Source organism: Clinocottus analis, unplaced genomic scaffold, assembly GCF_023055335.1.
Source record: "Clinocottus analis isolate CAN_PGR_092001 unplaced genomic scaffold, fCliAna1.0.p SCAF_6, whole genome shotgun sequence".
In the NCBI taxonomy this organism is placed as follows: Eukaryota; Metazoa; Chordata; class Actinopteri; order Perciformes; family Cottidae; genus Clinocottus; species Clinocottus analis.
In genome coordinates this window covers 5054159-5293901 of record NW_027176218.1, presented here as the reverse complement: position 1 = coordinate 5293901, position 239743 = coordinate 5054159, and the positions used below count along the sequence as shown (strand labels likewise).

General features: G+C 43.9%; 4 protein-coding genes and 3 non-coding genes across 7 annotated transcripts; 4 read left to right on the top strand and 3 right to left on the bottom strand.

Annotated features, from left to right (window-relative positions):
* Positions 1-45670: 45670 nt before the first annotated feature.
* Positions 45671-56439, bottom strand: LOC137804125 (overexpressed in colon carcinoma 1 protein). The gene is made up of 6 exons (XM_068603159.1): positions 56108-56439; positions 51482-51506; positions 50100-50135; positions 49589-49668; positions 48621-48651; positions 45671-48490 (listed from the first exon to the last, which is right to left on the bottom strand). Exons 1-5 carry the CDS (start codon positions 56148-56150, stop codon positions 48647-48649), a joined length of 189 nt encoding a protein of 62 aa, XP_068459260.1. The 5' UTR covers positions 56151-56439; the 3' UTR covers positions 45671-48490; positions 48621-48646.
* A 4039-nt stretch (positions 56440-60478) lies between these two features.
* On the top strand, positions 60479-77795 carry appl2 (adaptor protein, phosphotyrosine interaction, PH domain and leucine zipper containing 2). The gene is made up of 21 exons (XM_068602428.1): positions 60479-60593; positions 62329-62427; positions 63397-63456; positions 64293-64364; positions 65305-65392; positions 66709-66750; positions 66837-66895; positions 67318-67464; positions 67657-67739; positions 68007-68159; positions 69651-69839; positions 69942-69984; positions 70195-70251; positions 71175-71269; positions 72155-72310; positions 72524-72576; positions 72769-72943; positions 73610-73646; positions 73781-73936; positions 74715-74762; positions 75360-77795. Exons 1-21 carry the CDS (start codon positions 60537-60539, stop codon positions 75486-75488), a joined length of 1998 nt encoding a protein of 665 aa, XP_068458529.1. The 5' UTR covers positions 60479-60536; the 3' UTR covers positions 75489-77795.
* A 67-nt stretch (positions 77796-77862) lies between these two features.
* tubgcp6 (tubulin gamma complex component 6) lies at positions 77863-102317 on the bottom strand. Its single transcript, XM_068602427.1, has 25 exons — positions 102031-102317; positions 100950-101755; positions 100656-100819; positions 100150-100363; positions 98925-99083; positions 98484-98605; positions 98288-98351; positions 98074-98183; positions 97824-97915; positions 96009-96148; positions 93786-93935; positions 93066-93147; positions 92466-92542; positions 91596-91711; positions 90300-90438; positions 90097-90195; positions 88162-89995; positions 87418-87579; positions 84501-84645; positions 83533-83674; positions 81877-82071; positions 81060-81192; positions 80242-80455; positions 79024-79217; positions 77863-78407 (listed from the first exon to the last, which is right to left on the bottom strand). Exons 2-25 carry the CDS (start codon positions 101733-101735, stop codon positions 78316-78318), a joined length of 5625 nt encoding a protein of 1874 aa, XP_068458528.1. The 5' UTR covers positions 101736-101755; positions 102031-102317; the 3' UTR covers positions 77863-78315.
* Positions 102318-105671: 3354 nt separating this feature from the next.
* On the bottom strand, positions 105672-220144 carry plxnb2b (plexin b2b). The gene is made up of 37 exons (XM_068602389.1): positions 219676-220144; positions 193894-194080; positions 142128-143263; positions 141356-141544; positions 141099-141224; positions 140037-140137; positions 138744-138870; positions 138117-138276; positions 136867-136978; positions 136207-136318; positions 135760-135861; positions 135296-135391; positions 134699-134786; positions 134186-134370; positions 133051-133199; positions 130999-131110; positions 130131-130267; positions 129461-129643; positions 128272-128365; positions 125804-126001; positions 124145-124324; positions 123125-123261; positions 121994-122094; positions 121373-121602; positions 120683-120864; positions 118275-118341; positions 117841-117987; positions 116543-116699; positions 115523-115623; positions 114060-114144; positions 113508-113659; positions 113090-113250; positions 110942-111089; positions 110668-110732; positions 110430-110505; positions 109230-109304; positions 105672-108686 (listed from the first exon to the last, which is right to left on the bottom strand). Exons 3-37 carry the CDS (start codon positions 143259-143261, stop codon positions 108582-108584), a joined length of 5574 nt encoding a protein of 1857 aa, XP_068458490.1. The 5' UTR covers positions 143262-143263; positions 193894-194080; positions 219676-220144; the 3' UTR covers positions 105672-108581.
* Positions 220145-228142: 7998 nt separating this feature from the next.
* Positions 228143-228283, top strand: LOC137804678 (U4 spliceosomal RNA). Its single transcript, XR_011080150.1, has one exon. It is a non-coding gene; the product is annotated as a U4 spliceosomal RNA (small nuclear RNA).
* Positions 228284-228723: 440 nt separating this feature from the next.
* LOC137804695 (U4 spliceosomal RNA) lies at positions 228724-228864 on the top strand. The gene has a single exon (XR_011080166.1). It is a non-coding gene; the product is annotated as a U4 spliceosomal RNA (small nuclear RNA).
* Positions 228865-229536: 672 nt separating this feature from the next.
* On the top strand, positions 229537-229677 carry LOC137804690 (U4 spliceosomal RNA). Its single transcript, XR_011080161.1, has one exon. It is a non-coding gene; the product is annotated as a U4 spliceosomal RNA (small nuclear RNA).
* The last annotated feature ends 10066 nt before the right edge of the window (positions 229678-239743 follow it).

Sequence of the window (239743 nt, the reverse complement as noted above, 5' to 3'; positions counted from 1 at the left end):
CCTCTGCCTGAAATTAACTTGATGGATTTTTAAGTGATACTCCACCCAAAATCTATTTTTAAGCATTTAAAAGTGATTCCCTGTAGGCTTGAAAGGTGGCTGTAAATCTTTTTACAGTTCAGTCCTCCTTTTCCTTGCACAGCACTTCTGGTCCTGTCGGTTACAATAAAGTTCAATGGAGACCCGTTTTTTTTGCAGTGGAAACAAGTATCAAAACAACACAGAAAGTTTAAACCAGCTTTTTTAAACAAACCGTTGCAAAATATTCCATTCCCCCTTTTGTCCATTTGTATGCTCATGATGCTCCAAATGCATCATACTGCTATTAAAATACTGTCAGAACTTTCATTCACACGCTCGCAGACAACCCTGTCCAGCTTATTAGTGGGCATACATATTAATTTACACACATTGGGGCGCCCACCTCCTGCTCCTCCATGGGTTGCTTTGTTATCGAGAAAATACTTTTTGAGCGAGATGCCAGTAAACTAAAACAGCAACAATAACAAGCAATGGGCCAGATTCAGGTTTACGAAGTCATGCAATGGGTGGCGCGTGTGTTACAAAGGCGCAAACTAATGTATGAGGCATGTAGAACAAGGACTGAGATGAAACCAGCCTTTTGTTGAAACTATAATGATTAAAACATACTGAGACTGTCGCAGCGTAGGGGTTTATGATGCAGGAGTGGAGACATTATTGAGGCCAGACATCCTCTCGCGTTGCCAAATGTGTTTACATTGCACAGCTCGCTCTGGCTTCAATCGATTCAGGTTCACGCTCCACATAAACATACTTTCAGGGATGATTATTACTCACTTTATCTGTAGCGTGCAAAAACTTTCTTGGGTTTCGTTTGTCTTCCCTTTTCCCTCTCTGTGCCCTTCACGGGCTCATATTAAGACAAGACAACCAATCAATAGGACACATGAAAAACATGTGACTGTGATACTGGGGAATTTTTTTATCCTTTATTTTTCCATCAAGAAAATTGGCCACCATTGAAAGTGATTACAACTACTTGAAGTCAACTGACAACAATACAAACTTATGAGAAACCACTTATACGCCTAAAGAAGACTCCTCATATACTCAGAGGTCATCTTGAACAGAGGTCGACTCACATGAGGTGGTTTCTATTGTCATTTTATTCACTTTTTCATTTTCTTTTTCATATTCGTTGATACAGCTTGTGTAGAGGTCACTCGGTGTGTGATGTGTGTGTCCTGCACGGCAATAGAAAATGCGTTTCGAAGTGACTGACATCACACAAAATATCAAATGATGAGAATGGACAACCATGCAGTAGATGACCCCGAGGAAATGGATCACATGTTGAATGTTTGCAGTGGTCCTCTCGTGTGAAGCGAAGGTCCCGGGTATTGATTGCAAAAAAAAGACCCGTTGCGTATTATATTGCATTTTATTGCCTTTGGATCGGGCAAAAATCCTCGGGGCAGTTGTGTGACGAAAGTGTTGACATGACATCATTAATGAATAGCGTTGGGTTTTTTTGGGACCTGGCACACCTGCTGGTAATAACTAAACTATAACAGTCTCTGGAGAAAAGGCAAATCGTGTCCTGAGAAAACAGACCGAGTCAAACAAACAGCAGCAGACAACACGCAGCGGAGAACATCGTTCATGTCTGGCTCCGGGAAGAAACGAGTATCTGTTTTTAGGACTTGGAGACTCATTTGATTGTCGAGGGAGAACATTGCTGCTGCTGCTGCTGTTTTTGCTGCTGCTGCTGCTGCTGCTGCTGCTGCTGCTGCTGCTGCTGCTGCTGCTGCTGCTGCTGCTGCTGCTGCTGCTGCCGGGTTAATTTGATCCACATTTGGCGAGGTGGCTGGAAGCTCTGCAGTCGTTCAGGGCTTTGGTCCTGATGAGTAGGACAGCAACCCCAGCTCGTGCTGGCCAGACACCAGCTTCAGTCTTTGGAAGAAGACAACATCAAATACTTCTACAGTATGGTGCGGCGCAGGTTTTAGGTTTCCTCAATCACACATTGAAACTGTTATCCCAAGTCTGAAATTGGCCCTCGTAAGCTCGTCTGAGCTATAAAACTGTCCTTTAAGCCTTCTATTTATAAATCCCTCTACTACAACAATATTTTGTTTTGTCACACTGACAGTGAGCTACAGAAAAGTACATCAATCATCTACTGAAGTCATTATTTCTTTTGGGGAAGTTTTCTCTAAAAGAGCAGTATAATTGTCCTTGGAACAAGAATAGGTCTCTTTTTGTTTCAATGAAAATTCCAGTAAGGCAAGCAAGAATCAGATGTAACATTACAAGCAGAGGATAATCAATAATGAGGCGATTATGCACCAATTAAAATGCGTATGGTATTTAATTGTTAGTCGTGTTCAAAGTCCAACAATTTCTACAGCTGCACCTCTGACAGTGATATGATCTGAGTTTCAAAGGGATTTTCTTATGTCTCTAGAACAATTTCTGGTTCACTTTTTGACCCTTAAATAAAGTCCAGCTGCTGGACCCTCTGAACTATTCCCTCCTTCACCCTCCTCCATCCACCCACATGGAGAAGGTTTATTGATGGGGACCGCATACCCAACCACACATTCAAAACGCCCTGGACCCCTCCCTACATACCCCTTCCGGTCCTTTTGTGTGACCCCCGACTCTATGCCTTCCAGATATGAAAGTCTGCATAATGTAGGAGGATATAAGCTCTTCTCTACTTTTACCGTGAAACACAGACTTAAAAAGAGGCCTCTCTCTCTTTCGAAGCCTCCTCGAGCTGCTTCAGATAAAAGCCGTCACACGCAGGGGGATTTGGGAAATTTACATGCGTTTCAAATCACTTTACAGCTCCTTTTGTCTCCCTAAAAAAAAAAAATGTCTTCATAAGAGGAAAAAGGTGGAGATGTACTTTAAATTGAGCAAAGATCTGGCACGGGATTCGACGAGGTCAGCGCTGCCTTGGCTTGCCGGGCTGCCGTTGCAGGCAGGATGTTCCGCAGTGAAGGTTTAGGGTGGCTGTTGTAAATCGAGCTGCCCGTTCATTGCAGGAAAAATAAACAGAGGGCCGGGCCTGAAGAAAGTCCTGAGTACAGTGAAGCATGTGTTCCCTTGCTTAGCTGACACATTGTTTTAGAAATAACAGTCTGAGAGGCCGCTTTCCAATGCTTTTTGCACACACACAAACGCATGGACACACTCGCATGTGCACACTTTTATAACCTCTTCCATTCGTTCTCGCTCTCTCAGAAAGCACTCACACAGGTTCCCGAACTCACAACGCTGCAGGACTCCTTTTCCTCTGCGCCGCTGTGATAACATTGTGACTGGATATGGAATGGAATAAAGCACCCTCCTTTCCTGCTCAGCTTCCACTCCTCTATCATTCATCCTCCATCCAGCGGGCTCCCTCCACACGGCCAGCTCTCCATCCCTCTCCTGTCCAGATGACTATTTTTAGCGGCAGCGCTGCTATTCTGGAATTTGTTGCTGACTGGCTGCTGCTGCTGGGTGTCTGGGCGGCGATCTCTTCAGGAATGTCTGGCCCACTCTCAAACCACTCCAGAGTCCCAGTGCAGGGTGGACGGCTTGAGGCTCTGATTACAACTGTAAGCTCGCTGTAGCTGTAGCTCTCCAATCCAGCAGAAACACATAGCTAGACTGAGGGGAGAGAACTTTTTCTGCCATATACCACTTTTGCTTTTACCTTGCTCACTGTCTGTATGTTTGCATTTGTACCCGTATTGATTACAGTATGTAGTCAGGACAAGAATCTGTTTAAACAGTGAATATGTGTGGACACTCCTCCCATTGGGAGCTCACAGGGTAAACCATTACAATTTAGGGTTAACACTTGGTTTTTGGTTAACACTGAAAAAAGATCAACACAAGTTTTATATCGGCCAGCGGCCGGTTAGCTTAGCTTAGCATAAAGACCGGAGACAAGGGAGAAGGCAGCTAGCCTTGCTCTGTCCCAGGTGGCAACCTCGTCGTCTGAAAAGTGAAGCCAATGCAAAAGTACTTTGAACTTGCATTTTTTTTGATAGCCGGCAGGGGCGACTCCTCAGGTTGCAAAAAGATGCAAGATAGAAGTTTGTGAGAAAATTACTCTTCTTTAAAAAAAGGTTTATGGTCCAATTTGCTAGTTTTTAGTCTCCTTCAATACAACATGATGTTTATTTAGCTACGTTATAGTTCTATTTAGAGTAAAATAGATAATAAAGTAGGGTATGCTTTGGGGCGTGGCTACCCTGTGTTTGACAGGCCGTTGCAACAGCGGTCTGGGAGTTTTCCCGTTGTTTTTGTCTTACAACCTTTATCCTTTTAAGTGTGTTTGCAGTTCATGAAAGTGAATTGTAATCATTTTTGGTTGCTTCAAAAGGTTGGTGTTGGGATGTACTTAGCTCCACTTTCTCATGTCACTTCAATGAGGGCACTGCAAAAAGATTGCAATGGCCTCAATGTCGAGTTTGAGGCTTCAAAACAGCAGTGCACAAACCAATGGGTTTTTACCAGCACCTGTAAAGAACATATGCCTGCCAACATATGCAAAATTGACATTTTTACACTTGGAAAGAGTGAACAAACAAGATACGAGTGAGCTAAAAGTGCTGGTAGTTGGATGTATTTACCATTGGAATGAGCTAGGCGAGCTGTTTACCATTGTTTCCAGTTTTCATGCTAAGCTAAGCTAACTAGCTCCTGGCAAAAACTGTCTTTTGTTTGGACAGATAGGAAAAAGGTATCGACCTATCCACCAGAACTCGTAGCCAGAAACCCAACACGCATATATTCTAATGTGTTGTGCAATTCCTTTTTTAAAAGGGTTTGGGTTGATGTTAGGCATGTCGTAGTTATGATTAAAGTTCGGTTAAGTCTCCAGGAAATGAATGGAAGTCCATGCTCTCATGTTTTGGTGTGTTTGTCTGTGTGTGTGTGTGTGTACTTGTGTGTGTGGTCCATGAAAAGAAAATAAGCAGCACTAATGGGAAGTTTTTCCTGTCTTGGATCCGGCTTTAGGGGTTTCAAAGCAAAATTGTTTGCAGTAGAGGGAACGCCGTCCAGGCCCACCTGTTGCTCATGATTGCAGAGATCCGCTTGAGCTGGACCTTGTCAAGAGACATACTGCAGTATGCCACTCAATAACATCAATGGACCGGGCAGGCCAATTCATTCCACAAGATTACCCAAGCACAGGCCATGCACTACAATGCAAATGCAAAGTACATATAGGCATGCCTGAACTGCTAAGCAGTGAAAGAGATAAAATCGTCAGCGCTGCTCACGTTTCTTTATCTATCACCCAAACATTCAGAAGTGACAGAGCTACTTAAGACAATGCTGCTGCTTGTCCATTCAGCAAACCATGAATCTATAGATGCTATTCCCTAGGCCATAATGTAACTGCACAGGGTTTCTTTCACATGCGTCTACATCATTTTTAATGAGATAGACCCTGCCCTTCCAAATGGCAATGAGAGTTCATTCGGTGAGGGAGTTGTTTCCCCCCAGGCCAAGTGATTAGGGCATGAACAGGAGGGTGTAAAAATAACACAATGGGACACAGCCAAGTCCATTAAAACAGGTATTCACGCACACTTTGCCTCTTCAGAAGCCAGGAGGAGGAAATGCTTCTCTGGCACCCTTTTATTGTATTTCCTGAACTGCCGATCCGCAAGCTGCTGATAAGAATTCCAATCACGAAACATCTTGTTCTTGTTAGGATGTACACGGCCGAGTATGAAAAGTGAATAGTCAGCAGTGTGAGTGAGTATGGATGCAGCTAATTGACGTTGGCCCTTCCCAGTAAGGGGATGTGGGTTTAGCTCCAGTATGGTGGGGCCGAGTCTCGGCCACGGAGAAGAGAGGAGACTGGGAGGAAGCCCGTCAGACTCTGTGGCCAAGCCATCCAGTTAACCGGCAAGTCAGGTAATTAAACAGTTTTCTGCCCAATGTATTAGAGCTGTCTCTCTCAGGAGTGTGAAGGGCCCAGGCGAGGGCCGGGATGCAAAGTCGCTCTTGGTTGAAGCTCAGAGATGTGCGGCCTGGCTGCTCCGGGACCCAATCTCATGGCCGCAGAGTTTTAGCACTGCTGGTTTTAGCTCATCCTCCAATTTGGTTTTTGTTTCAGAGGCTTTTTTGCATTTACCAACCCCCAACCCAATCCAATTCACCCATAGCTTTAAGTAGAAATACAGCAGAGAGAACTGAATGGATGGATGTATCCCCCAGCTGGATAACATTCCTCTGGTTTCCACTTGTGTCTGCTTCTCGTTTTTTATGGGTCAGTGTTTCTGTGATTAAAGTTTCTTTTCCTTTTTCCCCTCCCTCTGCTTTTCCACTCTCTTTCCATTCATAGCTATTTTCCTCTCTTCCCTTCTCGCTTGTCCGTTTTTTCATGAGAATTTAAATAGTCCCCAACATTTTGACCAGGGAAATTCCCATCCAGTTTGGTCCTACAGCCTCTTCACCACCGAGAAAAAAAAGAAGAAGAAGAAGAAGAAGAAGAAGAAAAAAGAAACCTCATTTGTCGCATCCTGTAAATATAGTAATTTGAAAGTTCAGTCTTGCAATTATTGTACCGGCTTTAAAGATGTGTTGAAACAATAAATACTAAGTTGTCTCTGCTCAATTGTCAGTTGTATTGCAGCCTCACTATCACACTTTCTCACGCTGCCACCCGACTGAATCTCTTCACATGGCCTTATCAACCATACCACCTGACTGGCCATCCTCAAACTGATATTGCAGTGATTGATATGAGCACGGGTGTGGACTCCCCGTCCCGCTTCCTCTTCCTCTGCTGCTTGCCAGACGTGGCTGTTTCACACGCAGGGGGGTCCTGACGAGATTCCAGGTGTGAGATGAATGATTTGGGGTCATATGCGAGTACAGTACGTTCTTTTGCTTGTCAATAAAACTGGTACACGGCTCGTAACCCAATTGCAGCGTCCATAAACTGGCTTAATGTATGACCACAACAGCCTTATTCTCGAAATTCCAATCTGAAATGAGGTTTCAGCTCATCATTCCAAATTAGTGTTTTCCACATTCTGTCAATTTATCCTTTTAAAGTAATCAATTTGCCCAGTCTCGTGTTTCAGCGGATAGTTTGGAAAAGAACACTCTGTCCATTAGGATAATCTGTTCAGTACAATTTACCACAAATTACCAGGAACATTTTTTTTTCTTTTTTTTTATCTGACCTCTTTGCCACATTCTGAAAACTTGGTAGTAAAACCCAGGTCGACATTAATCCCTGTCAGGGTGGTCCATCTACTGTTGTCTCTTTTTAGAAAGGAGAGGGGAGGAAAAAAACTTCCCAGGAGTATGTGGGGCCTGACATTCGCTATCCCATTACAGCCCACCTAAGACACAGACATGCACATAAAACAACGTGAGACACAAGGTAATGAAGTGCTAACCACTGAGGTAATCGCTCTCGGAGCAGCGACCCTCTCCTGCGCCCTTCTTGTACTTTCACCCTTGGCTCTTCTCTTCAAGGTTCTATCTTTCCCTCCCGCCTCCTGTGCTTTTTACAATAGTGTGTCATTGATGAGAGATTCCACCAGATAAATGAAAATGTGTTTTGGTCCCAAGTATGCTTGTGGGAATGGAATCAACTCTGAGGAGGTTTTGTGGTTCTTTTTGTGATGAGGGGATTAAAAGCAGCCTCGGGGGGGATGAATACACGCTTCCTGGGTTGATTTAAGAAAAGAGGAACATCCCAGACAGATATAAAGGTCTGTACTGCTTGCCAAGACGAGGGGGTGGGGATGTTCCTTTGGGAACGGTTGAGTTTCAAATAAAAGCAAGCGTTCTGCGACTACAGGTGAGTCCTGTTTGATGCTCACTTAGGGTGACATTTGGATGGGAATGCTACGTTTCCTCCCCCCCCCCTCTCCCTCCTAGGCAAAGATACAAATCTCCCCTTGGCAGCTGTGGTTTGCTGGAGTGGGGGTTGGCTGCTGGGGTGTCTTGTCTTAACATGGTAGATAGGCTGGTGAGTCGTTCTTGAAAGATCCCCTTTATGAGTGATGGCCATCTGGGCCATTTCTCAGTATGTGTGTGAGTTTTCCTTTTTTTTCTTCCCCTCCTCTTTTTCCCCCTTCTAAATAGCAGTGAAATGTTGAAGGAAAACAAATGAAAAGATAGCGCTTTGAAAATGGATCTGTCCCAGCAGCCCTTCACCACCACCTCCCTCTTCTTCCTCCTCCTCAATTCTGACCCCCTCCTCCCTCCACTTGTGCAGGCTTGATGAAAGAGTATACCTCTTTTCGTCGCACGCAACAGAGGGAGTGGGGAGTGAGGTTTGGGGTAAAATTAAAAGAGGGAATAGGAAGGAATGATGGAGACGAAGGAGGAGGAGAGAGTGACGGTTACAAGAAGATCCATCGGCGGAGGCCCGATGATACAAAATGTAGAGTAACTGAAGAGCAGATAGAAGAACGGGCTGAGAGAGAATAAATGGCATATGGTTGTTGCATGGAGGATAAAGGAGAAAGACGCTCGGGACAGCTAAAGAATATTAGGTGGATCGCAGTGAATCATCAACATCCCTACCACCACTTTCACTGCATATATTATATTTATTTGCACACTTCATATACTTTGCATTTTTTGCACTTTTATTAATTAATTTTCTTAAACTCTGCTTGCTGCTGACACAACCAAATTTCCCCTTGGGGATGAACAAAGTATCCTATCCTATCCGATCCTTGCTACTGATGAAAAGAGGATGGATGAAAGGGGGCCCCTGAGCTGCGAAACCAAACAGCACAGTCAGTCCTCACTACAAGCAACAGCATGACACGTTAAGGGCAGGTTTCATAAATAAAGAAGCAGGCTGAGAGTTTGAGCTAAAGCAAACAATGCCTTCACTTAATGCAAAGTATTTCTCACATTTTTACCTGACACTTTATTCAGAACTCCTACCAACTCTTGCAAAAACAATTATTGTGCGATGAGCTGAGGAGCTGCTATAACGTGTCCCTCTGACCACTGAAACATTTCACACCAAGACTTTCAATACCTGACAACATCAAAGACAGTAACTGACACACACACACACACACACACACACACACACACACACACGCGCGCCTCCTACTTGTCTCCTTTTCAAAACACAAATCTTTCATACGCTAATGACACGCTATAGCGGTGAGCTATGCACGGAGCAGGGTGGGAAAAGATTAGTGAACTGACAGACATTCCTCGCGGCTGATGTCAACGTATTATTGCAAAATGTGCTCAATATGATGTTACGAACCAAAATATGAGCCCCTTGGACAGTGTGATAGCTGATATGCTTGGACGAGGGTGGTCCCCAAATGGCTGACCTCGAGGTCGATATCATAACTCCTGAAGGTACAAATTCCTCCTCAAGCCTGGCCCAAAGAGAACCCCACAGAGGTGAGAGGTGGACCAGGATGCCTTTGTTGCCAGACTCTGGAAGCAATGCTCGCCAAATGAGTCGTTCACGAGCCCCACTGACCACAAGGGAACATTCCAGACATTCTCCACTCCGACAGTGATGTCCGGGTGAGTTTGCGGAGGACAGATGTCTGCTTCGCAGCCTGTGTGGCGGACGGGGGATGGATCTTTTCATATCATTGTTCTTCTTTCCCACTTTCAGACTTGCCGCGGTTTGACCTCTGGTGAATCACTCTGTATGAGTCCCTGTGAAGCTCATCCATCTGAAGGCCGCCAGCAGTTTATTTAGACTGATGGTGGACCAGGAAGAATACCTTTTGACCTCCGCGAGGCATTGCAGCTTGTAGTTTCAAGGTCAGGTCATCTGAACTATGCAACAGAGCTCAAGCCTGCATGTCGGAAAAGTAATTATCCTGTTCTGGTGTCCTTGAGGAACACAGATCAGACCAAGGCCTCTACAAACCAAATGACGTATTTGAGGTATAATTCTCTCCATCGTTGCAGGAAAAGTGTCCCGGTTATTCAAGATAATTGACAAACGTCACGGTCAACTTCATTGGACCTGCACTGTTTTGAAGACATTTTCCATAAAAAAAAAGCCAATGGTTATATGATGTATTTTCTGGAGTTGGTTGAGACCAAAATAGAACTGAGTAAATAGATATCAGCTAGAAAAACATTACACAGAATGCTCCCCCAAAGTGGCTCTAAAAACACGTCCTTTGTAATACTTTATCGATATAATATTCCTCCTAAAACACGTCAACTGTTGCCCAACATTTCTTATACTCAAACCCACAAGACAAACTACCATCGTTGCTCATGTGACGCCCGAAAATCTCCTAAGTGAGGTACAGCAATGACATCCAATTAACCCTCATAGTGTTAGGATGGAGGCAATTTAATCCTTTAATGGGGATTTAAAAAAAAACACAAGTGGTGCAAAAATAAATATATTAGCCGTGAAATTAGTTACAGTAATGGGTTGGGTGTAAAATCTCAGCTTTTATCTTCTCATTATAAAGCAATCAGTGTGCATCATTGCAAATCTGCTAAGTCAATTACCTGCCCTTCTCTTCAAACTTCAATCTGTCCCAAAAGGTCAGCACTTGCAGCGCTTTGATTGAGTTCCACCAGGTGCACGTACAGTATTTAGACGTGGTATTTTCCTTCATCTAACGTGGTATTTTCCTTCATCTAATTCACATCCTGAAATGGCTGTTTTATCTGGAATTTCCTCGGAATAAAGCAGCTGCATAAACAGGACAAGCAATTTGTGTGCATGCGATGCTAAGCGCCAAAGGCTTCCTCCGCCACATTTCGCTCTCGGCGAAATGTCAGCGACAGTTTAGAGTTCCAGTCCTGATCCAGTTCCCCCCATACCCCCCCTCCAGCAGAGAGAAGAGTTTCATTACGGGGCTTGCTATAGAAAGACGATCTCACTCCAATTAACCTCTGCCTTCTGTGGATGGAGATAGAAGCTTTGTGCGGCACGTGTGACGAAAGGCAAGCCTCCTATCGCCAGTGTAAACACGGCAATTATCGAAGAGCTTTTTCGCTCAGAGCCACAGAGACTACAAAGGGTTTTCGTCTCACTCGTTTGACTTCCTTTCCCGCACACATGACTTGTCTCTCAGTCAGGCACGACCATGGGGTGGAGCAGCAACTTCCTGTGAAAAGGCCGGAGAAGGCCGAAGGGGTTAAAAGGGAGCCCACTGACCCACATAAACAAGTCCTCTCATTCATGGCCTCTGTTACTCCCTCATTGCTGAAGACTGACTCACAGACGTTCAAACACCACTGGAGTGCTACCCCCTCCCTCCCGCCTCATCGCCACCACCACCAAACTCTTCTTCTTCTCCCACACAATTCACCCACTCCGCAGTGAAGCTCTCTCTTGTATCCTCCCCCCAGCATCCACACCCTGTCATACTGTACATACAGCGTATACTGTGTGTATACACACACCACTCACACGCAGTCTTTCCTTCACAAACACACACATATGCACACACACACATGCACACACACAAACACTCCGGGAGAGGGAAGGGAGGTCAACATAACTCTTCTCTCAAGAATGCAGCAGAAGTTGATGTTGCCATTGGAAAAGGGAGAGAGAGAGAGGCATCTTGTGTGAGCTCAGATGAGCAATTATCCTTTTCAGCTCAGGGAACAAAAAAAAAAAAAGCGCCCTTTTTCTGGGAACGTGCCTCCCACCAGTATTTCTCCAAGCAGCCGCAGGACTACGGCAACGTCTGCACTAAACGGGCAAACGTCAATCTGTCACTTGGTAGGAATGTGTTATTTTTACCGTGACTATTTTTACCTCCACTTATTTCTATGGCGCCAAGTAATAACTTTTTGTTTGGACACATAAAAGTGTAACCAAAAATGGTTCTTGAGGTATTGGCTTTCAGATGGTACTGCGCCTCGCGTGCTCGGTTACATCGGCCTGTATGGATGGTGGATATTGCATTTTGAATTATGAGCATTGGGGCTCATTTTGTTTATGGTCCCAGCTCACTAAGATGTGGTGATGTAAGATAAAGTCACGCCGTTATAAACACGCTGTAAATTAGATGTTTATAGGCCATCCAGATAGAGCAAAACTCAACAAATACAGACATATGTCTGTGTTGATTAATGAGGGTAACCTATCTCTGTTTGAAGAAGTTCACACAACTTTATGGCTGTGGGTTTTGGGGTTGTGTAAAGCAACTCCTGCACTGTAACCAATTACTCTCATATCAGCTTTTATGACGAGTAAAAATAAACATTCTGGGCTCTAATCTTAAATAGGTCCACACCCATGTATATACAGCCATATTAATGTGCATGAATGTTCACGACGACAACACACAGACACACACACACACAGTTTGGCACCGCCAACAGATCCTTCCTCTCCCTCCGCTGATGTTTACAACTGGATTCACACAGTTGATCAGCGATGTCGTCCCACCGACCTTTTAGCAGTATGTGGTCCTCGTCCATGGCAGGGAGGCATGTTTTCTCCTCACAATGACTGTTTACATCCCCTAATCTATCAATTCTCTCTCTTTCTCTCCCTGTGTGTTTGTATGTGTGTGTGTGTTTATCCTGTCCTCTACACAGTCTTCCTGCCCTCTGCCAAAGATTAATTGAATTGTTTTCTGGCATCTCCGCTCACAATGTGAATAAATGAGAGGCATGCTCGTGTTTACAGTTCATTTCTCCAGTTGGCAACTCAAACTGAAGCTTTGTGTTTTGCTTCACCGCCGCAATCCCCCAGACAGAAAATAGCAGGAAGTCTAGGAGCTACAATTTCTTCCCGAGGGTTGAGGACACGTACACTTCAGAGTGGGTTTTGTCAGGCGGTTGCATTGATGGTTGTTGTGCGAGTTGTTTGTGAATGTGTCAGCAGAAAATGAGTGAAAATCACCATTTCCCTCAAGAGTAGAGACAAATATGAGTATGAATAAGTAAAATATAGAGAATTAGGATGATCATGTCTGTTTAGTCAACAGCTTTGTATAAGATACAAGCTTATGTTATCTAAAACTGCTGTTTTCTGAAGCACCTTGGGAGCTGAACAGTCGTAGGCCCCCTGTCTCTCTCTCTTACCTTTCCAGTCTGCCTCTTCTGTGTCAACTAGCCAATAAAGATATAAAATTAAATCTTCAGAAAGAATGCATCACAATCTTTTGTCGAACGCCAGCCAGGGAGTGAGCTTGTTTTGGCTTATACCCTTGTCTTGTTCAAGAATACAACCTGACACAACCCTTTTCTTTAAATGGTCCATGCATCTTGGAAGACAGACACTCAATATCCCTTCAAGACATTTCAAAAAAAAATCTCATGCAACATTTTCATAAATTGTGCTCTTGATCCCACTGATAGTTACTTTGGCTTGTGGAAGACGCATTGCCTTTTGGCCTCCTTCCCTTTCTCAACCTCCCTCTGACCATGTTGTAAGGATGGTTGGCAGACAGAGCTCAGTGTAGTAAGAGACAAAACCCCTCCAGACAGGATGGGAGCCCTTATTTACTTTGCAGATAAGAATTGTGGGTAGTAGAGGGAGCGAGGGGTGTTGGCATGTTGGCTTGTTTTCGGGAAGCTTCTGGGATGTCTATGATAAGAACACAGTGTGTGTGTGTGTGTGTGTGTGTGTGTGTGTGTGTGTGTGTGTGTGTGTGTGTGTGTGTGTGTGTGTGTGTGTGTGAGAGAGAGAGAGAGTGTGTGAAACAATGTTTTTATGCAACTTAAACATCAACGTTCGTCGAGACTACAATATGCGCCCACGACTGAGCCGCAGCAGAAACATTTAGTTAATTCAATACATTTAGCCGGCCTTTCTATTTCAGCCTCATTTTTCATGATCTATTTCATCATTTATCCATTTATCCACTCCTACCTTTAGTATTCAAACCATTTATATGACTTTTCCCTAACTGTTTCAACCATTTGTCTATTAGGTCTAACTTTTAACTTCAACCCTTTATATCCTTTACGTTAAACCTTTTGAATAATGTATTCTCTTTACTTTGAGTTAATTATAACATATTATTTTAACTAACCGTTTAACTGTATCTGCTCAAAAACACGTGGATTTCTTTTTATTCTAACTTCCACATTATTACTATAATTTATTTTTATGGAGCTTCTCTACAATCTTTCCTTGTACCCCCTGGTAACCTTCCCTTCAGAGGAACCTCCTGAGCTGCAAGTATGGGAATCACTGGTTTATACTATCAAAATGTTGTAGTTTGTAAGCCGAGTCCTTTATACTGTAGCTCTCGCAGCGCGCACACACTGTACGCCGATAAAGCTAGACACAGACACGTCAGCTTCAGAGTTGTGCACACATGAAACGGCTCTTTAATCTCTGCAGAGAGGAGAGCAGGAATGCATATTTATTGGCGTGGCGTGCCTCTGCCAGCCGAGCAAGACCGAGCTGAAGTGTTAAGTGTGTCGAGCGAGAATTACAGCCGCGTGTGATCATTATAATTATAAAGTTCAGGGTATTGCTCTCTATTCATCATCACTTGGAGGTAGCGCCTATCTTTCACAGGCTGACTGATTTGGCTGATGATTGCATGTGTCATGTGGGTGGGAGGCTGGATACAGCAAGACTCCAGCCAAAGTGTGTTTCATTTTATTCAAGTGATTCTCAGACTTGAATATTCAATCTCACTGTTTTTATTCATTTTTGTGCCTGTGAACGATGTGAGTTTACCGAAGAGCGTGTGCGATGCGATGGGGTGTGAGCGAATGATCGGCTCCGAATCACGGCCCTTGAACCATGTCAAGGCCGCCGGGCTGTGAATCACGAGTGCGCGTTATAAAACTCTTCCTTGGTGCTTGAGGTCCTCAACTGAGCCATCTCCCAATCATATCTTCAAAATATCGAACATCCGCTCCCTTACGGATCCATAACACCGCCGACTCCTGCGGTGTTTTTCCAGTCGCTGACTTTGCCTCCTCCCATCATTTTGCACTCGTTCTCGCTCTTCCCGCTTCAACTGCAGTTGGCATCCTCTGCAGGCACATCCATCACCAAAATGTACGGAGAGCCGAGATACCTCAATGGAAGGAGGGTGAAAACAAGGCCTTCCAGCGTTTCCAAACATCCTGCTCGAGTCCAGCGGATTCCTCCGATCTGTGATTCATCGGCGTGTTGACAGACAAGACGTGCGAGAGAGGCGAGGACACCTGTGAAGGGAGGGGCCGTAGAAACTCCAGGCATGACTATCTTTACAAGCGAGGTGGTTATCGCAACTGAAAATGTGGTTCATTTCCAAAATAAATGAGTGTGTGTGTGTGTGTGTTTGTGTGTGTGTGTGGAAAGATGAGATGAAAGATGAGATAAATGGGGAGAGAGAGTGAGACGTCGGTCTATCTTTGTTGCTCACTTTCATCCTGGGAAAAATTACTGTTTCCATTTTATAATGGGGGCCGCTGTGCCCTTGCACAGGGTAAAGAACACAGTCGGCCAGCAGTATTTCATTAACATCAAAGAAAGTGCGTCAGGTGCACTGCAGTTTCAACTTGTGTTGTACAACACATCAGCAATTAGCTCATTCTTGTGCTTTGGCATCATCGTCATCCACTCTGGTTTAATTTAACTTACGTAAGAGAGTGTCCCCTCGCTGCAGCGTGCCGCCTTTGTTTGGATGCTGGAGCAAGGATCATGTGGGTGAAACCGAACTCGTGAAAGTGTATCCCCTGCAGTGTTCCCATGTTTACGAGAGTGTGTTTACGAGACGGCGGGCCGTGATCACTCGCTGGATTAGAGATATGTAAAGGTGGTAGTGTATCGCTGCCTTTCCTAAAGCCGGTGACACACGGGGTGACATTCAGGGCAACTTTTAATTGACAACTACCTTAATGGAGCTATAACATTTAATGGTAATATCTAATATCTTACTGCCTCAGTATAACTACCAATATAGCAGCGGGGGTTTTGCTGATCATTACCAGTTGCTTCTTTGTTGATGCAATGGCCGCACAGATTTCAATCTTTCCGATTTCAACACTCCCAGGCTTCCTGGACAAAACTGTGTTTACTTCCTCCAAAATCTGATTAAATAGTGCAGCAAATTTTGAACAATGGGCCCGGGATCGGGCCTCAATCATCTTCCGGAGGCCTTCCCCACAGCAAAACGTTTTGACTGGTCATTGCAGAAAAGGCACAGGTGTAACTAATGATATTAATGATGGCTGCATTCCATTAAGCTATGCCAGAAAGCCATGCCAGCAAGCGATAGCATGCGCCAGATGAGGGCCCTGGCACTGGAATGAATACCTTGATGGAATGCAGTCATAATTGTCCACTGTAGTGAAACGTTTGTCAGCGTTATTCTTGTAAACATCAGACAATATTCCTCAGAGCGTCACAGCAGTCACGTTTTACGAGCGGCCAGCAGTACAGTCAGTGCCTGCGGCTTGTCTTTCTAACTTTAAGCGAGCGACGTTTATGTGGCAAAACATCTCGAATCACTTTGTATTTGAAAGAGATGTGAACGTGTGCTAGTTTAAAATAGAGTAAAGTTGAGTAACGACTGAACTAGATCCAGCCGCCGTGCAACAATGAAGAACAACACATGATTACTGAGAAGCAAAGAAGGAATTCCAACTGCTGGCCATAGTATGAAAACTTATAGATGTTACAAAATTCATGAGAATACTGTGTGCCTCCAAAGTCTGGAAACATGGTAAAAAGGCTTTAATCTTATTCAATTTATTTATTATAGAATATCTCTGGTACAATATAGTTCATCCTGTATCTTAAAATGTGTTCCTGCATTGCTCTCCATCACTGCATTTGTAGTTTTACTAAGCTACCAACGTAAAGAAAAATGAAAAGAGACCAGTCTGGCCTTGTTTTTCTGGATCAAACCCATCAAGCTACCTGGTTGACGTGCTCACAAGCAAAAATGTTACATCCTGTCCCGTGACTGGCGTGATTGTTATTGCAATCTGACCCCTTTCAATATGAACAAATACATGTATGACCTCAATTGACAGAAACAACAAAATGCCAAGGATTTAAAAGAAATTGAAAAGTTGAAACGACATGAAACAGGGATGTCGGCAATAGTCTTTCAAGCAGTGTTGCAAGATAGTTTTAATTGTTGTCTTAGAAATTGGAAACAGCCAAAGCATTATTGTTTTCTAGTGTTAAAGATGATGGATCACAATTGATCTCAAAGGGTCTCTTTATCCTATGAAAATTGGTTTGAATGTATCCTATAATGAATTTGTTGAAAGATTAACTACCTTGCAAGAGTTCATGCTGTTGAGTTTTGTCACTACAATTACCATGTGTTCAAATGAAGTCAGCTCATTATTGGAGGCAGATGCTTATTTAGCTGACACTGTTAATTGTCAGTCTCCGCCTTGTATGTGTGTAAGTGTGTGTGTGTGCGCTCGCGCGCGCGCGCGTGTGTGTGTGGGAAGGTGAATGGATGCTTGATACACTCAAAATACACCCCAAATAAAGCCAGAAGTGATCCAATCTGGCTCCAAGCAATCTGTCTCTGCCAGAAAGAAATGATAGAGGGAGCAGTGATAAATGATTTCTCTTCAGAGCAGCATTCTTCCCTTTCCATAAGCATATGTGACCCCTGTCTTCCTTCTTTTAAAAATACTGGCTTCCTTTGGATGCACGTTTTATCTTCTTCCAAATGTACCAGCTCCTCACCCTTTTTTTTTCTCTCCTGTGGTTGGGTCTGCGTGTTGTGTCGTGTGGCTGTCTTTCAGATGTCTCCCCAAGGCCTCCACGAGCAGCAGATGGGTATCACAGGGTCCATATGCATTTTGAGCTCCATAACCAGGATCATGTGATGATGTTGTGACACCCAAGGGACGACAAAGGGAGAGACTGATCTCATCTCTTTTCCATTTAAGTAACCTCCCTTGTTTAGTGCAAGTCTGGAGAAGAAAAAGAAGAAAAAAAAACAGATGCTGAAGCAATTCATTGCGGCGTTTGAGAAGTATTAGGGATGAGAATTCTCTGTGGTAGCTGCACCCACAGAGCCAGGCCCACACTAGTCCCATGTTGCCTGCCAGACCTGCCTCCACACTGCAGTTGCACTGTGCCAGGGAAAAGGGCTGGCAGAACACACTCCCAGTGATATTACAGGTGGATACAAAATAGGGTTTCTTACAGGTAATTTGCATAACCATTCTGTAACTTTAAGACTAACGTTTTAAACATTTGCAGTATTTCTCACCCTTTACCGCTGAGTCAAAACAGACCAGTGCTACTACATATACGTAGTTTAACACCACTGCCAGATGTTAAGTCACATCCTCAACTCCAACCATACACTTTTATTTGATACCAGTTCTTTATCAATGTATATTTTGGTTATCTGCACTGGCCACACCAACTAGGTTTCCAAAAAAACACAGGCGAGCAGCTATACCCACAGGTGAGTCGAAGCAGATTTTCCAGAATTTGCAGTCTTTTATTTAACAAATCTGCATTAGACCTTTGAGCCACATGAGGGAGCCTGAATGTTCAAATGGTGATGATAATTGTAGCCTAATTATCACATTTAATGTAAAAGGAAAAGGTTGGTGTACATTCTGTTTGTTTAACTGTTGAGAGGAAAGAAAAAGAGAACATTAACTCTGCATTTACTCTGCATTTATTTGCGAATTGGGTTGCGATAGTTTGTAGTTTTTGTTTGGGAAACACTGTTGTACAGAATTGTACCTGGGACTAAACGCATTACACTAAATGTGCCGTGACAAATGTGCAGCACAAATAATAAAAAAAAAAGGTTGGCTGTTGCATCCTTGCTTCAGGTTATATTCAAAGCATTAATAATATAGCACCAAACAACTACATACAATGGATTAGTGTCTACCTGAAAAGATATTAAATGAAGTTGTTCTTCCGTCGTGGAACCAGACGGGTTCCCGCCAAGTAAGCGAGAGCCATGTGGAAGCAACAGATATGCTCTAAATTTAGAATTAAGCACCTTCAAGGAATTAATAAAGGACAAATAAAGGCCACAGATAGCTAACACATGTATGTGGTCTCAGTCAGCATATGGTCACTCTTTCATTTTCCAACTTAAACTCCTCGACCCCAAACCCTTCTGTGTCCTTGACGCCTTGGCTCATCCTTTCCTCCTTGATTCGGCTCCCACCCATGTGCCCACATGAGGTCATTCAATCTTTGATGTGAATGTGTGTTTGGCATTGCCTCTCGTGAGTAGGAGCCATCTATACTGCCTTTGATTACAGTTTTGATGGAACTGATGGAGCCTGCGTTTCTGCCGCCATCCTCTTCTAACTCCCTCAGCTGGTCCTCCGCTTCCCCTGCGGCTTCCTCCTTAACTCTGACACCTGTGCTACGCGCCTCTGACAGGTAGATCACGACAACGACCTTGCATAGCTTTCACTGAACTACTCGATCTACTTTACTCCGCCTATCCCACATACCCTGGATACATGTCTTTCACCACCAGCCTATGATGGCCCGACCCAGCGATCATACCAGCGATGAAATGGTCTGTCCCCGCATACAAGCAGCCTGACTGGGAAAGTTAATTAAACCAGGGAAGAAGGGGAAAGTTAGGCGTGGGCTGGCATGCCTTTCGTCTTTACAGGGAGCCCGAAAAGCTATGTTTACATAGGGGGAACAGAAAAACATACATGTGCATTGACAAGTGGGACTTTCATGTGCTGTAATGTTGTGTTAATGAGGAAAAACAAGCGGCTCCATGTGTGAAAAAGCTGCACGTCACTAAATGAGGCACCCTCAGCAGCTGTGACTTTAAACATAAATCGACACACATGCTGCACTTGTGCATAAACACGGAGACACACACACACACACACACACACACACACACACACCACATGTCAGCACAAGAAACAAGTGACAGAGTTCTATACGGTTGTGTCGGCAATTAGGTGACTCACACGGCTCAAGTGATGACAGATATTCTGGCTATAGGGTCAGCGCTTGAGAAAGGTCACCTGCACACCTGCACACATCATGGAACCAGCTCGTTCCACTTAATCATCTCCAACGGTCCACCTCTTACCAATAGCATTTGACTTGAGGGCCATTGAACAGAGTGCCTTTCGATGGAGACAAAGACAGTGGGCAGGTAGACTAGTGTGTATTCTCTGCTGAAGAGAGGACATGAGACACTCTATGCGTGCAAAGCATACATTCATCATTGTCAGTAGCCTTGTGTTGTCTGGCAAACCCCCCAAAAGCGTGGGTATGAACCATTGACTCCTGTAAAAGGGGGTTTCCACTTAGCCATGGCTCAATAAAAAGGGCCAATGCACTTAGTGTGCTGCTAATTACCCCACTCCAAGTGAAGCAAAACCCCTGTTAACTTAACATAATGGACTCTGTCACCACTTGTTCTGGGTTAATGATGGAGTTTTTTTTGTCAATGCCGAAGATGTGTAATGATGACTGAAAACAGTACACATGCAAATTGTTTTTGAATCAACATTGACTTTGTATTTTACCACTGATGGTATTTTTGATGCAGAAATGTTGACTGTTGAATTATGGGATGGCACAGATCGCAGGCCTCAAGAAAGTCAGGTTTTAGTAAAACTTGAGAACAACCGTAATCAGAAAATTACATGACTAAGAGTCTGCAGCCCTCTCCCACCTTGCAACAAAACTGTCAAACCGCCAATTAAGCAGAGTGTGTACACACACACACACACACACAGAAGAGCTTATCAAGTTCGATAAGAGAAAACACCTGAGTGGGTGGACCAAAGGTGTGTAGGGCTTTTCAGAAAGACCACTTATTGCCCATTTGCCCTAGTGGCAAACAATGCTACTGTAAGAAAAAGTCCACTGCAATGATGTTTATCCGTCAATAAAACTGTTGACCGGACACTTCAAACTGCAAACAAGTTCAGTCACTACTCTTTATAATAGATAAAGTCAGGTACCAACCGACTGGGACTGAGCATGTGAGGCTTCGGAGAGTACAAAGCAGACGCAAACCAGGAACCAAGAACTTTTAAGCGTCATTCTCACCATTTCAGTGTCCAGTATCCATTTCCTATAATACAACCATGGGCTGAATGCTAACGTCAGCTTGGTAATATTCTTTTAATGACAGCGTTAACATGCTGATATTTAGTAGGTAATGTTTATGGTTCACCAAAGTTATCATAATTCATCATGTTGGGTAACCGTAAATGTCTGTGTCAAATTTTACAGAGGCAAACAGTTGGCATGTCAGCCTCAAGGCAGGGGCATCACCAAGTATTGGGACTCATTGTCTGGAAACATGAATGTCTGTACCAAGTTTTGTGCCCATTAATCGAGTATTCAAAACACATCAGCTTGGGGCCCGACCAGTATCGTGGCTGAAAAAAATTATTATCCTCGTTTGCACTTTAAAAGGAACTGATGTGGCACGGTTCTGACTCGTCTCCGTCTTTTAGAGGTCATGCAAGTACACAAAAACTTGTGTCCACAGGACTGGAAGTGTGCGTGAGGCTGAAAATATCTGGCCCAGTTCTTAACTGGCCCTGTCTAAATTGGTACACTTCTCTCAAGGGCAGCTGGCCTCAATGTTTATTGGCCTTTTTTAGAGACAAAGTGTTTGTGCGTGCGTGTGTGTGTTTGCATCTTTGTGGTTTTCCACATGACTTTAAAACAGATATTATTGGTATAATGAGGAATCAGGCGGATGAAGACATGCCTTCTCCTCAGTTTGAATATGAAGTGGATGATGTAGCAGCTAGCGAGCCAGCACTGGAGAAAAAAATGCTTGAGTCAAATTCAATTACCTTAAGTGGACCGGACTCAAAACGAGCAGGTCTGTTTCAAATTGGGCCCGTTTTCAACTCACAAAACAGCCATTTTACCTCGCTAAATGTAATATGACCTCAAAGGCAGTGCCACTGAGATTAAGACCTTTGCAGACAAAACAAGCTATCACCAGTTAATGTTCATAACTCAACACAGCAGAGTCACTGTAGATGGCAAATTATCACCAACTGTCAATGCTCCACTTTCTTGGGGTCAGGATTTCTTGCGATTTATTGGATCGTCGCTGGAGTAAGGTTTCCCTTTGAACTCCGGAACAATGCCCTGGTCATTGTCAAGCAGTGACAGAAACCTCTGGAAATCCTCATTATTTCAGTAGCCATTACAGTAGAAATATTTCCTGTTGGAGGCCTTGGAATCCCAGACAGCCATGTTTCAAACCGCCCACCCCAAAGTAATATCCGCTCGCTATTCATCTGCCGGCTTCTACAGAGGACACAAGATACCTCTCTCCCACAGACAGACACGGACTGTATCTAATGCCAGGACGTTTGTCTAATCTTTTAGTGAATCAGCTTTTGTCAATGAAGATCTTACCTTTACGGAGGGTGAGTGCAGGAGAGAGAGATGGGGGGGGGGGTTAATTACATAATGAGATCAAGGGCCAGAGTGTTTGTGTGACCCAGTTTGACAAGTAGTAAGCAGACATGAACTTAGAACCATTATGCGGTCTGACAGGTCCAAATGAATGCGCCATTTCTCTAATGTGGAACAGGGATGGAGAAGAGGGGTGGGGCGGGGGATCGGATATTTCAGATGTTTCAAATTCAGCAAAACAGTGACCTCCCTCCAGAGATCTGCGAAAATAAATCCCCAGTCACACACTCTGACCACAGGAAAGGAGAAAAATGGGCTCTGTCTGCACAGCCCTCTTGATCGCTTTCTCACCATGCACGTGAGACAAAGTGGAAAAGTATGTGGTGCTCTGCTCGCATTAGGGTGCATGTTTTTGAGTGTGTTTCATGTCGTTTTTGTGTGCGTGTGGATGTGTGTTTCTGAAATATACTGCACGTCCCTATTTCCAATGAATGCTGAATGTGAATCTTCTGCCTCTAAGAAATTATGCGAGTGCTTGTTTTCTCGTGAGTGTGTGCTAACTCATCAAGTGAAAGAGCAGTTGTGATCCTCCAATGTGTTTTCTCCATTTTCTATTCCCTTCTCGCTATTCGTTCTCTGTATCGTCTCCCATTGTCAGTCTGCCCACTAGGCCAGCGTTTCTGGACCTCAGCCACGAGGAGGCCACTTTCTGGCTCCAGCACCGTGTGCTGAAAAATCCCCACTTGAACTCTGCAGTCACCCCAGCTTCATGAGAGTCCAGCTTCTGGCTAAAAAGTTGTGCGTTTGAGTCCCAACGTTGGCCGGTAGAGGTGCATCAACATATATGAAAGTCATCACAGTTAAGGAACCACAATGAAGCACATATTAACCAAATGTGTTATCAGATATGCCTCCATAACTGCCTTCGGGAGAATAAAGCTTCTCCCGAACAATAAAGGTTAAAAAGGTTCACGGTACAAACTTCAAACCCATAACTCTCTTTGTCTTCCAAACTTCTGCTCCCAGGTCTTAGCGCTTGTCACTCAGTATGTGAGCGTGCCTGAAGAGACAAGGAAGCTATAAAACCGTGAAATGCTTCTTTTCCTCCCCTCTGACACATTTCTCCTTTCGGCGGTGCTTTTTTAGCACACTGAGCAGGAGGCAGCAGCAGGAGGAGGCTGATGGAGAGGGCCACCTGAATAAACCCAGTGTGGAACCACGCGGCCAGGACAGCCAGGTCCAGCCAGATTTATGACTCGCCGCCCCTCTTTTCCCACACAGAGGCCCCTCTCTGGAGCTTCTGGATGTAGTGGACCTTGTCTATTACCTTTTGTCACTTCTGTCTAGCTCTCCTTCCTCTCCTTCCTCTCCCTTTACTGTTCCACTTTCCCATTTCTCTTTTTTTATGTCCATCTTTTTTTCAATCTTGGTATCTCTTTCTCCCTTTCTCCCCCTCCTTTTCTCCCAGACATCCTGGCCAGCTGTTCATCCAGACAGGGTGTCTACAGCTGTCTGTGCGAAGCTGGGCTGCAACTCCAGAGGTAGGTCGCATAGCCTGCAGCGTGGAGCTCTTTCCCAACACCTCTGTCTCCTCTCTTCACAGCATCCATGACCCGAACATGACCTTGACATCACAACTACATGTTGGAAGAAAAAAATTGCACACACACACACGCTGCACAGAGGTATAGTCGTAAAAACGTGGTGCCGTAGAAAATGTACTGGCAAAAAAAACTATATATTGTGTCACACAGAAGCACAGGATACTCTAAATAAGTATTCAGTAAACAAAAACTAGCCTTGAGGGTGTAGCATTTGCAGTACAGTGAACACGCAATATGAAAAAAAAAGTGCTCTTGGCCTTTTTTCTTTCTTTTTTCATTCTCTTCTCCACCCAGCAACAGAGCCTTGGCAGAGGCATCGCATTGCCCCGAGTGGAAATCAAACCACTGACATTCAGTAAATGGGTAAAACATTTCCCCAGACAAGGGTAAACTCTGGTACAACACCCCATGAGACAAGGGCTAGTAAAACCAAATGAAGTGTGCAGCAAATTAGCCCTGCCTTGCTGCAGATATTACAATAATTAATCCAGCTCTTGCACGCTTTTCTGCTGTGGCAGTCTACTCAGTTGGACAAAGTGACGGACTTGAAGAACTTGAAGAACTCTTAATTAGCTTCTTTTTTTTTCAGAAGAGAAAGAATGTCAAACTGTACCTTCATGCATATGGGGAACTGTGTTTCAAAGTGATTTGTTCTTTTTTTGGAGAAAAAATGTCTCCTGAAAAGTTTACATAGCTGCGTCCCTGTTATTTATTCGCGTTCCAGGGTAATTGTCGAGATAGGTCAAAACAACATTCTTTTCTGCTTCACCAAAGGAAGAGTTCGATTATTGGAGGCAGCAGCTTAAAACACTTGGAGCAACATTGTACTAAACTGCATGTGAACTCAAACCCTTTGAGTTTTGCCGTACACAGTGTTGACCAAATGTTATGAATCTTGGGAAGCATGGTTTATTACTTATAGGGGGCCTCCAGTGTTTCTTGGTTGTTACAGTAAACCCTGTTGCCATCTGCGCTGCATGGCGGGGACCTGAGACCTCGGAGATGGACGTGTTTACTCTGCAGTTAATCACCATGTCTGATGCGGCCTCTCTGGACGTGTGAGGGGGGGAAATGCCGGCTAAATGCAGTCACCACGACCTAATGAGGTGGTTTAGCCATAGCAGCGCGCCATCAGCCGTACTCTGTAATTCAGAGACACCGACTCAACAGTTCCCCTGGCCAGCCTGCGTCACAAGTGCGTTCGCCATATTGCCCACAACCCCGTGAAACATGTTGAACGGCTGCTATAGGAGACCGGTGTCCAACGGGCCGTCAATCAATGTGGAGTGTGTGGTTTGAAATGGGGAAAATGGGTAGAGGGGGAATGGTTACGGAGAAAAAGGAATTACTGTTTGACCGATTCTTGTGGGGCGAGCGTCAAACTTCCCATATGAATGCAAAATGAGTGTAAAATCTGTTGCGCACACACATACTGCATCTCTCTGCCACATACAAAAGGCACAGCAAACCGGCCTTTCTCCTCCTCTCTGTCCTCGTGGCACAGCAGTGCTGTTCTTGGCAATGGGCTGCGCTGTAGCTCCACTCTTTGCTAATGGTTAAACAGCCTGCCCATGCCATGCTCGCTAATGACAGGCTAGGCTTACTCCACTGAAGTGGCGCTTTTCAGAGTCAACAGTGCACAAAGAGCGTATCCAGCACCTTCCAGGGCTGCTGAGGTGCTGTGAGGACATTGTCGACACGCACAAGAATGCACACGTATTATCATACAGTCAAACAAAGCTGTGCAACAGAGAAAGTGTCTGCTTACACAGATTTTCGTGGTGACTGATTGATGTGGACAGAAACACACACAAAGATTTTTGTGTGCAGCATTTATCTTCCCACAGTTCCTCCCAGATCTCTCTTTCTGATACCACTCGCGAAAGGTATCAACTTCTAGCCATAGTATCCAACAGTTGCTGTTCATCATGTATCATCTAGTCTTTACTTGTATGTAATTTCTCATTTTGAGAGCATTGATCTGCTTCAGTTTAAACCATTAAAAACTCCAAAAGCTGACATCTGTATCCTGATAGTCTTGTTGTTTACGGAAAAGTAAAAGTGTCCCAGAATGAACCCTCTCAAATGTTCTGTATATCTTACAGAGAGATATGTAAACAAATTAGAAAGAACTATAAGTAAACCTCCCCTCTGATTCATAAGATATAACTCCTGGCACTGAGTATTACACCTTCCCTGAACAAGATGAGAGTGAGTGTATGTCGTTTTAAAACAGGAGGAGGGCCAGAGCGCTTTGTTTGACTTGGCATTTGTTTAGCCATATTATTAGGACAGTAAACTTCCGAGCTGACTCGGTATGTGCACCACATGTTGGGCCTCTTCTATTTTACGTTTCCCATGAGACAGCTAAAATGTAAGAGGACCTCCACCTATTCCCACAAGAAGTGATGTAGGGGAGGTAAAGGTCTGCAAAGTGTAGGAGAATTTCATGCACATCATCCATCATTTCCAGCAAGCAAAGCATGAATATGTGTGCACGTGCGCATGGACATGCATGCATCTCAAAGTATGCATTCACTCAAATTCTCTCTCTTTGGGATATCTGACTCCCAGATCCTGACACACTTTCCCAGCGTCCACAAGCTGGATCTGTTTCTGCCCCTCGGCGGACCCGTTTCCACACTTCCTCAGCAGAAAAGGTGGGAGCTAGAAGAATGTGTCTTTTCATTAAGACCGGCGCTGCATGAATATTTCAAACAGGCAACATGATTCCTCAGTGCCACCCGACACAAAGGAGAGTTCTCTGGTTGAACTTCGGGGTGAGGCGAGCATGAGAGGAGAAATCTCTGTTTGGAGCTTGGCTTCAAGGCACCACCTGCTCGCAGTGACAGACGGCCAGACAAGGCCCCTGGAGCTGGTGCCGTAGACAGGGTTTGGTTAAACCCTATCTGACCACGTCTGCATGTATCCGTGCCAGGTTTGCCACTGGAACTCGCTCTGCTGTGGAAATGTACAAGCCCAGGCATGTGCTTGCGTTGTTGATTGTGTGTGTGTGGATGGAGAGGATAGGTGAGCCTGTGGACATACCGGGCATTCCACGTCGGCAATAAAGCCAAATTGAAGGTGGGGATAAAGCCAGGGTTGTTGAGTGATACCGAGGCAGCTGGGACTGAGAAGGTGAGACAGAGAGGTTTAGGATGGCGGAGAGGTGCTGACACTGCTTTGGGCAAAACGCGGGGAAAGATTATTGCCCAATTTTGTGGTCAGAACAATATTAAGTCCAATTTTGAACCCAGAAATAGACAAGTATGCCCCTCAAAAGTGCAAGATATTATGCACTTTGAAAAGATGTGAATTGGCCCCAGTTCACTCTCCCACAAGCAGCTGAATAAGACTCGAGTGGTTTCGCTCAAAGTTGCACTGAGCGTATGTGTATCAAACATTTCTGTCAAATGGCACCAATTCCTGTACTGCATTACTGCCAACACCCTGTCATATTGTTATGGTACATGTTCATGCTGGCGACCCTGGATGTCACGTTGGTATGATATCTCCCCATTTGTTTGGGTTTAGAAACCATTCCAGTGTGCTTGTTAAGGCATTGGCCAAACACAGGCCACTCTACAGATCAGAGGCAGATAGCAGATATGTGGTGAAAAAGAAAAAAAACACATACTTTTCAAACACAGGGTACAAAATGTTCTTTTGAACATACTGTAAAAAAAAGGATATGTGCATAACTCTACAGCAATTGTCTATGGCAGTAGTCTGTGACCACTTTAAAAGCATTGTCTACTTACGACCTTTCGTCACAGGATGGATATGTTTGGTGTATTTAAGAATTGTGTGCAGTTCGGACTCTCACAGATTGTTTCGTTTAAATAATTGTGAAAGGCTGAACTGGCCAGTATCTTATGATAGAGACTTTCTGACGTGATGCTGGTAGTGCTAAAGGAAAACTGAAGGAAGTTATTACAATTCATCCAGGGGGGAACATGAATGTCTGTACCAAATTTCATGGCAATCCATCCAATAGTTAGTTGAGATATTTCACTCAAAACCACAAATGTGTGTCTGATAGTGGACTCAAAGAAAAGGCAGGGGATCACCCAAGCCATTAGGATTCATCATCTGGGGAACATAAATGTTTGTATGAAGTTAAGTGGATCCAAGGATTCATGGCTTCATGGATTCAAGGATAATTTATTGTCATTATACAACACAGGGATGCACAACAAAATTCAGTTGCAGCCCATTTGTAACAGAACAAACCCACAACAAACAGAAACAGTAGTATGGTACATTCCTGCGGTGTACTTTTTATAAAATTTGCATCATAAGGAACACCGGCAACAAAAACAAGGAGATGTTTGATGACCCTCAGATCTACTTCAAACTTCTTAACGGAAAACCTGTTCTTTTTTCCTTCAGCAAAAAATGTTTTGTTGCCATGAAATGAAAGACCATGTTATTGCTCTTTATTTCGAATGATTCCCTGGTATGTTCAATATATCAGGTAAAAAGCTGAAGTATTGCCAGTCGATGTTGAACATGATCTGTTGTAAGAAATATTTAACACCTCGGGTGTACAAATCTCTGCACAGCTTGGGCTCGAGTACGTCCAGTTTTTTGGGCAGCACCTTTATGTGTTTGATACAGTTCCAGATATATCTGTTGAGCACAGAGCTCGGCTGAAGGCACGGCCCATTAAGCCACAACACTGAAGCAATTAAAGCCAATTAAAATGCTGTTAGGAAACCCAATGGGCTCCCCGCTGAGACGGGTATGTAACATGACACTGGAGACAGGAGCTCCAGACCGCGGACACAATGGGTTCATCGGGGCTCACAGGGAGACAATGTTACAGTGTTCAAACGGACTTCCACTTATATGAATGGAAACTCCTGACAGATTTGGATTTAAAAATATTTGATATGCTCGAGTTTAACCTGGTCTACATCACCAAACAGTTTCACCTGTTGTTCACATTTAAATTTTCTTCCGTGGCCTTTGAATTTGCCAAAGCGGCCTCCATTGTTCTTTTGATGTACCGTGCAGTCCCTGACTCTCACGCACACTCTGCTCTGTTGTGGCAAAGACATTGGAGTTCTGCCGAAGCCCAGAATAAGCCTGCAGCTTTAATAATGGAGCAATTTCCAAAGCTGTGTAATAATAACTCAATGCCCACAGCTGATGGCGGCAGCTCGGAATTGAGTCTTCTGACATCTGGATGCTCTTCAGATAGTCTCCCTAACATGGCACGGTCAATTCAAAATGAGGCCGCCTGTTCAAAAGACAACAGAAGGGGCTTTTGTCTCGAAGTTTGACAGGCTTCCAGGCAACATATGGATGCAGGCAGCCATTTTAAGGTATGTCGCTCTTTTTTTTACCCCTGGACAGACTAATGCAAGCCAGATTGTTGGTGCTTTTGGGAAAATATAGATCTCATGATTACCAACAATTGACCAATTAATTTGAGGCCTCCTTTGACATGGCGTGTGTGCAGCTGCATTCAGAATTGTGGTTATTGTGTGTGTGTGTTTTTGAGTGTGTGTGTGAGTGTGTGTGTGTGTGTGTGTGTGTGTGTGTGTGTGTGTGTGTGTGTGTGTGTGTGTGTGTGTGTGTGAGAGGTTGATCACTCCCACAATAATAAATCAAAAGAGGCTGGTAGCCTTTAGATCATGTCGGGCCCCATGTTTTGAAGAATGGATTGGCACTCAATATGAGCACTGATTGAGCCACTGAGAGGGTGTTTGGATTAGAATGAGCCTATACATTACACAGATGGAGCTCAGCCTAAGTGCTTATGTATGTGTGTGACAGCCAGCGTATTTTTTTGTAAACCCAGTTTTGGAGATACTGCACAGTGTCGTTAAACCGAGCCAAAGCAGGCAGCACGCTCTAGCAGTGGCATTAAAAGAAACAAAAGGTCATGTGCTGGACGGTTTAAAGGCTCAACTGAGATCCCCAACCTTTGTAGCTGGAGGTTTTCAGCCCAGATAGCTTGAGATGGTCTGCCATAAAATGAGCTTGGAAAGGCGAAAGGAAGCGATAGAGAAACTTTACTGGCTTGAGATGAAGTGCTTGTGTACAAAGAGATTCCAGAAATGCCAAGCAAGATGGATACTGCCCACGGGCCAGGTAGCTCAAAAACATCCTCCTTCCTTATCATGGAGCTATTCACAGCTGGCATGCAGCTGATTCTTGGCACTACTAAACCACTGGCCATACCTACAGTATACACACGCTAATATAACATGTATGAGTGTGGGAGCTCTCCAGACAACCGACAAGATATATCTGAAAGGTTTTTATGTGCTTTTTATCTTAAAGGCCTTTTAAGATGAGTCCCATAAGGGAATGTGTTGTATATCTTAGAATCACATCAATATAAGTCTTAAGTTTTAAAAAGCTTTCAAGTGAGGAGTGTGGAACTCATATAGTAAAGTATATTTTTGTCATTTCTTTTCCTAATAATGAGAAAAAGTTTGCTAAAAACAATGTGTCTTTTCAGTAAGTTGTGGTTCTTTGAGTCTTAATGTTAATTAAAAAAGGAGGCCTATTTAATTGTAAAGATACTATCTAGTCATAAGAAAACAACGGTCCGTCAGCATCAGAAATGTTTCCCTCCGGTTAACTCGTAAAACATCGGAACCGAACGCCTGTTGTTCCATTGCCTGTTAGCGTGCGATTCCTTGATCCTTCTGTAACATGAAGCCTGTGTAGCAAGCCGGACCACATGGGGAGTGCAATGTTGTGAGGTGAGGTATTTTTTCGACTGGGAGACGGATATGTAATGCATTCCAGACACTCGGGCCGCACACGGCTTTCTCCCTTGCTACCTATAGGCATCAATCCTCTCCCCTTTCGTTAGAACAATAAACCCACTGCCACTAAGGAAGAACTCATTTCAGACCCAGAAACACAACCTCTTCAGTCGCTTCCTGGAGCCGGTTGAGTGGGATCCAAACACAGTCCGCTGTCTTGGTCTCTAAACACTAAACACGTTCACTGACCCATAAACATCAACCCCTTGACCCAAAATGTAAAACCTTGTACCCACGTTCACACCTTGAAGATCCCAAGCTTTTTGCTTCAGCTCCCCCACAGAGCCAACCAAGACACTAAATCCCCCGTCCCCCTCCTCCCCTGACCCCAAAAGACAGATCCTCCAAAAGGTGACCTCTTGGATGATCACCTCGAATAAAGATGTTTCTGGAGAATCTCCTCCACGGAGGTCTAAGCTGGTTTAACTGAGTTGCATAACAGGGATGATACTCAGGTTTCTCCATCCAATGAGGCCCAGATGGAAGATGATGCTGTGTTTTAAAAACTAATCCCAACGGGACCTGCGTGCCTCAACTCTCCTCTGCTCCCTGACTTCCTCCACTCTGCCCTCCATCCTTTCCTCATCTCCTCCACACTGCATTAAGGAGCACCAATCAGGCTCGAGCCTAAAACAACAAAAATGGCCTCTGAGAAAGCCTCTCTTTTCACCTTGTCAACACTCGGGGTGGGATGTGAAGACATATGTGAAACACAGCGTGCCGAGATAATTAATGTCCGGGGGTTGCAAATGAATCAACATTGTTGGTTTTATAATCGTTTCCTTTCCTCCCACCTTTGAGTGAAATTTTCAGCGAAGCTCATTTGCAAAGCCAATTTCTCCCTGTGTCATTTTGTTGTTTTTTCTCTTTGCGTTGAATGCTATTATGTCAGTACCGACTCACCATTTGAGGGGATGGCAAGTTAATTTTGTCTATTCTAAGCTTCAGTAAAAGCAGATCCGTCTTCTCATGCTTCTTCAAACTGCCGCCAAAGAGCAACAGATTGACAGCTCTCCCTGTGTGAGACGTACACTCCCGCTTGGTCTTCATTTAGTAGGAATGCATGGGTGGAAACATGTCTCGATGTGTGATGTCTACGTGTGCCTTAGCTTCCCTTTGTCGCTCCCTCTTTCATCCCCTCCATCTTTCTTGTTTTATTTCCTCACTTCTAAGGCATCTGATCCTGCAGACCTTGAGACACATGAGCGTTGATGGTGCATTCTTCACGTCCAAATTGGAGAGCTTTGAACTGAGCTACATGAGGCAGAGTCAGCGAGGCCAAACTGAGCTCTCTCCCCAACTCCCACAGTGGGAACCACTGCTTTCAAGCAAGTCCAAGTCAACTCAAAAATATTCATAGTCAACGTGATGAAATGTTGAACATTGCCTTCAAGTCAAGTCGAGGGAGAGAAATTTCATGCGTGTCAATTCTCCCAGCATTCTCCCGTGTTTCTATCTGCAAACGTGAAAAGTTGTTTAGTGTCTGCGTTGCAAAAAGAAGAACACCAACTTACACAGGAGCTGCAACTAAGCGAAAACATTTCTCTGTAGCTGGTATGTAGATCCATTGGGGTTTCCTTCTTGCTTCATGCAGCGGATGACCTTAAAATCATGGCACAATAGGTGAGGTCATGCTCAATGGTCAATAACACATTCAACTGCTTATGAGGCTACACATACTCAAATGGTTTAGTTCCTTGCAAAGGAATGACAAAATGAGGGACCAGAGATTTATTTCCTTGGGCCGATGACAAGATCCAACTGTTGATAAAAGTCATGTGATGGGGTGTGACGAACAAGGGAAGAACACATTGTGACTGCAAAAAACCCCAATCAAGTAGCGAATGTGCGTGTCTTCGTTTCCAAACTTCTCTGTTTACAACCGTGCACACTTGGACCTGACCCCGGAGATTTCAAACGTAGCCGTCCTTGGGAGTCTTTCCAAACGCCTCTGTTTTCGGTGCTCCAAAACTCCGGCGTAGTGTGGACGCTCAGTATAAACGTAGGAAAAGATATGCTTTTTAAAAAAAAGAAATGTTGTGGTGTGGACAGTGCCTGAGACTTTGTCCTTTCCAACTTCTTGATAACTGCAGTCCGAACTCTCTTTTATTTTTTGAGTTGGTGCACAGATGATGTGTGGAGCAGGCCTTTTTGGAGAACAGGGCTGGCCAAGTTGTGGGGGCTGCAGGGGGCTGAAGCGTTGCATACCTCTGTGTATGTACAAGGAGTAGCCTTTCACCTCTCAAGCTCTGTGCTGCCTTTGTCTTTGCAGAGGGGGACATAAATCAACAGAAGTCCAGCACAGGAATCAACAGTGACCAGAAACTCTAAATGAATACAGAAAGAGGAGGGACAAGGTGAGTCGAGACGTAGTTCTGCAGAAAGATTGTGTTCAGTTGCTTCATCGAGACATTCGTTCTGAGAGTGAGAAGCCAATTCTCAATCCCCTCTTCTACTCCCAAATGTATGTAAAGTGCCGAGGCAGGATTTATGTTGACTTTACAACATGTTCAATTCACACTGTCTGGCAGACAACGAGGAGACTGAGTGAGCACAAGACATAGATAAGGCAAAAGAGGGAAGAGGAAAACGATTCTCTTTTTCAGCTCTGCAGAAGGAAAACCTGGACAGGAGTCAGCTAGGAAAAGACATGCATGAAAGTCCAACCTTTCAAAGAAAAGTTGCCGGTATTATCCATTGTGTTGTCACACAAAGGTCTAAAGTATAAAAAAATAAAGAGTGTAGAGTATAAAAAACTAATGAAAAGCATTTTTTTTAATGAAGAGGCATCCTGAAAAAAACTAATTCTATCAATCAATCAGACGTGTAACACATTTCATTGAGGGCAGTGCTACAGTTGAGTGACAAACACATGAGACTAACTAATACATTAGAAATACAAATAGTCAAACAAAAAAACTAATATAATTAGAGGTGTGAGTATGATTTAAATGTTGTATTAATTCTATCATAATATAACAGTTTGGAGCTTTGTTTTAAACATGAAATCAATTAGACCTCAATGCTTTTTCCAATAAACCATAATCCTTTGGTGTATTTGACCAAGCTCACACCTGTATTTAAAATCAGTGTCTGCTAGAGGAACGCTTATCTCTGTCAAAAGTTAGTAGTTAAATATGTAGGCAACAGTACAATTTTTTTTAAGACGTATTCGCCAATCGCGTTCAAACAGGCTTTGATCGCATGCAGATGAACAGCTTGTGTGGAAGCAAAAGAAGCAGAACGCATCGGCCGAAATGCAATCCCGTAATCCACCAGCTATCCTCTGATAATGAATAAGCTTTTTATTGGTTTAGAATTAACTTGTAAACCGGCTACTTGCTGGTCGTACACGACTTTCAACTCCAACTACAGTCTGCATCTCAAGTTGCTAATCCCACCGTGAACAACGAGCATGGAAAAGAAAGTATTGGCCTGGATATCCACTGACTTCACCAGAACCATATACATTTCCCTCCCCTCGCCCAATTGCTGATTGGAGGATGGCAGACTGCAAATGTTCCTCCATGCAAATGATTACAGACGGCTGGAATCATCATGAAATGTTTAACATGGGACGATGCTAAAGTTTGCTCAACAGCACCAAAAAAAAAAAAAAAAAAAGGATGGCTGAGGCAGATGGGAATTTAGTGAATTTTTCAGGTACTTAGTCATAATTCGAAAGTATTACAATTTTGACATGCGTGTAGCGCTAGAGGAAAAGTCAGGGGATCGCCAAAGTCATCAGGATTCATTCTCGAGGGACCAGGATTATTTGCACAAAATGTCATGGCAATCCATTAAGTCGTTTTTATTCTGTCTGGACCACAAGCCACTAAAACCTGATGCAGTCTTTTAGTAACTTTCATCCCCTCCATATACCTTCAGGGGCAAAAAAAGCCAAGCATTTTCAAATTGTCCCCATAATGATTTTAAATTATATTTTTGTGTTGGACTTGTTTATTTGCCACTGTATTATTGATTTAGATTCAACTTGAGCTGTAGCTTAAATGTATATAATGTGACAAAGAAAGAAGGTCATGTAATGTAACACACTGTCAACATTGAAGTGTTTAATCGCTCATCTTCAACCACAGCTGTCACTCTCAGAGCTGTAGAACAGAAGTGATGATGTTTCTCAGCTTGTACACACACACACACACACACAAACACAAACACGTGCAGACATACAGAAACATACACTGTTTCCTACAGCAACATGTCCCGACAGGTGTAGATCCTGTACACCTGGAGGTTTTACATGCTGCCGCTGTACCATTACATAAGAGTTTTCAGACGGGGGGGTAAAGCATTCTTACAAGCTGATTCACAAGCGTAAAAACATTATGAAACATGCGAATGAGTAGTCAGCTGAGGACGACTTTGACAAGGGAGCGAATCAGGAGGCCTTAAATCGATTTAAGACCAGAGCAGGGCCGAGACAGGTGTGAGCAGCTTCCCAGGTGCACCTCCACAGGCCATGTAGTAGACCAGTAATCAGCAGGCAAGGGTTGTAATGACAGGTTGCTGTTCTCAGTGAGCTGCACACACACACACACAGACACACACACACACACACGAACAGAAGCGCATACAGTTATAACTCAGAGGGACATTTGCACGCACACAGTTTTATCACAACAGGCATTTTGCCTTCTCACCCTTCTCACACTCTGTGTGCCTCTCCCTCGTCGACCACTCAGACATTTTCACAACTCCGCTCGGATCTGTCACCTACTATCTCACAGGGCAACACGTACGCAATAAACTCAAACAGCAGCTGTGCGGTTATATAAGCAGCTCCCAGCCTGTCTGCAGACCTGTAGACCTCCAGCCACTAGGGTCAGATCAAAGGTCAGACAACACTTCCAATGCAAAAGAAAGAATACAAATCCTATTGTTTTTGATTAGAACAGAAACTATGTTATTGTAGTTTAGTTTTTCAGTGGTTTCCTTGAGTTGAACTGGTGTAAGAAGACATAAATTATCATATGTTGTGGCAGCTGGGCATATTTTGCAATTTATTTTAAAAGAGGATCAAGCTGCTTGGTAAGAAGTAGAAGCAAAGAAACTTCTTGGAGATTTTTAACAATGCAAAAAAAAAAGAAATCTAGGCCTGAACCATAAATATAATCATTTCCATCTATATTTCGTGTTTTTTTTTAAACATCATTGTTGCTTATTCAATTTGGCAGCGATGACCAGATGTCCCTTTTCCCTTCATTTGAAATGCAATAATGCACAACAATTGATTTCTTAACACATACTACTTTTAAAAAGTTCAAACACACAAGTGTATTGCAGTAACCACAAAGTGGAATGTGTTACATCCGCACCTTCTTCGTAAAACAATTGTATTCAAGGTGTTTGGGATACAACCTGTTTCTGATACGGTGAGTGTGTGTTTGCATTCGGTCAAAGAGACGATTGATCGATGTAAGAGATTTGCGAAAGGCTTCATTTATCAAAACCAGCCTAAAGTCACCTCTCGGTCGACTGGCAGATGAAAAGAACATTTGCCACCTGTGTGCTTTTATCTTCAGCTGCTGTTAATCTGAGAGGAGGGCGGGGGGGGGGGGGGGCTCGTCTGTCACCGACTACATGTTTGTTAAAACATGCAGCCCCTGCTTTCCCTCAGTATTGGGTGTGGTAACGGCACATTGTGTCCTCAGTACAGAAAACACACCCCATACTTAGCATCAGTACACCCCCCCCCACCCCCCCCTATTCTTCCCCCATCTACATTTCCATCATGGCGATGTCAAAAGTGCAGTGAAGCGAACAGCGAGCCGATCAGGCCTCGGGTCTCGTCAGGATGTCATTATGAGATACCAACGTCACCGCGTGCTATTTTTAACTTTGTCCTTTCCCGACTGGACCGCAGTCATAGCCAAGCAAGCCACAGTGTTGTTTGTGAGACCCTGAAGTTGAGTTGGTTACGCAGCAGGGGGGGGGGGGGGGCAAACTGTCTTGCAGCTTGTCTCAGACACATGTCTGCTGGTTACAAGCCCCGTCACAACATATTCAACAGCGCTGCAGGGAAAAGCTCTCGTCTGTGAGATGCTGTGTATTCATGGCGCTCTCAATGTGGGAGTATACGACTGCAGTGACCGTCCTATGTGACCCGGCTGACCGTAAACACACACCGGGCCTAATCTTCGGGGGCCTCCGTAAGCTGCACCGCAAAACAGGACCCCTGACATAGGAGCTGCGTTGAAGGAAATAATGAGTTGACCATATTGGACGTACGCCGTGTGAATTAAAATTCCGCTGAAAAGTGGGAAATGAGAACACTAAATTATCACGTTGGTGCTGTTATGGTTCTTTAAGTAGCACAGACATGAGTAGAAGGGGGTAATAACACAGAACCAAACGTCCCTCTGAAGGTGACGCAGGAATGTGTGATGAACATATATCGGCCACAGGCGGTCCCTATCGCCTCCATGATGACAGGTCCTCAGCAGCCCTCAGGCCTACAGCGAACACTCAAGTCCGATTGGCAGCTTTGCTCTTACATAAGCTCCGGAAATTCTGCAGCCGCCACCACGACCGCTTCAGAGCTCAGTACGGAAAGAAAGCTTTTGTCTCTGAACAAAGCCCAAATGCCACATCTGTCAGAAACACACATATCCTCTTTCCATCCTCTTTTACATCGATACCGAGCACGACCCGGGCAGGCCTAATGATCTACAGCGCGAGGGAAGAAAAGTCGGTTGCGAGGCAATTGTGTTTGTATAGACTGTGGGTTCCGCTGAGAGGAAGCTATGGGTGGCAAGAGGAGGAGGAGAGAGGTGAGAGGATGTGGGGAGGACAGTTGCGGCTTGGCAGAAGCCGCTGTGGGTGAGCGTCAGCCCGGCGTTGGCTGGAAGATGGAGTACATCATGTTATACACTCCTGCATTTGAGGGTTTTTATAGAGTGAGAGTGAACGAGGAAGAGAGTGATCATTATGGCTCCTGGAATAGCATAATTAGAGAGAAAGGCCTCGCAGTCTCAGTGTCTGTGCCTCTGTGTGTCTGTGTGTTTTTGTGTGTGAGTGTTGTTTTTCTCGTTCTCTGGGGAATGACACATTAGCATCTCAGTTACATTTATGTAACACTGGTTTACTTCTTCGTACTCTTCTTCACTTGAAGGTACACGTTCAAGACATGCACGGCCAACACCCACCACGCACAGAGTAGGATGTTCATTCATTTGGTCAACTCATGACAAGATTAATAAATGGTATGGTCCACTTTAGGGGTGTCTGAGATCGTATTTTAAAGATTCTTCCAGGTACGCATGTAAGGAAGATACTGTTATATTAGTATGTACAAGCTCTGTAGTGCTAAGGGGAAGTCAGGTGCAGGTTTTTCATGTGTTTTACGAGATAAAAACAACGACCTCCTGAGGGAAACACCAGTTTTTGTTTGACTCATCCACCACCACTAATCACATCACTCCGGCCTGCCCTGTGTGGGTTTTTTTGTCGTCTCATGATTACGGCGATTACTTACAAATAGATGATTTTGTGGGAAATCTACAAATTACATTGCATTCAATGTTGTAGGTGTAACTACGAACGCTGTATGAGAACCACAAGCTGAAAAAGAAACCCAGCCAAACAATTGTTATTGCTATTCAATATTATTTTCCTAAACTCAAAAAAAGTCGAGGCATTCTCTTGAGTTGATATCCTGTAAGTTGATGTACTGATGTCAAATCAAATCAAGGTTTTTAGCTCTGTCATTTTAGTGCGTCTGACTGGAAACGCAGGAAATGTTTCATCAACAACTTTCAAATAAAAATCCAAAGGCTCTTAATGGAAATAGTCCAATAAGTAAAAGACAAATGAAGTAGCCCAATCATCACATCTCATCAGTAAAATGTGGCCGTGATAGCGCTTAAACGCACATCAAGGAACATCAGGAAATAGGAAGTGAACACTTTGTGCAGCTTTGGACGTCAAATTGATTTTCTCCCTGGAACACAAGCGAAATCAGACCGCTTCCAAAGTTAATGCCCCACAATTTCCGTTTGCAACGGGCAGATTAAATGCTTACAAGTGCACAGTCACGCTTTAACACACACTGTGAGCTAATTGCACACATGCGTGTGCGTGTTCACACTCAGGCACACACCGCCATTCTCCACCGCCAGCTTGACTCGATTAGCTTGCTGCGGCGTGTGAAGCCGCTCTGCTGATGAAAGACAAGGAGCTCGATCTGTCCCTGCCGCACGGGCAATACATTGCACAGCAGTTTACACAACAACGGAGCACTGAAGTTGGTCTTCATTAGAGGGATTAGAGGCCTAATCTAAAACACTGTTCAAGTCTCTCATCCCGAACCCTAAACAGCCTCTCCGGGGGGAGGGCCCTTCGCTCCTACACCCACCATAACATCTCAGACTTCAAACACTCCATCTGTAACCCCAACCTCTGGGAGCTATCCCCTCTCTCTCTCTCTCTCTCTCTCTCTCATCGACCCCTGTCTCAGGGCGAGGGGTTGCAGAGGGTGGTGGACCCCATGTGATGGCGCAGCTGTGGAATGATTTATTGCTGGGTTAATTGTTGGGTGAACGGGAATCGTAGCCATAGGCTGCGAGCTCTGGTTTGATTACGGGTTGACTTGCTATCAGATTGTAGCATACAGTCGATTAGCTTAGACTGAGAGCCACGGGAGGAGAGGTTAGAGTCCAGGTAATCGAGGGTGTCCTGCTCTACTGCAGTCATTAAGGGTCATTTGTTTTGGACTTCCTGTTCTGACCAGCTGCATGCTGTTTGTCCACCATAAAGCTGCAAGGATCAATGGGCCTCGAACAGCCGGCTGATGACTTTGACACTCAAACATGTCATTATGTGTCTCATGTGGTCTAAAGAATGTAACAGTATGAATCCATGGGGCAATCTGGCCATGGAAATAGTTTTGGGTTTCTGTGCTGGAAGGTGCTTGTGGTTTGGAGTATTTTGCTGCTGCAAAAATAATGAAGTGATTGGAATTTCGACTGTGTGGCTCAAAACTTCACTAAACATACAACTAAACATCTCAACGGTTTTCTAAAAACAATTTATCCATTACTACTTACGTTTATAAATGTTATAATCTCACACTGATGGACTTTTAATGTATATGTCATATGTTTTTTTTTATTTTTGTGTACATGCTGGGACAACAGATTCTCACATTACTTTTCATTGTACGCTATCCCGGCAAAAATAAACAATAAAATAAAATATATTTTATGACTATAGCACTTCATAACAGAGTCAATAAATCCCCAGAAAGCTGATTATAAAATATAGGCTTTTAAAAGTGGTTTGAAAGTAGAAACAGGGTCCAAAAAGATCGTGCTGTGCTCAATGGGTAAATCTTGGGATGCGCTAAACAAACAGACTCGAGTGGCTCTTGAAGGCAGTGTTGAAACATCAAACATGTGCAAAAGAACAAACCACAGGCGCTCATGCGTTGCAGGTTTGTGTAGTTTGGATTAAAAGCCTGTATTGATCACATGACTATCATGAAATAGCATTGATTCTTTATTAAGAATTAACTAAATAAACGTTTAACTTCTGTTAAATAGTGTCAAATTCCCTTGAGTTAATGTGTTTTGATATCTAATACAATCTGCCACTTGTTGCTCTAGTTATCCAATCAACATACATTTCTGAATGAATGCATAAAAAGCACAGGCTCAGACATGAAAGGCAAAAAGAATTTACTGCAGCGTTAAAATCTAGAGCTTTATATAACAATATAAATCCACAAACCTCTCTCTGATCATTACTTCTCAGAGGAACTTCTTCCTGCTGAGGAAAACATTTGTAAAAGCAGGTGTTTTGTTTATTTTCCCGTATAATACTGACACCGTTTCTGTAAAGAGATGTTTTTTAAATCCAACATATTCTAAAAAAGCTGAAATTTCAAAGACAAATGTGTTAAAACCTCAACAAACTAGCCTGATGGCTGAATCACCTGAGCCTCTGTATGTATGTCAGACAGACTATATGAGATCGTTTGTGTAGCTCAAATTGCCACAGAGGGAGAGTGAAAGAGAGGCTAGGATAGACGGAGCAGTACACGAGTTGGTATAATCACGTCTGGGGATATGAAGCTAATGGACTGCAAGCTGCTGTTTCCTGATATAATTTCCTGATATAACTGCAATCCGCAATCATCCTGCTCTGCATCATGACTGACCTTATAAAAACACATTTCTGGATAGAAACTATTATACAGTTTCGACCTTTTTATCCCTTAACTTCTGTTGGAAAGTATTTAAACAAAATTGCTCAGTATTTGGACGGAGGGGAAAAAAAACATACAAAGGTTTTTGCACTCCCTCCTGCTCATTAAAAGCATATAATGGACTGAAGAAGAAATGTCAACTTTAATTTCTGTTTTTAACACATGAAAACCTAAAACAGACTTTGGATCGTAAGGGTGTGGGGTGGAGACGGAGGTGATGGTGCACATAATGGAAAATCAGCTGCCACATTTTTAGCAGTGCTGATTGGATTGCTTTTGGCGTGGCTCGCCTTAACACCACCCTGGAATCTATACCTTTTTTTTTTATTATTTCCCATAATATGAGTACTGGCAGAAGCACACAGAAAAGGCATCCCTGTGAAACCATGCTATAGCTGTGAAGTAATCTCCCAAATACGTCCTTGTTAGCCCCGAGTCCAGCTGACACTCGCTGGGCTTTCATCCAAGCTAAAAGTACGTCTCCTTTTCTTTCATCTCTCCTCCCTTTTATTCAGCATGTGAGAGCTTTACTGGGTGCTGCTGGTCCGTGGCCGAACTGAGGCCTTAAGCCCCTCTCCTGTAAAGAAGTGGGATGCCAAACATCCTCTGATTTACAGCTTGGAGCACACGCTATGCCTTTGCTCCTATGGGCTATAAAAGGCAAATGAGAGCGAGATGTCCAGATCCCGCTTGCTATATTAACCTACATTCTTTCCAATGGAGTAGAGTGGCTGCACGTACTGACTATAACCACATGGTGGAAAGAGGCAAAGCGTCCAGGCCCCCGACATAGAGCTCACGTGATGGTTGGGGATATAGCGGTCTGATCAAATCAGCTGCTGACCAACTCTTGCATGCTGCGTATAGAGCGACATTCCTTTTCTGCTACACAACACTGGCTGCACAGCCCCGTCTGGCCTCAAATCATATGAAATATTTCCTCAGGTGTTTAAAGCAGGAACAGCTGAGGACCCGAGTGACAAGAAGTCAAAAAGAGGAGAGCCAGTAGGATCCATGTTCAGCGTCTACACAACCATGCTAGCCAACACATTCTCGCCCCGGAGCATCAAATACTGCAGCTCGGTCGACGCTCCGAAGCTTTAAACCATGACGCACTATGAAAGCCTGCGGTGTCAGTTTTACACGTGCCAGTGATGGCTTGCCAATGTACACTCGTTGCATGCGGCGTCTTTTAAAAATAAACTGCACGTTTTCATAAAATGTCGAGGCAAAAAAAAAAGCAGACTTTGACTAACAACACACAGGGCTAACGGCACGAACAACTCACGTTAGCGTCAACCTTTATGTGCACTTGAATAGTTTTGCACAGGTATCCTGCCTCAGTGCATCGGATGTCATTACGCTGAGGACCACTCACTGTCCGAGCTGCGATCAGGGTAAAGTTAAGGGATTACCAAAGCAGTTGCAATTCATCCCGACGTCCCTTCAATTGTTGTTTCCGAATTTTCACCACAAATGTCAAGCTGCTTGTGACGTTGAAGGGGATGATCGAGAATCATCAGGCATGAATGTTTGTACAACATTTCAGGGCGATCCATCCAATGGCTATGTCAGTCTGGAACAAAGTGGGAGACTTTGGCATCCATGGAGCCACATTGCTTGCGTGGCTAGAAATCTGCGAGTTAAAAGGGAAAACAATTGGAATCGAAACCAAGGGGTACATTAAGAGAAAGGTCCTTGTAATCCTTTGAAGCACAGCACATCAGGCCCCTGTCGAAGATGCCGCCAACTGCCTTAACCCCACCCGTTCCTCTCAGGATTAGCTTTGCTATGATTTAGCGCCGTTTCTCACTGGCCTCTGGAATGCGACGGATGACGGATCTATTTTCCTACATTGTTTCACCTGCTCTAAATGGAACCACATGCTGCACAGGACCGCCTCTCCTCGGGCCGTAATTGGAAGCACATGCACATTGAAGCCAAGAGTAAAACGGAGCGGCCACAACTGACAGGTCCACCTCCCCTCCCCACCCTCCCGGTCTGGGGTGCCATTTTGGTCCGGACCAAGTGGCCGGGCCACAGTGCAGAGCCCGAAAGAATTGATTGAACTAACTGACCTGGCAATACGCGTCAAATTCAGTTCACTGGGACGACTGTATCGAGTGTCTCCTGCGAGTCTCTCGGGCCCTCGGACTGAAATTTGAGTGACAGTTAAACGTCTACTGAGGACGGAGGCCTTGACATTGAGTCTGACGTGCTTTGAGAACACAAGCGGGGCTGAACTGTTCATTCGCCACGGTCTGTAATGTCTGGAAAGGACAGGCGATGGATTCAGGGCCGAAGTATCGTCGACTCTTACATCACTGCAAGATTGCATAAGGGGAGAATGTATGATATTTGTTAACCTCATCAGTCACGTTAATTTAACATGTCTGTCAGTGATGTATGGGACCATTCAGTGATATCTAGAGGGAGAGAAACTGAATGCTCTATATTCAACCAAACCGAGGGCTTGTTGGCAGAGGTTTTTAAACAGTTCAGCTGTTCTGGTACGCATTTTCTGTACAATTGTGTTTCACAACACGATGGTCTTTATGGTTTCTGCACATTTGTTGACCTAAAAGTTGGAACGGATTTGTTGATTTGATCATTTAAACTGTCCTCGGGCGTTATGAGTGATGATTGAAGATGATGATGATGTATGGTTTGACACTTGAAGAATGTCTAAAGTCAGTCCGCGTTCCTAAATGCAGCTCACACAAGTGTGTTATGGAAACTACAAACCATTAGAAATGTACTTTTCAGTGAAGTAAATCGGCATAGATGTGATTTTAAGGATTTTTAATGAGTTGATTAAACTTTATTCGTGGAAAAAACATAAAATATGGAAAAACCTTTAGCATTATCCATCAATCTAGACTGTAAACCCTCTCCATGCTTCTATGAAAAGAAATTAACATGAACAAATATGATGAATTTAATCATGAGAGAGGTGAAAAGGGTTTTATGTCCTCTTTTCTCTGAGCCAATTTGGAGCATTAAATGAGGCATGCAGGTTTGAAATTCAGATTAATGAAGTCAGAGGTTGGTATTCCTGTAAATATTTTTGTAAATTCACTTGGCAGCAAAGTGCCTCATTTCCATTTTTTCTCAGTACAAGATTTAAATGGCCAGAAAAGTCATTACCGGGAATATTGGGCACGCAAAACCCCCTTTTTCAGGTTTCAGCCTCATTATTGTGAAAACCATGAAGTAGTGTCCGTGATTGAGCCCGACATCGTTTGTAAGATCATCAGAATATAAACACGTGGGCCTCTAAGTGGCTTGATTGCCATGAAATAAATGGCAAGGATTTTTCCACCAAAACAGTGATTAGCTCCCTGTAACAGGGTCCCTGTTACAGTTATTGGGCTCGATGAGTGACTCTGGCGCCAAAGATTAGTGCAACTCTCTGGCTTCACAAGTCAACAGGAGAAGATTGTGAGAGCTGCTGGCTGGTTTTAACTATTGTATTACTCATTTTTCATGGATTACACAGAGTGAATGTAGATATCAAGCAAACACAGTGTTTGGTTCTGACTCTTGCTGGCTGCAAGGTTAGCGCTTGGGCTGCAGTGACATCTAGTGCTCACAGTTGGAGTTACAGCTACAATTTTATGACGAGAGGTTAGTTTTATGTTCAAGCTGCAGAGGCCAATGTTGTTCTGAATTCAGACACAATGCAAAAAAAAAGGATACATGGATATTTTATTATTGTTTTTTTCTATTTGTAATGTTTCTGTATGTTTCTTATCCAATGGTGACAGCATGTAACAGTCAAGTGAAAGAAGAAATTCAATTGAATCAAATCAAATAAAGATAAATGCCATATGAACCTGGACAGTTGATCAAAGAAGAAAAATTGGATTATTAGATTAAAATTGTATGTTGATTGTATGTCACTATACAATCCAAACCCCTCAGTATTCTCTTTGAAGGACACATCAGATTCAGAACCAGGTATGTTTCACATCCGAGGAATTTGTGCATACATAAACAAACAACAACAACGAGCACAGTGCAAGAAATAGAAACATATTAAACATTTTGAATCAGATGTAGAAGAGTTTAGCACACAGCTAATAGCTACTGCAAACAGGAAATGAACCAACACAGTATAAAGCCTCATATCCATTGTGAATTAATAGAATTATGACTGAGGTGTGGTTAGGATTAACTAAATCACTTGGTTGTGGTTCGGGAAAGATTGTTTTCACAGTTAATAAAAAGGCACATTATAACTATCCTGACCTCCAAACCTGCCTGTCTGCCTCTGTAGATGTAACAGAGCACACAACCTCCTGGCTGTGGTGGTATAAGTCTATTATCCTCAGCCCTCTGTCCCTTGGTGACTTATTAGCAAAGCTCTGATTTATCTTGCTCAGTATGACATGAGCATCTTTTATTTCAGTCCTTAGTTACTGCACCGACTGCATAATAGGATGCAGGATCACTGGAGGGACTGCTGCTGTGCAATGAGAGACAGGACAGAGTTCACATCTCCACAGCCCCTCCTGCTCGTCCTTCTGCCGCCTTCATACACTCCCAACTCAGTCAATTACCGAGACGGAGCTGTGATTGATTTCGTTGCAGGCAGACTAAAAGCCCTGGGTTCAATAATAGCAAATGTTCTCTTGAGCAATCCTCACTTTTTGAGGCAGTCCGTCTTTGAGACTCACTAACAACACTTGTAATCGCTTAAGTCTCGGGCTTATTGATTACAAAAAGGCAGATACATTTCAACAGGGACCACGATCATTAACCACAGCAGTGCGAGGACAATATAAAAGACTTTATTCAGAGAATAATTGAACCAGAGGATCACGCAAGAGTTTCAATCTCCTCATCTCAGCATCATTGATAAGTTAGGTGATATGCCTGTCTGTTTGAAGAGTGCATTGACACCATTGATGAGCAGGTCCTTAAAGCGTAAGTCTGAATGAAAGACGCACAGAACATGAGAGAGAGAAAATAGCCTTTAAAATATGACTTTCACCAAACAAACTCGATCGCCTCAGTCATGACCTTTCATAAGTATGACATCATACAGCCGTAAAAAGCATTAAGAGACACTTGTGGGTTTGTATCGACCACTCCAGATATTTTCCAGTGGGTGAATAGGCAAGATTAAAACAATTCACAGCTGCTTTGACCTCAATTGGTTTCCATATATTTCCGCCATAATGTGCCACGAGACCTGAAGGATCTTATATTTCTAAACATTAAAGAAGAATATGGAGAAACATTTGCTTTCTTGCCAATAATTCAATGAGAAGATTGATGCCACGGGCCGCGGTGTCCATATTCTCATCTAATTCTCAGTGAGAAAGCAAATAAGCACATTCCCCAAAATGTCTACCTACTATTTCACAACGTATGTGAGGTCCCTAAGCACACCCAACCACTGCAACATTTTAACAACAGCTTTTTACAACTACCCCACACTGTGCCACAGCGGCATTTTAATGTAGAGCGATTTGCTTCCCATTCTGAACTCTTGTCCCTGTTAGATTAATTGAATAGGTTAAAGGCAACGACATCCATCATATACAGGAGGAACAACCATAAAGGGCAAAGAGGGGCTGATAAAAGAGGAAGAGACAGATGGAACGACACGCTGTAAAAGCCAAAGGCCTCTGGTATGAACGGACAGGGATACTGAGGCCGTAACAGGGAGGAAATGTAGACACCAAAAAGTATAATGTCTCAGACGGGCTTCTAAATCACTCAGCGCTGTGGCGCTGTAGGCACACTGCAGCTCTCTCTTTTTTTTTTGTAAATGCTGTAGACTACACAGTACATTAAGTAGCTCTTTGCAGCTGCAGTATATTCTGCCTGAGCAGTGTAAATGCTGCGACGACGTGAGCTGACAAAAGATTGCCTTGGATTTGAAAGACACTTCATGAAATCCCATGGTAAAAAAAAAGCAGCCGATAACTTGCGACAGAGCTTGGCAGCTTGTGGGCGTCATTCTGGTGAAAACAGACAAACAGTGAGCAGTAAGCTTGTGTTCAGGCGTGGTGAAATAAGTCTCTACGTTTATGCAGCTGGTCAGTCAAGGCTACACACATACACAGGCGTATAAAGCGTTTTGTGCATCGATGAAAGAACATCTCTTGAATCTCAAGTGTTTCATGTTGGCCTATTTCCACTCTCCTCTGGCGTCCTAGTGAGTGGAGGATGTTGTACATTCATTAGAAGAGAGCGCCGTCAAAAGCCTGGCTGTAAAATGACCTTGGCCGCTAATGTCCGTCCAGCTGTATTGTGTGTGTTTTTGTTGTTTTACGTTGACAATGCACTGGTGATATTCTATATTTTTCCTTTTTTCAACAAATTCCACGGGAAAAAAAGCCTTCGAATTGATGCTTCACACAAATGTACAGTAATTAAATAGGATGGATTACATAGAGAAGAACAACATTCACAAGAAAGTGTGACACATCATGTATGAAATAGATTGTACTAAAAACAGTTACAAAGCAATGTCAATAAACGGTAAGAGAAAATGAGGAACAATAACACAAAGTCACCACCTCGGCCTCTCTTTGAATGTTTTACATATTTCTGCAACTGAACACAATTATATTTTATGACTTTAAAAAAGTATTTTTTTTTCTGTTGCACATTAGAGCCCATAGTATGTTGTGATATAAGAATCAACTCAATTGTGTTTCTGAGAAATATGTTCAGTGTGTTAAGTGTGAATTGCCGAGAAGCACTCAAATCAGAGCTACTTAGGGGAAATAAACAACATGCAGCAGAGAGAGAGAGAGAGAGAGAGAGAGAGAGAGAGAGAGAGAGAGAGAGAGAGAGAGATCCTGTAAGTAGCATGAGTCATATGCTACACACCACCAGTCAGGAGGTAAGTGACGACCCCGTGCAGGTGCACGCTGGTAGACACCCAGACATTTTGGGCCATGGAGATCTTGTTGTACTAGCATTTAGACCCATCATTAAAATCAGTGTCATTTAACTCTCTTCTGTTGCAGCAGGTTGGTTGGTTGAAATCATTTCTGTTTTCATTAACGTTCTGATGTTTTGTGACGCATTATGTGTTTGCCGCCTTTCTGCGAAACTCTGACTCTGTCTCCTCCACACCATGAATCATTGATGGCTTCCGAAAAAACAGAAATAACTGAGCAGTGATTCTTATTGCAGAGGGCTATTGGGAATGTCTGTGTCCCCCAGACAGTAAGTTAGTCAGTTGTCTGGGTGTCCCGTCTCCTCCCGAGAAAGAAAGAGAACGTTCCAGTGGCGTGACCAAGAAGAAGCCAAGATGGCTGTCACGGTGCCCGTCTCTGCCTCCCGCAGCCAGCCTCCGGGTGGGCGCTTGGCCGCTCCGGTCTTCTTTTTTTAGCAAAGTGAAGGGTGATGATGGACGCTGTATGCGGACCTCAGCTGCGCATCCCTGCATCACTGCGCCACCCATGGCGCCGTGAAGCAGCATCCTCAGATCCCCGGCAAGCTGTGGACACCTTACTCACTGACGGGGGCAAAGCGACTTTAGTCAGTGTTTATTTATTCAGCCAGGATAGGAGCACCCAGATGCTCTTGGCCTGTAACATGAGGGTCCCTAGGTTAATGAATATGCAGGCTCCTGTTGAGACAAAGAACAGAGTCATTGGCATTGTGTGAGTCTTCACTTTCAGAGACCAAATACAGAAGAGCAGGTGATGTGAATTGCTGAACAAGCAGCCTTGTATATTTTAATATTTATTTTGAAGTACCTGTGTTTTGTTCGCTTCAGTGGCTGCTAATCTGCAAGAGGGGGGTAAACAGAATCAGAGCCAGGATATTAATAGGACAATTATTTGACAAGTTTCTTTTTCTTGTTTTTCCTTTCTCTTTGTCAAGTGTGTGCTAAAAAAAAAACACCCCACGCACTCATCCAAGCGGTTTAAGCTACCAGAGGATGAAACCAATCAATCCATTGTCATGTTTGACCTTGATGAGCTCATACATGGGAGGCAAGACACAGGCTGAAATCCTTCAGCACTGCATAATACAAGAGCAAGGTAGCAGAACACATCGTCCTTGTCCCGGAGTCCGCCATGGAGTCCGCCATGTCGTACCTCCATGTTTCTACAATAGCCCAGAATGGACAAAGCAAACAACGGCTCTGGAGAGGCATAGTTCTCCTTCATGCTTTGAAAGGGTATTCAGTTTGTTGCAATCGGCAAGCTCATCACTAGATCGCACTTAATCCTACACACTGCTCATTTTGGTACGGATGTTCCGTTTGGGTTAAAATATCTACAGACGTGGCGTTACTTAAACACGGAAGTCCTAATTTAACATCCTAATTTAACATCCGCTGTCCTGGTTTTCAATTGCATAAATTATATCCAAATTCATTACATGGGTATGAGAACAGCCTGAAGAAAACATACAATAGGGAGATAAAATATTATTTGTGGTACTTTGTACTGTCACGGTCGAAACAAATGCTGTGAACCAAATGAATCTTCACAGCTATGAGTACCCAAACTGTAACAGTAAAGGGTATGCTTCTTATTAAGATGCAGTACAATTAAAGGTCAGATAAAACCCCAAATGCTCGAGGCAAGCAGGCACATGTTTCATGGGGTGGCAATTTAGCCACTTGGGATTATTTCTCTCTACGCCTTTAGCTGCTTCTCTACCCGATGCTCTTCAATGATCCAGAATGTGAAATGCACAGTTCAGTGTTACAGACCTTTACATGTCGACTTGGACTGACTGGCAGCGACAGCGGTCAGGTCTGCTGGTAGACCTACATATACGCCACCATAGTTCCTGAGAGGAGAGGAGAGGAATGTCGCAATTAGAAGACCAGTCACTGATTGGATTATGTTGTTGAGGTTCTCAATTGAATACAGCTACTCCTTTGAGAAATGCACTCGCTTTCTAACCTTTCGTGGAAGATACCATGTCTGTTTTTGTGTGATGTTGTAATGCATTAAAAAAGATAATTAGGTGTGCCTGAAATTTTTGCATCTTTTCATCAAACGTTTGGGCATTCAGCGATTAGAAATAAACATTAACTGGAACACCAAGCCATCATTTATCTTATTATTATAATACGAGTGCTTGTCAAAATGCCCTCTAATCAGGTTCCATCATCTGTATACGACCAAAGCAACTTTGCAATTACACAGCGCAAGTGTATTGAATATGATTTGATTCAAATACACTCACCAGCACCAAAACCACAAAAATGAAATTACCTTCTTTTCTCATCGTCTACCAAGGGTTCTTCTGTCCTGATTGAGAGAAGCACAGGTCAGGTCAGCTCTTATGGGAGCACAGAGGACATACAAACTCAACAGCAAACACGCATGCAGTGCACACTGAGGAGAAGCAGTAACAACTGGACAGTGGAAGTGCATTGCTCAGTGGCGTAGCATTCGAGTTATGCTGCATGAGCCCTTTGGGGGATTCTGCGCATTCCCATGTGGGAGTTCAGAACAACTGATGATCAGCTGAATTGCACATTTTTGTTTTTCGGGACTGGAACCAGGCAACTAAACAATCAGTGTTCAATGTTCTCTGTTTTTATGTTATTTTGTTGTTGTCGTTTTGGGGGGTTCTTTTTCAGGGCCTGACATGAAGCTGTTCCACCCACTTAGTTTTCCAGCGAGCAAAATATTTTGGGGTGTAGCATTCTTTTAATCTTGCGTTCACCTTTGTGTGTGTGTGTGTGTGTGTGTGTGTGTGTGTGTGTGTGTGTGTGTGTGTGTGTGTGTTGTCCGCGGAAGCTGTGATTAACAGTGAGTCAGTGATGTGCTACTGTCAGCTCTCATGAGTCCTATACTGACTGTTCAGATGGTTATCAAGGAACACACACACACACACACACACACACACACACACACACACACACACACACGCACACACACACACAGATTCCAGGAAATGCTTTGGAAATGCTGCCCTGCAAAGCTTTTATACATGCTGACTGTTAATGGCAAAAGACAACCGGTCCTCCGTAGAAAGATTTCTGAATTACATTTTATAAATCCAAAAAGAGTGGTTAGACAAGAACCAGCGGGGCCCAGATTTCAGGTTCTAGTATCCATTAATTTAATTAAAGTCGGTATCTTTCAATCTTAGTATTTTGGTATTTTGTAAAGCACAGATGATGCAACTTAATTTTATCGGTACCAAGCTGTGGATCAATACAAGTCGTATTTCTGCCAACATACAGTATGTATTGAAACATCATGAAGGAAATAACTATATCACTCAATATCACACGTGGGGGCAATAAATGAAAGAAATCTGCATTTTCAACTCACAACTAAATTTGCAAGAAAATATACTCATCAGTGTGTACTGGGATACTTCTAAATCAGTGTGAGAGTGATTTTCACAGTTTCCAACTCTGTGTTTGGATTTTTTAAATTTATTTCAGTTGCCCTTTTACTTTGATATATAAATGCATATTTGTATAACATTGGTGTAATACCAGTCTGGACAGAAACACTTGAACATTGAATACAACATGGGCAGGTATATCAAGGTGTAAATTGTGAACTGAATGTCCGAAAGGCCACAGATGATGAGCTTCATAAATACTTAAAAAAGTTAGAAAATGACTGATACTTACACATCTTTGGAGACATCTGCTGGCCCTAAAAACAGGACCAGATGTCATTAATCTTTGTTCATAAAAGTATCCCACCAATAAAGGCCATCTTCCATCAGCCATGGGATGTATACCATAGACACTTATAAATACAAACATAGACAGCTATATTTAATACATCACACGTCATAACACAACTCATCAAACAGCTTGCTCCTCCCTGTAGCAGAACTTGTCACAGAACTAATATGTTTAACGGCAAACACTTCACAGGACACTAGTAACACTTCTTTAATTGCTCATATTGACCAAAGTAAAGCTGTGGACCCTCAGCTGGAGGCATTGGAGAGTTCTCCATGAGACCACCTGGTGCTAATCGGGGCAGTGGAGACAAAGGACGTGTGAGGCTTTGGAGGGTGGAGAGCTACAACAGACCGACTGTATTTGTTAAGGCTAAATCAACCAAAAAATATTGTATTTTGTGTTTTTGTCATGTACCTGGCTTAAATACTATATTCAAAATGACTCAATATCTATTCATGCGTTGATTTGTACAAGATGTGCAAGCCTAGCCTAGAAATTATGTTTATATATAGGCTACTACAAATTCTAAACAGCAGGTTTTGAAATAAACCAAATTAAAACCAAATTAAATGTAGTATGAACATAATGAGGAAACATATTGCATCAGCAACGTATCTCCGGTTGCAAAATATTCACTGACAACACAGGGTTAAGGGTTTTCAGCACTCACAGCCCTTGGATAAGGTCAGAGTCTTGGTTTAAATACTTAAAAAGTCAACGGTGACTTAAGTCTCGAGACATGACTTGCTTCATACGAACATTTCAGTGTCAAGGTTCAGTGCTTTATATATACTCATAATTCAAGCAGACAAACTCTCCACAACATCTGTGCAATAAAATAACATAGTTCTGGAAAAACATTAGTGAATATGCTAGCGCCCTGTAGTGACATAGTTGCGAGATTTACACAACATTTCCATGGTTTCTGTGGAAATTGATTTTTTTGTACATCAAGATTATTAAGACTATGCAATTCAAAGCATGATAGTTTTACCTTGTGCCAACTGTGAACCCCACAAACCCCAAACAAATATGTTTTGTCATATCTCACAGATGTTTTACTCTATTATTGCAATGTTTCATGATTTTGTTCATCAATTTCTTCATAAATACTTGTTTTCTTTTTTTTTAATGCTTTTTATAGAACAGATATAATGTTTGCTATGGCTCCTAAATTAATGTATCATACACTACGGGCTCTCTGTTTAAGATTACTCGTATTACATAACTAATACTGTCTTAACACTTATCACCAACATATTTTACATACATGGACCACAGACTGAGTTCCCTGGAGACCCAAATAATAAATTGCTGCAACAAAACAACGATGAAAGCAAATTGTTATTTCTTTTTAAACTACCCCCAAGTCTATTGAATGGAGGACCTCGCAAAGTTTCGACCACAAAAGGGTTGCCTGTTTTACCTGAGGAAGACCATTTGTGGTCCAAATGTGTCAAGTTTATATCATAAAGCAAACACTGTAATTGAAATAGCAGTGTGAAGACAATTTTTTTCTTTTTGTGTAGATCATTACACAAAACCAGCAAAGACTTCCTGACGATTGCCGGGTTTTGTTTAATCAGTTTACCGTTATATTTCGTCCACTCCTTTAGATTACTTCCCTTGTATCTCGTCTTGTTTTACGTCCTGCCTTTGTTTGTTTTCCCGCCTTTGGGATCGTCTGCCCCGCCCTAATGAGTTTCACCTGCGCCTCGTTATGTCTCTCCTCCCTTTCCTTGAGTACGTCGTCTCTCTTTGCTCCCTTTGTAAATTTTTTGTTTGCCTTTGGACTCTAAGTGTGTCAACCTTTTTGCTTTATTCAAGTATTACTGCCTGCCTGGTCTGCGTTTGGGTCCTTCCTCTACTGCCTGCTCTACAAAACTTCAACAGAACAATCCGACTCAACATCGGCCCAGCAGACGTGATATTTCAGGAGGAACTTCATGACCTGAGACGCTGCTCTGAGTATGGCTGGCAGTGAGTCGGGCTTAGTATTTAATGTTTACTTTAATAGGAAATAGTTCATGCGGACAAATATAATGTAAAGCATACAGTGTAAAATGCCTTTCCGGACACGCATAGTGTTAATCCCAATGCCATTTAACTCTTTAATGGTCAAACAACAAATCATTCTTTGCTGAACCACAGGCTGTCCCACTTAACTTGATTTGAATCAAAATGAGACCACAATGCATTCAGTTGGATGAAAACTTAACATCCTGCTAGAATGTGCAGTAACACGTCATTGATTACCGCAGGGGAACAAAAGCCTCAATTATGCCTTTCAAAAATGGTTCGAATGCCATTCACCATTGTATTAGTGTAGACATGTACTTTCTAAAAGCACACGACAGGAACGAGATATAGGAGCAGAAAACTGAAGAATCTGCGTTATACAGAAAGACAGCAAATTTTATCCTTGTAAAATTGAGTCTGCTGACATGACACAGGGGCCTATTCAGTAGCCTGACAAAAGCTCATTCATAGCCGAGGGTACACATCTGGGTGCATAAGACTAGAGATGAGCCGTGCAACATAGAGTGCACCGAAGCAGTAATTTGAGTTTGATTAGCTTGAAATTAAAAATATTTTCTTGTCTGAGTTTTGCATGGAAGCTAAGAGCAATTTGCATTTTCCTTTAAACCTACAATTTAGCATTTAAAAGAATACACAATTAATATATTATTAATGTTGCACTGTAATGTACTTATTAGGACAGATGGTTTGCATGTAAAGAATTTGTCAATAATTATAATTTCTCCCATGGAGATACATCCTCACAGTTATTTAATGTATTATTATTAACTATCTGTGTCCATCCGCCTGCCCAAGAGATGAGTTATAGTGATTGACAAATATATCTGCTAACAACTACATTGTAGCATGTTGCAAGCAGTTTTAACTGTTTATATCCTGCTTAAAATAGTAAGTGTAGTGACACGGTTAAGCAGTATAAAAACATTTAATCCATGGAATATACCATAATGTAGTTGTACATGGATATAAGGATATTTTAAGTGTAGCACAATGTACAGTATATGTCAATAGGTATCATTTTTACTTCTACTACATACGGTATTTAATAATACATGTTTCTATTATGCCATGCACAGAAGTTATAGTTCTTGAGTGGACGATTATGCGATTCATTTAGCATGTTGTAAGTCATTATTAAATTATTATACTTGTTATAGATGATAAGACTGAGATTATATTGTAACCAAATGAACACATATGTGTAGTGTGTGTAAAATGAGAAGCAACAGGAGCAGGAGGGTTCTTCCATTGTGATCCTACAGAGCATAGTAGTGTGGGGAGACTGTCCTTTGACTCTGGCCTGGTGTCACCTGGCGTGGACAGATAAGTGCCACCATTATTCCCCATTTGTCAAAGTGACGGGATGTCACACGTCTTTGACATTGTGCTAAACGTCGACCTCTAAGACGGAACAGAAAAAAAATGGACCTGCTGCACCCAAATGAACGCAGCTGTGTTCATAGACAAACAAGCCACACCACTCACAACAAACTCGGACATCGAGATGCTGCTCGCAGATAATGTAAACTCATTGTCGATCGAATCCTCAGCACAAGAGAACACCGGGTTATGTTTCCCAGGAGCTCCCTGTGGCTCTGTTAACATGCCTGGCAAGCACTGACCTGCGAGCACAAACACATTTGCGCAAGCACACACCATACTGCTTTAATGGGCAACGGTGGTGAGGTAATCCTGCAGACACTTCAATCGAATTATGTGCTTAATTTGACTTTGACTGTTTGACTTTGTTTAGTATAATTCAAAACAGGTATTGAATCAGGATGAATCCACTAAGAGAGATGTGTGATATGAGGACAAGCCACAGTGAAGCAGGATATCTGTCCTTCTCAAATATGTCCTCCTGGTTTTATGAATGAAACAGTTCCATTGCTTAAAGGTGGGTGTATGTCACTATAGTTATTAGTTATACTGAACAATACATTGAAACCAGTGCAGACACTCCAAGAGAAAGAAAAACATTTTTAAAAAACTGAACCACGAAGGACTCACTTTTTCTGTCAATGTAGGTGTTAAACTTGTGCTACTACTCTGGTTTCTTATGCTAGAATACTGGAGACCCTTCATGATCAACCTGCCACCTTTAGCTTTAGGAGACCACTGCACGCATGACACTGTAGGGGTAAACATTTTGAATTGTTGAGGCACAAACATACATGATGATACACAATTTCCCCCTGAGGATGAATAAAGTATGTCTATACGACTGAGAAATAATAATAATCTGTGAAATAAAACAAGACACTGAGAGCCACACACAAGTAACACACACACACAACACACACACACACACACAGACACACACAGACACATGGACATATCTCACAACATACACTAAATGCAAGGTAACCCCGACACACTTCATTTATATTCAAAATACCCTCTCCCGTTGTTGCAGATCCAGTGACAACTCTCTCCCTTATAATCTCCCCCATTATCACACACACACCACACACGCGCACACACACACACGCACACACACACATCTTCCTTAGAAACACTCACCATCTCCTGAGGTGTTGGTGGCTGAGGAATTGCCACAACCCATTTTGCATCAAAGCAGCCACTGCTGCAGAACGGAGACGCTTAAGAAGATGATGGAGGAGGAGGACCAGCGGCAGGAGGAGGAGGAGGAAGAGGGAAGGAGGGAAGAAAGAAGACTCAAAACACGTTGGGAGAAGTGGAGGAAGAAATGTCTTTCACTGTAACACAGGGATCCCCTTTGGTTGTTTCCCCCACTCCCCTCTGTTCAGTCTTGCTCCTGTCCTCTCAGCAAAGCAGTGGAGAGCTGAGAGTGAAGTGAAAGCGTGGAAAGAGGGGCTTTTATACACACACAGTCACACACACAGTCACTCACACACACACACACACACACACACACACACACACACACACACGCATACACTATGAGAGAGAGAGAGAGAGAGAGAGAGAGAGAGAGAGAGAGAGAGAGAGAGAGAGAGAGAGAGAGAGAGAGAGAGAGGAAGAAGAAGAAGAGAGGGAGAAAGATGCTTTGCCCTCACATGATTTGCTCTTTTCCTCCACCCTGAAATGGTTGCCCGGGAAACCGGGGGAAAGTGGGCGGAGGATGGGGTGAGAATCAACCAATAGGGAGCTTTCGCTGTTTATATGCAGGTGTGTGTGTGTGTGTGTGTGTGTGTGTGAGGGGGGGGGGGTGGGGATAAAATACATTTAGGTGTCATCAACATATCAGCCTCTGTGTGACATCCTGTAAAATTCTCAGAATGTCTTTGTGCGCCGAACAGAGGACCTGCATTCACGTTGGAGCGCTTGACAATCGCTCAGAGCGAAGTTAAGATAACAGACCATGAGGGTCACGCTTAGGTCAGCTTGCGGGACCCAAATAAATGCCAATTAAATCTTTCCCCCCTCCTTCTTCAGTCACGCCATTGTGTGCCAAGACCAGTGCAGTCATATGAGTGGAGCTGAGACGACGGGATCAATTGCATGATTAGCCGCTTCCGCCAGAGTAAATAAGTTTAACATTCACCCAGTGGTGTTATTTTATGATGTAAAGATGTCTGTGTCGCTGAGAGTCCAGATTCTGAGAACTTTTTTTAAAGATACGTGCTCCCGGCTCTGACAAAGCCTCCAAAGAAACATCTGAACCTCTCTCTCCTGCGTTCTTTTTGTTTTTGTTTTTGTGCTATAGACACAGACAAGGTAATTATGGCTTCCACAGTAAGCTCTCACAAGACGCTGTTTACTCGTAAATTAAATCCTCTATATTGGATGTGTTATTATGAAATTTGAAACACATATTCAAGTCCCCCCTCAGGACGAATTCCAATAACTTTGTTGATCCCTTAATATTTCTTCTGGAGCTATCGTCTGGTCAAATTCGGCATTTGACTTTACTTTGGTTTCTGACTAAAAGGCACCGTCACCATCTGTACGAGCTTGCTAAATGAAGATGGGGAACATAGTAACCATTATACCTGATGAACATAAACATGATCACATTATCTGAGAGCACATTAGCTTTGTAAAATAATAGCGCACTCGCGTTAAACATCAATACATTTTGGTCACAAAAGAGCTTCTAGGTGTACAATAATTAACTTGTATTGTCATGTACTTATATAACTTAGAGTGCCACTTATAAGCTTTTGCACTTTAACAATTATTCTCTACTATGTGTGTGTGTTTTTCCTTGGTCAGCTGAATCACTTGATTTGTAAAACTCCAGGTTAATTCCACTGATGCTCAGCATCTCTTTTTACAGGCCAGACTTAGCCCAGCCAGCAAACAAAGTCAGGACTGAATTGCCTTATCTAATTTAAAACCACAACTTACCCAATTAAACCACACAAGTCCACTGGGGAGGAGAGAATGTGTTCCTGCTCAGGCGGCCTGATGAGCACACACTGCTTGTCAAGGCCTGCCTGCATCATCAAGACAACACAACACAAAATGACATGACACATCTTATCAAATCAATTGGACTATTATTGAGTATGTAAAGTATGTAAATGTAAAAATAACTGAGACAATTTCACCGTTACAAACTAGTGTTTCATCTGCTTTCGAGGATTCCTTTCAGTGACATTATCCTGAGATAGCTGCGTTATACCTCCCTAACATCAAGGTATTACTTCCATTGCATTAAACAAATCGCTTTTTCTATTTGGGGGTACGGGAGCGCACGAAATGTAGTTTGCATCTGTCCAGAGTGCAAAAGAAGCGGTTAGGCTGCAGTGCAGTGTGGTGGATGATATGATAGACAGTGCAGACAGGTAGCGCACATATGGAGACAGATAACCAGACAGAGAACCTGCAAACTTCACACGGAAGGGGATTGAACTCCCGGGATCGGGGAATCGAACCCAGGCCCCTTCTTGCTGTGAGGTGACAGTGCCACTGCGGCCCTCAATTTATTACTGCTGTTCTCAAAATAGATCAGATTGCCTTGGAAACAGGTGAAGTTACCATAGTACAGTTCATTTTACAGTTTTAAAACTCCATATTAGATTAAAGGTTGCGTAAGGTTGGAGATTTTATTTTATTTTTTTGCTTCTTCTCTATTCCCATTTTCAGTGCAGTCCCCAAACCAATGATGTATCAATCTTTAATGGACAATGAGATGGTGTAAAAGCTTTAGAGCAGCTTTTACCCAACAAAGGGCTGAAAGCAGCAGCAGGGCTGTTCTGTGTTAAAATGAATGTGTAAATCTTAACTATTATGTTAATGGGCAAGAGTTTTGGACAAAAACGAGTGGAAAAAACGTCTTCTAATCCTTGTTTGACTCCAGTTTCATAAATTTGTTATTTGCTGTTCACAGTTTTAATTTTATTTATGAAAATAACTAATTTCCAGTACATACATATTAACAGAGTCTTTACTTATTGACGTCATTCAATATCTAGATGAAGTCAAAATCAGTTAAGTAAAATGATGTGCTATGATGGTCCCCGAGTCCAAATAAAAGGAGTCAGTACAGTAGATGCTCTGTTTATGGTTAGCCAACTGAGACTGAGATAAAACAAGCCGAGAGCTGGATGGAGATCAGGACACAAATAGATGTGATTTTAAAAAGCATGTGGTATCATACTGCAAATCCATTTATTTTGCCGAAGATAATTCCCAGATTATTGTCTTTAGCGCCGAAGGGCCCTGAGGTTTAGAGATGGTTATATGCCTCACAATGTATTTGTTTTTGGACTGAAACTGCTCTGGGAAAATTAAAAGAGAATCAACTGATTGTTCAGATAATCAATCATGAAAATAAAAAGTCACAGCCCAAATGTTTTTGTCTAGAAAGGCTGCAAAATACAATTTTATGATCATAATAATATGTGCTAAGTAATTTTTGTTTCATAACATTTTGTGAAGTAAAATGTGGATCAATCAAAACTTGTATTAAATGCATCTAAACTGGTTTCATTGCTTAAAAGACGGCTTCATTATCAGAAATAAAATCTCATTTCGCAAATATTGTAGATTTTATCAACTCGTTTGCAGACACTCACTTAATTTCACTTATTTTGATAATCCCCAATTCATGCCACTTTATACTTGTAATCCACATTTCAGTTATATGTAACCAAGTTAATAACAAAATAAATGCAACTATTATCATTTAAAGCTACTGAAAAAATAAGTACTTGAATTGAATGTTGGTATTCAGGCATTTCATCCATATATATTAATTTTGGTAAAAAGCTTACATATAATAAAATGTTATTGCTTTGTGTTGAGTCAGTCAGTGTTGAGAACTGTTATGACATTTGAACAGCCTGGTTTAAGTTGATGTTTTTAGGATTTTTCAGCTTTATTGCCTGATTAAAAACGTTTCTTAAGCAGAAACAATAAAAAAAAAAAAAAGTCTGCAAGAAACAGCTGAAAGTAGAACTTTAATACTGTTTCCATTATTTCAGAAGAATTCATGTCAGTCCTTGCCTTTAGATTTTAATAAAGGATCTAAACACTGCTTTTGGCCAGCCAAGAATTTAGTATGTTTTGGTGTTGAAAGAGTATTGTTCTGGTTTGTTGTTGTGCAATCAGTCAATATTTTTTTGTATTTGTATTTCTTTAATTAAACTTTGTAGTTCCACATATGTCCACATGGGGGCACTGTTGATACGGAAATGGTAAACACGTCAGATGTAGCCTACTATTATTAGTACTATTAGTATTATTTTATAACAGTCAACTGCAAATTGAAACATAAAAAATATCCATCATATTTTCATAAAATAATCAAATTAAATATAAAAACATACAAATATGGAGTTTGGCATGAAAGTGGCCAGTGTTTTTAAGTCTGCTCTCATCAGCTGCGTGAAATGAGATCAGTTTGGGCCCGCCTCCAACTCCCACGTGTTCCTCTCACCCCGCGCAAAGGACTCTGGGAAACCGAGTCTACGCTCGAAACAATTCAAGCTCCCATTCCTTCTCTTCCACCGCTAACAAGATGCCGGCTGTACACCACAAACTGCTCCTGGAGGAAGCTTTGCAGGACAGTCCTCAGGTAGGCCTGTGTGGGTTTTTATCACGTTTGAAGGCGCAACTATCACACAATGTGACGTTACGAGCACGGAAGTTAGCTCACTAGCCCAAACAGCATCTTGTTCCCGTTGAGGGCTGCGTCCACTGCTCGGTGACAGCCCACCAATTGGCACATTTTTGAAGGGGCTGTAATACCGCAGCGCGGATGCGCCTTCCCGCTATAATTACAGTATCGTTTGTACTGCTAATTACAAATATTGGGCGTTCGTGTGCGTCTTGTGTTTTGTTGACAAAGCTACCGCCCGTCACGGGGCTAAACTCTCTGATATGTGGTGCACATTTAGACCCGCATCGCCGTGAAAGCTGGCACGACCGCAGCACAACCAGAATCGCTTATTCTGCAATGTTTTAATTTTTTTTTCCAATGTCAAGTTAGATTTTTTTGGGGCTGGACCCTGTCCTCGAGCTGCACTGGGCCTGAGTCACATAATGTGGGCGGGGTTTCCATTATCGGACGGCACTAGAATGAGTCAATAGCTTGCAACAGTGGTAGCTGTCAGAGTACCATATGGTGTTTGATGCTTATAGGTCGGGGGTGTAGTTAAGTTATGGAAGTTGCTCACAGAGCACTAGGCCTCGTTCATGGATATCAGTGATATCCATGAGTGAGGGGTGATGGGAAATGTAGGACAGTATTTTTTATTATGCTCATCTTATGCAAGCTACATTTGGATGTAACCCTTATCCTCTGCTTTTTGTTGCATCACTCCCTTTTTCCCAGACAGGGCAGACTCTTTGATACTTCTGCTTATTAAGTGCAACCCATGCTAGAGGGTTATTACAGTTTTTATGGGTTGTTGTTTATTTTTGCAACAAAATGCTGTTTCTCCTAACATGAAATAGGGGCTGGAGTCAAACGTAAACACAGCCAAGCTGGACAGATCATTTATTTAAGGTGTGAAACTGCAAACGCACTCTGGCCGATGGGCGTGTTCCTCTTTGGTATATCTTCCCTGCCGTGCTGCACCTGTTTATGGAACAGAAACTACACCCAGACAGGATTTTTTTTCAGTTTGCATAACCAGCATGCAGTAAAATCATGCTGCATTTTGTAGTTTCTATTGCAAACTGCACTTCCACATGCCTCGGCATACTGCAGCAACACTCATTTCATTCACTTGTTGGCTTATGGCATCTTTCCAATTCCAGCAATCTTCTTAAACGTCTCTTTTATAAGTTACAGGTTCCTACCAAAGCTCAAATTGTGTGTTTTTGAAACCTATGTTTGTGGTTATTCCCACCACGTCCAAATAGCAAGCAAAAAGGAACATTTGGCACAATTAGAAAATGCCAGTCTACACCTGAATTGCCCTGAAGTATTAATCACAAACATTGTATGTGATTTATATTTATTTGCATAATGAGCTGTTGCCCCAATACTAATACACACCTCAGTATGACTTAAAGTTTGTGATGCAACATAATACTATTTAAATGTTGTATTAATTTGATGATTATGTTCCTGATTACTCAGTTAATAGATTAATCTTTTTTTGTTATTCATAGAATGTCTGAACCAGACTGCTGAAGCCTCATGTAAGCTTCACATAAACGTAACAATATTTTTGCACACAGAATGAGGCCCATCGGTTTTGTCTGCAGCTACTTATCCTTTATAAGTTACTTAAACTATTGTCTCAAATGTTTGTTCCGCTGTCATGTTTATCAAAAGAGAGTATGAATGTGTTCTTCCACAGACTCGCTCCCTGCTCAGCGTGTTTGAGGAAGACTCTGGGACGCTCACAGACTACACCAACCAGCTGCTGCAGTCGATGCAGCGTGTGTATGGAGCCCAGGTACAAGACAAAACACAAATGGGTGCACATGGACGCAGACTCTGTTCCCTTTGTTGTGCAAGGCTCTGTTGAACAGCAAACTACCTTGAGCAATATTCTTCAAGTTTGTCACAAACGCCCACCTGTACTCATGGTTGAACTGATTGGAATTTGATTGTTCGAGGTCATGGTGACCTCACAAAACTATTTTCTTCTGGCCTTGAGAATCACTATGCTCTTTATGCCAATTCCCTTACAAATGTCTGAGAGCATGAAATTCTGAAAGTGATGACATTTTGAGCAGACGTGGATGTAAAACGCAACATGACTGGTTGGCTTTTAACCGCTAGGCCGCAATTCTGGTTTTACGTCCGAAGAAGAGTCATAACTTTATCTGCCTGGTTGAAAATGATTTGGGATTAGACATCTGCGTTATTGAATGACAGTAGATTGTTGGTTTGCGCTTACGAGATGATGATCCTTTTGAATAGACAAATCCCAAACTAAGATACGATATATTTTTTTAACCTCACAATTGCAAACTGAAGAATGAGAACCTTCAGTTTTGCAAATGGACTTATTGTTTCGGTAAGTGGTGTGCGACTCTTCTTCTCCTGTCAGGGTGTAGATTGTTTTGACCTTCCTGTTCTTTGTCCTCTGGACAAGATGATGCCAAATTGAGCAGCATGTTTCAATGTTGCAGTCTCAATGTGTGCTTAATTTTCCTCCTGAAAACATACACAACCCCTGCAACATGACTTCAGACCTTTTCTGAACCAATGGAAGTTCATCGGTAGAGTTGGCAATAATATGACCTTGTGCTTTTCAAATGAATTTAATTTAAACCTTGATTCACCTGTTGTCCATTTATTTTTCTTTTTATTCCTTCCGGGACGGAAGCGAGAGAGTGAAAAATGTAGAAGCGACAGACAAATCCTGAGTAATCCTTTCTGTTCACTTTGCTTTTTACCTTTTATCTGACTCCTACAGAGTGAGATGGGATTGGCCACGGAGCAGCTCTCACAGCAACTTCTGGATTATGAGAAGAAAGTAAGTATGGGCGCCAGGATTTTAGGACCCGTCCCCTTCACTTTTATTGTGTCAGCTTGATTTTCCTACTGCAGTCTCTCTAAAACATTGTCCTCTGATTGACCAGCCACCGTCATCCAGATAATAGAAGGGAGTTGTCGACAAAAATAAATGATATACTTGTCGGTCGCCTTCAATTATCACCAATTTTTCAAAGCAAAGATCTGTCAAGTGTTTTACAGCCTTCCTATTGTCATACTCATAGCTAGTGCGGTTGAATTATTCAAGTAACTCTGATAATGAGCTGCATACAAAAAAAGAGAATGCTTTGTTCTATCATTTTCATTTATTTCTAGGTTGTGTGTGAGTTGGCATGTGGCTGCTAGGCCTCTTAAATTTGCATGTGTGTCTTAATGAAATCTCTGTGCGTGAAATAACATTGAAGTAGAAGTGCTTCTCTGTTGGCAATCTATCATTGATGTTTTATGCAGCCAACAAGAGCTACAAAGTAGAATAGTTGCTGAAGTCAACAGAACAGGTCTATTAAATCATGCAACAAAAAAAAAAAAGTGCATCAGTTAGCTTTCTGGATGTTGGTCGGTAAGAAAATGCAATGACCAGTAATGGATGCACTTTTAGCTCCTTTTAATTAAACAAGACTTAAAAGTCAGCATCTTAGCATGGGGCTTATTAGCATCTTTGGCCTTGTTCCATGAAAGGAACGTGCTGGATATAATGGCTGGCTGAGCAGGCTATTTTGTCTGAACTTTTTGGCACCTATCATAGACTTGATCTATTCAGCGATAACCAGTTTTCATCAGCTTCACTTGTTCGCACTCCCTTCTTCTTCTTTCTAGAATTTTGCCCTCGGAAAAGGTGATGAAGAAGTAATCGTCACCCTGCAGAACTTTGCAAAAACTGTAGGGGAGGTGAGTTGCAGTTTTGTGGTTTTATATGTGTATATTTATGTGCGTGCGCGTACACTCGCAGCAGAAGAGAGGGATGAGGAGCTACTTCATGGTCAGGTCTTCGAGTTCTTTATCGTAACTTTATTGTGTTGCACCTGTGCTCCACTTGCATGCTGGTGAAAATAACCTCAATGAAAAGACCTAAACCATTAACCTCGCTGTAAAACCACAACTGATTGTATACAGATGCTTGGAGGGGAGCGGTGCGGTGGTTATGATGACTATCATACTGAATGGATAGCTGGAAGGAGGCAGCGGTCGGTGGGTGGGTGGATGAAGGAGCGGTGTGTAGGCTGAGGTGTACAGACCAAACAGATGGGCCTCCCACTGTCAGACATGGGAGTCCACAAGCCTGCCTACTCAGCACTCATCAGGATTTAGGACACACACACGTATGCTCAGAGGACACAGGGTGATTGTGTGCTTGACCTTTATCTTGTGATTTACAACAGAGATCTCATTTCACAATGAGAATTAGGCCCTAATGCTGTACCTAATCCTGTGAACCTTAGCACTTGCTCAATGGTTCAGATAAACATCATCTTGTTAGACGCCGGAGAGTAGCTTTCTCGATCAGTATGTTGAATTCAAGCTGGTCTTCCTGGTGTGTGCAATATCCTGTTTTCAATATCGGTCAACAAAATGTTTTTATTATTCTCTTCAAGCAATGTACTGTTTCACAATTTGGACTTTTTACGATGCAGCAGAGACTTTTCTGCAGTTATGCAACCATTTCTCTCTAAATATGATGTTCCAGCTTGCTGCAGGAACAATAACTGGCAGCACATTTTATTGGAAAATATTAAAATAAATTGAAATCCCTCAAGATGTTTGGCAAAGGTACATCTTTTGTGCAGTGATTGATATTTTTGTATAATCTTTTTTTTAATTTGTCATCCAGCTGAACTCGCTCCACTCTGAGCTAGCCAACCAGATGGCTGACAGCATGGTTTTCCCTATGATTCAGTTCAGAGAGAAAGACCTTACAGGTAGGGCCGAACACACGCACACATACACATATACAAAACTTATTGCAAAACTTATTGGTTCAAGGTATTTTATGCCTTTTAATACCAAGGTAACGGTTGAAAAACAACAAATAATGAGAGAGGGAATTGTTCAAACCGGGGGCAATGTGGTTTGTGATCGGTGCCCAATGGATTAAAATCCATGTCGGCGCCTTAACCCTCGGCCACTGCACCCCATTACAACACATTATATTATTGTGAGACCATTACAGATTTGTAATCTGTTCTCTCAACAGTTGGATGCAACAAGCAATGCCCTCTCTTCTGACAAAAGACCATTTAGGTGTGGTTTTAGTGCTGCCGAGTAAGATGACGTCAGACTTGCCGAGTGTCGGGTTCTCTCACTTTTCCCATTCTTCCTTCTGATGTTAAGTGCGCAACGAGCATTATGTCCAAATGTCAGATTTAAGTTAAGCAAAAGCATTTTGACAGGAAATGATGCGTCAAGTGTATTTATCACTTTACTTATCAGCTGCTACTCTGTCAAATCCTCCCAGATGTGGTAAACTACTATACACATTGCCCAAAGCCATTGTCGCAGCAACTTAATTGGCTATTTGTCAGGTACTGTTCGTTGTCATTTGCTCGTGGTTTGCAAGAAGTCTGTATTCATTTTCAAGAAGAAAGAACTTGCTCGCAATAAACGATGTGGATTATCGCCGACGGCACACATATTAAAGCCTTTTGAAGAAAACACGAGGTTAAACGCACGCCGCGGTATACCGTTATAAACCAATTTGCTTGTAATAATAATATGATTTTAATGAATCGTTCTCCATGTAAAATAAACGGCAAACCGTTAAGTTTTAGCTTGTCAGAGAGGTGTGTGTTTTTCTGAGGGGATGGTGCGTGGTTAAGGCTGTCAGCATGTCAAGCGTTGTACTCGGAGGATTACCAAACATGAAAGCAGCAGGACAATGCTGTACAATTGTGCTTGCTAGACGCTCCGCCTAACACCCCAAATGAACGGCGCATACAAACTGCAAATTAAACTGTGCCAAAACAAGTTGAGGAGTGCCTAGTCGGATTATCACCTGCATTAAACCGTGTGAGAAATGGGAAATAGCGCATTATGTCAAACTGTAAGAATCGCTTGCCTGACCATTTTTTTCCCCACTTAAAGTCACTGAATAGCATTCACTATATTAAAGAAAATAGTTTTTCACAAACGAAGCTACCTGTGACATTCATAAACAATTTCTAAAATGTAAAAGATTCACTTTAAATTGATCTACTCCGAGATATTCTAACAACTTCATATACATTGAATGTTTCAGAGATAAGCACACTGAAGGAAATATTTGGCATCGCCACTGATGGTAAGTAGAAATCCAAATTGATTTTAGAAAACCATCATTTTGCAGTTCCCATCCGATCCTCATGTTCTTTCTGTCCTCTCCTGCAGAGCACGAGGCAGCGATGGTCAAATACAGCCGATTGCCCAAGAAGAAGGAGAATGAGAAGGTAGAGTGAGTGTGAACCACTTTCATTGCTTTCCTGAATTCAACACCAAAACGCTGCAAAAAAGACTTACAGTGAAGTACTACTCTGGTAATGCAGTGGATTTGTTTAATTGGCATTATAAATAGATGGAATGAACTACTAAGCCCCATAGTTTTAGTAAGACTGTGACACTAACACATATAAAGGCTGCAAAGCAAATATTCTTTCATTTATTTTTTGCTTTGATTTAAATGTGTCGGCATGTAGACGTTCAAGGTAATGTGACTGAGTTGCTTATTTAAATGTGGGTGAGAGTAGGACAATGATTTGCATATGTCTGAGTGTGTGTGTGCAGAGCTTGATAGTGAGTTCATCCTGGATATATACACATACATACACTGTATAGTTTAACTAGCATGTTTAACCCTCTCTCGCCTAAACAGCTGAAGTCAGACTTGGTGAAGGAGGTGGCGTACACCAGGAGGAAGCAGCACCAGGCCTCACTGCAGTACTACTGCGCCCTCAACGCCCTGCAGTATCGCAAGAGAGTAGCTATGCTAGAACCCATGCTTGGCTACACAAAGGCACAGGTACTTAGCAGTCGTTGCAAAGTAGGTCAGACCACATTACCATGTCGGTATTCAAATTCAGTATTCAAAAATGAGAAGCAGTTTTTCTCATTGGAAATTGATTAGTTTACAAATGGGAGTTGTTTGGGTGCAAAAAAAAGTATAGCTGTAAAAATGAAGCTGGATTGCTCATGGTTACCTCTTACTTCTTAGATCAGCTTCTTCAAGAAAGGCATTGAGCTGGTGTCAAAGAAGATGGACAACTTCCTTTCCTCTGTGTCCAACATGACTCAAAAGTAAAGACTGTCTCAATAACATTTGTTTTTTCATATCTGTAGATATGCTGAACTATAGCTCTGGTGTTAACAATATAAAATTATGTTGTTCGCTGTGTATCTTATAATAGTTATACTATGATATTCTGCAAAAGACACTTCGACATACTTGGATTTTACAGAATAGTAATTCATTAAAAAGGATATTTAGTATCCATATCATATCTTAATGCAAGAAAAGGGTTTGATGAATTTGTCTGTATTAAAAGTTGTTTTCTTCCTGTGTAGTATCCAGGCCCAGCTTGACACAGAAGCAGAGGCCATGCGTGGCTCGCAGAGGGAGTTTCTGTCTGTGGAGGACACGGTCTATATGCCAGATAAGGACACTGAGCCTGTCAATCGCACACTCATCCAGAAGGCTGGGTACCTCAACATTAGGAAGTAAGATTAATTGCACTCATTATGACCCTATCGTATATAGAAGGACGCTTCCTGTTCACGTAGCTTTCCTTGCTAGTCTACATATTAAGGGATGTCTTAGGGGGGGACACATTCTTTGACTCTGTCCCCATTTTACATATGTGATGAATACATAATTTATGTAATTAACTCTGGTGCAATTTGTGTCCAGTGGATTGTGGTACATCCTAAATCTCTCAATAACCAAACACAATAGAAACAAGAAACTATTTTGGCTCCTCTTGCAAAAGTTGCTCAAAATACGCATGAACACAGTAAACAATCAGTGTGTCACAGCAGACGAGGTGGGGCAGGTAACATGTTGACAGTGTGCGCTGTCAGCTTGTAGCAGAGTGGATATATGAGAGAGGAAACTTCCTTAATGGCTTCAGGGGTAGAACTGCAGCGTAGCCCACAATGTGATTTAGTGAAATGTCAAAGCTGTCAAACTCTGTCTCTTACTCATATAAATCCAAAGTCTCTGACAAATGTCTGTGACACCAGAGAAAAGGTTTCCACAAAATGCCATTCTGTGTAATGACACACACCGCCAGCAGCCTCAAACGCTTGTCAGATGGTGAGTCCAGAGAACATTTGCTATTTCGACTGCTTTCTTAATATTAAGGGTCTCAGTCACCCACGGCAGCAGGAGACATTCATTTTGATATTAATCAAAGGAAATTCATCTCTGAATATTTTTCAAACCGATTGTCCCGGCGGAAGGCTTTCTGGTGAGCAATTTAAATGAGTCACACGTATGTCGCTTTGTTTTGGAAGTGAGTGAGAGAGACAGAGTTAAACTATGTTGTAGTCTATTTTGGATATGCATAGACGTGCTCACAAACTTCTGGGGAGTAAAAGAGAGCTCAGCCAGCCTCCATGTAAGGCCCGCTGTACACGATATCCTAGACTTAGTCTACAGAGCACTGAAGCCCCTCCTCGCTCTGCACAGAGCACTGGTCACTTGTTTATTCAAAGTTCAGGACGAAAGAGTTCATAGCTGTCCCTCAACGCCTTTCTATTCCTTTATCAAGTACAACAGTCCAGTCGATGCCTTTTGGGCATCGTGTTTTGTCCTCAGACTAAGCAGCCATAAGCTTTAGTTTCTAAAAGACCTTTTCTAAAATTTATTTAATACATTAGCATGTCAGATTTGACAGATTACGTCATTTCTTTTTAAATTCTTGAGCCACATGCGCTACAAAAGCCAAAGTATGTTTGTGATTGTGCATCCCTCGTGTCCGCACAGAACACTGGGAGAAGGGCATGGAAGACACTTCTTGCATGTCTTCATTTTGAACTCGGATGTGAGAAAGAAATCTCCATCACATCCAGCCTAAAATCCTTCACATCCTTACAACCTATGCAGCCCTCTTCACCAATTACACTTTCCATTATGCCATAATTAGGTTTTTCGAATTATTATTGTGAAGCGCTGACCTTTTTACTCACTTGTTCTGCCCCCTTGTCCAGTAAAACAGGGCTCGTGACCACAGCCTGGGACCGGCTGTACTTCTTCACCCAGGGAGGGAACCTCATGTGTCAGCCGCGCGGGGCGGTGGCAGGCGGCATGGTGCTGGACCTGGACAACAGCTCTGTCATGGCTGTGGAGTGTGAAGACAGACGCTATTGTTTCCAAATAACCTCCCCCTCAGGCAAAACGTACGTGCACTTGTCGACATATCCAACAATGAGAATTACACACACACATGAAATACTGGGTGCATTTGATTTAATCCTCTCCATTGCCATCTATGCCTCCAGGTCAATGATTCTACAAGCTGAGAGCAAAAGGGAATATGAAGAAGTAAGTGCTGTGTTTGATCTTCCTTATTGTTTTACATCTTTATCCCAAAGACATCTGCTGGTTCAAACATTCAATCTAGCAATGGAGGCGCTGTTGTATTTGTGTGATATTCATCTGACTGGCCTGTCAGCTGGTATCAGTCAAATGATCCCAGGTGGCTCACGTCTGAGCTCGAGGAATCCTAATGTGGATCTGTGTTTCTTGTTTCAGTGGATTTGTACTGTGAACAACATCTCCAGACAGATCTACCTGACTGACAACCCGGAGGTAACGCACACGCCAACGCAATTTCATAGTCACACACACACACAGTGCAAATGGAAAAAAAGAAACCGCTACTAAAGTAAATATTTTAAACATTTGATATTTAGTCTTGGGAGGTAAACTACCACCCAAGTTGTTGTGATTTGAGGCATGGAGACATCTGTTTGTTGTTTCACCATTTCAGATTAAATACATTTAATTAAAATAACAAACAATGATACAAATGAAAGCGTCTCACAGCTTTTGAGCCTTGAAAGCTTTTCAATCCCAGAATCTGTCATGTTTGCAGGAGGCTTTGCTCTCTGAAAATGTTTATTCTTGAGAAACAAACTTTGAAATGATTCTTGAAATTAGACACTTATATATTTACCCTACATTATAATCACTTATTTATTGTTAAAGATGTTGCATATGAGTCATCGTGTTCTGTTACCACTGCCAAGTGTAGTGTTGCACGACAGCAAATCATATGCTTGTCATCTCTGGATTTCGGAAGTATTTGTTTATCTGTTCACACTATTGAAACTACTGTGTATTTTGTATGTTTTGTGGTAACTTTTCATCGTGTGAAACAGAACTCACACAAAAGCTGGAAATAAGTATAGTGCACCAAGCAGAAAATATACACTGATCTCAAACACAGTGTATTTTATTTATCTTTATTTTAGTTGGTTTGAAAGTTTTCCACTTGAAAAATGTTCTCAACTACTGTTTTGAACATTTTCCATATAAGACAAATATATCGCATATGAAATTTCTTGTTTTGAAATTGAAAGCAATATAAATCATCAAAAGACATCAGAAATATAGCATAAAAAGTCACAGTATGGCCGTTACGGTGTGGCTGAAATGTAATGAGATTCTAAGATTAAATGACTCAACTGCTGATACAGAGATGCAGCAATGTTTCTGTTTGTTGTCGTTAGGCTGTGGCCATCCGACTAAACCAGACCGCCATCCAGGCCGTCACGCCCATCACCAGCTTTGAGAAGAGACCAGAGGGCTCGCCCGACCCCGACAGGTCAGGCATGCTGCTCGTCATCATACTGCATCCCCTTCTGACTTTGATAATTAAATGCTTTCATAGTGGCATGTCTTGTCATATTGAAAACAGAGCATGAAGCCATGAAGTCATTTTTGATTTGTATGTTCCATGCTTTTACTATCGTTTTGGTTTTGGCCCTTTACTGTCAGTCTTGTAAAATTATAGGGGTTTGGTTTGTGTAGCTATAGTACATCGTAAACATGAAATCTTCCTCTGTACGCATTTGTTCTTGCTGCACAAAGCGATTCTCAATTTAAAGTGATAACTGGTTGCTTCAGGACAGAAGGAGAAATATAATTGCGAGCTTTGATTGCTGAGGATTATCATCGCTGAACTGAAAAGACACGAGCATTATGTATATTGTCCGCTAAATCTAACAGTTTGCAATAAGTGGTCACTTGACTTTTCACTAAAAGCTTCTTTGAACAGGAATGGCCCAGTTCCTTCTAAATCTAAATTACTTGGCAGGTTGAAGTGCTGCGCATGTGGCTTAGAGCAATTTTTCCTTCTTTCAGTCTTTCCAAAAGCACAAAAGAAAAATGTTGTAGGGAATAGTAAAGTTTGAACATTGTGTTTTTCCACTTTCATGTATGCGTGATGCACATGTTAGCATGTCCGGCTAACTAGTTCACAGCATACATAACTTAACATATATTCATATAGTCACGACGAAGATTGTTTTACACAATTCCTTTCCGGTAATATAGATTTTATCCCTCGACCAATTACGTTATGATCTTAAGAAACAATTCATTTTTTGATGCACATGTGAGTAATGTATGTAAGAGACTTTAAAACATGTTAAGTTGAGTAGTGGATGTTTTGAGCTTGACTTGCATTCTGTCTGTCTCTCTCCTGAAGAGCGAAGCCAGGAGGGGTCCATGCTGCCGGTGGTGGCTCCCAGAAGACGGGGGCCGCTCCGGAACCAGAAGACCTGATAGCCCCCGGGACGCCCATCCAGTTTGACATCATGCTGCCGGCCTCCGAGTTTCAGGACCAGAACAGGGCCGGGGGGAGGTGAGGGGACAACTGGAGCAGTGTGTGCGTGTGTGTATGTGTGCGTGTGCGTGCAGGTTTTGTGAGCGACAGACAGAACCAACTAGTGCTGGTGGGGCGATGATGTGCATTTCCTGAAAGTTGGCCTCATATTGGTTATTTTATTATTTCCAGGAAGCCGAATGCTTCATAATGGCACAATGCAGCAGTTTAATTGTTTTCCCTTCCTGGCAGACGCACAAATCCGTTTGGAGAAACGGACGACGACTGTTCAACAGAAAGTGACGGTAACCGTTTTCCTTCCTCCCTCTAAATGCAACTCAGTGGTTGCCTCTCTCTCTTCTATGTGAGGCACTGTTTGAGTTCTGCTTCAACTTCTTGTTTGTGTACCAGGCGTTTACTTTTCTACGTAAGTGCTGTTGACTTTACTCTTCCTGCCGCTGACATATCCGTGTTTGTGTGTTTGCATGTTTCCGCAGACTCTCTCCTGCAGCAAGTATTTGCCGTGCGCTTCCAAGGCTCAATGGCAGTGCGTTGCGGCAACAATCAGGAGGTGATCTACGAGGCCATGAGGCAGGTGCTGGCTGCCCGAGCCATCCACAACATCTTCAGGACCACCGAGTCCCACCTCATGGTCACCAGCAGTAGCCTCAGGTAGAATTCATCACATATGTATGAACAGTTACATGAATACCCCCTCTGAGGATAGAGAAATACAGCTGATTGTGGACCCTAGCATATATAAATGATGAATTCAGACATTTACCAGCAATATGCTGTAGACAGGAACGGCCCAAATTTATGCTTCAAATACAGTTTTCTCCCAGGAATACTGGTGTTTGGTGAATGTCAGTAAATTAACAGTCTGCGGACTTGTTACGGTTTTACAGGTGTGAATTATTCTCCTTTTGATAGTCATCTCCCAAAGGTATGGGGGCAAAATATGATGGTATAGTCATAGTGCAGTTTGTGTTTACTCAGCAATTTTTGGTCCCCGCACTCTGTGGGGAAACATTATCCTGTAAAAATCTCATAATCTTCCAGGTGGTTTTGTCCGTATGAAATCAAAGCATGAATCAAACATAAATATCTGCGACAAATGTTCGCACACCACTTGGGTTAGTGAACAAAACTGTTGTGTTATTGACTTGTTGTAAAATAACCCGTGATTGATTTTCACAGTTGTATGAAGTTTCACTTTTCCTCAGCATTGTTCAAGTGGCAGTCAGAGACAAACAAGAAGCAGACAAATCCAAGGTCAGGGCCTTATCGCCGCCGTGTTTTCATATTGTATAACTCTGTATTATGTCTTCACAATAGGTTGATTGACCCTCAGACTCAAGTTACAAGAATAAGTGTGAGTACGACAAAAGATTGGACCTTCCTTTTCTCTTTTTTATGAAGCGGTATCGTCGCCTCTTCTGTTATCCAACTCAGACCACTTTTTAAAACAATCTTTACTCTCTCACTTTCCCCTCCATCATTTCTCAGTTCCAGCTTGGGGAAGTGTGTCAGTTCGCGGCCCACCAAGAGAACGGGAGGCTGATGGGCTTCGTGGTTGAGGGCAGAGACTGGAGTGACGGAGAAGAAGAGGGAGAGCCTTCGTTTAGCGCCTTCGTTTTTGAGAGCAACACAGAGGGCGAAAAGGTTGATACAGAAACATTAAAACAATTTTTAAACATGTTAATTCATGCATAAATATCAGAAAAAAGTAAAAATTTTATTAAGAAAATATATGTATCTAAAAATGTCATAGAATTATATGCCATATAGAGAATCATATATATATAGTCTGCCATAAAAGTCACTTAAAAAGTAATAGTGTCGTATGTAACAAATGTCATAATGCAGTTTGCCATGAAAAATACATCAGAAACTCATAGTATACAAAATGTTAAAGTATAATATGCCATGAATTTGGTGGGGGAAAAAAATGTTGATTAGTACAGTATTTCTTACATCATACTACTAGTATGTCTGAAAACATTAAATAAAATATTAAAAAACACAAAGAGTCATATTATAGTATACCATAACAATGTCATGAATGATGTGACAGTTTGTCATGCCATCAAAGTCATAGTATAATTTGCATTTGCTTTTATAAAATGGCCTGATATACTTTAAAAAAGTATATTATTTCATAAAAAAATACACTTTTTAAAATCTTTTCTAAAAAAAACAGTTGTGTGTTAATTGTGCCTTAAGATACATGTAAAGACGGTAACATTAATAATTAATATAAAGTAATAGTTTGTAATAACTCCTTGGATGACAGAATAAACTAAGATTGTTTAGTTGTGCTATTTTACAATCTATACATAGTACATGTAAGTTAAAGTGTATTGCGGTTTAAGAAAGTATTACATTGAGCTTCTCTGCTTATACCCTATATATTAACCTTTTTCTTCATCTTTATTCACAGATATGTTACACCATAAACTTGGCGAAGGACATTACAGAAGCCAAGAAGGTATGTTCACTATCATTAACACAGAAAACAGTTCTTGCATTTATATTCAAAACCGATGACTGTTTTTTTTATTAAGATGTTGATTTCTAAGTATAATAAAATTAAACAAATGAGGTGTTCTTGCTGGGAAGGGAGTTCCTCTGAACCCGACATGTATCTTTGTGAACATAAAGTGCCTATTTAAAGTCATAAGACTTACCTCAACTCTTGTAGATAACTTTAAAAGAAAATGTCAAACTAAACTTCTCACCCAAAAACATTTACTTTATTTTGCATTTAGTTTATTTTACATCACCCACATTATTGTCATTTAAATCTTCTTTGTCTCTAATCTTTTGTAAGCACATGTTTGTAATCAACAGTTTTATTACATTATTTCTTTTTGGTTTTATAGTTTTAAAACACTGAATCACACTTATTTTCAGTGGCTGAATAACAGTAAAAGAGAATCTTAATTAATGAAGATAAATAGGAAAAAAAAACAACACCAGAGTCGGTCAGCATTTTCCCTCCCGTAGCCCTAATGATGTAAAGGTGAGGTCGGTAGTTTGAAAAAGTATTGTCACAACAATTTATCTTTTTTTTTTTTTTAAAAAGGACCCAGAGGCCCTGGCCCAGCTGATGAAGAACATGCCTCTCACTAATGATGGCAAGTTCCTGCTGCTGGAGCCGGAGACGGGCGACACGACTAATGGAGAAGAAGAAGACCTGGAGTCTGAAGCCTAGCCACAGTTAGGACCCACAAAACGACAAAGACCAGGGCCCCGGTCCGCCTCTAGCCCAGGAGGGGAGGCTTCCTCTGGCTGAAGGGGGCATCAGGACTCTCCAGCCCGAACTCTGCTCCTGTAACACCCGTATTAGAGAGTGTAGTTTACGTCCACTTATCCTGTGTTACTAAATTTCCATTTTTTTTGAAAGCAGAAAAAAAATCACACCGACGGGGTGCTTCATTAGACTTCATTGCTTCTCTATGGTCCGACTGTTGAATGGGGATTTGGAGTTGTGTGCAGCCAACTGTGGGTGGTACTTCTATCAAAAGGGATACGATATACAGGTACGAATTGGGATTCATTGTCTTCTAATATTTCCCAGCCGTCTAACAGAAGGTGGGTGAATCCTTTTCATTTTTAGGTTTACATAGTTTGGCGAGTTTATTCTTTGACTTTGTTTTACAGGTTAACTTGTAAGTAAGGCTCTTATGCAACTACTATTTTCCTGTTTGTGTACAAAAATGTATTGCAACTCCCTTGTTTAATATCTGTTTAAAAAGAGGGCAGTAATTGAGACATTTTGAAGGATCTTAGACTTCCAACACAATGAAGGACTCGAAACAGGTGAAACTCACGCGGGTTCCTCTCAGAGTAGTGACTGTTGTGTTGCTTATTGTTGTTACCGTGTGTGTCCTGAAGCAGTGGACGCCATCGGCCTTCGACGAAACGTCTTGGTTCTTGCTGCACTCTTCCCACGATCAGGTTACACAGACGAAGCATCTCGACTCTCTTTAACATTCCCACTAAACTTAGCTGATGTCACGTGTTTTCGTTCTTCACCAATAACCGCAAAACCAGTCACGTGATCTGTATGCCAGGTCCTCCGTGAGCAGCCCAAGTATGCTCGAGTAAAACTAGAACGCTGTGCTACGTTTCCTGAAAGCCGTGTAAATATGAACTGTTCCGAGTGTCTATATGATGTTTAATCCGAGTTGGCAACATTAAGAGCTTTCAGAGTCAATATGCTATGCTAGGCCGATGCGGTGCATGATTAAATAATGGAGTTCTCTCACTCTCTCTGTCCCTTTGCAGAAGATTAAATCCTCGACACTAAGCACCTGTCAAAGTAAAACACTTCTTTTTTTTTTTTTTAGATCACTGAAATGTTACAGTATTGCATGAAGGCAAACAGTGAGGTATTGTATACTTATTGGAAAGCAACTGGCTCATTGCACAGAAAACCTAAACGGGGAAGCGACTGAGCCGTGAAAGTCTACCTTTCCTCTGGATCTCAGTGCAGTTTTATTCCATTTCAGACCATTTGAGCTGCACCACTAATCTCATGGACAGTGGAGGCCATTTGGTGTGTGTGCGTGTGTGTTAATGTGACACGTTTTTGTACTGTGTAATATGAACGGGGTCAAACCCACTGACTTGACGTTGATCGTGAAAGTTGCATTATGTCGACTAGTGCGTTGGCTTGTCTGCTTGCTTTTTTTCTAATCGACATCAGAGCTCTTGATAGAATCAAACAAGGATGCAATTAGATTGAGGACTGCCTGCTCGACTGTTGAAGTAATTAGTTTTGATTAGGTTTGATTGCTTGCGACACTACTCATCAGAAGGTTGACAGTGGGGAATGCAATGATTTGCTTTCTAGTATAAAGTTAGGAGGAAGATTGATTCCATTCGACACTCTTCTCGTCCAAACTCTATCTGGAAAGCAAAAAACAGGGATTTCGCTCCATGTCAAACTTTTTCTTTAGGCCACAACGGTTCATTTTCTTTCTTTTGCGTGGATGTAAATGCGCATTGGCAGGTCTTCTGATGCTTCTGCTACAGAAACTGTTGTCCCTCCAATAATAGCCTTGTACCGTCCTTCCTTTAATGCTGGTTGAAATGCTTCAATCACATCATTAATAAAACTACAGCGACGCAAACAAACGCGCTCAGTGCATCAATCAAAAGTCTGACATTTCTTTCGCTTTGGCTCAGTTGGCGAGAAGAGTTTCTCAAACTCTACCATCAGTCAAGAAACCAAATCCTCTTATTGTGTCCGGCTGCAGCTCATTACACTTATTGCAGCTGTGCTGCAGAGGCGTGATATATTTTTGCTTTGCAAGTTAATAAATGCACAGTCAGGAAAAAGCTGGGTACTATATAAATGTCATTACGATAGCTAAGACTGCATTTTCTCTTTGTCAATTCAGCCATTTATAAAAAGACAGAGTCCACTACCCAGAAGGCTTTAGCACCTATTTGTCCTGGTTTTCTAAAAATCTATGGAGACATGCAATCCTGAATAAATACCTTTTTTTCTTAACCACGTAAATGTGTTTTCTCTACATTACAAAAGAAGAAACAAAGCTAGAGAATAGCATTTATTCAACAAAGCATGTTTGCTTTGGTATTTACATATAATTGCCACTTAATGTGTATGTACTTAATCTACATAGCTGCAGGCACACCTGGGCGTGAGACAGTCGGCATTAGCATCATCTCAATTACAGACTTTGGCAGCAGATAGTTTAGAAGTGAAGCCGCTTAAGCACGCAGACATGTAGTTCAAATCCAGCACATTGATTACCTCAACATGTTAAATACATGCCCTAAAATAAAGCAGAGGTGAGTTTTAAGATATATCTTGTACACCGAAATGACAGCCAGATGAACTGAATGTATTATATATACACACGTAAATATGATTATCTGTCTTATAAACACACGTTGGGGATTTTTAAAAAAAAGTAAACACTCATGTATACATTGATACATTGGATCAGTGGCCAACATGTATGTCGGTATCATGTCCAGTACGACAACACGCACGCCAGTAACACAGCTCAGGAGTCTTTGTAGTAGTTGTTGAAGTTGATGCGAAGAAGGAAATCCTCCAGATGAGGCTGGTAGCCTCTGTTCACCAGCTTGGTCACCACTGAGAAGAGAAGAAAAGATATCATTTGTGTAATAATTAGTTTTAGAAAGATACAATTTGGATGACAGATTATGTGTTGAAACTATTTTCGATAAACCAAAGTACACCAAGGGAGAACATTTAAAAACACAGCTACAAACAAAAGCTTGACGGTTGAATTTAATTCAATAATAAAACTATGCTTTAAGCAATCATTTTCAAAAGGACTCCATTATTATCTGAGAAACGTCTCATTACAACGAGGCTGACTAGATTAATCCTCAACATTTAGAGAACATTTGATGTGCTGTAAAAAAATACGAGAATTTGATATAATTTGGCAAATCTTATGCTTGAAATTAGAAGGTAATCTACAGTTTATACAATTTTAACATTTCACAGCGTCATTTAAATATAAGTGTCGATATTGAAGAAACTGAGGGATTATCTCGGCTCTTTGTTTCCTTCATCCATACCTTCTTTTCTTCTTATTTAGTTGATATTGCTGTTTTTTAATTAACTGATTGATCGGCAATACTTCTACACATCCTGTGGCTTCATAATTCCAAACCTAAAAACAGCCAAATTAAATTACGTAATGAAAAAAAAAATACATAAAAAGAGATTTTGTCCTCACCTTTGAAAAGGAAGTGAGAGTAATACTTGAAGGTGTTGTACGACTGCTGCATGGCAACGAAGCTGGGGTGCACTGCCTCCCCCTGCTGGCTGCCCCAGGGCTGTGCGATCAACTGGGCCCGAAACTTGAGGATGAGGCTGAAGATGCTGTGGATGATGTTCATGACCGGAGCCGCCTTCTCCGTCAGCAGACCCCTGGGGGAGGCACGAGAGTGCAAAGTTTAAGAAGCAGGACAAGGCACTTTGAAATGACTTTTCGGGGCTGACACAGAAAGAGTGTGATACTAACAACCTCTCGATGAGATTAAATCATTCATTGGGTTCAAAAGTTAGCCTCACATCCAGCTGGAATTTTAATTGACTCGGTACGAGGAGGTTGAATTAATTTTATATGAAATTACGGGTGCGGAGAGAGCCACTTCAGCTCGCTGTGCCTGAAGAAATCCTTTCACTCAAAATGTTTCTGCATTTTGTTGCAGCCTCAAGTCCTAATTGTTTTGATCAGACATCAGCTGTCCGTATTAAAGCTCACAACAATTTGGAGAACACAATCAACGCATCATTTTGGCTCCTGCAATTTAATCTTTATTCATCAATTGATCTAAAACTGCCAACCTTAGTTGATTTATTTAGAGGATCAAAAACACATTTTTTAATAAGGCACAAATACCAAGCATTTCTATGCACACTTTGAGATATTCAATTTAAAACCCACAAAAATTCCCCTTGATGAGCTGCAACTAAATGTATTTTGATTAACAGGCAAAATTCTATAAACGGGGGCAAAACACAAATCCAAAAGAATTATGTGTGTTGAGTGACTTCCTGTAAAGACCTTCCTTCTCACTGTGGCGTTTTCTCTCTCCGTACTCAGGTGATGCGTTTTTGCTGCATTCGGCGTGCACCTATTGTATATCGCTTATGCATTCAATCTTTGAGTTTACAAGGTTATCTGTGTCTGCTCTCACGTGGGGTGCAGAGGCTAAACGCTGATAACACCCAACCCTGAAAGCTGCGATCGCTCAACGTGTTGAAATGTTTAAAATGCATTGCATTCAAGGGGAAACAAGGACATTTGGTCTTGTTCCAAAAAATGTCTTCTCCAATGCAATATGTTGGGGGGAAAAAAACTATCATATATCACCTTCTTTGTGCACAGAGATAACAGCAAGCATTATATTGCAATGAATACTGAGAGATAAACAGTTCCAGCTCTCACCTGAAGATGGCTCTGTTGAGGTAGTCTGCGTGCGTGCGGTGGATGGCGTCGAGGTCGCTGGCAGAGGCCAGCTTGGCTGTGAACTCGCTCCAGGACACTTGCAGGATCTGGTTGGCGATGTATCCTTGCATCACCTTGACAAAATGCTGCATCTCATGTCTGTACAGCTGCAGCTGGTGAAACTGCACCGAGCGACCGGCTCCTTTCACCAGCGCTGAGGGGGAACAAAGGCGGTGACACGTTGCAGGGACGGAAAAATAAACCGTTGCTGGTTACAGACGTTAATATGGAAAGAGGTGCTGCTTCTCTGCAACGTATCACTGCAAAATCCATAACTGTGGGATATTTGAGCTCACTTTGGGCACATTCATTCTTAATGAAAATAATTGATGACACCATAGGCAGACTTTGCTACATGTATAATACAAAGAAACAGTCATGTTAGTCTTGCATGTAGGAGAAAAATTCAGATTACTTAGTAATCATCTACATTCCCCTGGTGATCAGTTATATTATTGTTGTAGTCGCTGGAGTTTGCATCCCTCTAATTCCTTAATACTTTGTTTTTACCCCTTCAGGATATCAATCTAAGTAGTCTGAGCACAGACTTCCACAAATCAATACTATCCAACCTACTGAAGCACACTATTTTACAACAGTCCCACTGCTATGAGATGTGCTTCGTATAAATAAAACAGAAAGGATTTGCAGTATTCCCCTCAATGGATACGCTATAAAAAAAAAAGTTGAAGCGCAACTGGAATAATTTGAAGGGATCTCGGAGCAGGGCCTGAATCGGACAGCTCCCGCCTTCTCACCTGTTCTCTTGAGGTGGAACCAGACCTCACGAAGGCTCCACACCATGTGCTTGAGCTGGAGCAGGAACGAGAACAGACGGTTGTACTTGTTCATGCAGCTGTCTGTGATGATGATGTTCAACGGCCAGTCCACCTGGGAGATGACGCAAAGGAAATGAGACGGCGGCACCGAGAGAAGGGGAGAGGGAGGGGGCGGCGGGGGGGGGGGGGGGGGGATGCGTGTGAAGGTGTGAGAGTGAGTGAGTGTGAAAGAGAAAGGAAGGAAAAAGGAATGGGAGTTAGGAAAGACGGGTAAAAGGGAGAGTGACGAATGAGGCGAGGAGAAAGGTGTGAGAGGAGAGATGTTGATAAAGGAGGTGAGAGGATTGTGAAGGGAAGACATAGCAGGGGAGAAATGGGAGCGGGGGGGGAAGAGGAATGAGGGAAAGATATATGGGGGAGAGAAAGAGCGGAGCGGAAAGTAACAAGACATAAGGGATGAAGACACGGGAAGGGGAGGAGATTAAAACGTTTAAAAGATGGGAGATTCAGCAGGACAGGGAACAAAGAACAAGAGCAAAGGACAATATGTGCAGCATTAGTCACTGTGCATGTCATCCGAACGACTCAACTCCAATCAATCTACAAGCGTCAACCACTTAAGTGCGTGATAAGCTCATTTTCCACACCCAGGGCGGTTTGTCAAAACATGACAGCTTGTCACATTCAAGCTGCCACTCACGCCGAGACAAACGCGCTCGAGCACGCGTACGCACTCCGTTACTCGGGCCCATTAAAAACACACACACGCACACACAAGTGTGACACGCCGCCTGACCTTGTAGCGGAGCTCCAGGCAGTTGAGCGCGTCGGGGGCGTTCGGGTGGAAGGTCTCCGGGAGGAAGCGCAGGGCGAAGGTGAAGTTGGCGGCTAACGGGGTGTCCCCGTGTAAGCTGTACTGCAGGGACTTGCTGAGGATGGAGTTCAGGACCAGGGGGGTCAGCAGCTCGCCGGGGGTCTGGCCGCTGCCCAGCTGGGTGGAGGAGGAGGGGGGGGGATACACAACAAGGTCAAACACGGATTACTCCGTCGCACCTCCTCACCGATCTTTTCAAGTGTTGCATCGAAGGCCTGGGCGTCGGCAGGTTTTTTTTTCCTTTCTCCATCCCAAACAAACACTGCGTGTCGCTGATTGCAATGATTAGCTCGCTTTCCGGTTGAAGGTGTGCTAATCAGCGAGATCAGCTGGTGAAGTGTTTGGCTGGAACAAAAACCTTCTGTCTCACGGGCCTCAGGAGACAGATGTACGCGAATGTTTCTGCAGAACAGCAGCACCGAGGTGTTAGCAAAGGATGTGCTTGTTATTTCACGGCGGGAAGCTCTGGGCTTATCGTAAGTCATCTCGGAAACGGAGGCAGGGACGCTTTGCGCGCCGCCGTGCAGGCAATAGGAAATATGATGGGATTAAATTGTGAAAACAATGTGACAATGCAAAATGTACTGATGAACTTGCAGACAATTATAACCTGAATCTGCAGCGCCCCTCTTTTTTTTTTTTACAGAGAGTTTCAGCCCATTGTTCAGCGGCACGGCTCACAACTTTACTATTTTGGGTCACTCTCGTCGCCCTTATCGCTCTTATGAAGTCGTTTTTAGCCGCTATAGACGGCTATTTCAGCGACAACGCTCCAACTACCCAGAGATATTTCCCTCAGGAGCTGCTAGAATAAATAGTTGGACTTGAATACTCGAAACACAAACTCTAAATGAATGATTATCTCACTCTGTAACTGCTGAATGTGTAAATACGTAAATATTTGCTTAACAAGTTCACTATATTCAGCAAAAAAAAAGGGATAACATGTCAATATTGTATTCGCAAAGAGCAAGGCTGTAAACTAAATATTGATATGCCGAACGTCTGAGCAAACCGGGCCAGTTTACACATCCAGCAGATGAGAAGCGACATTATTATGCATTTGGAGTCGCATTTCTGGCCGCCCGATGAACGTTCCTCCTCATTAACAATATCAAAAATATTAAAGTGGCAGTTTTGCGTGTACATTTCTCAACAGTAATCCTTTCTTAAGAAGCTGCAGGCGGTACAACTGCAACGCACACAGGCTCTCGGATTCGAGAGTTATTCGGCAGGAAAAGTCCAGGCGCGAGAGTCGAGTAACCTCCTCTGGAGAACTGGCCTCTACCTGTGGCGCATATATTTGAAAACAACGGGCAACTCTTGGCATTATTCAGCCTGCTAGTTTATGCATACAATAATTTAGTTTACAAGGTTACCTGCCCGTGCAGAAAGCAGATAACACTAAATACATGCAGTGCTGCTCAACAAAAAAAAAACATCTTTGTTTAAAATGTGTTGCATCCAAGAGGCGACAAAGACATTTGGCCTCGTTCCAAGATGATCTCTTTTCCTTTTCCAAGAGCGCAATAAATACATCAATAGTTTCAGCAACACTTAAAAAAAGAAGAGCTTCACCTTTTCAAAGAGCAGATCGCTGAGGGACTGCGCGAACTCGCCGTCCTCCATCAGCAGGAAGTGGCGCAGCGCCTCAAAGTGCCTCTCCACCCCCAACTCCACGAAGAAGTAGTCCACCGCCGCCTTGTTCACCAAAGACACGCTGAAGACGGGAGGTGGAGGAGAGAGCAGGACCGAGATAAGAAGAGAGCAGTTTTGACGCGATAATCAGGACTGAAAATTATGCCGACTTGCATATTTGATACAGGTTGTGAGGATGATACACATCTGCTCTGGAGAAAGCTCAGGGAAATATACCGGGGTTTCACTTTTTAGATGACTTCCTCCGTCCCGTTGCTGGAAATCATTCCTAAGCAATTCACATTTATAACACAGTTGGATTTAGGGGAGACTCTCTTTAAGTGAAAAGTCAGCAGAGAAGATATAAAAAATAGTTGAAAATCTCTTGAAAACTTCACTGTGTTGCTAAGCACGAGATAAAAATGTGTTCATAAAAGTTTAGAGCTATGAATTCCAATGCTTAATACACTGCACCCCCTCTGTGTGCAGAAAGGGATGAGAAAGCCATTTCTTTACACACAAAAGCTGAACTGCATAGTGTGCAAAAACATTGCATTGAAGACTGACAAGCTAGTCTGGATCTCTGATGGAATTTCAAACAGAAAAAAGGATCCGACAAAGATGGAAAGTAATATGAATTTAAATTATTCCTCCGGTGCAGAATGTGCACTCAAGTACAGTTTAAGTGGCCTGGAGTAGCAGAAAAATGAGGAGATCAGTGAAAGCCTCACACCTGCATTTCACTTAAACATAGTATTCCAGCTTCCAGGGAAAATAATCATGTCTTTCTCACACACTCAAAACTCATAAACAATATGTTTCCAAATATGATCTTTCCAAGTCCTTTCATAACCACAAAACAGACACTTTTCTTCCTGCAGCCTTCTTCCTCCCAGTCAGACACTCACTGTGTGATGAGCGGGGTAGTGACGGCTTGTTTTATCAGAACTGGCAGGGAAACCATCTCGCTGAGCTGGACAGCAGTGGGGTCCATAGGAAGTCCCCAGGGGCCCCGAGTTACCTGCTTCAGCAGCTGACACTCGGGGGATGAAGCTGCGTGAGAAGGGGGGTGAAAGGGTGAAGGGGGAGGGGGGGGGTGACAGGCATGTTTGCTGAATAAATATCAGTCTTGCAACAGCAGAGTAAAATGTGCCATTTTAAATAGTGTGAAAAGACGCTAGAGTTTACATTGAGAGTAAAAAACAAAATAGAAAAGCATCCTTTTTGCTGGAATGGATGATGCAAAAGTAAATGTGTTGGAGGAAAAAAATGATTCACGCTTAATCATTTACTATTTCACTGTTATATTCAGACTTCTCATCTTACTGTCTCTGTTTAATCTCACACACAAACTCAACATGTCTCCTGGTAGCAGGGAGACTGGGGAATCTGTATGTTCCTTACTTGAAAGATTGAGCAGTTCCTTTGTTATCGTATGACCCTTTCTTACAAACCGCTCTATGGGACGAGGGGAAAGGTTCCCGATTAGGCCGAAGACGTCATGAGGGTTGATGAGTATTTGAGAGGTGGTTCTCTGAGAGCTCTTTGAGGACTCTTGGATGTGCAATTTGTCCATCAGCTTGTACTCCTGACTCTGCTCCTTCCTTGCAACGAATAAATGTTCCTGTTTTAATGATTTTACTCCGAGGGGTCCAATGAATTTTTCTAACAAAATGTTTGGACATTAACCTTTTTGGAAACCGTGTGAAAATCCTCCCGCGCCAATTTTAAGTCCCAGCATGCCCCATCCAGATAATCTTTTGGCATAAGATACATAAACATTTTTCATTTTTGACCTGAACGACAGAGTTTGTTTTTTTTGCCTGAAAGTCCTTCGTAACAGGCCGAGGCTTTGTTTTATTGTGATTTTTGTTGCAGATTATGACTCTTTAGGTTCTAATTTTTCCAAAAAGGTGTCTTATTGACTGCTCCAGGTTTCCTTTTTGGAGAACCTGGCTCATATCATGCTGGATGTTTATAGTTACGATAGTTACGATTTTTGCAGATATACATTTTTTTCCAAGACTTTGCTGAACAAATGCATACAATAATTGGAATTAATTTGGTGTTCCTACCGACGACTCAAACACAGGGGCGAACACTCAAACGCAGGGAAAAGGAGGTCTGGAGCCAAAATTGGTTCCACGGCTTTCAACGGGTTAAAAGATCAAGTTTTGTAGGACGGAAACTTGGGCTTTGAAATGTTTATTTTACACTATTTTCTAAAATGTGATAAACTTAACAATTCATTGATAATGAAAAAAATTGGCAGCCGGAAAACTACGGTCTATAAATGTGTTCCTGCACCTCTCTGACACAATACAAATAAAACAATAGAGCTGCACAATGGATAGAATTTACTGCAGGGTGAGTCCATTAAAAAGCACTATATTGTAATTTGCTCATGTTATTTTGTCCACCTTCTATATTTATAGTAACCCTCCTTAAATAATTAGGGCTCCTGACTTTGATCAGCGGTGTGGAAGATGTATTCGGCTGACTGATTTCACGGAGACCCGGGAAGCTGGCATGAAAAATAGCAGCATGACACATGGAGTGAAAAAGATGAGCCAAGATGCATCTCGCCCAAACATAAACCAGACTTAATACCCTCATGAAATATCACTGCTTTTTGTACAACCTCTGTGCCTGCTGTTGAAGTAAATATTAAACAGCCCCTGGAAATGCATCACTCCTAAACATGAAAAAGGGCTCGTTTTAATTGATGAAGTAAGCCCCACCGCTCTACGGTGCATCATTTCTCCACAATTTCACATAATGTTTTGCTCTATTTCACAAGATGTTATTTCAGAAAACATCAAGGACTTTATCAGGCTGCACGTAGCGTACAAGTCACCTTTCACCGTGTAGAAATGCTCATAATGTTCAATGTAGGCTGCAGGCTACGATCAGAAGATCAGGGGAGCCCATTTAATTTTCCGACTGGATATGTAGCACAGGCCACAACCCTTTCTGTTCATAAATTAATGGGTTGAGCTTTGTTTTAGGTCTTTAGTCTCATCTAACTTCAATCCACCAGAAAAAGCAACAGCCTTAGCAGAATTATTGTACTATAGAAAAACATCAATTAATTATTTTGTCTCAATTTATGAGCCAAATAATTAAATTGTGCTCATTTAATTTATGATTTGAATACAGAAACTACTTTACTTCGGTTGTGCTGTGAAATTAGCCCACGCAAATTGTTTGAATAAAGATTTAATTAAAGTTTAGGGCTCTGCAACAGAGAGGTTCTATATACGGGGTTGAGAGCATTAATGGATCTGTATTCAACATTCAGAGCATTAATATTGATGCAAAAAACAGTCTGCTTTGTATAGATATAGTGGATGAATAGCTACCTAAGTAAGCAGAGAATGAAGTCGCTCTCACTCCTCTGTATTATAATCTGAGTTTGTCTGTATCATGCCACCCACTTGCTCAGCCTTCTCCATGTGGAGAGCTGTGTAAAAGCAATAGATATGCTCTAAACGTCTTATAGAGCACCTTTAAAAGGGAACCAAAACCTTTCAGAGGATAAGCTCTCTGGAAATGAAACAGCTCTGGTTTTACTTAATCTTCCATTTCCTCTCTGACATAGTTAAAATGTGGAGGTCCTCAGGGTTCTGTTTTGGATCCCCTCCGTTTTTTATTTAGACAATTTGTTTGGGTTGTTATTTGTTGTTACATTGTGTCAGGCCTCACTGCCCGTATTTCTCTTAGCATGTAAACAAAATGAGGATGTCATAAACTCCACATTTTTCCACAATTACCATGTGCCAAAGGCACCATTCATCTTTGGCCAGTTATACATTATTAACTCACCCATTAGATTGTAGCAGTCTTCGTATTGCTCCACCTCGTACTGAGCACACAAAGCCAGGAGGTATTCCTGCTCAGACTTTTCTCCAGGGGACAAACCGAAGCCTGCTGCCCAGGACCCCATGAACTCAACCAGCTGCTCACCAGGGCTGTCCGACTTAGAACCTGAAGAAAGATGGAAAACAATAGAAATAAAATATACTGTTTTCAGTGACCATTGTTTGGTACTTTCAAGGGGATTGTAAGGGACTTTCATCTTTTTTGGGCTCAAAACCCACTGCACTTTAGATTCTTTGCGTCCCGTCCCACCTGACAACATAGGAAACATTACTCTATTAATCACTACGCTATATGTTAAGAATTCTGCTCTTAGTAGCAAAGAAATCCATCACAGTGTCCAGGTCGAAACAGCTCTAAAATAAAGAAAGAATTTATTCAGTTCATGTCAAGGAGAATATTACAGCAATTGAACCGCAACTGGAATTAGATGTATGAAGAACTTTGTGAGTAAAAGCACTTATGTCTTTTCTGTCTTCAGTGTAATATATTTTCTTTTTAACTTCTACTCCTCAAGAACATCTCCTCTATGTCTGAGAGTCGTACTGTTTTGTCTTCAGTTAATGCAATAAAACTAAAGTAACAAATAAAATAAGAGTGAGTTTAGTGACTTGGATTACATTTGCATTCAAGATTGTAAGCGCTAGATGGTTGCTGCAGAATGTGTATCGCTCAAATACGATTCATTACCTTTAACATCTTCATTGTCTTCCGTCTTCTCCTGATTTAAGACGTCTTTGCCCTTCACCACGCACCCAACTGCAAGCGAAGAATCGGACGAGTGGCCAAAAGTGCTGCCGGGCAGTGCGGCAAGTTGTGTCTCCGTTCCAAACACCACGCAACCCACGCCCAGCGTCGAATCAGAAGAGTGACCGAAGACGCTGCCTGGTAGCGGTGATGCAAGTGGTTCGGGTTTCGTCACGACACATCCGATGCCTAAATTTGAGTCGGAAGAATGACCGTGGGCACTGCCGGGTAGAGGAGATGGTTTGGGTGGATCTCCTGAAACTAAACATCCAGCAGCCAACCCCGAGTCTGAGGAGTGACCGTACGGGCTTCCAGGGAGAGCAGCCAAGGCGGGTTCACCTCCAGACACGATGCAGCCGGGCTGAAGCATGCAGTCCGAGGCATGCCCATGTTTACTCCAACGAGGCCGAGCTTCAGATATGTTCGACACAAACTCGCCCACTTTTATATTGGCGTCAGAGGAGTGACCGTGGACGCTGGGAGCAGGAAGGGGCGCAACAACATCTGAGACATGATCTCCAATTTTAATGTGGGCATCCGAACTGTGACCATGAACACTGGGGCTGGGCAGAGGGGCAACTACATCTGAAACATGCTCACCGACTTTGATGTGGGCATCTGAGGCATGCCCGTGGACGTTTTGAGTGGGAAGAGGAGCGACAAACTCTGCAACATTTTCCCCGACTTTAATGTGAGCGTCAGAAGAGTGGCCATGAACGCTGGCGGAAGGTAGAGGCGCGTCAACTTCAGAAATATGTTCTCCAATCTTGATGTGTGACTTGGATGCATGGCCGTGGACGTTAGGGAGTGGAAGGGGATCAGTTACCTCTGACGCGAGCTGTCTGACATTTATGTGAGCATCAGAGGACTGTCCATGGACGCTGGATGAAGGCTGCTGGGCGACGGCATCTGAAACCAGCTCTCCAGCTTTTAGGTGAGCACTGGAGACATGAATGTTTGTCAAAGAAATATTATCACCCACTTTATTTTGAATATTTGAGCTGTGGTCTTGAGTGCTTGGTTTAGGGTTTGCATCAGGTGGATCAATCCCACCGCAGTGAAGACCATTATCCTTGCCACTTTCTTCTGGCGTAGTGGATGGAGAATAGACCACATCATCTTTTGCAGCCTTGACAGATTTACCATTGTCATCATTTCCCTCTACTGTACATGCTAAAATTCCCTTTTCAATTATCGGTTCTATCACAGATGCACCCTCCATCTGCTTGTTTTTTTCTATTGAGGCACTCTCACCCCCTAGCTGCACTGTGGCTTGAGAGGGATGTCCATAAATGCTCGCTACGAATGTATTCTGGGTCTCATCTGCGGTGTATTGGCCAAGAGGAAAGCTGGATTTGGAGGCTTGGCCAAATGGGCTGGATTTGGGTATATCATCCTGGAACAGAGACATGTTGACTCCAATGGGGATGTGGGAAAAAGAGGGATGACTTCGAATCAAGTCGGACCGTGGCTGGACTGAGGTTTGGCCGGTTATACCCTCAAGTGGACTAAAGGGGGCACTAAAGTCATAGTCTACTAGTTGTGCTGTAGGACACGCCTCAGGTAGGTCAGAGCCGATCTCCTGTAGGGCGATCTCTACCTGCTGACTGCCAGGATTCGGTGACTTGGGGAGAAAATCATTGATGTTGATGTCCTCAGAGATGAGGGCGGGGTCCGCTGCTAGGGTGGGCAAAGATGGGTCAGGTGGGGGTGATACAGCATCACATTCTTGAGTCTCCGCTAGCCGCTGTTCAGACGGATCCTGACTGGGAGGTTCCTGTCAGGAGAAGATGCTAATGAGCACACACTTCCAAAGAGCATAATTGAGTGGAAAAAAAAAATGGGGATTTAGGTTGAGGAACATATGTGTCGTTGTACCAGTGTTGGTTGCGGTGCAGTCTGTGGAGCTGAGGGAACAGGTGGCCACACTTCCATGGGAGGTCTCTCCTGGCCTAATGGATATTTCTTTAGCATTGCCTGGAAAGAAGTCCCGAGGGCTTTGCTTACTTCCCTTTCCTTAAGTAATTTATAATACATATATTGTCCTGTGTGTGTGTTTACAATTTTAATTAAATACAAACCTGAGTCTGCTGCGTGTCATGCATGAAGAACTGAGCCCTGGATTCGTCGAGTCTCATTCGCTGCACCTGCCACATGGCCCGCCTCTCTCTGCGAGCCGCCTCCTCCGACAGACGGCTGTACTGAGCGATCAGCTCCTTCCTACAGTGCAGGGCGTAGCAACACACAAGTGGCAAGTAAATATTCTGGTTTAGGGTTTCATCTTGCACAGTAAATGCATTCCTAGGAAAAAGGGTCTATGTCCCACACTGCTTCAACTGATGATTATCTTCATTTGTCAAAGGGAAACACTCAATATCACAGAGTCAAATGGGATGTCTTTGAATGTCTTGTTTTGTCGTGCTCCATTGTTGTGCCACATGATTCTTGAGGATCAAATATGCAACTTGTAATTTATGGGATTGTCCTTTTTAACTGCAGGCCATTCAGTAAGCAGGTGGCTTTACTCTAGCTAACTTCAAATTGGTATTCAACGTAGATAAGGGTAGCAAAATGTTTATATTCGCTGCTCTTCCCAAACAGAGATTGGCTGAGTTTTTGCAAGAAGTCTGACATGGGTCAATTTTATAAATAGCGTCTTGTTTGAATACTGAATCATTCGTATTTAAATTGGAGGGCAAATCATCCAGCAATCAGTATTCTTTGTACTCTGTGAAGATAAGCTTTCATGTGCATGTGCTCATGGCCGACTCTGATAAGCATAAGCTTGTGTGTGAATATGTGCTTTCAAGCTCTGTGTTGTCTATGAATTCATTGATGAGCAATTTCCTTCACCAATTGTCAGCCTCTTCAATTATCTATAATTGATTAATCAGTAAAGGCCAATAAAATATGAAATATAAGTTTTCCCTTTCATGAAAAACTGTTTATAGAATATGTTCCCGGAACATCCCAAATAATTAGGTGAGTAAATGTTGAAACTTTGCCACAAATTCAAGGCAAGAATAGTACATGAAGGCAATGTGAATTGGTTAGGTTAAAAGCTGTTGGGGACAAAAGCAGGTAATCTCCAACTATCAACTCTTAGCCATCTTATGGAAATCCAATTGTGCCATACTCGCATTACAGCGTCTGAGCATATTTGCTCGTGCTGCGGCATCATGCCATTATCCCAACTGCATGGTCATTCGGCACAAGCCCAGCTGCTGTAATATCCCACACAGATGGAGTTGAATTCCCACCATGTTTGCACATAGTCCGTTCATATATTCTAGACCAAATACATTTTTTAACAGAGATTAATCAATCATCAATAAAACATTTGCATCTCCACCAGCGGCTGTTAAAAGCAGTCAGACCTGGCTCTCTGCTCCAGTTGTTGCTCCAAGGCTTGTAGTCTTTTTTCTCTATCCCTCAGCTCTCTGGCAAAGCTGAAGTCATCCTCCTCCTGCCTCTTCTTGGCTGCACTGCTCCACTGGAGCCAAACACACACACACAAACAAACAAACATGTATCATTGTGTTCAGTTTCTAAAATCAACATCAAGAGCAATGAGTGGATAGCATGAATCCAAATTTCTGTTTTTATTCTCTCCCTGACAGATGTATTAAATTTAAAGTGGCTATAAATCAATATTATTAGAACAAAATGTATATGTGTGTGTGTCTATATATATATATATATATATATATATATATATATATATATATATATATATATATATATATATATATATATATATATATATATATATATATATATCTCATTTCTATTTAGCTGTAGAGACCGTAACTTCTTCTCTGTTTTGGTTCACTCTAATAGTCCTATATTTGGAAACAGAAGGCAGCATTTATCAGCTAAAAGCCAAATATTTCCCCCAGCAGTTGGTAGAGACAAATTTAACTCAAACGCTCATATTAACTTAAAAGGTGATTTTGTGCTCACAACATGTCTCCCCTGCTTCAAAGTGGCCCCAGAAAATCTGTGATTGCAGGCTTAACTTCGAATTATTATCAAAATATAGAAAATAGGAGACAAAAAGAGGTTTTTATCACAATTCACTCCTCTATAACACTCCATTTTTTCTTACGCTCTTGCGTACACATGCTCACCATCTTTACTTTGTCACACATTTATCAACAAATACGCACATTCTTAAATCTGCGTTACTCATATTCACATGCAACATATTTTAGTCACACACACACACACATACACATACACAATACCTCCAGGTGCTGTTTCAGTTCCTCAAAATGCTCCCTCTTCTTGGCCTCGTCAGCCAGACGAAGTGACACCTGGCGCCCTGCAGGAGCCGAGAGAAACAACAGTGGGCTGCTTACCACCCCACACGGAAAAGTACATAACATCTCTCTCTCTCTCACACACACACATATACACACACACACACACACACACACAATCACCATCTGCCTCACGCAAACTCACACACATATACCTATGCCAGAACATGCACAGAGCATCAGGCCAGACTTTTTTACCACCACTCCCAAACTTTGCCACACATCTTTTGCAAGAATAACGGAGTTTGCTAAACTGTGCGAGGATGATTAGATTTCACAGCCCACAGTGCTGTGAGCCATTCAAAAGCATTCCTCGCAGCCCTTGGCCCTGTGCATCCCTGCTGCTCTCCTGAGAGGAATGAATGTAGCTGAAGGACACACTCATAGTCAAGAGTGAAGAAGCAAGTGTGTGTTATACAAGGGTGTGCATATGCATTAAGCAGGATATGAAAAGTATACTCACAGTGTGTGTGTGTGTGTGTGTGTGTGTGTGTGTGTGAGAGAAAAGAGATGTGGAACACTAACCGCGAATGCTCTCCAGGGTTTTAGCCGCTGACTCTCTGACCTGATTGATCAGCTCCTGGCGTGCCTTCTCCACTCGCTGGGCCTTACAATAGACAGAGAAGAAATCATCATTAACAAAGATCTATCCGGCTGCCCCGGAGCTCACCCCACCTCTGCCAGTCAGCACTGCCAGCAGCGCACACGATATAGGTCATACACACCAGGTTGTTACACTAAATCAAGCAGCGTGCAAGCCCCAGACGTCAGCTGCATCATTATAATGGCTCGCTGCTGAAACGCTCAGTACTTGAGGGGCAGTGTCACATCATGAATCATGTTATGTTAAAGAAAAAGGATATATATATATATATATGGAGAGAGAGAGAGAGAGAGAGAGAGAGAGAGAGAGAGAGAGAGAGAGAGAGAGAGAGAGAGAGAGAGAGAGAGAGAGAGAGAGAGAGAGTACCTGTGTATTGACTTGTCTTACTACAGGTTTGACTTCTCACCCTAAAGAATTTTAGGCTTTTTACAACATTTTAGTCAGCTTGCAGTGAAGTAATGCTGTCTTTATTCGGGTAATACACCACGTTGACTGCCATGTCTACTTGGGATGGGAACACATTCTTATACTGTTCTTCAAGCTAATTTACCAAAGCTCTTGTCAAACATAACGGAGGAGTTTAAAAGACATCGCCGGTAAGGACGCTACTGCGTGGGAAGAATATGCGTGAGTATCAGTACTTGTTCCTCCCTGCTGACGGCGCTGTGCTTGGCAACCCTCTCCATGCGTCCGCGATACACAGCGCAGTCCCTCTCGATCTCCTCCACCTCCTGGAGGGAGAAGGTGACAGCGATGCGAGGCACCGGCAGCTCCGACCAGCAGATGTAGTGCTGTGGACACAAAGTACACAAACAAGCTTGCACCAATCAGAGGCTCATTGTTGTAAGTGTTGTCTTCATCCTGAGGATAACCCTTTACTGTTGATTAATTGGGCCATCATTTTCTTGATGAAGTGCTTGGTCTGTTAAGCCTCAGGAAGGGTGCAAAGTGTCTTTACCATCATGTCAGACAAAACAGATGGACTCAGTAAATATTTGGCCTTTTGGCATCAAAATAGTTGCTTCATTTTCTGTTAATCAATAAATTCATTAATAACTGATGCAGCTGGAGCACCATTTGTAACAACACATGTACAATCAGCTGTAGAAGAGAGTAACGGGCCTTGTAGTGAAATTATTTTGGAATAACCAACTACTGTCTACTGCTAAATCCACATCAAACATTAGGTGTTTTATTCAAAACATCCAGGACTTTTCCTTGAAGGCATGTTGGGTTTAGTCAAGCTGACTGATTAGCTCTTAAATAGCACATTAGTAACAGTCCTTTCACTTTTGCTTTTTATCAAGATAATTGTGTGTAAAATTAGCATACAGAGAAACACTGTAGTTACAGAATGCCAATTAGTCCGGAGCACGAGCCCCGTGGTTTAGGTCAGACAGGTCGAGTCATACAAAACTGAATGTGCTGGTGAATTAGCAGGTGAATCACAGAGAACTGAGGAGATTAAATAGAATTATATTAAATAAAAATGTCAACTCTTCACGAACGCTTTCCATTTGTCTGGCATGCTAAGCTTCCCGTCACCGTGCCAAAGTGGCGGCGTCCATTCATGTACATGAACATGTACACGCTTCGGCTTACTGGTGCTTCGCTGAAAGCAGTGCTGGGAATCGTATGGGAACTCATAGTGATACATGGACTGTATTTAGAGCACAATGTATGGTTTTATCATAAAGACAATTCCGAGATATGCAAGATATTGCAGGAATATCAACTAGATTGGAAAAAAAATAATTTGTCCATTGGCTTTAATTGATAATTGCAGTAAATGTAAAGCAAAAGTGTCAAAAAATGATTGTTCCAGCTTTTAAAATGTGAAAAAAAAGCAATTGAAGACAGCACTGTGATGGACATTCTGCACTATTTTCTGATGTTTCATAGAACAAACAAATAATCAAGATCAGCATATTAATATGCAGCCCTAACATCTGATCCATTTAGGCCTGCATCCAGTAATTCATTTAATTATTGATTAATCTGCCAATTGTTTTCTTAATAAAAAAAGTATTATATTGTCTATAATATTGGGGAGGGTAGAAAAAAAATTGTCAAAAGAAAGGCCAAAAGTGACATCTTCAAATGTCTTGCTTTGTCTGCCTAACAGTCCTCAGCTCAAACATATTATTCTGTTCAAATTGATATAAATCAGAGGAAAGCATCAAATCCTCAAATTTTAGGAAATCGGGACCAATAGAGGGGTTAGCAGTTCCAAAAAGTTGCCAATAATATTTCATTAGATCGACTTTTAGTTTTAATCAACTAATCGTTTCACCCCTAGATACATCCCGATAGCTTTTATCAAAGCAGGACTCAAAGTGGCAAACGTCTGCAGTAACAGAGAGAGAGCGGAACAGCTCAGCCTTCACATGTCTAAATGATGATGAAAACATCTGATTCAGAAACAACTCAACAATTCATCTTAATACTGATGCACGTGTTTTGATAACGTTTTGCAGGAGCCCGTGTCCCCCATATGTTGCAGTATTGATTATTTGTCCAATTCCCTTTGGGCAGTATGGATTTCCAGATGGGTTGAAGCTTGTTGTGGCAAGTAGATAATTGTGGGGTGCATGTGGATGGCGGAGCCTCTATCGCTAGGCCAATTCAGTACATTGAATGACTGTGAGAAGCAAGAAAAAACAGATAGAATATGGTAGCATTATCTCAAGGTTTATCGTTTCACATGAATAATGTATTCACAGCAAACAACCGCCAAAGATTCTCTTTGTACTGAATAAATTAAGACTTAATTAGATTATATGCAGTAATATCTTTACAGAACATTCAGCTGCCTGAAATCCCCCGTCTGCATAATATGAATGTGTTAAATGTGAAAAACAAACCTGCGGGCAGCAGATCTTGAGGAGGTTGATGGTCTTCCCACAGACGTACACATCATTGCCGATGTGTCTCAGGAAGACGGGCACACAATCCTCCACATCCTTTGAGATCAGAGTGTAGCCTTGGACCCAAAAGTGTTTGTCTGCACAGATTTAAGGACGCCTATTACATGCCGCTCTACAATTTAGAACGAGTGTGTTTTTTTTTACTGCTCCATTATGCCTCCAATAACAGTACAACACTCTCACAACTAAGAAAAAAAAGTAACACCTTCGTAGTATTATGCAGCCTGCACTAGGCCTAAAACTTTTCCTTATTAGTATGACTTACGGGGCATGGCAAAACTCTGGTCGCTTGAATTAACACTTGGAAATTGTTAGCGCTTAGCTCAGTGATCCTAAACAAAAAGCATAAGAGAACATGAATGCACTGAGCTCCGAGAACTCTTTACAGAGAGCCTTCGGCTTGCCAAGAAAGCTTAGCTGCTGATTGCTTCCCTGGCCGACGGACTTCGAGGAGAACAATGACATTTGTGTGTCCTCCAAAACGCGGGCGCAAGAAGTGCAGGGGTTCACTGCAGAAGTTGATGAGGTGTAGCCGATGAGCAAATGAACCTCTTAGCCAGACAAAGCCGAGGTGATGGTCTGACCTTGAATGGGGTGTTGCATGACATACAATATTTGGACAGGCTATAATGATTCATATAAAACTATATTTATGGAGTACTGTCAAGATGAAGCAATTACAGAGTGTACCCATTTGGGGAACAGGTTTTCATTAAGATTATAATTTGCTTGAAAACAATTCCCTCCTACAGGAAAACCAACAATTATTTGCATTATCTTTGCATATTTTCAAATGTAGTTTTGTCCCCCCTCCTCTCCTGTGAAAAATCACTTTAAGGATTAACGGATTATCAAAATAGTTGCTCATTAGATTTCCTTCAATCAATAAATTGTTTAAGCTCTACCATCCTGTGGTCATATCTCATTTTCACATCTCTAATCGATCTATTAGTAAGTAACGCTGCCCCCGCTTCGTCAATTAGGCGACTAATTGACCGTTTAGTTAATTTCATGGCGAATGACTTATGCGTCTCTGCTCAACAAAATATATAAAGTGGTGATTTTGTGTCATTCTTTGAGGAGAAACTCGGTTATACAGATATGTTAATTGAAACAACTAATGGATTAGTCAATAAAATAATATGAGTGTTAACGAAGAAACAATTCTGATGATCGCCTGTTACTCTTGGATATTGTGAAAGGGATATTGCCTTGGGCTGTAACAAATGCATTTTTATTTATGTCAAACTGTAAATATTAGAATATGTTAAATCTAAAAGAGTCTGTATGCATCTGCAGTGCAAGAATCCTCTCCTCCTGTCTCAACGCTAGTCTGCTGCTCTCATGAAAGAGCCACGTCATTAATTGGATTTAAAAATAAGTCAGTTAGTCCAGATTTGTCAAGGGCAATTACAAAAGAAAAAAAACTAATTTATTTCAGAAATTGTTTCAGCGAGCATGGTGTACCAACTGAAAAGAATGAGGGGACATATTTGTGTTGTTTCTGTCCCCGTAGCTTACTGAGTGAAGATGGCTCTGGTCTCCAACGCTGCGGTAGCTGATTTTGTTTCCCACTGATTATCATCCAATAGCTTCATGACATCCTTTATAGACACAAGGACGAATCTAACTCGGCAATAAAGCCTGTAATGAAATCTATTTTTTTTTTCTTCCTGCAAGACAATCTGTCCGGCAGGCTTTTCATTTTCAGAACCTGCTGACTGAGGACGGCATGCGCTTGTGTCATCTCACCTCTCGAGACGAGATAGTCCTCATTGACCTGGATCATGAATTCTCCGTAGATGTCCCGAAACACGCCGCTATACACCCAGTCAGACACAAACCTATGAGGAGCACAGCAAAAACAGTCACACCCAGTCCTGACAGTCCTCAGAAAAACTTAGATGGAGCAAGATCTGCATGGCAGCGAGGGAAAGCCCCGTGCTCGAGTGATATCGTTTTACTTTGAAGACAGGTCTGCATGAGGAGCGTGGGGACTGACCGCGTGTACGGTTCACAGGTGCTCTTCAGCAGCGACAGCAGGACCGGATAGTTTTCGTTGCTGCAGTTATTCTGTGCTTCATTGTACAGGTAGGACATCAGTTTAACACCCTGAGGAGAGCCACATGACAATGAGCTGACATCCCATCTGATAGGCTAAACACAGCCATGACGGATGACATATTGCAGTTTGCAGAAAGAAACAGAGGACTCACCACAGGGAAGGTAGACTGGCCTGCATCTAAAGGCCCATCTACACAGCACAGCTCTGACAGGTATCTTAGATTAAAAGAAAGCAGAGGGTTTTTTTTAAATCTGATATTAAAACCAAGGTCCTCTAGGACACAACTATACTGTGAGCTTGAAATGAATACTAGACACATGAAGGCCAAAAAGCAGGTTTGACCTTACCTTAGTTGGCGGCCCACTTTGCGGAAGAGGAAGCCAATGGTCAACAAGCTGAGGGTGGGTTGAGTGCTGAGAACACAAGCCCTGTAGTAATGCAGATACTTCCGCAGACCACCGGTAAAAGCCTGAGAGAGAAAGACATTTTCTGTTATTTGTATCTATGACGGCGTTAACCCACTAAAATTGTCACGATGCGTTCAGTAGAGATAATAGGAAAATGCACTTTTGTGATGTCGGATAGTTTTGGCAACAGATTTTTTTGCTGCCAATCATTCTTGTGTACCAAAAACTCTTTTCTTACATGATTAAATTTGGGTTTTTAGATTGTTTGTGTGAATAAATAGTTTGGGTATTGAAAACTCACGCATCTCAAATTGCCACGACAATGGTAACGGCGATAAAATGTGCGGTCTCAGTGGTATAAGTGTTGACTATACAACGTACCTGAAAGACGAGGCCTTTTTTGTCAGCACTTTGCAGAGAAAAGCGACTAAGCCTCAAGTAGTGGGTGCCGTGCTGGGCCAGCTCCCCCAAGAGACGAGACACACTCTCTGGGGAGGCTCCTGACACGCACACGCCAGGTCTGACATCAAACTGAACACTCTGCGAAGGAGATGGCAGATTTACAGATGGCGGACAAAATGCAATGAATAACATCTCACAAACAAGCCCCATGGCAAAGCCGTCTCTGAAAAGCTTATAATATAGATTTTTCTCGAGAAAATCACCTCCATGGTGACTTTCGAAGGCATGGTTTGTGGTGTTATTATATGAGACCGCAATACATAATCAAGTGTTTGTTTTGTTGTCCTCTTCATGGTTGTTTTATGAGAACTGGATACAAAGAGTCCCAGACAGGACCCTTCTGGGGGGGACAGAAATAGCAGACAATGTTTTTGCAATCTAGCACAACACCACCACGAACGACCACCTCAAGGATTACCTTTGAGTTTAATAAACACCTGACAGTCTCAACCAAACATTTTATAACATAAGCCTTGCAGAAGTTGCGTGATGCAGGACTACAGTATTAGATTATGATAGATTGTACAGGTGCTCATGATGTTGTGTTACCTCTTCTACCAGCCTGCATGTTAATGACAATGTATGCTAGGGGGGTCTAAAAAAAGAATGACTTAAGTAGTAACTATATATATTTTTTATATTATTATTTTATATATATATATATATATATATATATATATATATATATATATATATATATATATATATATATATATATATATATATACACACATACATACACATTAAAAAAAAACTTAATGGGAAACAATAAAGCAACAGAAGAGCTCTCCTGTGGTTTTGTTTTTGACATTAAGAATTTTTTCATTTATTTCCTCGTCTCGTAATGTATCTTTGTCAGGCGACTAACTGTGCTTGACACTGCCACATTATTTCTTGTTGTTTGAGGTAATATGCTTTTATAAACCAATTGGGTTTGTTGTTTATGTCGTACACGCACAGATTGTCCATTGATTCTGCTCTCAGTTTTCTTCCTCTCTGTGTTTTCTTTTTAGTAATTGCTGTCACAGTGCATTTATCACCCCATTCACTTTCATCACTTCAGTCTGACAGACACCCAAAAACAACAGATCAACGGCATTTTATTGCATTTAGGGGACCAATAAAGAAAGATAATGAAATGCACCTGGTTGAGCGGGAAAGTCGTGGAGGCCACTCCGATCAAGACGTTGAGAAGGTCAAATACCAGTTGTGCCTGAGAATCCAAGGGCAGCGGAAGGAGAGGAGAGGGTGTAGCGGTGCTGACCACCCTCATTTCCCCCTCCCATAGACGATAAAGCTGGTCAAAGGCCTCCCTGCCTCCCTCTGTTAGATAGAGAGACTCTCTTTTCCCTGGTGGGCTGGGAAGAAAATAATTTTAAAAATTTGGTGTGTTTCAGAGAGGGAGAACAAAAGTGAAGACATACTATTTTATACTTCATCTGTTACTTTCCAAACGTCTTTTTTTTGCCTGTTTTGTGACATTTGTAACACTTGAGCGAAAAATGCAAACATTCACTGAGTCTCAATCTTTTAGTTTTTTTTTTTTACGTTTTAGATTGTAAATTAAATCTCTTGGTTTGACCAAAAGCGTGGATTACCGTAGACTTATTATGATCAAACATTCAACAGCACAACTGACTCATCACTTACCAGCCAACAGACTCCCAGCAGCGGCGTTTTCCAGGCTCAAACGTGCGTACAGCCTCCCATATATCAACGTCTGGAACGGGGCTGGTCTCTGACTGAGAGTCTGGGGTCATGTTGGAAGCGGACTGGAAGCCCTCATCCTCAGACTGATCTAAAGACGAGGGGACCTGCACAGACAACAATGAATCCTGAGGAAAACATTGCACGACACTGGGGTGTAATCCATATTCAAATAACATGTGCAAGTTTGAACCCAAACTAAACAACATGCATGTGCTTCGATACTAAGTTGCATACCCTTATGGCCAGCCCAGTTACATCAATATTACTGGGAACAGGAGGCAAGTCCAGTCTTATGTCTATGTCTGAGGTGCGAGTGTGCTGCAGTGCTCCAAACAACGTCATCCTGGTATCCCTGTCAAATCTTTCTTCCGCTTCCAATTTAGTTCTCAGAGCCAGCAATCCTGTGCCTGGAGGGGCATCCATCAACCTCTGAGTTCCACACAAACTCTCCAAAGTGTCCCACTCCTCCCCACACACGAGACCCCACGCCCGGGCCTCTAGCCTCTGCAGCTCCTCGCTCTGGTAGCCCCAGGGTCGAGGCCTCCGCAGCACTGGCCTCTCTCGTCTCATGTAGTCTCTGCTAAAAGAGGTAGGGGGTGGCGGTGCCGAACCAGCGAGATGTACCAACAGCTCAAGGACTGCGTCTATCTCCTTGAGGCCGGAGGACTCTCCCTCCATCAGCATCCCCAGCTGCTCCTCCAACTTCTCCGCTTCCTCTCGGCACCCCGCCACCCGCAAGTCAAAGCAGATCATCAGGACTTTATTTTTCGGCGGTGTGTTAACTGTGGCACTTGCTCCTGGGGCAGACCCTTTGGTGTCATCTTGAAATAACTTAGAAAGCAGCGAGCCGTAGGCACACTTCTTGAGAGCCTTGCGAAAACCTTCTCTCGAGACTCCACCCAGGGCCCGTCGCTTCCAGGACACCCCGGACAGGCTGCATTCACACAGGGCACCCATCAGCTCAGTGATGCTGTCGCTGCTGCAGCTGGACTTCATGTGGTTGTTGGGTCTCGAGTACATGGTGGCACAGTTACCTCAGCCTGTATGAGTGGAACAAAAAGGGATTTATGTTGTAAGGAATAGAAAAGAAACTATAGAAAGCATGTATAGCATGTTTGCTAGCATGTATCGAGGTTTTAGGAACCAAATAGATTAACCTAGCTACTTAGCTTTAAGTTAGATGAATTACAACAGCTAAAGATAACCAGCTAGCTACGCCAACATTTAGCTAGCGTTCAATACAGAAACGTTACATCAAACTGCATATTGCATTAGCCAGCCCAGGTACAAATCAATGCTTCTCGAAGTTATTTACCCTCTCGATATCGTCTGTTGTTGAAAGATTCAGAGTGACAGCTTCCACCTCGCATCCTCCCAGTGCATGCTAGCGTTTGTTATTAGCAAGCCCCCACGGATCAACTAGCTAGCTGTCCTGCTTAGCTTGTGTGGCAAAGCATGCTAAACCCAGTTATTGGGTGTCCTTTACAGCTTCCATAGGTCTTTATTATTCAGTGGTTTCTTGATCTGACATATTCGTGCCAGTTATTATGCTGCAATGTTGTTGTTGTTGCTAGCTAGAAGCTTCATTCATCTTCCATCATACATCTCGGCGCTACAAATAAGAACCTGCCCCTTTGAATTTGATTGGACAATAAGATGTTCAGACTTCGGTGATTGGCTGTTGTAGAAAGCACTCTGATTGGTCAAGGGTGTTAGTCAATCATAGGATGGGCGCTTTGCTGCATTCAGGTGATCCGAGAAAAACTGTAGATTCCACTTTCCAATGTTAACGCCAGTCATCGACAGGCAGGATTGTAACATTTGGCTTGTTTTGGAAATATAATACGATATTCTTCGCCAATTAGAGTGGAAGCGGTTAGTAGGCAAAATAACCAACTAAAGCAACAAACATTTACGGAGCTCAGTCAATCTGTTAGCATGCGCCGCGTTGTCTCTCCCATAAGCTTGAATGCATCAATTATTGCGCGGGATTCATAAACTCGACACAGTTAGTTATAGACAAACTTGCGGCTTTCTTCTTTGTGGCATAGGGTTTACGCAAAGAACACGCATTACGAAACGGTGTGTTGCATTGCTCGATAGGCAAACACGTCTAATTGTAGAATATGGTCCTTCAATTTCCGCTGATTAAATATTTGTAGTTAGTCGTCATCGGTCAGGAATGACAGCATTTCACGAAGTCTTCATCAATCCCCTTCGCGTAATTACGCACTGGTCTGAATCATTTAATTAATTAAAGGAAAGGTTCAGCGTTTGTCGAGTTTATTTTAATTCGGCATGCTTATGCCCATACGTAATGTAAACCATTAACTGTATATTGTTGTTCTGGCCATGACAGCAAAACAAACAAGTCTTTCTTCTTTGCAAAAATGCAGCTTGTTCCAAAATTCTGCAGAAGCCAGAATGAGACAATGTTTCAACGTAAAGTGGATTTTGTCCCTCATCTCTTACATGGATTTGTGGCGGGTATGGGATTTATTGCCAGTGTAGGAAGGAGGAAAGCATACGACAAACAATTATTCTTAAATTCACAGTACATGTGAATATTGTTGTAATAGAGACTTGGAAAAGAAATTCGTTTGGAATTGTACACAACCTGCTGTTTTCAGACTATTGTTTGAAGTTAAAGGCTTTCTCAGTTTCAAATGCAGGTTTAACCTTCTCCAAACCCCATCTCACCTGGGTTTACTACAGAGTTATTACATTACATGTCATTTAGCTGACGCTTTTATCCAAAGCGACTTACAATAAGTGCAATCAACCATAAGTACAAACTCAGAACAACAAGAATCAAGAAAGTACAATTTCTTCAAGAAAGTCCAACTACAAAGTGCTATAATTAAGTGTCATTTAAGTGCCACTAAAGTGTTACTTTCTTTATGCTGGAAATAGGAAGTTGTAGGTAGGAACAGTATAGAAAATAGCACTTTAGTTGTACTTAAATGCCACTTGCTTATAGCACTTTGAAGTTTGGCTTTCTTGATTATTGTTGTTCTGAGTTTGTACTCATGGTTGGATGCACTTATCATAAGTCACTATTAGTTATATGTTCTCATTTGAAGTGTGTATGTGAATACCCATATATAGTTTATCACATAGGACATTTTACATTAACGCCTAATGTTCAAAATTAGTTTGGAAATTACCTGAAATACAATTACTTAATTAACCAATGCATATTTGAAATATTGTGTGGTATTCTGTGTCTATGCTCACTCTTCACTATTTATTTGTTTATTGCAGAGGTCTCTGAAAAAAAGTTTCTAATAATTTTATTTTTATGAAGTTACATCGTCTATATACACTATAGCTGTAGCCAAAGTGCAGAGATTTATTGTTTTCCAAAGCACAACAGTCACAACACACAGGCAGGATAGTCTATCATTTTAATATTTGTGGCCTCCCAGAGAACAGTTTTCTTTAGACAAGTCGTTTTTTCTCTCCTTCTCCTCCCAGCCTAATAAACTAAGCTGTTAAAAAAACCACATCTGATTTAACTCTCTGCAATAGCTTTGACCGCTCTGGTTTGAAAAAGTTTAAATTCAAACCACTCTCAAATAATGGCCTTCCAAATCTGTTCAAAAGGCAACCTGAACCCAACAGGATATCTTATTTTCGCTCCCGGGTTACTGCTCGGCTTAGCGAGCCAGGGAATCAGTTGTTGGTAGGTTTTAAATTATTCATCAGAACTACTGTTTAAAAATGACACCACACCATCATTGTTTTTATTTTCAAGTCCTCCTCCTCCTCCTCTTCCCCTAAGGCGAAGAAAATCAAAGCCAAATCTCATTAGATGGTTTCAAACATGTGAGTGAAACACAGCCTGCTGGTAAACACAACCATCTCCTGCTGAAGGAGAGGCTGGCTGAAAAGTATCCCAGGCAGCTGAAGAGAAGCCAACAACATGCAGATTTTAACCCAATTTCTTGACAGAAACCCTGCAGACTTAAATTGGTTATTTTCAGTGAGCAGTATCATTGATTTCTGGACATTCGAGGGGATGGTTATTTTGAAATCGTATTACAAGTGCAGTGCACGCCAAATAATGTCGACTCCCAAAATGATGTAAGCCGTGTGTCTTGATAGAAATAGGAAGTACAGTATTGCCAGTGATTTTCCAGCCGTGATCAAGGATAGTGTACAAGATGTCGTGCTTGCGATAATCAAGTGTAATCACTCTTACTCTGGCAGCAGCCCTTGATGTCGTTCTATCTGTTGCTGCATCAAGGATGTGCTCAGTGAGACGATGGTCTGCGCAGGCTTCTGGTCCGTCTTTGATATCTCCAACCCTGCGTCAGGGTTTGTTAAGCAGTCAGATGAGGCAATTTTGCCTTTCATCTTTCTTTTCTCCAATTTCATTTTTAGCTGTCAGTACTTAATTAATGTTTTCGCAGCAATTTTGCAACCTTCAACGCCGATGACAGAGATGCCGTGAGGCTATTTACATTATCAACTCGTTTCATGAAGCCAGACCTTTGCTAGTCTGTCGTCTGAGCCGTGTGACAGGAACCAGATGTGGCATTTGGGGAAAAGGCGTCGGCCATCATTATTATAGGGTATGCTGCATATAAGCACTGATGCCATCAAGAAAGTACTTTGAGGTCATAATACGCACACATATCTGAAGAAAACGGTTCATGCACTTGGCGCTCTCTTTCGTAAAGTGATTGGTTTGTTTGAGGAGGTGATCATTTTCATAAATCCACCAATCACTCAAGCGTCTGCGTAAGCTCTTCAGCGAGGGTAATGTAATGCTACATAAATACCAAAGACTTAAAGCCATGATTCAGTTCACTCTAACAAGAAACCTGAGGCAAGTGTTACTCTATCACCCAAGGTGATTGTAACTCATGCAATATGCATGAGAGGTGAGTGTTCAATTGAAGCAAATCAATATTCTAAAAGTGAAAGAAACACAGCAGATATGAAGGGCGTATACGTCTCTGAGTTTATTCACGGAGGAGTGTATGATGAAATCTGTGGGTAACTGCTCCGCCCACAAACAACCTTTGTAAAATTTAAGATCTCCCGGTACAACCAGATCAGGTGCAAGATCGAGAATCTTCTGAGCTGCATTGGATGAAAAGTTGGCTCCCATTCATGGTCCTGCACTGAAAATGGAGTGTCCCAGTTTCTTTTTATCATTACAGCACATTCACAAGTTTCAAAATGGTAAAAGGTCTCGACAACTGCACAAACAGCTTTTTTTCTCTTTTGTTGTTTTTTTTTTTTTGTCCCAGGACTCAATGCATAGGATTATACAGTTAAGATACAGTATTTCAACATGTTTTACAAAGATTTATATGGTATAGGAAACAAGAAATAAAAATAACAACTGCACAGCAGTAAGAAAAGTCATTTGTCGAGTATAGATAGTCATTTATCGTACACACTGTGGAACAGCTTAGAAACACAGGGCAAAAAAAAAAAAAAATCAACACCGCTGGAACAATTTTGCGCTATATTGAATCTACATAAGGACACCCTTTTGATTTCAGACTAATTTAGGAATGCCAGACATTTTCAAGGGAAACCCAAATCACATTGGCCACATTGTTTTACATTTATTCATGTTGGCCTTTTGCCCCCTAGCCACCAAAGTCCTACTAAGCACACGCCACAGACAGCCAAAGGAAAACGCAAACATCGAAACTGCGACCATAAAAGAAATGATACTGAAACGTCTTCAGCCTATTGGCACGTACATGGCTGCAGTAGGGCATCTAGCAATTTAGACAGCACACATAATATCACAAGTCCAAATACATTGCTGTGTCTATAGCACTATATCGTCATCATAAATCACCTAGGTTACCAATATAATAATTTAGAAACAATATATATGTATCATCCTACTCAATAAGGCACATTTTTGGTTAAAGAAAGGCTCTGAAAGAAGCGTCTTGCATCAACTCTGTCAGTGAGGGCGGAGTCAGCAGTAAACGACGACGGAGACGAGGATGGAGTCTGCGGTCGGTATGCAATTAAGATCGAAAGCCTTCCCTGCTGATTCCATTATACAGAGTGCCACTCTGCACTGCGCCGAGTGGGCAGTGCCAAGTGCGGTTGGTCGGGATGCCAGGGTGCCACGCTGAGACAGCAGGCAGACGGGCAGGCTCGAGGTCTGTGCAAACCTCGCTCTCTCTCTCTCTCTCTCGCCAAGGCAGGAATCGTTAACATTCTGGGGTCTCCGGAGCTCGTTACGCTCCGTCAACTACACACATCCACGATCAGATACGGGGGGGGGACTACAATTAAATCATCTGTCGACGGCAAAACCCACAGTTAAGGGATGAAGCATGGTGGCGCTCAATGGCCCAAGAAATAGCAAACCCTCATTCCTACCCTGTCGACACCTCGGCTCTGACACTGACATATCAACAACTCAATTACTATAACAATTATGTACATGATTGAATCTGATCTCCTGAACATCACACAAAAAGGCCAGAATCACTGTAATTTGTTCAAAATATACCAAGTACCAATTGCATGTCTGGCAGGTAATCAGCAAAAGTCTATTTCATAGCTTTAGTGGCCCGTTGCTAGATGACTATTTGGAACATTACAAGAGCGATGCAAAAAAAAAAAAAATGGCCACGAAAAATCAAGAACACAGACAATAAATGAATCTATTTGGAAATTGCGCTAACATATTGCTAAATTGCTACTGGATGTGAATACGCAGAGTTAAGCTGATGTGAGTGTCGATTGTGGCTCATGGTATTCTGACATTATTGCAGGGCTAATATTGTTCCATGGCAGAATAAAAATTGCTTCTAGCTGACACTTTAAAAAAAAAAAACACACAAAAAAAACAACTGAAATGTCTTAAAAACCTTTTGAAATGTCCTCCTGTGCTTAAGTTGAAGTGGAATGTATCATGGCACTGTACAATAAAGGGAGACAGACTGTGCTATTATCGATTTCCACGAGCACAAATGGCAATTCAGCTTGAAGCAAATTGAGTGAAAATTATTTTTACTCAAACATTTCTGAAACTAGTATTGACCTATCAATCACAGGAGCCCGTCCATCGCTAGATGGAGCAGTGTCCTGGTGAGGACCCTTTGGTCTCTGTACACACAGCTCGGTGAGAGCGCAGGCCTCCAGCGTGTCGCTGGGTACGGGGGGGATTAAAATGACGGAAAGCAGGCGTCCCTTCGCCTTCACGCCTGACAGTAGGCATCCTGTGTGTGCACACACATTCCCACACGTTCACACACACTTAAAATTTAGCAACGCACTCTCTTGTTCACATGTTGTACTCCACGCAAACATCGACGCACACACAGGCTAATAAAAACACTATCTGCACCACATGGTGATCCATTTAAAAAGATAATTTGTTTTCCTTATAAAGCTTTCCGCATAAAGACTGCACAATAAAAAAAATATATAATACAATTCGTAAAACCTTTTTCGAGACAGAAGGAAATTGAACATCTGATTATCGCCTGTGCCAGTGCTCCACAGAGGGGCTTAATTCTCAGAGATAGGTCTACCGCACTGCATTGTGGGAGCAATATTCAGTGAAGCATGAATGAGCGCGCAGACCTTTAAGGTTTGGCAAGTGAGCTTTAAGGCGTACCTATGACAGTGTAACACATATTTTTCTCTCCCCTTTTGCTCTCTCTATGCATTTCACTAGTCCTGCTACTCCACAGCATAGGAAATGTGTCCCAGGGCCAAGATGTAGAATACACAACACCACATGAGCCTGCCCTCACCTTCCTTTATTTCCATGTTTTATTCTCCAAAAGAAGAAATAAGCCTCTGTAGTCACTGGCGGTATCCTACTATTCCCCTCCCCTCCCTTCCTCCCTCCCTCCCTCCACTCGTGGGTTAGAGATCAGTCACTTTGTTTTCCAGGGCGGCTGCTATCTGCTGGAGCCGCAGGGTCAGCTGTTTACTCTGGGCAGCTGGGTCCTCCTCTAGGGATGCGATGATCTGAAAGAGGGATGGAAGGAGAGAAAATAGAGGATGAGGGAGAAGTCAGAAATGATAAGGGAAGAATCGGGCAGAGGAGGGCAAAAGAGGAGCGCCGGAGAAGCGAGGAAACAGGACGAGGGAGACGGATGGAGAATGAGAACAGGACAAAGAAGAAGAAAAAGGGCGGAGAGTGGGAGGAGAGAATGGTGTTATTTGACATCAACAGTCACGTCATAAAAGCTGTTATTGTTTGCGAGCAACACTTAGGGGAGACTGACAGCCCCATTTGTTTATCCAACTTGTTCATTAGGTTTTGTTTATCCCCTTTTCGTGACCTCAAGTGGCAATGCACAATGGACGCTTAAAAATCAATTCCCAGAGCAATTTTCCAATTCACATCCCACAGAAATGCTTTCAATTAAAATTTCATACAATCACTCTTCTGGCATATCAAGAGTGAAGAGTGTGAAAAAAAAAGGAAAAGCAATAATATAGTGGGCAGTAGTGCATTCAGTGGAATAGTCTCCTTTGGGTGCGATAGGAGAGAGAAGGGCCTCTTACCCCATCATAGTATTTGCTGGCGTACTGGTAAAGCTGATGGAGAGCCACTTGTGTGTTCAGTTTGTCTGTGTGAGACTGGAGAAAATGAAAGACAATTAGGGTTAAAGAGAAAATGTAACTTAAACTTGAAACTGTAGAGTTGAATGAGCAATGTGCTTTACTGGTTTCCATGTTCAAAAAACTCCTCGAGGCACTAAACGCGAAAACAAACGGAGAGGCATCGTGTTCTAAAATAATGAGAAGAAAACATTCTCTTATTGATATCAGCCTCGCCGTTCGCTCTCCTACATCTGTATAAGAAGCTTATTAAGTTACTGCTACAAACTGAATTTCCAACTCCAGCTTGTTCACATTAAAATCATTCAACTGGAGCTTCCAACCAAATTAAGTGCAAATTTTAACCTAATTTCCAGAATGCAAATGCATCGGCATGTCCATCCACAAGTGTTGCTACGACTGCTGAATATATGGAGATGGCACATTGGGAGAGGCACCAATTGCACAACTCCGCAAGATAACAAACTCCTGTTCGTGAGGCGTTTTGGAAGCTTCCGCGTGAATTTACATCGCAGTCGCAGAAATCATCGACGGCCTTGTCTATAAAAACATGACTTTTCTCGGTTTGCACCGTAAACAGATGCAACAACTGCTTTTCAACTGTATTGGTGATCAAATAGCGGCTGGAGGATTGTACGTCCCAGTCGGGTTTGAACCTCACTTTCTGTTACCACGGTAACCACGGCTGGGTAATAATCAAGGGCCGAGAGCTTGAAGTGGCGATCTCAAAGACTTTCATTGAAATAAATGTATGTTAAGTCAAGTTGAACCTATTCCTCACCGATGAAATGAAACGCAACATTTATAGAATGGTAAATGGACCTGTACTACTTGTATAGCGCTTTTCTAGTCTTCCGACCACTCAAAGTTAATTGCAGCATTAAGAACTGATTGTCTACGGCGACAATCGAGGGAGGAAAAAAAACCCCTGTATTACAGGTTTTCTCCATTGTATGCAAGAAAAAAAATGAACTAAGCCCAAACTTTCAGACTTGAAGCTCATGTATGAACAAAAAGACTCGGGGAAAAAACCCCGTTGTTTTCAACTGGGACTGAACTCTGGATGATTGTCACTTTAAGGATTATAACTTTAACAGCCGAGCCATCTAAGTGGAACAGAAAAATGACAGTGGCGTTTCTCACCCGTGACACCTCCGCCAGATGAGTGTTCATGTCCTGATCACTGACAGGAACCATCTGCCTGATGCCCTTGTAGTAACTACAACACACACGCGCGCGCGCACACACACACACACACGCACACAGAGAGGGACAGAGAGAGACAATTTTATAATTGTTATTGACAAAATCTCTTCAAGGAAGCCTTTTAAACTGACATGAAAACCACAGATCGAAAGAATATTGTCCCGATAGGACTTACTCATCCACCATCTTCTTGTAAGTGGAGATCTCCTTTGCATAGAGTAGTTTGTTACTTGGAGAGTCCTAGAGACACAAAGTGGACACAACAATGAAAACAATGGCGCTCTAGATTGAGCGACCTTTGACATGCCTACTTCTCCCTCCGTTTTCCTTCTCATGCGATACACTTCATCGTCTTGATCTCACCCGTCTTCCCTCTTGCCCTCTCACTCCCCCCGACCCCCTCCCCCCTCCCTTTTTCTCTCTTCCTCCTCCTTCCCGTTTCCACTCACCCGGCTGAGTTTGTGCTCGCTCTTGGTACAGGCATCCATGAAGGTCTGGGCGATGACGGAGAGCGAGGCGTCCACCACTTCAGACACGTGGACGTCGAAGGTGAAGTGGGGATTCTTGAGGATGTTCACCCAGAACCGCAGAGGAAGGCTGCGCGGGGGAAAGAAGGGCAACAGATAGGCCGTCAATCGCAGTGTCATCATTACTATTGGTCCAGAATTTGGAAAGGGGGAGTGGGGGGGGAATCAAATCAAGCGCATTACATCTATGAATTAATTTGAGTCAGAGTCAGAGAGGCATTTCATGTGTGAGAGCGCTTGCCTGAGGTGCAATTGAGTGCGGTACAAGATAATAACAGGGATGGAGAAAATCCTTTCTTGTGGGTGTAAGATTATTCAGAACAATACCCTCGATTGTCAGTTTGTATTACCATTTCATATGACACTGACCTCTCTGAGAATCATTGCCGTCGGATGAAAATGAACCGAAGAAAAAGTTCCTCATAACAAAAGGCATCTCGATTGTCAACGGTGACTTTCACGCGGCCACGAAAAAAGTGATCGGAAATGTTGAAGTGACACCAAAACTTGGACCTTTCAAGTTTGTGTGCAGCCGTACAACCTTAAGCGCCGGCTTTATAGTAACGCTCGAGTAGACTCGCTAATTTCCCCTCTGAACAGGAAAACACTCGCTCCAGACGCTCCTTTTCAACCTCGTGCCACCTTGTGTATTCAAAAGAATGCCCAAGATGCAGTGGTTTCCACAAAAAAAAGAAAGAAAAGTCTCCTCCCCGATCAGTGCAAATGCCCGGGCCATCTGAGACATGAAGCGCAAACCGTGTAAAATTCATACTGGTTTTGGTAATATCTCCGGGGGAAAGCCGCAGCGAGAATACAATAGAAGCACAAAAATAGCAATGTTGCTATAATCACAGAATTAAATTAGCTTGGGACATAATTACCATGTTTGTTTGTTGTTGTGCCTCATACACACATTCATATTTAATACATGGCCCTCAGTTGATTTGATAAACAGAACGGGTGGTTGCAGAACGTGGTGTGGAGTCTGGTAAGTAATTAAATCGCTCATCTCCTGTCCTTGTGTGGTTGCTCTCTTGCCAGCCTCACGTCAATCACGGGCATCTAAATGCAACACGTCGTCTTGTACGCTTGAGCCTCAGCCGACGTGACACTAATTTATGCACTTAAATGTCGCATGGGAGCAGGGAGATTGCAACTGCAAACTAAGTGAGCTAAAATTGTGCATTCGTATTCAGCTCTTTCTTGGAGTAGTAAGTTTTAGTTCTTGGAGAGCTACTGTATCTCAGGCATTGGGGTGTGTGGTGTTGCTCAGACTCAGACAGCATGTGCATGCGTTCTTGTTGAGATTTTAGTTTAGCACCGCATAGTTTAGTATTTCCATTTTTTGCTGTTTTATACTTCCACTCCACTACATTTTAGAGGAAAAATATTGGACCTTTCACTTTCACACACTACATACATTTGACAGATATGTCTAATTTACAGGGTTTGCATTAAAAACCATTTGATAGGCTTACAAATAAGAGGCTCTATCAAAGTGGTTTCTCAACTTCTTAATCATGTTTTCTTTTTTTAAGTCTTATATTTAGTTACTTAAAGTTACTGCGATGAACGTATAACTGGTTATGGCCAGATCAGAATGTTACACTAATGCATCTGTATGAACTACATAGTGAACGAGACCGTCAGCGAGGAGATTGGCCACTTCTATATAGTTATTCTTGAAAGCTCGCCACCGGCGGCGCTGGGTTCGGCTTCAAGGCGAAACCAGGAGGTGAGGAGGGGGCAGCTCCTCCTTTTGCCAGGAGCAGAGCTTCGCCTCGCTGCCCCGCCGGCCCCCTCGGGGAGCCAATACCAACACCACGCTGCTGAAGGGAATAACGAGAGAACCAGAAACAAGAACTGAGCAGGTCACACTGTCTGACCCTGCTGCAGTGAAATGAGAGGTTTTCTAAAAGCAACCTGGTGCTCGGAAATGCGACACAAAAAAATAAGAGTTCCTCATGGTGGTTTTATGTTAACGATCGGAGGACTTCCTCCACCACTGCTCACCGCACAGTACCTGCAATTCAAACAGTACAAGTGTCCGCGGGCTTTCAGTACTCCTACCTATTGGTCTTCCAGATATGGATAGTCTCCTCATCCACATTGTTGTGTTTCAGCGCCTGCTCATCCAGAAAGTCAAAGAAATACTTGATAGCCGGTGGCACCACTGTCCCAGAGCACAGAACACTGCGGAAGAAGTCATCCACAAACTGCTGCAGTGTTCCCTGAAAGAGGCCACAAATAATGTGAAGCAGAGACAGAGAGCAGAGACAGAAATATCATAGCTGTGAGACATATCTATTTGCACGTAATGCGACTGTAGATATTGCGGCTTTTCTGCGAGTATTTTCGAATTTTACATGCCAGAAGCCGTCAATGTAAGTCGGCTTTTTAAACTGAAAACCATTCCTGTAGTAGAAGCAACATTTTAACTACTAACTACTGAACAAATGTTTGAGTCAATGAGCCTCTGTCTTTGTACCTTGACGGAAAGGAGTCGTGTTAAATAGATCTCCGTGATGGCTTTGGTCATCGACTTGTCCTTTATGCTTCCTCGTTTCGATTTGATCTCATCCAGTTCGTCTGCCGGCCGCACCAAGTGAAACACCTTGTCATCTTCCAACAGAGCGTTCCCTGGAGGCGGTGAAAGAAACTAAAGTTCAGAAAACGTTCTCCTCGATCCCCACTTATTCGCACAAACACTCTCACGGAAGATATTCAGATCATAGCAAAGGAGGGCGCTCGTCAACTTAATTTGGATGCGGAGAGACTATCCGAAAGGAAATGCGAAACAATAAACTATTCTGGAAATGCACATTCAAAAGGCAGAAGATGAAAGTGCATAATATTTCAGCATAATCTCAACGTGCGCTATACATAAAACAACATGCATTAGCATGTTAAATGGGAGCCGGGATGCTGACAAAAACCCTCGGGACGGGAAACAAAGACGAGCATTGTATTCTCAATCACACCTGATCTCTGCTCCTTTCAACAAGTGAGTGCTTATGTGTGTTTATAGATATATACGTACGCTCTTCATGGTTTTCCTGGTTCTGGTAATAGTTCTGCTGAATGGAGAACACTTTGGACAAGACTAAAGTGGCGTTATCTCGCACCTGGAATGCACACAAAAGTCTTTTGTTAGACCGAAAACTCACACTATACAATACACACTTACTTCACACACCTTAATAGGTGCCGTGACTGAGGTCAGCAGTCTCTTTTAGTGCCCCAGAACTAATTCATAATCAATGCGATTGAGTGAACAGCAACAGCGGGCCTTTATTGGGGTATTTACAGGCCATTTTCTTCGGCGTCAAGCCATTATTGAACTCACAAATACTGTGATTAGCACTAATCTGACACAACCAATGAATATATGGGAGCAAGGTTGTCCTTTAAGATCAACTGTGAGACATCAGCGAGTAGGATGAAAGAGAAGAGGAGTGCCATTCAGGGAGGAGAGAATAGGGAGGACAAGTAGGGGAGATTTGCAAGTGACCTTTTATTTCACTTGGATCAATACGGTGCCAAGAAGATTTAGTGGCCTTCTGTCGCCACTGAGCGCCGACGAGAACAACCCAAGTCCAGGCCCTTTCAACTTGTTGGTGGTGATAAATAATACATTGCTGGCATGTTGCTAAACTGACGAAGGCAAACACTGAAGGAAAAAGGCTGTGTGGTGTTCTGTTGTATATTTGATTAAGGGACACGCATTGATCTGCCGCTTTGCTCGACACAAAGATTGGAAACTGGATGACAGCGATTCTGGTTCTTTCCAACAGTAACATAATATGCCGAGCAGCAACTCTAAAGTGCCTTAATTAAGAGCCAGGCTAGCCATTTCCCCCTGTTTCCAGTCTTTGTGCTAAGCTAACTAACAGGCTGCAGCTTCATATTTCAATGAAACTGCCGTCAATCTTCCCATCTGACTCTCTACAAGAAGGCAATTAGAGGAAATTTCGAAAAGTTAAACGATTCCTTTAAGAGGGTTGACGTGCAATTAAAGTCCCCAGCTGGACCCGAACCAGCACAGTTACACTCATCACCTCGAACCCCTACTTCATCAGGACACCCCGGGGTTTCTTTTTTTAGCCAAAAAGCTAGTGCGCAGTATACTTTCAGATTGTGTTAATGAACGCTGGCACATTTTTTTTTTGTATCACTATGCAAGTCAGAAAAACAACATGTTTTTATACATTGATTTGACTTGTGATTAATAGTATGGACAAGTTAATAGGGTAATTAGCTTAAATGAGTATTAATCAAATAATCATATCGCTGTTGATGAGTAAATGTGCAGAAGACAGATTTCATACACACCACTGTGACACAAGATGTACAGCTCAGCCTTTGAGTGAAATGGGGTGAAAATAGGCAACACCATTCATATCCACACGCCCACTTATAGCTATTTACTTCCCTTCTGCCTCCTCACATCCCTTCTATTTTAAATATGTTTCATGGAGACATTCAAATGTTGTCGGTACTCACGTTGTAGTGTGCCAGAGTGTTGAAGCGTTTCCACCTGCCCTCTTTTTGGGAAGTCAAGTCCAGATCTGACAAAATCTGCCCCGTTGAGCCCGGACGCCACTCTGTGATGAAGGCAGAGAGAAAGTCAATCAATCGTGTCGGCGTCTGGAGGCGGTGGAGTAGTGTCACGTTAGAGCAAAGTGTCACCATACTGCAACGCTTTCTTTCTTCTTTCTTTCAACACGGTTTGCATTTATTTCATCATCGGTCATTGTTACCCTGAGGTTATCCACTAATAATGTGGCGAAATAAAGCTACCCATCTCTCTCTCTCTGCACACTTGAGTTAATTTTGGCTGAAGAAGTGAGGGATCAGTATTTTCTGAATAATTGAAATCTAAATTCTACACTTTGATTTGGACCCTAACATTCTCAATTTGGAAGAAAAAAAAAAACTATCTGCCACCACGGCAGACCTGAACTCGACGCCATCTGTGACATATGATCCATTTGCAAGTACCACCAAATACAAAGGGGTTATCTTTCCGAATCACCATGAAAGAAGACGGATCTCTGCTTATCTAAAATGTATAAAGGAATGAGATCTACAGCCTGCGTGGGAATAAAAATGGCTTTGATGTTGAAAAATGTCTATAGAGCATTTGCCTTTCAAGTCAGTCCCCAAGGTTTCTGACTACAGTAGCTTGCACAAACTTTGTTACGGGATGAAGGCTATCTTCATGTTGCTAACACTGAATAACTTCTCATCCTTGGCGACGTCTAATTTATTCCACAAACAGAAAACAGAAAGAGAGATCATCTTCAAACCGAGCTATCAAGTTGAGTTAAAATGGAGAGGAAAAAAAAATCAATTATCTATTTAGACAAATGCATTCTGATTTCATTAGAAAGGCATTTCAGTCAGGACTGAAATAGCGTCTCCATTTTGATGTCCCCCCTCCCTCCCTGTGGGGCTTACATTATTCATCAGTTAGACATTTATCGCTCCAGCTCATCCTCTCGTGTGGCCTCATTTACTCACCCAGTGTGACATTGTCGACCTTGGGCCGCTGGGAGTACGGCAGGTTCCTGTACACCTGCTCTATGATCTTCTCTTTCACCTGCGAGATGGTGTCACAGCTCAGCACCTTGACGGGCGTCACATCCGGACCCTCGCCCTGCACCAGGACTTGCAGTGTCTGGCAAACGCAAAAGGTACACAGACACACACACACACACACACACACATATATTAAGCTCTAATATAATAACATAGCATGTGCGTATATATACATGCAGCTACGCACATGCATGACATATGTGCAGAAACATGAAAAACATGGCCAGAGCACCCAGCCACCCTCCCACACAAACGCACGCGCGCAGAGTCCCTCCGTCGGGATGTTGTCGTCATGGTAACCAGGCTTTCTATAAGCACACACGCGCTCTCTGTGGTGACACCTGAAAGGACTCCTGTCACCTTGGCCAGCTAATGACCAAGGTACAGCGGGTGCAAACTCTGACCCGCCTCGCCTCCCGCACTCGGAAAATAACTTACTGACTGCTCGTCAAGACTGAAACGCGAGACGCTCGCGGTACCTCGACTTCGCCTCCGGGGTCGAACGAGACGAGACGAGCCGCGACTGTGACTTCGAGCCAACGGGAAACACAGACTCTGCGTGTAAAATCGAGCCCATCGAGTTTTTCCCTCCTCCTATAATTCAATCACAGAAGGCGATCCATCACGGCATGAGACGTGTAATTCAGACTAATTTGGTAATTGTCCTCGACAACGCCATTACCCGTGGGTCTTTTTATTTGTGCCGACTTCAACGGAAAACAGCTGTGGACACATTAGCTTCCATTACTGTAACACGACACCAAAGCCAGAGACGCGGGCCTTCTCTGACTTCCGTAAACTGTCCGAATAGACGCAGAGCAGGCGCAGGTGCATCATGGGAGATCGAGCACAAGCCGAGCGGGTCGCTGGTACCGGCTGGTAGTACTTCTACCTCAGCCATGCATTTCGCCCGCTATATCGGAATGTGTTGCCTGTGTCGTTTTCAAGCAGAGAACATTGACACCGAAAATGGATGTCACACAAAAGCGGGCACTCGCCCTGGGGGGCTTTTGGCGGTTACCATGGCAACTACACCGAGTGTGTACGCGTGTGCGCGCGCGAGTGCGCGGTTGTGCAGCTCAGAAAAGGCACAAAACACCATGTAATCTCGAAGCAGTGTGTGCAGTTTTTCTTACACCGAGTTTACCCAATTTCTGTGTGCGAGTGTGGGGGTTTTGTTCGTGTGTGTGTGTGTGTGTGTGTGTGTCCGTCCATCTCACCAGTACGGAGTACTCCACATCGTCGCCCAACAGGCCCGTGTCGTTCAGGGTGTACTTGGCTTTCTTCACTCTGGCGTCCACGGGCCCTTTCTCAATCTGGTGCTTGATGGCTCGGAACAGTTTGTACAAGGGCTCTCCTGCAGAGTCCTAACACACACACACACACACACACACACACACACACACACACACAAAGCACTTTAGACATCTCAGATGTTGTCAAGGAGCTAATTGTTGTGATTAGCAGTTTAGAAGACAGATAAATGCACATTATCAATACAGAGCACTAATGAAAGAAATGAGGAAATCCATCCACTTAGCCTACAGTTTAATGCTGGAGCATGTCATTATACACATTTCCTGTATCAGCGATTAAATAGTTAAGATAATAGATTACATGGAATACATTTTTAGTGACCGCAAACTCTTGTTACCTTTAAAAACTGGTAAAGGCAGATGGACATCCAGTTACATAGCATCCTTTCCACCACTGTCTCTGACCTGGAAAACACATAAGATGGAAAGTTTTTAACATCATTGTCACAATACTGAATCCTCCTGTTCTATTGATGCTGTATGTTAATGAGCTGATAAAGAAAATTCAAGAAAAGAAGTGAAAATGTCTATCGTAATTAGTATTTTCAAATCATGACATTTTCATTGTGAATTCACAAGCTAAGAAACCCTGATGAATAGTAATCCCTTGTCCGTACTGGATGTTATGCTGTCGCTGATTAATGTGAGGATCATGTCAGCATTTATCTTTGCATATTTGTAATATGTTTTATGCGATTATTTTGGTTTACGTTTAAGTACGTTTCCTGTTTTTTACCTGGAAAAGGTTGACTGATTTTATGTTCACTTTACTCTCCTGAAAAGTGTTGAAATACGACTTTCTCTAGAATTTGCATGTCCCAAACAGGGGAATGCCTGCACAAGCATGTCAGTATCAGGATATTTTAATTCAAAAATCATGTCAGTGGTCACTTGACAGATCGCCAATGCTAATGTCACATACCCACTGGTGGAGCCCATCGTTAGCTGCTAGCATGCCTAATTAGATGTCTTGTATATAAGGGAGCTTGTGTTGGCACAATGGCCTAATCAGCATAATGAGCCTCTCCATTGGGGATAATTAAGATTGTGTACTTGCACAACAGATAGTCACAGCGTGCCTAGCCACAGCAGACAGTTCAATTCACATAACCCACTCCCTTCAGTGATGAGTGACTGTACGTTCAGACAAGTGGGTCCGACTGAGAGAGGGGAGGCCGCTGTCAGTGGATGACTTGACCTCGACCTGATCATTCCAGTGGTGGAGAGGGTGAACAACCAAAAAAAACCCCGCTAGAATTGGCGATTCTTTTCTGAGGGCTATTTACTTCAATCAAATTAGTCAGCTGAATGTTTACAGGCTCTAATTCTACAAAGGCATTAGGAGCCAAGGGAGAAAAACACGGAGCAATTAATTTTGCGTAATATCAGAGAAAAACATTTGCCGTTTTGGTAAGATCCTAAAAATACCATTTAATTTGTTCTAATAAATAGTCTAAGCATTTATGACTCATGCATTGCTATTTTTGTAATATAACAATTCACCTCTCAATTGTGAAAATAAAATTGAGGTCAGATGAGATGTTGGGGGCAGGTGATGTACACTGTTGATGAGTTTGTTCTGACCAGGATTGAGAGCTTGAGCTTATTCATACAACAATAACAGGCTCAGCATTTTTTTCAGAGAGACAGTATCCATTGAAAAATCCTCCTGGTGCGAGATTAAGCCATAATGCAAGGTACAGAAAGCCAATATAATTAGATTTATGTATTCAAGGCAATCAAAAACTGTATTCCCAATTGGTCGAGAGCTATAGGTTAGGAAGATGAAGAGGATGATGATTGAGAACGGCAATAAAAGAATCACACGGTACTTTGTGATTGGACTTGGAGGAGAGAAAAAAAAAAACACAGACGGATAAACAGAAGGAAGAGGACTGGAATAGATCAAGCAACAGTCTGGCTCTTGATAGTGGACTACAGTAGTCAGCGCACAATTCAACAGACAACATGGCAACAGAATGAAACAGTCCACTGGCTCTTGAAGTGAATCCCAGTCCTCCTAAAATGGTTAGTTATACTGCTGCCAGGGTTGAAATATGCAGTGATTCCGAATACAGAGCTTAGAAATTAGGATAATAATGATATTAGGGGCAAAGGTTGCCAAACAAGACACTCAACGGCCATGCTAGCTGTTCTCTGAGGGTTTACGGCGGGGACGGCTAACCTCAGCATGCTAACAGGCTCACAATCACCAAGCTGACATGCTGAGATTGAGCAGCATGCTTATGATGGACATCTTAATTGTATGCCAAACGTTTGCTAATTAGTAATAAACTAAAATGCCAGACAATCTACGCGAGTGCTGACAAGATCTTTTACACAGAACTAAAAATGCTAACCTTATGGTGGCTCTACAAATAGAAAGGGAGTACTAAAGTCGTATCGGACTTCTACTATTGGAGCCGTGAATTTAGTGCCACTCCATCCTGTAGATGCAGACATTTCGCAGCATAAGTGAAGACTTTGACCTGCTGATGGTTCTTCATGAACAGTCAGATGTTCACCATGCATGCACGGTCAGTGGGATTATATCCTGTTGGGGACCAGCAATGTCTTTACAAAAATGAATGGCGAGCCGTTAAAGAGTCAAGAGTTTCTGAGTCAATCTGTACGTGGATACTTTAGCAGAACAAGACTTCCTCCATACTAAACTTGGCGCTGGTGTTTTGGCATTGTATCTAACCGGTGTGTACTGAGCAGCAGCACCGAGGGACTCGTCACTCACCTGCGCAACATGAGTTTCGGGTTCTTGCTGTGGACGTATTCCTCCATCAGCTCCAGCAGCAGTGTTCTCATAATGTCTGTGTAGTATTCCAGTTTCCCGTGCAGCGCTACCGTCAGCAGGGATGCGAAGTACACCTTGGCCCTGGCGTTAAAATCTGGACTGCGCTCCAGGGTGCGGATAAACTGCAAACACACACATGAAGAAACAGGCGAAAGACAAGCTACGTTAATCATCCTGATGAACGCTAACATCTTGATCTATCATGTGCCCCATTTAGCAAAGCATGTTAGAAGGCTAGCATCGGCTAATTAGCCCAAAACACAATTACTGCTCAGGCGATAAAGAATTTTAAAGGCTTTGGAGGTATTTGGTCATTTTGACCTGATTATGGCTCGATTTTTACAGGGGATGACCAAAGTTTCTACAAATTATCCTCTCGTGGACATAAATGTCTTTAAATTTAATATAAAATGTAATTCAATAGTACAAATTTCACTCAGGAGCACAAACGTCATCCTGCTGATGACGTTAGTGGAAAAGTGAGGGGATTAAGAAAGTCATGAGGACACATCTGAGAACCATGAACCAGTTCGCCCTCTTCACCTTGGGTCTTGTATAGTTGCTGCCCACTGCCCCCTCATACTAAAAGTTCATTTACATATTCCACATCTTCACATGCCGTGTAATTACATTAATGAGGAAGGTCTTTGAGTTCAGGAGGTTGGAGAACTGGTTGAGCGCTTGAGTCACTATGGCCCGCCGGGCCTCTGGGATGTCGAGCTTTCCTGTGATCATCACGTCGTTGGCGCCGTCCTTAGAGGGCAGGAAGAAGACGCGCTCGGTGTAGGTTTTGTAGTCCAGGAAGGGGATCCGTCCCTCGCTCAGTTCGTTAGTGTGGTCCTCCATCTCGATCATCAAGTCTGCGCGATAATAATAATAATAAAAATAAAAAAAACAAAACAGAAAATAGTACCTCGTTGCTTTTTAATAAGCAGCTTTTCTCATTTGCGTGCCGCTCGTCGGTCTCAATCATTATGTTGCGAGAGGCAGCGAAGGGAGAGCTTTGCCAGGAAAATAATTTCAGCTGTGAAAGATTGTTTGCTATTACTGTTACTGCAAAACTGATCCTCATAATGACAATAACATGATGTTAAGCAGGAGAATTTATTTAATTCACTGCAGCACAATACATCAAAGAAATGTAATCAGAGCTCTGAAGCACTTCATTACTTTATAGCTTCTTAGAAGCGTGGATCCTTTGAGGCACATTAGCAATATTGCTGAGGTTTTGCACAGCTGCACTGTTGGTACCTGTGAATTCTTTCTTGCAGCGGTCCCGTACGCTCTCCTCCAAATTCTCCAGCTGATGTTTCACCTTTTCGTACTCCCTCTCTGCCTGCTGACTCTTTCTCCTGAACACGGAGAAAAAAATTGAAAAAAAAGAGACAAAAAAATAAAGGATTTAGGTCAAATTGTTTAAAGACTGTTTGAGTCGGCACAGTTGGCTGATAACCCAGCCGCAATGTTTCCTTTGAGTCTCCCAGAAATATATTATTAGCGCTGGTATTACTCCGTCACTGATGGAGGTGTTTTATAAATATTCAGCAGAACATTTGCAAGTTTAATTGACCCATAGCCGCCTGTGTTCTTTTGGAGAGCAGACTGAAGAGGTCCAATTAAAACCAGTGTCATATTATGACAATGCAGTTTGAGAAAAATACCATATTTGCATTAATATGTACCGAACAGAAAGTCTGTCGTAGTAGGTGTTTAGGTTTAGGTGTATGTGTTTGTGGTCAAACAGGGTGTTACTGTACACCTCTCTGACATTTAATTGAACCCGAACTGAAGTAGCTCCGTTCATTAAATGTGCAAACCCAGTTTTTGGCACGTGAATACTTTTCTACAAACTGGGTTTTTAAAAAAGTCACAAAAAGTATTTTGAGAAAAATGTATTTTGCAATGATTGTTATGAACAGCAGTGGAAAAGACAATTTTAACATAGCACAGTGGTCAAGGAAAAAAGCTGGAGCTATGACCACTGGCATTAAAATGTGGGTTTGTAAGTTTACTGTCAGCTAACTAAAGTTTTTTTGCTAAAACAACACACACACAAACACACACACACACACACACACACACACACACACACACACACACACACACACACACAAACGGCCTTTCCAGCTCGAACAAAAGTGAGGCATCTTAAAACTGTGTCAAACAATCATATATATATATATATATATATATATATATATATATATATATATATATATATATATATATATATATATATATATATATATATATATATATAAAAATGTGACATTTACCAGTCGGATCAAGAGGTTCAGATAACAAACAGTTTCACTAATTAATCTAAAAAGTAGGTGAAATAGTAACAGAGTATCTGCAATCACCAAAAATAGCTCAACTCACCTGTAGCAGTAGACGGAAATAGCGATGATGAGCAGCATGGGCACAATGACAGCAGGGATGATGATGTAGAGTGACAAATCATTCTTCTTTTCGTATTGCACCGAGCCGACCACCCACTCCCCTTTCCCAAACTTGATCTGTGGATGAACACATAGAGCGAGAGGGGGAATCTTATTATCCGCACAAGCTCTTGACATTTTAGCCCAAGATTTATTCAGGTAGGTGTCGATGGTGAAGATTCGACAGCGTTGGAGAGGAAACTAGGACAGAGGAGGATCTACATAATTGCCCACAGTTCTGCAAAATCAGCTGCAGGACCTCTTCCGTATTTCTAAAGCGCTGGGGGTATGTGCAAGTTGGTGGGCCGACATTAACTGAACAAACGCATGTGCATTGAGTTTGACACTTTATAATCAATCTTTGTTCCATTGTAGGTATTCTGCACCTTTCAATAGTTCTTTCAATGCAGCACGCAGCCACAGAAGTCAAACAATAGCTCACTTCGAGGAATCACCCAGAGGAGAGGTTACAGAATTCATCGCAATTGTGGCTCGGCTATAATTAAATGTAATTATAAAAAGGCCTGTAGCTACACGAAAACTGTTCAACCAGTGGGAAAAAAATGGGATCCCCAGATGAACAGAGGACACGCCGAGAGAAGTACAGTAAAGATTCATGATGCATGTGTGCTCCAACCTGCAAATCCAGGTCAGTACATTTACTCAAGCAGTACAATTTAATTTCAAGTTTGACATATTTGCACTTGAGTATTTCCTATGTTTGCCACTGTATACATCTATTTTACTACATATTAGAGGGAAAGACTTATTTTTTCCTCTCTTCAATAATATAACGTATATCAATCGATAGGGGCTTCGACATATCAACATTTTCCGGATTATAGTTACATATTTGTACAATATTTTTACGGTGTGGTATCGGTAAAGTCATTCTGAAGTGAAGGATCTGGGAACAGCTTCCTCCACTACTGTGCGTCTGCCTGCCTGTTGTTGAACTGACCGTTAAGTCCAGCAGCTCAGGCCGAGTGTCTCTGCGGTGCCGCCTGGAGCGAGCGCTGGGTGTGGTGGAAGGTGGGTCCAGAAACAACTTTTCATCCTGAAGTGTGTTGACCAGACAGGGAACGTCGCCCACAAACGCCTGAGCCTCTTTGGCCGTCATAGCTTTCAAGAATCCCCGACCCTGCAGGCGGGGAGGGGGGGGAGAGATTGACTGTAATGCTCAAAGTGTCTTGACAAAACTGTTTGGAAGAGGAATTAATTACTGCATTTATACACCATCAAGTTAGACCCATCGTTTGATGAGTATTAAAATCATATTAGTAATGGATGGAAAGTTTATAACAGCTCTTCACTGCTCCACTATGCGTGCCAGAAGTAATTAGAAAGATTAAGATTATATTCATTGTAAGCACATTTCTAAGTCATTTCTTGGTTAAGACACTGTCGGCACAGCTCCAATCAATCCCACAGTTCTGGCACTGCAATATACACTTTGAGATTCTGCTGCACACTTTTGTATCTACAGAAATGCTTTCGATTATTCTAATGCAGTCTGCAATATAAGAAAGAGGAAATTAGCTTAAGTAAACCAGCGTCTGAGTAATTGAAAAGCCTTTTTTTTTTTCTTTTGCAGATTCCTTTCCTGACTAATTTACTGCGGTAATTACGGAGCGTCTGCACAAAGCAATCACCTTGGACTTGAACCCTTAGTTTGTGATGGACATTTTTCTATATTTTCAATAGAGATTTTATGACTAAAGAAAATTGTAAATTGATGTATCTGAAAATAATGCAGCGGGTAAAAATAAACCTTCAAAATTTGAAATGTTCGTGTCAATTTATTTTTGGTCTTCAAAAGATTTGGTCCAATATTGGAAATGATTTCGTCGTCAAAAGAGAATGTGTAATTCTACAACATTATTATATTGTGTACGTACATATATGTACTCAAAAGGGAAACTTAAAGAGAGCTCGCACCGCCGGTCACATGGAGGGAAGCCGAACATATTTCATTTGCAAATACCACTCACATTGTAACGAGACAAAGCCAGTTGAAAATCTTCAAAGTTCCCTTTAAGGTTGTTAATCATTTTGGCTTCGGACCACTTAAAACAAAGTTATATTTAATGCTTGTAACCGAAAATAACATTCCTTATTCCTGGATTGAGATTGATTGTGAAGAGTTTTTCAGAAATAAGTGTTTTTCCCTGCTAATCCTCCCCGTGACCCGTGGGATTTACCTTACAGACCCAGAGTTGGGGAAAAACTGTTTCAGAAGAATAATATATTTGCATTCAGAATATTACAATATTAAGTATTTTTATCGTTTAAAAAGGGTTGGAAAAAATAAATAAATGCAACTACTAATGTCCGTTTGCCTCAGTTCATTTCCCTTCCCAAAGAATAATAATCAAATGTCAAATGTACTTCCATTTGCATAACGTTTATATGCAACGAAGCCCATCTATAACATAAGCAGCTAAAGAGTGAAAATGTGGTGCAGCAACTGCAATTCAGCATCTTTTCCATTTTTAGCCTCAAGTCAGATAATAACACCATTTATCTTAATTCCTTCACACAAAGAGGCATATTTCTCAGTGTCTCTCAGAAACACTGCGCTGTCACCCCACAACTGCAGCATTAAGCAGCCTGCACTTACAGTGACGATGATGATGCTGGCCTCATTGATGACCTTCTTGGTCAGCTTGTTGAAGCTGGGGTCAGGGTAGTAGTCGAAGGGCTTGAGCTCCTTCTTCAAGTTGTCGAGCTGGATGAAGATTTCAAAAGGCTGGCTCAGGGAGTTGTTTACTGTCGGAGACCGAAACTGGATGACCGTGTTGTTCTTCTCGTGGGCGTCCTGAATGGCGTAAAACAGAAGCGGAGTTTACACAACAATGCAAAGTTCTCCGTTGACACGTAACACACATTAAGTAAGAAAAAAAATGATATAAAAAAGGAAAATATAGCAGTATTCAACATAAAAAAAATATGGTGAGAGAGAGAAAGAGAGAAAAGCAAACAGTGGGTGTTTTCAACGAGGCAGTGAATTAATGCTTTTGTTGTGTGAGGCACGAGCGTTTCAGCGGTGGACGGGGAAAAAAAAAAAAAGAAGTCTGGTTTGGTAAAATTGGTGAGGTGAAAGTATGCCTCTCTTTTCAGTCATTCTACTCAAATCCTGATCTGCCATCGGAGAATAGCAGCCTGCGATGAATCACACTGAGTCATTCCTCCTCTGGCTTTGTTCATTTGGGTTTGATTATCTGGGCCGATGGTGATATTTCTGTCACTTTCTGATTGTTTCGATGCAGGGCTGACAATGCTGCGTGTGACAGCTAAACCCTACAGTCCTACACACAGTTAAGCTTTTCCAAAAGGATATGGCGAAAGGCGTAGGCTACATCAGATGACGCTTTGAAAAAGTCTCGCTGAACCTACTACAGTTTAAGACTGCTTGCATGAGACGTTTTATTTCATGTATAATGACCCTGGAACTAAGAATCTGTGTGTTTTTGTTCGCTTAGTTTGGATCCACATAGGGTCCACTTTTCGCAAAGTCCAAAGTGTTGCACCGCCATGTTTCTGCAGTAGCCAAGAACGGACCAACCAAACACCGTCTCTGGAGAGGACTTTTTGTGTTTTTACGTTCCCTAAAAGGCCACCGTAGTTCTCCAACACGTTTGGAAAGGAAGTTGTGAACAGAAAGCTATTCAGTTCATTCAGCAATCTGCAACCTCACGATTAGCTTTCACTAAATCCTCCACCCACTTCCTTTAAACTGTTAGCTTAAAGCAGCTCTGTGAACTGACGGTCTCCTCTGACCATACAATATGTTGCCCTGTGGTCAAATTAATGGTCAAACATTTTGGGAAATGGTGGATATGTATGAAGCTATAGCCAGCAGGCACCGAGTTAAGACTGGAAATGGGTATAAAAGCTAGCCTGGCTCCATCCATGAACCAAAGCACTGAATAAATTACAATTTGACGAAAAATCAGAGGATCACAAAAGTTATTACAAAAAGCACAAATCTGAACCTCACGGTAGCGCTATAGGAAAAAGCAGGTGTCAAAATGTCCTCACAACTACTTTGGGTGGTGCTACCCATTATAAATTTTGTGATTTTTACTGCTACATTTAGCAGGAATTTCTCTTGTAACTAGGCTAAGTTTGAAGTTACGAGCAGCTGCTGCAACCGGCTCCAGAAGTCCCTGTTTACAATTACAAACAAGAATTGCAGGGTCTTTACAGCCAAAAAAAAAACCTACTTCTTTGAGCGGCTGACCTGACCCACAATGTAATCAACATGTTTTCACCATAAGCCAGCCGCCAAAAATATTTGGGCGCAGTTCAGTGGATAGACTTAAACCAAGAGAAGCTTATGAAGTTGACCAGCCAAGGCCTTTGAGATAACGCATTACATTCGCTGCTAGTTTGTGGCAGCCAGGAGTCTTTTCAAATCTCTCCTGTCCCCATGGGTAGCAGGGGACCAGGGAGAAGAAAAAAAGAACTTTAATGCCAGTATTAAATTTAGCCCTTTAAATGAAATGAATAAAATTGCAACTGCTTAACGCTGCCTCGTAAACTGGAGAGCAGGCAGCGGCAGGCAGCGGCACGCTGAGTGCAACTCATTCAAGTTCTTGGGCAGAGTCGATCCACCTGATTAGGCTGGACGAGGAACATAGTTGTATCTTGCTGAGTGTGAAACAGTTGCGCTGCTATCTGCAATATTACAGGTTTTAAGGATTTATAGCCTAAGAAGTGAGATGAAGAAATACTGGCTTATGGACTCTTTGATCAGTGGAAGCATGGAGGAGTGCAGATGGATGTATTTTTTTTTTTAGAGTGCGTGTGTGTGTGTGTATGCTTGACAGAGTTTGAATAAATCACCACCAGAGTCGTGGGCTCGTGAGATGTGTGGAGATCGATGGGCAGCGCTGCTACTGTTAGAGGGCGGACAGATTGAAAAGTAGACATTTTCGGAGACAACGCATCGTGGGACTGAGAGTTAAGAGAAAGTGTGAAGTGAGCAAAGAAAGTGTTACTTTTGGAGGCGGATAGTCACCGCCGGGCTGATATAGAGAGACGCTGATGAATAAAGGAAGTGGAAAACAGAAATGGAAGACACACCTCAAAGGCTATTGAATCGCCTGCTTGGACCTTCAGCACTGCAGTCTGGATCAGGTCAAAGCCAGAGCCGGTCACCACAATGTTCCTCCCTCCACTAAACACACACACACACAAACACACACACACACACACACACACACACACACACACACAGATGCACAAAAGTAAAGTAAAACATATAAATCAGATCTAAAAACAGATATCCCCAGCCAGCCACATACAGACAAGCTCATAGAGAGAGTTATGGGAAGACAGACACACTTCTTAAATTCCACCTGGGGTCATTTTTCAATGGAGATAAAAAAAAACAACAAATTAGTTTAGCCTGCAGGCAGCATATATATCTGCTGTCTGTTGTTTCAGGCTGCGTGCCTAATCACACGCGCACGAGTGCTTTCAATTGCACAGACAAAAAGCAAAGTAACCGTCTAATGCACCCATTTTCAGAGATCATCAAGCAGTTTGGTACAACTCAAAGGACCAGCATTTTGTATCCCCTTCAGCGAACAACAGGGATACTCTCGGAGGACAAATCACACTAAAAAAGGTTCTTGGCTTTAATAACCTTTACCAAGGTTTCAGACAGATAGAAGCATGCGGGGCAGAGAGCAAGCCAGGTGCCTTTCTAAGTGATCCATTTCCCAGAACAGTACTTTTCTATACAACCTTGTCATCAATGTCAATAAAGGCACCCTTTTCTCCTCTGCTTTGGCTTCTCAATTTTTAAAAACAAATGCAAATGTACAGCCGTGCTAATTGACCTGATGATGGGGAGCATGAGTTTGTTTCAATTTTCATGACAATCCACACAATAATTGCTGAGACATTCAAACTGTCAAATAAGACCCCTGAGGTGGTGCGAGAGGAGAGGTCAAGGAATCATCACAGCTCGTCATTTATTTAGCTCCATGGATATCTGATCAAATGTCATCAATCCACGCCAACAGCTCGGCTAAACTTAAATCTAACGCAAATCATTTCAAAACACTTGTGTTTGAGCACATCGGAAAGTACAAAAAGAAAGCGGACGCTTCAAAATCGCTGCAGCTGTTGTCGCAGACTTTGCAAATCTGGAAAGGATAAAACTTGAAAATAACACACGCCAAAAACAATATCCCTTCAAATGTCACTCAACATGAAACACTTTGATTCAAGGTAGAACGCTAGTATGCCGCTACTTTATACTGACCAGACAAAGCTTGCTTTGGGGTGGTGGTCCAGCACGATGGGGTTTTCCAAGAATTGGAAGGCACTTGGGATGGTTGTCGTGGTACTCTTTCCATACTTCACCGTGACGGTGAGAGGGTCAGCGGACACCTTATCTGTTCGGTATTCCCCTGTCCTGCAGGTGATCTCTGCTCCGAAGTGCTCCCTGCCAAGACAAGGACACAACACTAACTGGCTGCTGAAGTGGGGTGGGGAGGTGCGGTGGGTCGCACAAGGTCACCGTGCTGTGGAAGCCAACATGGCAGCAGTCTGACAGCTTGTTAAATCCTGGCTTTGCTGCTCCTCTAAGCTCGTTATTTTTCCCGTTACCTTTTGCCTAAAATGTCACCATGGACTGGGTCTGACAGAACACTGTTGGTCACAACAGCAAAGGCAAATGCGGTAGGAGGGAGAAGGGAAAAAAAAAAAAATCCCTGCTTATGACACCAAAGTTAAGGTCAATTCCACTTTTGCTTCATGAATGTGGCACAAAAAAAAAAAAATCAATTTATGGACTCTAAAGTGTGCATACTGTAGAATTTGCATAGAATACAATGTCTGAATAACAAGTAGCATTATCAATTTACGAGACTGAATTGAAAGAGAATTGGGCTTTGGCATGAATGACAATCATTGAGGGAAGAAGCCCTTACACAGCGCAGTCCACGTCTCCGACGGAAACCCGGACATCATCCTTACTGCCCGTGTCCAGAAATCGTCCAGAAATGGTCATGAGGGTGCCCCCAATTTTTGGACCTCTGGAGGGTTTCACCATCTCTGGAATCGGGTCCTGGGGAGGGTGGAAACGGAGTGGGAGGTCGCAACACACAGCGTGAATACATGCTCATCTTTCCCCTGCAACGATTTGCATGCCCGCACAAGCTCCGAACCCACATGCAACAACAGCAACACACAATGCTTTGTCATATAGTTACACACATTTCTTCTCAACCTCCTTGAACTCCAGTTTTCTATTAGAAACATTCACACTAACACACACACACAAACTCATACAAGCACCACATCTGCCTCAATTTGCTGAGCAAACAGTTCGGAGGAGCACTCCCCTGTGGGGAAGCTTTAGCGGAGCCAGAGATATGAAAAGCCAGTTTAATACTTTAACAGGCTACAGCGTAGCTATTTGAGAGAAAAAAGGGGGCCTGCTGCACAGCATCTGGTTAAAGACGAATGCACACACATTGTGGATTTTCATACCGTGGGTTATCATTGTAATGTGACAGCATCTAGGCAGTGCATTTACCAAAACAATGGGATGTACATTCCACATAAATGACATGCTAGGGGTATGTGCTGATAAGGAGCTCTCATCTGTGAGGAACTGGAAACATCATAGAGGACATCAAATAACAAAATCAGCTGAAAGCTTTGGGATGAGTTTATTTTCTGGGTCAAAAGCGGTATGCTTCCATGTTGAAAGTGCAGAGGGGGAGAGTAGTAGGAGTAGTAGTAGTAGTAGTAGTAGTAGTAGTAGTAGTAGTAGTAGTAGCAGTGTATATTTACCCTGTAGGTGAAGTAAATGGAAGAGGTTCCTCTCTTTCCTCCCTTCACTTCCACCTCCACCTGGCCCCAGTTATCATTGTTGGGGTCAACAGGGCCGATCTCACACACCACGCTGGACAGGACAACAGGAAAAAATATTTAAGAGTAACAATCATTTTGATTATTAATTAATCCAGCAAAGATTGTCTTGGTTAATTGAATATTTTTTGCGAGAAAGATTCAAATTTTTTGTCTATTGACTAAACGATTGACTGAGTTGTTTTAACTCCGTGCAAGACCTGTATTCCAGATAAATGTTACACTTCATTAGCAATTCGGAGGTTAAACAACTTCCACAAATGAAGGTCTCTACTTCTTTACTACTTGCAGCACGCAGGTTTCTCCAAATGTACCATCTAAATCCCCTCCTGAATGTTACAAAGGAGTACCATCTTGTTTTTGTTAATTTGAGGAAGTTGTGAAAAGAATAAGGTAATTAAAAAAAAAGTCACATTAAAAAAAGAAAGTACGAACACGTTCATCTGACGACAAAGCGGATATGAAAGCAATATGTTTTTTTAATGCCAGATTGGCTGCTTCTAGCGTGTTAGAAATTGAGTCCTTTGGGTATTTTCGCACACTGCGGAGTCTGTGAAAAGTGTGATAAACCAAACACGTCCACAAGGAATGTGTGTTGCTGATGAAACGGGTCAGCATAAATGGCAAGCATCGTTCGGGCTAACAGGTGGGCAACGAGTAGACAATTAACAGCTACGCTAGTGATGTGTGAGGGAATGAAATATTACAGAGGAAAACCTGTTAAATCTTAAAGCAAGTGAGCTTCAACATGTTGAGGACCACGGAGGACAACTAACAACAAGATGAGGTCTACAGCCGGCGATCCAGAAGTGGATGATTAAGAGTGAAAAACCTTCCATCTGCTCTCATAAATTCTGGTTTATGCCTCATCACGCAGATGGCAGAGCAAGAATATAGTCATAAACGTGGATCCATCCTGCCTGGTGTCAACAGTTCTGGTTCGTTTCTGCAGGGTGACCATTTGTATGAAGTGAACGCTGCTGTGACTGAAGTGCAGGAGACTTTAAGTTTATCCCAGTGTTTTTGTTGGGAGGAACAGAGAGTCTGCACTATGAAGAGGCCAGCAGAGAGGGATGGCAAAAATGGGATGTTATAAAAAAAAAAACACCACTTTGGTGAATTCATAGAATTTAAAGAATTTGTGGCCGGAGACACTATTTAAAGATTGACATTTAGCAGTATACCTCAGGAGGTGGAAAGTACATTCATTAAGTACTATACTTCAAGTTCTTTCCAATACGTCATCCGACTGCAATTCATTTCAGGGGAAAATATTGTACTTTTTGTTACATTTATCTGACAGGTGTCAGAATTCATTGCTAAGGATTAAACTAGTGGTTATATAAATTTCTTTGGCTTGTGCCTGTGTGAAAGAGTAGCGTGTGCTTTACAGTCATGTTTCAGACGTCGATGAGTCATTAGAAGTTCCACTAAAGAGACAAACCCTGGCTCAAAAAACCTCTCAGATAGTTTCATTGAAGTGATATAACTGGTGCCCAAAGAGGTGAAAGTATCCAATAGAGAGAGAGAGAGAGAGAGAGAGAGAGAGAGAGAGAGAGAGAGATAGATAGATAGATAGATATTATGGAAGTTAGTTTTCTTCTTCTTTCCTACACCATTAATCATCTCACAACCCAAACTGTATATCAAGTTAAAACTGCCGTCACCTCAACCAGCTACAGTAAAATACTAAATGCACATCAATGCGTCAGGAAGAATAATGTAATAATACATCTGTCACAGCAGCCATTTATCTTCAAAACTAGTACTTTTGTTGTTTGTACTCAAAAAAAAGGTTTCAGACTACTTCATCCACCGCTGCGTTTTAGATGAATACACTAATTAAAACATGCACAATGGTTACTTTCCTTTTTGCAAACCTGCCAAACAGTTTGACCAAAAACAAACAGGAGAGACAGTGTGTGTGCTGCGACTGCTCACACATTTGCATAAACACATCAAAGTGAGTGTTACCTTGTGGAAACAGAGTATTTCTCCTTCTGGTGGACACAGGGCTCCCCAACCACGCTGATGCTTTTAATGTCCTCCTTCTTGATGCCGAGGTTGGAGCCCCGGATGGTGATTGAGATCCCTCCCCGCAGGGGGCCAAAACGAGGGATGATCTGGGTGGGGAGATACAGTGGTGGTGGGGGGGAGGGTGGGGGGTGCAGGGGAGCGGGACGGGTTTTTGAGAAGAAGGGATTTGAAATGGATTTAAACAGATTAGTTGTGCAATAAGAATGTACAAGAGATTTACACAGTCTGTCTAAGTCCACTGAATGGTTTAAGTGTTTAATATTCAAGACCATGGTTGAGAATTACTTCGTTTGCATGTATGTGTGTGTCTTGGAGCCCAACTGCTACTGGATTTGGGATGTAGATCCAAAACATACTTGAGGATAACAACAATTCACATCACAACACATACGCTGATATTGTATGCATCCTGAACAAACATTTCTGTGCTAAAGATATTTTACGGCCGAGCAATATTTTCAAGTTAATGTTCACTATTTCCATCTGGTAGTAGACAGGGCATGTGACGAGGGGAAGTCAGAGGATCAGGAAAGCCCTTAGGAGTCATCCTCTGGGGAAGATGAATGTCAAAAAAGACGAAAATTTGGGGCAATCCCTCCAATAGCTGTTGAGATATTTCAGTCTGCACCAACGAGATGCAGTGACTGACATAATCGATAACATAAATAAAAATACCACCCACACCCACACACACACACACACACACACACACACACACACACACACACACACACACACCTTTGTGCATCGGTCAGGCTGTTGTATTTACGGTCATAACCCCTGTCACATTGACATCGACGATTTTCGTCAATGACAATGAGACACCGACAATTAAGTGAGCAAAGAAAGAATTGATCCAATCACGATGTGCTGCAGTCCAGCGCAACGCGCCCTTCAAGAAGAAGCAAGTCCTCCGTCGAGGGACAGCGGAGAGGCCAATTAAGTGGCTCAATCAATAATCCAATCACCCAAAGTCGCCGCCTTTTCTCTGCTCGTCGCGAGCCTTTCACGCACGTACTGTCTCCAGTTCAAAGGTTCAACATGAAGCGACGACGCCGCCGTAACTACTCACATCAGAGATCTGCGGGTCGGGGCACTCGGTGTTGCGAGGATCCTCGGCCCCTTGTTGGTCAGGATTGCACAGCTGCTCGTACACGCACGCCCTGTGCTTGGCGCACCACACACACCTGTACTTTGTGTCTGCATTCTTACAGAGACTACAGTCCTCCCTCCCCATGGAGCAATTGTACAGGGTGACTATTGGAGAAGGAGTAAGGGGAAAACGATTAGCACATTTTGAGCTATACCTTTTTCATCATACTTAAAAAAAAAGGTATCACTTTTCATCCATAAGTAGCGAGATCTTCTTAAAACGTTTCAGCTACATGCGCCTCAATCCTTCATATTCCGCCAGACATGTTTGGTGATACAGTCATAACCAGATAACTTTCTTATTCATTTTCAATAAAAGACCAAAAGGCAGTTTTCTCAGAGGTAATGGCGGCCCCACACTGCGACTCGCAGCACACACGCGCGGCATTAAAAACACTGGAAGGCCTCCACATTAAAATGTGAGCGAGTGTACCGTTCAGCGTGCTGTCCATCTTCTTGCCCGACTCTTTGTCCTTCACGTAGAAGAGAACATTGGTCTCCGGTGACTTGTCGTAGGAAAACTAAGAAATTGGAGGAAAATGAATTATTAATATAGAATCCAGTGATTAATGGCACTTAAGCTCTTCTCGGCAAACAGTGTGGGTTGCCGCTCCCTCATGCCAAGGGAAGAAAAGAAAAGGAAGGGGGAAAAAATGACTCCCCGCCTGGCAGATTTTCAGCTGAAGAAATCAATGTTGGGAAAGAACATAGCTGGGGGCTAGGTACTGTTTGAGCCTCCAAATCACAGAATTCACAATGTGGAGATGCCGTTAAAATAACTCCAGTGAGGACAGTCTGTCCATTAGAGGGAGCTAGAGAATATTACAGGGACCGCGAAAGGGTGACTTGATTTATAACCCTGAGAAACAAACTGGGTTCATGAAAAAAAAAGTTTGGAAAGTTTGGTCGTGAAAAGCCTAGAAATCAAATGGAGGACAAATTGGCCAGAAGCCATGTGAACTATCTCAGTCAAGGAACAAAATCAGCGAGTCAGTGTGAATACAGAGATACAGGTGAGGGTCATACTCACATTGAAGCCGCTGAAAGTGTAGAACGGGCCATCCTCAAAGTTTACCTCCTCTTCCGTGTTTCTCATCAGTTCAGTGCCGATCGTGAAAACGTGACCCTGGAGAGGAAAAAAAAAAAAAAAACCTGGCGGATTAATATGTGTGGATTTTATTGGATAATTCCTGTTCTGTAATGCACCTAATTTGTTTTCCGCACTGTTGAGCTAGGAATGTAACAGACTATATTGTGCTGTAGACCTTAGGTTTTTAAAAAGAAGAAGCTCACTTCAAACCGTGATATATTGTAATCATATCACAGCAAAGTAGAGTTCCCCAAAAATGTTTTTGATCGCACCCTGTCACCTCATGCACTGGTTCAAAATTGGGATCAACCCGGCTCACCGGGCCTTATGCCATTCTGAATAAATGTTTAAAAAAGAGCCAGTTAGTTCCTGCAGGAACGTTTTAAAATCCGGTACCACTTTACCTCGTAGAGGTTCAAATTGGTCCCCTCGAAGCTGATACGAGTCTTGTAGCCCACGGGGATCAGCACAGGATCTGGATTCTCAAACTGAGGACACTTGCCTCCCTGAGAAAGCATCAAAACAAAAATCAGATACTCTCACTTTCAATAATTTACATTTTAAATACGCCAGCCACTTTAAAAAAGGACACCCTCATCTGCGTTTACAGATAAGTGTATCGCTGAAACATCTGCTCACTTAGAAATTGATATCCTCCACCCGACAGTATTTGTCATGCAAGATGGTGCCAGCTGATACCGGGATTTTAGTTTTTTTTAAATGAATTTTTCAGGGGAAATTTGGATCGCTCATGCGTCCCCGTCGCGTGCGTTGATTAGATGTGTCTTTTAAAACTTCTGCTGCACTTTCCCCCACCCGCATGCCATCAGAGATGAATCTCCTTGACTCACCTGACGGTGTTTGATGATGTTGGGACCCTTCTCGCTTTCATCCATGTCGCTGCAGGTGTGGTCGTGTGTGTTCCACTGGCAGCCCCACAAACTGGCCACACACGACATGCACCTGATGACGCGTGAAGAAAAAATAGACACATTGAAAACAGAGATGAGGGGAAAAAAAATGCTTTCACGGGTATATAATTAGGCAAGTCGCACGCACACGAGCAGCATCTTGAAACATGCAAACTCATCAAAGAGCGTTGGGCAAAAGAAATCCATGTTGCTGACAATGAAATGGATCTCTGCAACTTCACGTAAGCAAAGCTCGTTCATCACACATTCCTTGGCATGAAAGAAATAAGGAAAAGAAATAAGGAGGGGGGGGGGGTGGAGAAAAAAAAAATGCCGAAATCGACTTTCATTTTTTGATTAATGAAAAGGAAACTGAGGCAATTTCCTCGGCTTGGTAATAAAAGGTGGAGAGAAAAAAAATGCATGAGGTGCATTCAAAATTACCATGCATCACAATTTACAAACACAGCCTTGATCTCTCATCTGTTCATGCACGGTGATACATTTACATCAAGCTTGTCAGTTGATGCTGTGTTCAGTGTCACTGTGTATTTTCAGTGAGTGACGGAGCAGAACTGATAGATTAAGAGTCTGACTCACGGTGTGTTTTCAGATTTCCTCACTGTGGCGGCACAGTTATAGAACTTGAACTCCCGCGTCGCCAGCTCCACGGTCTCGTTGACAAAAATCCGGATGGCCACGGCCACAAAGTCTGAGGACGAAGCAAAGGGTTCAAATATGCATGAGTCGCTTTTGGTGTTTGAACGGGTCGCCAATAACTCCGAATATTCAAGACTTCCATTGTTCATGATGAGACAAAACAGCACAGGAAGGACATATTCTGACAAAAAACATATGATCCTTAAACATTTTTTGGCAAAGCCTCAACTTCCTTGAGACTAATTATGTATTAATGCATTCATATAAGCAGACTTAAAGTCTACAGCCGTGCTCGTGGCCATGTAAAGCTGTACTTATGCACTGGAGCACTTTCCGCTAAACGCTTACATGCTCACGATGACGACGCCAAGATGCTGATGTTCTCCATTTAATGTTTCGTCATTTCAGTTCAGCATGATAGCTTGAATCCGTTTGCTAATTAGCAAAAACGCACAGAGTACAGCCGAGGCTGCTGGGAATGTCATTTGTTTTCAATAGTGTAACGTCTGCACATTTTACTCCACGACCGCAAATGAATGACTATGTTTCCGACTTGGATTTTCATCAAGTCAGAATGTTTGAAAAGTGGAAACCGCACACATAGTCATTCATTACACACACCAACAGGCAAACAAGCTCCATAATGGCAGGTGTGGTTTATCCCGAAAAAACACAGGAGGATAAAACATCCGCATTTTTGAACGCAATGAAGTACACACAAATTACCAACACTTCTGAGGCATGAAATAAGTGTGCAGGTGTTACCTTTTTTATTTTTCTGCCTTAAACCTACCTGATGCGAAAATAATTAATCTTCAACGTCATTAGTTTTACAATTCATCTCGTGAGGGATACGGATGTGTGTACCAAACAGCATGAACTAAAATCATAAAAGCACTTTGGAAAATGATACACCTCTATCAGACAAGGCCACAAGATTCACGAATGACCCAACTTAGTGAGTCAGTGGTGCGAATTCCAGACAAATACACAATTAATTAAATGACCAAAACCAGCTGACATGCTGTAAACCTGAAGCATTGTGGGCCCAGACCCTGAGGCTATTTGCCCGCTTTACCTGCTTTGCCCATTGATGATACGACCAACCTTGGTTCTAATAGATAACAACAGACATTTGCCTTGAAAGAGGCTGTATTAAAGAGCGAGAATGTTAATTACAAATGCCCTACCTTGATCCTCAGGTGTTTGCGGTAAAAGCAAAGGGCTGGGTAGATCGCAGGAGACCTGACCAGAGTCAGACATGGTGCCTTCGCTGTTGGATGACTTCGTGGAGCAGAGCAAACGGTCGGAAAGCCCAATCGCAGGAAGGGAGGGGATGTTGATCTTCACCTGAAGACAGAATTTAATATACCTTAATATCCCTTCAATTGAAATTCATTTCGCTGCTCGGTGTGCGATTCTGATCTCTGTATAACCGCTTTCCTTTCAAATCCCGGAGATTGATTGGTAGCTGTTTGTGGATATACAAGTGTGAGTCAGAAAAGGGAGGGACAGAGATAGAGGATTTTTTTTTTTTTTTTTCAAAAGTGCACAGGAGAGGCTATCCATCTTCAGACTGTGAGCACAATCAACCAGGTCGGTTATAATAAGCCAGTTTGGAGTTTTCTGGATGGATCGATAGTGAGGCAGGAAGACCTCGAGCCCGAGGTCTCTGATTCACAATGGAAACAGTTTATTTCTCAGGTGGTGCATGTTTGTGTGACTGGCATGTAAGAGCGTTCTGCAGAGCGAGAGAGACGGAAAGAGAAGCAGAGAACAAAGAGGAGAGAAAGTGAGATGGAGAAGCGGCGCAGTACCTTCTGAGTCTTTTTACAAGAAAGGTTCGGGGGATAGAAGGAGACGATCTTGACACACTGCTGCCTCGGGCTCCACAGCCAGCCATTCTTCTCCTCCGCCCGTCGGCACTCAGACCTCCTGGTACACCTTCAGACGAGGGATGAACAAACTCCCATCAGCCTCTGCTCCACAACCCCCCTCCCGACGCTTTTAGAGTACAAGGCCTCGAAAAAAACAAAGCCTGTGGACTCCAACGGATTTTCAATGTGCTTCTTTCAATAACCACCTCATGCCCGAGTGACTTCAAGCGGTGTCCGCGCAGACTTCCAAGGTATGATATCGCTATAAAAAACACTGAAGACCCTCATTGGTATTTGGTTTTGCAGTGTGAAATATGTGGGAAAACATTTGACAATGTACAGTCTGATTTGATGATAACATATTGCAGAGGAAAAGGACATAAAATTCAGAATTTTGAATAACAAAACACTAGGTATAACACAATAAAGACAAACTTGCACACTAGAAAGGGAATTAAAGTAACAAACATAGATGTTAATAATGTTGAAAATCAACAGGAGCACACAATATATTAATGTTCATTAAATAGTTTTTAAAGATGTGAACATTAAGATAGAAAAGCAAACATGTTAAGATTTTCAGTATTTATTTCCTTAATCATTACTTCTTGATCAATCAATTATCTTGTCGATGAAACATTTGAAAAACAGAGAAAGATGGCTTCCACGGCGTCCGAGAGCTCAAGTCATTGTCGTGCCATGTTCTACCAGCAAACATAAACCTGGAATCATCAGATGTTTTATTTGAACAATGAGTGAAAATATGATCGAAAGAGCCGCAGATTGATTCCTGATCGACTGATCAATAAATCTGCTAAACGCCGCAGCTCAGCAAAGAGCGCGCATCGTTTCTGAACCAGAGCGTCAACGACTTCCAGAGGAACAAGCTGCCTTTCTGATATTTTTCTCTTCCCTGCTCACATCCTTGTAAAATACATGATACATACCGCCCCTTCCACCCTCAAGACCCTGATAAATATAGGCCGATGAGAGTAAATTGCACAGACTGCCTTCGCTGCATGAGGCTGACAAACAGCTTTAATTCCTTACGGCTGCACGGACAAGAGGAGATGGAATATACACACAAAGGGGTACTAAAAGTGTCTGCAATAAAACACCGAACAAATACCCTGCTGTGTTTTACAGATGGAATTGCATGCGTGGGTGTTTGTGTTTGTCGGTCGCTGTGTGCATGCATTTTTAAGTGCGTGCGTGTGTGTGTGAGATCCTCACCTGCCCTCCAGGACACACCAGCCACAGTAAGGGTCCCTCAGTTCCACACATGATTGGCAGTCCTTCTTTTGGAGGCACGTCTGCACTGGCACCTTGGTGATCTGCAGCATGGCAACATGAAATATGATCAAACGGTGCACCTCCGGGGGAGACGCGAGTCGAAATATGAGGCATTTAAAAACACGGCGAGAGACGCCGCTTGGTTTGTTGCAGGTGTGCGGAGCCGGTGTGGGAGTGAAACACGTCCTGTCAAAGCGCGGAGACTTCCTGTCTCATGTCTGCGCCCCATGTTCAATTACTGAAACAATTGCCTCTCTCCGCATGCTAAATGTTTATTGTAGCCAGTGGTGGAAAGCATCCAAGTCAAATAACTTCACGTGTGCTCGACAGGACAGCCGATAGGCCAGTTGTGCAGCAGGAATTGAACTTTTATAGATTATTCCGGAGCCTCGTTCAAGCGCCCTGAATCACATCTCCGGGTTCTTCAGCAATTCAAAAGGGAAAATGAAATTGCAACTCTTACGTAGCCTTGTTATCAGGTTACATATAGTGCAATCATCTTGTAAAATATGAGACGGTGTTATAGATTAAAGTACCCAACAGTATTAGGTTTGCAGACTTGGCTCCAGATCAAGACCATTAAACTGCTGCTTACACATTACTGCGTCTAATACAAATATTGGAATATATAGAAATATCACATTCTGAAAAGGGACAGTTCTTACTTTTTGATTCCTATGGACATTTACTAATAATACTTTTCACATTTAGATTTTGGTATTACTACTTTTACTTAAAAAAAAAACCCTCTTGCTTGACTGATTTTACCCCCAGACAGACTATACACACAGAATATTTGGTGACACATTTTATTTAAACTTTTTTTTCATCTGTCCAAGAGAACCATGCCACCCGCCTCCAATTAACAAATCGTCAAGCTCCCATCGCTGTTCCCCTCTCTTATCCGTTTGTTCCTCGCTGCCAAAACGTTGGGTAACCTACAGGCGTGTACAAGCGTTGTATAGGATGTGCGTTACAAAAGGGCCCTTTTGACGTACACACCTTCTTCTCCGTGGTAATGTAGAGGTGGCTTTGACTGAGATCAAAGAAAAGGTTCTTGTTGACCTTCTCTCCCATGGTGTCGCCAGGAGCCTTACTGTACGGGTATCCCTTCTCGGTCAGGTGTACCTGGATGGAAGACAAAAAGAAACACTCTCAGACATGAAGTCTTTATTTCCCTCATCTTGCTTCCCCTCAGGTAAGACTCCATGTTTAAAAAGGAAGAAAAACATTAAGGCGAGCAGAGAAGACAACTCTACCTTAAAGACCTCCCCCTGGGTGCTTCCCAAGAAGGCGATGGTGTGATCATTCTCCACAGCAACGGCTACAGCAGTGAGCAAGTCCGTGTGGGTCCAAACCGCGTTTGCCTTTAAGGCAAATCTGGGATTGCTGGCCAGAGGGGAAGGCAGAAAGTCTCCACCACACTTGAAGTTTTCCAACGTATCTTTCTGCAAAAGAAAAAGGAAAAAGAAAAAAGGATGAGAACGCTTTCATCCAAAGACCATGAGAGGGAACCACCTGCGTTGCCGGTGCGTTTTCAACGCGTTTTGTTTGAGAGTACATTTTTAAACAAAATAAGAGCAAAACATATTTTTAAAAGCTTGTTTTATGAGGTGATTTTTTTTCTCATTCACAAGTGTGTGATAGTACTCGATGTTACAGTGTGACATTTGTTTTGTATTTCCATTGTCATCGTCATTGGGTTTGCTGTAAACTATAAAAAGATGATGGAGATTTGCCCACCACTATATGGTGTCATTCTGGATGAGTTGAGGGAATTGGGAACAGAGAGATGGAAGGAGGGAAGACGTGTGAGACAGAATGAGAGCTTGAAAGAGAACAATGAAAAAAAAAAGAAGATCTGCAGAACAAAGAAAACATTGAGACCATAAAGTAAACAGTGACACATCCATTAATTATTAATCACGCAAAGGGGATTCTTCAAAACATAACCTACTCACATCTGTTACTCCGCATTGCTTTTTTTTTTCTTCCCTAAGTTTAAACAGTGGACACAAAAGAAGCACTTACCGGAATCGTTGATGTGCAGTCAGTTTTAGATGAGTAGGGGATTTCCACAGCGGGAAACCCGGAGATTTTCCCCGAGTCGCTGTAGCAGGCGCTGATGAGGTCCACCAGACGCTCATTAATGGAATTGAGCGGGTACATGCAGAGGGCCGATTCGTTCACGTCGTCGTCGGGACTCGCCACCACGAAGAGAACTTTGCTCCACGAGACGACCTTCCCGTACGAACCCGATTCGGTCATGATGCGCGCCAGCTCTTTGCCCGGAGAAGCCACGTACGCGGCTTGAACTTTGTTGTACTTGTTGTTGTTATCTTGGTTCGGGCCGCAGTTTAACTGGAGCTCCGTGTGGGAGTAGTAATGGTGGTCATCTTCGCAAAGGCGAGACACGAAGGTGAGGTTTTTATTATCCGTACCGTCGAGTGTCCGCGAAAAGAGGAAATAAACAAAACCGTCCTCTTTGAAGGCATGGCGGAAGTCATGCAGGTACTTGGGGACAAACGGCGTCGTCTGCACCGTGGACGCCTCGATGATGCTCTCGAACACCACCCAATCGCGGAAGTCCTGAAGGATTCGCGTGCTGATGAGTTTGGTGCTGTCCTGGCTGCCGTAGCCCTTACCGACAAGGAACACGCCGAAGGTGTGACCGTCCTTCGAGTAGGTGGACATGACGCCCACCACGTTCACGGCGTCCTCTATGCTCGCCACGTAAGTCCTCTCTCCTTTATTGTCACTGTAATACAGCTGCTCCGCCACGTTGGTCAGGTTGAGGAGGGAGCAGATCCCTCGGTAGCGGCTGCCGCAGACGATGAGCGACCCGTTGGACGGGTGGACCAGCAGGAGCTTGTTGAGGTTGGCCATGAACTTCGTGTCCTGGCAGGTGGAGGAAGGAGGCGTGCAGGTGCGAGCGTCCTCCCTGGGGCCCGTCTCGTGATGAGCCTGCCGCTGGAGCGACGGCCCCAGCTGGTAGATGGCGTTGACCGCCCCCAGGTAGATGCGACCGGTCTGGGGGTCCTGGACCACATTGTTGATGAAGGTCTTGGAGGTGAAATCCAGGATGGAGATGGCGCTGCTCTCCTCCTGGGCTTGTGAGACCGGCTGGCAGAAGAGAAAGAGGAGGAGGGAGACCCAGCTTGCCATCTCTAGAGAGAAAAGAAAGAGAGAGCGAGAGGTGTTTCATTATTAATGCAGTTAAATCCACTCGTAAATGCACATTAACCAGCGAAAACAGCAGTGTAGAGTGGGCTTGTGGTTAACATACCACATTTAACACACACTTAGACATGCAAAGTAACGGTCATGTGGCCCAGTCAGATGGCCCAATCACGAGGGTTTAAAGAAGGTTTTGGTCAATGCGGTTATTAGTTTTCTTGCAGTTACGTGAGCAACTGGAGTCAGGAGACCTTAACATAGAGCCTTTTTTACTTCCTGGACAGATATGAGACTGATCTTCTCATCTGACTCGGTAGGAAGAAAGCTAACAAGTGCACTTCCTTAAAATGTTGAAGTATTCTCTTGAAAAGGGTTGGTTTGCTGAAGTTAAACCAATGTGTTTTATCAACGCTACTTTAGCATATCGAGAGCCACGCAGATCATTTGATTATATTTGTAAAGAACTTGAGATATCGGTCACTGACATTTCTAAAGCTGCTCCAAAACAGTGAACTGCTCACTTTGGGACTACATATTTAGCAATAAGTGCTTTTGATGAAGACTCACAGAGAAACCGGCATTTTGCATTGTTGCGTCGCCGTTGAGTTCTTTCAATAATCATTTGTTTTCTTCGCTAAGAGCTATAAATATAATTGTCATTCATGAGAATCAACTGTCAGAGACTAACTATCTGTATGACATGTACAAATAGTTTATATAAGGTCCTGTCTGCTCAAGGCAATAGTGTGTAGCGCAGCTTCTTGGGTGCGACTCAACTTACTGCTCCACTTAATTTGGATTTAATTGACTAGTATCAGAAATGACCGCTGGTGAAGAAATACAACTGCCTGTGTGTGTGTGTGTGTGTGGGAGAGGGTGGGGGGGGGGGGGATTTAGGCAGAGATCTATCTCAAACCATCACACAATAAAAGCCCATTTAAAAACCATGGATCTGTTCCAACTTCATTTACACTTCCTTTTTTTTGAAATTATTTTTCAGGCAACAACACCTCTAAGCACCATGTTCTCAGGAAGTACACCGCTTTGTCTCGGTAAACATGATCACACAACATCCCCTGTAAAATACAGACAGCATCATGTACTGGCTAGCAGCCGGTGTCTGCGGCGTCCTCGCTCGCTGCTGTTGTTTGCCCGGGCTGCGGTAAATATGGAACTGCAGGTGGCTTCGACGCAGCTATTGCCCACACGGCAAATGTGCGTCTGTGTTTGCGTACGCTTCCCAGCTCCAACGTTATCCTCCTCCTTTCGACACCATGCCAGTCCAGGCCTCCCCCCCCACCCCTCTCTGTTGACACTTCAAGGAGGTTTGCTCGGCAAAGTTGTGTTTCAGTGTGTTAACCTGCTTTTTCCTCACCGGACTAAGCGGGGTGGCCACTGATTAGACCTCTACCCAGAGGGGAACCGGTTCATTTCCTTGGCAACTCCCATCAGCTTTTAAGTGGAGCCGACTGCGGGTACTTGATTTGCCGATTTTATTTTTCTTCCCATTTAATACTTTCGTCCTCCTTCCAACCGAAAACCAGTTTATCTGCAAAAATGTACCGTGCCCTTTTCAATTCAGAGCCTTAAATATTTCAATTGCAATTGAAATGGCGCAATGAAAAGCTTTGAGCATGCGGAAAGGGACGGGTCAAGATTGCACCAAGAGGAAGAGGAGCAGACAAAAGGGAGAATGTTGTTTAAATTAAATTTGAAAAAAAGTTTACATGCACGCTACAGGGGTGGGCGAAATGAGAGGAACGCCACGTGAACAACTGTTTAAGCTCTGAGGTAACAAACTTCAATTACAAAGACAGATCCGCCGGCTAGGTTGAATGACACATACAAACATGTTGTCAGCTTTAAGAGGCTCGACAATAACTCACTTTTATGTTGGAGTTTTCAGGGAAGCGTTACAAAAACTGCACAAACTGCAAAACGTTTCTCGCAGCCGGAAAAAATGTTGACAACATAAACAAACGCAGTGAAGCTGCACTGACAAAGAGTGGTGGGAAATTGCAAAAATGTTCACAGAAAGTCAGATGAAATTGCCTTAAAAATGATCAGAGACTTAAATGAACCTCTCTGTGAGGCAATTTCTGAGTAATAAAGTTTTCTCTGTAAAAGTGAGCCTCACAAAGCCTTACTTAGGGCGTATTTAGGGCAGGGCTGCCTTTTGGCAATAATGTGCAAGGCGTTAGAGCGAAGATGGGGTGGCGTTATACTTCAGGTAGAATGACAGAAATAATAGAAAAAAACATTGAAGCCACAATAAAGTCAACGCTTGAACAGCCACTTGTGATAACTGAGGTGTCATTTATGTGCTCTGAGGGTGTGAAAAGTGAGGTGTAAATAACATCAGACGTGTCTGACCCACATGTACTGGCTTCCAACCTCTTCCATAATTAAACCTTTTTTTTTTCCTACCTCCCTCAGTTAAATTTGAATTTTCATAGATTACCATTTCAGAAAAGTGCCAGCATTTAAAAAACGCAGATTTCCATCATAATTTCTTCTTATTTCGTAGTAATTTCATTACATTCGTCACAACATTCGTATTCTGTTTTCTCCTTTTTGACAGTCTGTTGATGGTTAAACAGTTTTGACTAGACAGCTTCAGGTAGTCTGACCTGCCACATGACCTTTAAGGTGCTTTTTTGTTTGTTTGCGGAAACACCTGGCAGGAAAATCTAGTGTTTTGTAATTACATCGGTCCTGTAGATATAAATTAAACATTTTGTAGTTCTGTGCATCGACAAAATGTCTGTAATTAAACAACAGCTGTTTGCTTAATTCTACAGACTTTTTTTTTCCTGTTTTCAAACAACCAGGAAGACCATACTGTCTAAACATTGTCTGTTATTGTAAATAAGGACAGTAATTGAAGGACGTCTGCCATCCGCGAACAACTGTAATATCCGTATTTCTGTCAATTTCGCTCGGCCGTGATACAGACCGCACACAGAGAGAGTCCACAAAAAGGTGAAGGATGTCAACGGCGTCTGTGAAAGACATTTCTTGATTCCTTTGACTTCCAATCAAACACTTTGTGACAAAGCAACTCTCTCCGTTTGTCACGAACAATGCGAGGACAATGTCTCGAGGCGCTCATTTAGGTTTCAGAGGACTCCAGTTTCCACTTACATCCATGACTTCAAAGACTCCTTTTCCTGCTCATGCAAATCCTATAGCCAGCCCTCCGTCAGAAGAAGAAAAAAAAAAAAAACCCTCAGATGCTTCATTGTGGGTCAGTGGAAACGAAATTCTTAACATATTTCAAAGGAGCCTGTTCTCTCCGAGGATGTCTCCTCCTGTCGCTCTATCACTTTTCATCCTTTTTTTTTTTTTTTTTCACGGGCTTAATCCTGAACGCTGGAATTAAAGAGGCTTCAAAGAGCTGAGGAGAGGCAGACGTCTGGTGGGGTTGACACAGGTGGAATGAGGCCCATTTCTCCACAGACCAGCCCACCTCTCTTCTCTCAACGCATGTCTCTAAGCTGCTGTGAGAGAACATGGCAACGTGGGCATAGCATCCAACACGTGGCTAGTCTGAATGAATAACAAAAAAAAAAAAAAAAAGCTGCTAAATTTAGAGGCTGCGCGCTGCCTCAGCCTGCAGCTAATGAAGCCTCCGATGGCTCGGGATAAATAATAATGAAACGCATCATGTGCTAATGAAGCTGGCACATGTGAAAAATGTGATCCTGTGCGAGAAACAATTGATCAATTAAATCCGTCCGACTTTTAGAAATCTCAACTAATTCCTCTGCACATTTTTCACTTCGGAGTTACAGGAAAAGAACAAATGTTTACATAGAATCATTGAACTGAGCCGATTATACAGAATCCTAATCGCCGCTGAACAAATCAGTCGTTTTAGAGGCGGAGCTCTGCTCCGCGGTGACTACACGCATTGTTACAGGCGGCACGTTGCCTCCTCATCAGAAGCTTTTTAAAAGGCCACATAAACTATGACGATGCGATAACTCGGGAGCAAATAGGTGGTTCTTGAGCCAACAACCTGAAAACAATATATTGATTATTCATTCCGTTTAATCAGTCCTGTGTTCCTTTATCAGCTTTGTGTTCTTTTTTTTATGATATGATATATATATATATATATATCTTGAAGTCAGAATGCTAAAGGTTAGTGGACTGTGTAAACCACAATGATAACAACAGTAAGTCCAACAGCCAGTTTCACAAAGATAGACTACGTTCAATCTGAAGGGAATAATCAATGATTGTTTATGAAGCAACTACATGCATAAAATGCATACCCACACGGCCTTGGACTCCGCTCCTCTGTCCGTCTCCTCACAGTCAGTGCACCTCAGGAAGACAGAGCCCCGATCGTCGAGAGCCGGGCGTATTTATCTGACTCCAATGCCCCTTTCTACTTCCTCTTTTGTGCAGACATTTCTTCTCTAATACATATTCTCGGGTGAAAGGTCCATAGGCATTTTCATCAGTGGGTATGTCCTAAAAAGGTAATGTGTGCTCTGTGACCAGGGCACTAAATAATGAGCGGTGACCCTTTACACATTAGTCTTCTCATTGCAAGGCATGTCTTAGCAAAAACAGGAAACGTATACCCAACGCGTCAGGATGACAGGGAACAAGTTCCTAAAATATGCATTATCTTTTAATGTCTGTGTCTAACACTTGAGCGAAGTGCAATAGCAGTTTGCAGAAGCATGAACTTTTCCCCTCTAAACTCGTGCACTCTTGGCCTCGTGATGGAACATGGTTAAAGCTCTGTATCCCTTCAAATCCCTGACAACGTCGACCATGTTGCGTTTTTGAGAGATGTGTCTGAAATATCTTGACAAAAGAGGAAAAACTGTATCAACCGTGTTGATCTGGTTCTGGATCAGTGGGCTATTGAACCGAGCACACTGAAGACCGCTATAAATAGAGACACGATGGCTTAGCGAATGAACTTGAGAGACACGATTTGATTCGACAAAGTGAGTCAGGATTTCCAGCTACAGTTTATTTCTATTGTTGAAGGGGAGCATAAATATTCTGAGAAAAAAAAACAAAAAAAACTGCTGAGGTACTGCATGAGCAGGCTTGAAAATAGCACCTGAAGGTGTGTTTTGTCGTTGGCTTCCTGGTCATCATGCGCACTCACACTCACACACACACACAAACGCGCACCTTTTTATTTTATGACAACTTTAGAGCCATCTCTTTCAACCTCCCTTCGACAAGTTAGGACATGTCTGGACAGGAAAAGAAGCTCTCAGCAGAGGAAAATGAGAGATAATTGAAAAATGGCAGGTGTGCACACAAACACACACACACACACACACACTCGTAGGCTTAGGGATACATGTGCATGCACCGATACGTGCACCGGCGCAGCTTGAAGTGCTGACAAGGTAATCCCACTCCGACCACACAGAGACACTCTTCTCTTCAAACAGCCACGCTGTGTTTCTTTGACACAAGGGCACCAAAGCCCAGCATGGCAGTCCACATGCCGCTTGGCCAACACCCCCCACATGCCCGCTTTCTAGGACAACACCCGCCAGGACCAGAAGGAAGTCTACGAGCATGCCCGAGCAAAGGAGCAAGAGATCAGGAAGGAGAGAGGGGAAAAACAAGAATGTGTGTGTGTGTGTGTGTGTGTCTCATGATTAGATCAAACACTTGCGCAACTGCTGACCTGGCAAGTTTGGAACAAGCATGAGTACCGCTCTCACTCATTATTACAGATACGGAAAGGAAACTGATATGATAAATAAAAAATGAAAAAAAACAGACGCCTTACCCCCGAAAAACATAATAGGATATCACCCCCATACTGCGATCATTCATATTCAGCACTTTCTTTATCGGAGAGCAGGCTTTGACAGATGCCAGGGTCTGACATTGATGTGTGGGGGGGGGGAGAGGGATGAGGGGGGGGTGAAGCCGCTTTCAGTGTTACACACTGATAAAAGCAAACCTCGATTAAATTACTTGCATGTCCCCAGAGGCCCCTTGGGGCTGGGGCGGGCGGGCGGGGGGGGGAGATGAGGGGTTAATGCTCTAAAGTGAATCGCACCATGCGTCTCGCAGTGTGGCGGGTCCTGAGAAGGCCAGATAAAGTGCGTGCGAGGCGACAGGACAACGTGGGTTTGGAGCCATACAAGGAGCCGGAAATGGGGGGCGGCTCTTCATCCCTTTATTATTATTTTTTCACGCCGCCGTCCAGGGGAAGGACAGGCGGGAACAAGCGGCATTGTTGAAGATGAAACATGAAGTGGGAGAGTGTAGAGAACTCGCTCTTTCTCTGCATGTCTCCCATCTCCCTCCGCTTCTTTTGACACACACATATACACTCACACACACACACACACACGCTCTTGTCCCTTCCTTACAGAGAAACTGTTTGGCAAGTTGCACTGGGAGGCTGTTGTGACGACGGCAATCCAATTTCCATATGAACAATTACCCTGCCGTCAGGGTTGGCAGTTCATTTATTTCAATTTGACTGACTGGGAGAACCACGCTCACCAAAGCAGCCGGCACAGCCGTTGTATTCATGGCACCAGGCGGGGGATCGATGGGCCAGGTCCATTTCAGTGGGATCCAGCTGCTCTGGCCTAAATATGCTAACACCTTTAAAGTTGGCCCGTGACCCAAGGAGTGTGTGAATCACACTTTGCTCTCCTAATAGACCGTGTGTGTCTGTGTGTGTGTGTGTCCCAATTCTCACGGCTGTGTGCTTGTGTACCCTCCCGTGTCGACATGCCCTCGTGTGTGTGTTTGTCCGTCTTGATGTATGACCAGGAGACACGGGCGCGAGCGCGAGCCGCACACACCCGCAGCCTCCTTTTTTTGGGCACGGCACTTTTGCTCATTAGGACTGATGGGCTGCTTTCTGTGTCTGTTTACCGCTCCGTCACCATTTTCAAGGCTCCTGCTATCTCCCCTCCGCCAGCTGGACACTTGAGCATCAAGAGCACAAGCACACACACACACACACACTACACATTTAAATGTGCAAGTGTGCCGGGACGTTTCGTACCTTTCTCAGCTGCCGACCTCGATGTCTCTTGTAATCTTTCAATCTCTGTTAGTCTCTCAAACAAACACACAAACGCAACCTCTCCATGTCTGGGCAGCAGCAGCTTGGGCTAATCTCCCGATGCTAACTGGCCCCGCTCGCCCCCAGCTGGATGTTGCAGCTCTCCAGCGGGACAGAGTGACTGTTTGCTGTGTGGACACAGCTGGCGGATGTAGGGAACCTGATTAAACGGCCCGGCCTGGCGGAGAAGAGCTACTTTCAGGAGCCAACGGCTTCTCCGACATCGCCGCCGCTTCCAGACGGTTGCTAATACACACAAAAAGGTGTCGGGGCAGGCATGCATACACAAGCTCACTAATCAACTCGAATCACTCTTGGATACACATCCGAGAGCCAACACTGTTGCGCCGGATGAAAAATGCTGAGCGTATAAACACAACTAGGGAGGCAAATAAGGTGGTTAGATTTTAGGGGAATTGTTTTAAAAAAAAAAGCTCAAATGAGGTATAAACTCCATTTAATATATATATATATATATATATATATATATATATATATATATATATATATATATATATATATATATATATATATAAATAAATGAGTTATATAAATAAAACTGCAAATCTTTACTTTTAAGAAACTGGATTTGGCAAAAGTTTGACACATTTTTCTTGATAAATGACTCAAATAATTAATTGATTATAAAAAAAAAATGTCACTGGGTAATTTTCTGTCTATCAGGTAATCGCTTAGTCGACTTATCGTTTCAGAAACTAATTTTCCTTGTGACACGTTGCTTTGATGGCTGCAGGGACTTTCTTTTTTTCTCTCACTCGCTCCTGTCAGAGATCAGACTCTCTTTAAAGAACAGGTAATGACTCATTGTTTTGCTCAAGGGCACGTCAGCAGGTCTGACACTTAAATCCCAGCTTCCTCTGGTTGGAGGGCAGCTGCTCTAATCTGTACAGCACCCTGAGGCGATCCTCTGCGCCCAATGCACACTCACCCTCCACTTCCAGACAGCGTCGCAACACACATGCAGCTACAATTAAGAAGTCAGGCGGGCAGACTGACTGCTAGGAAGGAATCCATTACACACCTTATTGGTTATAATGATTTCACTTCACCAGCATAAACGCCAATGAGCCATGAAGGTATCTTGTAATGCGGTTTAGTCTCAGTCCCCGGCTTTAGTTTGGTTTCAAGGGGAATACTGATCTTATGGTGACTGATTGCTCGCCTGGTCGCTTAGAAGAATGCAAATGAAAAGTCTGCACCAGAGCACGAGGAGAACCGACGTCTGTTTATAGGAGTGTCGGTCTTCAAAAGGACAAGTTTTGGGAAACGTGCCTATTTGCTTTCTGTCCAAGAGTGAGATGAGATTGATATGAATTCCGCGTTTGTGAGGTAGGTGCAGAGGTGGAGCCGGGACGCGTTTAGCCCAGCTTAAAATAAACTCTGGAAGCGGAGAGAGGCGGCGAGCCTGGATCTGTTCGATGTGAAAATGCACAGCTTCCAACACCTCCAAAGCACAGTAATCAACACGTTATATCTCATTAGTTTAATCATGAAAAAAAAAAAAAAAACGACTTATTATCCGGTGTACAATTTTGTCAATCCATCTGTCATGTACAACGTTGAGCGTGTGTGTGTGTGTGTGTGTATGGGGGGGGGAAGCAGACTTCAACTTCTAGCAGATACTTTGTGTTACTTTCAGATTTAGTCTGACATTGGATGGAATTACTTTAAATACTAGGAAGCAATACTCGTAACTATTTTGTGTAATTATCTTCCCTTTAATCCACCGGCTCTGCTTTTGAAAATGTTTCTCCTGCACGTGTATACTCTTAAGAAGCAGATTAGAAACTTGGTCCCAATCAATTCATGTTCGCCAGGAGATACTCATCCAGCTGGGGATATCAGGTTTCTTCAATACTCTAGCCCCATTACATGAAGTGGAAGAAATCCACGGTCACTGCACCCATCTGTTGCTCGCCAAGAACCAATTACAGCGAGAGCTGAACCACCAGGTCGCTATTCCCCCCCATCCCCCCCGCCCCAGAACTTTTGGTGCGCATATTAAACAACGCGGTGAGCTCTACAGTTGTTGTTTTTTTTCTCCACTTGGACAGATCCTTTGAGCTCACTCATCTCACTCTTGGAGAGAAAGCAAATAGTGTTGAGCTGTTCCTTTAATAAACAGGTATGAGCCTGTATGAATAGAGCACAAGCTGTGAGAAATGAAACCTCTCTGGCTCTGTCTGGAGGCGTGAGCGCTGGATGAGCGAGACAGAGAGACAGAGAGACAGAGACAGAGAGAGACAGAGAGAGAGAGAGACAGAGACAGAGACAGAGAGAGAGAGAGAGAGAGAGGTAACCTCAGAAAAGATGGCAGGAGGGATGAAGAGATGATGAAGAGATGATCGAGAGACAGGAAGACAGGACCAGAGGGAGGACAATCACACACACACACACACACACACACGTTACCAGCTGAGTCTCCATAGTTCCTTTGTCGGGCTGGCAGGTGCCTGTCACTTGTCAAGATGAGTCACAGTGTGAATAGTGAGCACTGGAATAGTGGTTGGCATAAGTGTTGGCTGAGGCCCAGAAAGATTCCAGCTTTTGGTAATGACTAACAGCTATCAGGTAATAGCCCAAAGATTAGCCAGCTCTCCTCGGCATATGGCGAAAAGGTCACGTTTAGAGCTTAAAAGGTAATGGCTAAATTAGCTGCAAAAAACACCTCATAAAATTAAATGGCTTCCAGTGAGAAGGAGTGCTTTCCGCTGGCCGCGCAGAAGGAAATAGACTTGGCTGGTTTTTAATTAGTCGGACGAGGAAAAAAAAAAGAATCACAGGAAGGGTAGAGTCTGATAAAAATGTGTATATGCCTCGACACAGAACCTGGACTCATAACACGAGAGCACCACCTCACTTCCTCCTCCTCCTCCTCTCTCAATAATGAATAAAAAAAAACCCACATTTGCTCCGGCTACCTCCAACACTCCTCAGTGCCATACACTAAAATGTTCTTGATGCTATTGAAACCACTCCACAACACTCATCCCTCCCGTCCGCCGACCCTGCAATCTTCATCCATCATCTATCAGTGTTTCAGCAGCCGGAGGGGAGAGAGCTGCTAAGCAGGGCCTGACTAATGGCTAAACAAACACCATTATCAGGCCTCGGTGGCCGAACGCTGAGCTACAGGAGCCGCAGAGCAGCTGAGGCTCTTTAATACTTAATCCCCGCTGCCCTGCTCTGCTAGCGGCGGTTCCAAACTAAAACTAGGAAGGGGCGGCGCTGAAGGTCAACTAATGAGGGAATAAACACAGCAACATCAGAGGGGAGGCGGTTCTGAGGTAAAGAGGATCGTCACGCATACAGGCACACACACAAGCACAATCACTTGAATCAAAAGCAGAGTGGTGAATAGACTGTATTAAGAGGGGCTAGACAGAAGTGTGGCCCACTCGTCTTGGCCAATTCCCTTTAAAAAAAAAAGAAAAAAGAAAAAGCTCAGGGAGAAGTTAATGAGCCCGTTACAGCCCCACAGTTCCCAGGATAAGACCGCTGATTACACCACATGTTCGGGCAAGAGGACCGAGCGTATGCGTTCGCGTACACATTTGTGTTTTGTGTGCCACCTGACCCGTCGCGGTCGCCCGCTGTCCCCTACGTTCACGAGTCAGGAACGCACAATTTTTTTTCCCAATAAACGCACGTTCACACGCCAATCACCTCTCGAGGCGCAGTCGATGTCTCTCACGCTCGCCTACATTCACCGACTAAGTCACACCAGTGATCACATTATCGGACACGCACACACATATGTACAAACACCCACACACAAACACACACACACACACACACACACACTCAATCAAGTGTGACTGAGTGAGAAAGCCACTCAATGAGAGTGGGTGATTAGGCCCTTGGAGAGTAGCCCTGACCTTTTCCCTCCACATCAAGTCCTCCCTGCGCATGTGTGTTTTTATGAGTCAGTGTCTGTAAGCTCCCGGGCCCGCACCACTTCACATCAAATGTCACTGACTTAAATGAGATGACCAGACAGACAGAGCGATGGAGGAGGGGGAAACGAAGGGAAGGAGGAGACAGGAGGAGGGGGAAAAGAAGGCCAGGAGGAGGCAGGAGGAGGGATGTATGGGAGGAGAGAAGGGAAGAAACGTGAGAAAGAGAGGGGATTATGTATATACAAGGCCACAAGACCAAAGAAAAGCCAATGCAGGGGGTTAGCATGGGGCAAAGCTTTCCTAGCGCCAGAGCCTCTCAAGTCAGAGCTAAAAAAGGAGTTTCTGGTGAACCTGTATGATGATGTCACCTGATTTGGCTCAGAATCCCGACCGGTGTCCTCGTAGACAACCATGACCAATAACTAGACGTCGCCCGTCTTCTCACTGATGTTCTCGTTTGCTTACATCGGTCATATAGAGCATTTTCAACCAGTGTGCCGTGGAAGATAGTCAGGTGTGCCAAAGGGAAAATGTCCATATTCACTGAATCGGTCCAAAAAAAATCTTATAAAAAAAATATAGTGGCTGGCCTAGTAATGAAATACTCCTCCATGCCAGTAGGTAGCGCAATAATTACCTACCATGTATGTTGTATTATGCTACAATGGGACATTTTTGTAGCTTTTTGGGGTTGTTCGTGTGCCGCGGGGTTTATTTGTTGTAGAAAATGTGCTGCGACTCCAAAAAAAAAAAGGTGGAAAAACACTGACATAGAGGCATCAGTCCTAAACTGACACCGTTTTGTATAACCAGTTAAAAGTTCCTCACAGTAACTTTAAAAAAGAAAGGAGAGAGAAAGATGGAAAAAGAGAGCAAGAGAGAGGGAGCGCTGCCACAGATCAATCTTCTGTCTCGGTTCTCTCCCTCTTTGCATGACAAACAGAAAAGCCGAGGTATTTTTAAATTTGTTGGCGGTTGTGGGAATACAGCGAACGGCCCTTGTGGGTACACAAAGCTCCCTCTCCTACCGTCGACATGGTTGAGTCTGCACTTCCGTGTTCTCCGACTGACGGAGAGGCGAGTCTGAGTCAGGCCTCTGAGGAGCGAGTGAGCACGGAGCAACCGAGGTTTGGTTTGAGGCTTGTTGAGCTACTAAATGCTGAGGGTTCGTTAGCAGCCAAATTATATGCATGTTTTTTTTTGTTATTACACAGAGCCTTGGTATTTGTGTGGATGCTCCAAAGATGTTTCGGTTCAGGTTTTAACTCCTGAAGGCTAATTAGAGTTGAATACAACTTGGGTCATATCTGTTAGTCATATTAGCAATTAGCCCTTTTCATTGCTGAAGTAGACAATGTGACATCACTTCAGCTGAAACTAGCAGTTGATTCATAAATCAACAGATGCTTATTTTAAAGATTCATGAGTGAGTTTTTCCCCTTTTCTTCATTGTTGGTCAGACAAAACATGCAATTTGAAGATGTCCATGACATTAAGATTCTTCACTATTTTCCAACATCATCTCGCGCAAACAATAAATCATAACTAGTAGGTCACGTCAGCAACAAAGCAAATCACGATTAGTCGACGGTCTCTAAATGGCGGTTCGTCGATGCAAGGAGCTCCAATCAGACCGGTACGAAACAATCCCCAGGTTAGCCAAACTTATTTGGAAGAGAAAGAAAAGTTAAGGAGTTGAACTATTTATGTTGTGAACAACCATTAAAAGGTTATAAACCGACTCCACGTTTCATCTTTGACCGACCAAAGTTGTTTCCCATAGTTTTCTAGTGCGAAACCTGATCACAAACACTTAACGAGACGGTTTACAACCCGTCGGGTCTTCTGACTCGCTCTTCACACTGTTTGGCTTTGGCGTCGCGATGATGTCGCCTTTACAGTTTCTTTGGTTAGCGCGGCGCTGTCACATCCGATAGAATTGATGACAACAAACTGTGAAAGTACGTCACGTTGAGACAAACCAGAATCATCCTTTAATAGCAGGTGAAGTCACGTGACGCCGGTGGTGGGACTGCTTCCCATCTGTCTCGTCCCCTTTCCCCGTCTCTCTCTCTCTCTCTCTCTCTCTCTCTTGTGCTGTCATCGCCGCAGATCTCAGAGGAGATAGTGAACCGGCACTCACCGTTGACGTGCCGGAGGACGTGTGGCGCGGCGCCCAGGTTAATTAAGTTTGAAATCGTAGAGATGATCAGTGGTGCTGCCACTCACACCGCCAGCCTCCCTCCACTTCCTCGCCGTGTGCCTGCTACTACCAAAGTGTTCAGGCTGTCTGACAGGCAGGGAGGTGTTTGTGCGAGGGGAAAGAATGTGTGTTATTCAGTCTGGGACTCTGAAAAGGGAAGCGAAGCAGGGGATGAATGTGGAACTATTAGCCAATTAATCGTTTGGGCAGAACATTTAGATTCCTTCCTTCCTTTTTTTTTTTTTTTTTTTTCCTCTCCTTGGATTGAAGGTGCCGTATGCCGCACCGGCTGTAACGCTTTTTCAGAATTCTTGGGGATTTTTGGGGCTATATAACAGATTGAGACTTTACTTGACAGGAAAATGAATGATTTCAATGATCAATTATTCATTGAAGACACTTATAATGTAAATCAGCCAAAGGCTTGCTAGTTCAAGCTTCCCCAAATGTGAGAATTTAGTTTTGAACCAGGATTTTGACCTTGGGCTCTGAGAAATGTGCCGGTGGGTACACTTTATATACTGTATATTGCTTTTCATACACTCAGTACGAGTGATAGTATAATCACTTAATCTACCGAATATTTTCTCCATTAGGTAATTACTCTGTGAAATGTGAAAATAATTGTCATCACAACTTCCCAGAGCCCAAAGTGACGACTTCAAGAGGAAATTGATTTGTTCAGTTAACTGTCAAACACTCTGATACAAAAAAAAAAATACAGAGAAAAGAAGCAAATCCACACATTTGGGAAGCTGAACCAACAGAACGGTTGACACGGTTTGCTTAAAAAAAAAAAAAATGAAATCCTCAACGTCGGATCAAAATAGCTGTTGATTAATTGAATGTTGCTTTGACGTTATTGTTTTAGCCCTGCTCACACACATTCATGTAGAGAACGCCTAAATCTCACACAAACACACTCTGGCCAGAGTGATCGGTGTTAGAAAATAAATAAATGAATCGCAGAGTACCGAAAAATCCTGTCCAGACTATACAGCCTTTTCTGTGCCATGATTGCTCTGTTCCCCACGGGGCTGCTATAAGGAGCTGGAGCTGCAGTGATTGTTGATGGATGCCTTTTGGAATGAGCAGCACGTAGCGCGCACTCCCTCCCCACTACCGCCACCGCCACCTGTAATGCTGGAAAAATGGACTCTACGTATTAGTGAGACGCTTAAAAAAAAGGCAGGAGCCATTTCACACAGTCACACACACACACACACACACACACACACACACACACATTACAGCTCCCTGTAGTACACTTATAGAGGCTGAGGTGTATTATTCCCCTGGCTCGGTATCAAAACCTTTAGCACTGAGGAGTTGTGTGGAAACACTAGTGGAATGCAACTAAATTGCGGTACTTGAGTCAATGTGCAAGTAAAGAACAACTACCTCAAATTGTACATTTGGGAATTGCACTTTCGAAGGAAACACTGTACTTTTTACCCCCTCCGACATTTATTGGACAGCTTTAGCTACTAGTTACACATTCATAGTTTTTTTAAGATACATCTAGAGCTAATGAAACATGATGCTTTATTATAAAATTAACCACCCAAGGATACGAGCGGGAACATTTAGATGATTGACAGATAATTAATTGGAAACTACTTTGATAAAGTCCTTTTTTTCATGTAGAAAATGCCAAATGTCTCATAGTTCAAGCATCTCAAATGTGAGGATTTGCTACTTTTCTTCCTGCTAATGAATTTCATGAATTTTTAATCATTTTGAGATTTGGACTATTGGTGAGCCGAAACGAGCATTGTGAAGATGTCACTGTGGGCTCTGAGTAATTGTGACGTCATATCTGGCAGAGATGCACCTCATCCTTTTTTTTTTTTTCCCCAAGATAAAGTCAGGTCCTTCAAACCGATTCATACGAATACGACAAATTATGCTTTTAGTCTGATGAAAAAAAATGTGTCCCGTTTGGAGCCAATTGGTGGGTTCTGCACCCGGCAGCAGTCTCCTCCTCCAGACTGGAGCGAGAGCTCCGCCTTGCCGCACCGCCGGGCCCCAAGGGAGTCAACCTCGACACAGCGTGGGAGGCCCACCCTATGACTCCGCAATATAGACTTGTCACACCACCTGCTGCAGTAAAATAAAAAGGCTTTCCTACAAAAAAAGACATGTAGATGTAGACAAAGACTGCCAAAACCGACACAAAATGAAAGTTCCTCGTCTCGTTAAGGAACGTACGGTCCTCTTCTAGCCCTGGTGAGGTGCAAGCATGACGTGACCCAGGCCTATACAAACATTCTTCAACCTGATGAATGGCTAAAATCATATTATGTGTTGGATTAGGTTTTGATTAATTGCAGAGCGCTCATGTGATCCCCGTTTCTAATCAAATGCAGACAAACAAAGGTCAGGGGGAATTAGCCCCCCGCCGCCGACCGAGTAAGCTGCTTTTAATCAGGCTGCAGATGGCCTGATAAGCAGCGGAGTGGCATTACGGCCGCTCGCGCAGCATAGCGATAGCATCTGCACCTTGTCTCTAAAGGTGCCACTGTGTCTTTCATGTCAGGTGAGTGCACTGACATCCTGTCACATCCAGACTTCCGATGTGCTGAGGGTGTAGGAGGAGAGGGGGCGGGGGGGGGTTGCCAAACATCAAAGTCCGGGTTTATGCCGCCAGCGGTCGGTTAACACAGACGCACACGGTCAAAACGACGCGGACACCCTCGTGCGTGCGCCGCCTGTCCCCGGCCGCGGACGAGTGTTAAGTTTGAGCGCGAGATAGCGCTGATGTCTGCCAGCGCAGCCAACAATTCCGTCTCTTTATCTCCCGAGCCTTCTGCTGATAATTACAGCCGTCCCGTCGCCCGCACTCGGTCACACCGAAGCTGCCGGTCGGCGCGGCTCGAGCCAGAGCAATTATCACCGGGGCCATCGCGAAAAGCGGAGCGCGCCAAGGTCAGGCCCTGTGTTCAATTTCACTTTTGATTCCAGTCCACCTTTCTTTTCTCCTCTGCCTCTTATCCACTCTACCCTCCCGGCCCACCCACACCAACGGTTGTTGAATGTCACTCCGGGGCTAACCTCTATTTCCAGGACAACCAGCACCCTGACACTCATTCATTTCCAATCCTGCAGAGTGGTCCGCTGAATGGAAATTGACGATTCAATTTTTGGAATAAAACTCAAGAGTCCTATTGGAATCGACTCTCCCCTCCTGGCCTCCCATCTCCTCCGGCTTGGGGCCCCGTTCAGCCACCCCCTCTCCCCCTCCCCCTCCCCCTCCCCGCCACTCACTATCTCCGTCCTGGTCCGATGAGTACAGCCAATTTCTCCGCTTGTATGGAGACGTGGGCGAGATGGCGACCGCAAAGCGCGGCTTAAAAACGCCCTGCGGCCCTCCAGCTCCCACAGACTTCCCTCAGACACCTTTTCTTCATGGCTGCTCTCTCTCTCTCTCATCACTAAACTGCCGTCAAACAAGCAAACACTTTACACCAAAGGGTGTATTCTCAGCATTGCTCCCAGCTGGATGTTGGGTGGCAATTTAAAAATGATCTATGCAAATGTAATTTCGCTGTGTGTCATCCAACACAGCCAATTAATGAGTGAGCTTCTCCAGCCCAACTATAAATTAACAAGGCTAGATATAATAGCTAGATTAATGTGTTTTTCTGGCACTTGCCTAATTGCTAGAAGACTCCGGTGGGGCTCGTGTGAGCTGCCTCATTTCTGCATGCGATAGAGTGAGTTAAGACAGAAAGGGAGAAACGCTTGCATCAACTCCATTTATCATTTATGTGAACTTTGTTGTCTCTACTACGGGTTTCTATTACGGAGAATGCACGATGAAAGTGAGAGGGAAAGATGTTTTGCCCTCGGGGTTTATATCTACTTCAACAGAAATCACTGGCATCAGTTGTTAGATTGAGCTCGGTCAGAAGGACAGCAATAACTTTAGTCAGACATGGGAATTTAGGAAGTGGCCAGCGGGGCATTTTGTGCATGGATGGCATACCTGGTAAAGAGAAATGAGAGCTTGAGGCAGAGACTTTGAGGAGAAAAGAGTGACGTAAGGGGTAAAGGAGACAGAGAGCATGAGTAACCGTCTGTCTCAGCCAGAAGAAGAAAGAAGAAAGAAAAAGAACAAGAAAAAAAAAAAGAGTGCTATTGAGAAAACAAAAAACAAGCTCCAGGATCCAAAACAGCGCATCACCAACACGGAGGCCTTTTGTTTTGCCCCACTCAACCGATTGTTCTCTTCGCCGAGGGTGAGAACGCTAATCCGCTGTGGAAAGAGGAGTTGGAAGGATTTACTCTAAGTATCCTTATTAGTGGGAATTCACTGATATCGGGATGAGGACGAGGGAGGGAGGGATGAGGGGAGGGTGACGGGGGGTAACGGATGAGGGAAGAAGGTAGAGGGCAGAATGAGCAAGGAGGAAGAGGAGAGCAGCAGGAGGGGCGTTGTGTATTCTAAATACACTGTAGGTGCCATATGAATCTTTAATACAGGGCTTAATGGTGAGGGAGGGAAAGAGGGAGGAGCGGAGAATCTAAAGAGAGCAAGGGAAAAAAGGAACAGGAACCTCTGAGGAGGTTACCGAATCTTGCGTATCGCAACACTCCTGATAAGTGCCAGCCTCCCAGGATCAACCCTAATTCTCCACAGCGCCAATGGCACTGCAGAGTCCCTGTCAGGAAAATGGTGGCAAAGGACAGACGTGCCTTTGTCTTCAAAAAACAAACAGGGAGATAAAAATGGATAAAGGATCTTTCCAGGTGATAAATTTCTTAATTGCTTTTGTTAAACACATACCCTGCTGGAAGCTTGGCCATGGTACATTGTTTTAATTACACGCACAAGAGCCTAATTAGTTGTATCTGTTGTACCAGAGGCTAACGCGCACCCAATTAGACCAAAATCAAAAGGGATGGTACAGTCAGACGGGGGGGAAATGTGCGGTTCTTTGTTCTTGCGCCGTATTCATCAAATAACAGAGGAAAGTAGAGACAGCACTTAACTTCCTAGGTTGCTGATGTCATGATCACCCCTGCTATCTTTATACTAATTAAATACATTTTCTTGTGCGAAAGCTTGAGCGGGTGGCTGCCTCGCACTCGTCAGTGTCTCCATCTCTTTGTCTCGCTTCGCTGATGATGGTAATCGCCGGGGTGGAAAAATCATTTGTTCTATGATAAAGGCTAAAAAAAAAAATAGAAGAAAAAAAAAACACGGCTCATTATTGTGGCATTTGTGCAACAGTTTGTGGAATTACACGGGCAAAGTACAGTCTTTCAGAGTCAGATCCACCAGCTGGTTGCCATGAAGAGACGACTAAAGTGTGGTAATGATCGCACAAATACTGCTTTTCCTGTAAGGCAGGGATGAGGCGCAGTCATATTTTAATGGAAGAGTCTTGTGGGTACTCTTGTACTATGGCAACTAATTGTTAAACGGGCCCTCAGGGGAGAGGAGATATCGCCTAGCAAGGAACATCTGACATGGGAGCTCAAAGCTAAAATTACTCGACAGAACATCCACAAATGATTTCCCTCATGAACAACATGGGTTAAAAACAGAGATGGTAGATCCACCACTTTGGAAACACAACCACATCAAAGCCTTCTCAGCAACCCCCAGAAGAACACCTCCTTCCCTCCACGCCGAGGCAAACAAACCAGGAAACTACCGCATGCATTGCAGGTTCTCGCACAAAAAAAAAAAGAAAAATTCCCGCATGGAAAGCTTTTTACCTCCTCCCTCGTGCGTCTGTTAGAGCATTTCAGAGAGCACATAATGGTCTCCTGGGGAAGCACTAGAGCCGAGTTGGAGGGAGATGGCTTTTCAGAGCATGTAGCGTTTCATCTCTGCATGTTACCCTGTTAGATGTTAACAACTGTGTAGGTGTACTACAATCAATCCCATCAGTCAATGGAAAGCACCTAGAGTGCGTCGCAGAATTAGCCGAGGCAAAACCCGAGTGCTGGAGGGGGGGGGGGGTTTTCTCCAGCCAGGATTACAGCCAAAAAGCACATCAAGCTAGTCACGTTTCCTCTGTGTTGCCAAAACACAGGCCCTCGTTGGCGCCGCCATCACCGCGCACCTTCGTGGCCGACCGCCGATCACGAGCGGACAACTGTCAGTACGTGTGCGAATGCACCCGAGACGCATCGAGAGCCCACCGCTCGGACCACGTTTCGGGAGGCGGAGGACAAGAAGTCACCCGGGACGCACGTGCCGGTGCACTCGCGTGTCAAGTGGGAACTGACACGCTAGCCGCCCGCGTGTGATCGGATCACCCGGGGCGCACGTTAACGCCGCGGCCGGAAAACGGGGATCGTAGAAAACGACCCGTCTGACCTCGCGAAGCATGCGCCGTTATCCAGGGGTGGACACATAAATAAGCGGCTGCTCGGATGCACACGTGGGGGAGCCGAAGCGGGTTGTGTAAATAATAAATGGGATCTGGCGGCGCTGGTCCATTTCCTTGATTGGTTCGAGTCTACCCCTGCAGAAGAAGTGCCGGGGCTTTACGGCCCGGCATCCCACGTAGTCCCCCGACAAGTCACATCGAAGGGGTGGGAGCGAGCGAAGGAGGAAGACGCTGGCATGTTGTGGTGGCGGCGTAGTGGTGCGTAACTACTGATTGTTACCATAGCAATGGTAGACCGAGGATCAGGGGGTGAGATTGCATGGCGTGCAACTCTTGATAGCTGCGTGAGGCCACACGTGGGAGATATTTCCAAGGTTTATAATCACTCTGAGCCGGCAGCTCAAGTGGTCCGTGCACACACACACACGCGTGTATTTAAGTGAGGGTATTTGTGTGTATGTGTCAGTGTGCAAGTGTGTTCCAATCTTCCTGGGAAACTCATCTGGCCTAAGCTTCCAACTGGCAGCGAAATCCTAAAATCCTACCTACCAGCTTTCTCATGAGTGACAATCTTCTCTCACAGGGCCCTTGTGGGTTCTTATTTTCGAAAGAAAAGAAGATTCGTAAGGACGCAGAACGTGTGATTCTAACAAGAGATCATGTATGCTGAAAGAGTAAAAACAGGTTGCTGCGCTGCGGCACTGGAGGCCAAACATCAGCCATGTTTTCTCATATCCCGATCAATACCTGGTATGTATCCTCGTTATGCAACTCTGCATCTTGGATCAAATCAATGCCAGCCTGCTTTTAAAAATAAAAAATAAAAAAAAATAAAAAAAAACCTCATCAACGTTCCGCTGCGCTGTGCCCATGGAGTCGCTCCAATCATCAACTAACACTCCGAATTTTCATTAAGAGGCACTTAATAGAGACAGGCACGTTTAGAAGCTCTCTCTGGGTAGGTGGGTCGTGTCGATTAGGCCGAGTTAATCTCTATCACAATAAATAACATTGATTACAAAACGCCGAATGCTAGGGGAAGGGGGTGTGCAAATGAAAGTGCAAAGGAGTTGACGTGAAACGAGCGGTGGAAATGAATAAAGGGGCGATTGGTAGGCGAGGGACGTGAGAGCGCATAGAGATTGAGAGCGTGTCCGTCTGTGTGAGCGCGGGGCCGGAAACCAGTCGCGGTAACCGCAGTCATTCCTCCAGGAGTATCCGATTCGCTGCGAGCCCGAGTGTCAGACCACTAACAGACACGACGGGCGTCTCTGCCGGGACACATGCACTCGAGAGTCTTTAACATGCGGGGAGAAACAGGCGCTGGCTCGGGTTTCCTTGGCTGAGGACGCCATTAACGGAACAAATCAAACCCATAATGACATCGCCGCCGCTGGAAATAATCTGCGGCCCGCACACTTTGGGGGTGAAGAAGCGTTTTCTCTCTGCAAAAACGCGGTTCACCCGAGGGTCACGGCGGAAGAGAAGAATTGTTTTCAGTTAAATCCAATCCGGAGCTGCTATAATAAGTTCTTGACAGTGGGGAAAGTGACAGAATTCGGCTCCTGTTCATCACAAGCGAGACGTTTAGTTTTACCTCTCAGTACATAAAAACGGTTAAAAAAAACAAACACCTACGTTGGTACACACCTCGCTCGTCAAGTTTATTTGTTCACACAGTGAACAAAAAGATCGTCCTCTATCTATCTCATTGCATTTTAAGTGGACAGTTGTGTACAAGTGGGGGGAAAGCAGCCACGCTCTCAAGGGCAATGACCTTGCACAGCTCAATAGATCTTTTCCATGTTTGCTGCCTCCGTATACTGCCTGGATTTGTTTACAATGCAGCATGCTCAACATCACAAATCAGGGATTGCGTGGCTGTTGTCAGGGATTACCAGTCTGGTCTTTGAGTTTTTCATTAAATTGCTGTATCGGAAAACAAACAAACCAACACGACAAAAAAATAAAGCCCAACCTGCCATCAGTTTCTTGGCAGAACAGACCAGCTCACACATACATTTGCAGGATACACTCATGCTAGGATTTTTCTCCTATTCCTATTCTAAAAGGCTACGCATCCTCATGAATAAATAAATGGTCTGACAGACTGCTGTGACAGAGACACATGAGCTTTTGTGTGTGTGTGTTTTTTTTAAATGAGAGTCACATTGACACTGTGGAGGAAAGCATAAATCAAGAAAAAAAAGCTTACAACCACAGGGTGGACATTACAGTATGTGTGTTTTTTTTCTTTAAAGCTGTAATATGTTTAATATCTAAGCTCTTTATCCTATATAGGGCTGCAGCGTGATTTCGTTTGACACCGTAGAGAGTGGAATCCTCTTACTTTCGTCTTTATGAGGTCAGCAGTGGAAATGGACAGAGTTCAGACAGATGGGGGCCCGAGGGAATGAGGCAGGGAAAGGAGATAAAAATGGTGAAGAGCATCAAAGCAAGGAGGGGGTTGAAGACAGGACAGGAATGGGTGGCGAGACAGAAATATGTAAAATGAAGGGTAAGGGGAGGAGGGTAAGGGGAGGGGGGGGGATGAGTGACTGGTACGGAGACAATCAGAGAAAAGCTAAGGGAGATTAAAAGTGTCACGCTTCACACAAAGTGCTTGCCGGATTGTCGAACTGTGTCTGAAAATCCTCCGCCCCCCCTCCCCTCCCCGTTACCTTTCTGTTAGTATTGAGAGATCTCTGAGCTCTCATCAATATCTCTGTGGTGTTCCAAAAACAAAAGATCTGACTTCCACAATCACTTCAGCAGCGATTTGTCAACCGAGCGGAGGTGAGACTATAATGCAGGATTTGGACTTCTCTCCCAAGATCTTGTTGGGTTTTTTCCCCCCCCCCATTCTTCACAACTTCTGTCACTATATGCACAAATAAATTCAACACTATGAATGCCTCCGATGACAGATTTGTCTAAAAATGCAAAGATTTAAATCGGTATCACAACATTCCCCTTTTTTGTGTTGGCAGGCTTTTTCACACCTTTTGTCTTCAAACAAAGTCATACAAACTAGTGAGTTTTGAGAGAAAACTCGGTTCAAAAGTATATAGTCATTTTATATTCATAACCAAATAATCATCAAAGTGGAAGATTATTTGCGAAAGAAAACTGTTTTTTTTTTTTTTTACAGATAGTTCAGAGCAGAATTTCTCCCCGGAAATATCTGAAAGTGTTATAACTGTTATAAGAACTGTGTTCATATTTAGCGTCGCCGATAAAAATAAACACATTAGGAAAGCAGGTTATTATCGAACGATTCAACACCTCGCGTTACCTTGTTCCCTTCCCCTTGTCGAATTAATAAAAAAATGCAATCAAACCAAGTCCTGAAGACAGAAATGTTTCCATGGAAAAGAGAAAATAACTTGTATTGACTACAGAATGGGACGAGCAGCCATTGATAGTGACCGTAATAAAGTGCCTGCAGACAGTCAGTGACCCACGTTTATGTACTCAAAGTGAATTTGTGTGTCGTGACTCTTAAGTGAGGAGTCAATGTAACGATGTTCTGGTCTACGAGGTCCTAATGCTGATGCTTTCCTCTTTGCATTAGGTGATTAAGAGACAGATTTACCATCAGTCACAGAAGAATGAGAGTCCAATTTAGTTGCACCTGCTAAGCAAGACATCTCTTTGCGTTGATGGACTGAACTCCCTCCTCCCTTTTTTTCTTCTCCCTCTCCAACTCTGCTGCCCCCTGAACATTGATGTGGCCGTTTTTTCCTGTGCAGGCCACGGGGTCCTCTGTAAAAAATGACTAGTCCCAGAGTGCCGTCTGAAGTGAAGCTTTGATAAAGAGTGCCTTTTTTCCACTTCGCCGCTCAGATCTGCAGGAAGCAGTCTGCTCCAGATGCTGCCACCACGCTCACGCTGCCACCCTCCAACCCTCCAACCCTTCACCCCCCCCCACCCATCTTTTAGAGATGAAGCAGGCAGGCAAGAGGGGCTCCTGTTAGTCTCCATCCTCGGGGCAAGAACACACAGCCCTGACAACTATCTCCTCCCTGCGACAAGCAATCCTTTTCCGCAGGGCTGCCCAAAGAAAAAGTGTTGATGCTAACAAAATGCATGACAGCCACTCACTTATGTGAAGAGCTCGCGCGCGCAGAAGAGCAGCATCCTTCTGTTTGAGTTTGGTTTCATTGTATTTTCAATAACCCCCTTCCAAAGATCTGAACTTTGCAGTCTCGAGGGGAGGGTGCTGGAGGACTGCTGACAGTGAGCCAGACAGCTCCTCTCCACCAGGGGCTTCAACTCTTAGTCCTGCAGAGATGGCATGGGGCCGGGATAGGGTGCTGAGGGTGCGGGCCGGCTTTGAGGGAATGATGGTTTTGCAACAAAAGGGGGAATAAAGACGACTGGAGAAAAGCGGCCCATCAATATCCTGTCAAGGCTGACTGGGAGAGCTGTTGGTACAGAAATGCTGAGATAACACAAGGCCGCCAAGTTTACTTCCTTGCTATTCATTCATGCTGGAAAACAGCTAGGGAAAAGTTTACTTGACTCCCAGTTAGAGACCGGAGCGAAAAGCTATGAAATAATCAATGTCAGTGGACCATTGCGGATAGAATAATCAGGGAGAGAAATGCTTACTGCATGTTGTGTTTTTTTGGGAGCTCCACAGGGCTTAGTACAAGTCTCCTCATGTTATTCAAAGACCAAGAGTTAAAGATGACAAAATGGTCCTCGGAGGAGCAGAAACCCCACAAACAAGTCTGAGGTCGGAAATTGAAAGGTTACACGCAAAAAGGAGGTGAAATTAATCAACTGTGTTTCGGTACAAACAGCTCAAGGAGGAGTACATTGTTCAAAGTCGACAGGGTTTCTACAGCCGAGCAGATTCTCGCCCTGATTTTTCTTTCAAACTAATCACTCCCGACAGAATCTGCTACAAGAAGCCTCACATTTATTCTGCAGAGGTCCACTTCCCCATCGTTTAATGTGGCGCATGGAGGCTCGAGCTGACCTGCTAGTGCAGATAGCGTAGAAAGAAATTCTCTTATAGGGCAAATAAATTGTCCAGCGGAACCAAGCGCACCGTCATCGCTGTGAAAAGGGCAATGACAGCTTTCATAGGCCATTCCACTTCAGCACTTTTAATGCATGTTAAGAGGATGGGTCTGGAAAATTAAAATCCATATCAATTACTCCTCGTCTCCTGTGACTTGTAAAGGGAGCAGTGTTTTAAGGTAAAGTATTGGTCATTAGCTCTACATCATCAAAAATGCATTAAGAGGTGTTCCAGGGCAACTCAAGACAGTTCTGATGGAACGGAAATATATACACTATCGTTTCAAGCCAACCATTTATTTCAAAAGAAACTTGTATTACCTTGCAAGTCAACACTTGAGTCACCACACACACACACTCCCATGCTTTGAAAATCCCCTCAGGCGCTGCTATTTCAAATGAAAACAATCAAACATCTTCATTTATTAGAGGCCGCCCTCTTTCTTTGCCTTTTGTCATATTTCCAATCCCTCGAACCAAATATTGCGTCTACTTGGATCTTGTTTTTCGGTGGCGCTTCCACACAGTCTCAATGAAGCCGTGTGTGTCTCATATCACATCTAAGATATCATATCACGATGAGTAGGCTGCGGGGCCTCCCTTATCCACAGCAGATACTACTGTTGTTGTTTTTCCTGCTCGCTGGCAGTGACAGAGCGGCGCATTCCAAGTTTGCACCAAGCAAGTCGGAGCTTTTTGAGAATGTTGATTGCAACGCAGTTGCTTTGTGCTTACGCAATCCGCTGAGACCGAGGCCGCTAACTAAAACACCACAGTGAAAATGCTCATGTCAATTGGTTTTTTTTATAAGCTCAAACAGATGGTGGGCCAGCTAGAAACACATCACACATAAAAAGGCGGCTTTTGTTGTATTTTTCCTCGGACCCTTGTGTATTGTTTTGCTTTGTCTACTGCGAAATATGAAATAAAAAATGGACTTCCTCATGTCGACTTTTGATTAGTATTTGTTGTCAGTGTCGGAAGAAGTGTTCTGATCTTTTACTCAAGTTTAAGTCCAAAATACTCCACTGCAAGTTCTGCAAATAAAATCCTACGAGGCGACTTTCATTTTGTGTTCATTTTGGCGGTCGCTGTGGACAAAAGTGGTAGTGTGCCTTTGCCAACAGCTTGTCAAATACCTTATTAATTAAATCTTAATGATATAACAATGGCCACATGACCTTTTGGCCCAGCTTCTTAAACTTGAAAAAAACAACGATATTTGAATCTGAACTTATTACACAGTAAACATGCATGAAACGTGTCCTCTGCATAGCTCCCATCTTAAGCATTTCGGAGCAGAGGGCTGCTGGGAAGGACGGGAGCAACTTGGGGTTAATGTCTCACTCAAGGACACTTCAACATGCAGACATGAGGAGCCAAACCCCCAACCTTGTGATCAAAAGGATGACCTGCTCTCGACCCTCCGCCCTCCCCCTCCTCCCTTCTTAGAAACAGAACTGAAGAAGCGCAAATGACGACCACAAATTACAAATTGTGAGAGCAAGATTAGCTAGAATAATTGGTAATTCTCGCAAATTACAGCAAATAGGGTGTCTGGGCTTAATGAGGAGATAGTTCTTGGAAATTTGGGAGACATCATCACAGTGAGGGGAACAGATACAGAAAGTCTAGAAGCCAATTGACCCCGCACATTTCTAACCCCCACACATGACCGACCATGGGGTTTTTTTCAATTCACCATTCCAGCCAATTACACTTGCAGCGAAAGCGCCTACCGTAAAAAAAAAGATAGTCCAAGTCCAATTTCTCCCGCCCTATCTTACCCCCCCACACACACACACTTTCTCACTACGGTGATTTTCAAACCATCAGACAAGGCCGGGGCAAAGTGCATATTTGAAAGGATCTGGAGTGTGTGCTGTGATGAGAAAAAGACACAGTGGGGAAGAAAAGTAAGTTAAACTCAGAGCTATCTCGCTCCCTTTGATCAGGAGAAACGGTGGATTAGAAAGGATTCTCCAGAAGTTTCCACTTAATTCGCATAACATTTTTTAAACCCAGCAGTAAACGTTACAGCAAGCCTCCTCCCAAGGTCAGATTAGACTGCATACCCCCACTCCAGCATCTACTCATTTTTGCCTTGAACTCAATTTCTCCACAATAATAGGTCCACAACAGCTGGCTCTTCCCGTCCCCTTCCCAAAAAAAAGAAAGAAAGAAAAAGAAACCATTTATCTTTAACTGTGGTTTCATTCCTTTTTTCTTGTGATGGATGCCACTGCACTGAACCAAGCAGGTCAGCTTTTCCATTGCGCGTTAGGTGAGGATTTCGAAGAGCGAATCAGGCAGAGTGACAAGAGAAACATTTCTCCGGGCGTGTTAACTATTGAGAACTGTGATGTTTTCTGCCTACAACCAGCCTCCAGCCTCTTTTGAACTTTAAGTGTCACATCTCTAGAAACAATTGGAGATTGTGTTGGGAGTGTGTTTTTGTGTGTGTTTGTCCCTCTGAGGGAGAGTATTATGTCTGTAGGGGCCGGACCGATGAGACTGGCATGCGGACTCCGTTTTTGTGTCGTCAATCACCTTCGCGTACAGTAAATGATTTTTCAACAAGCTCCGGGGTGATGGATAATCAGAAAGAAATGGTGGGCTGCGTTACACCTCTTCTTGTTTTTCAATGGACGGCGGAGGGGGAAGGTCCCTTCATCACCCCGCTCTTGTTGTGCTGTGCACGTTTTTCCATTTGGGCGCTAACGTTAAACGCAGCGCCCCCGGGCCAAAGCGATGATGGATTCCCCCTCCTGGCAGCTTCCCTTGTTTCAAAGGAGAACTCAGGATGAGAGAATGGGCGGGAGGGAGTTGAGGGCGGAGGGTGGGGGGGGACGATGTCTGGGGAAAGAAGCCCCATGCCGAATGAGAAGCTGCCAAACGGAGCCTCCACAGCTCTTCATCAGGGCCGGTGGTCCTGGAGGGGCGGCTGCTCCAGGCACACGCTAAAAACTGCAAGCCAGGCAACACATCTGTGCAGCTGGGTTCCCTCTGTGGCATGAAGCATACAAACCCTCCAGCAAGCAGAGGCATGCGAGTCAGGGACAGAGAGAGAAATTCAGAGGGAAAACAACACTGACAGAAACCGAAAGGGAAATGTGGAAGGGTGGGGGGGGGGCATGTGAAGGCGTCTGACTCCACGCTGAAACCAAAACTTTCTCTCCCCCGAAACCAAAGTCAGCCCTCCGATGGCGAAGGCGCCAAATAAATGCAAGGCAATTCTCCCTCTCATCATTCATCAGTCATTCTTCTCGTCTCTCTCCAGCTGTATTGTTCACACGGTTTGTCTCTATCCATTCTCATTCAGACATAATTAAGGCCTACTGTTTATATTGTTGATCGTCAATTAAGATGATTCACCGTCTGGCGGCAAGACTTTTTTTTTTTTTCTTCCGCTTGATGGTATTGTTGTCGCAGCAGCCTCTCTGCCCCGCTGTTGTTCCATAGGAGGAATCTATTCTGAACTCAAGCAGCGGTTTGGAATGACATTTGCTTTACTTATGATGTCGTTTTCGTCCCCTCTCCGACCGCGTTCGTCTCCGCATCCCATCAAGTGACACTTTCATTCTGTTGTCGTCGAGCCGCTTCGAAAAATTTGGCACAATGTAGCACGGCGGCTCCTCATAACGACGCATTACACATAAAAGCTAAATTGAAAGACGGTTTCCCGTTCACGCTTTTGATTGACAGAATTTTCATGTGGGAGTTACCCTTGTTTTGTTTTCTGAAGGGAAAAAAAAAAAGATTAACCTAATCTTTCTTTCTTTTCTTTTTCTTGGGAGGGTCACATGCTGCCAAAGCTAACGAAGGCCCAGGCTAAATGTCCAAGACTTGCTTATTGCAATGAGGCTTAATATAATCTTCAGGCAGCTGCAGCAAAGTCTGGTGAGACTTTCCATAAGGTTGTTTCTGCACGTCCATGTTATGAAAACTGCACAAACACAGCTTGCGTTTAATGTCTATGTAATGTCTGAATTACTTGAAGCCCATATTTCAAGCGCTAACATCCAGACAGTGCCAGGAATTGTTCTAAGCTCATTTGTATGACCAATTTAAATAAATTAGTCTCATTTTTGAAGCAGTCCCTTTCTGCATATTGTACATGTTTGCACTGATCCGTGCCTCTCGGTCCAACATGCATCCACAACGCACTGATTTATTAGTCATTACCTAGTGACAGGGTCTTTGTCATTGCACCACAACTGTCAGCGCCAACAATTCTCAGCTTGTTTATTAATAAGGAAAGGAATAATATGCTGAGGCATACGATTACACCATGTTCTCCATAGCAATAACAAACCCTGCTTATTACGCATATTTGAGTCCGCCTTGTGTAATATGAAGGGTGACCTTAAGTTTTATCACGGCAATCATGACCCTGTCCAGGATTTCCATTAAAGAATATCTGTCTCATTACATTATGGAATGCAATCTGTGCAGGGCAAGATAAAGTGGTACCAGGTCACACACTCAATATCTCATCATTATGTAACAACAGGGAGTGCGGTGCGGCCACCGCTCTCCACACGCGTGCTCTCTGTATCCCCGCCGATCGAAACTGGCAGCCTTCTCATCAATTTACAACACAAACGCACACAAAAACACACACACACCGTTATTTTTCTGTCTGCCGCGGCAGACAGAAATTAGGATTTGGAGAGACTCGCTGAAAATCAAAACGGTTCAAATCCAACGGAGAATTTTTTTTACACCGGCTTCTACTTTTTTTCCCCCATGTCATTAGGGTGCACTTTGAATACTAATGGACAGGGTTAGCATAGCCGTGGAAGCGCAAATGATTTGCGGAGACGGAAAGTAAATACTCTAAAAGATACAAGCGGGGTGAACAGGCCTTGGAGGTATTATTCAGGGACATTCCTATGTACACCGTTTCATTTTTAAAAAAAAACACTATTTACGAGAACAATTTCCCAGACAGTGTCTAGAGGAAAGCGTAAACTTACAGTTAACATCTCCCTCCGTCTTCACAAAGAAAATGTCATGCGAATGGACGGTTTCTCATGTGCTCCCCATAAAGAAACCTACCCAAATGCCGCCCTGCAAATCACTTAATGCGCCGGGGAAATGGGCATTTCTGCCTCGTCTTACAGAGCCTCAAAGATGGAGTAGGAGATTGTCACTGTGTAATTCCACTTCTTGCTCTGCGCCAGTATAAAACCCTCTCTCAAACGTTTCAGCCGTGATTCAGGGATCGGAAAAAAAAAAAAGAAAGAAAAACAAACCTTCCTCCCTCTCAGCCCATTTATTGTGAAATTATTTTTAGCTTTAGAAATCCATGAGAATGAGAAACAGAGAGACAGCAAGAGGGAGGGAGAGAGAGAGAGACGCTTCTCACAATGCCAGTGGATTATTGGCAGCTTGCAAAAATCCCATCAGAAGGGATGGGGTAGAGACAGATCAGTCTGTGTTACATGGAAGAATAAGAGCTGCAGCACATTGTATAGTCGTGGCCTTCTGTGTTGCCCTCCCCGCCACGCTCCTTCTCATCCCGTCTCTCTGAGCGCCGGGCCACTCCTGGGGAATTAACCCCGCAGTCATTATGCTGGTGAGGGTCACTGGATCTGTGGCATGTGTGGAAACACCAGTAGTGCTCTGGCTTCAGTGCTCAGCCTCAGGCGTCCTGCCTGCCTTCCTCCACACACACACACACACACAAGAAACTGAGCAGTGTCTCGTACATGGAGAGAACACACACACACACACACACACACACACACACACACACGCACACACACGCACACACAGGCTTGTTGCCCAGTCACCAGTCAGCTTGCTTAATAAGGACGGCCAATAGTCCCTGCAGCACTAAAGGCACAACAACAGAAGCCATGATATTCTCTCTGTCGCTGGAGCTGGAGTTTAACTGCCTCTGTGTCCAAGCAGAGGACTGGAGGTTCAGAAGGCTAAACGCACACGCTCCATTTGAATTAGAGCTGGAGCCACTGAGGTGACAGGGCTCGTTTTTGCAGCTGTAGCCACCAGGGAGAAGCCGGCCAGGCTATCTCCTAAACCAGCACTGCATTGACGTGTCACAGGTATAAAAATGTTGGGTTTTTTTTTAAAACGCCGGTCCAAATAATGAGCGCAATGAGACTAGGCAGGGTAAACAATGGCTCGAGGGCTGTAAAACGCCGGCATTACTTTTTTTAATTGCCACAGGAGGGGTCTTTTCTGTCGCGCTCAATCTGCGGCGCGCCATCCTTCACACACACACAAACTGTGTCCAGCCTTTTCCCAAACCTTTAACTTGAAAATCAAACAGACGGAAGAATAACCCACTTTAGCACCCGGCCATGAAATGTCTTTCAATATACACCGCCGCCGCCGCCCATAGCAATTTTCCCCCTCCTCCCACTAAGGTGGCAAGATGAGCAAACAGACATTCAGGCCCACACTCGCCCCCCGGGGCATCATTATCCCAGACACAAGAGTTGCGGCCAAACGTAATAGAGCTCTGGGTCTACCTGGCTCATGACAGCCCTTACTTTCTTATATTGAAATGGAAGGAATGGGAGAAGTCTGAACAGTGTTTATATAAGGAGGGAGAAAGAAAAAAAAAAATGCCAGGGGCTTTGCTGTGGGATTATGAGAATTGGCCGCGAGTCAGGATAAGTAGGGAGGGTGAAGGGGTGCAGTCCTGTTGGTATTTTCCCCCCCAGTGTTGGCTGGTTCTGTACTGTACTGGGTTTTTTTTTTTTTTTTTTACTGGGCTGGGTCGGACTTTTGCTGCCAGTTCCCAAAGCACAAGCACCCTTTTTTCTCATGCCAATCACAACCAGATGTGCACAGACTTGTTTTAAGAATTCTGATCGCTCACTCAGTCTTGCGTTCAGCTCTAAGCGAGTCGTTTCGAGTAACCGCACACACAGGCCCAACAAAAAAAAACTTGGTGGAGCACATATTCACACACACACACACACACACACACACACACACACACACACACAGTAAGAGGCATGCACCAAAAACGCTGCCTGGCTGAGGCAGTGTAATCACAGGGGCCCAAAAAGGAATCCCAGAGCAGGAATGGGCTCCAATAACATGCTTTTCAACACAGGGGCGCTTGTCTCATTCACCCATTCCCCCAGGACATGTAGTTTGAGGAGATTCAACCTGACGTGACTGAGAGATTTACGAGTGCTAGATAGGGGCCTATTTTCATGAAGATCCCCCGGTCCCATCAATGTGATGCCAAGTACTATCAATTACAGGCCAGACAGGTTTCTGCAACCTGAATATTCTTCAACAGGTATCCCTCTCAGCCCCAGACGGCAGCGGTTCAACGCAACACACTCAGCGACTGAGGCATTAGTGCGCTTGTGGGTGTATTTTAATATTTGAGTGCCACGGGAATGTTTTTCCTTCGAAAACACAGTGCGAACACAAATGTTCGCCCTCCAGCTACATAAAGCATTGATGTTAATGATAACAGCACTGGAGTACAGAGATCATTGTACACGGCAACTGCGCTGCAGCTGTTTGTGTATAAATAAATCTAGAGCTCGGTGCGGGTCATGTGTTGTGTACGTAGGCAGCCGGAGCTGACGCGCAATTAACTATTCATTACGTAAAAACGATTAGGGAATTGTTCACCCGTGCAGGTTGTGTGAATAAGTATCGCATAGCTCCTTAACCTCTATTCCCCTTCCTCCTTTGCTCCGGAGGATCTGGTCACCCCTCACTGTATCTTCTTCTCTGCCATGGATCCACCTCCGGCAACATTATCAGTGAGTACCATCTGTTCCCTGCAGCAAGTGTAAAATTGAGCTGCTTGAAAGTTGTCCGATATCGATCGCAGCCACATTAATTTCTTAACGTCGCATGCGGTAGTGTGTGTGTGTGGGGTGTGCGTGCGTGCGTGCGTGCGTGTGTGTGTGTCACACTATTTGCAATAACATCGTGGAATCTCTGCAACCGGACAAATGACACCGCTCACAATCTGCATCGGGTGTGTCTGCACTGCAGGACGTGTGCCTCTAAATGTCAAAGCCGCACGACTGATGGCGTATACAATATATTGTGCTTTGACGTCATACAGTTAATAACTGCAGGACGACGGCTCATTTGTAATATTTAAACTTCTCATAATAGACTTCACAAAGACCCGGGGTTTAATTTCAGCCATAATTAACATGGCCTTGTGCAAAAGGTGTAAATGCCTTCACTTAACTGTTAATGGATGTGATAAGTGACACGTTGGGGTCATATTAATAAACATGATGAGATAAATCCCTGCAACTAAACCACAGTCACAGAGTTAATTACTCATCTGGATGGGAAAGAAGTGCACCGAACAACAATATAATATTTTCACGAGCTGCCTTGTTCGTCAACACATTCGATACTGCTCTTTAGTACATATTCCCCATGCATTAGTGATGTCATTTCTAAACTTAGAAGAATGTTGTCGCTCTTCTATTATTCTATTTTTACATTACATCCACATTGCTGATGATTATTTATAAAAAATAGCATTGTGTAAATATTTAGTCAAAGCACCACTGGTCAACCTTACAATATCGTTGCAATATCAATCTTGAGATAACGGTTTAAAAATGCGATTTTCTCCATATTGCCTAGCCCTAATCAATAATTCATGCACGCACATTAGCAGAACAGTAGGAGTGTTGAACTCAAGCAGTTAGATTGCCCTTGACTCGGCAACTTTCATTATTTATTTTGCACCACGTCACGCTGTGGTATGTGTACCCCTAACAGCAAAGCTGAGTAAACAAGAAGTGATTAAACAGCATCAGGATAAGTCAAAATGCTTCCGATAACCTTCCGCTAAGCATCACCATCCGTTCAACGACTTGTTTACAATATGAAACAAAAAAAAAAAGTTTTCTAGAAATCTGATCCGCTGTAAATTTGATATACTTCAATAAGTGTTGTTTAAGGGAGACATTTTTACAAGTTTGTGGCAGAAGATGAGAAGTTAGCAAATGTGATTATACATCATTCTCTTGCGGCTGTGAAAATCCATAACAAACTTAATGGAAATCTGGCCGGAGCTGTCACGGACAGGCAGACTGACCATCCAGCCTTGCCATCTCAAAGCTGTGCTGCGAGCTTGACAGACAATCACAGAAGCACCGCAGAAGAAAAAAAAAAGCACCCACAAATGCATCACACCCAGAGAAGTCATTTATTAGTGTCTTGCAAATCCCTGAAGGTCTCACCCATGACAAGCTCAACGTGTCACAACAACTGTTGCCGCGCAGCCCAGGGCGCCACACCAGACGTGGCGCAAGATCCAATCAAATGTGTCGGTGGTGTTTAAAATGGTGTGTTCACGTACGTTGGACTATCCCTACATCCAGCTGTCCATGAACTCCCCCCCCCTCGATCTACTTCCTTTATGTTTACCGTCGTCAAAACTAGAAGCTAACGTCATCTGGGGAGGCAAGATGGATACAACTTCCAATCTCCATTTCAAGTTCAACTCACTCTGCCGCCTTGTTTTTCAATTCAATCGAGAAGTAAGCCTGATGCAGCGAGCATAAAAGTCACAGTTCAAATGAGGCGATCTCGCTGCAAGCGGACATGAGTAGCTTAACAAATCATTGTCAGGAACTCATATATGCACACAGACATCAAGTTAAATGAAAACACAGCGAGAGGATTTAACTGAGCCGAGTCATCAGCAGTCATCTTAGGAACAGCGCTGTTAGATAGCGAAAATATGGAGACCACTTTATAGCCAGATGCTTGAAGCACATTAAGGCCTAATCTCTCAGGGGTTACACAGGGAACCAATGAGCATGGAGGCTGGTTGCAGAGGAGGTGGGAGGGCTACGTAGAGTACACGAGGAGTGTGTGCCCTGCAGGCTCCTCTTTAGTAGATGGTCCATTGTGGTCGACTGTACAGATCGGTAGATCAGGTCAATAGATCATTAAGCAATCCCTAGGCTCCCAAAATAACACAGGGATCAGAGTGGAGATAAGAGCCTGGATCGATGCTGGATGGACGAGGGGATGGAGCAGCGGACGGAGGCTGGAACAGGGATGGATGGTTCTGGGTCCGTCACTTGTCTTAATGTAAAAAATATTAAAAGGGTCGGTTCATAGAAATAAAATAAAAAAACTCACTTTGTTCTGATGGTGCCAGATATGCACGTAACTTTAATTTTAGCCAAGATAATAGAGGTATGATAGCAGGGTAATTGAATACTTCACCTTTTACTACGGGTGGGAATCACCAGAGGTGCCACGATACAATATCGTCACAATACTTAAGTCCCGATACGATATTGTCACGATATTGCGATATTGCGATTTATTAGCTTTTTTTCCAACCGCACATTGTCCCCAAAGGAAAGCTTTGTCAACAAAAAATAAATAGATTTTACTATTCTAGGACCAAAAACATTTAGAATTGATGAAATAAAAGATCGATACTTGGCTTCCGTGTATCGATACAATATCGCCACGCAAAATATCGCGATACTATGCTGTATCGATTTTTCACCCCACCCTTACCTTTTACCATGTCGCAGTTTCAGATGGCTTTTGACCGACTGGCTGACTGCAGGAGTTTTGTGAGAGACAGCTGCAGTAAAATCACTTCGCTTCGACATTGTTTACTTACTATAGACATTTTAGTCTATAGTACCGACACATGCAATAGTGTTAAATGTGAAAGGTAGACCAGCAAAGACAGAATCACCTGTAACATGACATTACAACGGCTCATTTAATAAGTAGCCATATAGTCGTTGTTTCATTATGTTTTTTCTTTAGTTGGCTGATGTTAATGACTGAGTTCATTCGTCATTTAAGGAAATAGTCTACTTCTTTAGTTGCTTAATGTTTAGAAAGGCAAAGGTACACTTTCAAATGAAAAAAGTTTCTCCAGACAGGACCAGCGAGTTTGGCCAAAAAATGGTTAGATAGTTGGAGCTGTGATAATGACAGGGCCAGAGGTGAAGAATCACAGACATATGTGCTTCCAGACCAGATTAAAATCACTGGCGAAGGTAAAAAATGAAATCACCCCGCCACGGCCACTCAGAGATATAAATCCCATCCAAATTGGGCTACAGGGACTACTTCTTTAATAGAAAGTAGGTCCAATGGGAAGGAGTATCCATCATAATGGAGACTCCGTTTCTGAAAAGAGACACTGCGGTTTCATTTTTTTTTTTTTTTTTTTAAATGTAATTTCTTCACTGCTGTGAGCGCCACACATGAAAACTCTTCACCTAAACTGTGCTTGAACGACAGATGTCTCCCAAAACTTTAACACACTAACAATATCTGCATGGCTAGAAACCTAGAAAATGTAAGTGAGAAAGTACTTTTTTTTTTGTAATTCGGGTGAATCAACCTTGAAAAGCGTCAGCGCATGAGAGCATGGGTGGAGGCTCTGCCTGGTTTTGGGCCACCTCCGTGTCTCCGTAGTGGGGCACTTGGGTACCTTTATGAAATTGGGCAGCCAGGAGGTTTCGGCAATATTAAATGGCGGAGGTGGTAGACCGGCGAATGGGAAAGCGCAGCTGGATAGAAATCACATAATCCTTTTCTACTAAGGCTAGTAATGTGTTCATTGCCTTTTTAAAAGTCGCTAATACAGATCATTCTGTCGGGTTCACTCATTACCATCCGTAGTTATCTTGCGAACCAATTTATTGCCGTACATTATTTCCAGCGCCTCGAGACAAAAGCACAACTCTGGGGCGCTGGCGTCGAAAGATGGCTTCCATCAGATAAGGACATAATTATACAAAACACAACATCGTGTTGGCTAATGCCATCATAAAGCACTTAATCGTATAGAGGAATTAGCATGCCTGCACTAATGCCTCTCGACGGAAAATAACAGGAGTAAGCCCATTTTTATGACTGCGATCCGTTCGCAATCTGAGAGGTTAATTTTAAAAAGGTCAACACCTGGTGTTTATCAAATTGTCTCATAAAAAAAGGACTAACAATTGATCTTGGGTGATAGCAGCTTCAAATTCCTTTGCAATTGATCTTGTACTCCGTAATATATCAACATCGTCTGCCCATTTGGGAGCAGGAGCAGCTCTTTGTCTTTGATCGTACTTTCCTCATTATCCTCTGTGAGCAGGACTAATATTAAAGCAAACAGAGCAGGGGGTAAAGCCCGGGGACCGGTGCTTCCTCTACCCGGCCTGATGCCGTCTTGTGCCCTTCCTGTCTGGGTGTCGGGGCCAAGCATGCCTGCTGGGGACCTGAGAAACGCTGTGCGGATGAGGAGGAGGAGGAGGAGGAGGAGGAAGAGGAGGGGTGGTGGAGAGCCATCCTGCAGACGCTCCACCCTAAAGAGGAACAGCATGCCATCCCCGGTGGACATCTGTTTTCACAGGTGTGCTCACCCAATGTGATTAAGATTGGCGCTGCACACACTCCTAGCAACGCTGCACTGGTACGCCAACGCTGTGGGTGCCGGGGCATGGGTGGGAGACGCGTGGAGCAGTTGTGTTGTTTTTTGTGTGTGTGGGGGGGGCAGATGGGACTGATGATGAGAATTTGACTAAATGAGGAGGGAGCAAGTGGAGCAGAAATGGAAGGCATGGAGGAGGAAGGTGGGGGTGGGTTCTTGTGAGAAAAGTTCATTAGGCTTATTCGCCGTAAACAAGTGTTTAGAGAAACATAATTCAAGAAAAGTGGGATTATTCGGAGCACATGAAGATTATCCGCTGCTGTTTGATTCTTAAAGTGTGAGGGAAGGATCGGGGTAAGCCACACATGGGAACAGTGGTTTAAAAAAAAACGCCAGCACACCAAAAAGGGGGCAAAATGTTCTCGCAGAGAAGACGGGACGGACTGGACCGCTCACCACCCGGAAAAGCCTACAGGACGTAGGTGGGCAGTGGTTTTGACATGACCAAGACGGCTGGTGCCCGATGCTACAACGCATCTGCTTCCATGGCAATCAGGGGAGGGATTGCTTTGCCTTACTCCAGCAGGCCACTTCATGCTTTAATGTAAAGCGACAACTTGCCAGAATTAATTTGTGTGTTGTCAAGAAAGGAAAAAAAAGTCCTCCCAAAGCAGATTTCATTTTAAAAAACAGAGGCAAAAAAAAAAAAAAAAAGAAGCAATTTTATTCATTTATCTTGACTCACCAATCCACCCCCCACTTTTTTACTGCTGCCACACCATAATACTCCAGTGGTTTTTGAGAACTTTCAGCCATTTCAAGTGATCTCACTCCTGGAGAAGTACGAGGCAGCGACAAGAAAATCTTTAACGAACGAGAAAGCAATTCCATTTCACAGCAGCGAGGAGCCGAGGAGGAGGGGCGGGGGAGTCAGTCACCAGCCTCTAAAGAGAAATGGAAGCCTTGGATAAAAGCCGCTCACCCCAAGATATCTCCCCGGAAAAAAAAAAAAGAGGCGCAGACAGACTTAACACCAAATCATCCTGCTGTACGACTCAGAAGCTTACCTAGCGCTGACAACCGACAGGAGGAGTGCTACGCTGTGTGTAGCTTATTAGCATCTGTGAATATCATTTTGCTTGTGCTCCCCAAACTTCTTAAACCTCCATCTGTGACTAACAGAGCAAACGCCATCTTTAACAGCAGACATTATTTGGTAACGGCGGCATGAATAAAAAAGTTGAATGCGCGCTTTCGCATGTGCGGTGCGGGCATCAGTGAGGCTTTTCATCAGAAAAGTTATTGATTTTACAAATGTTGCTGTGTGAAACCTGTTGCTGATGCACGTTCCATCGGCGTACGGATGGGCGTGATAGATGTGCCTATGCACCAGGCGCTATGCAGAGTTAATGTTGCTTGCTGTGCCATCAAGCTGCTGGAAACAAACATATTCCATTAGCCACTCTTGGATTTATACTACAAACTACGATCCCGCGGCCAATCCGCGGAGCTCCTTCCAATATCCAACCAATCGCGTGCGCCCCTGATCCTCCCTCCCGCCCCTCCCCGTCAATGAAGCGTTGGCAGCCATCGCTCCCACAACTCTGCCCGGCTCCCAATCTGCTCTCTCTTCCCCATCTCCTGGCGAGCATGACTCAGCGAGGGGTACGAACTCCTCTCAAAAAGCTCGACGTGAGAAATGTATATATTTGTAAGTGCTAATGCTAAGCGCCGCAGAATGCCGGGCCAGCACCAGACAGATGGTTCAGAGCGAGGCAGAAGATCAGAGAGAAGCTGCCTCCCACCTCTCTGTCCCCATTCCTCTATTTCTCTGAGAGAAGGCACGATAACAGCTCTGCGTGGCACCGAGGCGCTACAGTGTACAAAAGCGGCCTTAACTCCCCTGATGGTGGAATCAGTTCTCTCTAGTATGGGTATCAAAGCAGCTCATCAATGAGGATATTTAAAACTCCAGATTTCAAAAGCCAATAAAACCATAGATGAAATGCTATTGGGAGGCTTGTTGGGGTGTTGAAGGACAAACGAAGACAACAGAAAAACAACACAAAACAACAAAGACCCATTGAAGAAGTTTTGAGAAAGAGGAGCAGGAAAGCCCCGCTCAGATTCGCCGCAGACTGACTAATGACATGGAAATTCTTTGTATGCGACTGGTTTAAAAAGGCACAATTAGCTTTGCCCCGTGTGTCCTTCATCAAGCACCGCCAGTGCAGATTAATTGATAAAATCAAAGGCCAAGTGAGCTCAATTTATGAAGCTAGCATTCTCTAGAGCAAAAGTTATACTGTGTGAACAAAAGGGTGTGTGTGTGTGTGTGTGTGTATAGGAGCAATTTCATGTCTTTGTTTGGCATACATCTGTTTAAGACTTGGCTTGCTATGACACCTCATAGGAGGCCAGGGTCAAGTAAAGTGCAGGAGAGCTTAACAGCACTCGCACACCAAGGGAGACAGAGCTATTCAGCAACTAAAACACAGAGACACACACATGGATTCACACTCAGGTGGAATAGAAACCACACGGATAGACAAATTATACGTTTCTAGCAACAGAAAAAGAATTAGCCACCCTTGAAACTACGTTAAATGGCTCAGACACCTGCACAATGGTTGACTCAGCCTCGTGCTCTGCTTCTCTGTCTTTCGCGATCCCTTTCCATCTCAAACTCACAATTGGACTTTGCAACAATTCTCCCACAGTGCAATGAACTCAAGCAGGGGCGAAAGCAGCGTGGCAGAACCGCTGCCATGCTGAAAATATGTTGCCGGGCCGCTTGGAAAGAGTGGAAGGTGCCACAGAATGTGCCGATCGATTGGGATTCGCATTGTTCAAATGGGATATAAAGCGCTCTTTGTCTGCCCATGCTTTTCTGACCTTTATCGGGATAGCCCAAGACGGCAAACGCTGCCAAACCAAGAAGGAAATGGAGTGTCTGTTTTGCACTTAACACACTGCACACAGATTGCAACGCTGGCATGGCGCGGTGGCCACAGACTGTCTGCCGACCTGGGCGCTTCCCGCCCTGCCCGACCTTGGTACCACTGCGCCAAAGTTGCCAACGAGGGCTACAAAACACCCCGATCTCGCCTAAAAAAAAAAATTAAAAAAAAAGGAAACATACTCTCCCTGAGACCTGGCTGGAAAACAGAAAACGGGCTCAAGACACTAGAGTTCATTAACAGATGAGCGGCGGAAGGTGAGAAAAGAGAGAAAGAGGGAGCGCGAGAAGGGAATAAAACGAGGAAATGACAACGGACGGAAGATATGGGGAGCGGTTGGCAGCCGGCCATGAAAAAGACAGCTGGCCGCGACATCCTTCACAAACCTGGCGACGCAAGCGGCATGATGGAGGCAACCTCCAGAGACACGGAGAGAGGGAGCAGGAGCGAGATGCTGGGAGGGAGGGGGGGGGGGGGGGGGGTTGAGGAGGGAGATGGAGGGGGGGGGGATGGCGGTAGATAACGTGGCTTTCGTCTCCAGATTCTTGGGCTAATTAACACAGTTCCACATACAAGGCCCCCTGCTCGCCTCGCAGCCTGGCCCCCGGTCTTCAGCGCCGACACCGAGGGACAGAGAGCGACGGGAAAATGTGTACGTGGGAGTGAGTGTGTGTGTGTGAGTGCGTGTGGGCCGGGGGAGTGTGAGGAATGAAAAGGGATGAAAGGTGAGGCGAGCAAGGTCTGGTGGTAGTGGCCTTGTCTGAAGGTGAGTCGGCTCCCCCGCCAGCCTGCAGCCTGGTTCCTCTGGCGGAAAGGATAGAAGAGAGAGAGGTGAGGGGGGAGGGGGGAGGAGGTATGTAAAGACGAATGAGTCGCGGCGCAGCTGATCAACAGCCGAGTCGCTCACCGGTCCCTCTCTCTCTCTCTCTCTCTCTGTCTGTCGCTCACCTCATCCTGAGAGAGGGAGAGAGAAGTGAGGAGGCCAATGAGCCGGCACCAGTCCAGTCACAACACCACAGACACAAATCCCGGTTCTGTACCATTAGCTCCAGACTGTCATAAATCAGACAAAGCCAGCCAGCAGGACGGAGGGAGAAGGCCAAACAGAGAAGTCAAAAAGCCACAGCCACACAGCACTGATCAGACAGCAAGGGGGGGAACAAATAGCAACCTTTGAACAGAGAAAGCATTTACAACAACACAAGACAGGCGACACACAGATAATGGAAGAGCCGGGCAGAGTGGGGCTGCGTATCGACTCTCTGTGCTTTTTTGGAGTTCTGACCGAAGTGTGACCAAAGCAGTGAGCTTGAAGGTTGTTTTTTTTTTGTCGTGGTCATTATTCTATGACCAGATATTTTCTCAAATCAGGAAACATTGATGCCCTTATTAGAATTTAAGAGCAGGGAGATGAAAATGAAAGGGCCAGAAAGACAAAGTGAAAGGAAGGTTGTGTTTTGAAACACAACAACACAGACTCATTGAGAAAGAGTGGTTGTTTTGTGAGAGCTTTATATTTATGAAACTATGCTTTTTGGCACACAGTCAGTATTGTATAGTCACATGTCACAATTATTTACCGGCTTTAGGACGGAGTACAACATGCTAAGCATTTCTAATTGTAGCCCAGAGCCGCTGCTTTTGTACCTCATGAAAGCCTGCGATTTACAGACACATAATCCAGATTGTCCCATTGCGAGTGGACTGGATATTTAGTCATCAGGATTTTGTCATTGTAAATTGTGACGCCCAATTTGAACACGAGGGTTAGCATTTCCATTTGGTAATGCCATTACTGGAGCAAACGCTTCATTAGCATTATTGCATGTAATAACCCTCGACGAGGGATTTCCTAACCCAGATTTCAACCACACCCAACCAGGGCGCGCTGCTTTGGCAGGCGCACTGCTGGCAGATAAACAAGGCATCTGCCTTCCTGTTCTGAAAGTTGTCCATATATATTGTATGAGCCACTGGAGAAAAGACAGTTGTTGTTTGTTAGTGTGTTTGTGGGGCGAAGGGGTTGTGGGGGAGGCTGTGTGTGTGTGTGTGTGTGTGTAAAGATTTGATTCCATGCGTGTTGGATACTGCAGATTGGCAAAAAAAAAAAAAAATGGCGGCGCCGGCGGAGAGCACCTCTTGGTCTCTTGCAGCGAATTCTGGCGAGCGCTTGCCAATCCTACCTCACACGGCGGTGCGCCACGGGGGGCTGAACACTTCTACACAGTGATCCAATTAATTTCATCTCCGCACGCCACACGTTTTGACATGCTAGGAGCGTAAGGAGAGGAAGTCGAGGTTTGAAGGGGATGGAGGTGAGCATTGAGGCAAGTGGGAATAACCGAGAAAAGAGAAGAAGCGGAAGGACGGGCCAGGGTTGGGGGAATCTTCGAATTTCCCGTATGTTGCGCTTGAGTTTTCTGCACAGGCAGAAGAAAAAGCAATTACACGTGCCCTCTCAGCCTTTTCAGGCAAGTGTGCTGTGTAGAAGTGAGGCGGTTGTGGTGGGGTTTGTGCCCTGTGGCGGCCAGCACTCCCATACTCTATGCTAATAGACGCTTGTTCTGCATTCTAACAAGCATTTGGTGGCAAGGCTCTGCGTTGGGAGCAGCGGAGGTTGAGAGCAGAGCATCAGCAATGTAAGAGAGAGGGGAGGGGCGCTGGGGGTAGACGGGGATGGGGGGGGAGGGCGGGTTTGTCGCCTTGTGTCTCGGGAGATAGTAGGAATAATGAAAAACTCTGCTGGGACTTCAAAGAAAGCGGCCGGTCATTTCCTGTGGTGATGGCTGATACGGGCCTCCACGTCAAGGCAAAAAGCACGCACACACTTAGTCACACATTCCTGCCGGCAATAACCTCGGCCGATGAACACCACTTCCTTTGATGGTACAGCGGAGCAAAGAAGAAGCAGGAGCGCGTCTTCCAACGCGGAATAGATTTGAAAATCCTTTGTGTGCCGATGGCGGAAGCTTCTAAGTGGTTCGGCCACGGCCTCAAGGTCAACACTTACGCAATGTGGGTGTAATGCCAGAAACCAGCTGGTGATGTTAACCATTTCTTGACACTTCCTTTTTTTTTTTTTTTTTACAGAGACTTCAAATTTGATAGCAGCAACAAGTGACCAAAAACAACATAACATAGTACAAAAAGCTGTCAAAAGGGCAATCACACATGTAAATACCTACAAAACCTTTTGACAGACATGTTACAGCACAATAAATAACATTAATAGATCACATTTAACTTAAGTGTCCTAGTTATCTGGTGTTGTGCTTGGTGGCTCAATGACCGGGCTCACTTCCCTTCTTCTGCTATGACCTGTCAAGACATCCATCTTAAAAAAAAAAGAACACTACAACTTGTTTGACATCTCATTCATGTAAATGGTTGACTCATTCTTTGACTTATACATGTAGGCACATTATTTCCATTGAGGGAATTTCCCGAAACAAAAAAAAAAGCCACTCCTATGCCTTTGGACGTTGTGCCAATGTCTAACTATAACTTTTGCTCTGGCTATAAATTATACTTGTCAGGTATCCGTCCCTCCCTTGTACAATCGCCTCAGTGTTCCCTCGATGCATTACAGAATAAATGTTTGGAATGGCATGTCTTTGTAAAAATATATAAATATATATATAAATATATATACACACTCAACAGTCCTATTCTTGTTATTTTGTACCAGACTTCCTCTGAGGTTTCAGTTAACTATTCTCACTGAGGTTCTGAAAGATGATTATCACAACAACAAAAAAAAGCGTGCAGGAAGTAATTAGGTAGTTTAGAAAATGCTGATGGAGATGTGCGTTGCTCATCTCTGGGTCAATACAGCCAGACACGTACAAACATGTGGAGGCATCACAATCTGAGTGGTAATCTTTGTGAAGAGGGTGGGGGAGGGTGGGAGGAGGGCCACACTGACATAAACAAGCCTGCAGTGGCCATTTCTGGCCGATTCTGTTCCTTATCATATCATCTGCTTCGGTTATGAAAGCCAGACGGCGCTGCAGGAGTTGTATTATTGTATGCTTGTGTGTATGCACCCAGAAAGAACGCTCATGTATGTCTGTGTCCTATGTGCACGTCACCGAGAGCACGCATGAAACGGAGGGAACAAAAACACACATCTGGTTCCATTCAGGATGCCTGGAATTCTTTCCCTGCTTGGTTTAGATTACTTCCCGAGCCCCCATGCCGGCTGCGCAGGAGAGCAGATAAACTACGCCGCTCAACACAATGTCTCGCCTATTCAACACTGGAAGGGTGTACGCGTTTGACAAGGACTGGAGGTGAAGCCGAGTTTACAGGCAGGGTTCTGGGTGTCGACGAGCCTTCGAGCTAGGTACGCTAATTTATTGCTTCTCAGCCATTGCAGGCCCATTATATCCTTACAGTATGTCAAACTGGAGTGGCTGCGGAGGGAGAGGCACGTTAAAAGGTTCTGCCAGACTGAACAGCACCTAAATATGATCCAAACCTTATGTGGATGTACACTGGGGGGAAAGCCCTCAGCAGTCGAAGGCCAGATCTGGAGCGAGCCAGACCAAGGAGACAATACAAGGTCCAGAGTCTTGGGAGCGTCGGTTAAGGCCGTAATGCAGCATAAGCAGGCTAAACCAAATCAAGAGAGCAGGAGAACAGATATGTGCTGCAGGTATCAGATTTCTAACTCAAAATGTTTGTTTTTTTTTGTTACCAGAGACCCTATGCACAGCATTAAAGAACAAGATTGTGTCTCCTCATGAAAGCAAACATATATGCACCTAGGTATCTGTTGGTGGCACACGACAATCAAAGCAATTATTCCTGAACGCTAGCTTTCCTTTACATTTCACAGAATGCTTTCCTTCCAATTCCCGCAACCCATTCCCTTATCTCCCGGGTTTGACTGAATGATGTCTTCGGCCGAAATCACCTCGTCTACTCCGGTTCCCCAGGAGATGGAGTGCCAGTGTTGTAGACGATTCAATCAGCGAGAAGTGAAAGAGCAGATCACAGACAATACGCCGCGGCCCCATTACCCCCAGTCCTCCGTTACCGCTAGCGACGCTTAGCTCGGGCCCCCACCTAATGGGCCATAATATCATTTTACGCCGTGTTCCAGCTCTTTATAGTAGCTCTAAACATAACTCTGTCGCCAAGGCACAATAAAAACAGACATATTTCTTTATTACTCCTCACGAAGCATATCACTAGATCCGAGCACCCCTACAAAGGAAACTAATATCTGCAGGAACCCGCTCTTTTCTTTGGCTCATTTAGGGCAGACGCACAATTGTTATTACATTGAGCTGCACTCCGCCGGCCTCACCTCCCTGTGCCGTTCCCGCAGAATCTAATGGGGGTTTTATTATAATCAAATGAATACAATGTCTTTACTATAAATAACCTACTGAAAAGGCAATTTTCTCCGCCTCGCAATATGTTTAAATGTCCATCACGCCTCAAGCCACGACGTGCCACATGTTTAATTCAGAGCTGATGCAATTTGCCTGTTGTGTGCTACAGTATAGGCGGAAACAGCAACTCGTCTGGCTTTTTTTTTTTTTTTTATTCACCCTCACGTCCCCGAGCTGGCCCCTTCAAATCACCCGATAATCACACTTTCTTGCATAAAGTCATGCGGTTCTCCGGCAGTGTTCATTACTTTGCATGGATTTCAGGAGGAGGAAATGTCACCTGGGTATTCTGCATTTGAAGCCATCAAGCTTTGCTTCATCTCAGGGGCCAAATGCTGCGCTTGTAAGTCTCGAGCCAGGAGAGCAGAATTTCACTTCGGCGAGGGAGAGTTTATATCTGCAACTGTAGGGATCCTCCCCTACACCGTATACGGTATCATTGTCCTCTACCCTATATATCATCAGGTCTGACCAGCCCACTTACACTATGGGAATCTGACAAGCGATGTGCAAACGCATGAACATGTGCGTTCGTGCTAGTGTGTGTGTGTGTGTGTGTGTGTGTGTGGGGCAAGACGGTGCAGGAGGGGAGTTGGGGAAACCAATCTCTCACACAGAGGAGCAGAGACAGGCGGGCAGATATGCTCCGGGCCCAGAATAACCCAGGCGGTATCCATGAATGAAATGACAGGATTACAGGGGAATTAGAAAACCTGCTGAGATAGTTGATAATGCTGTTTATGGTTGGGCGTCACACTGCTTGCAGGGGAACCGTTTAAACTTGCGGAAAAAAAATATGGACACGCTTCGTCACCAAGCAGAAAAATATAGGCCAGGGGGGTCTCCCTCTACACTATTGTTTTCGTGAGCTACTTGGCGGACATTAGCTCAAAAATACTTAAGGATTTATGTCAGCTGCATTATTGTGGATGAACCTCTTTAAAAAATGGGGACGGCAAGCATAAGCTCCCCTATCCTGGTTAAGAATGGGATTATTGTTGTGTCAACAACCCCCATAGATGATAGTAATTACTGCCCTCGCTGCACCGCCATCAGACTGCAACTTTGCTAGCTGACAGCTTGGTCCTAATTACCAAGAACCACCAATTACTGCCTCCATTACATTATTTATATATGCTCAAAACACCAAAATAAAAGGAGACTTCAGTGACTCTGAGCAATCACATCTCTGGCAGCTGCACAGGAGCATCCAGAGGACCTGCTGAATCATTGTTTCTTGTTGGTTTTTTTCCATGCCAAGATAATAGTCGGCATGCAGACACGACATTGTTATTGTCAAGAAAAATGAGTAAAATCAAGAAAATGATGCCGATAGGGGGCTGCCTCTGCTTCCTCTCTGCTAGCCACAGGAAGTAATTTAGCTACAAAGGAAGTGCATTATCATCTCTTCTTTTCCCACTTGCTCCTGCTCGTTTATCTGCCAACAGAGCTGTAGAATCGATAATAATAATAAAAAAAAGCAGCCCTGGAGCCTTTAACTACTAAAACAGTTTGCGTGTTTTATCTATATTCATATTTCATTCATTCAACTGTGAGATCTGTTGGAATAATTGACTTGTCTGCTGAAATGTAAAAGATGCCTCCAAAAAAACAACAACATAAAAACTCCCTTTTTTTTAATCTGGTGAGTGTTTCCCACTATTTGCGCGCACACACAGGCGACACACACACACACACACACACACAGACTTTCGCAGATGTTTCTCATCACTCTCTGCTGCCAAGTGTCGTCCAGTGATGGCTGAGAGGAGGGGAGAGGGAATGGGGGAGAGAGGGGGAGAGGGCAGGGGTGTGAAATTCTGCAATCCCTGCTCCAGTGAATTCTGCAGGAACTTGGCAGATCATTGTGGAGATTTGTATGTCTGTGGATTTGATATGAAACAGTTTGAGAGGCTCGTCTGGAGTCTGTCTCTCAACGTGCCTCCCCTTAAAGTGGGCTGGACTGTTTAGCTTATGTTCCCGTCAAGCCCGACGGCCACATTCCTCAGCCCCCCGCCCCCAAGGGTGCAGATGGGCGATTAACTTGGCAGACAGGTCTTATACCATCTTCTGGAAGACAACCATTACAATAATTTGTTACTCCAAAAAACGATGCCTCTGAGTAAAAAAAAAACACAAACAAGCCCATAATCCTCAAATAGGGGAACCACACGAAAAGCACCTCCAACGGCGACAGATCTCTGCAATCACGCACCTGGTTGATGAACAAAAAGACTATTTCTCGATTGATAATTCGGGGCAAATTCAACAAATCACAAAAAAAAAAAACAGCAGCTATTGCTCAGCAAGCTGCAAAGCCTTAAAAAAAAAAAAGGGACAAGCCGTCTTAAAAAAAATGATTAAGTATGTACAAAAGGAATCTACCGTAACGATCCGAAGGCGCTTAGCATTTAGATGACAGTTGCGCGGGGCGGGCTTTGTTTGCAGGGGCTGGAGTGGAGCAGTATATGTGGCCCGGAGGCCGGATCTGTTCCAACTGTGCCCTGGCAAGAAAACCTTCAGCCCAGTCAGACTCGACAGCTTGGATATTCACAGGGGGCGATGGAAAACTGGAGGGCTGCACTTCCATGTTGGAGACGGGGGAGCTTGAGGGGGGAGGGAGGGGAGGGGTGATGAGTCAGGAACAAGGTGTTTTATATTATTTCGGTACCGCGAGGACATGGCATTTGCCAAGCGTAGGCTGGTGATGAGGGTCCCCTGTCTGTGTTGGCCGGCAGTGATTTAAGTTTATCATCTGGCAGGTTTATCTGGAGGGGGCAAGCAGCATTTTTAGTTGAGAGTACTGCGATACCTTTGGTGATGATACACTTTTAAAAGCATGGAATTTAATTGTTCATTTATCACCGCAGAGAGAAGGGAAAATCCTCTAAAAAAGGTTAATCCCATGACCCTGAAGTTTTACAACATCTACCTCCCCCCCCCCCCCCCCCCACAAAGACCTTATCATAGCAGTGAGCTTTAAGATCACATGACCCATTTTCATTTGACAAATCATTGTGACAATTTCAGTTTCCAAAGTTCGCCGACATTAAAGTAAGGATCATCACTTTGATTCAGTTTGACAAATTAATTATTCACTCTCATCTCGGGGGATGCATAGTTAAAATTCTGACTAATTTAAAATATCAAAGAATGGACAGCTTTCTCCTCTTCACTTGATTAACCTGAACCAACTTCAAACGGGTATGGGATCGCACTTCAGTAATAGTCTAAACAAATGGAGAGCCTGTTTCAAAAACAATATTTTCTATGGGCTTCCTCTTTGAAATGGTATATGGCAAAAGCCTCCATTAAATGGTCTTGTTTACCTACTTTTTGCTATTTCCTTCGCCGAAACACATTTAGAAAAGGTAAACTAAATGAGCATCGCCAACACAAATATGAGCGTGGACCTGCAAAGTTAACTGCATTGATTCATGTTCAAAGTATTTTAATGCAACACAGCAGATAATAAAGGTCAGTGTTGCGTAAACAGCCGCAAAAAAAGTCCGACAAAAACAAGAGATTCGTTTGCTCCTGTGCATCCAAATTCATTCATCCCCGGGTACCTCATTGCTTAGGGGTTTTGCCAAGGCAAGACCTCATGGGAGAAATGACTGACACATCCTAATCCTCATGGATACCAAAAAGCATGTCATTACCATGACATTTACACCATCTTCTGGGATGGGAGATGAAGCGTGGGAACAACAAAGGGATAAAAACAGTGAACAAAACTCTAAAAATAGGACGAGTGAATTGCTAATGTGCCGTGTTTTGAGTCGTGAGTGTAGCTCAAGTCTCCACCCAACTTCTATTAATTCAGCACAGCGAAGGAGAACCACCTGGGGTAGCCTACATTTCAAATGAGCCATATTTTGTGTTTCTTTTAGCACCAGCAGGGAGGCTTGCAGGCATACTGGAGGAAATGTGATGGAAAGTGGAGCACAAGAGTTATGACCTCAGCAAGCAGCTGATTATGGAGAAGATGAGTGAGAAAAGAAGTCGTCTGTCAAGCTAAACCCTTCACAGATGGACGAGTGTGGCACACGAAGAAAAACCGGCAAGTCCTGGGGCTTTGTGGCAGCTTTGGGTTTTAAAGTACACCGCGGAAACAGTTTAGAGAGAAATGAACAGCGAATCAACCCAAATACAGTACGCGTATATTGCGCAATTACATGTTAATATTCCTCACCTTTTCATTCCCCTCATTGACTGAGTGAATCATGGTTAAACATGGTCGTTTTCCCCACTCGTCGCTGAAGTATGAACAGAAGAACGATTATATCTGCAGTTAATTGCTGGGGATCTTCATTTAATGAGCGTCAGAGACAATTTAATTACTTCCAGTCCTTAATATACAAGCGTAGAAACCTACTGTGGTGCAAATAAAAGTTTTGACAGAGTATAACTTACCCTAAGCGGTAGGCCAGGACTTGACTTATAATTGGACTATTGTTTCCAGACACACAAACACAAGTGTTGACCGTTTACTGGCCAGCAATGTTCCACTTCTACGAGTGTAATTGCTAAAAAAAAAAAAAAAAAAGGGTTTTCATTGGTGTACTGTGGCACTTGGGGGCTGACCCTTGCCTGTGTATCTCCCCGATGGGACGGTCAGCTATTACCCCACTCCCTTCCCTTTGCTCAGTCCGCTCCCTGGAGCTCACCATCGCCCCGCTACCTCTACTCTCGTACCGACAGCCAAACAATGGCAGCCAGGACTGCCCTAACGAGGAGAAAGTGGAGGCTCGATTAATTAGAGGGGCCCCAACCCCCTCCATCGCCTCCAACTCCTCCTGTTAGCTCAGAGCAGTGTAGTACGACTTGGCCATAGCTGGAACTGTCGGGCCCCATTGTGAGAGAAATAGGGGCTGGAAGTTGTTGGGTTTTTTCTTTTCTTTTTTCCCCTTCTGGCAGCTGGCCAATGGGGGACCGTAGTAATTGCCTGGATCCCACAGTGGCAAGTGATGAGAAAGAGTGTGAGGGTGGTAGAAGCCTAGGGAAGTGAGTCAGACCAAACGTGGTCTAGTCTAGCAAAAAAAAGAAAGAAAAATACAGTTCGGAAATGAAGCGACGGAAAGAAGTTTTGAAAAATGAGGCACAAAAGAGCAATGTTTCTAAGAGAAAACACAGGGTGACATGGATGGGGGGTGGGGGGGACAAGTGATTCAGAGGGGAAAAAAAGTAGTCGGGAGGACTCTTCGTTGCGTGAAAATAATACAAGTAGAAAGAAAACTGGACAAAGTATTGGGAGTGTGAGGGAAAATGACCTCGGGTGCTATACTCACTAGGGAGAGGCAGACAGCGGTGCAGTGGGCGTCTCGGCTGTTGGAGTGGAACAGAGCAGGGTGCAGCGGCGGCTGCACAGTGGGCCCTCGCTGGACACTTCAATCACAGGCAGCCGGAGCCCCGGGCAAACTTGGCCAATTAGCCGCACACTGCTGCTGACCCCCAGCTTCATTAAGGGCCCGGGCTCTGGATAAGAGGAGGAGAAGACGACGACGACAAGGGGAGGGGAGGATTAGGGAAAGAGAGAGAGAGAGAGAGAGAGAAAAGCATCAGCGCTGGCCAGGAGACACACAAAGAAGACACACAAATTTACGCTTGGAGGGGACGCTCAAGGTTACAGGTAAGCGCAATCAAATATGACAGCACTCCATACCACACATGTACACGCGCACTGTGTTACACCCCCACCTTCGTGGTGGCGGTGACCGGGTCAGAGCCATGAAGACCAAAGGGCGTAGCGCCCCCCCCTCCCCCTCCCTTCCTTCTCTCTCTCCCCCCACCGCTGCACTGACAGCAACAGGTGTGGTGGCCAGCAGACATGCAATTACCAGGTGGAAAAATCTGCTCTTTGTGACAGAGACAACGGTAGATCAGAGGGAAGATCAGAGCGAGCAGGATAGTAGTGGGTGGAGAGGTGAGAGACAAGGAAGAAGCTGAGAAGATACAGACAACTGAAAGTCCCAGGAGAGGAGACAGAGCGAGAGATTTCCAGCCTGCTCTTTTCATCACAACTCCCTCGTCGGCAGTGCGAAAAAGAAAAGAGAGAGGGGAGAGAAGCAGATCAAAAACCAACACATACAGTAGCTGTGACACACCTGTTGTTCTGCAGTAGAAATACCAACGTACACGCTTTGGTGGTCTGGAGAGACCTCACGTACACGTGTGCACAACAATGAGACAAAAGGACGGGGTAAACTGACAGCATCCTATTTCTATTCCGATTGGGTGGGGCTGTTTGGGTGCTTTGGGACAAGATGCGCTCAATGAGCCCTGACAGAAAGACTGTTTGGGGTGTGTGTGTGTGTGTGTGTTTGTGTGTGTCTGCATTATAAGTGTGCATATCCACCTGGGAGCTCTGCTTGCATCAACCTTGTGATGGAAACCTCAGCGGTGCTCCAGGGTGGTGCTGGTGGTGCTGGTGGGGGGGTGGGGGGTAGTAGCAGCAGCAGCCGCCTCATACTCTCTTCCCCTCATTTTCCCTGCTCTCCGATTACACGCCTTCGATCAGGCTAAAGTAATGTTTGCGCGCTTTGCCGCCAGTGTAGCAATAAGTGCTGTCAGAAACCTCGCACGCTTGGGCGGAGAGGAGATACTGGCCCTTTATTTAAAACAAGTCGAGGATAAAAGATCAATGGCCCGATTCAGGCCATGAATTGGAGGGAAAAGTTCACAAACATAGTGGGAGATTATGAGAGGGAGATGCATGTGTGGACGGGGAAAACGAAAGAGCGAGGGGGCATCTAGCTCATCTGTGTGCTAGTGGCTTATTGATCGGTGGAGACACACAGCTCCCAGCCATTCATCACTGGCCACTCAGGCCCTTAGATAACTCCTATGATAGTGCCCTGCTACTGAGCAGCTGCAACTGGTCCGATCCATTATCCTTCAAAGTAAGGCCCCTAAGCCTGGGAACGGGCATAGAGAGGCAGCTTGGAGGCTGGAAGGAGGGTTGGACTGGAAATGGAAAAGACCAGGCCTGTGGTTAGGGGCCTGAGGCGAGTGTATACAAAAAGGCAGGAGCCGGGGCTTGAAGGACCAGGGTTTTTATGAAAAATGGTGCCCAAACAGCCAGGACAGATATGAGAAACTGTCTGTTTGCACCAGTTGGAGGGGGGGGGGAAATGCGACGGCGCTATTGTTTCTATTTCTCGGCCAAACGGTATTAGCGAAGCTGTTTTACAGCAGATAGTACACAAACTATCCGAGCGACAGGCAGCTCTGAAAACTGCTGAGTGGCTCTGTGGGTACGCGAGTGTGTGGAGAATTCCCAGATTGGGCAGGTGTGGGGATCAGCCATAATGAGCCATGTGGGGAGAGAAGAGAGGGAAGGGGGGTCGCAGAGAGGGCAACAAAAAAAAAAAAGAAAGGAAGAGGCCAAAGAGCGAGGGAGAATGACAGAGTGAGAATGATGGAGACGGGCTCAGAGCCAGAGACAAGGCCCCAAAAGAGCAATTACAGGAGCTCCAGAGAAGGTGTGGGCCCAGCCCCCAGGCAGAGTTTCACACAGCACAAAGCCCTGCCAGACACACACACACACACACACACACACACACACACACACACACACACACACACACCTTGATCTAAGAAAAACTTCTGATGAGCAAAAGACAGAGATGGACAAAACCAGGAAGGAAGCATGAGGTGGGAGTATGTTGAAACTGGGATACATCGAAATCCAAAACGACCCCCCCACCCCCGCTTTGCTGCCCTGCATGTTTTCAAAGCACCTTTCTGTTCGAGCCGTAACCCGTTCCCTTAAAAGCTTTGCTTGAAACAAAAGCCGAAACGGGAGGGGGCCGAGGTCAGCGTGAGCAAAACTTTAAAGTCAATTGTCCTCCATGTGGTGAGGGCTAAACAAAACTGAAAAGTCTGGGCAGCCTCGCACCACGGCGCCCGGTCACGAATACGATTCCAAAATGGTTTCTGAAGGCAACCGTTGGCCCCACATCGCCCCACCTCCAGCGCTTAAAGGAGAACGACAGGCTGGAAACAACAAGCGAGAATGATGGGAGGGAAAGAAGAAAAAAAACGGAGAGAGAGATGTGCAAACAGATAGGGGGGGGAGGGGAAATTAAATTAAGAGAAAAGTTCTCGCGCACCGGTATGCACCATTGATTTCCTATTCTCTTGGAAACATTTAATGAGCTTAAATAGGAGCCTCGTTTGACACTGCCACAGTGACTCGGAGGAGCCTCCCTGTGAGAGGAAATCGTTCAGCAGCTGTGACGGCTTCCGGAGGGGGGGGAAGGGGGAGGGGGTGTAAGATGGAGAGGAGGTGGAGGTGGAGGATGGAGAGAGGGTGTGTGTGTGTGTGGGGGGGGGGGGGGGGGGTGAAGGTTGCAATGCCAAAGCAAGAGATATATGCAAGACAGATGTTGGATTACGCTCGGGAAATGGTCCATGGGAAGCATTACTCTCTGAATGACGAGGGAAGGAAAAAACGAGAAGAGGAAGAAGATTACTGGAAGAGAGACACAGTGGTGGATAAAAGGTGATCTACAGACAACAATGCCGCCTGCTGTAGTTAAGTGTGTGCTTCCTACTCACAACAGACACTCATTGTAACGTGACAATGTCCAAACGGATTGACAGGTACCGCTCGACTGCAGCGTTTCACCTCATTACTTCCTGGATGACCTCCCTATGGAGGCATTCAACAGATTCCTTGTGTTTGGCAGCCATCTTGTTTTTCCCCTTCCCTCCCGATGAAAATCGGCAGAAAACCTATTGTCACTTCAGAGAGCAGGAGTCCCGAGGCGCTCCGCTGCTCGCTGTCACTGATGAGGGCCAACTGGGAACCACGAGCGGTCGTTTTATGAAGCCGTCTGGCAGCATGAACGGACAGCGTCCCGCCACCTTTCGCGGGCGATCATAATAATAAGGGTGGAGTCGGGTACGGCTGTACACCGGCACCGCGCAGGGGGGGCTCCATTCATCGACGGCTGGATAAGGATGAGTTAATAATAATAATAAACAAGACATACCGGAAGACCTTAAAAGCAACCAAGCGGCTCAGTCTAGTCATACTGTAAGACAATTCAGAGGGAAGCAAAAACCCAAAAAGGAAATACGCACTGCTACTTTAAGAAAAACATAACTGGGTATGATCAGTGAGGTAAATCTGGTCGTTATGTGATGTAACTATGTGATGTAACTGTGCGATGGACAATTACTGAATTATTTAAGATCAGCTCAAAACAATTTCCATTCTGGATTTGATATTTCATGATATTTGTAGCATTTCTTCCTTGTAAAAAAGGCATCAATTCTGGGATTTTTAACTGTCAAGCAGATGTCCTTCAGCACTTGAAATGTCTGTTTTTCCCCACTGTTTGAACAATAAACTGATTCATGGCCAAACCATAATAAATAGATACAGTACATCATGTGCTGCAGCCCACATTCATATTTGAGGAGAGATATGCCTAGAGTTTATGTCTGCATAAATGCAAAAGAGATAGATATATACAGCCCTTCATACATTTAGGAGGGCTGTATATTGATGCAATAATGGTACAAAACAAGCTCGTAAACATGATGACCAGCTCTTAATGACCGAGTGTAGATGTAATAAATACATAAACATGCTGATAAATACGTATGTAATTGCCGTTGGTGAGTGGTAAAACGTAAATATTTCAGGTCCCTGCATATGCTTTTAACTCCGTCAGACATGTTTTCTAGTTCACCGTAGCTTTGAAATTCCTCCCGTGTCTGTTTCTTAGCAGGTCAGAAAGGATGCCTTCAGTTCCTAACCCCGGTTTTTTTTTTTTTTCGCCCCCTAACTCTGGCTGCGCTGCAGAGAGAGCGTCTGGCTTGTACCACCTCTGAGAATCTATCCAGACAGATGCACAGTAAGCAGCGCTGTAGGCAGAGCGGGCGTTTGGCACAACTGGCAGCAGCAGTGCTGAGGCCACGTTTAGCTGGGCTTTCATGTGCGACTTGCAGCGAAAAAAAGGTTGCGCTGATGGAAATTTATTTTATTTTTCTCGTGAAAATTAATCTCAGGCTGAAACAGTCATGTGATCCTCTGGTGGTTCATTACAGCAAAAGAAGAACAGACGAGACTGCCTTTTTTTTTTTTTTCTCGCTTCTGTGGAGTTCCAGCAGATACACATAGGCGAGCGGTCACTACCACACACACACACACACACACACACACACACACCAAGTATAGGAACTGGAAGTGACTAACAGCAGCATAAGGACGACAACTTGGGAGAGGCGTAGTGGTGAAGTGCCCTTCACTGCTATCTCCGATGTCCCCAGCTGTCATTTCCAACAGTCTTTGCTCAACATAGTGCCATCGGAGAAACAATTTTTCACTGGGAACTGTCTTTTTCTCTCCGTAGGAATCCACGGGCCATCATCTATACGACACTATGGACCATTCTCTGAATCATTTACACTGGCCTATATATAGCCTGTGGAGGAAAAAAAAAAAGGTCATTATTGAAACAGAAAGCTATATTTCATAATTGCACAACCACGCTTCTATCCCCTCAGTGAAATTGGCTCTCCAGAATATATTCTCCCTCACTCTACTCCATCTCTCTTTATCTGCCTCTCTTGTCTGTTAGAGAGGGCGATTTTGACAGGCCGACTGTCTCTCCTGATGCAATAACCACCCTCCATTTGTATCCGAAGAGGGTGCATTAACTAGACAGTGTAATCAGCCTGCACAGAAAAAGGCAACAAGCCTCCCCAATCGTCTGCTTTTTGCCACTCTTTGCTATAACGGCGCGCCATTAGGCCACAATTAGCACAACGCACTCTGGGAAAAGAAAAACCCCTCGTAGACCTTTAACCAGCAGAGCGGATGCGACAAACAAGGCGACTTTCATCCAAATTCCATTGTCGCTCGAAACACTCAGGTGAAGTAATCTTATTTGTTCACACTTGGTGAACGCAGGGGGAAGGATTTTAGAATACAAGATAAAAAAATATATATATATAATAATTCCAGTGCCATGGGACGACGTGATACCATTGACATGTTACGGTTGAAGATTTCCCGAGTAAGGATTGGGAAACGGGAACGGCTTATCGCCAGACACTTCAGACACAGCATAATGCATCTAAAAAGGCAACAGGCAAAAACTGGGAGAGCAGAAGAAGAAAAAAAACATTCGAAAGCGCCGCCTTATCAGAAATGTATGCACTTTCCGAAACGGGGAGGGGAGTTTTGTTGAAGTGCCCCTGTGGTTGAAGGTGCACTTCAGGTGAATGTGTTCATCCAGTGGAAGAGGCCGCCCGCGAGAGCCAAGTTCAGCACGCACAACACACAAACCCTCCCTCGAGGCTTCGGAACAATACAAGAGAAATGCGCGGCCCTGTGGTCATTTGTGGCGTGCTGGCAGTGGGCAGACACAGATAAGAGTTTGCATTGGTCGAGAGGCTGACACGCTGTGATTATCTCCCGCTGCTGGAACTGACCGTCTATCAATCCAGACGGCCGTGGGGAGCGGGCGGCCGGCCGACTCGATTGTTGCGCCCGAGACGAGATTTTTATGATTCAATGACCTGGGAGGAGAAAAAAAAATAATAATAATGTGTGTCAAGTGTGTCGAATGTGTTGTCGTACGAGCGCACTCGTGCATTGTGATTCCGAAATCACAAGTATTCATGGAGAGACGGGAAAAGCGCGGCAGTCTCGGCGGTACAATCACTAGCACATATGTCAGCGCGCGCACACAGACACACACACACACACAGACACACACACACACACACACACACACACACTCTGAGACTGCCACCTGACTTTCCAGGGCTCCCTCTCAGGTCCCAGTCTGCCTTCTTGGCTCTCGCTCACCACCTTCCCCCCCCCCTCACCTCATGCTGAATGTTCTGGACGCAAAACCAAGTCCATATAACGGAGCGAGCCACAGGAGAGATGGAGGGAGGGAGGGAGGGAGGGAAGGGGGGGAGAGAGAGAGAGAGAGAGAGAGAGTGTGAGAGAGAGAGAGTGAGAGAGAGTGTGTCAAGAAGCACATTCTTTCTGCTGAGCGCCATCTGGAAGTGGAAAGGTAGATAAACAATGACGTGAGCAGCATCGCATCTCCCTGCTAAAGCCTCAACACACACACACACACACAGACACACACACGCACGACACAATGCATGAGCGCCATCGCCACCGATCCCGCGTAGCGTGCCAAGCATTGTCAGGCATTGGGTCTTATCAATCATTGGCCAGATACTGAGCATAAGCGTGAGGCAAACAAAAGGAAGGGAGAGAGAACAAAAATGGAGGGGGAGCCGCGAGCGACAATGAGAAACACAAATGAGACGATGGCTGGGAGCCACGTGTCCACGCGGCCCCGGACCGACTCCATTTAATCTGGTCAAGTCTGCCCCAAAAAAAAAAAAAAAAAAAAAATCAAAGCAATCTCCTCCAGTGAGCAGACAGAGGAAGGAATCAGGCGGTCGATCCCACCCAAAAAGGAAGCTGCTGTGGAATTGAATGAGGGGATAGGGGGCTATGCTGCATTGTGCTCGACGTGCAGACTATTACGGCTGGGGAACTCTCCTTTATTTAACCAAAAAAAAAAAAAGAAAAGTTCATTTGCATTCACTCAGCTCGCGAGAGGAGCTCGGGGGCAACTTTAGCTGCTGCTCCTGCTGCTTTTGAATTCCTCGCTATCTTTTTCTTTTTTTTTTAGGCCCTTCTGGCATGCAATATATCACAGTAGTAGTAGAAATCTTTATTATCCCTTATGGGGAGATTGTCCTTTCAGTAAGTCAGCGATAATAACAAAAACAATATCCATACGATGAAGAGCAACAGCTGGAGCAACAGCCGGAGGGATCCTCCCTGTGGATACGACGCCTCTTGGGGCCACCCGGCCCTGAAACAGTGCTTAGCTAGACCCAAGTAAGAATAAAGTGAGACGTATAAAGGCCACAGTGGGGATGACATGAAGGAAGGAGGGCCGAAATGAAGAGACTTTGACAGCTAACCCTCAGGCGGCAAGAGGAGCTGCACCTGTATGCACCTCGACTCTGCTCAGTTTAGTTTCCCTCTCCTCAGAACACACACACACACACACACACACACACACACACCACACACACACACCACACACACACACCAGGAGGGAGGGATCAGGTGGCTGAGGTGAGCAGGCAATGGAAAGAGAAGGGTTGGGGGGGAAGGGGGTTGACAAATGAATCTCGTCAGGTAGCATTCATGGACGTGGAGGGAAGGAAGGGAAGAAGATAGGTTTAGGGGAGGGTGTCTGTCAGCTCGTATTGGTTCACCTGCGGAAAATCTCCCACCCTGATTAGAAACCGCTGCGCTCGGACGGGGAGGACGGAGACACGTTGAAGGAGGGGGCTTTTAGGAATGGGTCCGTTTGCACCCGAGGAGCGCTCCCTGACGCTGATGGAGGCGACAACGAAACATGGCCTCGGTCTCTCTGCCTGGGATACTTCGCACCACGATGGCTCGGCTCAAAAAGAGCAGGAGGATGGACGAGGCAGCTGAGGAGCCCTGGAAGCATTCAAGGGCCGGAAAATTTGGGTCAGACACAAAGCATTAAGACAACGACCGACGGGAGAAGGAAAGTGACGAGAGAAGAAGATGACTCAAAAGGGGTGCCAAAGATATGCGCAGCAGAGAGGAATCACGTTCGTGCGCGCCCCAGCACGTACGGGAAACAGGGTCTTCTCGAGAAAATAAAAAGAACATCATAAACCTCGTCGGGATTTTGGTCAAAATGAATCCATGATCCTTCGGCTGTATGCAGACCTTGATAAATGTGCACTGTCAAGGTGGTTATTAAACACCAGAGAGACTGGTGGGTCCCTGTGCCAGGCAAAAACTAATTAAATCCAGGCAGATGTGTCTGGACAGTAGTGTACCAGACACTCACATACACACAATGGTTCAAGCTTGTTCAGTTTGCACGCACGTTGACACACATGCGCACACACACACACACACACACACAACCTCTAAATGGGATGTTAACCATGTCCACAGTGCAATCAGTGCCAGCTGACGAGCCGTCACTGCGCTAACTAGAGGAGGTGGGCACAAAACAACAGCATCTCAGCTTCAATTTCTAACTCCGGTGTGCTCGACGTTGTAAACTTTTTGTCAGCCTGTGGCCACCGGGAGAAAACGCCTTTCACCCTGGTGCCTTGTTATCCTCACCAATACCAGGCAGCGCATTTCTTTTTCCCACCATTGCCTGCCTCCGCTGCTGCAGGTGATGATGAGAGTTAGCGCGAACAGCAACCAATTAATCTTTCATGGTGCACGTGTTCTTGCTTTTGTTAGGTCTGCTCCGTGAAATTGTATGAGACTTGCAGCTGTACAAAAGAGGGCCAGTGACACTTTCATCCTCTCCGCTTTCCTCCTCCTTTCCACTTTTCATTCTCATACTTTGTGAGCAAACAGCTGGGCATTTTTTCTCTCTCGCAAAAGCTATCATTACTGCAGCCTACAGGCATGAGAGCGGCACTCCAAATCGCTGATGGAAGCCCAGCTAGCCGAGTCAGAGTGGGAGATGAGATTGCACCGGCGATGTGAGTACAAGGGAGGGGCGGAGGAGAGGAGAGGTTGGGGGGGGGGAGGGGGTGATGGCTATCGGATGATAAACACACAGAAGCACACAAGCATGCACACATGCACGTACAGAAGGGTATGACATGAGGCAATACAAGTGCCCATGTTTTATCTTCATTTAGGCTGTCCCTCCCATGGTCTTGTTCTCACACCATTTTTAGGCCACACACACACACACACACACACCCCTAATCACCCATCTGGAGCAGCATTTCCCAGGTCTGGGTGACAAAGCGCCTATGCCCACAAATATAGGCTAATGCGCTTCTCAACAAAAAGGCTTAGGCAGCCAAAACAGACAAGCCTAAAGAGAGGGAGGGATGGGGTGGCTTATGACCTGGCTCAGACAAGCATGCACAGGGGAGGAAGCAAGTGACATCACAGATAAGGGTGATGTACTAAGGCTAGCTGCTAGCGGCTACATGAAGCTGACATGTCGGTACGTGCACTCGATTTCAATAGCGGCTCCCCGAGCCAAGGGCACGGAGAGGGCAGAGCCAAAACAGTGGAGGAGGGAGGAAAAAAAAACAAAAAAAAAAAAAACATTTCAATGTGACTAGGCTTGTTTGTGAAGTGAAAAATCCGGTGTGGCTTACCCACAGGGCTTTGCTGAAAACCATCTCGTCGTTAAATATTAGCGCGTTAGCAGTGGCAGGTGCTAGCCATGGCCTCTCGGAGCAGTCCGTCGGGAAGGTGGGGCTTATCCTCCAAATGCCTCAACCACAGTGAGAGACGGTTTCCCTATAGCAGAGGCTTGTTGCTGGCTGGCATGATCCAGGTAAGTCTGCGAATTGAGAGCGGGGCCTGATTCTACCGAAGCCAGGTTGAGAATGTGGGATGAGGTTGGAGCCGAGCCAGGCGCCATTAGCGAGCCGTGTGTCTGACACAACGGGCAGAACACAACATTTTCAAAAAAAAAAAGGCGTAGAAGGACTTGAGCGGAGCCGCGGTGAAGAGTGCTAGGCAGCTGTTTCATTCAGGCCCTCTGATAACAACCCCCGGTCCCTGCAAACAGGGCAGGGGAAGGCAAGGCAGCAGGACTACAAATCACTTCTTCGATAGTCTACACACTGAGCTAAGCAAAATAAGAAAAAATTAACTAGTTCGCCGGCATTCTCTCAGTCATTCCTTAGCTGATGAAGCCGCTTGTGATTCGATGCGTGCCGCTGCAAAGAATTTTAATGCACGTCCATGCATTTCGATTAATGTGCATGCTTCCAAAAGGGCATATGACAGTATGGTTAACTAGAAAATTTCGCAAGAAATTTTGAAAGTGTGGCTACTACTGCCGTAAGACCTCGCAATATATAGCTTTTGTTTCTGACGCCCGTCTCTCCTCCAAAGCACTTGAGTTGGTTTGTGTGTTAAACTGATTGGCTGATATGAAGCACCTGTGTGCTGCCGTCGTCATGGTGACCAAGTGAGCGCCAGCAGACTGATTAGAGGCAGACTGGACTGTGGACTTAAGGAAATAAACTACTGAACGTCCTGAACACACACAAACGTATATGAAATATCATATGACCTTATTAATGATCAGTGTTGACAACTACACAATATAAAACACACGTAAACGTCTTTGTGTGTGTCTGTGTGTGTGTGTATGTGTCTGTTTGTGTGTGTGTGTTTGTGTGTCTGTTTGTGTGTGTGTGTGTTTGTTTGTTTGTGTATGTGTTTGTTTGTTTGTGTGTGTGTCTGTGTGTCTGTGTGTGTGAGACAAACAGACAGAGAGACAGAAGTCATCTGTGTTGTGTGCGTGTGTAAGTGTCTGTGTGTCTGTTAAACTGCCCTAACGAGAACACCTGTGGGTCGTTAGATCAAAGGTTGCCATGGTGATGACTTCAAAGGGACTTCCTTACGCTGAGCTTAATAGACCTAAATACTGTGGAACTCCTTTCAAACTATTTAAAAAAAATGGTACTTTAAAAGCCACTATTGCTTCGATATCGCATATTGAGCGTTAGGAAGACCTGATGAACAGATACTGTGACTGGCGAGTCTGTACGATAAAACATGTGTCTGTACGGGCGATTTACAAATCAGGTACGAGCTTCAGGGGAGACGTGGCTTTGGAGGGAGATTTAACATGGCGGCGGATGGCAGAGCGAGGTGGACTTGCTCTCACATTCAGTCCGATTTCAAGACGTCTGAGTCTGTTGGATTCCTATCGACCGCAGTTTATGACAGAAGACAAGATTTCCAACGTTTCTATCCAACAATGGTGTATGAAGAGTGAACATTGTGGGAGTAAAGACAAAATACGTTTTATTTTTTTAACAGTTTCTGTCGCTTCTTCTCACTCTGTTAATTGGTGCGCCACCCTCTACGAACGTTTCGTGAAATTTTTTTTATGTTTTTTGCATTTTTCGGGAAAACGTACGGGCGAATCTCTTAGAAAAGTCATACCTCACGATTCCCGCGCAAACCGCACGTTTCGATGTAATTTTTGCGCATGTGCTGGCAACGCTCTGGGAGGAGTAGTGGTTTGACTATAAGAAGAATAATAATAATAACTAGAAAATTTCGCAAGAAATTTTGAAAGTGTGGCTACTACTGCCGTAAGACCTCGCAATATATAGCTTTTGTTTCTGACGCCCGTCTCTCCTCCAAAGCACTTGAGTTGGTTTGTGTGTTAAACTGATTGGCTGATATGAAGCACCTGTGTGCTGCCGTCGTCATGGTGACCAAGTGAGCGCCAGCAGACTGATTAGAGGCAGACTGGACTGTGGACTTAAGGAAATAAACTACTGAACGTCCTGAACACACACAAACGTATATGAAATATCATATGACCTTATTAATGATCACAGTGTTGACAACTACACAATATAAAACACACGTAAACGTCTTTGTGTGTGTGTGTCTGTTTGTGTGTTTGTGTCTGTTTGTGTGTGTGTGTGTGTTTGTGTATGTGTTTGTTTGTTTGTGTGTGTGTATGTGTGTCTGTGTGTGTGAGACAAACAGACAGAGAGACAGAAGTCATCTGTGTTGTGTGTGCGTGTGTAAGTGTCTGTGTGTCTGTTAAACTGCCCTAACGAGAACACCTGTGGGTCGCTAGATCAAAGGTTGCCATGGTGATGACTTCAAAGGGACTTCCTTACGCTGAGCTTAATAGACCTAAATACTGTGGAACTCCTTTCAAACTATTTTTAAAAAATGGTACTTTAAAAGCCACTATTGCTTCGATATCGCATATTGAGCGTTAGGAAGACCTGATGAACAGATACTGTGACTGGCGAGTCTGTACGATAAAACATGTGTCTGTACGGGCGATTTACAAATCAGGTACGAGCTTCAGGGGAGACGTGGCTTTGGAGGGAGATTTAACATGGCGGCGGATGGCAGAGCGAGGTGGACTTTCTCTCACATTCAGTCCGATTTCAAGACGTCTGAGTCCGTTGGATTCCTATCGACCGCAGTTTATGACAGAAGACAAGATTTCCAACGTTTCTATCCAACAATGGTGTATGAAGAGTGAACATTGTGGGAGTAAAGACAAAATACGTTTTATTTTTTTAACAGTTTCTGTCGCTTCTTCTCACTCTGTTAATTGGCGCGCCACCCTCTACGAACGTTTCGTGAAATTTTTTTTATGTTTTTTGCATTTTTCGGGAAAACGTACGGGCGAATCTCTTAGAAAAGTCATAGCTCACGATTCCCGCGCAAACCGCACGTTTCGATGTAATTTTTGCGCATGTGCTGGCAACGCTCTGGGAGGAGTAGTGGTTTGACTATAAGAAGAATAATAATAATAATAAGCCCGCAGGAGAACATGAAGTGTGCTTCCAGCATGGGGTCTCTGACCCCATGCGGCTGAAGCCACACTTAATAAGCCCGCAGGAGAACATGAAGTGTGCTTCCAGCATGGGGTCTCTGACCCCATGCGGCTGAAGCCACACTTAATAAGCAGAAAACACTTACGCTATCAGGAAAGGGCCAGCAGTATGAACAGACAACGATCTAGCTAATGGCCCCCGCCATATCATTTACGGTACAGAACTTAGCCAAAGGCAGAATCACACACTGGCTCCAAAGACAGCGGGAGAAGGGAGAGTTTGTCTATTCAAGAGATAACATCCGAAGAACACTTTCTCAAGGGGCGAGTCTGTGCTTTCAACCCCCACTGTGAATAAGAAAACAAGTGCATCTGTTATGAGAAAACTCGGGGTTATTCGATCCTCCATTTCCACTTAGTCCTGAGATGAAACTACCAAACAGAGCTTGTGAGAATTGGCACTTCGGCCGGCTGTATGATGTTTTGCAAAAGGAATCTTGACGATGTGACGCTTTTCAATTATACATACGTGGAAGTGATTTAAAAATACCTCCGGGAAACCACCTGGCTTTAAACGGTGCTTGATCTTAATCCGAAATAGATTCAAGTGGACTGTCCACCTATCACACACTGACCAGTACAATCACCAAAAACAACACGCTTTTTACATCTGTGACTGTGGCTCAGTCCCATTAAAAACCCATCACACCCACAACCGCCACGCTACGCTTACTGCGCACAAAACCCATCGCTATAATTGGCTCCACTGCAGCCCTTTCCGACTCTGGACGGCCAACCGGCAAATGCACACCAAAAAAAAAAAAAAAACTCTGCAGTAGCTGGATGAGATCCAAACGCCGGTCATGTCTCAGTGACAATCAAGCATGACAAATTATTTCCAAACATGGGGAAGAAGTGAAAACACAAGGACTGTTTTCAATCAGACGGGAGAGAAATATGGGACGCAACAGAAACGAGGTGAAACAAAAACCTTGCTCATTGCCTGGTTTCGGGGAGGCTAATGATGGCGGCACACCTCCAGGTGACAACACACACTCTGTCATTCCGCTAAAAACAGACACAAAAGGTGCGGTCGTGAGGCGGATCTGTTGTTTTACAGGGACCGCGGCGAAGGGCCACAACCATGTCATTACCCCGGCCAACGAAGAAGAAGAAGAAGAGGCCCACCGCCTGGTATACGACCGAGACTTTGCGGGAGAGTAGTTGTTTGACAATGAGAGAAAGATAAACAGAGAGCGGAGGGGGGGGGGGTGGAATGGAGTTCAACTGGAGATGTGTGTATAAAAACGTGACTGAATCGAGTGTGTGTATGCCATGAAGGCTCAGCTGTAGTTTGAGCCAGCGCCGTTGAGATGTTTGTCATACCAGAAACTAAGAGCGTGTCTGGACTGGGACGAGACTGAAAGAAAATGCTAGCGGGGCCCTACGGCTATCCGAATGAGTGTGTTCTGCTGAAGAGAGAGGGCAGTGTGTTTCCAAACTCATGACTCGAGGGAAGGGGGCGCTTGCTTTAGGCCACTTATTAATATGAAAACAGATAAGGAAATGGCAAATGAGAGCGAAGCACAGGATTGGAGACTGTTTATTAAAAAAAAAACAAAGTATACTTTATAAGCAAAGTAACTAATTATCACCAGCAAGAGACAATAGAAACTCCCAATCAGTCATAATTGTTTCTTGGTGTGACAGGACTGCAGATAAAGGAAAGACTATAATTGATATTCTAAACTGACTTTTGTTAATTAAAAGCACTGATTATTCTGCTAAACATACTTCGACAACCAGAGGCTCAGCAGCACTGCCCTTTAGAAAAGGCACTTGCGATAGCGTTAAACTGAATTCCTCGGAGACCAATGTTTTTTGGCAGCGCTGTTGTCGGGGGATCAGGGCGTTCAATGATATGTAAACAAACGCAAAAATGGGAGAGTGGTTTGCACACGAGACAATCCCCAAACCAAGCATTTTTTATTTGTTTTCTCCAATAAATGTCAAGCTTTATTAATTGATGGAGCCTGAGAGGGATACAGACTCAGAGAGAGGCAACGCCAAGTGTGAAGCAGCGTGAGGACTAATTGTGATTTCATTCATCTCTGCTCACGGGGGAACTTAATGCCAAAAACCTCACACCAACAACTCCGACAAACTCTGAAAAAGAAACAAAAATAAGCCTCATGTCGGAAAAGTTTACAGAGAAGAAGGAGAAGAAGAAAAAAAAAAGTGCCCTGTAATTACTGCGGCATATCTGTGGACTGAAGGGTTTGTGGATTAGAAAAGGTTGGACACTGAACAAAAGGGGACCTTGGCTTACTGAGAGCCTGGTTTGGGCATACAGGGGTGGGAGTTGAAGACAGCACACTTAATGGAAGTGACAGTCAGCAGATACGCGCCAGTCCCATCTACCCGCAGCCTCCTCTTCTGGCGGCCCGGAAAAGAAAGGGAAAATAAAAAAAAACACACACACACACACCCCTGCCCCCATCTACAGATTACACACAATGCACCCCAACATACCAGCAGAGAGGGAGGGTGTGTGTGTGTGTGTGTGTGTGTGTGAATAGACAGGGAGTGCTGCCAGGGCCTACTTTTAGATAGCGCGGTTATCAGCGGGAAAAGGAGAGAGAGAAACAAAGAGGAAGTTTACTGGCGTTGTTTTATCTGGAAGGGCATTAAACTGAGAGGCACACAAGGGACGAGGCAGCAAGAGTAAAGAGAAAGACCATTCAGAGGAAAAAAAAAAAAGGGAGAAACTGTCCAAAGTCGGGCAACCTTCAGACGCATCCAGTGTCTCTAACGCGCACACACACACGCACACACACACACACACTTTGCCCTTGGCTGAAAGTCATCCCTGGTTCATGGTTGCTGGCTTTGATAGGAGCCCGGGCCTTGGAACGAGTTACTAACGACCCGGAGAGCAGCTCGTCGGGCGATTTGGTGCGGCTTGATATGCAGCGAGCGAGGCTGTCACTGGGATGGAAACTGAATGTGGCCTTTGATAAAAAAACACTCAAAAGCCGGATGAAAACAGAACGGGAGGGAAGAATGCCGCCCATTAGGCCGCGATGGAAAGAAGGGCGTTAATACAGAGGGCCCGGACGACGGGGACGGGGAGGTAAATCCGCGGCTGTGTGTGTGCCGTCCTTGACCCTGTCAGATGGGCCCGAGGCCTGCGGTGAGAAAGAGCGTTTGGGCGCACGGCGGCGCCCCCCCCCTCCCCCCCAGGTGTGAGCTGGAGAAGGATGAGAGGCATGTTGATGAGGGGACCACACCTACAATACTGAGGCAGCCCGCCGGAGCCAACTAATCAGAGAACTTAGCCGCTGACCTCTCCACAGGCTCGATGCCTTTTAATGAGATCCATGCCTTTGATTCGTCTCGCCGCCTGGAGGGCGAGAGCGATGGCGCAGAAGCTCTCCAGACACACACATCAACTTCGCCAACTGTAGACGGACAGTTTTCGCATCCACACACGGCCGCGGACACAGTCGCGAGAGTCGTACACAGTCGAAATAATGAGTGCGCCGTAATCCACGATGGCCGAGGGGCCCTCGTGTGCGCGCGAGGGTGTGTGTGTGTGTGTGTGTGTGTGTACCCGCATGCAAAGGGGAAGTGGAGACACAATGATGGACTGTAGCAAGCACTGCCTGAGAACTGATTGAAAGCAAGATAATCAGCACACGCAAGGACACACAGAACCACACCGAGCCCGGCTCAAGGTCACAACACCCACCTTGTTAAGAGAGGGCCGAGGGAGGTGCAGGTGAGATTGGATCCAGACATGCTTGCTCACAGTTAGAATTGAATTATTGATCAGCCAACAGATTGTGTTATGAGGAAATCATGGATTCATGCCTGGGCTGTCCAGCTCCCTCAGGCTGAAAGACAGAATGTGTGCGTGTGTGTGTGTGTTTGCGTGTGTGTGTGTGTGTGGACTCACTGTACAAGTATACATTTGTGTGTCTGTGTGCGTAGACGCGTGTGCCGGTGGGAGCCTAGTGGGGAGCAGGTCGTGCTGGTCGAAGTTGGAATTATGAACCATGGGTGGAGTGGGCAGTGTGAGCTCGCACTTAGACAAGACATTGCAAACAGTAAATCGATCAAGCCGGCTGGGGCAGCGCGTGCAGCAGGAAGGCCTCACCCTCGCTGCGCTGAGAGAGCTTTAACTGCTCCCACACTGAGTGGCTTTTTCATTAGCACTCAGGCAACGGCGCGATCCTCGGCTCCTAATACCAGCAATGGCCAGAGAGGAAATGGGATTTTTATTCGTCTGGGCTCGACGGGTGGTCTGCCGCTGCTAATAATGCACTGAAGCACCGGCCCTCGTTTTCCGTTACCAGCGTCAACGTCAGCCGACATGAGGCGCATGCCATTAGACAAAAGGTTGGATTATATTCTGTCATGAAGCTGTGGCACCTCAACTTTAACCCAGAAACCTTTCAACACGTCCTTAATGGCGATTCGGAGCATGAGGACGTGGACGGACTACCGGAAGTGTTTTTTTTCTCCATTTTTTCAGGCCCCAAATCTAGTTCCTTAAAAAAAAATGAAAGAAGAAAAACAAAGTCTTGCCATGTCATGCTGCTCTTTGTCCGAGCTTTTAGGACACATCGCTATCACTAGCGTGTCAAAAGCTAACCCGACTGCTACGATAAAAACACAGCATCATTGTCACATGCTGTGGGCCTCACAAAAGGTCCCATGAGTCACAACATCCCAGACGATGATGAAACACACGCTAAGTCGAATCCTGTCCAACAAACACCCTCTCACTTGGTGTTACACCTGATGAAAGCTCTTGTTTTTGGGAAGACTTCAGCTTTTGTTGACATCTTGCGTGCCGAACAGATGTGAGGTTTTAGCATGCCGCTTAATAATCAAGTCGGAAGGTGGGGATACGCATCAGGACCCAATGGGAGAAAGCTGTTAGCGCTTTTTTTTTCCGTTACGGAAAAGAGGAGACAAACTCCATATGACTAATTGAACAACAGACACAGAGGAATGCATCACGACATCCCGACGGGCAGACAAAAACAAGAGACTGGAAGTGAAAGAGAACCTGGTTAAAAATAAGAGCACAGGCTAAGGGGGAGAGGGAGGGTGGGAAGAGAGGCATGTTAGTGGAAATGTACTGTAGATAACAGGGAGGACAACACAGAGGTATTAATGGAGGTCTAGAGTGGTGGATAAATGGCTGCTCTGGTCTGATCGCGCTACCAGTCAGCACTGGTCCAGAAGCAAACTAGCAGCGCCACACTGACATGGCCTCTTACACCCCACTTTGCTTCAATCTGCTATTTGATAGCGGCACACTTCTCCTCCACAACCAACTGAACGAGGATGAAAAAGGAAAAACGGGGTAAATGTCTCCTGGTGTGACTTGTGTGAGTCGGGGACCCAATTTGGCAGCTTGTTTTCCGTAAACATTGCGACTGCGGCTTGTTTTCAGAGAACACGCTCGCTCGCAGGATTAAGCCGCTCCGGGCGCTGGGAGGAAAGAGACATGGTCTTGGTAATAAGGTTCTCCAACCCCAAGCAGCAGATCTACTCAAGCTAATGACTGTAATTAAAGAGCCCAGCTCCACGGAGGGGGATCAATGACGTGGGATCGGCCCAGACAGGACGCGGAAAAGACGTCGCAAAAAGCAGAAGGAAGCGACCACAGGGCTGACTTTAAAAAAAAAAAAACGTACAGGCTGTAGGAACAGGGAGGCTGAGTGGTAGGCCGGCATGTGTTATGAGGGCCTGTAAATATTTAGGCATTCTTACAGGGGCATGTGGCTGCGACTCTGATGTCACTTCTCCGTGGCCTGTCATTTGCTTTAGTTAGAGGCTGGGAACCGAGCGTGGAGCAACTATAAACACTGATCTGTGAAAACGGCAAACACGGGGAAACAAGAGTGTCATAGGACAAAAATTAACCATGCAAGTGGTGCAAGATCTCGGTGTGGACGTCACATGCCTGACCCACTGTGTACACATTAGGGAAGAGAACTATATGCACACACACACACACCACGTCTGTGTGATTTGCAGACACCGGCACAAAATATACTTAACAACTTCCTTTTTTTTGGCATGTAAAAGTTGAGAGCGTAGCGAAACTGGGCAGCTCGGAGGCTGCCCAGATGAGTCAGTGAGGAATAATGCATGTCATCACGGCCGCGTGAATGGGAGAGAGAGGCTGGGGGGCAAGCGCAGACATAGAGCCATGATGGCACCTCCACAGATCTGCATTTCAGAAGACAGATCTGTGCCCCGGGCTGGTTTGAAGACTCAGGATTAATATCCACCTAGACCAGAGATGCACCAAGTAAGAGAAGACAAAAGAATAAAGTTGGGAGGGAGAATGGGGGGTTATGGAGCGCAAGCAAATTAATAGAGGGATAGACTTTGTTCTGCTGATAAAAGGGAACCAGACAGACAGTGTGTGTTCAGAGATGGAGTCGTTATTATAAACAGGAAGTTATAAACACAAGGGCAGCGGGTACTTCCACATTGCTCCAGCACAAACGCCGTGGTTGGCTGATCAGGCACAGCCAACATTCTCGTTGGATCACGACTGAGCCGGAGAGGTGTACACTCCTACAGGTCTGCCACAATGTCCCAACTTAACAAGGTCAATGTCAAAGCCTGACTCATACTAATGCCCTACATGAGCGTGCAACCCCCCCCCCCCCCCCCCCCAAAAAAAACAGCAACTAATGTGACAAAGCTCGCCACCAGACCGGATTATTTTCACTGTTGCATTACATATTTTCCATTGAGGCCGTTTCCGTTTTGCTGTTTTTATAAGCAGATTTCGTTTGTTTTTCGGCTTATATTCGTGTCTTTTCCCCTGCCGCTACTGCTGCACCGGGCGACTCATTTCCCCATGGGGATCAAGAATAAAAGAAGGGGAAAAAAAAACAAACAGTTAAATCCCACCTCAAACATTAGCGACCGCAAATTCGGCGACCAGTGGTCACTACAAAATGTCAGCCCCTAAGGTTGAGGCCGTGTTATTATTGCTGCTGAGACTGCTGGCACCGTAAAAATGGTCTGTCAGTTTACAGATGAAGCAACAGAGCCAGTGGCATTTTAACTAGATTCTCAGTAACTTTAACAATTGCTGTATGAACAGATTTTAATAGGTCCCTCTTGGATCATAGGCTACCGAAAAGGCCACGATGCCCATCTCATTTACCGGAGACAAGGACATGACACTGACAGAGCAATGATTTCATTTTCATACACCATTTCATTATGGACTGTAATAAAGGCAGACAACCTTGCCTTGGCTGTATTATCCCGGCTTGATAATAAAACTGTGGAACTAGTATAGATGCATATTAACTGCCTGTTTGTGTTATGTGCAGCTGAATGAGAGGCATCTCAGATACGGTTGCATGTGAACTTTGCACTTTCATTTCATTCATCCAGCATTGGGTTTTCATTTTAATGACCGACAGCAACGGAGTGCTAAAAGAGGCCTGCTAGCTTCACAACGGGAAGCACAAGTATGTATGATGACCATCTCATCTTTCCCCTACAAAACCCGGCCCGACTTCTCATTTGGATTGGAACAGGCAAGGAAGAGATGGACACCTTATATCCAGCAGTGCTGCCGCCGCCGTGTCCATTTCCAGCTGCCAGCAGATTTCAGCAGATGCCAGAGATAATAAGTACAGCGCATGTTTCCTTAAGATTAAATGTTGCCATTTCTATTGCATAACTCTGCCTGTAGAATTCATGTCATTGTTTTTTTTTTAAAGTTAGTAAATTCAATCACGAGGTTATAATGTTGTGACTTCTTCATTGGTTAAATTAAAAATGTAAATGCGAATCCAAAAGCCTTTCCAAAAATCGACAGATATTAACATGTACGAGGTGCAACTGTAACATAATTCACGTGCTTTCATAGGATTCAAGATTTCATACCACTAAAAATTGTAAATGAGGGACTCTCACGCACAAATGCCCGGCAGGTCATCTATAATTTCCCCGGTTTTGAATATGTAAAAAGCACACGAATAAATAGCTGTCGCTTGCATTATGGTAATTCCAGTGGTAAACATTTTCATATTTTTCCAATCAGTTGTTAATGCATGTTCGTAATTTTTTTTGTTACAGCACCATGCATTTGAAATAGGGTTGTTCTGAATCAATGAGCATCATTCATCGCTCGTATCTAGTTAGACTCTCGCAGACCATCCCCTCCCGGGTCGTCCTCGGTTTGCCACACCTTCTCTCAGGTTGGTGTGACCTTCATCTCCAGCTGCCGCCAGTGCACTGACCCTTCATGCATCTGTCGCCCGCCAGTCCTGGCTGAGGCTCACATTCGGCACTACATAATTAATCGCCCAGCGTGCATTGGAGAAAAAAAATGAAGAAGAAGAAGGCCAATACTTGACTGCAACTACCATATTAACATAAACCAGCTGGATGTCATATTAGCTGTTAAGCAGGAGGTGATAATTAAAAATGATCTTGGCATGTAGGAGTAAATTGGTCAGTTTGAGGATTAACTGTGAAATGACTTGGGTAGGAATGAATTGCACCCTCTGGTGCCTTAGCTCGGATTAAATGGCACTCAACATGGAGCAACTCTCGGTTATGAACAAAAAGTGCGGTGAAAATGCATTACAGGTGGAATAAGTGGCTCCGCACACAGTTTCCATTACTTCTCAGCTCCCCTCACCGAGTCCATTTAACCAAAGTCTCTGTGAGAAAGACACATCACGACCAAATCCTGCATAGGAACCCTCGATTAGCGCCGACATAAAGCGGGCCAATCACCTTCAACGTGTTAAATCCTGAGCGATCTTTGAATCTTCTTTACGCCGTACAGGAGAGGAGGCGAATAAACACCAGCCTGTCACATTACTCCGATTGAAGCAGGCAAGACCAACTTCCCTGTGAAGTGTTTAAATGGATAGCGTTTGGAAAGCAATACATGCCAGCCTTCAATTACCCAAGCAAAAAAAAATAAAATAAAATAAAATGAGCTCCACGCTCTCTTTTCTGCTGCCGATGCATGCCTTGAGAAGAAAGCGTCCGACTGAGATTTCCCAGGATAGGAATCAAGGTGACCCCTCGCTCTCGTCGCTGCCGATTCGTTTTCAGATACCCGCTTCTGTGGTGTCTGGCTGAAACGGAGTGAACTCGTGCCAGTGGCCCGAGCTGGTTGACATGCCTCCAGTGAGCAGGTAGTATCAAAAGCCTCGGCGCTACTGTGTGTCACTGTCAGCCTGTCACTTCAGTCGCCATGGGGAAGTGGGTGAAGAGACTGTGGCAGATATCTGTATTGTGTATCCATCACTGGAGTTCAGTCCTCGGCTACGCAACCTCCCGTCTGCTGACAGCCAACACCACACAACACAGCTTTCCAACAGCATAGGAGACCATGTTTATCTCTCGGTTTGCCTTTATTTACCTCTCTAAACCTCACATTACATCAACTGTCTCGCTCTCTCTCGCGCTCTCTCTTTAAAAAAAAAAAAAAATGTAATTCTCATTTCTCGTGCAGAACATCCTTCCCACAACCTCTCAACCGAGCAATTAAAGGCAGCTCCCTCCCCACGTGAATCATTTATCTCTTTCAGGAGTGTGAGCATGTTTACAATATTCATCATGTTCCTCTTACTCATGCTCCGAGCACAGTGTAGGGAAGCGTCACAGTGGTTAAAAAGGTAGAAGTGGGAGGGAGGAGAGGTGGGTGGGGGCGGGGGGGCGGGAACAGCAGGACTTTGCGTAGAAGAAAGTAAGCCACGACGGGGTTGAGCGCGCCAGTGGGGTCGGTCATGGACACGAGATGAAAGCCAGTGTGGGGTTTGAGAACGTGTCGGGGTTGTTTTTACGAGGTAAAATAGTGCACCCCGCCGAGCTAAAAGTTAACCATAAAGTCTGCCACTGAAGGGCCTCGGTTGGAAACCCGCGGATGGACCGGGTTAACCTCTGGATTGCAGTGGATCCAAAGCGGCTCGGTTGCTATCTTCTTCTTCAACGGAGCCCGTCCTCGCAGCCTGCTGCCGGGGGAGGAAGCATGCGAATGAGCACGATCGCACCTCGTGGGTCTGTCATACGTCGGCTTTTGTTTTCCCGGCTCTCGGGCGCACAGCAAGGGGAGAAGTATTGAGTAGCGAGGACTTGGCGAGTGGGGTCGGGGCAAAGAAAGGAACGCCGTTATGGCGACACTTTAGGACAAGGTTGTGAAGTCCAAGGGCAAGGGTGGCAGCTGCGAAAACCCTGGCGGAAATAAGATCGGAAATCCCCCCCTCACCATGACGTCCCCCTTCATCGGAGGATAATCCTCAAGACATGAAAAGACGAGCCTATCTCCAATCCGAAGGAAAATCTCTATTCCCCAGATTATTCAGCCGTCTAATACCAAGCATGACACGCCCTTCACGCATCTGCCCACACTCCCCTGAAGTCTGTGTGTACTTTAGATAAGCAAAAAAGGAACAAGGTAATGCATGTGGGTCTTTCTCAGGCGCGCCACGCCTATTTTATGGCCGACGCGATGACAAAGTCCATTCCAGAGAGGGGAGTCCGCCTTTCAAAACGAAAGCAGGCCTCACAAACGCTGCAATATGATAATTATTTAGATTACGCCGCGTTCTTAAAAACGGGACAAAAGAAGATTAACTAGCAATTTCCAATGAACCACTTGGCGGCGAACCAACGGCATTACACACCATTATTGTTCCCGCTCGTGTATCGGTTCTTTTAATGCCGTTTTGCCGTTTGAAAAGCGGCACACGGGAAGCACGGGATTGCTTGTTGCTTGCAAAAGGATTATGGTTTTATTTTCAAAATGAAATTGACAGAAGTCAGTAATCCAATGCAAAGCAAACAAAAGAGACTGGGGACGAGTTCAAATTCATTTGACCTCAAAAAAAAATTAAAAAAAAATAGCACAGCGAGTATTTCAGCGCTCTCGGAAATCGGGCACATGCTTCCAGGAGACGACGAGGTTTAAAGTGTCCAACGCCAAAAAAAGAACATGACGAACTTTGGCTCACCCGAAACATGTATCAGCTTAACAGCCGAGTGCTCTCTACCGCTGTTCCTCAGTTGGTCACAGGCTATTTTACTGGATCCAAAAATACTCTGAGTGGATCTCACCACGTAGTTTCATTTTGAGCCGGCAGCCGATGACCAACATTTTTGTAAAAGTGTGTGTGTGTGGGTTCATGGAAATGCCTGTTTGTTGTTGTTGTTGTTGTTTCCCTGGCATTATAGAGTATCGGAGTTTGCGTTCTGCTTTTTGGATTGTTTTGCAGAATCCTGAAACACAAACATGACCTGAATAAGAAACGGCAAGGAAGTGTGGAGCGCTTGTCTTCTTCACCACTGCGGGGAGCAAGAGAAAACATTTATCACCACTCTCCTCTGCACAGATAAGGTGTCTCTATTTATTCAGAGTGGAAGAGATAAACCCTGAATGAAGCATTGTGGGGCAGAGAGAGAGAGAGAGAGGAGAGAAAAGAGGAAGACGACGGGGCGATGGTGGACAGAGGGAAAAGACAAGGAAGCAGCTTGATTCATCAATTGCCTGCGTGTGTCCATATGAGCCGACGGCATAGATTGGACAACCATCACTGCTCAGTCGGGAGAGCTTGACCCCATGGCTCCAGCTCCCCCCCCCCCCTTCCAGCCACCACCACCAGCCTCCACATGCCCCCCTTCGCCTCCACTAATCCATTCCCACTACGAGACTGCTTGTATATATTATCTAATCGGAATAATCCCCAGGAGACGGCGCATCCGATGTACAGTAGGTCTGCACACGTGGGGCGGAAGATGGCAGGGGCTGGGAATATAAAAAACGATTTAGCAAGACAACAAGGCAAGTACAGTGGTCGGATTGGATGGGTGGTGGGGGGAGGGGGGAGGGGGGGGGTGCCAGGGACAGAGAGACACAGGCGGATGGAGGCGCACGGGAGACTCAGAGAGACAGGGGGACATGAATGAGGCTTCTGTCTCCTTGTTCTCCGCACAGATAGAGAGAGGGAACAAGAAGAAGAAGAAAAAGGCAAACAAGAGGCGATGCCCGCAACCACTCGCATCCTCTCAGCTGTTGATGTACGAGCCACTGTCTGGAGGTGAGGAACACCGCTCACATGGCCATTCCTCTCTGCAATTGCCTTGTGTGCGGAGGGGACAGACGGGTCCTTGTGAGGTGACCGGGGCAGATGCAGTGGCCACAATGCTCCAAGGATGAAATGGTTTCTGGGTGGGTGGAGGAGGAGGGGGGGTGGAGGGGAGGGGGGAGTAGCATGTCTACAGGGGGAGGCTTTCTTTTTCCCTTCTTTTTCGAAAACACACAGCTGTTGAGTTTCACAGGAGGACAACTTTTCAGCCAGACCATGAAAACAAGTGGCGTTTCACTGACTCGCCGCCTCTCATGTACAACAACACTTCTGTAGATAGTGGGGTTATTTTGTTTTTTTTTTAAGTCCACATGGGGTTTGACAACCAATACTTTGCAGTTGCGCTGTCAAAACACGACACATGAAACATGGAAATGAAGAGCATGCGGTTGACGCTGCGCTGACACATCAACTGGCCGTATGGCAGGCTATGAAAACTTGGGAGCTCAGCTTCTGAAATGGATAGCATAGTACTGCTACAATGCTTAAAAGCTTACGCAAATAGTCACAACCCCACTTTGCCTGGAGCCACCAGTTTCCCCCCGGAACTCACCTTGGAGGAAAACCAGCGAAGAGAGTTGTTGCACAGGCGCGGAAAGTCCAGATATTGAAGAGCCCTCTGGCGAAAGAGTCGGTGGGGGGGGAGAAAAACAAAAAAACAGAAGTCCGGAATCAAGTTTACATGTTAGTCTCCTCACACGTCCCGTGAGGAGGAGGTGGTGGCGGGTGGAGAAAGGCACTATTCCGTAGAAAACACGGGCTAACGTTACTTGGATGACCCGATTTGTCAAATCCCGTTGAAAGGCGATCCGGCCAACTCCTCAACAAAAGACTCTCCGGGTAGAATATCAGGGACTTTCTCCACGCCCAGGTGCCGAGTCACATGGTAATTGCCAGGTGTGTGTGTGTGTGTATATGTGTGTGTGTGTGTGTGTGCGCGCGCACGTGAGTCTCCAAGAGCCGCGGCTCATTTAGCAACAACACACCTGTGGGATCCGCTCACGCGTTCGCCTCGACTGTCACAACCGGGGAGGTTGCGCGGAGAGAGGAGCGGAAAAAGGAGTGGAAAGGAGGGAGGAGGGAGGAGAGAGGGAGGAGAGAGAGGGAAGGAGGGAGGGAGGGAGAGGCGCGCGCTGGATGAGAACCGACGCGGCCGGGTACGGAAAGGAATGATTCCCCTCCCACTCCACACTCACCGCCGGGCAAAGCCACTCTTTATGTGTGTGTGTATGTATGTATGTGTGTGTACGTGTGTGTGTGTGTGTGTTTGGAGACAGAAAGAGGCATGTAGCCAAGTAGAAAGAAAGGGAAACAAGTTGTGTCGTCTGTTCGCCAACGCACCGAAATATTTCCGCGGGCGCTGGGAGCGGAGTGGTACAGCAGCCCCGTGCTGCGGTTCCCAAAGTGAGGTCCGGCTACCAACATGGGGTCTGTTCTGTGGGGGTGGTTCCCCCCCCCGGGCCATTCCGAGCAAAATAGGCCAATATTCACAAGGAAATGTTCAAAAGCAACGGTTTTAATTACCCAAACGTTCCGGACTCTGTCAGAGGATTCAACGTTACGTAATTGTGTTGAGTCATATCGTCACAAAACTAAAGCCCCAAATGAAATAGGAGGATACAGTCTCATGGAATAGCTGGACTTGTTGATACGATGCTGATGAGTGAAACTTTGGTGGGTTTACCTGGACCACAGAGTAATCTGATGATTGCTAACTGAATGTTTCAAAGTGAAATGCAGATCCTTTAGAATTATGTGTTACATTGGCCTTTGTATGATATGTAGTTTGTGTTCATCTGACATTTTGACTTGTCGGAGAACGAGCACTTACTTAATGGTACTAATAGCATGGCTTTGTTGCATTCAAATGCCTAAGTATAGCCATGACTGGGAGCCAGTGTGCATGCCGCTAAATGGAATCCAGCCATCTTTGATGCTCTTGTTTACTTTATTTTTCTCCTACTGTTGCATGTCAAAATGTTAGACCCATAAAAGAGCAGGAGTTCAGACCTACTGAGAGAGTTATGGGTCCAAATTCTCCCCCATAAACCAGTAATATATCAGACACCACATTACCATTATATCATTTTCATCTTTAATCATGAGAATTTGTCTGTGTGCAATCTGTTTTCGAAAAACACATCCTCCACACTTTCATACAGACAACACTGAAGACATGAAGTCGGTGTCTGCTCGGAGCCACAGCTGTTTCATTGAAGGTGCTCGCACAACATCGACAAAATGAGAAGAAACAAAACATCTTTAGAAACAATCTTGCGCTTACTCGGAACAATCAGCAAACGTCACTAGGACAGCTGTACTAAACTGCTTCTTGGAGGGAAACAGTCCTCCGTGAAAACTGTTGACAAGGAGGTCTGTCAGTCGTCCACACAAAGCTGCGTTGCTGTTGAATTTTTCAAATGTCATTTTTTGCTCCTTTGAGCATTACCAACAAGCAGAAGCCTCAACAGCCGGAAGCGCTGTTAACCATTAAAACACCGAATGATCTGCGTCACAATTCTGAACCAAAACGTGCTCCTTTGTGGTGGAATCATTGTCTTACTATGATCACTGACGCTTTACTTTTATGCGCCGGTGTTTGAGCTGTTGTGATGATGTTCAGTATATAGAAAATGAACCATGTTGTTCTGTTGTTTTCCTCGACTCTGAAAATCAGGCTTCATTTTAAACTGCGTAATTCGTCTAAAAGCCCACCTAGGGAGAATAATTGCAAATCAGCTGTCACCGTAAATTCTACGCGCAACAAGTCTGTCATATTTTAAGAGGATGAATGCACTGATGATTACTGCACTTTCCCAGTCACGAACAGCTAAATCAAACACATAAACTATTGATATTACGTTCAAATGCACACAGATTACTGTGGAAAGGGAGTTTGGGGACATTGCTTGGCTTTAACACATTTTCAAGAGCAACCACTCCTCATTTATATTTCACTGAGCCCCATTTGACTATGTCCTTACAAGATCCGTATTAGTAGTCATTATCACACAAATTATTGGTGTGCTCGCTGTACCTCGGCTGCTGAATCGTTAATCATAAGAAGTATCATTTTGAACCTCTTCAGTCAGCCTAAGTTTTAAGAAAGTGCAACAATCTCTCATACACACTGGAATGCGTAACAAGCTTTGAATCCGCCATATGTTGTGGTCTTTTTCAGTAAAAAAAAAAAAATTCACAGATTTTTTTTTTCTTCTTTTCTTCCTTAACTCATTCATGCAGAGGCGAGCTACAAGTTGCTCTGATTTCCCTGATATGGGCCATCTGAATGGAAGGAGTACTCAGGCGCGATTGGCTCTATCGTCACCCAGGAGGTTACATGAATAGCTTATTTCTGCCTTCGAGCCCGATATCACATAACACGGCAAATTGGCGCACCGAGTTTTGTTGCTCTGTGTCATGCCATGTTGTGTGGCGCGATGTCACTTGTGTGAGTGATTTATGGGCATGCAAATGAGGCTGTCTGTTTGGGGAGATGTGCTGCCCTCGGAGCGAGGACGGGCAGAGCCTGCGCGTGGGTGTGAGTCAGTCCCAAACTGCTGACACAGGCACGGTGCTGGCGGGGATTCACACAGCAAGATGGGGAGACGGCCTTCACAGGTCCTCACATTGACTGATGAGATCAAGGAGAAACTAGGCCAAGCCAGACAAGTGTCGGGCAAACAGACACCCAGAGATAGAGTGAGAGAGACAAACACCTCCCCGATCACAAACAGAGCCGAGAGAGTGGAAAGTGGCGGGGTAGAGCCGAGTTGTTTCGGGTCTGAGTTCAATATGTCCAACCCTGTTTGTCTAGAAGAGGAGTGCTGAGTCTTGGAACATGCGAGTCGGGGGGGGAGAGGGGCGAGGTGTTGGGAGCCAAAGGCAAAGCCCCCTGAATTCACTTAAGTGGAAAAGAAGTTCACTTTGTTCCCCTAGACTGTGATGACATTTTGATCAATGTGCTTATACCTTCCTGCAGCTTGCCTTTATGTTGCTTGAATAGTGATGATCCGTTATCACGCCGGTGTCACACAGCACCATTTGTCATACAGTGTCCCTCAGACGCTCCGGACAGTCAAATGTTTTCACTATCAACACGTTATATACAACCTAATTTATGACACAGCGGTGCAGTTGTCCATAATGATGTAGCTAGTGGTCAAATCAGACTTAAGGTCCATGGTTCAGATTCCGTTTGCCACGTGGGTAGACTGCCCCCTGTAGGTGGCAGCTGGTATTGTTTTCATCCACAATAACAAACAAACAGGAACCTATAAAACTATAAACCTATAAAACTATTACAGTCATGAAGACGTGTCAAATTGAAAGAAACTCATATTTGCCTTTTACATTATAGTTTGTTATAAATATATATTATTCTATTCTACACTGATTATAAATGCTAAATAGGGGTACAGCATTGTCAACAGGGTGAATTGTTAGTTTCACATTTTGCTTCCATCTTTACCGTGTGCATTGTGTGTGTCCAACAAAAGCCAATACCTTGACGACAATCCCATACAACAACACAAAACTACCAAATGGATTAGTCAGTACCGCTCTAATTAGCAGATATTAAGATTATTTCTTGCAATAATAACCCATGCATTATATTATATTGTACTAATGCTGCATCCACCATGTATAGCTCTTTACATTGCGTATAATAAGGCATTGTGTGCAATATAAGTAAGTAGTTATCAAGCACATACCTCAATAGCAAGTCCATTAGGACACTGAGGCCAATCTGAATCATTCCCAATCTTGCAAAAATAATTTTAGAGCTATTTGTGGATTTTGTTTCCACAGATACAGACAGCAAATGTTCTCCCAATGTATTAATTCCCCAATAAATAACTTAAGACTTTCACAGATTAAGTTGAATCATATTTCATTTGGTAAATAACATACACCAGTTGTTATTGGCTTTCATATGTACAGTCCTATCACATAATTCACTTCTCAATACTGGTATATGTTGATAAGAGATAGCTCTATGCATCTGAATACCAGTTGGAAAATGTACACATTCTAACAAATATCCCCTTGCTTGTGCTCTTGCTATGCATCTATGTTGTCTGTATCTATCAGCCTTGTTGTTTATTTTATCACCAGGTGAAGGTTGCCAGATATACAGAAGTGGCAAATCTAAAGATTCAGAGGTAACAGATGGAGCAGCTTCGACACAGGAAACTAGCATGGTGGTGAAGGATACAGGTGTGAAGAAAGACTCAACGGGGAGACAGGGGGAAGTTATTTACAGCATGAGGAGCACTTGGATTTGAATGGCTTCCTGACCTAGCTAAGTGCACCTCCAGCTGTCAATATGACTTGCGCGTAATTACAGAGGGAGGGGGGGGTGTGCGGGGGGCCGAGCGATGGCTACTGTATGCAGGACTCTGATTCTCCGCCAAGGCATGTGCGACACGGAGACATCAGGTTTGGCATAAAGCGGACAAACAGGCTTATGGTGCCGTTCTGACTCAGTCTGGGAATGACCACAAGCTGGGAATAGTGGGATGGCAGCAGTGTGTGGGTTGGTGTGAACAGTCTGCAAGCATGTGTGTGTCAGGGAGAAAGAAAGACTATTTGAATTAGAAGATTGATGTTTGAAGATGCTAGTAGAGCGTTGAGTATATTACACGTACCTACAATCGATATACTGTAAATATATAGGGATTGCTGTGTCACTGGAGAAACTCATGTCTCTGATCTTGAAGTTAAGGGGAAAACTAAAAGGCACCGTGAGGGACATTTGTCTTCTCTTATCAGATGTCCCCTTACACTGACTGAGCTGTCACTTTACCCAAGAAAAATGTCATTGTTTTCCTCCCACTGCTCATAGCTCAATTGAATCACAGTTTGCCCCACTCATCCTGTAATGTCCAGGTGGCCCCGGCTCTTAGAAGCAACAGAGGGGCTCTCAGCGTCAATAAAAGCCCCTAACCAGGCTAATAAGATGTAGTGCAGATTACACAATGGCTCCGTGTGTAGGTAAACAAATACACACCTCCCTACGTGCACGCACTTTCACACAAAGTGTGCACCGCACCCACTCCCTGCTGAGTAGTATCAGTAAGTTGGAGTGGTTGTGCGTCCTTGACAAGGTCTGTAAATGTGTGATTATAGGGAGAAAGCTGCACTGTGTGGTCTAAGCTGGATCAGCCTATTGGCACAAACACAGTCCACAGACTTAGCTGACGAGCTCACATTCCCCCCAAACCCAAACAGTGTTTCTTAGCCTGCGATGAGCTGCTCCACATTGTGTAAGATAGGGTAGATTGTGACACATGTATGATATTGGTTGGTTTTGTTGGTCTCTCGCTCGCTCTTATTTTGAGGCCGATGATTGATGGTTGAAGGTGAAAATAGCTCCCCAGCATGTTGAAGACTACGGGCAGCCCACTGAGTCCCTTTTTGGATGGCATGATATTATGTGGCCTGCCCAGCAGCCTGTGCTGAATGGCAGAAACAGCTATGCCATCTGTTACACTCTATTTTCCATCTCTCAGCCAACCAGCGGGGAGAGCCACGGCCTAAAGGGACTTTAACCGCTTGTTCAACAGGTCAAGTCTAAGCCTTGCAGGGAGGGACCACCAAACCAGATCTAATTTATGGCACGGCCCAGGTGATTACAAAAAAACAAACACACATCGCTTGACTGAACAGAGCTGGTGATGGAGGAGAATACTAATACAAAAAAAAAGAAGTAATCAGGTGCCTGAGAGAATTAGAGGAGATTATTACTGTCACAGTTGTTAAATGACCAGAACCTAATGTGCCCTCGAAAGCTTTTTAAGCCAGGTTAAAGGGATCATCTTGTGATTTTTAACTTTGCCCATGTAACGTGTTTCCCAGGCTGAGAAAGAAGAAATTTGGGCTTTCTGGGTGAGGATGAAACAGAGGCTGGCAGGATTCATTTGAGATTACCGGGCGCAAACATGGTGTAATCCCCTTATCTGCGTACTTACCTGTCCCTGACAGTGATCCAAGCCTACCTCTATGAACCTCATTGGCCTGACATCCTGGCAGGAGCAAATCCCTGTCTAATTTGTCGGCCCAGGCAGCTTTAACACCTGGCACGTCAATGCTTATCTGCTGAGCACCCAAAAGCACCTGCATTATCCCGCGGAAGCTTCACAACAAGTGAAAGGGTGTCTAATATCCGTACGGCGAACCTTGCGGTTTTTGTCAAACCAGAAATACACAATATGCAAAGAGCATGCCATTACTAAGGACTTATGCACGGCCTGATCGAAATGCATGTACAACGTCAGACATGCCCATTTAAGTCTCCTTTCTGCTGGTGGTTGGCTTCAAAAGAATTTTAGTGCTGATAAATCTGCCTTCATTACTTTGAAATGAAAGAATGGCCGAGCCCCTGTTACTATTACTGAATTATTGTACCCTTCTTCAGAAAATAACCTTAGGACTTCCATTCAAATTTGATTGCTAATCCTTGGCATGTCAATTTGGACAGGATTACAGGTTTTTTTTCACTTCTGAAATATATGGCTCTGTAATGTAGGGGAAAAAAGTAGAAGTATTACAACGTTTAACAGGTAAATAACAGTTAAAACATGAGTCTTAACACCGGTCTTAACTGCTAACTGCGCATTTTAAAGCTTTCTAGGGGCTATTAAATACTCAAAGTCATATGCTTCCACAGTTGATAGTCTAAAGTCGTCTGTGGCCCAGTGCTTAAAATTAATGAGCTTCTCCATGGAATTTGTTTAAGCAATGTTATGAGAGGTAATCCATTACATAGTTTTCACTTAATAGCACACGTGCGAAAATGAGGAGTCGACTCGTTTAATCAATTTCCGGTCAGGACATTTTTCATTCCTGTTACACTTGGCTCAGCACCAACCCGTGAAACATCTCTTCGACAGGTAGCCTACTGTCAAGGTAGACGTTACTTATCACGTACAAGTAGATGAATTACTGTTTTTGGAAACTTTCGTCCTAAAAGTTAAACTTTTCAAGGATTCCACTGAAGCGAGCAGGTGAGAAAACTTCAGTCTCGTCCTTGTTAAGGTGTTAATGCGGGGGCGAGCTTGCATGGCACGGTAAAAAAAAAAAAAAAAAAGAGCCTAATTTTGCTGCAATATTGTCACTTATGATAATTTTAAAAGTATCTAGGCCATAATTAATCGTGTTGGTTATCTAAAATATTTACCTTATGTGGGCGTTCTGCTGAATAGGGTAAATACCGTGGATGTATTAGTGGCTTTAATGCTTATTGTTCTATAGCCAAATATACGAATGCTAATTACATGTGGCAACCTTAGCTTTGATAACGCCATTTATTTCGCCTTAAAGTATGTTTATATTGGGTACTGGTTATTTGTTGTATTCTTGTCTTTGCTGACATCTGTTGGTGCTTCACTAGCATAGCATTGTCGAGGTCTCAGGACCCGGAAGAAGCAGGGAGACGTTTACCCCAGTCGTTTGAAATGCAGATACTATGTTTACTAATGCGACTACATTTGTTAAAAATACCTACATGACAATCATTGTCTTCTGTTTGTACACCGACAGACTTCGTTTTAAATGCGCGTCTGTGTCATTATCTTCCAAACATGAGTTCGCGATTACAAATGTCCTCAAAAGGGCCACCGTAGGCTCGCCGCCTACAGTCATATAATTAAATTACTTAAAATACATACTTTAGTATGTTAACGACTCACATATGACGTATGTGCATAATTAAAGTAGGTATGACTTTAAATGGACGAAAATATTACGGTGATTTGGGGCTGACGTGACAATACGTGTATGGGAGATCACATCCCATGATGCACTGCGTCATGGCGATAGTTCGAAATATATTTATAAATTACATTAAAACAAGCAAACTACAAAATGGGCAGCATGTTGCGTTGGTCGATTATACATATTTAATCATGCTCAAACCACGGATTAGTTACATGATCAGGCTTGAATTACATGTATGGTACCGTGAGTCAACAATATTTGTCGGGGAATCACTACCCTCTTCGTACCGCTTCAACGTTAGCTTTGCGCAGTGGCAGTATCGTAGCCTATGAGGTTTATCCGAGGCGCGATTATTGCTAGTTGAAAACTTTACCCAATACCCCGCCTAGACGACTTGAAATATAGTCGGCGACGGCAATTTTTGACGGTCTCTAAGGAGACTCTTTTCTTTGTAGAACAAAAACACCAAAGCCTCCTGATGTAGAGCACAGAAGTATTCATACGATCCAATATAGTAACGTAGACTCGTCAAGTTAACATAGTTGCAAATTCCTATTTATCGCTCCAAACTCTTAATTATTGTATACACGTCTACTTCTTATAATCTCCACAGATACGTCAAATACATATTCATATCTATTCATATTCTTTACTTTACTCATATTCTGTATTGATTATATTATGTTTCATTTACACTGTCTCGTTGCCTCTTTGCCAAAAGCTGAACAGTCAATTTCAAAACTTCTCTCAACCAATCACAAATCATGAAATTAGCGTCCGCTCCAGCTGATTTCCTGTCTTGTCTTTTCAGCAGCATGTAAACCGTGAGAGAGGGATCTGAGCAGCTGAGAGAGGTCCTCTCTGAAGAGTTTGTGACGTCAGCCTTGCGCAGTGGCAGTATCGTAGCCCATGAGGTCTATCCGAGGCGCGATTATTGCTGGTTGAAAACTTTACCCAATACCCCGCCTAGACGACTTGAAATATAGTCGGCGAAGGCAATTTTTGACGGTCTTTCAGGAGACCTGATATACAGTATCAAAATAAATCATACCACGTGGCAAAACCTTTTAAGTTTTTTATTTCCTTCCAATCACTTGTCAGCAAAACTAGATTTCAATTGTTAATGGATCAAATGCTTATTTTGTTTATCGTCGTCATGTTCGCCTAACTATAAATACATTTGTTTTTAGTTTGAAGTAAAAACGTCATGGTCGGACATAAACATTCGTCTTTCCAGTGTTAAGGGGAACCTTAAACAAAGACGCACCAGAGGCTACGTCACTTCCGCATATAGACTTCTTGCGATTGTTGTGTATTTATTTAACATTGTGTGTTTTATATATCAGATCGCTTTGTTCGTGGCGTTATTCTCTCGGATTACGAGTTACTGCGCGATATGACCGTTAAAAGTTACATTTTAATAACGTGAATTACGGATACGTCTGTGTTTTCACATGATCTAACGTTATCTATCCTTTCTTTTCCACTCGTACTGTTGTTCACATCCACCGATATTCCATTTTGCAAAGTCTCCACGACTTGTCTCTGGGTATAACATGTTGTTTTTAGCTAAGGTAATGGGACTTTATCGTACAAAGAACATAAACTGTTAAATTGTAAGCCACGCCCCGCACACCGTGATAGAGAAGAGTGTTGTCCACAGACACCACTCCGTCGTTGTCAGCTCATCGTCAGCCTTGCGCAGTGGCAGTATCGTAGCCCATGAGGTCTATCCGAGGCGCGATTATTGCTGGTTGAAAACTTTACCCAATACCCCGCCTAGACGACTTGAAATATAGTCGGCGAAGGCAATTTTTGACGGTCTCCAAGGAGACCTGATCAACTTGTCAAAAATAGAAACAAACTTTACAAAACATAGATGTCTCATCCACCATCTTAATATCCAAGTTGACGTTTTTTTTCTTCTAAATATGTTGATTTGCATCACACTTCAGTTTCTCCACATTTAATCATGACGTCCTGGTGGTGATCATTTAATGATCTATATATTATTTTAGCTAATAGAAAAGGGGGCATTTGTTCTAGTCCTAGTGGGTGATATACACCCTCCTTCTAACATTACGGCACCCTTGTAACTGGTATGATCGTAGTTTAATGTAAAACATTTTTGTATCAATATTATTATTGATAAAGGTCCAGCATGTCTATCCTCATTTTTTTTTTAAATTCACTTTTATGCACATGAAAAACTGCATAAAGCTGACTGGTGACGGTGCAATGCAGTCGCTGGACCAAGAGAGGGCGCTCTTTAACAGGATATGTTAACTTGAGGAGGAAGCGTTTTTAAAGCTTTAATCATGAGTCCGTTTATTTTCTAGCCACGTGAGAAAAAACAAACAATATTATTAGACAATTATGTGTCGGAGGTCTTGGCGATGATGATGTGCTGCATCATGAAAGAGTTTTGTGCTCTATAGTTTCCTGTGATTGATGTTTTAACCACCCTGTAGAGAACCGTAATTGCAGTGATGTCTGATTAGAAGAAGGGTGGGTATTAGGCAGTCACAGGGATGAGGGGGTTTAATCAAGCCGGTCTCGTCATTAAGGAGACGACCCCAAACCTCGTCGCCCTGCGAACACTCTCCTACACTCTCGCTGTCATGCGAGCACACCTAATAGTCTCACTCTCTCACGCTGTCCATACTTGTTACTGTGATGCTGTTGACATTTCTACCTTCAGGAGTGTAGCGCTCGTCCACAAACTAGATATGAAGCTGCAGAGAACTGTGCCAAGATCAGTAGCACTCACCCTGATTTTTCATTTAGTTAATGGATTACCTTTTAAAATTGTGTTGGTCACATTTGACTGTATGGTTGTTACTGCTTTCGGTTTTCATTAGAAGTCATTATCTAAAACACATTTTATTATTATAACTAATGTTAGTAGACTTAATTTAATATTAGTTTTAGTGCGTTTGCATAATACAGTCGCGCAGTTAACATTGAATTTCATTACTTAGACATGTTTCTGAGCAATCTTGTATTTTGTCAAAAGTACCGAAATGTGTCATTACTCTTGGTTCAGTTCAGTATCAATAATTAATCAGAAGACATTTTCAAACGTGATTATTGTGATCTAGCTGCTCTCCTCCATCCTGGTAATCCAATCGTGTGTGGGGAGGGTAAGAGGGGGATCATGATTTCAGACAAGGTAAAATGAAGGCTTTGAAGAGCGATTCATATTTGCATAAATTACTTGAGGCCTTTGCATTTAATCTTCATTCAGTTTGACCCCGTGATGCACTTGCTTTTACTCTCCGATGCACACACACACACACACACACACTGGGGCATTGATCTGTCCGCACCAAATGGAGATTCACAGTCGATGGTGCCCGTGTGTGGCCCTCCTGACCCGCCTGTGACCTCGTCGTCCATCATGTGAAGATGCTCTCAGACAGAGAATGTGAGATGAGATGCAGCGTTTCCTCCTTCTTGGCACTTTTGACGTCTCACCAAACTCTGACCTTTGACATTTTCACTGACAGCTCTCTTTATCCGTCATAAATACTTAAAAAAAAAAAAGGAAAGATATGGCTTTGTTCCACGTAAAGCGACAGCTGGAGACTTGCCAAACATAAACAAATAAATTGCACAGCATCATAGCACTAGTTCCTAGGTAACCATGTGACAGTGCCGACAATTGCTATGGAAACCGGCGTTTCCTCCTCCTCCTCACTCTCTCTCCCTTTGTCTCTGTCTCTGTCTCTCTCTCTCGCTCTCTGTCTCTCAGTTCTGTTGGGAAATGTGTGAAAAGATTTCCTTTCCTGTGAATTGGTTTTACTTTCCAGGTTTGACAGTTGTGGAGGAAGACACCGGCACGTCATAGAAAGTAATTTCCCCTCATACTCTGTACAAGATGTGGAATACACTCGGGTTTATAGACCAAATGCAACACACCAGGGGAGAAAAACCACGGCGGATAATAAAACAGCAGTGGTAGCACTGTTTGAAATAATAATACTAAAATTAATACTTTGCGTCCACGCTTTTTGCTTCAACTAGTTTTGTATGAAAACTGTAATTAGCGTGAGCAAAATTACAAATGGACACAAATGGACTTTTCAAGATGAGCGTAAAGAAAAACTTGTTTTAATCACATGTTATTGTAATTATTTTATTGTACATATTTTATCGAGCGAGCTAATTGTCAATCTGTTTTGCGGCAGGTCTTTTTGTTTTGATCCTGTTTGTCACAAATCCAGTTACAACTCGACGCTCCGAACGGAAAAGCAGGCTTCTCTTCAAAGGGTGAGACATCACTCAGCCTATTTAAAAAAAATGAATAAAAAACAGGTGCAAATCCAAAAGAGATGCTTTGATTTACGGCCAATTATGGACATCCTAGTTGCGTCACCTTTTTTTTATGGGAGTGCTCTTCCTCTTTCCTTGGAGCTGATCAGACAAATTGTCCCATTATTCTTGGCAGAGAACCAGAAACGTGGAGATCACATGAATGAACAGCAACCTCAAAAGTTATCAAGTTATTCAACACACCCAATTAAACTTGTTCCAAACCTCTAACGCCATCTCCGTCTAAATCACAGAGGGGTTGCCCCCAATTAGCTGCCTCCTGTGACACCCTGACACCGCGCCGCGTCGTGATTGTGTTTCAGCTTCAATTACTCTCAATAGCCCCTCAGGCAGAGGTGATTGGTCTCCCTCTGCTTTTTAGTTCATCTTTCTTTGCTCTGTTTCGTTGTCTTCTGACTGGAAGGGCGGCGTGAACGAACGTTCCTGCATCATGTTTGGGAATAAAAGAGAACTCAACGCCGGGCAGTTCTGTGCAGATGAAACGGCTGAAAGCCACGGTTTTGACCTCACCTGGCGCTCTGCCATGACATCTTCTAAAATTGTGTGAACTAGCAATAATGGAGGATCACTAAGAAAAAGTTATATCATTTAGCGCTAAGGTAAAAATTTGGGGCAGACAGACACAAGTCATAATAAATTATTGAATGAACTACAACACCACGACTAAATGAGTTCAGCGCTACCTTTCCTTCAGCATCATTGTCCATAACTGATAAATGGCCTTTTGAAAAACAGGAAGAGTTTTCTGTTGTTAAAGCTACAGCCAGATCTGGAAGTTGCGCAACAATTAGACTTCCTTACTGACATCATGAACATTAATGTGGCACCAAAATAGGTAAGATGGCTGTATCACAAAAACAAAATATCGCCAAAACAAAGACACTATCGCATCCATCCTGGTCCAAAAGGTGACTACTCAGATTTTAAGTCCCCAGATAGTCAGAAAAATTGTATTTTTAATGTTTGACTTGTTTGGCTGATTTGGATTTTCCCTGCTTCACCAACACGACCCGTCGTAATAATAAACGAGAGTTTGTTTCCACTACGAGAATCAAACAAGTTCCAGTATGTTCAATTTTGCATTGTGGACTATGACGGACACTCTCCGTGGTCCAATCCTGCCGGGTTTGTCATCTTCTATCATGTGTAAAACTGTGTTAATCCCCCTAATCAGATCACGAGACGGACGATGGATATCCATACAGTGTATTTGGGACGTCCATATTGTATGTTGTTATGAGGCCTCTCTAGTGTTGAACTAAAGCAGTCAGCCTATCACTGCTATGAGCAGGTAATATATTTAGCAGGTTGATGGAGATAGGGATGCCCTGAGCGGATCCTAATGATCAGTTTCAGGGCCGACTGGGTTTATTTTAATACATCATTAACAGCTAAAATACAGACGATTTACAAATTAAATCCTTCCTTTACTGAACTTTTCTGTTTTGTCGTCAAATGCACCCGGTTAAACTTTTATTCACATATCAATGATTGTAGCTTTAAAGTTTTAGTCAAGACCTTCAGCATTTGGATCAAGAAGCTTGTGAATAATATAAAAAAAAGAAAGAAGTTTCTTCAAGTTTAGAACGCTTCGGGTTATTTTTCAATGTCCCATTTACATATTTCATTGGATCTAACTTCGCATCGACAGATACTCTGGATTAAAATACAGTGTTCATGACACCCCCAGTTTGAGAGAGTCGGTGTCTATTGGTGTGTGCTTGTGTGTTCCTTCATGCACGTGTTAGTGTGTCGGTTTGTTTCGAAAAAGGGAACCCCAGCACTTTCAGTCTATTAGGAGCAGAGCCCAGAGAGCTGCAGGCTATTCTCTCAGAAATAGCTTTTTAAAAGGTACCGGTCTCCCCTGTTTCCTCGGGATCCAGGTGCTTTTAATTGGATTTCTTTGACAACATTATTGCCTCTGAGGCCAAGTTTGGATGGCGTGTAGTTTTAACACGTGTGCCTATCTCGTCACTTTAATCATAAGTAAACTTTCGAACAAGAACTTTTGATTTGATTGGAAATTACAGCGGGACCAAATGTTGACCCCGGCCTGGAACCGCTGTAAAGTCTGGTGAGACTTTAACTTGCGTTGAGAATCATAACGTCTGACATGTTGTGTGTCTTCAGGTCAAACCACGGCGTTGCAGATAATTCGATCCCCGGCCCATTTTCAGGGCCATATTGTACAAGCGCCTTCACAAAGGGCTGAAGTTAAACCGCCAATGTGTAGACAGTCTCAAAGCATTTATTCCCAGAGTCCCCAATCCCTCCAAGGTATTTTGACCTTCTTAAATGAGACGGATTTGGAGAGGAGCATGCACTAAAGGCAGTGAGTTTTACCAACCAGCCCTATAATCCTTTAGAAAACCATGGCTCCTTTAAAATCCCATTATAACGACGTAGCTGGTCCAAGCTGGCTAAAAGCAATTAGTCAGAGGAAATGAGCAACTTTTATCGGTCTAAATGGGCACATGAATTGATGAAGACAAAGACTAAGATGGTATCGTGCCAAGTTGAATGTTTTATTGTTTAGTTTAATTGTGCTCGGCTATTTGGTGCCCATCAAAGACAAGAGTCTTCCACAAGGACGATTAGGTAATTGTCTCTACTTGAAGGATAGTAACTGGCCTACTACAATTATGTGCTATAAAAATAAAGCTCTAAAATGTGTGCAGAATTGTGAAAAAGGTGGGGTAGTTATTGAATTTGAATTGTCAGTCTGCTGAGAGGTGATGATATAGTTTAAATGCAAAAAAATGAAGCTCAATTAGAAAGATGAATGCCGTCGTTACTGCAAAGAGTCAATGAACTCCAAGTAAGCTGTGAGGTTCCATAGTCAGTTTTAGAAAGTGCTTTTTCACTCCGTCAAAGCCACACACAGTCTCCTATGTGAAGGTGAAATGTAACTTTAAAGGGTCACACTGTGAGCTATGAATTATGTTCATAATTTGAGGGGTTATTGTATTCTGTCACAGCGCTGCGGAGATGCTCTGCAATAGTTGAGTGAAAAGTAAAGTATGAAGCGAGACGTGACGTCGACCACGTTTTCTCGTGGCTCAGCTGTGAAATTTTAACAACGTGCAGGACTTTGAGGTCGGGTCATCAGGTGGGAGTTCGTTAAGACTTGACGTCTCCGTCTGACTCCCCCGGTGTCATGAACCTACCCGCTCGTCTCATCTGTTCTCCTCTCGCCACTTGTTAGAGCAAGCTAAAAATGGGTGCTGGTGTTGCTTGCACTAATCTAACACCATACAGGTTTCTTTGTTTTTGTTGAAGAACATTGGGGTGTTGAACAAACTGAAGTGTGAGATCCCTCCGCTGCTAAACTTCAAAAGTAGTAAGGGTGGAAAAAGTCCCCATATTTTTCAAGCACTGCAACTCAAACAGGCATCTGGACTTTTACGGGGGAGCAATAGAAAGGATCCTGACAGCAAACATTATAAACTTGAAGGGGGGGACGGCCAAGGACAGGAGGGCTCAACAGCTGGTGATTTAAAACCAACCCAAAACAGTATTGGTACCCATCAGCATCAGTGATATTGGTGAGAATAGGAGCTCTAGAGCCAGAGAGACAATAAAAGACAAAACCAGCCACAGCCTGTTCACCCTGCCGCCGTCTAGGGAGCGACGCAGAAGTGTCAGACTTCAAAACACAGCTTGCAGCCATAGACGCTGCCGGTGTTTTTCGGTTTTAACAGGTGACCGTGTTAAACTGGAGACTCTCGGCCGGCTGCGTCAGCGGACGCTCGCAGTGGCGGCAGCCGTTGAGAACGCGAACAGAACGCGTCGGTGTCCTCGTAAAAACGCCTTCAGTCAATTTTAAAAATACATGCTCATCTTTTGTTTGTAATCTAAGCCAACCATTTACGTACGTTACATCACCAGTAAGGACTGTCACTCATTAAACTGAAACACTTGCCGCTTTAAAAGGCTTATGATCCTGTTGGAATGCTGTAAAACCTAAATCCGCTGTTGGAATATTAATTCAGAGAACCGAACTTGCAACAACCGGTCCTTCTGATGCTGGTACTTCAGTGTTTAAAGCTACTCGTGGTCAAAACATGTAGGCGCATCATAGTGATGACTTTAACCCTATAGTCCGTCTAAACCGTGTTGACTGGTGCTATTAACGGTGCAGATGTTTAGGAAGCAGCTACAAGTTGAGTTCCTGAAAGACGGCAGCACAAACTGTAAGGCAACTCCTGCAATTTATTAGCATTGTTTTTGCGGCGGGCTTTTTTGTTACAAAGGCAGAGCTAAATATTACAGTTTACCTAAACAAGCTATTGTTCCCAAACTCCAAAATTAACTTGGTTAGCGGCAAAGGGAGAAAAGCTGCTTCAAGAGACTCGATGTTCTTGCCAGGCGGTACGTTGCTATTCCTGCCACCGGCGTGCCTGCAGAGAGTGTTTTACACTGCGGGGTAAGTGGTTAACAGACTGCTGATGCCTTGGCCAAGGAGGCGCTTGTTTTCTTTCACTAGAAACGGGCCCGAGCACTGCAAGCAAGGGGTTCGTCATGAGACCTCCATGTTGTCTGTCATCTTTGTGATGTTCTTTTGAGAGGTCCGACACAACAGTAGATCCACAACGCGTGTGCATGTGTGAGGTTTTGCTCTATTTTGAGGGGAGACCCGTAGCTTTAAGTAGTCTGCTCATTTAGACGGAACAATTAAACAATATTAGATTGTATGATTATTAAAAGTGCTTGTTACCTTTTTATTGAATATCTCAATTACCCTTGTGAATGGTAGTGAGTTAACTGCAGTCATTTTTGTCCTCTACTGATGTTGCTGTAGAAATATTAAGTTGATTATATCAGTAAGAAATGAACACACAGAATACTTTTACCTTAATGTTTGTGTCAGAAAATACAAGTAATAGTATTACTACTGTAGAAGTTGTACGTGTCTGTTGGATAAGTAAAGTCAACCTTTTTTATTTGAAAATGATTGAAACGGCTTATTCTAGTGCGCTTTACATTCAACACACTTTCAATCGGAGAAGAAGAATCCCGCAGGAGACTCAACCAACAAAATGTAATATTTCATATTTAAGCATTGCTGGTTGTCGGTTTGTAAGTCTCAGATTAGGCTGACAAGTGTCATTTACACTACACGCAGCCTTTTGTTCTACCAAATTCAATTTGTGTTAATCTAGGCACATAATCCACTTTCACATTTTATATTGGATGCATAATTCATACTGATGCAGGTTGTTTAATGTAGCAAGGCAAGTACATTCCCATTGATGTGATGTGGTTGGTCGCCCCCCATGAAACATAAATAGGAAGCCATTTGAAGAGCGATTCATCTCTCCTTCCATACAAATCAAATTTAGAGGACATAATCATATATGCTCCTCTGTCGGCAGCTAAATGGATCATCGGGGTCCAGCAGGTCTCGAGGCTGCCATTACTTTTATTCTGAGGTCACAAGGTCCATAACCGAGAAACGGGAAAAGCGTGTTTTTTTTTTTTCGGTCAATTTTTGTAGGGCTATATCATCTTCTGTAGGTCACCTTATTATTTGATTGACACCTTGACGCTTGAACAGTGTGGATGCTGGATGACGAGTTAACGTCAGGGTAGCATTTGTGGATATGTTTTGGTTCTTCAGTCGTGATATCTCTGAAAGAGACGGAGAGAGAGAAGAGGGCATGCTGGAGAAAAAAACAGAAAAACAGGAACTGAACCGCCCCAGTATTAGGTCCTTATCTCACCGCAGCTACTTAATTAAAAAGGAGCAGATTAAAACCTTTGACACTAGTTGGCGGTACGGCTCTCACACGTTGCCCCAATTCTATTGGCCACAGTGACGCAATCTTTAAAACATCCAACTGAAAAGTTTGACGTCCAATTTGACTTAATAATATCTCGAACATGTCAGGAACCAGCCCCGTCTGTCAATGGGAGCCTGCTTTTACTTGCATAAAATTACTTGAAAATAACTCTTTCAAAGAAACTCAAAAGTCTCCGACAGTTTTGCCATTTAACTCTGCCGACGGACGCAGCGTGTTGTAATCGTTTGTGAAAGAAAGAATCGTTGTCGGTGTCAGCTTGGACGGCGGGGGGGTCGGAAGGTCTGTCAATGAAACCAGCCGGTTTTGACATTTTCAGTACAAAAGCTCTCGAGCGTCAACGCCACGAAGTCGGCTCTATCAGAAAGTGGATCTATCGACATATGGGGAATGTCAATGCGGCGACCGGCAAGCAGGAACAAGGATCGAGCTAAGTTTATTATTGGATTTCCCTGCCGACCTTCAACCTGTTCCAATGAGAGCGGTTATTATTTTCCAAAGAGCGGGCGGATCCGGGTCTGAGTCCAGGTCCGCCAGGTCACAAACACCCACACAGAGACTTGGGAGTGATGGAGCGTCAGGACATGGTCATCATCCATGACAAATCTCCTGTCAGGCGGGTTCTCATTCCACCTACTAAACACAGAGGGCAAGACATTATCCTGGAGGCAAGACAGTACGGGAACCAAAACCAGAGAAAATGACAAATAGAAATAGAACAGCGACTGAAATCTTTCACCACTAATGGAAAATGTCTTTTTTTTTTTTTTTTGTCGTGTAGAAACACAGCGACTTAAATGCCAACTAGAAACATGCAGCAAAACAGACGCATCTAAAAGCTTATGTAACAGATGAATGAAGCCTATGGATCAAATGAAACCAGTTGGTCATAGTACAGTAAGAGAAAAACAACTATGAAGCAACCGCGCCATCTGGCCATACTTCTAATTGTGCTGTATGTCTCTGATGATGTTGTTATCTTGAAATCTGCTCAAAACTGAGTCATATGATAAAATGTTTTCATTTAGGTGTAGGAACAAATGGTGCAATCGGCATCTACTCGCTTAAACAAATATTACTACCATTTAAAGAATCTATTCATTAATGTTTTTATGCATTTATTTAATCCTCTTGGAAACAAACTATTCAATCCTTTGTATATTATAGTGAAATGCTACTGGTGTTTGGTCCATCCGCTGATTTCTGTGATTGAGTTTGAAAAGCAATCTCAATTTAATTGCAGAGGCTTTAAACACAGAACAAGCTCCTGTTAAGCAAATTATGAGGTTTATTTTTTTTTAGAGCCCTTTTAACAAACAAAGAGTGTCATTGTGGCCCGGCCCGGAGCTTTTGTTCTCTCTCTCTCTCTCTCTCTCTCTCTCTCTCTCTCTCTCTCTCTCTCTCTCTCTCTCTCTCTCTCTCTCTCTCTCTCTCTCTCTCTCTCTCTCTCTCTCTCTCTCTCTCTCTGCGCTGTGAAAGGACTAAATAAAAAGCAAGCACTCAAACAAAAGTAACCTAAATGTCAAAGAAAAGGGCTTTGGACTCAGAGATGGGATGGGAGGTTCATCCTCAGATTCGAGAAAAAAATGTGACTCAATAAAACTCATCCTTACCTCATCAGCTGCTGCGTCTGTAGACCAAACTCCCTTAGAGTCAATCAGGAGTAAGAATGTTTATTGTACAGGTTTTGACCCCTGAAAATCAAGTTTTGCATCAAAATGCTACTTGGATTTACTATGATGACATGCTTTCCGTGAAGCAAAC

Bases quoted from the DNA above. Each gene is read 5' to 3' on its own strand.
- LOC137804125 (XM_068603159.1), bottom strand. From the start codon at position 56,150: ATGGGTTGTGGCAATTCCTCAGCCACCAACACCTCAGGAGATG. The intron at 51,507-56,107 runs GTGAGTGTTTCT...TCCTGTTTTTAG, and splicing joins CACCAACACCTCAGGAGATG to GGCCAGCAGATGTCTCCAAA. The intron at 49,669-50,099 runs GTAATTTCATTT...CTCTCCTCTCAG, and splicing joins GTAGACGATGAGAAAAGAAG to GAACTATGGTGGCGTATATG.
- appl2 (XM_068602428.1), top strand. From the start codon at position 60,537: ATGCCGGCTGTACACCACAAACTGCTCCTGGAGGAAGCTTTGCAGGAC. The intron at 67,465-67,656 runs GTACTTAGCAGT...CTTACTTCTTAG, and splicing joins TTGGCTACACAAAGGCACAG to ATCAGCTTCTTCAAGAAAGG. The intron at 70,252-71,174 runs GTAACGCACACG...TGTTGTCGTTAG, and splicing joins ACCTGACTGACAACCCGGAG to GCTGTGGCCATCCGACTAAA.
- tubgcp6 (XM_068602427.1), bottom strand. From the start codon at position 101,735: ATGTACTCGAGACCCAACAACCACATGAAGTCCAGCTGCAGCAGCGAC. The intron at 97,916-98,073 runs GTCAGTCCCCAC...TGCTCCTCATAG, and splicing joins ACCTGTGAACCGTACACGCG to GTTTGTGTCTGACTGGGTGT. The intron at 96,149-97,823 runs GTGAGATGACAC...AAATCTGTGCAG, and splicing joins GGACTATCTCGTCTCGAGAG to ACAAACACTTTTGGGTCCAA.
- plxnb2b (XM_068602389.1), bottom strand. From the start codon at position 143,261: ATGGCAAGCTGGGTCTCCCTCCTCCTCTTTCTCTTCTGCCAGCCGGTC. The intron at 141,225-141,355 runs GTAGAGTTGTCT...TCTTCCATCCAG, and splicing joins CCCAGGGGGAGGTCTTTAAG to GTACACCTGACCGAGAAGGG. The intron at 120,865-121,372 runs GTAATTACACGG...GTGTGTTTGCAG, and splicing joins CAAAGACCTTCCTCATTAAT to TTTATCCGCACCCTGGAGCG.